At 48.3% G+C, this 252,812-nt stretch overlaps 1 protein-coding gene across 1 annotated transcript; it reads left to right on the top strand.

The window, feature by feature from the left end:
- Nucleotides 1-53,311: 53,311 nt before the first annotated feature.
- KDM4B (lysine demethylase 4B) lies at nt 53,312-175,999 on the top strand. The gene is made up of 22 exons (XM_075352512.1): nt 53,312-53,470; nt 84,504-84,678; nt 96,478-96,653; nt 97,563-97,677; nt 97,863-98,056; nt 99,627-99,676; nt 102,139-102,242; nt 102,360-102,497; nt 102,586-102,776; nt 106,431-106,579; nt 114,249-114,577; nt 114,663-114,777; nt 116,051-116,229; nt 116,333-116,519; nt 118,272-118,348; nt 127,475-127,530; nt 127,927-128,035; nt 128,120-128,305; nt 146,017-146,181; nt 156,754-156,873; nt 165,155-165,247; nt 174,981-175,999. The coding sequence occupies exons 2-22, from the start codon at nt 84,538-84,540 to the stop codon at nt 175,140-175,142; spliced, it is 3,036 nt and encodes a 1,011-aa protein (XP_075208627.1). The 5' UTR covers nt 53,312-53,470; nt 84,504-84,537; the 3' UTR covers nt 175,143-175,999.
- Nucleotides 176,000-252,812: the final 76,813 nt, after the last annotated feature.

Raw genomic sequence — 252,812 nt, 5'->3', positions numbered from 1 at the left:
GAACATAACTCAAACCTAACTCTTCTATTCCCCAATCCACCCCAGATGTTGGAGTTTGTTCAATCTGGGATTATTCCATATGGGTGTAAATCTGGGACATTCTTATACCCAATACAGTTTTGCAGGCATGCCATATTTTGTGTATAAGTGTGAGGGTGAGAAACCTAGATGCATGGGTCTTACGTTGGTGTGACTCAAGGTAGTCTAGGAAGTATCCTTTTCCCAATAGGTGCTTTAGGACAGGTTCTCCAATCTCCTGTTCCCCCTCCCTTACCCATCCTCTGAGGTGTTGGATATGAGAAACCAAAAAATAACTCCATGTATACGGCAGAGCTAGCCTCCCCTGCTTGGTCCTTAGGTAATTGCAGCATTTCTAGTTTCTTTCTTGGAATCCCCTTCTTCCAGATCAAGTCCTTACAAATGTTGTACATCCGTTTGAACCAATATGTGGGGATCCATATTGGGGAATTATGCAATGTGTACAATATGCTGGGCATGAGACACATTTTAATAAGACTTGTCCTACCCAGTGCTTATAGTGGGAGCTTCCTCCAGGCTCAACTTTCTCTTTGATTCTATTTTCTAAAGGGCCAAGTTTAAGTGCTACAAATTCATTTTAGTCAGTAGAGCAATATATGCCAAGGTATTTCAATTTCTGCACAACCTGAATTTTATAGAAAGCAGAGGGGGTCACGGTGATATCTCAGTGTAAAGGTAACATCACAGACTTAGACCAATTAATTAATTTTTTGGAAAACCTTTAAATGATATGAGTTTTAAGCCAAAATAAAAATAATCTTTATAAGAACACAACATAATAATAAAAACATAGATAAAAGAGAAGGAGATATACACAATGAAATTAATCCCTCCACATTAAAATTGCCCACACATACACTGGGGGAAATAATTATTTGATCCCTTGCTGATTTTGTAAGTTTGCCCACTGACAAAGACATGAACAGTATATAATTTTAAAGCTAGGTTAATTTTAACACAGAGATAGCATATCAAAAATAAAATCCAGAAAATCACATTGTACAAATTATATAAATTTATTTGCATTTTGCAGAGAGAAATAAGTATTTGATCCCCTACCAACCATTAAAAGTTCTGGTCCTACAGACTACCTAGACGCTCCTAATCAACTCATTACCTGCATTAAAGACAGCGGTCTTAAATTATCACTTGTATAAAAGACTTCTGTCCATAGACTCAATCAGTCAGACTCTAACCTCTACAAAATGGGCAAGACCAAAGAGCTTTCTAATGATGTCAGGAACAAGATCATAGACCTGCACAAGGCTGGAATGGGCTTCAAAACCATAAGTAATACACTATTTGAGCAGGAGACAACTGCTGGTGCAATAGTAAGAAAATGGAAGAAATACAAAATGAGTGTCGATCGACATCAAGCAGGTGCACCATGCAAAATCTCACTGTGACGACATGGACACCCAATGCCTCTCATGGGTTAAAGTTTCTTAAAATTCAGCCAGACGTCATTGTTCTTCTGTGTGCTATCTCATGCTAGCTTAGCTATTGTTTCTCCAGACTCTTCCAGTAACCATTGTATTGTAGTTGTGTATTGCTAATGTGATTACCTTAGTAGTCATTATCTAGTCTGTGCATTCCAGACTACATGTATACCCTCAGTCTTTCTGTGGACATCATTTGGATGAACATTGTCCATGCAGCTTGAGATTCATCGAATGGGAGAGGCGATCTTGTCCAACCAATCGATGAGGACGTAGTGTATCCAAGTGGAAGGCTGTGGCTATAAAAGGGATTTCTTTAAGCCACCAGGTTGTTGTTGATGGATGCTGATGGATCCAGTCTAAGCTCTTAGGAGCTGACTAGAGGATCAGGATACCCTGTGGCTTCAATCTAGGGACTCCGGTTCCGATTGGAGACCATATCCACAGTCTAGGGATTTCGACTCCGGCTGCCAGGATTATATCATCATACCAGGACTACCTAAGGAGGACACTCAGGTTGGGACAGTTCAGTCACCTGTTACAGACTTTGCAGACCTCAGACAGCTTCCTAAATCTGGCATTATTCCTTTCTTGGTGGGTGCCCACCAAAAGCGGGGTGCTGCTGGATTGGAGTAAATAGCCCTGGGACCTCTGAGGCATGGACATTCTAAATCCCTGGTGAGCCAGCGGAAGGGTGAGACTCTGTTGCCTGTTACATTTGTGTTTTGCTGGTTATGTGTTATGTGCCGTTAATTGTTTGGGGATCCAATAAAGTCTAATTATTGTGGTTCCCTCACCCTGTGTTGTCTGAGTAGTGTTACGACCACGGTTAAGGAGGCCGGCGTTCAGTTGGGATGAGCCCTGAGCCACGCTGTCTTTCTAAAGGCGGCGGGTTTTAGTGGACGAGAGCACCCACTGAGCCCCGTGTCTCCAAAATTGGTGGCAGCGGTAGGATACTACTCAGCCTGGTTTACCCAGGAGAGCTGCAGAGGACTGGTGTTCGCGTACACCGTCCAGGGCTCAACAACCAGGGAGGCACATAAGCATACCCAGCAGGCCATAAGGGAGGCATTCAGGTTTCGGACGCTGCCATGTCCAACCCCACCAGATCAGCCATGGGACAAGGACCAGAGAGGAGTTACGACCACAGCAGTAAATGGATGCTACAGGATTTGTGCCAGAGGCGAAAGATTATCTACTGGAACGCTGAGACTCGGTCGGACTTGATCCAGAAATTAGTCCGTTGGGATGCCCAGAATGATGCAGGGGACGATGAGGATCCCGCCGATATTGACCCAGAAGATTTAATCTATGTGCCACATCATGGATCTAGTCACAATCGGTAATCAACTTGGTCCAAAATGGCCCAAGCCACAGCGTTGTTGACTGCACTGGGGCCTAAATCCTCAAGAGAAAAGAAGGCTTGGGTTCTGGAATATGTTCATGGAGTGCCAGTTGCCGTACTGCTAGCACCAGCCGCTCGAGAAGGATGGTCCCGCTACCCAGCAGAAGCTGCACCAAAACAAAGAGGCCGCATGCTTGGAGCCCGTCTGCCACTCCAACCAGTCAACATATGCCGAGATGAACCAACGAGACCTGAGGAATGCTACTCCCAAGAAACACCAATAGCTGAGGAAGTGGTTTATCCAGTCCACACCCTATGGCAGGCCAGACACCGTACACCAGCCCACCTCCATCCCCACATCCAGACGGTCAAGGTCGGTGATATACAGGCTCAGGGACTTCGAGACATTGGATCTTCCATCACTCTGGTAAGCCCAGTTATTGTTTCCCCAGAAGACCATTTACCAGAGTCCCAATTATCCAGCTCCCTGACTGAGGGCCAGCACTCGGACATCCCTCTGGCATGTGTGCAGTTGGACCTAAGGACCGACCAGGGAGAGGTTGAGGTGGAGCTTGTGAACAGCCTCCCCACACCTGGTATTTTGGAGACTAACCAGGATGCGATTGATGTGGGACTTGTGAACAGCCTCCCCATACCTGTCATTGTGGAAACTGACCAGAGCAAGGCTGATGTGGAGCTTATGGACACCGTCCCCACACCAGATATTTTGGGAAATGACCAGGAAGAGGTTGATGTGAGACTTGTGAACAGCCTCCCCATACCTCTCATTGTGGAGACTGACCAGAGCAAGGCTGATGTGGAGCTTATGAACAGCACCCCCACCCCTGTTATTTTGGGGTCTGACCAGGAAGAGGTCCATATGGAGCTTATGGACAGCCTCCCCACACCTGTTGTTTCAGGGACTAACCAGGAGGAAGTTGATGTAGGGCTCATGGATGGTCTCCCCAATTCTGTTGTTTCGGGGACTAGCCAGGAGGAAGTTGAAGTGGGGTTCATAGATGACCCCACCAAGCCTGTTGTTTCGGATACCACCCAGAGGGAAGTGAAAGTGGGGCTTGTGGATTACCTGCTCACACCAGTCATTTTGGAGAATGACCTAGGACAAGGACTATCCAGCCAGTTTGTTACCGCCATCACCCGCAGCCAAGCCAAACACCATCCTTGTGCAGATGTTTCTACCAACCCATCCGAGGGGAACCCTCCTCCTCAATCTTCAGCCTCCTCCTCAGATGCAACGAATGTGAGTAAGCCTAACCACACTGTGGCTATTGACTGGGGGAAGATTGATAATAAGAAATGTATGCAAGCCCAACTCATGGACCCCACCTTAGTGCTTCTCTGCAATATGGCTGCTCAACTTGGGGGAGGTAATCAGGGGGAAGTGTAGCCTCTGTTGCTGACCTCACCATTAAAAAGGACAATGCCGTCAAGAGGAGAAGGATGATCGGAAGCCTATCATGTCTGGCTAATATTAAGAAGGGGGAGGAATGTGACAACATGGACACCCAATGCCTCTCATGGGTTAAAGTTTCTTAAAATTCAGCCAGACGTCATTGTTCTTCTGTGTGCTATCTCATGTTTGCTTAGCTATTGTTTCTCTAGACGCTTCCAGTAACCATTGTATTGTAGTTGTGTATTGCTAATGTGATTACCTTAGTAGCCATTATCTAGTCTGTGCATTCCAGACTACATGTATACCCTCAGTCTTTCTGTGGACATCATTTGGATGAACATTGTCCATGCAGCTTGAGATTCATCTAATGGGAGAGGCGATCTTGTCCAACCAATCGATGAGGACGTAGTGTATCCAAGTGGAAGGCTGTGGCTATAAAAGGGATTTCTTTAAGCCACCAGGTTGTTGTTGATGGATGCTGATGGATCCAGTCTAAGCTCTTAGGAGCTGACTAGAGGATCAGGATACCCTGTGGCTTCAATCTAGGGACTTCGGTTCCGATTGGAGACCATATCCACAGTCTAGGGATTTCGACTCCGGCTGCCAGGATTATATCATCATACCAGGACTACCTAAGGAGGACACTCAGGTTGGGACAGTTCAGTCACCTGTTACAGACTTTGCAGACCTCAGACAGCTTCCTAAATCTGGCATTGTTCCTTTCTTGGTGGGTGCCCACTAAAAGCGGGGTGCTACTGGATTGGAGTAAATAGCCCTGGGACCTCTGAGGCATGGACATTCTAAATCCTTGGTGAGCCAGCGGAAGGGTGAGACTCTGTTGCCTGTTACATTTGTGTTTTGCTGGTTATGTGTTATGTGCCGTTAATTGTTTGGGGATCCAATAAAGTCTAATTATTGTGGTTCCCTCACCCTGTGTTGTTTGAGTAGTGTTACGACCACGGTTAAGGAGGCCGGCGTTCAGTTGGGATGAGCCCTGAGCCACGCTGTCTTTCTAAAGGCGGCGGGTTTTAGTGGACAAGAGCACCCACTGAGCCCCGTGTCTCTCTGGACGGCTGATGGTGGCTGTCTTTCCCTGCACCTTTGAGAATGTTCTTGACTCTTGTGGTTGCCCACCGGTAGTCCGCTCCCCGGCGTATAGGTGCCGTAGGAGCCCGTTTTGCCCACAGGCGCTGGCCCTTGGATCTCTAGCCTGTGGCGGTGGCTGTATATCCTCTCTGGGTGGATGGTTGCCTTCAATCGGGACTTTAGTAGTTGAGAAACCCCTGGGGTTCCTCTCACATTCGGATTTGACTATTGACGGCGGCTCCAAGCCTGGTCGGGATCCGATGGCCCTGCCTGTGTGCTTAGCTTCACTCCGTTCCCCGGTCCGGTACCGGCGGGCCGACGCCCAACCCCGGTCCTTACGGCTCTGCGGAGTTCCACCAACTCCTGCAGACGGCCACCACCGTCTGCCAACCTTGCTGTCAGTGTCTGGGCTCCAACCCAGACACCTCAAGTGTTCACGCCTCTCACTTTCACCTCCAAGACTGAACTGATACTTTTCCCGCCTCCAGGCCTGTGATCTCCTTGGTGGGTGGGGCCAACCGCCTGGCTCCGCCCCACCTGGTGTGGAAATCAGACTCTGGAGGGAGGCAACAAGGGTTTTTTGTTTGGCTGGTGTAACTGCCTAGGGTGGGGGTGTGTGTGTTGGTATGTATGTGACTACCTGGCTAGTCCAGGGCGTCACACACAACAATTGTCAATAGTGGGAGGTGGCACTTATGGAGATGGTATAGGTCCCCCGGGGGCACTCCTATGGATTTGGTGGTGTCTGGGTGCAGGTGTTGGAGCGCCCGTGATGTTTGTGCAATTAGAAGCAGCCAGATACAAGGGTGAACTTGCATTAACACTTTACTGAAGGAAACAGGGTACAGACTCTCTCTTAAAGTCAGAGGCAGCAGTTCACTGTATAGGGTATATTTAGTATTTTGCCTATGAAAGTAGGCATCTCTTCATGAAATAAGCAAGCTTAGGCCTCTCAGGGTGGCAGGAGTACAGTTCTCCTCACTTGCTGTAGGAGGTAATATAATGCACAGTCCATGTAATGCTTCGCTGATGTAGGGACTTTCACAGGTTGGCTCCCCGTGGCAACACAATAGTGGTATCAAGCTACTTCATGGTTTTGGCACTACCATTCCCTCAGGGCTGTATTTTCCCTTCGTGCTGCCCTAGGCACTTTAAGTGCTCGCGCCCCTTAGTGACAACGTAACACTATGAGTTTTCGCACACGACATCTGTTTAAGGCAGATCTACTCTGTAAAACACTTGAAAAAGTATCAATGAGAAACGAAGGGCACTAACCCCCCCCCAATGGGGATCACCACAGGCACATCAAAACATAGCATGAGTATAAAATATTTCCACCACACCGTCCCCACTTCTATACTGTGACTGTCACACTGCCCCTAATAAACTAAAACACCACACTGCCCTCCTTTATAAATTATACCCACCACACCTTCCTCGATTATGAAATATGATCTGTACATTGACCTCACATCATGTTGCCCCCTCCTCACAATGTCCCATGAATGCTGCCCCCTCCTGACAATATCCCATGCATGCTGCCCCCTCCTCACAATGTCCCTTGCATGCTGCCCCATCCTCACAGTGTCCCATGCATGCTGCCCCCTCCTCACAATGTCCCATGCATGCTGCCCCCTCCTCACAATGTCCCATGCATGCTGCTCCCTCCTCACAGTGTCCCATGCATGCTGCCCCCTCCTCACAATGTCCCATGCATGCTGCTCCCTCCTCACAATGTCCCATGCATGCTGCCCCTCTCCATGAGCTCCTAATGCTGCCTTCCTCTTTTCCATAATGACACCTCCATGCTGCCCCATTCATCATACTAAGACCACCACACTAACGTTTATGCTGAGACACCCCCCCAGACACACACACTACCCCACTCTTGATATTGACTCCCCTACATTGCTCCACTCCATACTGAGCCCACACATGCTGCCCCTTCTCCATAATAAGCTCCCAATGCTGCCCCCTCTCATTCTCAGTCCTTACACTCACCCCATCGATTTTGTCATTGCACTATCCCTCAACCCTTGTCCTCTGTCTCTAGCATTGGCCCCTCTCTCCCATTCCCCCAGCAGCAGCCTCTCTCCCCCACCTTCAGCAGCAGCCTCTCCCCCAGCATCAGCCTCTCTTCCCTAGCCCCCCCAGCATCAACCTCTCTCCCCCCAGCGTCCCCCAGCATCAGCTTCTCTCCCCCCAGCCTCTGCCAGTTTCAGCATCTCTCCCCCAGCTTTCCCCAGCATCAGCCTCTCTCCCCCAGCATCAGCCTCTCTCCCCCAGCTTCCCCCAGCATCAGCCTCTCTGCCCCCAGCATCAGCCTCTCTGCCCCCAGCATCAGCCTCTCTTCTCCCAGCCTCCCCCAGCATCAGCCTCTGTCCTCCCAGCCTCCCCCCTCCCAGCCTCTCCCAGCATCAGCCTCCCCCAGCATCAGCCTCTCCCAGCATCAGCCTCCCCCAGCATCAGCCTCTGTCCTCCCAGCCTCCCCCAGCATCAGCCTCTCTTCTCCCAGCCTCCCCCAGCATCAGACTCTCTCCTCCAAGCCTCCCCCAGCATCAGCTTCCCCCTCCCAGCCACCCCAACCATCAGCCTCTCTTCTCCCAGCCTCCCCCAGCATCAGCCTCTCTCCTCCCAGCCTACCCCAGCATCAGCCTCCCTCCTCCATGCCTCCCCCAGCATCAGCCTCCCCCCTCCCAGCCTCCCCCAGCATCAGCCTTCCCCCTCCTAGCCTCCCCCAGCATCAGCCACTCTCCTCCCAGCCTCCCCCAGCATCAGCCTCCCTCAGCATCAGCCTCTCTCCTCCGAGCCTCCCGCAGCATCAGCCTCTCCCAGCATCAGCCTCCCTCAGCATCAGCCTCTTTCCTCCCAGCCTCCCCCAGCATCAGCCTCTCTCCTCCCAGACTCTCCCAGCATCAGCCTCTTTCCTCCCAGCCTCCCCCAGCATCAGCCTCTCTCCTCCCAGCCTCCCCCAGTATCAGCCTCTCTCCTCCCAGCCTCTCCCAGCATCAGCCTCCCCCAGCATCAGCCTCTCTCCTCCCAGCCTCCCCCAGCATCAGCCTCCCTTAGCATCAGCCTCCCTCCTCCCAGCCTCCCCCAGCATCAGCCTCTCTCCTCCCAGCCTCCCCAGCATCAGTCTCTTTCCTCCCAGCCTCCCCCAGCATCAGCCTCTCTCCTCCCAGCCTCCCCCAGCATCAGCCTCTCTCCTCCCAGCATCAGCCTCCCTCAGCATCAGCCTCCCTCCTCCCAGCCTCCCCCAGCATCAGCCTCCCTCCTCCCAGCCTCCTCCAGCATCAGCCTCCCTCCTCCCAGCCTCCCCCAGAATCAGCCTCCCCCAGCATCATCCTCTCTCCTCCCAGCCTCCCCCAGCATCAGCCTCCCTTAGCATCAGCCTCCCTCCTCCCAGCCTCCCCCAGCATCAGCCTCTCTCCTCCCAGCCTCCCCCAGCATCAGCCTCTTTCCTCCCAGCCTCCCCCAGCATCAGCCTCTCTCCTCCCAGCCTCCACCAGCATCAGCCTCTCTCCTCCCAGCCTCCCCCCTCCCAGCCTCCCCCAGCATCAGCCTCTCTCCTCCCAGCCTCCCCCAGCATCAGCCTCTCTCCTCCCAGCCTACCCCAGCATCAGCCTCCCTCAGCATCAGCCTCCCTCCTCCCAGCCTCCCCCAGCATCAGCCTCCCTCCTCCCAGCCTCCTCCAGCATCAGCCTCCCTCCTCCCAGCCTCCCCCAGCATCAGCCTCCCCCAGCTTCAGCCTCTTTCTTCCCAGCCTCCCCCAGCATCAGCCTCCCTCAGCATCAGCTTCACTCCTCCCAGCCTCCCCCAGTATCAACCTTCCCCCTCCCAGCCTCCCACAGCCTCCCCCAGCATCAGCCTCCCCCAGCATCAGCCTCTCTCCTCCCAGCCTCCCTTAGCATCAACCTCAGCCTCCCTCCTCCCAGACTCCCCAGCGTCAGCCTCCCCCAGCATCAGCCTCCCCCCTCCTAGCCTCCCCCAGCATCAGCCTCCCCCTCCCAGCCTCCCCCAGCATCAGCCTCCCCCCTCCCAGCCTCCCCCAGCATCAGCCTCCCTCCTCCCAGCCTCCCCCAGCATCAGCCTCCCTGCTCTCAGCCTCCACCAGCATCAGCCTCCCTCCTCCCAGCCTCCCCAAGCATCAGCCTCCCCCAGCATCAGCCTCTCTCCTCCCAGCCTCCCCCAGCATCAGCCTCAGCCTCCCTCCTCCCAGCCTCCCCAGCGTCAGCCTCCCCCAGCATCAGCCTCCCCCCTCCTAGCCTCCCCCAGCATCAGCCTCTCTCCTCCCAGCCTCCCCCAGCATCAGCCTCCCTCAGCATCAGCCTCTCTCCTCCGAGCCTCCCACAGCATCAGCCTCTCCCAGCATCAGCCTCCCTCAGCATCAGCCTCTTTCCTCCCAGCCTCCCTCAGCATCAGCCTCCCCCCTCCCAGCCTCCCCTAGCATCAGCATCCCTCCTCCCAGCCTCCCCCAGCATCAGCCTCCCTCCTCCCAGCCTCCCCCAGCATCAGCCTCCCTCCTCCCAGCCTCCCCCAGCATCAGCCTCCCCCAGCATCAACCTCTCTCCTCCCAGCCTCCCCCAGCATCAGCCTCAGCCTCCCTCCTCCCAGCCTCCCCAGCGTCAGCCTCCGCCAGCATCAGCCTCCCCCATCCTAGCCTCCCTCAGCATCAGCCTCTCTCCTCCCAGCCTCCCCCAGCATCAGCCTCCCTCAGCATCAGCCTCTCTCCTCCGAGCCTCCCACAGCATCAGCCTCTCCCAGCATCAGCCTCCCTCAGCATCAGCCTCTTTCCTCCCAGCCTCCCTCAGCATCAGCCTCTCTCCTACCAGCCTCTCCCAGCATCAGCCCCTTTCCTCCCAGCCTCCCCCAGCATCAGCCTCTCTCCTCCCAGCCTCCCCCAGTATCAGCTTCTCTCCTCCCAGCCTCTCCCAGCATCAGCCTCCCCCAGCATCAACCTCTCTCCTCCCAGCCTCCCCCAGCATCAGCCTCCCTTAGCATCAGCCTCCCTCCTCCCAGCCTCCTCCAGCATCAGCCTCTCTCCTCCCAGCCTCCCCCAGCATCAGCCTCCCTCAGCATCAGCCTCCCTCCTCCCAGCCTCCCCCAGCATCAGCCTCCCCCCTCCCAGCCTCCCCCAGCATCAGCCTCCCCCAGCATCAGCCTCCCCCAGCATCAGCCTCCCCCCTCCTAGCCTCCTCCAGCATCAGCCTCTCTCCTCCCAGCCTCCACCAGCATCAGCCTCCCTCAGCATCAGCCTCTCTCCTCCGAGCCTCCCGCAGCATCAGCCTCTCCCAGCATCAGCCTCCCTCAGCATCAGCCTCTTTCCTCCCAGCCTCCCCCAGCATCAGCGTCTCTCCTCCCAGCCTCTCCCAGCATCAGCCTCTTTCCTCCCAGCCTCCCCCAGCATCAGCCTCTCTCCTCCCAGCCTCCCCCAGTATCAGCCTCTCTCCTCCCAGCCTCTCCCAGCATCAGCCTCCCCCAGCATCAGCCTCTCTCCTCCCAGCCTCCCCCAGCATCAGCCTCCCTCAGCATCAGCCTCCCTCCTCCCAGCCTCCCCCAGCATCAGCCTCCCCCCTCCCAGCCTCCCCCAGCATCAGCCTCCCCCCTCCCAGCCTCCCCCAGCATCAGCCTCCCCCCTCCTAGCCTCCTCCAGCATCAGCCTCTCTCCTCCCAGCCTCCACCAGCATCAGCCTCCCTCAGCATCAGCCTCTCTCCTCCGAGCCTCCCGCAGCATCAGCCTCTCCCAGCATCAGCCTCCCTCAGCATCAGCCTCTTTCCTCCCAGCCTCCCCCAGCATCAGCGTCTCTCCTCCCAGCCTCTCCCAGCATCAGCCTCTTTCCTCCCAGCCTCCCCCAGCATCAGCCTCTCTCCTCCCAGCCTCCCCCAGTATCAGCCTCTCTCCTCCCAGCCTCTCCCAGCATCAGCCTCCCCCAGCATCAGCCTCTCTCCTCCCAGCCTCCCCCAGCATCAGCCTCCCTTAGCATCAGCCTCCCTCCTCCCAGCCTCCCCCAGCATCAGCCTCTCTCCTCCCAGCCTCCCCCAGCATTAGCCTCTTTCCTCCCAGCCTCCCCCAGCATCAGCCTCTCTCCTCCCAGCTTCCCCCAGCATCAGCCTCTCTCCTCCCAGCCTCCCCCAGCATCAGCCTCTCTCCTCCCAGCCTCCCCCAGCATCAGCCTCTCTCCTTCCAGCCTCCCCCAGCATCAGCCTCCCTCAGCATCAGCCTCCCTCCTCCCAGCCTCCCCCAGCATCAGCCTCCCTCCTCCCAGCCTCCTCCAGCATCAGCCTCCCTCCTCCCAGCCTCCCCCAGCATCAGCCTCCCCCAGCACCAGCCTCTTTCCTCCCAGCCTCCCCCAGCATCAGCCTACCTCAGCATCAGCCTTCCCCCTCCCTGCCTCCCCCAGCATCAGCCTCCCCCCTCCCAGCCTCCCCCAGCATCAGCCTCCCTCCTCCCAGCTTCCCCCAGCATCAGCCTCTCTCCTCCCAGCCTCCCCCAGCATCAGCCTCCCTCAGCATCAGCCTCTCTCCTCCGAGCCTCCCACAGCATCAGCCTCTCCCAGCATCAGCCTCCCTCAGCATCAGCCTCTTTCCTCCCAGCCTCCCTCAGCATCAGCCTCCCCCCTCCCAGCCTCCCCTAGCATCAGCATCCCTCCTCCCAGCCTCCCCCAGCATCAGCCTCCCTCCTCCCAGCCTCCCCCAGCATCAGCCTCCCTCCTCCCAGCCTCCCCCAGCATCAGCCTCCCCCAGCATCAACCTCTCTCCTCCCAGCCTCCCCCAGCATCAGCCTCAGCCTCCCTCCTCCCAGCCTCCCCAGCGTCAGCCTCCGCCAGCATCAGCCTCCCCCATCCTAGCCTCCCTCAGCATCAGCCTCTCTCCTCCCAGCCTCCCCCAGCATCAGCCTCCCTCAGCATCAGCCTCTCTCCTCCGAGCCTCCCACAGCATCAGCCTCTCCCAGCATCAGCCTCCCTCAGCATCAGCCTCTTTCCTCCCAGCCTCCCTCAGCATCAGCCTCTCTCCTACCAGCCTCTCCCAGCATCAGCCCCTTTCCTCCCAGCCTCCCCCAGCATCAGCCTCTCTCCTCCCAGCCTCCCCCAGTATCAGCTTCTCTCCTCCCAGCCTCTCCCAGCATCAGCCTCCCCCAGCATCAACCTCTCTCCTCCCAGCCTCCCCCAGCATCAGCCTCCCTTAGCATCAGCCTCCCTCCTCCCAGCCTCCTCCAGCATCAGCCTCTCTCCTCCCAGCCTCCCCCAGCATCAGCCTCCCTCAGCATCAGCCTCCCTCCTCCCAGCCTCCCCCAGCATCAGCCTCCCCCCTCCCAGCCTCCCCCAGCATCAGCCTCCCCCAGCATCAGCCTCCCCCCTCCTAGCCTCCTCCAGCATCAGCCTCTCTCCTCCCAGCCTCCACCAGCATCAGCCTCCCTCAGCATCAGCCTCTCTCCTCCGAGCCTCCCGCAGCATCAGCCTCTCCCAGCATCAGCCTCCCTCAGCATCAGCCTCTTTCCTCCCAGCCTCCCCCAGCATCAGCGTCTCTCCTCCCAGCCTCTCCCAGCATCAGCCTCTTTCCTCCCAGCCTCCCCCAGCATCAGCCTCTCTCCTCCCAGCCTCCCCCAGTATCAGCCTCTCTCCTCCCAGCCTCTCCCAGCATCAGCCTCCCCCAGCATCAGCCTCTCTCCTCCCAGCCTCCCCCAGCATCAGCCTCCCTCAGCATCAGCCTCCCTCCTCCCAGCCTCCCCCAGCATCAGCCTCCCCCCTCCCAGCCTCCCCCAGCATCAGCCTCCCCCCTCCCAGCCTCCCCCAGCATCAGCCTCCCCCCTCCTAGCCTCCTCCAGCATCAGCCTCTCTCCTCCCAGCCTCCACCAGCATCAGCCTCCCTCAGCATCAGCCTCTCTCCTCCGAGCCTCCCGCAGCATCAGCCTCTCCCAGCATCAGCCTCCCTCAGCATCAGCCTCTTTCCTCCCAGCCTCCCCCAGCATCAGCGTCTCTCCTCCCAGCCTCTCCCAGCATCAGCCTCTTTCCTCCCAGCCTCCCCCAGCATCAGCCTCTCTCCTCCCAGCCTCCCCCAGTATCAGCCTCTCTCCTCCCAGCCTCTCCCAGCATCAGCCTCCCCCAGCATCAGCCTCTCTCCTCCCAGCCTCCCCCAGCATCAGCCTCCCTTAGCATCAGCCTCCCTCCTCCCAGCCTCCCCCAGCATCAGCCTCTCTCCTCCCAGCCTCCCCCAGCATTAGCCTCTTTCCTCCCAGCCTCCCCCAGCATCAGCCTCTCTCCTCCCAGCTTCCCCCAGCATCAGCCTCTCTCCTCCCAGCCTCCCCCAGCATCAGCCTCTCTCCTCCCAGCCTCCCCCAGCATCAGCCTCTCTCCTTCCAGCCTCCCCCAGCATCAGCCTCCCTCAGCATCAGCCTCCCTCCTCCCAGCCTCCCCCAGCATCAGCCTCCCTCCTCCCAGCCTCCTCCAGCATCAGCCTCCCTCCTCCCAGCCTCCCCCAGCATCAGCCTCCCCCAGCACCAGCCTCTTTCCTCCCAGCCTCCCCCAGCATCAGCCTACCTCAGCATCAGCCTTCCCCCTCCCTGCCTCCCCCAGCATCAGCCTCCCCCCTCCTAGCCTCCCCCAGCATCAGCCTCCCTCCTCCCAGCCTCCCCCAGCATCAGCCTCCCTACTCCCAGTCTCCCCCAGGATCAGCCTCCCTCCTCCCAGCCTCCCCCAGCATCAGCTTCCCCCAGCATCAGCCTCTCTCCTCCCAGCCTCCCCCAGCATCAGCCTCAGCCTCCCTCCTCCCAGCCTCCCCAGCATCAGCCTCCCCCCTCCTAGCCTCCCCAGCATCAGCCTCCCCCTCCCAGCCTCCCCCAGCATCAGCCTCTTTCCTCCCAGCCTCCCCAAGCATCAGCCTCTCTCCTCCCAGCCTTTCCCAGCATCAGCCTCCCCCAGCATCAGCCTCTCTCCTCCCAGCCTCCCCCAGCATCAGCCTCCCTTAGCATCAGCCTCCCTCCTCCCAGCCTCCCCCAGCATCAGCCTCTCTCCTCCCAGCCTCCCCTAGCATCAGCCTCTTTCCTCCCAGCCTCCCCCAGCATCAGCCTCTCTCCTCCCAGCCTCCCCCAGCATCAGCCTCTCTCCTCCCAGCCTCCCCCCTCCCAGCCTCCCCAGCATCAGCCTCTCTCCTCCCAGCCTCCCCCAGCATCAGCCTCTCTTCTCCCAGCCTCCCCCAGCATCAGCCTCCCTTAGCATCAGCCTCCCTCCTCCCAGCCTCCCCCAGCATCAGCCTCCCCCAGCATCAGCCTCTTTCCTCCCAGCCTCCCCCAGCATCAGCCTCCCCCAGCATCAGCCTTCCCCCTCCCAGCCTCCCCCAGCATCAGCCTCCCCCCTCCCAGCCTCCCCCAGCATCAGCCTCCCTCCTCCCAGCCTCCCCCAGCATCAGCCTCCCTCCTCCCAGCCTCCCCCAGCATCAGCCTCCCTCCTCCCAGCCTCCCCCAGCATCAGCCTCTCTCCTCCCAGCCTCCCCCAGCATCAGCTTCTTTCCTCCCAGCCTCCCCCAGCATCAGCCTTTCTCCTCCCACCCTCCCCCAGCATCAGCCTCTCTCCTCCCAGCCTCCCCCAGCATCAGCCTCTTTTCTCCCAGCCTCCCCCAGCATCAGCCTCCCTTAGCATCAGCCTCCCTCCTCCCAGCCTCCCCCAGCATCAGCCTCCCTCCTCCCAGCCTCCTCCAGCATCAGCGTCCCTCCTCCCAGCCTCCCCCAGCATCAGCCTCCCCCAGCATCAGCCTCTTTCCTCCCAGCCTCCCCCAGCATCAGCCTCTCTCCTCCCAGCCTCCCCCAGTATCAGCCTCTCTCCTCCCAGCCTTTCCCAGCATCAGCCTCCCCCAGCATCAGCCTCTCTCCTCCCAGCCTCCCCCAGCATCAGCCTCCCTTAGCATCAGCCTCCCTCCTCTCAGCCTCCCCCAGCATCAGCCTCTCTCCTCCCAGCCTCCCCCAGCATCAGCCTCTTTCCTCCCAGCCTCCCCCAGCGTCAGCCTCTCTCCTCCCAGCCTCCCACAGCATCAGCCTCTCTCCTCCCAGCCTCCCCCCTCCCAGCCTCCCCCAGCATCAGCCTCTCTCCTCCCAGCCTCCCCCAGCATCAGCCTCTCTTCTCCCAGCCTCCCCCAGCATCAGCCTCCCTTAGCATCAGCCTCCCTCCTCCCAGCCTCCCCCAGCATCAGCCTCCCTCCTCCCAGCCTCCTCCAGCATCAGCCTCCCTCCTCCCAGCCTCCCCCAGCATCAGCCTCTTTCCTCCCAGCCTCCCCCAGCATCAGCCTCCTTCAGCATCAGCCTCCCTCCTCCCAGCCTCCCCCAGCATCAGCCTCCCCCCTCCCAGCCTCCCCCAGCATCAGCCTCCCTCCTCCCAGCCTCCCCCAGCATCAGCCTCCCCCAGCATCAGCCGCTCTCCCCCCAGCCTCCCCCAGCATCAGCCTCAGCCTCCCTCCTCCCAGCCTCCCCAGCATCAGCCTCCCCCAGCATCAGCCTCCCCCTCCTAGCCTCCCTTAGCATCAGCCTCCCCCTCCGAGCCTCCCCCAGCATCAGTCTCCCCCCTCCTAGCCTCCCCCAGCATCAGCCTCCCCTAGCATCAGACTCTCTCCTCCCAGCCTCCCCCAGTATCAGCTTCTCTTCCCCCACCACATGCGCAGATCTCCAGTCTGCATTAGAGACACCCCCACGCTCCTTATGAATCTTCAGCTCTGCGAGCACTTACCTGCTCCAGGGCCCGCTGTCATCTTCCAGGCTCACGTGAGTATCCTCTTCTGACACCGGCTTCCATCGCGGTGTCCTCTGCGGCGTCCTGCTGTGAGCTCTGCATGTGAAATCCACACAACATTGGACGCAGCACAGAGGAAGGAGCTGATTGGCGCGCCTGTGACCCCGGAAGTGCAGGCGCCGGCAGTTCCGGGGTCAATCAGCTCTCTGTGCCCGGCCGCCGCAGTTTGTCTGCATTCGCGTTTTAATTGATGCGGATACAAATAAATGGAGGTGCGCCTCTCCCCCCTCCGAAAATACAGCGGATTTAATGGATATGTAAAAAAAAAAAAACATTTGCTAGAAGGTGCCGCCCCCCGGCATCCTGCTGCCCCAGGCACGGGACCACGGGTGCCTAATGGTAAATACGGACCTGCATTCCCTATTGCAGTGGGTAGGACAGACAGAGTTTGTGGCTTAGACGTCACATTACACTGGTTCTGGCTGGAAGTGCATAGAAAACCAGTATGCCGGAGAGAACATATTCAGCCTTATCTCTCCTGGCTGTGTGAAGCTTAACTCCTTTGTGGAGGTGATTATATGAAGGAAAAGATGTCCCCTCAGCATGGAGTGGCATAGAGATTCTGGGAGCTTCTTCTCTGTCTCCTGACTAGACCTGTTTTAACCAGTTTTCTCGAGTGTCAGCACTGAGGTGCAGTAGATGTAGAAACTTGGCACTCACGATAAATGTGAATAGTGGTCTTTTAGTCTTTTATTCAGAAGAACTTGTAGGACCAGCACAACAGACCAAGGTCAAAGACCTTCATCAGTGTGCATGCAGGGGGTCCTCAGAAGGTGTAGCAACTGGCGTAGTCAGGTATGACGCAGTGCGGTGGATACCGCATCAACCTAACTGTGCCAGCTGCTACACCTCCTGAGGACACACACTGATGAAGGTCTTTGACTTAAACCTCTGTGCTTGTGCTGGTCCTACAAGTTCTTCTCAATAAAAGACCACTATTCACATTGATCTTGAGTGCCAAGTTTTTACATCTACTTGAGACGATTTTGGACCCTACTTGAGCACCACCCCAGAAGTACCATGTGTATCAACTCAGCACTGAGATGGAGACTCCTCCCAGCTGTTGCCATGCAGCTGATTCGGGCAGGTATAGATAATACAGCTGATATGGCAAGAGTAGCAGGTACGGTAGGTACTGATAGATGCAGCATATAAAGTGTGTACAGCAGGTACAGTGGCACAGCTGGTAGAGATAAGTATTAATGCAAATGAAGGAGATCCCATTTAAATTTAAACAAACTATCTTTATTCAAACAATATATGTTTACACAAAATCGATAAAAATAAAACGGAGAATAGGTCAACAATAAAAAATACCCAGTCAGACGAAACAATAAATATTTATAAATTATCAAGAGAATAATTGGCAACAATTCTATCCATATTATTCTTGTTTATACAATCTCCATACATTGGACACAAGTGCATAAACAACTGTAACATAAAAGAATTATCAATGTTGATCTCCTGATGCTCATTTCATTGATATTATTAATGAATGTACAAAATTTACATATGCAATTATTATAAATATTTAAATTCTTTTAAATATTGATTTTCAGATATAAATAAGTAAATATCTGCAATATATATACAATAATATTTATATTGGTTTTTAAATTAATAATATGTCATTATTAAAAGATTGAACAAAGCAATCAGGACCGTGAAATTAAATAATTTAACTGATGTCAAATTGTAATAACCCCCCTATTGATAAATATCAATAAAGGGGCACTAATAAAAAAACACTATTTTTTACACCTTAATATGCTAAATGTTGTACTCGCATATAAATTGACCCAGAAATGTTATTTCAACAAGTAAAACATGTATACTTCCATGTATACTGCCAGAGACCCACTAATTAGTGTGAGAATCACAAATTTCATGCACATATGATTGAAAATTCACATTAGCAACATGGCAGGGAATAAAAGACTAAAACAGGTGGGCACTAATAGCTCTATTTCTGGTTCCCCATTATTGTGATTAACAATGCAACACTTGCAAATGAAATTGGGGATTCACATTCAAGCTGCAGTGCAGAAAATTAAAAGGTCACAGGTGAATACAAGGTTTCCGTTCCCTGAATCCCAAATCACTGCAGCATGAAAGTAAAAAGAGATTAAAGTTGAAAACCAGAGAATATGTTACCATACCACGTCTGCCACAGGACCCCTCTTGATGTACGTTTCGTAGTCGTAGTCTCCTTCCTCAGAAGGGGTGATTGTGAAGTGCAGCACAAGATATTTAAAGGCAAACTGTTCAATGAAGGACTTTGCCAATAATTGCAGCGGCTGTGCAGCGCTTCAGACCGTGTAGCAGCAAGTCCGGAAGCTAACAGCTTGGATTGTGACCTTAGCATACACTCTGGCAGTGTTTTTTTGGTAAAACAGAGATAAGTATAGCGGGTTCTAGGACACAGATTCATCTTAGCAAACACAGCTTAAGGCCCGCAACACACATCCGTTGAAAACGTGCGTGTTTGGTCCGTTTCCGTACATACCGGAGATACGACCAAACGTGCACATATGTTGTCCTATGTTAAAAGACACACGTGCGTGTTTTTTTGTTATTCCGTGTGTTCGTGTGCGTTCCACGTTTTTAGCTCCGTTTTGTACGGAAGCATGTCAGTTTTTGGAACGGAGCACGCACACACGGACATAATGTTAGCCTATGAGTGTCCAAAAAAACGTTCCTTGCACGGATGTGTGTATTGTTTGTGCGTGTGCGTGTGCAATAAAATCTAGTCCCTGATTTAGTAATAAAAAATCAGGATAATGGTATAAGACTAGTGCAGGTGTACTTTCTTTCTGGCAGCCTTCCTTCATTGTTCAAAGTACTTTGCAGGTGTTGGGTTGATTTTCGTGCTATATTTTTCCTCCTGTGCAATGTTGTGAGCAGCAGAGAAAACCAAATTCTCATTAAGGTTAACAATACATGTTATACAGATGGCAATATACATGTAGCTATCTGTGGCGACTAGGCACAGGGCACCACATTCATCCCTAGTTAAGAGTAGTACGTCCTCGGACTACTTAACTGAACTCCAATTCAAAATAGAATAAATAACTTCTGCATTAACTTGATTGTGGATTACAGCCAAAAAACAGTTTTGATCATCCCCTAGTGCAGCTGTGGGGCACACAGACGATATTGTAGAAATTTACTGCGCTGGCTGTTTTTGATGTTTCCTTTTTGGTTTGCAAATCCTTAGAAGAGTTCTTGTAGTAGAGAAAAGCATAATAGTTCTTAACATCTCACATTAGTCCATGTGGACACATTCTTTAACATTTTTCAATATCATTAAACAGTACCTTGCGAAAGTATTCGGCTCCCTTGAATTTTTCAACCTTTTCCCACATTTCAAGCTTCAAACATAAAGATAAAAATGTGAATGTTATGGTGAAGAATCAACAACAAATGGGACACAATTGTGACGTTGAACGAAATTTATTGCTTACTAACTGTAGTAACTGTCTCTCTGTCTCTCCCAGTCTCTGTCTGTGTGTTGCTCTCTCTCTGTCTGTCTCTTTCCTTGTCTGGCTGTGTCTATGTCTCTGTCTGTTTCTATATCTCTGTCTGTCTTTGTATCAGTCTATCTGTCTCTATCTCTGTGTCTGTCTGTATCTCTATCTCTGTGTCTGTCTCTCTCTGTTTCTGTCTCTATGTTTATATCTGTCTGTCTCTCTCTTGCCCCATCTGTCTCTTACCCCGTCTGTCTCTTGCCCCATCTGTCTCTTTCCAGGTCTGTCTCTTTCCAGGTCTGTCTCTTTCCCCGTCTGTCTATTTCCCCATCTGTCTCTTTTCCCATCTGTCTCTTTCCCCATCTGTCTCTTTCCCCGTCTGTCTCATTCCAGGTCTATCTCTTTCCAGGTCTGTCTCTTTCCCCATCTGTCTCTTTCCTGGTCTGTCTCTTTCCTGGTCTGTCTCTTTCCTGGGGTGTCTCTTTCCTAGTCTGTCTCTTTCCTGGTCTGTCTCTTTCCTGGTCTGTCTCTTTCCTGATCTGTCTCTTTCAAGGTTTCTCTCTTTCCCCATCTGTCTCTTTCCCTGTCTGTCTTTGTCTGTCTCTTTCCCCGTCTGTCTCTTTCCAGGTCTGTTTCTTTCCCCATCTGTCTCTTTCCCCGTCTGTCTCTTTCCCCATCTGTCGCTTTCCAGGTCTGTTTCTTTCCAGGTCTGTCTCTTTCCCTTTCTGTCTCTTTCCCTTTCTCTTTCCCCATCTGTCTTTTTCCCTTTCTGTATCTTTCCCCATCTGTCTCTTTCCCCGTCTGTCTCTTTCCCCGTCTGTCTCTTTCCCCGTCTGTCTCTTTCCCTGTCTGCCGGTCTCTGTCTGTCTCTTTCTTTGTCTGTCTCTATTTCTCTGTTTCTTTCCCCATCTGTCTCTTTCCAGGTCTGTCTCTTTCTCAGGTCTGTCTCTTTCCAGGTCTGTCTCTTTCCCCGTCTATCTCTTTTCCAGTCTGTCTCTTTCTCCTTCTGTTTCTTTCCCTGTCTATCTCTGTCTGTCTCTGTCTGTCTCTTTCCCCATCTGTCTGTCTCTTTCACCATCTGTCTCTGTCTGTCTGTCTCTCTGTCTGTCTCTATCTCTCTGTCTCTTTCCCTGTCTGTCTGTCTCTCTCTGTCTGTCTCTTTCTGTCTCTCTCTATCCGCCTCCCCACTAACATCATATTACCTCACACATAAGCTTCTTATACTAACACAGTCTTTTGTTTCTATAGCAACCAATCACAGCTGCTATTAATAAACTGTAGTTCCAGGCTCTATTCACTTTAATGGAGGCATGTTTTTTGGAGAGTAACTGTAAAGCGCGGGGTTACATTTTCCTGTCAAAACATAGTCTACGATGTTCCCTGGGTCACATGAGGCGTCTGTGCAAAATTTTGTGATTGTAAATGCAACAGTGCAGATTCCTTTAGCGGACATACATACACACACACACACACAAACACACGCATACACTCAGCTTTATATATTAGATTTTAAACTTTTTAAAAAAAATAAATAACTGAACAGTGGAGCGTGCAATAATATTCGTCCCCTTTACTTTCAGAGCAGCAAACTTACTCCAGAAGTTCATTGAGGATCTCTGAATGATCCAATGTTGTCCTAAATGACTGATGATGATAAATATAAGCTACCTATGTGTAATCAAGTCTCCGTATAAATGCACCTGCTCTGTGATAGTTTCAGTGTTCTGTTTAAAGCACAGAGAGCATCATGAAGGCCAAGGAACACAACAGGCATGTCCGTGATACTGTTGTGGAGAAGTTTAAAGCCAGATTTGGTTAGAAAAAGATTTCCAAAACTTTAAACATCCCAAGGAGCACTGTCCAAGCGATCATATTGAAATGGAAGGAGTATCATACCACTGCAAATCTACCTAGACCCAGCCGTCCATCCAAACTTTCATCTCAAACAAGGAGAAGACTGATCAGAGATGCAGCCAAGAGGCCCATGATCACTCTGGACGAACTGTAGAGATCTATAGCTGAGGTGGGAGAGTCTGTCCATAGGACAACAATCAGTCGTACACTGCACAAATCTGGCCTTTATGGAAGAGTGGCAAGGAGAAAGTAATTTCTCAAAGATATCCATAACAAGTGTCGTTTAAAGTTTGGCACGAGCCACCTGGGAGACACACCAAACATGTGGAAGAAGGTGCTCTGGTCAGATGAAACCAAAATCAAACTATTTGGGCACAATGCAAAACGATATGTTTGGTGTAAAAGCAACACAGCTTATCACCCTGAACACACCATCCCCACTGTCAAACATGGTGGTGGCAGCATCATGGTTTGGGTCTGATTTTCTTCAGCAGGCACAGTGATGATGGTTAAAATTGATGGTAAGATGGAGAAAACTTGTTGGAGTCTGCAAAAAAACTGAGACTGGGACGGAGATTTGTCTTCCAACAAGACAATGATCCCAAACATAAAGCAAAATCTACAATGGAATGGTTCACAAATAAACATATCCAGGTGTTAGAATGGCCAAGTCAAAGTCCAGACCTGAATCCAATCGAGAATCTGTGGAAAGAGCTGAAAACTGCTGTTCACAAACGCTCTCCATCCAACCTCATTAAGCTCGAGCTATTTGCAAAGGAAAAATGAGCAAGAATTTCAGTCTCTCGATGTGCAAAACTGATAGAGACATACCCCAAGCGACTTGCAGCTGTAATCACAGCAAAAGGTGGCGCTACAAATTATTAACTTAAAGGGGACAAATAATATTGCATGCCCCACTTTTCAGTTATTTATTTTTTAAAATAGTTTAAAATAAGCAATAAATCTCGTTCAATTTCACAATTGTGTCCCACTTGTTGTTGATTCTCCACCATAACATTAAAATTTTTATCTTTATGTTTGAAGCCTGAAATGTGGGAAAAGGTTAAAAAATTCAAGGGAGCCGAATACGTTCGCAAGGCACTGTACTGTAATACATAAATCAACTATAATACAAATAAAATACATTTACTAAGTTTCATACTTCATAAATCAATTCTATCACGAATAGGGATTTGCCCTGGAGTACTACGCTGTGATCTGCGCAAAATGGGAATACTAGGTAAAATTCTACGACTGCTAGAACTTACCATAGATACGGCAGGCTCACTTCTAGCAGGAGTTAAGTTTGCTTGTGAAGGTTGTGGTGGAAACAGCATTACTGGGATTACTACTGTGTTGTCGACTTGCGGCCACGAACTGGGGAATTCACCTAAGATGGTGAGAATCTTCTTCTCCACTTCTTCCAATTTTTGAGGGACTTCTCTTGTTTCCTCTTTCTCAAGCAATTGAGCTGGACATAGTTTCAGATTGTCTCTGGATACAGTAGTACAGGTCTTTCCTCCGTCTTTTGAAATGGTGCACACTTTGCTGTTGTCATGGTTAGATGGTTGTACAGTGTACGGCTGAGCTTCCCATTGATCATCCAACTTGTTGTATCTTCTCTTTTTCTTTAGCACTTGTTCACCTGTTGATAAGGGAATTGCCACAGCGTTTCTATTAAAGTCTCTTCCTTGTTTTTGTCTAGCTTTATTTACACTTTATTCTACACATTGTTGAACCTTAAGCCTACTTTACACATTACGATCCAGCATATGATATCGTATGCGATCGTAACCGCCCCCATCGTATGTGCGGCACCTTCAATTTGTTGAACGTGTCGCACAAACGAGTAACCCCCCCATTCACACGTACTTACCCGTCCATACAACCTCGATGTGGGCGGCAACGTCCACTTCCTGGAGTGGGAGGAACGTTCGGCGTCACATCGATGTCATGCGGCAGCCGGCCAATAGAAGCCAAGGGGCTGAGATGAGCGGGACGTAAACATCCCGCCCACCTCCGTCCTTCCGCATAGATGGCCGGGAGCCGCAGGACGCAGGTGAGCTGCTGTTCATCGTTCCCGAGGGGGGGCACACACTACGATGTGTGCTACCCCGGGTACGATGAACAACCTGACGTTCAATTTTTAGGAATTGAACGACGTTTGCGCGCGATGAACGTTTTACCGAACGTTTTTCAATCGCAATCGCACGTAACTGTCACACGCTACAATGTACCTTACGATGCCGGATGTGCGTCACTTACGACGTGACCCCGCCGACACATCGTAAGATATATTGTAGCGTGTAAAGCGGCCTTTATACTGCTGTTGTCTTTCTGTGTTCCAATCTGTGTCTAACTGGCTGGATATGGTTTCTGGAGTAATGACTGCCATCTCCAGGTCTATAGGGAGTTTTCCTGGCTGTGCTCTTATCAAGTAAGCTGGTGCATATCCTGTTGAGTTGGTTGGAATATGGTTGTACATTTCAATCAAATCAGGCAGTTTCTCAGGCCATTGGTTCCTTTCTTCTAACGGCAGGGTCTATAATAAGTTGATAACCAGATGATTCATCTTTTCGCAAAGACCATTGCCTTGTGGGTGGTATGGTGTTGTTCTGATCTTCTTACATCCATAGAGGGAGCAAAATTCTTTGAAGATTTCTGCTTCGGAGGCTGGACATCTATCTGTCAGCACTTGATCTGGATATCCATGTGGTCTACAGAAATACACCTGGAATGCTTTTGCAGTTGTTCTTGCAGTTTGGTCTTTCATTGGAACAACCACTAGAAAACGTGAATAGTGATCCACCATGGTTAAGGCGTAGTTATACTGATCTGCTTGGAGAGAGTTGCACATGGTCAAATGCCACAAGCTCTAGAGGTTGCTTTTTGATGATGGGCTGCAATGGGGCCTTTTGATTACTGGGGCTCTTTCTTATCAGATTACATGGATTACATTCTCTGCACCACTGTTCAATGGACCTTCTCATGGAAGTCCACAAGAAGCGGTTTCAAATAATAGCTTCTAGCTTTTTCCACCCAAAGTGTCCTGCTTGATTATGGTAAGCTTTAAGGATAATGGGCATGTCTCGTCTTGGGCCCACGATCTGCCATACTAGCTCATGTGTATGATACGCCTGCACCGGGGCCGTGGGGTTACTCGTTATCGGGCTGTGGTTCCGTTGCAGGGAAGATGCGGTGGCGGCAAGGTCTGGTTCTGTGTCGTTGTAATAAGGGGATTATTTACAAAGGATGGAGATATAATAGTTTGTGACGCCAGCTGTGGTATGTGGCAAGATAATTGCTGTGAGGGCCGGGGAGGACTGGTAGGCCCAGGAGGTGGATCCACTGGACCGAGCACCCCACCTGGAGGGCAGGGTACACGGTACCTGGAGCACTAGCGTGGCAGGAACGGGAAGAACCAGGTCACCAGGGTCATGGAGTCCCATATGACAGTACAGGAACAGGTGCAGGTATCAGGACGCAAAGACAGGACCAGGTCACTAGGGTCACAGCGTACTTTAAGGCAGTCATACAGGAAACAGGAACAAAAGGACCTGAGCACCTAGCTCACAAGACAAAGCAAAGAAACACAAGCGATGATCAGACCCCTCCCACATGGAAAGGCCAGTCTTTTATACCCAGCACAGCCTCAGGTAATTTCCTGTTGCAGCATTGCAAGGCCTATAAGACAAGGTGAGTGGGCGCGGCCCGGTCCTATACAGAAACATGTGTCTAAGACTCAGAGTCAGACTCCTGAGACCTGGAACAGGACTCAGGGGAGCAAGAGCGGGAGTGGCAGGCGTGACCGGTGGACGCATGTACTGGACCAGTGAGCAAGGAGCGGTGGTGTGATGGCGAGACTGAATCAGTGAGCACGGAGCGGTGGGTATGGAGCGGTGCCTGGATGGTGAAACCGGCTCAGTAGGTAAGGAGCACTGCTGGGACACCGGGAGCGTGACAGTACCCCCCTTGAAGCCCCTCTCTCCGCGTCCAGGACATGAAGGCGCACCGAAGAGAGGCAGCAACGTACTTCCGGGACAACCAGGACCGGGCCTAAGGACCGCAATCCACCCAATCGACCAGGATGGACTGCTTACCCCGGACCGTTTTCATGGCCACTATGTCCCGTATCGGGGAACCCATGTCAGCGCCAAGGGAGGCAACGGAAAGGGAAGGACAGTCAGAAGCAGGACTGGAATCTTGAATGACCGGATCGAGCGTCTCGGACCGGGTACAGGACAGTGTCTCATCCTCAGTAGCCGGTGGACTCAAAGTCTCAACTCTAGAAGGCGGTGGAATCAAAGTCTCAGATGCCTGGGGCGGTGGAACGTAGCTGGATAGCGTCGTCTCTTCTTCAGGATCCTGCAGCTTGACTGAGTCAAGTGCCAGGGACTGAGGAACAGGCTGCAAGCAGGTTTCGTAGCACAAGGGACTCCAGCAGGTAATCGTGCCAGAGCGCCAACTAATAACAGGGTCATGGAGTTTCAGTCAGGGCAGGCCCAACAGGAGCTCAGGAGCCATCCTCGGGATCACATAGAAGGCGATGGTCTCTGTATGCGATGTGCCAACCTTGAAGTTCACGGGCTCGGTGGTATACCGGACAGGCTCGTAGAGCGGTTTGCCGTCTACGGAGGCGAACCAGAGGGGCTTCTTCAGCGGAGTGACAGGGACCTGGTATTTGTCTACCATGGCCTGGTGGATAAAGTTGCCTGCTGCCCCAGAATCAATGTGGGCCTCTGCCAAAAACCGGGTCCCCTCTGTCGTCACCTGAACCGTCTGTTTAACTGGGACTGAAGGGATTCCGGTGGCAAGGGTGGCAGTTCCTACCATCCCTTGGGCCTGGGGTCTACCAGGTCTCTCAGGGAATGTTCGAAGCATATGTGACCCGTCTCCACAATAGAAGCACAGGCCCCGGGCGAGCCGTTCTGCACGGTGTTGCTTGGCTTGGGTCAGACGGTCCACTTGCATGGGTTCTGGTGACGATTCGCGGAAAGGCAGGGACGAGGGTGTGGTAGGTCTCTGCGGGGGCAAGACATGGCAAGGTGGTCGCTTCTCCCGGACTACCTCCTGGACACGCTCCAGAAAACAGAGGTCAATCCGGGTGGCCAGGGAAATCAAAGGGAACGTCACGGCCGGCGAGTTTGTCTTTAATCCGACCAGAGAGACCCTCCCAAAAGGCCACTGTTAAGGCCTCATTGTTCCAGCCCAGCTCCAAAGCGAGCGTGCGGAACTGTATGGCATACTGGCCGACTGTTTGGGTCCCTTGGCGTAGCCGGAGGAGCGTAGAGGTCACTGCAGTAGTTCGTCCGGGTTTGTCGAAGGTGCCCCGGAAGGCTCGTAGGAACTCCTGGATATCGGTGGTCATCGGGTCCTCGTTCTCCCACAGGGGGTTAATCCAGGCCAGGGCTTCACCTTCCAGGTGTGACATCAGGAACGCCACCTTGGCCTGGTCTGAGGCGAACAAGTGCGGGAGCAACTGGAAGTGCAAGGAGCACTGGTTCAGGAAGCCTCGGCAGGACTTGGGATCCCGTGCATAGCGAGGCGGAGCAGCAAGGCGAAGTTGCGAGGCCGTGGAGACAACTGGTTCGGACCTGGAGACTGGTTGCTGCGTGGACTGAGACGAGGCGGCGGTCTGCAGCGCATATAACCAGTGGTGCACGGACGTCATGAACTTCAGCATCCGGTTCAGGGTTTCGCGCTGTTGCGCCAGCTCCTGGCGCAGCTCAGTCAGCTCTTATTTCTGTGCTTCAGCGGAATCCATGTCCTGATCATACTGCGAGGGCCGGGGAGGACTGGTAGGCTCAGGAGGTGGATCCACTGGACCGAGCACCCCACCTGGAGGGCAGGGTACACGGTAGCTGGAGCACTAGCGTGGCAGGAACGGGAAGAACTAGGTCACCAGGGTCATGGAGTCCCATAGGACAGTACAGGAACAGGTGCAGGTATCAGGACGCAAAGACAGGACCAGGTCACTAGGGTCACAGCGTACTTTAAGGCAGTCATACAGGAAACAGGAACAAAAGGACCTGAGCACCTAGCTCACAAGACAAAGCAAAGAAACACAGGCGATGATCAGGCCCCGCCCACATGGAAAGGCTAGTCTTATGTACCCAGCACAGCCTCAGGTCATTTCCTGTTGCAGCATTGCAGGGCCTATAAGACCAGGTGAGTGGGCGCGGCCCGGTCCTATACAGAAACATGTGTCTAAGACTCAGAGTCAGACTCCTGAGACCTGGAACAGGACTCAGGGGAGCAAGAGCGGGAGTGGCAGGCGTGACCGGTGAACGCATGGACTGGACCAGTGAGCAAGGAGCGGTGGTGTGATGGCGAGACTGGATCAGAGAGCACGTAGCGGTGCAATGCAGGTGCGACCGGATCAGTGGGTACGGAGCGGTGCCTGGATGGTGAAACCGGCTCAGTAGGTAAGGAGCGCTGCTGGGACACCGGGAGCATGACAGATGCCGCCGCTGCGAGACGGGGCCAGTGGGGCAGATGGTGACGTAGCTTGGTTGGTATAGCTCTCCACAGGTAGAGCTGGACCCCAGGGCAGATGGGAGTAGTAGTAGGTGATGGCGGAGGTGCAAGGCCAGAGGTGCAGACGAATAATGGAGCATCACGGGGATGCAGTCTCAAGGTTTTTACTCACTCTAGCAGGTTCCAAGGTAACACGACTAGTCAGTGACTGCCTTTAGAGTGCTCGGTTTCACAGTGATGGGCTCCAGTCGATCCTGGGTAGTTCGGAGGTCATGACCGGTGCACCTCTCTAGTGTTCCTTCCCTGGTCGTCTTTCTGCGCTGACTTCTCACCCGACTGTCCCGCACCTATGCACACAGTGCCCTGAGCCAGTGTCCGCGGACCCTGTCCGGTGGCTTGAAGCTCTATCCCTTGGCCCTATGTGGTCACCTTCCAGCGGATTCGTGTGCGGAGTTGGCTTTGGTACTAGATGTGTCCTTAGCCTCTGGTTTTACTAGCGGAGCACATTGGTTCTTCTCCTCTAGTCTAAGAGGCCAAGTCCCTCCACTCCAATATGTCGTATGTGGAACGAGACCACGGGTGTATGGCACACTTTCCCATGGATTCTAGGACCCTTTCTGTCTTGCTCCTGGGTGGAGCTGCACCAGCACCAGACCACAGGTCTTCACTCCTCCACTGCTCCTTCTCCTTCTGTCACTACAGTGTCCTCTCACTAACTAGACTCCACCCCCAGGCCCTGTCAGATAAGGGGGAAGGAGATGCCATCACCAGTGGTGGCTATACATAGCATTAATGGCACCAAGCCCTAACCCTGACCCGGTGGAGAGCTGCTAATTTAGATTTTTGTGTGTTTTGTGTGCATACCGGTGGATGACCTCTTCTTTACCAAGGATGGAGAACCACACATCTGGTTGAGGTGAAGTACCTCTGTGGCGACTAAAGCCTCAGGGGCTCCACATGTACGTGGGTTGATAGCTCTCCGAACCAACTTGCCTTCAAAGGTAAAAAGCTTCTTTCTCGCTTTCCACAACTGTTGGACTTCTGCAGGTGTATTAGGAGCTGGAGATTAATTTTCGGCACCAAGGAGTTGTTTGACAAGGCATATAGCTGGATCACTGTTCTGTGCCTCTGCCCAACCATGGTGGGGTAGTGGATTAAAGGAGACCTCTTGAATGGCTAGACTTCTTCCTGTCACATGGTTGGAATCTTGGGATATACCAATGCTGTGGAATGCCGGCATCTCTATCTCTTCCAGGCTTGCCAGATCTTTTTCTGGATCATGAGGATTCGGCATGCGGGACAAGGCATCTGTGTTTGCATTCTTGGTACCAGTATGGTATTTAATAAGGAACTCATAGTTGGATAACCGAGCCATCCATCTTTGTTCCAAGGCGCCGAGCCTGGCAGTCTCCAGATGAGTCAAAGGATTATTGTCCGTGTAGATGGTAAATTTGGAAGAGGCCAGGTAGTGCTTGAACCTTTCAGTCACTGCCCATATGATAGCCAAGAATTCTAGCTTGAAGGAGCTGTAATTGGCAAAGTTCCCCTCAGTAGGGCAAAGCTTTTGACTCGCATTAGCGATGACTTTCTCCTTCCTCTGCTGTTCTTGAGATAGGACAGCTCCTAGTCCTGTGTTACTTGCATCGGTGTGAAGGATAAATGGCCGATCATAGTTTGGATAAGCTAAGATCTCTTCTCCGGTGAGTGGTTGCTTGAGGGTTCTGAATGACTCATCCAATCTTTCATCCAATACTATTGGAGGACTTTTATTTCTGGCCATTTTGTTCTGACCCACTAGGAGGTCTTGAAGGGGAGCTGCAAGTTTGGTGAAGTCCTTAATGAAGCGTCTGTAGAATCCTACTAGTCCTAGGAATTGTCGGACTTCTCGTATGGTGGTAGGTGTTTGCCAGTCTCTGATGATAGTCACTTTGTCTGACCTAAGTACTGTACTTTGGGTTTCAGGAGATTATATTTAGATGGTTTTACCTTTAAGCCGAAGTTGGATAGTGCCGCAAAGACCTCTGTCAGGTGTAGTAGGTGCTCCTCATAGGTGCTGGAATATACAATAACATCGTCCAGATACAATAGCACAGTCTCAAAGTTCTTATGTCCAAGGCAATACTCCATAAGTCTTTGAAAGGGTCCAGGCGCATTGCAGAAGCCGAACGGCATGCAGGTAAATTCACATAGTCCCATGGGAGTGGTGAAAGCAGTCTTTTCTTTGTCAGCCTCTTTCAAAAGGAACCTGCCAGTACCCGCTGGTTAAGTCTAGAGTGGCGAAATACTTAGCTGATTTTAATGCTGCTAGGGACTCCTCAATGCGTGGTAGGGGGTATGCGTCTTTGTGGGTAATTTAGTTAACCTTTCTGTAATCTACACATATGCGCATTGTACCATCTTTCTTTTTAACCAACACTAAGGGAGCTGTGCCCAAGGGCTACAGCTGTCCCTAATTTCCCCTGCTTGTTTCATTTCTTTTAACATACCTTTGGCACATAATGAGCGGGAGCTATGGGACTATACCTTTCTTTAATGGGTGGATGATCTCCTGTAGGGATTATATGTTGAATACCTTTTACCTGCCCAAAATCTAAGGGATGTTTATGTAGCGCCCCTGAGATCCTCAGGGCACTACAGGGAACTGCATCCTCTTGGGGAAGCAGGACCTACCCCCTAGAACCTGGAGTACCAGTACCGATACCACCAAGGCACAACCAAAATCTTAGTTCTCCACTCCACACTGGGCATAGAGGGTTAACCATGGAAGGGGATGGTCGCCATGGGAATGAGTCCCTGGGTTTAGCCAGCCTGGTGGGAGGGGTCAGCAGTCAGTCGGTAGTCAGTCTAGAGAGTGTGGCACACAGGAGAGGTGTGTGGACGTGCCTGAGCTGAGTCCGTGTAACGGTGACCCCGGGGGCACAGGAGATAATGAGCGGGAGCTATGGGACTATACCTTTCTTTAATGGGTGGATGATCTCCTGTAGGGATTATATGTTGAATACCTTTTACCTGCCCAAAATCTAAGGGATGTTTATGTAGTGCCCCTGAGATCCTCAGGGCACTACAGGGAACTGCATCCTCTTGGGGAAGCAGGACCTACCCCCTAGGACCTGGAGTACCAGTACCGATACCACCAAGGCACAACCAAAATCTTAGTTCTCCACTCCACACTGGGCATAGAGGGTTAACCATGGAAGGGGATGGTCGCCATGGGAATGAGTCCCTGGGTTTAGCCAGCCTGGTGGGAGGGGTCAGCAGTCAGTCGGTAGTCAGTCTAGAGAGTGTGGCACACAGGAGAGGTGTGTGGACGTGCCTGAGCTGAGTCCGTGTAACCGTGACCCCGGGGGCACAGGAGAAAGGTCGCCAGGTCGGGTACTGAGATACTGCTGGGACCGGAGCACGAACAGGTCACAGAGCCCTAGGTCAAGCGACAGTTTTAAACGGTTTGATAAATACCTGCCCGGTGAGGCAGGACAGACTTCACCAAACCAAATAATCTGGGGGCATTAGCAGTAAACTAGGATCGGGGTTTGGACACTTACCTCCCCGCAGGGTCCGCAATGCCCGCCGTACGGAGAAGGAGACTGTACCCCAAAAGGGACAGTTGGGGCCCCCAAACGCTCCACGCTACGGGGACCCAATCAACAGAGAGTGCCACTATATTGGCACTGGATCTCCAATGGACCTGAACCAGCAACCCCTGGGTCCACAGTGAGTAGAGACTGTTAAAGACAACCTGTGTGTGGTCTCCGTTATTCCCCCGTTACATCTCCCAGGCTCAGCCCTACCTGCGGAGGGCCTACCATCACAGCTGCCACTACCACCAGCCCTGGGAGTACCCACCTAAGCATCGACGGTTCCACAACCATAATCGCAACCCGCAGATGGCGTCACATGAACATTAACTCTTATCTCCCCTGTAAATATTCCCATTATAAAAGGGGCCCAGGACACGGAACTGGGCAACGGCCATCAAAGTGACATTCCCAATTACAAGTACTGCCTGGGACCGATTACCCCCTTCCCTGGGTGACACATTTACTGAAAACCTGCTCGTACTCCTGGACTACTCGATACACCCTATGTTTCTGGTGTAGAGGGGTGAAGTCAATGCCAATATGCATCTTTTGGCACCAGTCCTCCAACTGGACTAAGGAGCCTTTGTCCTCCGTCGACTCAGACGAAGTCAAGGGTCCTGCAGCCTGAATGTCATTGTTGCCGATTATAAACAGTATGGCTACAGTGGCATAACAGGGCAAACAGGCTTCTTCCTCCCCACAGTTCAAGAGCCATACAGGTACCCTGCCCTTTTTGACATTAACAATCTGTCACGCTTCCCGGGTCCCGACCCCGTCTCCCACTCACCGCTCCGGTCTCCGTTCCCTCAGCCCGCGGCTGCACAGCCCGCTCCTTCTCCTCTGCGTCCCCCATGCTCCCTGCTCTCCGCTCCCGGCATTCCTCTGCGACCCAGAACACACACACGGCCTCCCCTGCATCCTCTGCACCGCTTCCTGCACTTGTCTCCGGCACTCGGGCATCGCGCATGCGCATTAGGGCGCGCGCACAGTCACTGACCTCCTCTTAAAGGGCCAGCGTCCGGAAACAGGATATTGCTTAAATCAGGTGTAGGATATATAGGGATCTTCCTGCCATGGGGGCGTTGCCTGTTCGTCGAGTTCTGCAAGCTAGGAGTCCAGGTTCCCATGTGCCGTGCATGTGCTAACTTTGTTTCTTCAATAGAGTCTGCTCTGCCTCCGTAACCGGCTCCTGAATCCGGGATTATCAAGAGGTCCTCCGGTGTCAGTCGGCGGGGAATCCCACCACCGTTACATCAGCCTGCGCCCGTCTGTGATACCCGACTTCATCCGGCTGCCTCACCGTCACACCCAGCTTACCCGGACCCCGCCTGAGCTTCCTAACCGGCACCCGTACCGGACTCCAGTAATTGTCTCTAAGAACTCTGTGGCTCCAAAGACTCTGTTTCACCCGTTCCCTGAGGGATGCTACCCCGGTCCCGCTAGTACTCCGGCTACCGTGTACTTAGGCCCCCTGGTGGGGTGACTGGACAGTCCCTGCATAGGGGTTAACTCCAGGTTGCTTCACTGGGGGAGTCTGGTGCACGGCCCAGAGGATCCACCATCACCCGGACCTAACACAAGCCCTCTAGCTGTCATGACAGTAGGTCTGCTATCAGAATATACTGGTTCCAGCATAGCCTGGTAATCCTGGCTTCTGACGCCTATGGTTGCTCTGCACCAGATGAGAGTCTCACTCCTTGGGGGAAGCATAATGGGGAGGGTTCACTCACCCTTACGCTACCAATCTCTCCACCTGTTATTTCAACCTGCTGTTGCTGCACAAGGGCCTTGATTTCTTTATGGAGGGTGTGTTTCTCTTAGGGGTGGTTTATGTTATGTCCTGCAAAATGGCGATGACCTCACTTAAATAATTTTCAATCACATTTGTGCCAAGAGTTATGGTAGAATTGTATTATCCTTTGTCCACATCTACTACCACAAGACCTTGAGATTTAGGTTCCACCCTCCCCCACTTAATGACAACCTCTTTGTACCCCACCTGTGTCAAGGGTTGACTATTATTTGCAATCAATGACAGTCTGCATTAGGATGGCAGGTGAAATCAATATCAGTCCAGTATCTGTTAAGCTGCTTTCACACATCCGGTTTTTGCTGAGCGGCGCAATACGGCGCTTTGCAGAAAAAACGCAACCGTTTTTTTTGCTGCCGGTTGCGTTTTTTCTACATAGACTTGCATTAGCGCCGTATTGTGCCGCATGGCCTTGCGTTGCGTCCGTTTTTTGCCGGATGTGGCATATTTAGCCATGCGGCGGCCGGATGGAACGTTGTCTGGCACGTTTTTTGTGCGGCAAAAAAACTGAATGCGGCGCAATTTACAATGTGAACCTATGGACACCAGACGCGGAGCTGGATGCGGTTTTTTGCACTGCGTATGCTCAGTATCAAGCCGCATCCGTCAAAAAACGGAAGGGCCGCATGGAAAAATGTATGCAACGGATCCGTTTTTTTCTCCGCATCCGTTGCATAGGTTTTTGAGCCGGACTGAGCCGCACTGCAAAAACCGGATGTGTGAAAGCAGCCTTAGGCGGGCTTTGCACACTACGACATCGCAGGTGCGATGTCGGTGGGGTCAAATTGAAAATGACGTACTTCCGGCATCGCATGCGACATCGTAGTGTGTAATGGCTAGATGATACGCAAAAGCGTCGTAATCGTATCATCGGTGCAGCGTCGGCGTAATCCATAATTACGCTGACGAGACGGTCCGATGTTGTTCCTCGCTCCTGCGGCAGCACACATCCCTGTGTGTGAAGTCGCAGGAGCGAGGAACATGTCCTACCGGCGTCACCGCGGCTTCCGTAGGATATGCGGAAGGAAGGAAGGAGGTGGGCGGGATGTTTACATCCCGCTCATCTCCGCCCCTCCGCTCCTATTGGCTGCCTCCCGTGTGACGTCGCTGTGACGCCGCACGACCCGCCCCCTTAATAAGGAGGCGGGTCGCCGGCCAGAGCGACGTCCCAGGACAGGTGAGTCCATGTGAAGCTGCCGTAGCGATAATGTTCGCTACGGCAGCTATCACAAGGATATCGCAGCTGCGACGAGGGCGGGAACTATCGCGCTCGGCATCGCAGCGTCGGCTTGCGATGTCGCAGCGTGCAAAGTACCCCTTACAGTGTGTGTGGCATTGTGGTTACCTGTGAACCAGTGTCCAATAGAGTGGTAAAGGGGATGCCGTCAATTACAACGGGCACAATTGGACGTCCTCCGACATACTTGCTTCTCCAGTTGGTTGGACCAGACTGTCTTACTTCCGGGGGTTGGTCCGCCCATTTAAAGGACACGCTCTCTCGATGTGACCAATCTTGTCGCATCTTCTGCAGATGGGTCGTCCTCTGGGATCAAATTGGTCAATAGATCTTCTACCATTGCAGGTTGTCCGTCGCTGCCATGGTGGTGTCCTCCTCTTCTGTCGCCATGGAAGATCATCCGGGCTTGAGGCTAACTGGTTCCTCTCTGTGAGGGAACACGTCTGGAGAGTCTGAACAGTTTTACATAAAGCAGCCACACTTTTAGTCAGTTCCTGCACTTGTCACAAATCTGCAGAAGAATCATCAGTGTGAGTCTTAAGGCCCCGTCACACTAAGCAACATCGCTAGCAACATCGCTGCTAACGAACAACTTTTGTGACGTTGCTAGCGATGTTGCTGTGTGTGACATCCAGCAACAACCTGGCCCCTGCTGTGAGGTCGTTGGTTGTTGCTGAATGTCCTGGGCCATTTTTTAGTTGTTGCTGTCCCGCTGTGAAGCACAGATCGCTGTGTGTGACAGCGAGACAGCAACAACTAAATGTGCAGGCAGCAGGAGCCGGCTTCTGCGGAGGCTGGTAACCAATGTAAACATCGGGTAACCAAGAAGCCCTGTCCTTGGTTACCCAATATTTACCTTTGTTACCAGCCTACACCGCTCTCACTGTCAGTGCCGGCTCCTGCTCTGTGCACATGTAGCTGCAGGACACATCGGATTAATTAACCCGATGTGTGCTGTAGCTAGGAGAGCAGGGAGCCAGCGCTAAGCATTGTGCGCTGCTCCCTGCTCTGTGCACATTTAGCTGCAGTATACATCGGGTAATTAACCCGATGTGTGCTGTAACTAGGAGAGCAGGGAGCCAGCGCTAAGCATTGTGCGCTGCTCCCTGCTCTGTGCACATTTAGCTGCAGTATACATTGGGTAATTAACCCGATGTGTGCTGTAGCTAGGAGAGCAGGGAGCCAGCGCTAAGCATTGTGCGCTGCTCCCTGCTCTGTGCACATTTAGCTGCAGCACACATCAGGTAATTAACCCGATGTGTGCTGTAACTAGGAGAGCAGGGAGCCAGCGCTCAGTGTGCGCTGCTCCCTGCTCTCTGCACGTGTAGCTGCGTGCACTGGTAACCAAGGTAAATATCGGGTTGGTTACCCGATATTTACCTTAGTTACCAAGCACAGCATCTTCCACGCGGCGCTGGGGGCTGGTCACTGGTTGCTGGTGAGCTCACCAGCAACTCGTGTAGCCACGCTCCAGCGATCCCTGCCAGGTCAGGTTGCTGGTGGGATCGCTGGAGCGTCGCAGTGTGACATCTCACCAGCAACCTCCTAGCAACTTACCAGCGATCCCTATCGTTGTTGGGATCGCTGGTAAGTTGCTTAGTGTGACTGGACCTTTAGTGTGCTGTATTTCAGGCACTTGGGATGAAGACACTGCCCCCTGGGGTACATAACTGCAGAGTTGTTAGCTGGCTCAGTACAAACATAGGTGGTTTCTCTAAGTATGTGGCTTGCTCTGTCCTTGAACTGAACAAAGTCCATATCTGGGTTCTGCAGATACATCATTCGTAGTTGAGCCTTAAGGTAGTGTCACACATAGCGACGCAGCAGCGATCATGACCAGCCATCTGACCTTATCAGCATCGCTGCTGCGTCGTTATATGGTCGCTGGTGAGCTGTCAAACAGGCAGATCTCATCAGCGACCAGTGACCAGCCCCCAGCCAGCAGCGTCACGTGGAAACGTAACTAAGGTAAATATCGGGTAACCAAGGAAAGAACTTCTCTTGGTTACCCGATATTTACCTTAGTTACTAGCGTCCGCCGCTCTCACGCTGCCAGTGCCGGCTCCCTGTTCCCTGCACTCCTAGCCAGAGTACACATCGGGTTAATTACCCAATGTGTACTCCAGCTACGTGTGCAGGGAGCAAGGAGCCGGCACTGGCAGCGTGAGAGCACACCGCTTAGCGCTGGCTCCCTGCACTCCTAGCCAGAGTACACATCGGATTAATTACCCGATGTGTACTCCAGCTACGTGTGCAGGGAGCAGGGAGCAGGGAGCCGGCACTGGCAGCGTGAGAGAACACCGCTTAGCGCTGGCTCCCTGCACTCCTAGCCAGAGTACACATCGGGTTAATTACCCGATGTGTACTCCAGCTACGTATGCAGGGAGCAGGGAGCCGGCACTGGCAGCGTGAGAGCGGGACGCTAGTAACTAAGGTAAATATCGGGTAACCAAGGAAAGGGCTTCAAGGGATCCTGTTCGTGATGCCAGTAAAAAGATCCATATTGTGCCTCCTCGGAGTCCTCTGATGTCACGGAGGTGGCTCCGAGCAGGGATGTGGCCATACCAGGCGCGAGCGACAGGCTTTTGTAATGGGGAATAAAAATAATATTTAAAAAGGGTAGAAAGAAAAATAAAATACATAAAGAGTTTGTTACGCCTGTTGGGATGTTCGGCTGTGGTATGGCCGGGCACTGCTGGAGGGCCCCAGGAGTTAAGTGGTGACGCACAATGCCAGATGTTTGTCTTTTTGCCCCTCCAACTAGGGCTGGTTCCTGGGGGATGTGTTGAGGTAGGGATGGCACAGCAGGGAATAAATCAACCAGAGACAAGACAGGGAGCTTTTAGCTTTTTGGCTATGTCCGCACTTTGCGTCGCCCTACTTGCAGTTCAAAACGCATCCTCTGGCAGTAATTGATTTTGCCAAAGTTGCTTTTGACCACAAATTAGCGCTAAAAACGCATGCGTATTTATTGTGTTTTAGCCGCGTTTTTAGCGCTTTTTACATGCTTTTCCATTGCGTTTGTAAAGATGCGTTTTGAACATAAAGACACTGCTAAATAAAGTTTAAACAGTCAAACACAATGAAAAAATGGGAAAAAAAGGAACACATTTTTTGAAATTATAAAGATTATAGTTATATTTCTCATAATTATAGTGGTTTTATAATATTTAGCAGTAAAATAGCATTATATTTATATTTTCCATTATTTTAATTGTTGGACTATGTGTGTGCAAAGGGACATATTATTCCATTAATTTAATGTTAGAATAGTTTGCGATTTGGTAGTCCAAAACGCATTGTTTCAGCAGGTAAAAAGCAGGTAAAACGCTGGAATTTTGAAGTTTCTTGTTTTTTGCTACTTCTCATTGACTTCAATGTTAGCAAAACGCAGCCCAAATGGCAAAAAAAATTGACATGCTGCTTCTTTGAACGCATGTTTTTTGCAACAAATTATGCAAATTAAACGCAGCGTTTATAAACGCTAAGTGCAGACAAGAAATCACCATTTTTCATAGACTATTATGGAAAATCAAAACGCATGCCTTTTGGCAAGAAAAGGTGCAGTTCAAAACAGACCTAAAAAGCACCTGAAACGCAGGTGGAAACGCAAAGTGCGGACATAGCCTTACTGAAACTCTGCATAACAGTCTAGAACATTCTTTTCATCCTTACAGTGATGGTGGTTTTCCCTTCCCCTATGGGAGTTTGGCTTCTCTGCTGTGTGGTGATAGTGAGTAAAATAAAAAATCTTTATTGTGACAAAAATTAAAAAATGGGGTGTGATGACAAAGAAAGTCCACAAGATGGCGTACCAGAGCAGCAGGGAGAGAAAGTGCCAGGTTAGGATAAACAGATGTAATGCCAACAATAGGAAATACCTAATCACAAGTTACAAGTTACAATATGTTAATCCACTCAGTGACCAGTGTAAAGCTGGTGTCACACTAAACGACAGCGACAACGACGTCGCTGTTACGTCACCATTTTCGGTGACGTAACAGCGACCTTGTAAGTCACTGTTATGATCGCTGCTTAGCTGTCAAACACAGCAGAAGCAGCGATCATAAGGTCGCTGTGCTACATGTTCAGAGAGCAGGGAGCCGCGCTTAGCGCTGGCTCCTTGCTCTCCTGCAGCACACATCGGGTTAATTAACCCGATGTGTGCTGCAGCTACATGTCACAGTTCAGAGAGCAGGGAGCCGCGCTTAGCGCTGGCTCCTTGCTCTCCTGCAGCACACATCGGGTTAATTAACCCAATGTGTGCTGCAGCTACATGTCAGTGCAGAGAGCAGGGAGCCGCGCGCACTGCTTAGCGCTGGCTCCTTGCTCTCCTTGCTACAGTATACATCGGGTTAATTACCCGATGCATACTGCAGCCACATGTCACAGTGCAGGAGCCGGCACTGGCAGCAAGAGCGGAGGCTGGTAACCAGCGTAAACATCGGGTAACCAGGGAAAGGTCTTCCCTTGGTTACCCGATGTTTACGCTGGTTACAGCTTACCGCAGCTGCCAGTGCCGGCTCCTGATCGCTTCATTTCGTCGCTCTCTCGCTGTCACACACAGCGATGTGTGTGTCACAGCGGGAGAGTGACGACCAAAAAATGAAGCTGGACATTCAGCAACGACCGGCGACCTCACAGCAGGGGCCAGGTCGTTGCTGGATGTCACACACAGCGACAGCGACGGGACGTCGCTGCAACGTCACAGAAAATGGTGACGTAGCAGCGACGTCGTTGTCGTCGTCGTTATGTGTGACACCAGCTTTAGAGAGCCCCTGTGATAAGGAAGTATAATACAATGGCATGTAAGAAATAATAAATAACCTTAAAGCACTTTTACTCACTGCTGGAATGGCGCCAGGTCCCAACTAACGCATGTTTCGGTGATAGCCTTCGTGCAAATTACCCTCATCACACGCAGAACTTCGGACAGGGAGCGATCTTGCAGCTCCGCACAGTGTAGGCAGCGGAATTTCTCCTCCGTTCCCTGCCCAGCACTTTCTCTGTGACACACGCATGTGCGCCCTGATATTGTCAGTAAGGCGTGCGCACCTGTGTCATTTGAAAAGTTCTCGGCAGGAGAAGAAGCAGCGCAGTCGGGCCCATAGAAGAGAAACAATAGCGAGGCCCGTAGAAGAGAAACAGCGCCGGGGCCTGTAGAAGAGTAACAGCGGCGGGGGCCGTACAAGAGAATCAGCAGCGGGGCCCGTAGAAGAGAAACAGCGGCGGGGGCCGTACAAGATAAACAGTGGCGGGGGGCCGTACAAGAGAAACAGCGGCAGGGGACAGTACCAGAGAAACAGCAGTGGGGCCTATACAAGAGAAACATCGGCGGGGCCCATAGAACAAGCAGCTCAGCAGGGGGCCCATAAGGAGAGGCTTGAGGAGGGGAGGTGAATGGTGACTAATAACCTGAGGAGGGGACAATGAGGAAGGAGGGTGAGTGGTGACTAATATTGGGGGTGTAGTATATGGGGATGGGGATGTAGTATATGACAGGTGCAGTATATGGGGGTGTAGTGATGTAGTATATTACAGGTGTAGTATATAGCGGGTGAAGTGATGTAGTATATTACAGGTGAAGTATATGGGGATGTAGTGATGTAGCATATTACAGGTGTAGCATATGGGGATGTAGTATATTACAGTTATAGTATAAGGGGGGTGTAGTGATGTAGTATATTACAGGTGTAGTATAATGGGGTTGTAGTTATGTAGTATATTACAGGTGTAGTATATGGGGATGTAGTGATGCAGTATATTACAGGTGTACAGGTGTAGTATATGGGGGATGTAGTATATTGCAGGTGTAGTATATGAGGGGTGCAGTGATGTAGTATATTACAGGTATAGTATATGGGGGGTGTAGTGATGCAGTATATTACAGGTGTACGGGTGTAGTATATGGGGGATGTAGTATATTACAGGTGTAGTATATGGGGATGTAGTGATGTAGCATATTACAGGTGTAGCATATGGGGATGTAGTATATTACAGTTATAGTATATGGGGGGTGTAGTGATGTAGTATATTACAGGTGTAGTATATGGGGGTTGTAGTTATGTAGTATATTACAGGTGTAGTATATGGGGATGTAGTGATGCAGTATATTACAGGTGTACAGGTGTAGTATATGGGGGAAGTAGTATATTACAGGTGTAGTATATGAGGGGTGCAGTGATGTAGTATATTACAGGTATAGTATATGGGGGGGTGTAGTGATGTAGTATATTACAGGTGTAGTATATGGGGATGTAGTGATGTAGAAAATTACAGGTGTAGCATATGGGGGTCTAGTGGTGTAGTATATGGGGGGTGTAGTGATGTAGTTTATTACATGTGTAGTATATGGGGATGTAATATATTACAGGTGTAGTATATGGGGGATGTAGTGATGTAGTATATTACAGGTGTAGTATATGGGGGTCTAGTGGTATAGTATATGGGGTGTAGTGATGTAGTTTATTACAGGTATAGTATATAAGGATGTAGTGATGTAGTATATTACAGGTGTAGTACTTGGGGATGTAGTGATGTAGTTTATTACAGGTGTAGTATATGGGAGATGTAGTGATGTAGTATATTACAGGTGTAGTATATGGGGGGTGTAGTGATATAGTATATAACAGGTGTAGTATATGGGGGTCTAGTGGTGTAGTATATGGGGTGTAATAATAATAATAATAATTTTATTCATTTATATAGCGCTATTAATTCCACAGCGCTTTACATACATTGGTAACACTGTCCCCATTGGGGCTCACAATCTAGAGTCCCTATCTGTATGTCTTTGGAGTGTGGAAGGAAACCGGAGGAAACCCACACAAACACGGGGAGAACATACAAACTCCTTGCAGATAGTGTCCTTGGTGGGATTTGAACCCAGGACCCCAGCGCTGCAAGACTGCAGTGCTAACCACTGAGCCACAGTGTCACCCTGTAGTGTAGTGTAGTGTTTTAGTGTAGTGATGTAGTTTATTACAGGTGTAGTATATGAGGATGTAGTCATGTAATATATTACATGTGTAGTATATGGGGATGTACAGTGGGTACGGAAAGTATTCAGAACTTTTTAAATGTTTCACTCTTTGTTTCATTGCAGCCATTTGGTAAATTTAAAAAAGTTCATTTTTTTTCATTAATATACACTTTGCACCCCATCTTGACAGAAACCCCCCCCCAGAAATGTAGAAATTTTTGCAAATTTATTAAACAAGAAAAACTGAACTATATCATGGTCATAAGTATTCAGACCCTTTGCTCAGTATTGAGTAGAAGCACCCTTTTCGAGCTAGTACAGCCATGAGTCTTCTTGGGAAGGATGTTTTCACACCTGGATTTGGGGATCCTCTGCCACTCTTCCTTGCAAATCCTCTCCAGTTCCATCAGGTTGGTCGGTGAACGTTGGTGGACAGTCATTTTCAGGTCTCTCCAGAGATGCTCAATTGGGTTTAGGTCAGGGCTCTGGCAGGGCCAGTCAAGAATGGTCAGAGTTGTTCTGAAGCCACTCTTTTGTTATTTTAGCTGTGTGCTTAGGGTCATTGTTTTGTTGGAAGGTGAACCTTCGGCCAAGTCTGAGGTCCAGAGCACTCTGGAAGAGATTTTCTTCCAGGATATCTCTGCACTTGCCCGCATTCATCTTTCCTTCAATTGCAACCAGTTGTCTTGTCCCTGCAGCTGAAAAACACCCCCATAGCATGATGCTGCCAACACCATGTTTCAAAGTTGGGATTGTATTGGGCAGTTGATGAGCAGTGCCTGGTTTTCTCCACACATACCGCTTAGAATTATCACCAAAAAGTTCAATCTTCGTCTCATCAGACCAGAGAATCTTATTTCTCATAGTCTTAGAGTCCTTCAAGTGTTTTTTTGCAAACTCTATGCAGGCTTTCTTGTGTCTTGCACTGAGGAGAGGCTTCCGTTGGGCCACTCTGCCATAAAGGCCCGACTGGTGGAGGGCTGCAGTGATAGTTGACTTTAAGGAACATTCGCCCATCTCCCTACTGCATCTCTGGAGCTCAGCCACAGTGATCTTGTGGTTCTTATTTACCTCTCTCACCAAGGCTCTTCTCCCACGATTGCTCAGTTTGGCTGGACGGCCAGGTATAGTAAGAGTTCTTGTGGTCCCAACCTTCTTCCATTTAAGGATTATGGAGGCCAGTATGCTCTTATGAACCTTGAGTACTGCAGAAATTCTTTTGTAACCTTGGCCAGAACTGTGCCTTGCCACAATTCTATCTCTGAGCTCCTTGGGCAATTCTTTTGACCTCATGGTTCTCATTTGGTCTGACAAGCCCTATGAGCTGTGAGGTCTTATATACACAGGTGTGTGCCTTTCCAAATCAAGTCATATCAGTTTATTTAAACACAGCTGGACTCCAATGAAGGAGTACAACCATTTTAAGGAGGATCACAAGTAAATGGACAGCATGTGAGTGTCTGTGCCTGTGAGTGTCTGTAAATATGAGTGTCTGTGCAAAGGGTCTGAATACTTATGACCATGTGATATTTCAGTTTTTCTTAATAAACTTGCAAAAATGTCTACATTTCTGTTTGGTTTTTTTGTTGACGGGGTGCAGAGTGTACATTAATAAGAAACAAAATTAACTTTTTTTTAATTTACCAAATGGCTGTAATGAAACAAGAAGTAAAAAATGTAAAGGGGTCTGAATACTTTCCGTACCCACTGTAGTAATGTAGTTTATTACAGGTGTAGTATATGGGGATGTAGTTATGTAGTATATTACAGGTGTAGTATATGGGGATGTACTGATATAGTATATTACAGGGGTAGTACATGGGGTGTGTAGTAGTGTAGAATATGGGATGGGAGTGTAGTGATGTAGTATATTACAGGTGTAGTATATGGGGGTTTAGTTGTGTAGTATATTACAGGTATACAGGTGTAGTATATGGGGGGTGTAGTGATGTAGTACAGGTGTTGTATATGGGGATTTAGTGATGGGATATATACACTACAGACCAAAAGTTTGGACACACCTTCTCATTCAAAGAGTTTTCTTTATTTTCAGGACTCAGAAAATTGTAGATTCACATTGAAGGCATCAAAACTATGAATTAAAACATGTGGAATGACATACTTAAAGTGTGAAACAACTGAAAATATATCTTATATTCTAGGTTCTTCAAAGTAGCCACCTTTTGCTTTGATTACTGCTTTGCACACTCTTGGCATTCTCTTGATGAGCTTCAAGAGGTAGTCACCAGAAATGGTCTTCCAACAGTCTTGAAGGAGTTCCCAGAGATGCTTAGCACTTGTTGGCCCTTTTACCTTCATTCTGCGGTCCAGCTCACCCCACACCATCTCGATTGGGTTCAGGTCTGGTGACTGTGGAGGCCAGGTCATCTGGCGTAGCATCCCATCACTCTCCTTCTTAGTCAAATAGCCCTTACACAGCCTGGAGGTGTGTTTGAGGTCATTGTCCTGTTGAAAAATAAAAGGATGGTCCAACTAAACGCAAACCGGATGGAATAGCACGCCGCTGCAAGATGCTGTGGTAGGCATGCTGGTTCTGTATGCCTTCAATTTTGAATAAATCCCCAACAGTGTCACCAGCAAAGCACCCCCACACCATCACACCTCCTCCTCCATGCTTCACGGTGGGAACCAGCCATGTAGAGTCCATCCGTTCACCTTTTCTACAAAGATACGGTCATAGAAGAGGGGGGGAGCCCAGGTACAATTTCTTGCACAGGGGCCCCAAGCTGTCAGTGTCCGCCCCTGCTCCAAATAGTATAATACACCCCACATAGTCCTCTTATACTATAATGCACGCCCTTAGTCCTCCAAATACACAACGGTTACTTACCGGTAGCCGGTTTTTCCAGAACCCATGACAGCACCACGTGAGAGAGGGATTCGCCCAGCAAGGACAGGAAACCATTCTGAATAAAAGGGCGGTACTTCTCCCCTTCGTCAGTTGATTACCGAGAATGAGAAGACCTCCAACAATCGTTAGAACTTACTCCACCACCACTAAACACCCACAAGCACACCGAAAAAGTGCACACCAAGGATGAGAAAGGGAGGGAATATAAGGGTGCTGTCATGGGTTCTGGAAAAACCGGCTACCGGTAAGTAACCGTTGTGTTTTCCCCTCACCCATGACAGCACCACGTGAGAGATTTGCAGAGAAACCCATTTAGGGAGGGACCACCGCCTCAAGCACCCGTCTACCAAACGAAAGAGCAGCCGAGGAGGATAGTGCCGGAAAAAAGTAGATTGTGAGGACCAGGTAGCGGCCCTACAAATTTGTTCAATAGATACCTGTGCACGTTCAGCCCAGGAGGTAGACACCGCTCTGGTGGAATGGGCCCGGATGTTCTCCAGAACAGGCGCTCCACTGGAGGAGTAGGCTAAAGTAATGGCCTCCCTAATCCACCTAGCGATAGTACCCTTGGACACCCCCTGACCCTTGGTACTACCCTGAAAGGAGATGAATAACGACTGTGTCTTCCTCACTGCCTGTGTGACCGAAAGATAGTGTAGGAGGGCCCTAGGGTGTGAAATCTACGTTCCCCCTCATTAGTGGGACGGCTGCAGAACGAGGGCAGGACTATTTCTTGCGTTCTATGAAAATGAGAAGCGACCTTCGGGAGATACGCTGGGTCCGGTCGCAATATGACTCTATCCTCAAGGACCTGAGTGTAAGGCTGCACAACTGACAGGGCCTGCAAATCACTGATCCGCCGTGCCGAGGTTAATGCGACTAGCAATACGGTTTTCAGGGTAAGTAATTTCAGGGAAAGCTTAGTCAGGGGTTCAAAGGGGGGTCCCGTGAGGGCATCCAAGACCAAGTTCAGGTCCCAGGGAGGAACCTTTGGTATGACCACTGGCCTAGTCCTACCACTAGCCATAATAAATCATTTAATCCACTTGTTGGCCGCCAGGTTACAATTGTACAGGGCCCCCAAGGCAGAGACCTGAACCTTGAGAGTGTTCACCGCTAACCCCAGATCAAACCCCTTCTGAAGGAATTCTAAAATGCACTCAACAGGAGCCTCCGGACCCAAGGGACCATCAGAGAACTGTAGGAATTTCTGCCACACTCTCCCATATATTTTGGTGGTAACAGGCTTTCGGCTTTTCAGCAAAGTAGAAATAAGGTCAGGGGAAAAACCTTTGCTCCTCAACAGCGACCTTTCAAATTCCAAGCCGTTAAATGGAATCCTTTCGCTTGCGCGTGGAATACTGGTCCCTGTAGTAACAGGTCCGGAACTTCCGGCAGAACCCAGGGATCCGTGACAGACATTGCCCTTAGGAGAGAAAACCATGGTCGTTTGGGCCAGAAGGGGGCGATAAGAAGTACCCTCGCCCGGTCCTCCCTGATTTTTTGCAGAACGGTCGGCAGCATGATAATCGGAGGAAACGCATAAGCTAGCCGGAAGGTCCATGGAACCTGTAGCGCGTCTACTGCGAAGGGCTGGTCCGAGGGGCTTAGCGAACAGAACTGCACTACCTGCCTGTTCAGTCTGGTGGCAAAGAGGTCTATCTGTGGCAAGCCCCAGAGAGCCACTATCTGTCGAAAGACCCGAGGATTCAAGGACCATTCCCCTTGCCGCAGGTGATGGCGGCTGAGGTAATCTGCCGTGACATTGAGACTTCCTTTGATGTGGAGAGCCGAGAGGGAGAGAAGATGCTGCTCTGCCCAGAGAAACAGTCTGTAGGACACCTGCATGAGGGATGGGGATCTCGTGCCCCCTTGGTGGTTGACATAAGAGACTGTGGACTGGTTGTCGCACATGACCAGAACATGCCGCCCGCGAAGGTGAGGGAGAAAGTCGTGTAGGGCACGCTCCACCGCCTACAGCTCCCAGAGATTCGAGGGTTGCGCCGCCTCCCGCGGCGACCACCAACCCTGAGAAATGTGCTCGAGAAGGTGAGCGCCCCCAGCCGGACTGGCTGGCATCGGTAGTGACCACCCTCCGGTCCCGAGGTAGCCAGGGAACACCTACAGACAGATTGTCCACGGACGTCCACCAGAGGAGAGAGCTTCTGATCGCCCAGGACAGGGTGACGACCCCTTCTAAACAATCGTTCAATGCTTTCTGGGCATACAGAACCTGCCACTGGAGAGCCCTGGAGCGGACCCGACTCCATGGGACCGCCGGGAAGCAAGATGTCAGAGTACCCAGCAAGGACATAGCCTGCCTCAGAGACATCCTGGGATGGTGGATCGCCCGCCGGGCCAAGGCTGAAACCCTCCGAATCTTTTCTGCCGGCAAAAGGCACTGCTGACACACTGAGTTGAGAGTGAGACCTAGAAATGACTGAATCGTGACCGGGTCCATCCGGGACTTCTCGTAATTCACCATCCAACCCAGGTCTTGTAGAGACTGTAGAAGGTATTGGAGATGAGCCGCACATTGCTGCTTGGAGTTCCCAATCACCAGGAAGTCGTCCAGGTAAGGAACCACCAGAATATTCCGTATCCATAGATGAGCCGTCATCTCTGCCACTATTTTCGTAAAAATCCTGGGGGCGACAGAGAGCCCGAAGGGGAGGGCTCGGAACTGAAAATGACTGACCAAGTTGTTGATGGAAACCGCCACTCGCAGGAACTGCTGAGAATGAGGATGTATAGGGACATGGTAATAGACGTCCTTCAAGTCTATCACTGCCATATAACAGTTGTGGAACAGCAGCTTTATGGCCGACTGAACAGACTCCATCTTGAACGGGAAATACTGGAAAAACTGGTTGAGACGTCTGAGGTTTATTATTGTACGGAAGGAACCATCTGGCTTTCCTACAAGAAAGAGGGGGGAATAGAACCCCTTTCCCCTTTCCGCCACGGGCACCTCACACAGGACTGCCTTCCCAATCAATATCCGAATTTCCGATTCCAGAGCATGTTGCTCTGACTGTGACCCCCGAAGAGGAGTGATGACGAAACGCTGTGGTGGCTGAAGTAGAAATTGGAACTGGAGACCGTCTCTGATAATGGAACGAACGTAGGCGTTGGAGGAAATTCTTTCCCACTGCTCCAGAAAGTGCGAAAGGCGTCCTCTGACCAGCAGCCTGGTGTCACTGGGCAGACTTCTTTGAGGCGGCTGGAGCGCCCCCGAACATGAAGCCGGAGTCCCGCTTCGGTCTGCGCTCCCACCGCCGATTATCCGGGGGTCTGCCTTTGGAGAATCTCTGCCTCCGAAAGGGGCGGGAGGAACCAGAGTGGAATCTCGGGAAGGACTTTTTGCCCTCTGACGCTTTGTCCAGCACATCCTCCAGCTGTTTCCCAAAGAGCAGGTGACCGTCACAGGGCACCGCACACAATTTGTGTTTGGATTGCAGATCTCCAGGACAGCCCTTCGGCCACAATGCCCGTCTGGCCTGATTAGACAATCCCGCAGAACAAGCTCCCAGCCTAATAACATCCGCTGAGGAATCTGCCAAAAAGGCTGCAGCCCCCTGGAGAAGCGGAAATTTTGACAGGATCTTGTCACGGGAGGTGTTATCCCGCAACTGATCCTCAACCTGTTGGCGCCAGATCATGAGAGAACGGGCTGTACAGGTATTTGCGATGGCCGGCCTCAAGCTCCCCGCAGATGTCTCCCATAGGTGCTTAAGAATGACATCCGCTTTTTTGTCCAGGGGATCTTTCAACGTACCCGAGTCCTCTAGGGGAATGCCTCCTCGCCGAGAAGACTTCGCAACGGCAGCATCGATCCGGGGTGCATTGTCCCATACGGTTGCTTTGTCCTCATCACAGGGATATTTCCGTTTGGAGGAGGAGGGGAGAGAGCCTGCTTTGTCCGGACGCTTCCACTCCTTCTGAATAAGTGCCTCAATTTTGTTGTTGACCGGAAAGGTACGCGTCTTCCTATCTTCCAGACCTCCAAACATCACATCCTACAGGTTTCGATTTTTTCTTTTTCAAGAAAGCCTTCATGGAATCCTGTACCTCTGAGCGGATAGCTGAACGGACGTCTGCTGAGAGTCCCGGGGATTCCTCCGCAATTGTGCGACGGATACACCCCTGACACAACTTCTTGTGCCACTCCTCTGAGAGGGGTTCCCTGCATAGGGGGCATTCCTTATGCTTCTTTTTGGACATGGATTTCTTAGGGAGCCTTGAGTATGATGACATTCACGAAGATCCACTCACCACCATAGGAATGAAGGGTACCGGTTTTGAAGGCTGTTTCGGAACATCCACAGGCCTCACAGGAGCTGTAGAGTCATGGGAGGATCTGCTGTCATGGCTGCCACGGCCCGTCCGACCAGTGTCGCTCCGGTCATCCGTTTTCCTGCCCTGCTGACGACGCACGGGAGAGCGCTGCTGCTCATCCGTGTCCATTGCAGAGCCCAGGTACCAGCCTCTGACAGCGCCAGGAGAGACATTTTTACACCAAATCCTCCGCCTTCCGGTCCCAGGTGAGGCTCCTCCCCGCTCCCCACGCTCCCCACGGTGCACGGCCAGGAGTGCCTTTAAACCGGAATGGCAGGCCGCATGCACCGCAGCGTTGCATGAGCGCCGCCATCTTCATCCGGTGACGTCATCGGAAGGCCCGCCTCCATCTCCCAGCGTGCCCGTCGCGTGTGCAAGCACCCGGAAGTTCCCGGCAGCATGGAGCGCAGAGCGGGGGGAAAGGAGCGGCGGACCGGGAGCCCCCCAGCGGTTCCTGCTGCCCGCTCCCGCACGGACACCAGGACCCCCCCGGGCAGGTGGACGGCGCTTCCAGCCCCGAAGAACGGTGCTACAGGACTCACCCTGCTCTTCCAGACACCGGACGGGGCTGGGTAAGTATGCGACTTTTCTTTTTTTTTTCTTATTTACCGCCGGTTCTCAGAACAGGGGTCTCCCATCAAGGACAGGAAACCAACTGACGAAGAGGAGAAGTACCGCCCTTTTATTCAGAATGGTTTCCTGTCCTTGCTGGGCGGATCCCTCTCTCACGTGGTGCTGTCATGGGTGAGGGGAAAAGTATTATGCATCTCCCATAGTCCTCTATATATTATAATGCACAACCCTAGTACGCTACAATTCTGCACCACTCACTGATTTAAAAGCAGGTGCACAGTAATGAAGTCATCACTGAGTGCAGACTCAGCAGGAGGATGATAAATGGAGGGAGCGATCCCTCTTTCATCATTGCTTTCAACTGTATTTGCATCTGGATCCCCTTGACTCAGAGGCCCCATAGCAGCCGCGTGGTCTGCCACGCCACTGGCGATATGCTATTGATAGAAACGGGCACATTCAATCTAATTATGAGCTTCTCCCCCAATTCATTATGTCATATCCTCTCTCCCACCTACCCTTTACTAATTATAATTTCCTCTCTCCCATGGTCAATTTATTATAAATTCCCGTTTGCTCACACTCAATTCATTGTTTGCTCACTCCCACACCCATCTAATGAATTTTACTGAATTTTTTTTTTACTATTGAGCCCTCAATACGATCTCCTGCAGCTCAACAATTTATGTCTGGCTAGTACATCCCAGTGTGATGACATATTGGCGCCAGTGACTTCATCGTAACATTGGCATTGTTGGCTGAAGCTTGTCACAAAAAAGGTAACAAGATCTCCCCTCGAGCTTGAGCTGCCATACTGGCATCAGATCTCCAGGAAAGCTCTCTTCTCAGAGATTATAGTGAGGGCAATCTGGCCATGCCCCCCCTCTGAGCTTTGCCCTCATGATAATCCGCCTATGGATGTGTGTTTTCATTAGCCAAACATAAACCATGAGTTGTGTCTTTACATGTGGCCAGTAACTGCTTGTTCACACTAAGTTTGTCCAGGATATAAAAACAAAACAAAAGCAGCATTTTACAGTACCAGCAAAGTGAAGATTTCTGAAATCTCATGTACATGCTGCTTATTTGTTCCTTTGTAGATTTGAACTTGTAGGCCACGTGCACACATTGAGTATTTGGTGAGTTTCTTACCTCAGTATATGTAAGGCCATGTGCACACATTATTTGATGAGTTTTTACCTCACTATTTGTGAAGCCACATGCATACGCTGAGTATTTGGTGAGATTTTTTACCTCAGTATCTGTAAGGCCATGTGCACACGTTGAGCATTTGGTGAGCTTCTTTAGGCCTCTGCCACACTCACGTGTAATTCACGCACGTGCCGAGAAACACGTATTTCCCCTGCGTGTTGCGTGCAGGTAAGTACGTGTCTCTGGTACGTGCGGGACACGTGTGTTCTACGTGTGCTATCCGTGATAGCACACGTAGAACCGGTAATTATCATACTCACCTGGTCCTTCCTGCTGTCCGCGCTGCTGTCCGTGGTGCTGATCCTCGGTCTCCAGCCCTCCCGTCTCCCCGCTGCTGCTGCTGCTGCCAGGCAGTGAAGTGAATATTCAATGAGAATAATGAGCGGCGGTCGGCAGCAAGAGGCAGCAGCGGCAGAGACAGGAGGGCAGGAGAAGGTGAGTAAATGTTTTTTATTTTTTCACTGACACTTGTGTTTTCTCCGGCGCGTGTCACACGGGACCGCATCCACACTACACCCGTGTAGTACGGGTGCGGGCCGTGTGACACCCGTGCTGCCGGAGAAAAAACTGACATGTCAGCGCTTTGAAAAACGCACACACGTACAAACGCACACGGACACACGTTCCGTGTGGTTTTACGTGTGTGTGCCTGCTACCATAGGGTAGCATTGCTGTACGTGTCTCCGTGCCGCCGGTACGTGTAAAAAATGACAAACACGTGCCGGCGGCACGGATGTGTGTCACAGGCCTAACTCAGTATTTGTAAGGCCACGTGCACATGTTGAGTGTTCAGTTTTTTTTTATCTCAGTATTTGTAAGGTCATGTGCACATGTTGGGTATTCAGTGAGGTTTTTTTAACCTCAGTAGTTGTAAGGCCACGTGCACATGCTGAGTATATAAGTGAGGTTTTTTTTACCTCAGGATTTGTAGCCAAAACCAGGAGTGGAACAATCAGAGGAAAAGTATTAGGCTATGTGCGCACTTTGCGTTGAGTTACTTGCAGATCTAAACGCATTCTCCTGCAGAAATTGTCTTTGTCAAATTTGGTTGTGACCACAAAAACGCTATAAATACGCTTGCATTTTTACCGCGTTTTAGCCGTGTTTTTTCCGCGATTTACATGCTTTTTCATTGCTTAAAGTCAGAAGCGTTTTGAATACAAATACACTACTAAATAAAGTTTAAACATTGAAACACTTTGAAAAAAACTGAAAAAAATGATAACAAATATCATGAGTAAAATCATACACAAAATAACTTATTTTATTAAAATTATAACTGTGTATTAATATTTATGCATAAAATAACGTTAAATTATTGATTTTCATTAATTTAATTGTCGGACTATGTGTGTGTGTAAAGGGACATATCATGCCATTAATATAATGTAAAAAACGCATGCGTTTATTTTGTCAAGAAAGCATGTTTTCTGCAACAAAAAAGCATGTAAAACGCTGGGATTTCGATGTTGATTGCGTTTTGCAGTTTCTCATTGACTCTAATGTTAGCAAAACGCTGCCAAAATGGCAAAAACAATTGACATGCTGCTTCTTTAAACATTGAGTTTTTGCCACATTTTCTGCAACTGAAACGCTGCGTTTTTAACAGCATTGTGCGCACAAGAAAGCCCTATTTCCCATAGACTTTGCTTGAATATCAAAACGCATGCATTTTGGCATTAAAACGCTGCGGAAACGCATGAAAAAAAGCAAAGTGCGCACATAGCCTAATAAACACATGAGCACCTCTTCTGTATTTATTGCCCACTCCTGGTTTTGACTTACAAATAGTGAGGTAAAAAACTTCCCAAACAATATGTGCACGTGGCCTTGAAGGGTTTTTTTTTTAAATATGTGGCACGTCACTTATTTCAGTTTTTCTCTAATTTAAATGACAAGAAAAAAAATCATGCATAAAAAATGTGCTTACTTTCTGCTTTTTGTTAATGCCAACACTGATTTTTACTGAAGCAAAACCTGCTGCAAGTACGTGTGTGCACATATTCCTAGCAAACAGGCACGGCAACAACACGGTGTGAACAAGCCTTAAGGCTATGTGCATATAGCGTCTTTTAGACAGCGCCACGCCCGCTGAATTCTCTCAATCGCCTCAGGAAAACATGGCGGTCTTTTCCCTAAAGCGGCTCGCCGTCGTTCTTGTGGCTACCCCATTGCCAGTATCTCCTCTTCTCTACTGTGAGGTATAGAGAGCGGCCACCTTCCCAAGGAGTGACCATTATTATTATTATTATAGCGCCATTTATTCCATGCCGCTTTACATGTGAAAGGGGTATACATAATAGGGACAAGTACCATGTCACTTGTTTTAACCATTTCATGGTTTCCTAACTCTGAAGTGATTAAAAGTTGTGAGGTAAGACAGAACATGTGCAATATGTATGGTTTTGACATTGCTGTGCATTATGCTCATTTTGGGGCGGTTTCCACTGCCTGAGAAAGGCGTCGTGTACATACAGCCTAATTATGCACCATTTTGTGCCACAGGCATGAACAGAATTCATTACACGTCGCGTTCCTGAGCAGCCAAGCCTCTATTCTGTTTCCTGCTCACAAATTGAGCAGACAGACGCCATGACAGCAGGTCTGGGAGGAGGAGGGGGGGCAGCAGTACGGTAGCCACCATTACTAGCACTAGCTCCGCGCACATCCGCATCTCAGCGGATAATGTATGTGAGGGGATAATAACATCCAGCCTACGTTTACTGGAAGAGTGGGCGGGAACATTGTCCGTTTTCAGCCAATGGGAAAGCATTGCTGGGCGTCCGTTTACCAATCAGAGGCGCCGGAGGGCGGAGATTGCACAGATGCGGCCTGTGTAGAGATGGTGGACGGCGGAAGTGCGAGACCTGGAACGGGAGATCAGGGACTCGTTAGCAGTGGACGAAGCGGAAGATCGACCGACCAAGAAGCGAACGGACGCTCTCCGCGGACCAGCCTCCGCCATAGTGGTAGGTCTCCCTGAGCCCCCCAGCCGGGGCTGTGCCTGTGTGTTGTCGTAGTGCTCCAGACAATGGTTTCCTATAGAAGCTTGTAGAGGTCGTCAGTAAACGGCTTGTATTTTTACAGCGATCGCTATTGTTCTCTGTTGTCAAGCATAGGCATTTATTAGGGCCTCGGTGCATTAGTGTTGTCAGCTGCCATATTAAGAGATTTCAGGGCCTGGCAGGGAAGCAATACATGTAGTGCTCATCCACAGCAGCCATAAATTCACCAAGCTGTGCTGATGGCTGCTGTGGGGGAGGGGCGGATGCACTGGCCCTTTAATGAAGGCTGCGATGACAGCTGTGCTATTGATTCGGTCCCCCCCAGCCCTAGGGATGACAATGGCCCCCTGATGGTATAGGGACGCGGTTATTATTGGGGCTAACGACCCTATTCTGGGGACCGGGCCCTGGACACGCCGGCCGACATTTCTCACTGAGCTCAGAATCTGGTGAAACCTGCAATTTCTTCAGATTTGGGGTCAATATTGTTTAATTTTTTACTGAAATTTGTGTTTGGGGCAAAAAATAATTTTTATAATTCCAAATTTTGCACGGTTTTGCCTTTACCGACTGTCTCCCGTCATGTTTAGCTTTAATAAGGTCTGTGGCCGTAAATCGGCTGAGGAGATTGAAACGTCCCTGTTATACCGGCGGAATGAGCTCACTGACCGATTCTCAGTTAGCTCACTCTGCATCCAGTGTTACACAGTACAGCGCGGAGGCTATAGAAGGCAAAATGTTTACTAAAACCCCATTGCAAAAATGATTTTTTTACTCAAAATACATGCGAGAACAAGAATTATACATCCCCCACCCACCCACCCTTATTTAAGATGTATTTTGCACCAACGTCCCGGCTAGATTTGGGTATTTATAAAAGACGCCATTCGTTTTACCTTTTATAAGTGGAGTTAAAAAAAGTACAAGTGTGGTGAAATGGTGAAACCCCACAATTCCTCCAATATTTCTCTATGGCACTCATCGTGCGCAGTAATAACTGCCCTCGGACTATGACTACAGGTCACACAGTTCTAGTGATACCAAGCTTGTATGTTTTGGTCTATTTTTTTCTTAATGGTTAAACACAAATCTGAATTCTGAGACACGTAAATTACTGTGACATTTTTCCGTTGATGGAGCGGAGTACGGGCCTGTTTTATGGCTGCGGAGGATTGGAAGCTTTTGGGGGTGTATGTGATATTTTGATGGGTGTTTTTATTAGTTTTCTCTAATGATGAGCGAGCACGACCATGCTCGGTACTCATAATGAGCAATCATGCTTGGATGGGCCCGAGTATCATGGAAGACAAAGGGTAACTTTTTCAGGAAATCTACTGGGAAAAATGCTCTACTTCCCATTTATTCCCATTATACTCGGGACACGAGTCGCGCCTGTCTGAGCATGGTAGTGTTGGCTCATCACTACTTCTTTATTTTATAGTCCTCACTATGGAACTTGAATCTGCAGTTTAAACTATATATTGATTGCATTATATGATTAAATTAATGATACCGTATAAAGCTATGGGCTGAGCTCCATAGGAATACCAAGATGGTGGTGGCAATGAGGGCCTTCACCTCCATGCGCATGTCACTTCTTTTCCGCAGGTACCTGCAGTATTTTACCCCATTGACTAATGTAATCGTGAAATACCGCAGGGAATAACGCAGGTAGCAAATTCTGTGCGTTTTCCTGCGTTATTCCCGCAGTATTTTGCGTTTTTCGGGACATAGTGATCATCATAACCCTGCATTTTGCAAGGAAGTGATGTCACTAGGAGAGGAAGAGGAAATTGAGCAGAGAGTAAACACACACATATCACACACAGACATATATATAATGCACAGACACATAGAAATCAAAAGCGTATATAATAAAAATAAAAAAAAAAAAAAAGGGTGGGCTCCGCCATATTTTTACCGTATAGCCAAGGTAAGCACACAGCAGGGGCATGGTATTCTCAGGCTGGGGAGGGCGAGGCCATGGTTATTGCCCCCCCCCCCACCCGCAACCAAGTATATCAGCCCACAGCTGCCCCGAGAATGTCGCATCCATTAGATGCAACAGTCCCGGCGTGTTACCGGCTCTTCCCGGTTGCCGTGGTGCGGTGGCAGTTGGGGTAATAAGGAGTTAATGGCAGCCCATAGCTGCTACTAAGTCCAAGATTAGTAATGGCAGCGTCTATGACACGCCATCACTAAACTGTAAGTGAAAGTAAATAAACACACACATTGAAAAATCCTTTATTTGAAATAAAACACACAATATCCCCCTCTTTCACCTCTTTATTAAACCCCCCTCCCCCCAAACACCCCTCCAGGTCCGGCGTAATCCACAGGAGGTCCCACGTCGCTTGCATACTGACCCAGCGGCGTCTGACACATAGTACTCAATGCAGCCTCGTAACGAGACTGCAGGGGTAACTCCAGGACATTTCTCATGGTTGGTTATGTTTAACACGTTACCACTCGCGACAACTTCAGGGCCTCACAAGCAGTAATAGAGTGACGACACCGACCGGCAGTGACCCTGCGAGAACTCTGATCCAAAGGTCCCGCAGGGTCACTGCTCTATCACAAATACTGTTGAGGGGGGAAACTTCTCTCTAGCCCTCTCTCTAGCCCAGAAGAAGGAAAGGAAATGACAATACACACATATATGTATATATGTGTGTATGTATATATGTGTGTGTGTTTGTGTATGTAATACTTTTTTTTTCTTTTTTTTCAATGTGCTTTATTGCCTTGAAGGCATAAAAACACAGGTACCAACCCGTGGTAAAACCGCATGCGGTTTTCGGGTGCGTTTTGCTTTGGTTTTTGGTGCGGTAATCTTTCAGAGGGTGCGGAATTTTCTTTAGAAAATACTATTTTCTAGTGCGCACAGGGCCTTATAGTGATATGAGGCTTTTATATTCTTTTCCACAAATAAACCCATAATTTGCCACATACCAAAATTTACCACTAGCATGAAGTCCGATTGTGTTGTGTAAAAACACTCTCTCTACGTTATTGTATACATATTGTACTCTATTGGCTACATTCACATCTTCCTTATGACATGCGTCCATCTAGTTGCTACTTTACGAAAAACAGAATGTGAAAGTGGAATAGATTGGTTAAAGGGAACCTGTCAGGGGCAATATGCAGTGAGAACCACGAGCAGTTCTGGGCGGATATTGTTGACCCCTGCATAACTGTTTCTGTATTCACTAGCATAGATAAAGAGATCTTTAGGAAAAGTATTTATCTTACACTATTGAGCGCGGGGACTAGTCCCAAGGGTGTTATATCCCCCGACTAGTCTGGCCTCTTAGCAAGTTAGCACACCCACAGGGGTCTACTAAAATTTTATTCAATGCAATGCACCAGCGGTGACGCGAGTACCTGTGTTCACTGTGACCACGCTTCTGAATGCCGGGCACTTCCGGTCATGTGCAGAATGAAGCCGGGAGTACGTGTCCCAGCTTCAGAGAGGTCTAGTGCGCATGACCGGAAGTGCACAGCATTCAGAAGCGCGGTAACAGCGAGGACAGGTACGTGCTGCACTACTGGTGATGCTGCATTGAAAAGTATGTTAGTACGCCCCTGTGGGTGTGCTAACATGCTAAGAGGGTGGACTAGTTAGGAGATATAACGCCCTTGCGACTAGTCCCTGCGCTCATTAGCATACGATAAAAGATCTTTAGAAATCCTTTTTCTAAAGATCCCTTTATCTATGCTAGTGTATACAGGGACAGTTAGGCAGGGATTAGCAATATGCACCCAGAACTGCTCGTGGCTCTGAGTGCAAATTGCACCTGACAAGTTCCTTTTTGAAAAAAACCATTTGTTATACGTATTTCCTCATTAAGTGAGCCATCTGAAATGTTGTTCCAGGTGATCTGTCGTATGTGCACACAGTGCATTATTATTGTGTGTGATTCGTTTTTAGTACAGTTTTGTCACAAAATCGCAAGCAAATCCTGATGCCAGCAAAGTCAATGAGAATCCTGAAGTGTAGTGCACATATTGACTATTTTCCCTTGCAGATTTAGTGCCAAAATAAATCTGCAGCAGGTCAATTTTCAGTGTTTTTGCAGCGTATTTTCACCCCAGAATGCATAATAAAAACGCACTTAAATTGCAAGGTAAAAACGCAAGAGATGCTGAAATTCCTGCAACCAAATACTCAGCGTTTGCACATAGCCTTATTAATACGTAATATTTGACATGTTATTATATGAATTGTATTTTGCATTGTTTCCCCAGTTTTTTTTGCAGACTTCCTCTAATTCTTCATTTTTCTTAGGGCTAGTGCTTGTAGACAAGCTGCTATGATGTCCCTCATACACAGGGCACACCGATTCCTTGCTCATCTGTCTGTTCACCCATGTGTAGAAGTAGCAGCATGGAGGACATTTGTACTGTGTAGTGTACCTGTGATTCCAGCACTGAGGGGAGATAAACACAGTAAAAAGCCGCATCACTGTCTCTGCCTCTCACACTCAGCTGCGCCCTTTACTTAACCCCCTTCCTTTCCATAGACTTTAGGGTCTAGGCGTTTTTTCACGCTGCGTTTTTATGTGCGTTTTTGTCTTAAACACACCCGCTGCAAAAAACGCATGCGTTTTTACCGCGTTTTGGTGCGTTTTTTGCTCACTGCGGTTTTACTCAGTGAACAATGCCATTAAAGATTGTTGAGGGAAAAAAAAGGTCTAATGTAATTTCCTTCTTCAATATGTTCTTCATTATATACAGGAGAGCAGACAGCTGCAGAACTAGTGTATGCAGGAGAGCAGACCGCAGCTGCAGAACTACAAGGCTCAGCATCCTCCATCCAGGACTGTATGCAGGAGTTTTTTTGCCCCCCAAAAAAAAAAAAAATGCCATGGGTTTTGCTATATTTTTGTATGCTAGCCAGGTACAGCAGGCAGGTACGGGCTGCCCCCAACCCCCAGCTGCCTATTTGTACCCGTCTGGCAATCAAAAATGTAGGGAAGCCCCTTTTTTTTTTTTTTTTTTTTTTTTTTTTTTTTTATATTTCATTAATTTCAAAAAATAATTAAAAAAAAAAAATGACGTGGGCTTCGCCTAATTTTTGAGTCCAGCCATGTACAACTAGGCAGCTGTGGATTGGTATCCGCAGTGCAGGGTGCCCATGCTTTCTGAGTACCCCCGCTGCGAATTGCAGTACGCAGCCACCCCAGAAAATGGCGCTTTGATAGAAGCGCCATCTTCTGGCGCTGTATCCAACTCTTCCAGCTGCCCTGATGCCGGGTGGCTCGCTGGGTAATAATGGGGTTAGGGCTAGCTGTATATTATCAGCTGGCCCTAAGCCCGAAATTCATGATGTCACACCAATATTAGACATGGCCACCATGAATTTCTAGTAAAGATAAAAAAAAAAAAACACAACACACAGAAAAATATTTTTATTAGAAGTAAAACACAACACAATTAGTGACTCCTTCTTTATTGAAATAAAGAACCCCCCTCCGCAGTAATCCTGGGTCAAGGGTCCCGCGCCGTCCAATCCGGATCCAATATCATCTGATCGGTTTGCTGGAAGGCAAAGCGATCAGATGATGTGTCAGGTTCAAGGACGTGAATCACATCACACATCAGCTGATTGTATAATCGGCGTTTATACAATCAGCTGACGCATCAGTGCAAAAAAAAACCCAAAAAAAAACCCTCCACTTATGTGCTGATTACCGGCAGCTCCTGGAGCGATCGGATGAGAGTCTGATCCTGTCCCATCGCTGCAGGAGCTGCTGGTAATCAGCTGATGAGGTCTCCTGACGGCAGGATCAGCTGATTAAATTAAGCCGGCCTGGCGCCGGCGTCACCGCGAGAATTACGATCAGCTGATGCGTCAGGTGACTGCATCAGGTGATCCCTCGCCAGGTCCTGCAGCCATCGTACGTGCCCGGGGAGACTGCACACAGCCGGAGCGGCGGTACCGGGAGAGGAGCTGGGAGCGGGCATGGCAGCGGGAGTCTGCAGACAGGTGAGTATGACTTTTTTTTTTTTTCTACTGTTCACTTTTGTTTTCGCCGCTGCCTCCACCTCCCGCCCAGACATGGTGTCGCACGGGAGCTGACATACACAGGACGGGAGGTGGACGCAGCAGTGACGGTACCGAGAGGATTCACACTTCTGTTTTACCAAGAGAAGGAATCCTCTTCTGTACATGTCACTTTAGTACCCACCCCTTGCGTTTTATAGCTGCGTTTTTAGTCATAGAAACGCAGCTATATGCGTTTTTCATTGCGTTTTTGAACATCTCATTGAACTCAATGGGTGAAAAACGCAGTGAAAACCGCAGAAATAATTGACATGCTGCGTTTTTGTGGTCACCACAAAATTGCAGCTACAAAAGAACGCTGTGTGCGGACAGCAAAAATGAAAACTCGTAGACATTGCAGGGGAAGCAATATCACTGCATTTTCAGCTCAAAAACGCCGCTAAAAACGCAGCAAAAAACGCCTAGTGCGCACAAGGCCTTGGGCTACATGAGCACGCTGCATTTTCCCCCGCTTTTTTTTGGTGCAGTTTTCTTGTGAGAAAGTCCTCACTTTTGACTTCCCAGCAAAGTCTGTGAGAATTCAGATTTACTGTGCACTCGTTGCAGTTTTTTGTCTGCAGTTTTTGTCACAAAATTCTGACAAAAAAATGCAGCATATTCTGTCTTTTAGTGTTTTATCCCTGCGTTTCTCAATAGTGATGAGAGGACTTGCAAATCAAAACCCCACTTGGGGTCGGCGAGGTATTTATTCCCAACACCTGGCCAGATGCTCGTCCCCATATAATCTATGGAAACCAGAATCTGGCGCAAAGGGGTAGGAGCAAGCTCTTTACACTTAGAGTCACTGGGGTGGCTGTCATTCACTTCCCGGGCCGTTCATTATCTTCATTGAATATGCACTGCTTTCCCTGCCCACTGGCATTTGTGATTAATTGCAGTCTGACACATCCAATCATAGACTTGGTCGGCGGCTCTATCGTACAGTAAAATAAATAAATTGGCTTAGGGTCCTTCAATATTATGATACCCAATACAGCTGTGCACTTATCTTGGCTGTGCATCAAAATAGGAAGAACCGCATGTGACTTTCTTATTTTTAAATTATTTAAAAGTGTGCTAAGATAAAACCATACAGATGGGTTCTGGTATTCTCAGGCTGGGGAGACCCATGGTTATTGGGAGCCCTGAACTTGACCTTACCTGAGTTCATTAAGGTCTCCTGAGGTCAGGTTACTTGCAGTCACAGGTAGAGGACCATGGGAACCTTCGCTGTGGCTGCAGCTAACTTGAGTGCTGTCACTGCTCATCACGGGACTCACTCAGTCTCTGCCTGAACCTTACAGCGTGTGGTCATGTGCTATGGCTGCTTGGTGTGAATTCAGATGTAGCAGAGCTGTAATCGTTGTGGGACCTCGTGTGGATTACATCGGACCTGCAGAGGTGTTTTGGGGTCAATAAAGTGGTGAAAAGGGGTGTTTTTGTCTTCCAAATAAAGATTTATTTTTTTTTGGTGTTTTTGTTTTTACGTACAGATTAGTATGCATACCAATACTAATCTAGGGCTTAGTGGCAGCTGTGGGCTGCCATTATCTCCTTATTACCCCAATTGCCACTGCACCAGGGCAGTCGATAAAAGCTTATTAAAGTGCTGAGATTGTCGGATCTAACAGATGCGATAATTGTGGGCGGCTGCAGGCTGCTATTTTTAGGCTGGGGTGCTCTCAGTAGCCATGGGTCTCCCTAGCCTGAGAATACCAGCGCCCAGCTGTCAGGCTTGATCATGGCTGGGTATCAAAATTGCATCAAATTAAGGCCTGTTTCACACGTCAGTGAAAAACAGATGTTTTTCACTGTCATGTTAAAAACATCTATGTCCCTCCATGTACCGTGATTCACGGCACACGTGGGTTGTCCATGTGCAATCCGTGATACGTGATCCGTACTGCGTGATTGCATATGGACGTATACTCGCCTGTCCCATTCCTGCTGTCCATGGTGCTGAAGTCTCCAGCTCTGCAGCATCCGGCCCCCACTGTCTCTCACCTCTGCAATTTCTTCTGGGTCGGCTGTGGCTGCATTCATGAATATGCATGCCATAATGAGCCGGCCAGGAAGCTGCAGAGAGCAGAGGGTGCACGGAGCGTCGCTGGAGACGGGTGAGTTGAAAATGTTTTTTTATGTTCAATGTACGATTTTTTTTTTTTTTTTTTTTTTTCTTTCTGGTACGTGTTTCACAGATCATACCATAGTGTGGTCCATGGGACATCAGTGATGCCAGAAAAAAAACGGACATGTTTCCGTGTGGAAATCACCTGACACGCATGTACTCCGCACGGAGACACGGTCAGTGAAAAATCACTTGATGTGTGAGCAGACCCATTGATTATAATGGGTCTGCGTATGTCAGTGGTTCTGGTAAGTATAAAAAAAAAAAAAAAAAAAGCACATCCGTAGCAGAATCACTGACGTGTGAAAGAGGCCTAAGAGGAACTGCTTAGTTTCATGCACGGCTAGGGACTGCAGACTGTTGCCATAGGCTTTATGTGCTGGGTATCATAATATAGAGGGGACCCTACGCCACTTTTTTAATTTATTTATTTTTACCTTTGCTATAGACCTGCAGACTCTGGAGAGGTAAGTGTAGCGTGCTTACTTTATAATTGTTTTTATTTATTTTGACACGTGGGGGTTGTACTTTACAGTCCGGTCTTCCCATCACTATTTTTCACAAAAAAATCAAAATCAGAATTGACAAAAACGCAGTATAATTACAAGTTTTGTTTTTTTTTTGTACACTTGCAGGCTCTCTGGGACAAGGTGCAGTTCTGATGTCTCAAAGGGGAATTTTTTTATTTTTTTTTGTGACAACAAAACTGCAGTGTGTGCATGTAGCCCAAGTGTATGTGCGCATGTTGAGTATTTGGTTGTAAAAAAATTTGCATCTCTTGGCAGGAAAAATGCATATTTTTTTTAATGTGTTTTTACTTGCAATTTTCAAGTATAAGTCAATACAATGCTACAAAAACTCTGAAAGAATTGACATACTGCATATTATTTTCTGCCCCAAATCTGCAAAGAGAAAATCCTCAGTGTGCGCTATACTTCAGGATTCTCATTGACTTTGTGACAAAACTGCACTCAAAATGCATAAAAGAATTAGATAAAAAAGCAACTTGTGCACACAGTGTAATAAGCATATGTAATCAGAGTGATGAAATCAAAAGGAGGAATAAGGAGGTTTATAAGTCAGGGAAAAAAGCCTATTTATCTGATTGGTAATCCTTGTGCGCACTAGGCGTTTTTGCTGCGTTTTTAGCGGCGGTTTTTACCGCGTTTTTGTGCTGAAAACGCAGTGACATTGCTTCCCCAGCAATGTCTATGGGTTTTCATAAGTGCTGTCCGCACACAGAATTTTTTTGTAGCTGCGATTTTGTGGTGACCACAAAAATGCAGCATGTCAATTATTTCTGCGTTTTTCACTGCGTTTTTCAGCCATTGAGTTCAATGAGATGTTCAACAACGCAATGAAAAACTCATATAGCCGCGTTTCTATGACTAAAAACGCAGCTATAAACACAATGGGTGGGCAGTAAAGTGACGTGTACAGGAAGAGGATTCCTTCTGTTGGTAAACACAAAGCATGAATCCTCCCGGTACCGTCACCGCTGCGTCCACCTCCCGTCCTGTGCATGTCAGCTCCGTGCGGAGCCATGTCTGGGCGGGAGATGGAGGCAGCGGCGAAAACAAAAGTGAACAGTAGAAAAAAAAAATGTCATATATACTCACCTGTCTGCAGGGTCCCAGTGCCATGCCTGCTCCCAGCCCCTGTCTCGGTACCGCCGCTCTGGCTGTGTGCAGTCTCCCCGGGGCAGGACCTTGCTTGCAGGACCTGGCGGTGGATCACCTGATGCAGTCACCTGACGCATCAGCTGATCGTAGTCTCGCCGGCTTTTTCGCGCCCGGCCAGTTATCAGTTGATCCTGCCGTCAGGGGACTTCATCAGCTGATTACCGGCAGCTCCTGCAGCGATCGGACAGGATCAGACTCCTGTCCAATCGATCGCTGCAGGAGCTGCCGGTAATCAGCACAGCACATAAGTGAGTATTATTTTTTTTTTCTACTGATGCATCAGCTGATTGTATAATCGGCTTTTATACAATCAGCTGATGTGTGATGTGATTCACGTAGTTTAACCTGACACATCATCTGATCGCTTTGCCTTCCAGCAAACCGATCAGATGATATTGGATCCGGATTGGACGGCGCGGGACCCTGACCCAGGATTACTGCGGAGGGGGGGTTCTTTATTTCAATAAAGATGGAGTCACTAATTGTGTTGTGTTTTATTTCTAATAAAAATATTTTTCTGTGTGTTGTGGTTTTTTTTTTTTTTTTATCATTACTAGAAATTCATGGTGGCCATGTCTAATATTGGCGTGACACCATGAATTTCGGGCTTAGGGCTAGCTGATAATATACAGCTAGCCCTAACTCCATTATTACCCAGCTAGCCACCCGGCATCAGGGCAGCTGGAAGAGTTGGATACAGCGCCAGAAGATGGCGCTTCTATGAAAGCGCCATTTTCTGGGGTGGCTGCGGACTGCAATTCGCAGTGGGGGTGCCCAGAAAGCTTGGGCACCCTGCACTGTGGATTCCAATCCCCAGCTGCCTAGTTGTACCCGGCTGGACTCAAAAATTAAACGACGCTCACGTCATTTTTTTTTTTTTAATTATTTCATGAAATAATTAAAAAAAAGGGCTTCTCTATAATTTTGGTTCCCAGCCGGGTACAAATAGGCAGCTGGGGGTTGGGGGCAGCCCGTACCTGCCTGCTGTACCCGGCTAGCATACAAAAATATGGCAAAGGCCATGTCATTTTTTTTTTTTCTTCTTGGGCAAAAAACTGCATACAGTCCTGGATGGAGGATGCTGAGCCTTGTAGTTCTGCAGCTGCTGTCCGCTCTCCTGCATACACTAGTTCTGCAGCTGTCTGCTCTCCTGCATACAATGAACATTTTGAAGAAGGAAATGACATCAGACCCTTTTTTTTTTTTTTTTTTTCATCAACAATCTTTAATGGCATTGTGCAGTGAGCAAAAACGCAGCAAAAAACGCACCAAATTGCGGCAAAAACGCATGCGTTTTTGTCGCGTTTTTTTAGCCGCGGGTGCGTTTTTGAGACAAACGCACATAAAAACGCAGCGTGAAAAAAACGCCTAGTGCGCACATACCCTTATATTTGCTTGTAATACTGATTCAGGCCCTGTGGACACACTGTGGGTTTTTTTTTTTTGCTGCGGATTTGCCACAGAAAATGTTCATAACCTTTCTGCAGTCCTTCCCCAGCAAAACCTAAGGGAAAAAAAATGCTGTGCGTATAACAGGTGGCGGGTCTTTATCGTGCAGTAAAATAAATTTAATTTAAAAAAAAACAAAACAAAAAACGGCGTGCGGTCCCCCCAATTTTTTGGTACCCAGCCAAGGTAAAGCCACATGGCTGAGGGCTTGTATTCTCAGGATGGGGAGCCCCATGCCTAAAAATATCAGCCAGCAGCCGCCCGGAACTGCCGCATCCATTAGATGCGACAGTCCTGGGACTCTACCCGGCTCATCCCGATTGCCCTGGTGCAGTGGCAATCGGGGTAATAAGGAGTTAATGGCAGCCCATAGCTGCCATTTAGTCCAAGATTAGTAATGGCAGTGTCTATGACACGCCGTTACTAATCTGTAAGGGACAGTAAATAAACACATACACTGAAAAATCCTTTATTTGTAATAAAACACAAAAAAGCCCACTCTTTCACCAGTTTATTAACCCCCCCAAAACACCCAGGTCCAACGTAATCCACACAAGGTCCCACGACGCTTACATACTGATCCAGCATCGTCTGAGAGGTAGTACTCAATGCAGCATCGTTACATGAACGAGGCTGCAGGGGTAACTCCAGGACATTTCTCACGATCGGTGATGTCAACACATTACCGCTCGCGAGAATTTCAGGGCCTCACAAGCGGTAATAGTGACGTCACACCGGCCTAAAGCAAAATTTGTTGAACTGACTGAATGTTTAAGGGAAGCCTGTCACTTTAAAAATAGCCTGCCCGTGCATAGTTGGTGTATTCACACATAGCAGATTTGTTGCAAAGATATCTGTAACTCCTAATAATATAATTGCATACCTTCAGATTGCATTGATCCATGTTTTCTCCAAACATAAAAATATCATTATGCCTTGGAAGCAATCTTGCTTGTGACTGCTGCAAGATCTCCGGTGTCATCTGGAAGTTAAGAACAAATAATCATTTTCTTAATGCGTTTTAACCCCAAGACATCCTGTTGAAACCTGTGCCAGATTCTAGAAGCGTGTCTGATCACTGCTGCAGGAGGTAAGTAAAGATATATATATATTTTTTTTTTTTTTTAACTATGGGCAGCAGCATGGGGGCCATATCTAAAACAGGGGGGGGGCATGTGCCATCAAAGAGGGGCGCAGGCAGATATAATATGCGCCGCTCCCCCAGACCGTCACCCCGGTGCGGTTTCAGCACCATAGTGATGTACAGTGGCTGTGCATGTTATATGAGCAGGAGCAGGAGATGTAACGCTGCAGCCTTCACCAGCTCACCAGCCTCCTTCAGCCTCCAGCACTGCTCCAAAGCGGCCCCCACCTCCCCTGGACCCTGCAGTATATAATCCGTATATTCGGATTATAAAAGTACCCCCTACTTTCCCCCAAAATTTGGGGGAACAAAAGTGCGTGTTATAAAGCGAAAAATACGGTAATTTACACACAACTGGAGGCTGCAGTAAAATTAAGCTACTTTTTGATGTTCTCGCGCCATTTTCACCAAGCTCCAAAAAGTTGGCAGGACGGGTTCGTAGTGACCATCACTCGTCAAAGTTGTGACTAGAGGCTGCATTCACTAAATCACAAATCTTACTCCAGCAGGCACTGGAGTAGGATTTGTGGTGAGGCACACACATTGGTGCACACCACTCCTTTGATGTACCGGATTCATGAAAAGGTGCATGCCTCTGATCTCAACACATCTCCTCATCAAGGCAACCATGAACAATGCTGGTCTTGGTGAATCCGGCCCAAAATCTTTATTAAATTTTAAACTTAGGAATTTAATATAAATTAAAAAAAAAAGGTGTAAATGTTACTCCACTCCTCATCATTGTAGTTGACGGAGCTGGAAAGAAAAGTTGTGAAATTATGGGAATCACAAGATCAACAGATGTGTTAATGATATGCAAATAATGGAAACAAATAAACACTATTTTCCAAAAATCTCAATTTATTCAGTATGGAGCGCCACGCATGGAAATTGCCACACGTAAACCCTTTTTATGTTCTCATTGGGTCTGTTCAAGCTTGTCTGAGGAATGTTCTGCCACACTGCGCTTGGCACACAAATCATCAGGATCCTCTGCTGACAGCTACTTTTGTCATGTTTGACCAATTATGTTCCAGATTTGCTCAGTGGGAGAGAAGTACGGAGATGCTGCAGACCATGGTAGATGGTTTAGGCTAGTTAAGCTGTCCACAGTAGTATGAGCACCGTGCGGGCTGATGTGTTGAAACCCTGCTCCTCAGACATTGTGGAGAAATGGCCATACCACAGGCTGATTATGTTGATCAGATTGGGATCAGTTTTTCTTAGAGATGGGGGATGGGGGGAGTACCTTCTCCATTTTGTCCGTCTGTGAAAATCAGACAGCACTCGGTTGTCATTTGAATGCGGACCCACTCTCTTATTCACAGACCCATAGACTTGAATGAGTGATTGCCATCTGATTCTCAGGGGCAAATTAAGCATTTTTATATTTTTTTTTTAACACGTCGAAATGAATTGGTCAGTGAAAAGAAAAAAAATTGTCTACACTGCCCCATTGAATAATATTGGTCTAAGTGCAATCCAGTTTTTTTTTTTTTTTTTTAAATGAATAGCACGTGGACCAAAAATATGGTCATATGCACAAACCCTTACACTGAGCTGTTGGTGAGAGGGGTCTGGCTACTGTACAATCCTTAACACCATGTTCCTGGGGGTACGACCAGTGTGATGATTACTCATGGAGGCTTCTACATGGAGTTACCAATGTGGTCACCAGACCAATCTCAGGTCAACATTGCATTCAAGACAAAACTGTAACTCCTCTCTAAAGAGGATAAAGCTCCATTCCAGCCTCCATTACCGTGTTGCTCTGCATCATGATAGCCTTTGGTAGTGGTACTGTGAAGTCAGTGGAAAATCTGTGGCTGGATGTCTGGTCTCGTAACCCAATATAATGCAAACATCTTCTGATGGTTTGTCTAGACGTTGATTGCCACCATATGCTTGCTATGTAATCTCTGATTTCACTTGGCATCCAAAATGAATTGAATGTGGAACCAGTGTTACTCCCATTTCTCCAAAGTGTCCCAGGAGCAGTTTTTTACAACATGACAACACTAGACTGCATGTTCCTTCTTCTACTGTTCGTAGCCTCCGTGGCCTACAAGTACTACTATGGCCTGCATCGTTTTTGGACTTATCTCCCATCAATCACATCTGGGACATCATTGCTCATCAATTACAAAGGGAACTGCCAGCAGCGGATCTTGATGATTTTATTGCTCAAGTGCCTTCAGGATGGCAGAAGATTCCTCAGATAACCACTAATAACCTCAGTGATGGCATACCAGGGCGTGTAGGGCAGGGTTTTCTGCACGTAGCTCATTCTCTATGCTGAATAAATAGAGATGGTTGGAAAATTTTGTTTCCACTTTTTCATCACTTGAATATCATTTATTTATATACTGAGCCTGTTATGTCCAGAATTCCATGAATTTTCCATCTTGTTACAATTTCAATATTGAGGTGTCAATATCACAAAGGGCTAGAAATTACGCCCATCAACAAATAGGTACACGAATGCTAAAGTGTCAGCAGAGCCAGTTATTAAATTTATCCAACATTAATAGTGAAGCAGGAAAAAATACAGGTTTTGAATATACGTTGCCAACAATAGCACTACAATGCATGCATACATATATAAATTAACGGAGCTGGTAATTGAGACCAATAGTGCACTATACTAATATAGTTTGTGCCCTTACAAATAGTATGCAAGACAAATCAATTAGGTGGTTATCTATCACAGATCAAAAACTAGATGTACAATCAAGCTTGAAAGTGTTGGCACACTTGAAATTGTTCCAGAAAATTAAGTATTTCTGCCATAAAATAATTAAAATTACACATATTTAGTTACACATGTTTATTTGCTTTGTGTATATTGGAACAACATGAAAAAAACAGAGGGAAAAGGAAAATTGTACATAATTTCACACACCAAAAATGGGTCAGACAGAATTGTTGGCGCCATTCCAAAATTGTGGGTAAACAAGTTTTATTTCAAGTATGTGATGCTCGTTCAAACTCATTTGTGGCAAGTAACAGATGTGGGCAATATAAAAATCACACCTGAAGCCAAATACAAGGCGAGACGTTGACTCAATTTTTGCAGTGTGTGTGTCTGCGCGCCACGCTAAGCATGGGGAACATAAAGAGAAGAGACCTGTCTGAGGCCTTGAGAACCAAAATTGGTGAAAAATATCAACAATCTCAAGGTCGTTTTCGAGAGATCTTGATGTTCCTTTGTCCACGGTGTGCAACATAATCAAGAAGCTTACAACTAGAGATGAGCGAACCCTTTTTTGGTTGTATACTAGATCCGATCACGCTGTTGTCACCCCCAGTGCGAGCCATTGAAACACTACAAGCGGTTCACACTGGGCTGAGCATCGAGCGTATTTGTGAGTGGTTGGCATACGTAAAGTACCCAAACTACGAACTTTTTTTTTTTTCTGTAAAGTCAGTTTTTGACTTGAAAACCAAACACCTCTATTTACAACCCATGGCACTGTGGCTAATCTCCTTGGATGTGGACGGCAAAGAAACATTGATAAGTTTGCAACACCGGATACTTCGGATGGTGGAGAAGCCGCTCCAATCAAGTTCCAAAGAAATTCAAGCTGTCATGCAGGCTCACGGTGTATCCGTTGAAGCGCAAACTATTAATCTATATTTGAATTAAATGAAAAACTATGGCAGGTGACCCACGTGGACCCCACTGCTGACAGACACAAAAAAGCTAGACTGCAGTTTGCCAAAATATATGCCAACATAGCTTTTTGGAAAAGCACATTATTCTACTGTTTACTAAAAACAGAATGAGGCCTACATAGAAAAGAAAACCGTACTGAAGTCAAATATGGTGAAGATTCAAAGATGTTTTGGGGTTGTTTTGTTGCCTCTGGCACTGGGTACCTTTACTATTTGCAAGGCACCATAGAATCTAAAGAGTTCCAAAGGATTTTGGGTTGCAATGTAGTGCCCAGTGTCCATAAAACTGGGTTTGCGTCCTAGACCATAGTTCTTCCAGCAAGACAATGACCCCATGTGTCAAGAAGCCGCCAGATATGGATGGAAACAAAGCGGTGGAGAGTTCTGAAGTGGCCAGTAAAGAGATCTATATCCCATTGAACACCTGTGGCGAGCGCTAAAAAAGAACACCTGGACAAGTTTGCTAAAAAGAATGGTCCAAAATTCCTCGTGGTGAAAGACGCTTGTTAATTGTTAAAGGAATCTTATTTTTTGGGGAATTTAAATGGAAATCCCAAAGAAAGTGCTCAGTATAGAGCACAGGATAAATGTAGACCGAAAATTATATGATAAAAATGTTGGGTACCCCAAAATATTACCAATTGAAAACTTCAACTTATCCTACAAATACCAAGTTCTTGTCAGGTCTGTCATTAGTGAACAGCCACCGCCTCCTCCCCCTCCTTTCCCCCCTAAAAAAAAAAAAAAAAAAAGTCTGCACTCTCAAATCCAAATGCCCCCTTCCTTTTTTTTGCCCTGAGTTTCCTCCTGCATGTATACTATGGCATTACTGTAGCAGGTAGCCCACTTAAGGCTATGTGCGCACGTTGTGTTTTTCCCTGCGTTAACGCGTTTTGAACTGTCACGTTTTAGTGCCAAATTGCATGCGTTCTGCTTCCCCAGCAAAGTCTGAGAAGTCCTGAAAATTCAATGCGCACTCTGCGTTTTTTAAACGCAGTGTTTTGGATGCCAAGAATCGCTGCTGGAAAAAATCAGCATGTCACTTCTTTTGTGTGTTGTAGCTGCATTCTCCACCCATTGAAATCAATGATGTGGGTCAAAACGCAACCAAAATGCACTTGGACTTTTTTGACAAAACGCAGGTCTTTTCAGTCTTTCTCTGGATGTCTGTCAATCTCCCTCTGTCGGTCTCTCATACTCAACGATCCTTGATCACCAGCGCGGCGCTGCACGGCTGTCACAAAGCTCCGGTGGCTTTTCATCTTTTGAAAATGCCGGCCGCTCATTATTCAATCTCTTATTCCCTGCTTTCCACGCCCACCGGCGCCTATGATTGGTTGCAGTCATACATGCCCCCACGCTGAGTGACAGCTGTCTCACTGTAACCAATCACAGGTGGGTCTATATCGTACAGTAAAATAATTTTAAAAAAAAACTGTGCGTAGTTTCTCCCCCTCTCCCCATTTTGATACCAGCCAGGGTAAAGCCACACGGCTAAAGGCTGGTATTCTCAGGATGGGGAGCTCCACGTTATGGGGAGCCCCCCAGCCTAACAATATCAGCCAGCAGCCGCCCGGAATTGCCGCATCCATTAGATGCGACAGTCCCGGGACTCTACCCGGCTCATTCCGAAATTGCCCTGGTGCAGTGGCAGTCGAGGTAATAAGGAGTTATTGGCAGCAGCCCATAGCTGCCACTAAGTCCTAGGTTAATCATGGCAGGCGTCTTCCCGAGATACCTTCCATGATTAACCTGTAAGTTAAAGGATTTTTTCGGGTGTGTTTATTTTCTTTCTTTTGAATAAAAGACAAAAAAAAAACACACACTCTTTCACCACTTTAACCCCCCAAATACCCATCCAGGTCTGGCGCAATCCACACGACTTCCCACAACGCTCTCAGCTCTGCTACATGAAGCTGACAGGAGCGGTCACAGACCAGACCGTTCTGTCAGCTCCATGCAGCAACTGAAGTGAGCTGCACGATCAGCGATGACGTCAGTAAGGTTACCCGTGGCCACCGCTGGATCCTCCAGTTGTGACAGAAAGTTGCCCGAGTGACTGAAGTGAGCTGCGCGATCAGCGATGACGTCACAGGTGATTTGCTGTCTCGGGTGGAGGACTCCAGCTGGCCGCGGGTTACCTGAGTGACGGCACCGCTTATCGCGCTGCTCACTTCAATCACTCAGGTGATTTAGCGGTCACCGGTGAGTCCTTCACGGGTGACCGCTAATCGGGACGCGACACACTGACAGAGCCGCGGTATGACAAAGAAGTCGGGTGAAGTTAATCAGAGTTCATTCTCATCGCGCGACTCTGCTGTCAGCGGGCATGTAGCAGAGCTCCATTGCCGTGGGACCGCACTACAAAAAAAATGCATCCAAATCACATGCAAAATGCATCCAAAATGCATGCGTTTTGGATGCATTATTTTTTTTTTTTTTACAACCGCAGTGTTTACAGTTTAAAGGGTGCGTTCTTTTCCGCACTGCTCAGAACGCAACGTGCGCACATACCCTAAAAGTTTACGTGATGCATGTTTCCAGGTGCAAAAGCTGTGGGCATACTTGCAATACCGGGGACCAGAAATGACTGGGTGTGACTGCCCGGAGTTAGTGGATAGGAGAGGAGATAAGCTGGTCACGGCCAACCTAGGTGGCCCAGTGTTTCCTTTTAGAGCACAGTGAAATTAACATTTAATTTTTAAGTCCACCTTTTCATGGAGTTCTTTTTAAAAGAAGCTGGAGTTTTGAGGGTAAGACCAACGAAGTGGGGTGGGGAGGGTACAGGTTGGTCGAAGTTGGCGGGTGTGATGCCTGTCTTGGTGGGCATGGCCTTACGTTTCTTTTGCGCGGTATATCAAGAGACTCTGACATGTAAATGTATTTTATGCAGCCCGTAACAAGCTTTAATTACCCCCATACCCCACTTCTGTTATAAAGAAGTCCATGACCCACTATCTCCAGGCTGTGATGCCCACTATCTCCGCGCGGTCACGGCCAGCCACTTCCGATCCCCCAATACTGCAAGCCATGCCCAAGCTGGGCATATTGGACAGTAAAATGGCATATTTGCCATTGTCACTCTGCAATATCGACTTTCTTGCAAACACCTTTGGGGCTAAAATAGTCACTGCAGGTGTAGATTAATTCCAAAATGTGGGCTTTTTGGCATTTTTCTCTTGTTTTGGCACAATAGAAGGGCTCTGCAAATGGCATTCACAATCTAATCCAGCAGATTTTTGGCAAAAGTCACCAAATTGTTTTCCTTTCTTTCGAATCTTGCCATGTAGCCAAACAATAGTTTGACGAGCCATTGGGTGTGCCCTTGTTTCTGATAAGTTGCAATCATATTTTGGAGTCCATTTTTTTTTTTCCCTATTCTCCCCTGTAAAATTTGCAAATCTGGGGCCATGCCAATATTTTAGTGGAAAAAATGTATTTTATTATATTTTTCTATTTTCTAATCAGTCACAACTCTGCAGCAGAGCTGACAGTACTAGGGCAGGACAAGTGGTGCTAATGTTTGTTAGGACCAACTTGAGCTCTTCTGTCTGGTGTGAGCTCTGCTGTTTGGTGTGAGCTCTGTGTGGTTATGAGAGCAACGTGTACTTGGTTGACACCAGTATCTCCTCCTTTCATTTAACCCATTAATTCCAGAGCCTGGTTTTCACCTTCATGACTGGACTGGACTCCCCAAATCCCCCTCCCAATTCCGACCAGTGTATTCAGTAACACTTCAATGAATCCTGGCGATTTGAGGGTTCTTTTTGGGGGTTTTTCGTGACATATTGTACTTAATGTTAGTGGTAACTTTAGGACTAGAGAACTAAAGATTAGCGGACCCAAGGTTTCATGTTTGGTGTTCATACCAAACAGACTTTACAAAAAAAATCAAAACAAAAACATTTTTGGTTATGAGTTTGGGTGCTTTACGTATGTTGACCACTCAAGTGAGCATCGCTGTGCTTGGGTATGCTTTAAATTTTTTTTTATATTTTTTGGCTAGGGATCATCCCACTGAATGCCCGTGCTCCCTTACCGTGGGCAGAACACTAGCTTGACAACACAGGGTGAGGGAGCCATACATTGGTTAGACTTTATTCGTTTGTCAACAGGCAAAAACATATTGTACATTCCCAGCAAAACACAAGATGGTACAAGCGACAGTCTCGCCCATTCACTGGCCCATTAGGGATTAGTCTTCGTGACTTTGGCAATTCCAGGGCCAACTATACTAGCCAACAGCACCCCGCTTTTGGCAGGCACCCACTGAGAAGAGATGGCGGCAAGCTTAGGAAGCTGACCAAGTATAGCAAGATATGTAGCCAGGCAACATAATTGTCCCAACCTGTGTTCTCCAAGCGAATGTAGGCTCCGATCAGTCTGACAGGAGACAATTGCTAACTTATTTTGATTTAACAAGCTAAGGAACCATACGTCTGGCCTAATTAAGAACAAAGCGCGCACACAGACACACACACACACACAGGCCAGAAGCTGAGTCGTCACATCCAGTAGCATAGCTACCAGTGGGGCAGAGGGGGTGGTTGCCCTGGGCCTCATGCTCAAAGGGGCCCACCTGTAGCTTCAGCTACTCAACTCTGCAGGGGTAGAGCAGGGTAAATTTGTACATCCGGCATTTGCTGGAGGGGGCGGGGAGACGCAAAGGCACAGAGATCAGGCTGCAGTGAAAACAAGAAAAAATGAAAGGAAAGTGCTGATGGGTAAATCAGCAGTCAGCAGGGGGCTGCTGTGGAATGCTCCTCCAATCAAAATACAGATTACTCTCTCACATGAATCTGACAGGAGCATTATTGGCAGCGCTCAGGATGAAGCTCTGCAGACCAGTGAGCTGTGTCGCTGCCAAATAGTGTGAGTATGGCAGCTCTGCACACACTGCTGTGCTGCTGGTCAGTGGAGGGCAGGAGACTCAGGACAGCACTTCTCGAGGGAGGGGAGGGCAGAAGACTCGGGACAACACTTCTCGAGGGAGGGGGACGGGAGGGCAGGAGACTCGGGACAACACTTCTCGAGGGAGGGGGACGGGAGGGCAGGAGACTCAAGACAGCTCTTCTCTGGGGAGGTGATTGTTTCATGTGAACACTGGAGAACGACTGTCCTATTTCTTCATATCTGTGAAAGTTAGGAATAGTGTGACACCCCCCACCCCACCCCACCCAACCTGTGTCTGCACTCAATGGTGGGGGAGGGAGAGTTCAGGGATGTGCAGGTCTGTGACACTGCCATGACACTCTGCCCTGCTACACTGCTCAATTACTTCAGCCCGCCACTCTGGCCCACCACTGTATACTGATGCCTGCTGCACGGTGCTGCTGTCCAGACACTGTACTGAAAGGTAACCATAGGACAATGCCACCAGTCACAGTGACCTCATGACAACTGTGCGCACTAGAAAATGGAATTTTCTTAAGAAAATTCCGGACCCTCTGAAAGATTACCGTACTTGCGGTAAGAAAACCCCGCAGCAAACCGCACCCGAAATCCGCATGCAGTTTTACCGCAGTTTGCTGCGGATTTGCCGTGGTTTTGCTGCGGTATGTCCCTGTTATTTTGATAGCACAGGGAGGTGCTCGCCTGTCCCTGCTCCTGCTGTCCGTGGTGCTGAAGTCTCCCGCGATGCTGTGTCCCGTGGGGCTGTCTCCGGCGCTCTGCTACTTACGGATCGGCTATGCAGTGCATAACTGCATATGCATGAGCTGGCCTGTAAGCAGGAGACCGCATCTAATGGTTGCGGCAATACTGGGCGGCTACTGGCCGATATTTTTAGGCTGGGGAGCCCCCCAACCTGAGAATACCAGCCCCCAGCTGTGAGGCTTTATCCTGGCTTATCAAAATTGGGGGGACCGCGCGCCGTTTTTTTATATATATTTTTTTTTTTTTTAAGTTATTTATTTTTTTATTTTACTGTACGCTATAGACCTGGCCATCGGCGGCTGTGATTGGTTGCAGTCAGACAGCTGTCACTCAGCGTGGGGGCGGGTCTGATTGCAACTAATCACAGCCACCGGTGAGCAGGTAAGGCATGAATATGTTATGAGACTAATGAGCGGCCGGCTCTGGAAGATGAACTGCCACGGGAGCAGTGTTTCAGCCGACTGGTGATCGGTGAGTATGTAGCGCTTGCTCCTACCCCTTTGCGCCAGATTGTGTTCCCCATAAACTTTATATGGGGAGCAGCATGTGGCCAGATACCGGGGATCAACCCAGTGTCAGCGGGTGATTGATCTGCCAGCCCTCCAAACCGCAGGGACCTGCAGAAAGTGACATGCACATAAATTCTGCAGCGGAAATTACGCAGCAAAACCCGTAGGGACAAAAAACCGCAGTGTGCGCACAGCATTTTTTTTTTTTTTTTTTTTTATCCCCATAGGTTTTGCTAGGGAAGGACTGCAGAAATGTTGTAAACATTTTCTGCAGCATTCCTTTAGCGAAATATGTTGCAATTCTGCGGTAAAATCCGCAGCATGCGCACAGGGCCTAAAGGAGTTTTTTCACTTTGTTAATCTTCGTCCAAGAGTGCACTTCAGTGTAAAAAGAAATACAAAGTGTGCTGTCGTCACCAACCCTGGGTCTACTGCCGGTTTCTGCTGCTGGTGTCTGGTATTGACCATTTCACTGACATCACGATGACAGTGCAACAGCCAATCAGTGAACCGACCAACCCGCTCAGAGCTGCTGAGCTCACTGATTGGCTGCTGCACTGTCATTGTGATGTCGGTGAAATGGTCAATACCAGAATCATCAGTTGTTTTCCAGTTTGCACCACTCATGTAAATTCACCCTTGCAGGTTTGTCCGTCTGTTATTAGACCTCTTCATGTGGATGGTGGTCTGCATGGGGGGCACTACAGCAGGGCATGCGCTGGGTGTGCAGTGCAATGAGTGGGGACAGCATTAGACGTTACCCAGATCCTCGCTGTACAGACCCGGCTCTTGTGCTCGCTGACTTCTCTCTCTGAGGTCTCATCATGTTGTCAGTTTTTCTCATGAGTTTTATCAGTGTTTCTCACAGATAGGGCCCGTACTAGTGATGAGCGAGTATGCTTGTCACTACTCGGTACTCGCACGAGTATCACTGTACTCGGGCTACTCGGCGGGGACCGAGTAATCTCGCGATACTCGTGCTGTACTCGTGGTCTTCATCCCTGCATGTTGGCGCTCTTTTGAGAGCCAGCCCTCATGCAGGGATTGGCTGGCAGACCACTGCAATGCCACAGCCCTGTTACCGTAGTTGTGGAATTGCAGTGATTGGCCGGCCTGCACAGCGTGACCGAGCCTTTATACCGGCGGGCGCGCTGTGCTCTGCACACAGCCATCCAGACAGTCAGTGCAGGGAGAGTGTTGCTGCTTCAGGGAAAGGTTTGCGGCCCTTTATAGTTATTTCCATAGCAGGGCTGCAAACAGTGTGACCAGAAGTCCTTCTCAGGACTATTGTAGTTGTATACAGGCAGGCAGGGTATAGCCAGGTTGGAGTACAGGAGCAGAGTCCTTCTCAGGACTATTGTTGCTGTATACAGGCAGGGTATAGCCAGGTCGGAATACAGGCTAGTGACCAGAAGAGTCCTTCTCAGGACTATTGTAGCTGTATATAGGCAGGCAGGCAAGGTATATAGCCATTCCTAGTGGTGACCGTATACCAGCCTTCATCATATCTGGGGCTGGTGTACACAGTCTAAAACAGTCCTGATAGTGTCAGACTTCTCAGTAATTGTCGCTCCTAAAAACCTGTTAGGTTCTTAGTGCGTCCGTGCTTGCATTTAAAAACCGCACGTGTGTGCCTGTCTGTGGCAGCGTGCAGGTGAACTTGTGTGCGTTTTGCACAAACTTGGATATAACGCACAAGTCTAGTGAATACACGTCAGCACAGCATTGCAAAATGCGCAAGGGCGTTGGCAACGAACAAGGAAGTGGACGTGATGGTGGTGCAGGCCGAGGTCGTGGGCAAGCTCTAATTTCGCCACAACAAAGGGCCACATCTACTCGCTCGCACGTCCTGTCCCAAATTCTTGGGGACCGCAGCAGTACACCGCTCTTGAACCAAGACCAGTGTCAACAGGTTGTTAGTTGGATAGCGGATAATGCTTCCAGTCAGATTGGCACCACCACAAACACTCTGTCTTCCACACGGTCAAGTGTCAGTAGCCGTGATACTGCACCGCACATTTCAGAACCTGATCCTCCTTCCTACCACAAGGCTGAGTACACGTCCACGGACATTACTGATCCCACACTTGGACACTCGGAAGAGCTGTTCACGTTTCCATTGGCACATTCTGGCCTCTCGCCAGCTCCTGTTGAAGTGGGTCATGAGGAGATTGTATGTACAGATGCCCAAATATTTGAGCAGCCACGTTCTCACGAAGTTGGCAACGTGTCTCAACAAGGGGTGGACGATGATGAGACACAATTGTCAGGAGGAGGAGCAGGGTGCGGAAGAGGAAGACGACGTGGTGGATGATCCAGTAACTGACCCAACCTGGCAGGAGGATATACAGAGCGAGGACAGCAGTGCACAGGGGGAGGGGAGGCGTAGCATCCCAACAGGCAGTAAGAAGCGGGGTGGTGGCCCCAGGCAGAAGTCAGGCAACCGTTCCCCGGAACAACAACACGACACAAGGTGCCTGTACAAATGTTAGGTCTTCCCGAGTCTGGCAGTTTTTTAAGTTGGCTCCAGATGATTTTAAAAAGGTCATTTGCAACACCTGCCGTGCCAGCATCAGCAGGGGTACCAAAACTAGCAGCCTGACCACCACCAGCATGATCAGGCACATGTCAGCCAAGCACCCGACTTTGTGGGAAGTACAACAGAGTCGAGGAGCAGTGCTTGCTGATGTCACTGCTACGTCTTCGCTTGTGGTGCATGCGAGCCAATCCCCTGTCCATGCTGCCTGCGAACAAGCCTCCTCCGGCCCTGCACCTGCAGTTGCCTACGCAGAAATAACACCATCATCAAGCACGTCCTTGTCCCAGCGTAGCGTTCAGTTATCTATTCAGCAAACCTTTGAACGAAGGCGCAAATACACTGCCAACGCCCCACATGCCACACTTCTAAATGCTAACATTTCGCGACTGCTTGCGCTGGAAATGTTGCTTTTTAGGCTGGTGGAGACAGAAGCATTCCGCGACCTGATGGCGGCAGCTGTCCCATGTTACTCGGTCCCCAGCCGCCACTATTTCTCCCGGTGTGCCGTCCCCGCATTGCATAACCACGTGTCACCAAACATTACACGTGCCCTGAACGCTGTTTCAGCCAAAGTCCACCTAACCACATTGAATCTGTAATTATTAGTGGATGCTATCTTCCGCATTCGGAGAGGCCCTGATGTGCCTAAACAGTGGAAATACCCCCCCCCCTCATGTGACCCCATTTTGCAAACTAGGCCCCTCAAGGAAGCCATGTAAATGTGTGGTGAGCATCTTGAATCCCTGTATTCAAAAATTTTACATCATTGTGCCATGAAAATGAGAATTCCCCCCCCCCCCACAAACATGTTGCTTTTGCCCCAAATTTTTAATTTTCACAGGGCTTACAGCAAATAATGCACCATACAATTTGATGTGCAATTTCTCCTTCATACGCAGATACAACTGTTTAGGCACACAACAGGACTCTGAAGGAAAGGAGCGCCATTTTAGTTTTTGAATTCAGAATTGGCTGGAATAATTAGATGCCATGTTTCATTTGGAGAGCCTTTTGATGTGCCTAAACAGTAGAAACCACCCACATGTGACCCCCATTTTAGAAACTAGACCCCTGAAGGAATTTTACCTAAATGTTTGGTGAGCATCTTGACCCCCCCCAGGTGCTTCATGGGATTTTATAACATTGAGTCGTAAAAATGAAAAAAAAAATACCTTTTTCACTGTGGTGGAAAACTACTGTTTGGACACACTTGGGCTTGGAAGGGAAGGCGTGCCATATTAGAGTGCAGATTTAGTAGAAATGGTTTGGGGGTGCCACGTCACATTGGCAAAGCCCCTGACATGCAAGAAAAGCAAACTCCTCCACAAGTGACCCCATTTTACAAACTAGACTCCTAAATGAACTCCTTTACAGGTGCTATCACAGGCGTGTCACTGAATGTTATACCATTGTTGTCTAACACTGGTAGGGGAGTAGTGACGTACTACTCAGCGCTCCTCCCAGCGTTAGACAACATCGGAGAGCAGTGTACGGGACACTGCTAACAGGATCGTCTGCTGCAGATGTCGCTCACTATTGGTAAGGAACAAACGCTGTTCCATCCTGATGGCTTCTTTTCACCGCTCTTACCTGCATTGAACAAGCCGCGAGACAGTGCTGATGTTGATAAGGTTAACACTGGCTGCAGCTCAGCCAATCGGTGTTAGTTTTGTTTGTGCCCTCTTTTCCATGGCTGTACACAGCTGTGATTCGTAAAGATCACCCTCCCCTCCCCATAACGGAGGACCCCTTGCCAGACTAACAGTGAGTAAGTATATATGGGTGTTCTTTACTCAGAGGTGATAGAGGGGCAGGAGCTAAATCACTTGGGGATGAATAAGGCCCCGTTCCCTCATTTCTTCTTCCCTTCTCCCTGTTTCACCCCTGACTTACTGACTGCCCCCTACTCCTTGAAACACCCCTAACTGACCTCCTCACCCTTTATCACCCTTGACTGATTATGCCTCTTCTCCCCTGTCTCATTCCTGAGTTGAGGCCCTCTCCCCGTATCACCCCTGACTGAGTCCCTTTTCCCCATATCATGTCTGACTACTCACCTTCTCTCCCTGTATCACCTCTGATTTGCACCCCCTCCCCTCGTACCATCCTTGACAGTGAACCCCTTATTCACCGGTATCATCCCTCACGGACTGTGCTCCTTTTCACTGTATTAGTACTCACTGACTGAGCCCCTGACTTACTGAGCCCTCGCACTGCATCACCCCTGATTGAGGGCCCCCCCCTCTGTATCACCCCTGACTAACTTACCACCTTTTCCCTCAATCACCCCTGACTTCCCCCCACCACTAAGAAAATGAGGCACTTCATAAAAAGTTATGTCCTTTATAGGTAGGAGAGAGATTTCTGTAAAAGTGTATACAGGGATGTGAGGGAAAGCTGTCTCGCGCTATCGCTTCAATGTCACCCATAACTGTGATTTAGGGCCCCCACAACTATTACTGGGTGCAATCTAATAATGTAATTGCTGCAGAATTTCTACAATGGCAATCCCACGTAAATTAACAGCAATAATATCCACGCAAATATTGTGCAGATATTATGTTTACTAGTACACAAATAATGACCTATACCACTGACCTCAACCTTTCGATTGAAAATGGTGACTATCCGCAGCAAAAATTGACGCCTTGTTCATGTCAATTCTGCAGCTGCGGACAATTCACAATTTTCTCAACTTATGGATGAGATGTTATAAATTCGCATTCACTACTCTGGTGCTATAAAACATTGGTTTAGTGGTTAATACACATAAGTTGACATTTATCATTGAGCTTGCACCAAAATGTAGACGCCAGCTCTTTTCTATAACATTAAAGCACCACTCCAGCATTTTTCTTTTGTATTGTTTTTCTTTTTTTTTACTGCTGGAGTGTTCCTTTTAACTCTAGGTCCCTGCCCCCGGTCTTATACTCACTTTCTGGTGTTTTTACCCTTTCTTCAGCGCCGCATATCTTCTGCTGCACCATCTTGTGCCTGTATCTTCTGATTGGCCGGAAGTCAGAAGTTATGTCACAAGCGTTCCAATACAAGTCTAAGAGAGCCAGAGAGAGGCTCTCATAGACTTGTATTTAGTTGTGCCCTCCGGCTCCATGAAACACTAAAGCAGCCGGCAGATCACAAATCGCCAGAGATTGATGAGATAGGTGAAGACACCAGAGTGTAAGAGTAAAGTCGGGGACCTTGGATTAAAAACGCCACTTCAGGTGTAAAATTCTTAAAAAAAAAAAAAAAAAAAAAAAAACAAAAAAAAAAAAAACTGGAGAGGTGCTTTTAAGAAGTGTACTACCTTCTATTATACCCTGATAAGCATGGTTTACCACTCAATGAATAATCTTTTACATTTATTTCTATGCAGCTAAATGATGGGTCCAAAGAAGGATTTTCTCTGGTCTGCCCAGTCAGACACTGGCTTTAGCAGTCTGTAGACAGAAATGATAGGGTTAACACTTGGCCGGCCAGGGGAGTGGATGGAGTGACAGGGCACGCATTGAGAGGCAGTTCCTTGTAGGAGCTCAGTGGAGTGTGGGAAGAACATCTGATAGGAGCAGACAGGTGTAGTGAGTTGTTGGAAAGTACAAGGGAGCAGGAACCAAAACAAGCATTAGTGGCGACAAAATTTTATCATAGAAACAAGTTGGTGCAACCTGTATGACAGCAGTGTTCGACAGGAGTGACTCCAGTGTTATCCGGCTATGAAAAGGGACTTTGTAAGAGATGATCTGCCTAGCCAAAAACCCAGGAAGAAGAAAGTGGCTCTGAGTGGCACTTATAAGGAATCGTAGTTGTTTGGGTGCGGGAGTCCTAGTGTTACACATTGACCTCTGATGCCCTGCACTATTTACCCAGACTGTTTGCTTAGTAGTGTTCTTTGCTTATATCAACTTGTCTGGTGTCCTTTATTGTGAAGAAAAAGGGTCTTGAGGAACAGAACCACCCGGGTCCGAAGGCGTATGTACATACGCCCTTGGACAAAGCCACGGTGAAACGCGCGTCAGGATGTCCATTTGATAAAGTGTTTCAGCGTGTGCCTGGGCTTTACTTATACTTTGGCTGTTAATAGCTTCTTTATAATCTTCTATCAGGATGTACTTGCTATTGAATTAATTAGTCACTGTATTATTATTTTGTAATTTTGTGACACTATTTATAATTGTGATTATTTGCTCTTATTTTCTGTATGTCCAGATATTTCTTATATCTTGCTATTACAGCCTTATTACCAGCCACTTACCAGGCATGCTGTACCTTTTTTATCTGCTGCTGTGCATTGGATTATGAATTTCATGATTGTTCATGTATTGTTTCAATAAAGATGAAATTTGTTTATTAACTCCAGTGTAGTTGTTTTATAGGTTTTTTGTTGTAAAAAAATTTTTTTTTTTTTTACTTTCAGGATGGGACATTTACTTTTATTAACCCCTTCACGACCGGCCGATTTTTCGCTTTCCGTTTTCTTTTCGCCATTCTTTTTCAGAGACATAACTTTTTTATTTTTCAGTCAATATGGTCATGTGAGGGCTTATGGTTCATTTTTTGCAGAACGAGCTGTTATTTTTAAATGAAACCATAGGTTTTACCATATAGTGTACTGGAAAACGGCAAAAAAATTCCAAATGCAGAAAAATTGCAAAAAAAGTGCGATAGCACTATTGTTTTTGTGATATTTTATTCACTGTGTTCACTGTATGGTAAAACTGATGTATAGGTATGATGCCTCAGGTCAGTGCGAGTTCGTAGACCCCAAACATGTATAGTTTACTTTTATATAAGTGGTTAAAAAAAAATTCGGACGTTTGTCTGAAAAAAAATGGCGCACGGTTTATGCCATATTCCGTAACCAGTAGCGTTCTCATTTTTCGGGATCTATGGCTCAGTGACTGCTTATTTTTTGCGACTCGAACTGACGTTTTTAACGGTACCATTTTTGCGCAGATGCTACGTTTTGATCGCCTGTTATTGCATTTTGTGCAAATGTTGTGGCGAGAAAAAAACGTCATTTTGGCGTTTGGACTTTTTTTGCCGCTACGCCGTTTACTGATCAGATTAATTGATTTTATATTTTGATCGGGCATTTCTGAACGCAGCGATACCAAATGTGTGTATTTTTTTTTTTTTACAAAATTTAATTTTCAATGGAGCGAAAGGGGGGTGATTTGAACTTTTTAGGTCTTCTTTTTTTTTTTTTTTATTTTACTAGTCCCCCTAGGGGGCTATAGTGATCAGCAATCCGATCGCTCTGCACTTTACAGCCTTGTAGCTGTGATCAGCAGATAACAGCAGATACGTGCACTTCCTGCTTCCCTGGTCTGCGTGGAAAGTGAAAGTGGTTCATGTCTAGCACAGGAGTCCTCACATGACCCTGTGCTACCATGACAACCACTGGAAGGCACGTGATCATGTCACGTGACTTCCGGTATCGGGCGGTAAGTAAAACTTTACCGCGATCGCGTTTATAATGGCGCTGTCACATATTGACAGCGCCATTACAGGGGTTAAATGGCACGAGCAGATAACGATTTTGCTCGTGCCTAGCAGGCACACATCTCAGCTGTGAAAATCAGCTGAGATGTGCGCCGATCGCGGCATGCTGCTGCCGGCAGACCGCGGGCAGTAACGTTATGACCGCTAGGACGTAATTTTACTTCCCGCGGTCGTTAAGGTGTTAATCTGATCGCTGGTATAATGCATTGCAATGCACAAGCATTATTTATACCTGTCAATGTTACACTGACAAAACGCCTTTTAGACCATGCTCCTGGCATTGTCTAACAGGCCACCATAGCCAACTTACCCAGAGGTCGTCATTTGGCCTTGGGTTACCATGACCAGTTGCCCCCGTGATCACATTGTAGGGGTTACGATCTGATGGAAGATGGAGTGCATTCTCTCGCCTGGCCCAAATGCTCCGATCTCTATTGATTGCCGCATTTAGGGGATTAAACTGCCAGGGGCAGTGCTGGGACCATCTCTGGCAGCTCCTATGGTCGCCATGACATACGTTTACGTCATAGCTCGTCAACCTCTATCTACCCATGATGTAAACATCCATCAAAGATTCTACCGAATTTTCAGTTTTGAAACCATCAATGCTGTTTTCTTTTGCCCCAACAGTACATAATGCGATATATCTTATTTTTTTTTTGTAGATTCATTGTAGAGTCAGACTTGGTGGAATTCATCATGGGACCAGAAACACCGCCATCTCAGAATTCGGGCTGTAAGATCATGACATTTAGGCCCACCTGGGAAGAGTTTCAAGATTTTGGAAAATATATAGCTTATATAGAAACTCAGGGAGCACACAGAGCTGGTCTGGCTAAGGTAAGTGCCTAGTTTATAGTAATGAGATTTGGGAATGTGAAATTAATTTTTGATGTTTTTCTTTTCAAGCAAAGTATAGCTCAGCATATCCTGTCCTATTTTTAAAGGGAATCTGTTAGGAAGTTTTTGGTTTGTAATCTGAGGACACCATGATGTAGAAAGAGACCCTGACTACAGTGATGTCACTTACTGTTATGCTGCTTCACCTCAATGAGCTAAAAACCTTAAACAAGCGCAGTGTTAGTGGCATGAACAAGTATGTGTATGTATGTAAATATACATGTACTGTGTATATAATATATTTATAATGTATAATGTATACTGTGTGTGTGTGTATATATGTGTATATGTGTGTATGTATGTATGTATGTATGTATGTATGTATGTATGTATGTATGTATATATAATATATATATATAGATATAGATAAGATATAGATATATAGATTAGATATATAGATTAGTTAGATAGATAGATATAGATAGATAGATATATAGATATAGATATAGATATAGATATATATATATATATATATATATATATATATATATATATATATATATATATATATATATATATATATATATATATATATATAATAAAATTTATTAGAGTAATATTTTTTACATATACACTGGTACCGTGCTTAACGAGAACAATCCGTTCTGGGACTTTGCTTGTTAATCAAGGTACTCGTTCAGCAAAGCAAGATTTCCCATAGTAAATCAATGCAATGCTGACGATCCGTTCCACAACTTCTAAAATGTCCCATCCTGGTCCCCTATTCTGTCCTTCCACACATGCACAAACACACACAAACTCACACAAGCACACACGCACATATTATATGCTCACCTTACCTTCCGTTGCATCGCCGGTCTGCTGGGACTTGCTGTTCTCTGGTACGGGGCCGGGCTGTGTAACGCGTTACCATAACGACGAGCCAGGAAGTTCCCAGCCAGAGCGCTGACGTCAAAGGCAGAGCCGCTTGCCTCTGATTGGCCAGCGCTCTGCCTTTCAATAGTGGTGACAGGAAGTTCCTCCCTCATCGCTATGGATGCAGAGACACAGCGTGGACTGGAGCACAACGGCGCACTACAGCACCCAGGAGGCCGGCGATGAAACGAAAGGTAAACAGGCTGTTATATTATATGCTCACCTTACCTTCCGTTCCATCACAAGCCTCCTGGGTCTTGTAGTTCGCCGCGAGGACGTCGCGATGTACCCGGGAACTACAAGAACCATGAGACCGGCGGTGGAACGGAAGGTAAGGTGAGCATAATACTGTATGTGTGTGCGTGCGTGCGTGTGTGTTTGTGCGTACATGTGTGTTTGTGTGGACTGCAAGAGCGGGTCAGAGTGTGGTGGATGTACAGAATCGGAAGTGTGCGCGATGAGAATTTCGCTCGTCCAGCAAAGCTTTCTCGTAAAGCGGGTTACAAATTTACAGAAAGCTTTGCTTGTTAAGCGAAATTCTTGTTAAGAGGGTTACTCGTTAAGCGAGGTACCACTGTATATATTTTTACATACATACATGTACCTTGCTTAACGAGAATTTCGCTTAACAAGCAAAGCTTTCTGTAAATTTGTAACCCGCTTTACGAGAAAGCTTTGCTGTACAAGCAAAATCCTTACCTCACACACTTCCGGTTCCAGACATCCACCGCGCTCTGACCCGCACTTGCAGTCCACACAAACACACATGTACGCACAAACATACACGCACGCACACACACATGCAGTACTGTATTATGCTCACCTTGGCTTCCGGTCCACCGTCGGGCTCATGGTTCTTGTAGTTCCCGGGTACATCGCGGCAAACTACAAGTACCATGAGGCCGGCGGTGGAACGGAAGGTAAGGTGAGCATATAATATCTGTACCTTCCATTTCATCGCCGGCCTCCTGGGTCCTGTAGTGCGCCGCTCCGCTCCACTCCAGGCATCGGCATCCATAGCAACGAAGCAGGAACTTCCTGGTTCCTGTCACCGCTTGTCAAAGGCAGCGCGCTGGCCAATCAGAGGAAAGCGGCTCTGCCTTTGACGTCAGCGCTCTGGCAGGAAGTTCTGCCCTCGTTGTTATGGTCACCTGATACACGGCCCGCACCGGAGAACAGCAAGTCCCAGGAGACCGGCGATGGAACGGAAGGTAAGGTGAGCATATGTTTGTGTAATGATAGAATAGGGGACCAGGATGGGACATTTAACACATTGTGGAACGGATCGTCAGCATTGCAATGATTTCCTATGTATATATAATGTATGTGTGTGTGTGTGTGTGTGTGTGTGTGTGTGTGTGTGTGTGTATATATATGTGTGTGTGTATGTATGTATGTATGTATGTATGTATGTATGTATGTATATATATATATATATATATATATATATATATATATATATATATATATATATATATATATATATATATATATATATACACACACACATATATACATACATATATATATATGTATATATATGTGTATTTATATATATGTGTGTATATATATATATATATATATATATATATATATATATATATATATATATATATATATATATATATATATATATGTGTGTGTATATATATGTATATATATGTATATTTAGAGAGGATATATATGTATATTTAGAGAGGATATATATGTATATTTAGAGAGGATATATATGTATATTTAGAGAGGATATATATGTATATTTAGAGAGGATATATATGTATATTTAGAGAGGATATATATGTATATTTAGAGAGGATATATATGTATATTTAGAGAGGATATATATGTACAGTTAGGTCCAGAAATATTTGGACAGTGACACAAGTTTTGTTATTTTAGCTGTTTACAAAAACTTGTTCAGAAATACAATTATATATATAATATGGGCTGAAAGTGCACACTCCCAGCTGCAATATGAGAGTTTTCACATCCAAATCGGAGAAAGGGTTTAGGAATCATAGCTCTGTAATGCATAGCCTCCTCTTTTTCAAGGGACCAAAAGTAATTGGACAAGGGACTCTAAGGGCTGCAATTAACTCTGAAGGCGTCTCCCTCGTTAACCTGTAATCAAGTAGTAGTTAAAAGGTCTGGGGTTGATTACAGGTGTGTGGTTTTGTATTTGGAAGCTGTTGCTGTGACCAGACAACATGCGGTCTAAGGAACTCTCAATTGAGGTGAAGCAGAACATCCTGAGGCTGAAAAAAAAGAAAAAATCCATCAGAGAGATAGCAGACATGCTTGGAGTAGCAAAATCAACAGTCGGGTACATTCTGAGAAAAAAGGAATTGACTGGTGAGCTTGGGAACTCAAAAAGGCCTGGGCGTCCACGGATGACAACAGTGGTGGATGATCGCCGCATACTTTCTTTGGTGAAGAAGAACCCGTTCACAACATCAACTGAAGTCCAGAACACTCTCAGTGAAGTAGGTGTATCTGTCTCTAAGTCAACAGTAAAGAGAAGACTCCATGAAAGTAAATACAAAGGGTTCATATCTAGATGCAAACCATTCATCAATTCCAAAAATAGACAGGCCAGAGTTAAATTTGCTGAAAAACACCTCATGAAGCCAGCTCAGTTCTGGAAAAGTATTCTATGGACAGATGAGACCAAGATCAACCTGTACCAGAATGATGGGAAGAAAAAAGTTTGGAGAAGAAAGGGAACAGCACATGATCCAAGGCACACCACATCCTCTGTAAAACATGGTGGAGGCAACGTGATGGCATGGGCATGCATGGCTTTCAATGGCACTGGGTCACTTGTGTTTATTGATGACATAACAGCAGACAAGAGTAGCCGGATGAATTCTGAAGTGTACCGGGATATACTTTCTGCCCAGATTCAGCCAAATGCCGCAAAGTTGATCGGACGGCGCTTCATAGTACAGATGGACAATGACCCCAAGCATACAGCCAAAGCTACCCAGGAGTTCATGAGTGCAAAAAAGTGGAACATTCTGCAATGGCCAAGTCAATCACCAGATCTTAACCCAATTGAGCATGCATTTCAATTGCTCAAATCCAGACTTAAGACGGAAAGACCCACAAACAAGCAAGACCTGAAGGCTTCAGCTGTAAAGGCCTGGCAAAGCATTAAGAAGGAGGAAACCCAGCGTTTGGTGATGTCCATGGGTTCCAGACTTAAGGCAGTGATTGCCTCCAAAGGATTTGCAACAAAATATTGAAAATAAAAATATTTTGTTTGGGTTTGGTTTATTTGTCCAATTACTTTTGACCTCCTAAAATGTGGAGTGTTTGTAAAGAAATGTGTACAATTCCTACAATTTCTATCAGATATTTTTGTTCAAACCTTCAAATTAAACGTTACAATCTGCACTTGAATTCTCTTGTAGAGGTTTCATTTCAAATCCAATGTGGTGGCATGCAGAGCCCAACTCGCGAAAATTGTGTCACTGTCCAAATATTTCTGGACCTAACTGTATATAGAGAGGATATAGAGAGAGCGAGATATATATCTATATCTCGTATTTTTCGCTTTATAAGACGCACCCCCAAATTTGGTGAAGGAAAAGATAATTTTTTTATTTTTTTTTAATGCTAAATGGGGTCCGTCTCATAATGCCAGTGTCCGTCCAACAAATCTTATAGGGTATGTGTCTCCCACAGCTCCCCCATCCTAAAATTAGCCCCTTTAATCTGGATATGGCCCCCTTTATATTGAATATAGCCTCCTTGTGCTGGCACACGTCCCCCCATGGCTGGCCCCCGGTCACCCTGTGTTTGATATGGCCCCAATGCTGCTGCCCATAGTAAAATAAAACACTATTTCCTTACCTTCTCCAGTGCTGCAATCCCAGTGTCTCCCTCCGTGCTGCTGAGCTCCTGCACTTCCTGGTTCTCGGTGCCGGTCATGTGATCGGCACAGCAGAGTGATATCATCTCTGCGTGCCTGATCATAGCGGCAGCAGAGAGACCGGGAGATCAGCGCTGGAGGCGGTAAGTAAAGAGTTTTCCTTTCTCGCCTTTTCATTGGGGGACACAGACAGTGGGTATTATGGTGTCTCCAGGGAGGCTTGACACTAGATTTGCAAAAGTGTTAGCTCCTCCCCCCACAGCATATACCCCAGCTAGGCAGGAAACTAGCTCAGTTTTTTCCTAGTGTCAGCAGGGAGGCTGACATGTCTGGACTGAGCTCCACCAGAGGTGCCTCAGGCCAGCTTATTTTTACTTTTTATTTTGTTTTTCTTTTCTTATTCATTCTATTTTTGATAGGGGCAATACCAGGGTGCCTTGCCACCCCCGTTCCCCCCCGTGTACGGGCAGAGGAAACCTGGCGTGCACAAGCAGTCAGTCTTCCCTCGCGCCCAAGTGGTCGGGTCTGCGTACCCCTCCAGGCTCCCTGGAAGCACCTCACAACAAGGTAGCTCCAGAGGGCTAGCAGAGCAGAGGACCTGCTTCAGCCTTGAGCCGAAGATGCGTCCCAGAGATCCCCGCATCCATCACCGACGCGTCTTCAGATGGAGCCAGGAGCAGTTAACAACAGGGCTGTGGAGTCGGTAAGCCAAACCTTCGACTCCGACTCCGACTCCTCAAATTCTCTTGCACCGACTCCGGCTCCGGCTCCGACTCCTACATATATTGCTTAGTTAGGTGAAAAATTTATTGTAGTACATGAATATGTGTATGTGAACATCAGACATTTAATAATTTTTATGATACGATAATCAAGATATTTGGATAGAACATAAAATATATTTATTGGAATACAACTTTAGAACACAAAAAACTGTAATAAATTGTAAATATGTAATACACTATGTAATATACAGTAGATTACATATATATCTTGTGTGTGTATATATACACTGTGTGTGTGTATATATATATATATATATATATATATATATATATATATATATATATATATATATATATATATTACATATTTACAATTTATTAGTTTTTTGTGTTCTAAAGTTGTATTCCAATAAATATTTTATGTTCTATCCAAATATCTTGATTATTGTATCATAAAAACAATTAAATGTCTGATGTTCACATTGTACTACAATAAATTTTTCACTTAAATATAAGCATTATACTAAATGTTATTATTTAGTAAAATATTCAGCACATTCTGCATTGCACTCCTGTCCCCAATTTATTATATATTTTAAGAGTCGGAGTCGGTGCATTTTATACCGACTCCGACTCCACCAAAATGAGCTCCGACTCCGACTCCACGACTCCGACTCCGACTCCACAGCCCTGGTTAACAAGACGACGAGTCATCTGTCCCCTGCATCCAAACCGCTGCCTGAAAAGGCGCCGGTGGGACGATGCAGGCCGTGATCCCGGGGAAGCATCATTAATTTAGCTCCCGGCGTCGGCCTGCATTCTAGCAACGCCCCCTCCACTGCTCCAGAAGCCGCTCCCTCTAGTGGGCCGTCTCTCCCCTCCATGCTGCCAGAGAACACTGGACGCCATTACATGTGGGGAGCAGACACTGGTGAGATCGCCTCCTTGGCTCTGCGATTCTGCAGCACTATATACCGCTCTGCTCAGTGGTATATCGCTGTCTTTCTAGCGGTGTGTGTCTGTTGGCTGGCGGTGTATATCAGCTTTTAGCAGTATATACTAACTGTGCCTGTAGGTATATACCGACTGTTTGACAGGGTGTGCTACTTTACTCTGTATACACCGGCTCTGCATAGCAGTCATTTATAATACTGCTAGCAGCTCCACACCCACAGCAGTCCCTTTATAATACTGCTAGAGGCTCACTGTACTTATTGTGGAACTGTTGCTGACATGTGTAACCGCAAGGGTGATAAAGCTTCCCAGGCGTCCTCTACGGACCTGTACTATGCTTGTACCACCTGTGGACGCTTGTTTTTGTAATGGCCGAAGCTATCCACTATGCCGGGGCTGCGATGCCCCTACTACCGTGTCAAAACAGCCTCCGCTGCCGGACCAGGAGGTCGTGCAGTCTGTGGATTTGGCTGCGGCCACTATCCAGGCAGTACCCCAGTCTGATGACGTTATTCCTGCCTGGGCTCTTCTAATGTCTGAGGTTAGATGACCTGGCCGCTCAGATATCCCAGCCTTCCACAGGCTCTCACAGCCTCCCCCGGGGGAGCCCGCCTTCGTCTGGTGTCTCGTTCCCAGTACGTAAAAAGGCTGTCTCCAAAAGGCGCCATTGCGACCGTTACGTCTCGTCCGACTCGGACGATGATCAGTCTGACTCAGGCTCAGTGACCTTTAGTAGTCACGATTCCCAAGACTCTGACTCTGGTTCAGATGTCCCTTCTGAGTCTAGACATATGGAAGACACATTAATTTCGGCTGTCAATCACTCTGTCGATTTCTGATCAGCCTTCGGACCCGACTTCTCAGTCGGCAATCAAGCGGGCCAAGAAGCCTCCTAAGTCCTTTGCCCAGGATCCGATTTTTCATCAAATCATATCTAAACGGTGGGATCACCGATAGGAGGTTTAGTAAAAAATCCTCCCCTTAATTCGCTTAACCCTTTCCATCGGAACTGGTTAAGCTCTGGTCAGTACCCCCCATTGTGGATCTGCCAGTATCCAGGCTGGCTAAACACACGGTTATGTCTGTCTCAGACACCGCGTCTCTTAAGGACTCGTCCGACCGCGCAGTTGATGCTGCGGTCAAATCTATTTTCCAGGCTTCAGGCTCCTCTCTGCGCCCCCTGTTTGCCTTGACATGGGTGGCGAGAGCTATGAGTGTGTGGAGTAGGAACTTGCACAAGTTGCTTCGCTCTTGCAATATTCCTTCAGAGGCTCTCGAGATCCTTAATTTGTTCTCTAGCCTCTAATTACTTGCTTCACGGCTCCTTTAGATGCAGCTAATTTGTCAGCCCTAATGGCAGCCAACGCTGTTTTTGCCCACAGAGTCCTGTGGCTAAAGATATGGAACGCGGACAGTGCCTCCAAGAAATCCCTGTCCACACTCCCCTTCCAGGGTCTTCGTCTGTTTAAAGAATCCCTGGACAAGCTTATATCTGAGATGACGGGTGGTAAAAGTACCATTCTACCACAAAAGCGGCCTGTATCCAAAAATTTTAAAAAGTCCTTCTTGGCGCAGGCAGTCCTTTCGGCCCGCCCCCAAAAACCATCACCGGGGTCATCGCAATGCTCAGATCGGGGATCCGGTCCCTCAAGGGACTTTTCCTGGCGTTCCCACTCCAGGCAATCTAAACCCAAGGGACCTCGCCCCGCGAAGGCCCCTTCTGCATGACGCCGGGTACCCCTCAGTGCCGACTCCTGTTGGAGGGCGTATTCTGCTTTTTCGGGATTTCTGGCTAGACCATACTCACGATGCTTGGGTTCGAGAAATCGTCACCTCAGGTTACAAGATCGATTTCCATTCCCTACCGGCCAACAGGTTTCTGCGTTCTCGGCTTCCAAAGTCCACAACGCAAAGCCAGGCCTTATGTCAGGCCATAGCCTCTGTGCAAAAAGCAAACGTTATCATTCCAGTGCCCCTGGAACAGCGCGGCAAAGGTTTCTATTCAAACCTCTTTGTCGTCCCCAAAAAAGATGGCTCTGTCCGTCCTATCCTGGACCTCAAAAGGCTAAACGGGTACGTACGGATTCGGACCTTCCGAATGGAGTCATTGAGAGCAGTACTAGCTGCTATGGAACCGGGAGAATTCCTAGCTTCCATAGACATTCAAGATGCTTATTTACACATTCCCATATGTGTATCGTATCAATGGTTCCTTCGTTTTGCCAAAGGACACCGTCCTTTCCAATTCAGGGCCCTTCCCTTTTGGACTTGCTACTGCGCCTCGGGTCTTCACAAAGGTCATGGCAGCCGTCATGTCCATTTTACACTCCAGAGGCGTCCTGGTCGTTTCCTATTTGGACGACCTACTTTTCAAAGGGAGCTCTCCAAGTTTGCTCAGAAAGCATGCAAATTTGCCCAGACACGCTCTCAAGGCTAGGGTGGCTTCTCAACTTCAACAAGTCATCCCTCATTCCTCATCAGCGCATCACCTTTTTAGGTATGCTGATAGACACGGTTCAGGCCCGGGGTTTTTCTTCCAGAAGACAAGAGGTCTTCCCTGATTCGGGCCGCCCAATCCCTCCGCTCCCGCCGTTACACATCCCTCCGAAGTGGGATGAGAGTGTTAGACAAGATGGTAGCAGTCATGGAAGCCGTGTCGTTTGCCCAATTCAATTTGCGCCCTCTACAACTGGATCTTCTGTCCTCTTGGGACAAGAATCCAGCCTCTCTAGACCGGTCAGTCCGCTTATCTCGGACTGCCCTCAGCTCCCTCGTCTGGTGGATTCAGGTCTCATCCCTATCTCAGGGGAAGTCCTTCCGCCCTGTCCACTGGCACGTAGTCACGACAGATGCCAGCCTGTTAGGCTGGGGGGCGGTGTTTCTCCACCACACTGCTCACGGACGCTGGTCTCACCCCGAGCGACCCCTTCATATCAACATTCTGGAGATCAGGGCCATATTTCTGGCCCTTCAGACCTTTCAACCCTTGCTTCTGGGCCTCCCGGTTCGGATCCAGTCAGACAATGCCTCGGCTGTGGCTTACGTCAACAGTCAGGGAGGAACTCGCAGCAGGGCAGCGATGAAAGAAGTCTCCAGGATTCTTCTTTGGGCAGAGATGCACATTCCCATTATTTCAGCTTTCCATATTCCGGGGATAGACATCTGGGCCGCAGACTTTCTCAGCAGGCAAGGTCTAGTGGCAGGGGAATGGTCCCTCCACGACGAGGTGTTCCATCAGAGCACTCTTCGTTGGGGGCTCCCAGATGTGGACCTCATGGCGTCTCGGCTAAGCGCCAAAGTACATCCCTTCGTATCCCGGTCGAGAGACCCGCTAGCGCTCGGCTCCGACGCTCTAGTCCTCCCGTGGTCGCAGTTTCGCCTGCCATATGTTTTACTTCCGTTCCCTCTTATTCCGAGAGTAATCAAGAAAATCAAAGCGGAGGGAATCCCGGTGATCCTCGTGGCCCCGGACTGGCCCAGAAGAGCCTGGTTTCCAGAGCTCCTCCACCTTCTCGGCGACACTCCCTGGCGTCTTCCCGACCGCCCGGATCTTCTGTCGCAAGGTTCCACCAGAATACAGCACAGCTGTATTTGACGGCGTGGCGCTTGAATCCTTGATTCTAGTCAAACGCGTCTTTTTTCCAGGGTAGTTCATACCATGCTTAATGCTCGCAAGCCTTCCTCCGCCAGCATTTATCACAGGACCTGGAAGACCTATCTGTCCTGGTGTGACCGTCATAATCGGTCGCCCCTTACCTTTTCAATCCCTAATGTTCTTGCCTTTTTGCAAGATGGTATGGACTCGGGTCTTGCTCTCAATACCCTTAAAGGACAAGTTTCTGCCTTGTCAATTTTTTCCAGAAGCAGCTGGCTTCTCGCCCTCAGGTCCGTACCTTTCTTCAAGGGGTGGCGCATTTGGTCCCCCCTTATCGTCACCCCTTAGATCCCTGGGATCTGAATTTGGTTCTCGGAGCTCTTCAGCTTCCTCCTTTCGAACCCTTGAGAGAAATCTCTCTTCAACGGCTGTCTTGGAAAGTTGCCTTTTTAGTCGCTATTACCTCTATCAGGCGAGTGTCCGAACTGGCAGCTCTTTCCTGTCGCTCACCTTACCTGATATTCCATCATGATAATGTGGTCCTTCGGCCTTCCCCCGCCTTCCTTCCGAAGGTCGTATCCTCTTTCCACCTGAACGAGGACATTGTGTTGCCGTCATTCTGCCCGGCCCCAGTCCACTCCTTTTGAGAAAGCCCTTCACACTCTCGATCTTGTCAGGGCTCTGCGGATCTACATCTCCAGAACAGCGCCGTTGCGCAAGTCCGATGCCCTTTTCGTCCTCTCAGAAGGACACAAAAAGGGCGACCGGGCTTCCAAATCCACGATTTCTCGATGGATCAGGACTGCCATCTGTGAAACTTACAAAGCACGAGGTGTCGTTCCCCCTCAATCTGTGCAGGCCCACTCTGCACGAGCAGTGGGTGCTTCCTGGGCTATCCGCCATCAGGCTTCGACGGCCCAACTTTGCAAGGCCGCTACCTGGTCCAGTGTGCACACGTTTACAAAATTCTACAGAGTGCATACGCATGCCTCCGCGGATGCTGCTCTTGGAAGACAAGTCCTTCAGGCGGCAGTGGCCCATTTATAAGTGGCCACTGCTCGATTTGTTGACAGTGTTTTGATATATGTTCACTGCAGTCGTTAGTCAGCTCTTAGTCTGATGTTATACACTGTTAATAGTTCAGTTCCCACCCAGGGACTGCTTTGGGATGTCCCACTGTCTGTGTCCCCCAATGAAAAGGCGAGAAAGGAAAGGACATTTTTGTGTACTCACCGTAAAATGTCTTCCTTGGAGCCTTTCATTGGGGGACACAGCTCCCGCCCTTGTGGTTTTGGTTGTCCTTCTCCTACTGCTTTTACACCAAACTGAGCTAGTTTCCTGCCTAGTTGGGGTATATGCTGTGGGGGGAGGAGCTAACACTTTTGCAAATCTAGTGTCAAGCCTCCCTGGAGACACCATAATACCCACTGTCTGTGTCCCCCAATGAAAGGCTCTAAGGAAGACATTTTACGGTGAGTACACAAAAATGTCATTTTTATTTGACTATGGGCAGCAGCATGGAGGCCATATCTGACACAGGGGGGGCATGTGCCATTAAAGGGGGGCGCAGGCACATATAATATGCGCCGCTCCCCCAGCCCATTACCGCGGTGCAGTTTTATCACTATATATATATATATGTATGTATGTATGTATGTATGTATGTATGTATGTATGTATGTATGTAATCATTATTTTGGATATTCTTTCGGCAGATTATCCCTCCAAAAGAGTGGCGCCCTAGACGAACCTACGATGACTTGGATGAAATGGTGATTCCTGCTCCGATTCAGCAAGTGGTGACCGGTCAGTCTGGCCTCTTCACTCAGTACAATATCCAAAAGAAAGCCATGACAGTGGGAGAATATCGCAAGTTGGCAAACAGTGACAAGTAAGACTTGTTCTCAATGTGTTTAAAACAGGATACATTTGACTTTGAACATTATTTGAGATGTATTTCCTGTCCCTCTACATAAAAAGAACAATTGATTATTGCGCTTTTTGTCTCCTACACAATATCTCACATCATTGATGTGGAATAAAAGGCCTGAACCGTTATGTACCTGTATACACACACAACATCACACTGTGGCAAAATAGGCATGTTACAGTTTGTGTATTTGCTGCAGATTCCACACTTTGCAAAGGATGAAGTCTGCTATGAATTCTGCACTGAGGCTATGTGCAAGGGATGTCTTATTCAGATGGATTCCGCCACGAATCTGCCTGAAAGGGCCCCATAAAATGATCATAATACGTTGTTGTCCGCATGTTTCGTCTTATGTCATGTCTAACTGCTTCGGGAAACCATAAAGTGTTTAGAAGTGGTGACCTGTCCATTCCTTGGACTGCTTCCACCCTTTCTATATACTGCACAGTATATGGTGAAAATCAGTGACGACATGATGACTAAACCAACTGCAAAGCCACTTCAGAAAAATGGCCGCGGCGTTTTGTTAAAGAAGCTTTGCCTGTCAATGCTAGGTGGCTTTGCTGGTGTCTAATATACACTGAGCACATACCCTCACAACTGACATGCTGTGGCTTCTAACATTGGCACTACATGTCTATTTCCATGCATAAAATTTCTACATGTATAAGTGTGAGTTAAAACAATCTTATTTACTTAGCTGGTACTATATTCTGCTGCTTGCAAATTGATTCACCCATTTCAACTTGTGGCACACGATCAGCTTTGTCGATAAATGGAACCCCGCTTAACAAGGGTGGGCAGACGTAATTAAGCATGGTAGGAGCTGTTGACTGAGTGTCGTGTAACCTCTTTCTTGCTCACGCTTAGGTACTGCACTCCTCGCCATCAAGACTTCGATGATTTGGAGCGCAAATACTGGAAGAATTTGACGTTCATGTCTCCGATTTATGGGGCAGACATAAGCGGTTCCCTCTATGACAATGTGAGACCCCCTTTTTTTCTCACTGCTCCAGAATTTTGATCTTGATGTAGAAAAGTTTTCTCCTTGCATTTAGTTTGATTCCTTATTACTTTATCTACAACAGTTTTCACCTACTATTACCAGTAGTGTTAACTTGACGTTGCCTTTTACTGCTCATCTCACCGTATATATTTCCATATCTGCAGGATATCCACTTGTGGAACATTGCGGGCTTGAAAACGCTGCTCGATATGGTGGAACATGAGAGCGGAATTATCATCGAAGGAGTTAATACTCCATATCTTTACTTCGGGATGTGGAAGACAACCTTTGCTTGGCATACAGAAGACATGGATCTGTACAGCATTAACTATCTGCACTTTGGAGAACCCAAGTCTTGGTGAGAGGCCATGGTTTATAGTTTCAATACATGGTGTATATCAAGTTTTTCTGTTCTTCTAACCTGATTGCGTTGCCTGAAGTGATACTGTGCGGTGACCAAATGTAAATAGGACACGGAGCAATCTAACGGTTTTCATATATACAATGCCTCCAGTACAGGGATGTCTGCTCTGCTAGTACATAAATGTTTAATCCCTTCACCCTCGGGCAATTTTTAGGTTTTTGCTCCCCTGCTTTCGCGAGCCATATGAGGGCTTGTTTTTTGCAGGACAAGTTGTACTTTTAAAGGCAACCATGAGTTTTACCATAGTGTACTGAAAAATTGCAAAAAAAAAAGGGGGATCGCACGATAGTTTTAGGGGTGTTTTATTCACAATGTTTACTAATATGGTACAACTGATGTGTCCGTGTGATCCCTCAGGTCGGTACGAGTTTGTAGACACCAAACATATTTATAGGTTTACTTTTATCTAAGGGTCTAAAAAAAAATTCTGAAGTTTGTCCAAAAAAAGTAGCGCGTTTTTTGCGTCGTTTTCTGCGAGCCGATGTTTTTAATGGTACCATTTTTGCACAGATGCTACCTTTTTTTGATCTCCTTTTATTGCATTTTACACACAATTTGCAACAACCAAAAAACGTAATTTTGGAGTTTGGAATTATTTTGCCGCTATGCAGTTTACCGATCAGAATAATTGATTTTATTTTTGTATATATCAGGCATTTCTAAACTCGGCGATACCAAATACGTAGGTGACTATAAGGATCAGCAGTCTGATCGCTGATTCATTTCACGTGATCAGAACAGTATCGCCCAAATACGTAGGTGACTATAAGGATCAGCAGTCTGATCGCTGATTCATTTCACGTGATCAGAACAGTATCGCTCTTATCAAAAGAAATGCTGTGTTCTTGTTACAGCTGCTGCTCTGTCTGCTGTAACAAAAGCTACGTCATAATAGCAACAGAAGGCATCACATAACCCTGTGCTACCATAACAACAATCGGCTCCCCATGATTGCGTCACAGGGCATCCAATGGCTTTAAATCGCGCTGTCACAGTTTAACAGCGTGATTTAAGAAGTTAACAGGTGTGAGGCACACATGTCGGCTGTTTAAATCAGCAGACATGTGCGGGGATCACCACCGGCTCACCACAGTAGCTCGTATTGATCACCCCTTCATGATTTAGGTCGTACTGCTACGTCCTAGGTCATGAAGGGGTTAAAATACATGTGTGGCTGTGACACCGATATTTCAGGGGGTGCAAACAAATTTTTATTTTTTTTATATTTTTTTTTTTCTTCAATATTTGCACCCTTTTAAATGATTTTCATATAGAGGTCAAACCTTTTATGTCCTTGACCAACACGAATAATATGGGGAACCCTGCAAGCTTTGCTCTTCTTCTTTTTTTTTTTTTTTTTTTAAATTATTTTTAAGGACGACTTTTCATCTGTCTTTGGTGGCCCTTCTTATTTAAGAGAAAAGTGCCCAACCTAAAACGGATACTTTTACTAAATATGACTTAACAAATAGTGTTCCTTTTTAATTATTATTTTTTTTGACAGGTATGCAATTCCCCCTGAACATGGAAAAAGGCTAGAACGTTTGGCAAAAGGTTAGTGATCGATGTAAATGTTGTGCTTTCCATTATAGAAGCAAAGAATTATCTACACACAGTCTTGTAACTGTTTAGCTAGTCCGTTATTGTGGTTTACACATTCTTTATGCCATTAATACTTTGATAAGGACCACAGACAGGTGCAATGGCTGTTTATGACCATGCAGGGTCTGATCAATCCACATATCCAGGGCAGGGGAGGGACCAAGAGTATGCAGGCATGACAGTACGGGATCATAGCTGACTCTTTTTGTGAGGTAAAACATTGCCTGTTTAAAAACATGTTTTACCTCCGAGAAAGAATCAACTATAACCCCATGCTGTCCTGTTTGTATCCTCTTATATGTCCTCCCCAGCCCAGGAGCTGTGGTATGATCAGACCATGTCCCTGTACGGTCAGACACAGCCATTACACAGCACATAGCAGGGGATGCATATGTAAGATTATCTAAGCACAGGAGCATTTTGTTTTCTTTAACATATCTAATTGTAGAACTTTATTATTAATAATAATATTCAAAGATATGTTGCTTATAATCATCTTTGTGTGAACCCCCCCATCCGCCTTAACTTTTAATACTGAACACAATTATTAACAATAAAGTTTAATTGCTCCTTTTAATATAATTGCAAACCAGTCAGTCTGCTGTGACCACAATTTGCCTGACGCAGTACAGCACATCTCCTTCGCATGATCAGGTTGTTGATAGTGATTTGTGAAATTTGGGTCCGCTCCCCTACAATGGCTGTGTGAAGTGCCTGGATATTGTCAGGAGCCTGAAAATGCTATTGCAGACGCTGATCCAGAGCATATCAAACCTGCTCAGTTGGTGACATGTCCGGGGCGTATGCTGGCCATGCAAGAACTGGGAAGTTTTCAGCTTCCAGGAAATGTTTGCAGTTACTTGTAACTTGAGCAGTGCATTATCATGCTGCAACATGAGTAATGGTTGTGGATGAATGGCATAGCAATGGATCCCTGGACTTTCGGTCATGCGCATTAGACCTTTCTGAAGCCGGGTGTACGCGTCTCGATTAGGACCTCTTTCTGAAGCCGAAACGTGTACACCCGGCTTCATACTGTGCATGACCGGAAGTGTGGCTATTTCTGATCATGCGTACTGCCAGGCGTCTGATGCGATCACAACTAACACAGGTACGCACATCACTGCTGATGACACTGGGCAATGGGCATTGAATAGCATGTTAGCACACCCCTGTGGGCGTACTAACATGCTAAGAGAGCGGCATGAGCACAGTAACTAATGCCCTTATGACTAGTTCCCACACTCATTAGCATACGAGATAAGCTCTGTAGAAATATGTTTTCTAAAGATCCCTTTACCTATGCTCCCAGATACAGGGACAGTTAGGCAGGTATTAGCAATATGCACCCAGAACTGCTCATGGCTGTGGTTGCACATTAGACCTGACGGGCTCTCCTTAAAGTAGTGATGGGTGAGCAGGTCTCTAGCATTGGAGTTTGAAAATGCTTGAGTTTCCCATTGACTTCTATTATACTCTGTACTCGAGTTGCGTCAGAGCAACCCCGATGTTCGATTGAGTAACTCGCGCATCACTAATTAAAGGCTCTTTGTTTCGTTGCAAATTTGTATTTTATGTGGTCTGTGGCCATAAATCATCTTGAGATTTTTCCCAGATAAAGACATAAGCTGTACAAAATCTGCCATCATTCACTGAGTTCACTGGCGGGTCCTCAGGTGACTCATTCTGCGGCCAGCAATAGACAGTGCATCACAAAGCCTATAGAAGGCAAAAGGTGCAATATATTGAATGAGACCCAAATACAAAAATTATTTTTATCCCACCATGCATATTTAGGTAGACAACCCCTTAGGCTACTTTCACACATCCGGTTTTTGCTCTGCGGCACAAGACGGCGCTCTGCAGAAAAACCGCAACAGATTTTTTTTTTTTTTGCCGCCGGTTGCGTTTTTTTTTTTTGCATAGACTTAAATTAGTGCCGTATTGTGCCGCATGGGCTTGCGTTTGGTCCGGTTTTTGCCGCATGCGGCAGATTTAGCCGATGCCGCAGCCGGATGGAACGTTGCCTGCAACGTTTTTTGCTCCGGCAAAAAAAACCGCATCGCGCCGCATCCGGCCAATGCGGCGCATTTTCAGTGCATGCCTATGGACGCCGGATGCGGCGCGATGCGGAAAAAACGCATCCGGCCGCCGCATGCGGTTTCTTCCACTGCGCATGCTCAGTAGCGTGCCGCAACCGGAAAAACCCAGACCGGCTGCATGTAAAAACTTTTGCAAAGGATGCGGTGTTTTCGCCGCATCCGTTGCATAGCTTGCACAGCCGGATTGAGCCGCACTGCTCAAACCGGATGTGTGAAAGTAGCCTTAGTTTCTCAGTAGGTGTGAGAACAGATACAGCTATAAAACGTCCATATAGATAAACGTGTACCTCATTGATATTTGTGTATTCACAGGATTTTTCCCAGGCAGTTCTCAAGGATGCCTTGCTTTTCTCAGGCATAAAATGACTCTAATTTCGCCATCCATTTTAAAGAAATATGGGATTCCATTTGATAGGGTAAGTTATGTGAAAGAAGTGGTCGTAAAGCATTTTTCTGTTTGGAGTAATGCTAACTTTCTACTTTTTCATTGTTTGTTTCTTTTTTTTTTTTTTTTTTTTGTTTTTTTCCTATAGATCACGCAGGAAGCAGGGGAGTTTATGATAACTTTTCCATATGGATACCATGCAGGATTTAACCATGGATTTAATTGTGCAGAGTCCACTAATTTTGCAACATTACGATGGATCGATTATGGAAAAATGGCCACACAGGTTTGCCTGTCATTCTATTAGGGGTTACTGCTGTTGGGTGTTTGGTAATCCTCCCACTAGGTCTCAGCATTCAATCTCTTCTTTATAGTGCACCTGTCGGAAAGACATGGTGAAGATCTCCATGGATGTCTTTGTGAAGTTCCTTCAGCCTGACCGCTATGATGTGTGGAAGAAAGGCAAGGATATCACTATTCTTGACCACTTGAAACCAACCGAAGTTAGCAGTCCTGAGCTGGAGGCTTGGTTGGTGAGAAAGGCTCAAGGGAAAGTAGGCCGCAGGTATTTTCACCTTTCTTAAATTAGAACAGTCACCTTTTGGCCACCACCAACGGTCACCACCTAGTACATCTGCCATACATACATCTAGCTGCTGTATAGTGAGGGAGCAGCAGTAACTGCACATGTACAGCTTTCTCCATTCAATTGTTTGAGGGTTCAGAAAACTAAGGTCTGGCCAAACATTTTCAGAGCCTCTATACTAATGGAGTGAGATACGAATGCACAGTTATTAGGGGAGAATTAAGAGTAGCCAGTGCCCCAGGCAGTCAAGATGTGGGTTCCCCCCAGCCCGATGAATCATCTGAAGTGATCCCCTTGATAGATCATGTGATTAACGCACAGCTGCTCCTCTACAGGCACAAACTGAAAAAGACAGCGGCACACTATACGCACTGCACAAATATTTTTTTCTTATGTACAGCTCTATAAATGACAGTGCTCTACATAATAGAGCAGGGACGAAATATTAATTGTCCCGACTGGCCAAATGAGAAACCGTGACTATTTGGATGGGAGAGAGGTGGATGAGGGTTCGGGAGGGTGGAGAGGTGGGTGGCGGTTCGGAAAGGGTGGGGGAGGGGGGAGAGGTGGGGGGAGGGGTGGGGGAGGGTTTGGAGTGGGGGGAGGGGTGGGGGAGGGTTTGGAGTGGGGGGAGGGGTGGGGGAGGTTTGGAGTGGGGGGAGGGGTGGGGGAGGGTTTGGAGTGGGGAGGGTTTGGAGTGGGGGGGAGGGGTGGGGGAGGGTTTGGAGTGGGGGGAGGGGTGGGGGAGGGTTTGGGGTGGGGGGAGGGGTGGGGGAGGGTTTGGGGTGGGGAGGGTTTGGAGTGGGGGAGGGGTGGGGGAGGGTTTGGGGTGGGGGGAGGGTTTGGAGTGGGGGGAGGGGTGGGGGAGGGTTTGGGGTGGGGGAGGGGTTTGGAGTGGGGGGAGGGGTGGGGGAGGGTTTGGAGTGGGGGAGGGTTTGGAGTGGGGGGAGGGGTGGGGGAGGGTTTGGAGTGGAGTGGGGGGAGGGGTGGGGGAGGGTTTGGAGTGGAGTGGGGGGAGGGGAGGGGGGAGGGTTTGGAGTGGAGTGGGGGGAGGGGTGGGGGAGGGTTTGGAGTGGAGTGGGGGGAGGGGTGGGGGAGGGTTTGGGGGGGGGGGAGAGGTGGGTGAGGGTAGAGAGGTGGGGGGAGGGTTTGGAGTGGGCGGAGGGGGTGGGGGAGGGTTTGGGAGGTGGGAGGTGGGAGGGGTGGGGTGGGTGAGGGTTTGGGAGTGGGGGGGGAGAGGTGGGTGAGGGTTTGGGAGTGGGGGGGGAGAGGTGGGTGAGGGTTTGGAGTGGGGGGGGGAGAGAGGTGGGTGAGGGTTTGGGAGTGGGGGGGGGGAGAGAGGTGGGTGAGGGTTTGGGAGTGGGGGGGGGAGAGAGGTGGGTGAGGGTTTTGGGAGTGGGGGGGGGGAGAGAGGTGGGTGAGGGTTTGGGAGTGGGGGGGGGAGAGAGGTGGGTGAGGGTTTGGGAAGGGGGGGGGGGGAGAGGTGGGTGAGGGTTTGGGAAGGGGGGGGGGAGAGGTGGGTGAGGGTTTGGGAGTGGGGGGGGGAGAGAGGTGGGTGAGGGTTTGGGAAGGGGGGGGGGGGAGAGGTGGGTGAGGGTTTGGGAAGGGGGGGGGGGGAGAGGTGGGTGAGGGTTTGGGAAGGGGGGGGGGAGAGGTGGGTGAGGGTTTGGGAAGGGGGGGGAGAGGTGGGTGAGGGTTTGGGAAGGGGGGGGGAGAGGTGGGTGAGGGTTTGGGAGGGGGGGGGGAGAGGTGGGTGAGGGTTTGGGAGGGGGGGGGGAGAGGTGGGTGAGGGTTTGGGAGGGGGGGGGAGAGTGGGTGAGGGTTTGGGAGGGGGGGAGAGGTGGGTGAGGGTTTGGGAGGGGGGGGAGAGGTGGGTGAGGGTTGGAGGGGGAGAGGTGGGTGAGGGTTGGAGGGGGGGGGGAGAGGTGGGTGAGGGTTTGGGAGGGGGGGGGGGAGAGGTGGGTGAGGGTTTGGGAGGGGGGGGGAGAGGTGGGTGAGGGTTTGGGAGGGGGGGGGGAGAGGTGGGTGAGGGTTGGGTGGGGGGGGGGTGTGGTGGGTGGGGGTTGGGAGGGGGGGGGTGAGGTGGGTGAGGGTTTGGGAGGGGGGGGGGGGTGGTGGGTGAGGGTTTGGGAGGGGGGGGGGGGAGTGGTGGGTGTGGGTTTGGGAGGGGGGGGGGGGTGGGGGGGTGAGGGTGTGGGTGGGGGGGGGGTGGGGTGAGGGTGGGGGTGGGTGGTGGGGTGGTGGGTGGTGTTGGGAGTGGGGGGGGTGTGGGTGGGTGGGGGGGGGTGTGGGGGGTGGGGTGGGGTGGGGGGGGGGTTGGGGGTGGGGGGTGGGAGGTGGGGGGGGTGGTGGGGGTGGGTGAGGGTGGGGTGGGGGGGGGGGGAGAGGTGGGGGAGGGGGGTGGGTGTGGGTTTGGGGGGGGGGGGGAGGTGGGGGGGAGGTGGTGTGGGGTGTGGGGGGGGGGGGGGAGGTGGGGGGGGGGGTGGGGGGAGGGTTTGGGAGGGAGGGGGGGAGAGGTGGGGGTGGGGAGGGGTGGGTTGGGGGGGTGGGGGAGAGGTGTGGGGGGGGGTGGGTGAGGGGTGGGTGGGGGGGGGGGGGGGGGGTGGGTGGGGGTGTGGGAGGGGTGGGGGGAGGTGTGGGGAGGGGTGGGAGGGGGGGGGGAGAGGTGGGTGAGGGTTTGGGAGGGGGGGGGGGGGTGGGTGGGGTTGGGGGGGGGGGGGGTGTGGTGGGTGTGGGTTTGGGAGGGGGGGGGTGGGGGTGGGGGGTGTGGGGGGGTGGTGGGGGGGGGTGGGGGAGGGTGGGGGGGAGAGGTGGGGAGGGTGTGGTGGGGGAGGGGTGGGGGGGGGGAGAGGTGGGGGAGGGGTGGTGGGTGGGGGTTGGGAGGGGGGGGGAGAGGTGGGGGGGGGGAGAGGTGGGTGAGGGTTTGGGGGGGGGGGGGGGGGGGTGGGTGAGGGTTTGGGAGGGGGGGGGGAGGTGGGGTGGAGAGGTGGGTGAGGTTTGGGTGGGAGGGGGTGTGGTGGGGGTGGGAGAGGTGGGGGTGGGTTTGGGAGGGGGGGTGGGTGGGGTGGGGGGGTGGGTGGGGTTGGGGGGGGGGGAGAGGTGGGGGAGGGGGGTGGGTGCGGGTTTGGGAGGGGGGGTGTGGTGGGTGAGGGTTTGGGGGGGGGGGAGGTGGGTGAGGGTTTGGGGGGGGGGTGGTGGGTGAGGGTTTGGGGGGGGGGGGAGAGGTGGGTGAGGGTTTGGCAGGGGGGGGGGTTATGATTATGAGACTGGGGCAGTGGAATTAAAGCACCTCTCCAGCGGTGCAATAAAAACAAAACTCTGGAGTGGTGCTTTATTTGATGGTGTGCTGTTCACATCACCTGACTGCTGCATTCAATCACAGGCCGCAGTGCTCATGTGACAGATTGACCGTGATGCAGAAAAAATCAGAGTGGCCTGTGTTGGATTCTTGGGGGAATATGAGAGCATTATTTACAGGCAACATTGTTTTTAGGACGGACAACCCCTTTAATTAGAAAGAAACTGCTTAATCACTACTAATTTTCACTTCATCTTAAAATACGAGTAACAAGAAGAAAATCTGATTTTAGTCTAGAAAGTGTCTGCATTTTTACGTGTTACCCATTTTCCCAGGACATACAGAAAACGCAGCCAGCCCCGGAGGCAAAAGGTGCAAGATCAGAAAGTCCTGAAAGAAGTATTTGGTTCTGACGTTCTTTTAGATGATAAAATGGCTGACGGGAATAAGTGCGAGGATGACGGCAGTAAAATGTGTTGTGATGGTTTGTATTTAGAGCTTGTTATTCTTTCTGTCTAAGCATGTTGTGTCGGATTGCTGGAGTGTCCACTCACACGTGTTTTAGGGCTACATCTTGATACACACTAATGCCAATTGTAATGGCTTTGTGGTCATAAAGATGAAACGGCGAGTTCTTTACTAAATAAGCGATTATACAGGGAAGCAGTGAATAGACTGCAACAAACACTAGTCGAGTCATTAGCTGTCACTTTTGAGCAATAATAACTACCTTTATTTTCTAAATTCTGACCCAGACAGCCACAGTGGGTAGAAATGCTCCTCTTGGGGCTCTACACAGTAATAACGTCCTCTTTTGGCCATACACTGTAACACTGGTCTCCTATGGGCCCCCCACACACACCAATCATACTGTACAATAATAATGTCCCTCATGTCACCACTAGCGAGTATCTCACATCGTTCTATGTACCTCCATTTTAACCCTCACACCAGTACTAAGCACCCTACGGTTTCCCATGCATTCGCAGTATTTTCTGTAATATGGCTCTTGCACTCAGTATGTACAGGATTTAAACCTTGAGTGTCCAACTGTATACAGAGTCATGGCTGAAAAAGTTGGCCCCCTGAAATTGTTCCAGAAAAGTATTGCAATTACATATTTCTTTGTCGCTCCATTGGGAGACCCAGACAATTGGGTGTATAGCTTCTGCCTCCGGAGGCCACACAAAGTATTACACTTTAAAAAGTGTAACCCCTCCCCTCTGCCTATACACCCTCCCGTGGATCACGGGCTCCTCAGTTTTATGCTTTGTGTGGAAGGAGGCACACATCCACTCATGCATTCTCAACTTAGTTATGTCGGTTAGAAGAAAAGAGGGCCCCCACGGGGCCCCCGGCATGTTTCCCTTCTCACCCCACTATGTCGGCGGTGTTGTTAAGGTTGACGTACCCATTGCGGGTACAGAGGCTGGAGCCACATGCCGTCTCCTTCACCATCCCTTAAGCGGCTCTGGGAGAAGTGGGATCCTAAGCGGTCATCCATTTACTGGGACCGTGCTCCATCCGCAGCCCCTGTGGGAACCTGCCAGACCGGAGCCTCTTCAACCTCAGGGACCGGGCCCTGCAACTCAAAGGTACTCTGTATCCCCATTGGGGACTGTGCAGGGAGCGCACCTTCTTCCCGGAAGCCGCGGCGGCTGCTGAATTCAGGAGGCCGGTGGACTTCCGCGCCGACCGTGCCTGCTTGTCGGGCGCGGTCTCAAATTTAGTCCCCGGCTTCATCGCGGCCTAGTCGCAAAAATCCCGCCCCCGGGCCTGCCTGTCAGGGGTAAGGGCGGGATTACCGACCTGACGTCGGATGTGAGGGCTGGAGCATCCTGCATGTTTCCTCCCCCCTCACTGATCACTGTGGGGACCCCAGATTCCCGCACTTTTGCTGGCGCCGCCCACGGCTCCACTCCACTCCTGAGAGCTCCGGCAGCCATTTTTTGGCATTCTGCCTGTGGAGGATTCTCAGTGAACGGCTCTGCAGCTCCGGGGGATCCAAGGCAGGGAATCTGGAGGACACACTCTGCTCGTTAGCGGTCGGAAAGCCACACCAGTCACCCGGTGCTGGTCCCCCTAGGGTGCCGGATCAGATACGTATATATCTATATCTATCTGTTCGGTGGGATGTATACCCCGTTCCCATATACCCTCAGTGATCACTCTCCTAGGAGACAACAGCATGTCGTCCACAAGGAGCAAAGCTGCTAAGGCACAGGGTTTTTTTGCGGCCTGTACCTCTTGTGGGGCTATGTTACCTGCGGGTTCCACCTACCCTCACTGTGAGCAATGCTCGACCCCTGTTTCGCTTGCTCAGCCGGAGCCTCGGACACTGGTGGGCCCCTCGGCTCATGTAGACCCCCCTGCTCCCCCTGACCAGGCTGCAGGGACAGAGTTCGCCTCTTTTGCTGAGAAACTCTGAGTCACTTTCTCAATCCATTGCACAGTCTATGGACAAATGGTCTTCTAAGCTGCTAGAGGCTTTGCAGTCCAGACCGGACCCTTCACAGGCCCCGGCCCCTGTTAGCTCGTCGCCTCCAGGCCCCTCTCGGTCCGCGCCACAGCGCGCTCATAGGTTGGCCCCTCGGTCTCAGGCGGAGGACTCCTGCCCGGACCGCAGCCCCCGACCGGTTAAGCGGTCTCGCTGGGACTCTTCCCCGACTTCCTCTCGCTGCTCGGGATCCCAGCTTGAGGACGCTCTGGAGGACGAGGCGGATGTCGCAGCTCAGGGCTCTGACCCTGACGTCGCCCTTAACCTTGATGCACCTGAGGGGGACGCCTTAGTAAATGATCTTATCTCGTCCATCAACCAGGTGTTAGATCTCTCTCCCCCGCCTCCTCCTGTAGAGGAGTCGGCGTCTCAGCAGGAGAAACACCAGTTTCGGTTCCCCAAACGTACGCGTAATACGTTTTTTGATCACTCTAACTTCAGGGACGCTGTCCAGAAGGCCAGAGCGGTCCCGGACAAGCGCTTTACTAAGCGCCTCACTGACACACGTTACCCCTTCCCATCTGAAGTCGTTAAGGGTTGGGCTCACTGTCCCAAGGTGGATCCTCCAGTCTCAAGATTGGCGGCTAGATCCGTGGTGTCGGTTGCAGATGGCTCATCGCTAAAAGATGCCACTGACAGACAGATTGAGCTCCTGGTGAAGTCCATCTATGAGGCCACGGGCGCGTCTTTTGCCCCGGCCTTTGCAGCCGTATGGGCACTCCAAGCTATCTCGGCTTGTCTGACTGAGATTAATGCTGTCACACGTAATTCTGCTCCGCAAGTTGCGTCTTTGACCTCTCAGGCGTCAGCTTTTTCATCCTACGCCATGAACGCCGTCCTGGACTCTGCTAGCCGTACAGCTGTAGCATCCGCTAACTCTGTGGCAGTCCGCAGGGCCATGTGGCTGCGCGAATGGAAGGCAGATTCGGCTTCCAAGAGGTTCTTAACCGGTTTGCCGTTTTCTGGCGACCGTTTGTTTGGCGAACGATTGGATGAGATTATTAAGGAATCCAAAGGAAAGGATTCCTCCTTACCCCAGGCCAAACATTTTATATTTGCAATACAGACCTCAACAGAGAAAGGTTCAATCGAGATTTCGGTCCTTTCGTCCCTCCGCCAAGTCCCAATCCTCCTTGTCCAACAGGCCGGAGAAAGGCCAGAGGAACTCCTATGCGTGGCGATCCAAGTCTCGCCCACAAAAGGCCGCAGGAGGCACTGCCTCCAAGACGGCCTCCTCATGACTCTCGGCCTCCCCTGACCGCATCCTCGGTCGGTGGCAGGCTCTCCCGCTTTGGAGACGCCTGGTGGCCACATGTTCAAGACCGATGGGTGAGAGACATTCTGTCTCATGGTTACAGGATAGAGTTCAGCTCTCGTCCTGCGGCTCGCTTCTTCAGAACCTCTCCGCTCCCCGCTCAGGCCGACGCACTTTTTCAGGCAGTAGCCGCTCTAAAGATTGAAGGAGTTGTTATCCCCGTTCCCCTTCAGGAACGTGGTCGCGGATTTTACTCCAACTTGTTTGTGGTGCCAAAAAAGGACGGGTCATTCCGTCCTGTTCTGGACCTCAAGCTGCTCAACAGACATGTGAGAACCAGACGGTTCCGGATGGAATCTCTCCGCTCGGTCATCGCCTCAATGTCACAAGGAGACTTCCTAGCATCGATCGACATCAAGGATGCTTATCTCCATGTACCGATCGCACACGAGCATCAACGTTTCCTGCGTTTCGCCAGCGGGGACGAACACCTCCAGTTCGTGGCATTGCCTTTCGGCTTGGCGACAGCACCACGGGTTTTCACCAAAGTCATGGCATCCGTTGTGGCAGTCCTGCATTCTCAGGGCCACTCGGTGATTCCCTACTTGGACGATCTCCTAGTCAGGGCCCCGTCTCGGGTGGCGTGTCAACAAAGTCTATCTGTCGCGCTGGCGACTCTCCAGCGGTTCGGGTGGATCATCAACTTCCCGAAATCCAAGTTGACACCGACCCAATCACTGACGTACCTTGGGATGGAGTTTCATACCCAGCAAGCGTTAGTCAAGCTTCCGAGAGACAAACAGCTTTCTCTGCAGGCAGGGGTGCAATCCCTTCTTCGGAGTCAGTCACACCCCTTAAGGCGCCTCATGCACTTCCTGGGGAAGATGGTGGCAGCTATAGAGGCAGTCCCGTTCGCGCAATTCCATCTTCGGCCACTCCAATGGGACATTCTCCGCAAATGGGACAGGAGTTCGGCTTCCCTCGACAGGAACGTCTCTTTCCCTTGCAACCAAGACGTCACTTCAGTGGTGGCTCCTTCCCAACTCTCTGTCGCAGGGAAAATCCTTCCTACCCCCAACCTGGGCTGTAGTCACCACGGACGCGAGCCTGTCAGGGTGGGGAGCGGTTTTTCTCCACCACAGGGCTCAGGGAACCTGGACTCCGATAGTCATCCCTTCAGATCAATGTTCTGGAAATAAGGGCAGTGTATCTAGCCCTATTGGCTTTTCATCGGTGGCTGGAGGGCAGGCAGATCCGTATCCAGTCGGACAACGCCACTGCCGTCGCATACATCAACCACCAAGGCGGCACTCGCGGTCGTCAAGCCTTCCAGGAAGTCCGACGGATTCTGCAGTGGGTGGAAGCCACAGCTTCCACCATCTCCGCAGTTCACATCCCGGGCGTAGAGAACTGGGAAGCAGATTTTCTCAGTCGTCAAGGCATGGACGAGGGGGAATGGTCTCTGCACCCAGACGTGTTTCGAGAGATCTGTCGCCGCTGGGGAACGCCGGACGTCGATCTCATGGCGTCACGGCACAACAACAAAGTCCCGGCATTCATGGCACGGTCTCAGGATCACAAAGCTCTGGCGGCGGACGCGTTAGTTCAGGATTGGTCGCAGTTTCGACTGCCTTATGTGTTTCCTCCTCTGGCGATGCTGCCCAGAGTGTTGCGCAAGATCCGGTCCGACTGTCGTCGCGCCATTCTCGTCGCTCCAGACTGGCCGAGGCGGTCGTGGTACCCGGATCTGTGGCATCTCACGGTGGGTCAACCGTGGACGCTTCCAGACCGCCCAGACTTGCTGTCACAAGGCCCGTTTTTCCATCTGAATTCTGTGGCCCTCAACCTGACTGTGTGGCCATTGAGTCCTGGCTCCTAGCGTCTTCAGGGTTATCTCAGGATGTCATTGCCACCATGAGACAGGCCAGGAAGCCTACGTCCGCCAAGATCTATTATAGGTCTTAGCAAATCTTCCTATCCTGGTGCGCTAATAACGGTTTTACCCCATGGCCGTTTGCCTTACCCACTTTTCTTTCATTCCTTCAATCCGGAATGGACAAGGGTTTGTCACTTGGCTCTCTCAAGGGCCAAGTATCGGCGCTCTCCGTGTTTTTTCAAAAGCGCCTAGCCAGGCTTCCGCAGGTCCGCACGTTCCTGCAGGGAGTTTGCCACATAGTCCCACCCTTCAAGCGTCCGCTGGAACCCTGGGATCTTAACAGGGTGCTAACGGCTCTTCAGAAACCACCTTTCGAGCCGCTGCGGGATGTCTCTTTATCACGTCTTTCGCAGAAGGTGGCCTTCCTAGTGACAGTCACATCACTTCGGAGAGTGTCTGAGCTAGCAGCACTGTCATGCAAAGCCCCCTTTCTGGTGTTTCACCAGGATAAGGTGGTTCTGCGTCCGGTCCCGGAATTTCTCCCTAAGGTGGTATCCCCTTTTCATCTCAATCAGGATATCTCCTTGCCTTCCTTTTGCCCTAATCCAATTCACCAGTGTGAAAAGAATTTGCACTCTTTGGATCTAGTGAGAGCACTCCGGCTCTACGTGTCTCGCACGGCGCCCCTGCGTCGTTCAGATGCGCTCTTTGTCCTTGTCGCTGGCCAGCGTAAGGGCTCGCAGGCTTCCAAGTCAACCTTGGCTCGGTGGATCAAGGAACCGATTCTCGAAGCCTACCGTTCTTCTGGGCTTCCGCTTCCTTCAGGGCTGAAAGCCCATTCTACCAGAGCCGTGGGTGCGTCCTGGGCATTGCGGCACCGGGCTACGGCTCAGCAGGTGTGTCAGGCAGCTACGTGGTCTAGTCTGCACACTTTCACGAAACACTATCAAGTGCATACCTATGCTTCGGCAGACGCCAGTCTAGGTAGGCGAGTCCTTCAGGCGGCGGTTGCCCACCTGTAAGAGGGGGCCGTTTTTTCGGCTCTTTTCATTGAGGTATTCTTTTACCCACCCAGGGACTGCTCTTGGACGTCCCAATTGTCTGGGTCTCCCAATGGAGTGACAAAGAAGGGAATTTTGTTTACTTACCGTAAATTCCTTTTCTTCTAGCTCCTATTGGGAGACCCAGCACCCGCCCCTGTACCCTTCGGGCTGGTTGTTTTTTTGTGTACACATGTTGTTCATGTTGAATTGTTCTTTTGGTTCATGGTTTGCAGTTCTCCGAACATCCTTCGGATTGCATTTACCCTAGACCAATTTATAAGTTTTCTCCTTCCTGCTTTTGCACCAAAACGGAGGAGCCCGTGATCCACAGGAGGGTGTATAGGCAGAGGGGAGGGGTTACACTTTTTAAAGTGTAATACTTTGTGTGGCCTCCGGAGGCAGAAGCTATACACCCCATTGTCTGGGTCTCCCAATAGGAGCTAGAAGAAAAGGAATTTACGGTAAGTAAACAAAATTCCCTTCTTTACACATGTGTTGATTTCCTTTGTGTATTGGAACAACACAAAAAAACAGAGAACAAAGCCAAATTAGACATCATTTCACTCAAATTCCCAAATACAGGCCATATAAAATTGTGGCACCCTTGCAAAACGTGTTTTGGACGCAATTGCCGATGGATCCATTGATTATAATGGAGCAGACTGAGTCAGCGAGTGCTCTGTCTTGCACCATTTTCGGACGTATACGCTTTCTGCAGGCGAACACCTGAACATAGTCTACTACAGGGTTCCCCAACTCCAGTCCTCGAGGGCCGTCAACAGTGCATGTTTTCACGATTTCCTTAGCATTGCATGGGTGTTGGAATCATCAACTGTTGCAGGTGATAACTTAATCACATGTGCAATACTAAGGAAATCCTGAAAACATGCACTGTTGGCGGCCCTTGAGGACTGGAATTGGGGACCCATGGTCTACTACATCTGAGTGTCCAATTGCAGAAAGCGTATACTCCCAAAAATGGGGCAAGACAGAGCACACGCTGACTCCGTCTGCTCCATTATAGTCAATGGCTCCGTTGGTGCATGCGTCCGAAATACGTTTTGCGGGGGTGTGGTCGGACGGAAGCTCCGACGGGACCACTGAACGCAGGTAAAAAATAAATGTGAAAGAGGCCTTACTCCGGGCAGGGACGAAGATGCACCCAAAAATGTGACATTTGGAAATGGTTTGTCACAAATCCATCTAAAACACCTGGATGAGCAAAGTTGTAAAGGAAAAAATTTAAAAAAGACAACTTAAAAAGTGGCGCAAATCTTATGGAGGTTAGGGCTCATGTACCAAAAGGAACAGCATTGATGAATTGGGGCCTCGATGGTCCAAAATTCTAAGGCCCATAGAAGGGTAATAGGATTAGACCACTACTTACCAGCATAGGCATGACACCCAGGTATGGAAAGAGATGAGTGGTCAATACTACATGTAAGCATGAGAAGTTACAAAACTGTTACTTCATTTTTGCAGACATTTTGGAGAATCCTTTGGCAACATTTCCTTGTTTTTTGAAACCCAAGAGAGTAAGATGTAGCAAGAAGCAGCGGGCACGAGTTGAAGGCCATTTATTTAACTTTTCCAGTTTAAACAACTCCGATTCTTTAGATCCATCTTCAGAAGGTGACTTGAAGCCTATGCGGGTAATGCCCAAACTCTATGTTGTCCCCAAGTCAAAGAAGATCGTTTTTGACAAAACTCGAATGTCCTGCCAAGAAGCGTTTGAGAACTTTGCCACAGAATTTGACACTGAAGAAGCTGATCAATCTAGTGGAATTTGCAAAAAAGTGGACGTGCCTAAGGTGTGTTACCTTACATTTGCTTATGGTTACTTGCATGTTTTCTTTCCCTACATTAATGGAATGGTGTGCATTAATATCTTTTCAGCATCAGGCACTTTTCCCAGAGATGAAAATTAAGAAAAGCAGGCGCCATCCACTTGGTAGACCCCCAACCCGCTCTCCTTTGTCTGTGGTCAAGCAGGATGTCTCCAGTGATGATGGTAAAAATCTGTCTCGATCAGCAAGTTACTTTTTCGGTTTTGCGCCTGTTCCTTTGGGTAGGATTTACATATATCTGGTTTGTAAATAAATCCAAAGCACGAAAAGTCTGAGAGCAAAGCTACAAGACCTTTTCCTGAAATCTAAGAATTTCTTTAAATCCGCTGATTCCTGTCACCCAAATCATGAGCAGTTTGGATCAGAGACAGGCTCCAATGTTAGATATCAAGATTGTACTCTGAAATCCTGCTGCTTGTTAGAGAATACATATTTTGAACAGGAAGCCAGAAGCGTGTTGACTGAGGGCCGTTTCACACAGCCGGCTTTTCGCTGGATTGGCGGATCCGGCGCACTCCAGTACAGTAAGATACAGTACAATGGCAGCGCGACAAGCTCTGGTCACATGACAGCAGTTTTGTTCTTTTATTTTTTTTTTTCCCCCTTTTTGATTTGGGTTAATTTTTGTTTTTTGATAGATCTCACTTTTGTGGATGCAACAATACCAAAAGTGTGTTTTTCTTTTTGGTCATCCTTTATTTTTAATGAGCGGAAAAATAGTTGATTTGAATGTTTGTTTTTTTTCATATTTAAAACTTTTTTTTTTTACTATATTATTTATTAGTTGTCTTGGGGAAATTGAACCTACTATCTTTCTGATAGCTTTTGCTATATACATCACTATCACAATACTGCTGACCCCCAGCTGTAATAGCAACCGTATGGCAGAGACTGACAGTGGCATTTAACAGGTTAACACATGCAGGCAGAACTATGGGGTGTGCTCACCTATATACCCACTCCTGACTTGTGCCGTACATGTGCAGTGGATGCCGGTAAAGGGTTGATTGGATGGGCCCCTCTTCAATATCCATAACTTCTCCTTTGTATAGGAGTCTGACCCCGAGCACCCCCACAATCCACTGTTATCAGCGCCTATAGCGGAAAGAGTGCAGAATCGGAATAGCACTGCTGCGCTGCTTTAGTGGCCGCTCACGGGTAGTGCAGCGGTGTTACTATTGAAGTAAGCAGGCTCATAACAGCTAATTGATTGGGGTGCCAGCTTGGACCCCTATGTATCTGATACTAATCATATAGCTTTAGGATATATCATCAATATCAAAGTAGTGTATATAAGTGACATTTTTTCTATGCTTAACTTCCTTTACAGGAAACACTTACAATTTTCTGCGAACTCTGTCGTGCTGTATAGATCTCCATATCAGATAACAGTCTACAAGACTCATCACTTTCCTGACCTCCTCTTATGATTTTCAGATGCCATCCCGTTCTCTGGCGAAGATGACACTGGCGATTCTGCCTCCCTACCTAACCTCCTGTCACACTTGTGGAAGAACAAGCCACCCAACTTTTCGGCAGAGCGAAAATTCAACGCTAGAGCCGCCCTGTTAGAGCCATACTGTGCAGTGTGTTCCCTCTTCTATCCTCGCAAGCAGGTATTGAGTCATTCTTGTCTAGCCTGTGCTGACCGCTCTCATGTTTCTTCCTATGTCTAACCCTACGTTGTGTGATTTCATCTTTCTAATTCCAATTTCACAGGATATTTCCCAGCTGACTGAGTCAGTCAGTCCTAAACGGGGGCAGAAGACGAAGCCCATTACACCAGAAATGTGTTTCACACCCAGTGAAAGTAATATGGATCCTTTACCAGTGAGCACATACATTGGAGAAGATGGCACAAGTCCCCTGCTGTCCTGTATAAAATGCTGCGTGCAAGTACATGCCAGTGAGTTTTAGCCATTCATGTTTTTGTCAGGCAGTTGCCTATTTAAACTTATTGATCGTCATTTTACGATGGGCTGCTAAGTCTTTGGCTTTACCCAGAAAGGAACGAGAGAGGATGATGAAACGTTACATTTATTCCACATACTCTCCACTGATGTCAGCACACTTCTTACATCGGTTTTCCAAGTTCTGTAAGCCTAGCAAAAGGATGATTTCGGTTGTGCCTCAAACCAGGCATCCGTAGCAGCCATGGCATCAGAAATTGTGTGAAAATTGGTACCCTTGAGGTGTTTCTTCAGGTTTGGAAACAGATGATAGTCGGAGGAAGCTAGATCTGGTGAATAAGATGGGTGGTCAACCAGCTGGAAGCCCAGTTCTGCCAGTTTTGCCGTGGTCGCTTGTGCAATGTGAGTGGAGGCGTTGTCTTGCAGGAACAAGATTCCTTTGGACAGCTTGCTGTGCCTTTTGGCCTTCAGAGCTGCCTTCAATTGGTCCAAAAATTGCATTGATGGTGGAACTCTTTTGAAGGTAGTCCACTAGCAGAGCACCCTCCTTATCTCGGAACACAGTCGCCATCACCATAGTGGCTGATTTTGCACTCTGAACTTCTTTGCACTGTGCCTCCACTCTTTTGACTGCTCCTTGTTTTCAGGGTCAGAAATAAATCCAGGTCTCATCCATAGTGACCAGTGGATCCAGGTAGGTCTTATCAGTCTGGAAACGCTGAGAAATGGACCAGGACGTTTTCACTCGCATGCTTCTCTGATCTGTTGTCAAACATCTGGGGACCCACTTTGCAGATAGCTTCCTTATGTCCAAATGTTCATGGATAATGACAAAAACACGTTCACGGGGAATCCCGATGATGTCTATTGCTTTAGCTGAAGTTCGTCGGTTCTCCAGTATGAGGTCCTGCACAGCATCGACTATCTCTGGAACAAAAATACTCTCGGTCGTCCAGGACGTTCCTCATCGTTAACTAACTGTGGAATATGAAGGGCATTGATCCCCCAATGTCTAAGACATATCATGAATATCCTTCGCGGACTTTCCTTGCAGAAACAAGAATTTTATCACTCCTCTGCTCTCCGTTGCTGTGAATATCACATTAGACTCCACCATTTTGTTTTCCCGCGTGCGTAGAACACTGTTGCCATAAGCAACAAACGCAACATTTTGAAAACCTATATTAGACACACAAGGCTTTTGTGATGTAACATTTGTTACCATAGAACCAAAAATAAGATCACAACGCCAAAGACTTATCAGCAGCCTTCGTAATTTTTATTAAAACCATAGTACACAAGATATATTATAAGTTTCTTATATTCGAATCAGACAAATTTGCTTTTTTCTCCTTTTGGATTGATCTTTTACTCTCAAGTCAGGGGTTCAATCTCTATTTACTGAAGGTTTTCTCATTATTGTGACAATTGGTGCTGTTAAAATTCTATGGAGGGGAGAGGCTAGGTGCAGACACCAACGTTCTGCTGCATGTTGTCCTGAAGCGACCGTTAAAGTTCTCATAGAACTTTATAAGCACCAACTGTCATCTATCTCCGTATGGGAAAATCTGTATTCATTGAAGAACCCTCTTACCTGTGAATTAAGACTGATCAGTTCAATAGAGCGCAAAGAAGCAGATTTTTCTGATAAGAAATTATGTAATATATTTTACTATTGGTTTAATTAAAATCAAATAATTGTTTATTTTAGACAACCTACTATACTGATGTATATTATTTTTTCCAAGGCTGTTATGGAATTCGTCCAGAATTAGTGAAGGAGAATTGGATCTGCTCACGTTGCTTAGCTTGTGCTTGGAATGCGGTAAGTACCTAACCTTGTTATATACAATCTGTCAGCAGGTGTTTGCTTTTTAATGTGCACAATGTGAGGACAGAGACCCTGATTCCTGAATTGTCGCTTGTTAGGCCTTGCGCTGTAGTTTGATTACAAGAAGTGTTTTATCAGCAGAAGTTTATCACTGCAGGATTAGGTCTCATGTGCATGCCAGACTAGCTAAATTGTGTAACCCTGCCCATACCACTAATTGACATATTGCTTACACTGTACACAGCTGCCAGTCTGGCATGTGGAAGGGGGTTATACACAGCCCAGAAGACTTGACTCTGCAACATCTACAACAGATAAAACAGGGATTATATCAAAACTGCACCAACCAGTCCAGTAAGAGAGAAATTCCAGAAATCAGGGTCTCTGTGAAACATGACACAAGGTGGTAGTTGTGGATGGGGTCTTCGTTTTCGCATGTTTGGGTTGTGAGAGTGTTGCGATTGCTTGTGATGAGAGATCTCCACCTTCCAGTCAGTTGCACTTAGAGCGGTACTGTCCCGTTTCTGCCGTTCAATGAGGAAACCAAGTCTACTAATACAAGCAGTGCCTTTGTTGTATACGGCGAGACTGGTGAGCAGGAGGGGACGTTGCACGTTCTCAATCACATTCCTTACAATGCACCGGCTCCTTCCTCAGAGCTACGGTGACAGAAGCCACAGGCGAATGAGGAGAGAGCTGGGTAACCTGCATCTTTCTGGATATAGAGCCACATGGATCCATGGGTATCCCTAATGCGCCTATACCCCACCACTTCAGCTGATACCCCTAATAATGTCCACAGCCGGGCACAACCTTTTGATGATAAAGGCCCCCCTTTTTGTTGTCCAACACTTGTCCCAGACCTGTAAGCCTTTCTTACAGCGCTCCTCACACGCCAGTCACCAACTCTCAACTGAACTGCTCGCCTCAACTGTCCCTCTGTAACTTACCTAGACAACATCTCAAGCCTGGTATCCCACACCACTGCTCACTGCAACTGACCTCAACTGTCCTTCTGTAACCATTACCTAGACAACATCTAAAGCCTGGTATCCCACACCACTGCTCACTGCAACTGACCTCAACTGTCCCTCTGTAACTTACCTAGACAACATCTCAAGCCTGGTATCCCACACCACTGCTCACTGCAACTGACCTCAACTGTCCCTCTGTAACCATTACCTAGACAACATCACAAGCCTAGTATCCCACACCACTGCTCACTGCAACTGACCTCAACTGTCCTTCTGTAAACATTACCTAGACAACATCTAAAGCCTGGTATCCCACACCACTGCTCACTGAAACGGACCTCAACTGTCCCGCTGTAACAATTACCTAGACAAGATCTCAAGCCTGGTATCACACACCACTGTTCACATGACCTTTCACTTTCTGTACACACAACACTCTGCATTATAACGTCCTACATCACCTATATAAACATTATAGCTTACCAACTTTACTATCCATTACACATTTACTATACTTAAAGGGTTATTCCCATCTCTAAGATACTATCTCAATATGTAGTAGGTGTAATAAGAATATTAGCAAATCCCTCCAATTAGAAATGTTGTATATTTCTCCTGATCTAGCCATTTTCTTCATCGTTCCTATGGGAGACCCAGACCATGGGTGTATAGCTTCTGCCTCCGGAGGACACACAAAGTACTACACTAAAAAGTGTAGCCCCTCCCTCCGAGCATATACACCCCCTGGATAACCAAATATAGCCAGTTCAATGCTTTGTGTTCAGGAGGCACACATCCACACATGCATTCTCATCTGATTTTTAATTTTTGGAAAGAGTTTGAAGAAAAGCGGGTCCAAGCCTGGACTCCCGGCATGTCCATTCTCACCCCACTGTGTCGGTGGTGTTGTTAAGGTTGAATTCGGGGCTGGAGCCTTACATGCCACGCTCCTTCACCATCCCTCGGGCTCTGGCTTGAAGTGGGAGCCAGCACGGTTCTCCCTGCCTTGCAGGAGACCGGTCTCCATCCGCAGCCCTTTCAGGATCCTGCCGGACGGAGCACTCACCCCTCAGGGACCTGGCCCTGCGTCTCACAAGCTAAGTATCTGAGACGTTATTATCGGGGGTCCCTTGTACTTTATTGTTGGGGAGAGTGTGCTGTGTATCTATTGTGACATTTCCGGCCGGTTCTCTGGTTTTCACCTGAGAACCGCGCCGATGGTGCCTGCTCGCCGGCCGCATCGTTAAATTTAGGCCCCGGCTTCGCCTGAGGCCTAGTTTCGTTTTCACTGCCCCTGCATGCCAATCATGCAGAGGGACAGTGCGGCTCCGCCCAGCGGCCATTCGACACAGGGGAGGGACACTCCTCTCTGAGGCAATATTCCCTCCACTGTATATCTTCTTGGCCCTCCGGATCCCGCTCTTAGAGTAGGCCCCGCCCCCTCTCCTCGCTCCGGCGCCATTTTATCAGCGTTCTTATGCATGTCTGCATAAACCACATTGTGACAGCGATCGGCACTGGCCATCTCTCTGGGGGTCCGGGCTGTGGGATCTGGAGGGCACAGATGTCCCAATGTCAAACGGTCTGGCAAGACACAACCCCCGGTTGTGGACCTGCTTATATACTCTGCGTATATACTCTGCTGGGGGTCATTCTGGCTCAGCGCCCCCACTTCAGCAGCATGTCTCACACGAGGAGCAAGGCTGTACTTAATATGCACTGCATGTAGGCTCGTACTGCCTGTACTGAGCACATAACCACATTGTGATGCCTGCTCTAACATGGTGGTGCCTCAGCCTGGAGGCTCATCCCCAGTGGTCCCTCCGACTGCTCCGGCTCCGGTGGCTGAACCCCCGGCTTGGGTAGAATCCCTCTCTCCAGGGGACAGATGTCCCGGACACTGCTGAGCATGCATCATCCCCCTTCTAAGGGCGCTTATGCTGCTTCGGCTCGCTCAGCAAAGCTCACAGAGGATTCTTCATCTGGCTCAGACCCCGTCCTCCTAAAATGGAGACGCAAGGTCCCCTCTCCTTCCTCGTCCCATGGCTCTGATTCACGAGCTGACTCGCAGGACAAGGAGGATGCCTTTACTGGGGGCTCGGACGCTACCTCCATGTACCCCATTGATCTGTCCGAAAGTGACGCAGATGCTAGTGATTTGATTGCGTCCATTAATTTTGTACTGGACCTCAATCCGCCTGTATCAGGGGAGCTCTCCTCTCTGGCAGAAAAGCATCAGTATACCTTGCCTAAGAGAACAAGGAGTGTGTTCCTTAACCACTCCAGTTTTCAGGCCACTGTGACCAAGCCCAGAGCCTGTCCTGACAGACGCTTCCCAAAGCGTGGTTCTGATGACCGTTTTCCGTTTCCACCAGAGGTGGTCAAGGAGTGGACTCATTCACCAAAGGTAGACCCTCCGGTTTCTAGACTCTCAGTCCGGAAAGTTGTATCAGTGGCTGATGCCAACTCTCTTAAGGATTCCACTGACCGCCATCTGTATATGAGGCGGCAGGGGCCTCGTTCTCCCCATCTTTTGCAGCAGTGTGGGCTTTCAAAGCCATCTCTGCTTCTCTAGAGGAGATGCATTCCCTCACCAGGGACTCTATGCCCGAGATGGTTGCCTTAACTTCCAGGCTTCAGCCTTTTCATCCTATGCCATGTCTGCCATGCTGGAGGCTCCGCACTGCGGTGGCTTCGGCCAATTCTTTCGCTATCCACAGGTTCTTGTGGCTTCAAGAGTGGAAGGCAGACGCTTCTTCAAAGAAGTGCCTTGCTGGGCCCAGGCTGTTCGGTGAACAACTGGATAAAATTATTCAGGAAGCTACTGGCGGGAAGAGTACTTCCATGCCACAAACCTGTCCAGGGCAGAAACCAGTCGAGGTTTCGTTCCTTTCGTTCCTTCAACTGGTCGTTCTCTAAACCCTCGGCCTCGTCCACTAACTCAGCCAAGGACCAAAAACCCAACTGGCGCACGAAGCCGCGTCCTCAGAAGACCGCAGGAGCTGCTGCCATTAAGGCAGCTTCCTCTTGACTATCTGGCCGCGCCAGCAACGTCCTTGGTCGGTGGCAGGCTCTCCCGCTTGGCGACATGTGGTTTCAACACGTCTCCGATCAGTGGGTGCGAGATATCATCTCCCACGGCTACAGGATAGAATTCTATCCAGCTCGCCAAACAGATTTTTTTCTGTCAACTCCCCCCTGCTTCAAGGCCGCCGCCTTCTCTCAGGCCGTGGCATCCTTGCAGGCCAACGGAGTAATTATACCGGTTCCCGCCCGGGAACGGTTCAGAGGTTTCTACTCAAATCTCTTCCTAGTCCCCAAAAAGGACGGTTCCTTCCGGCCTATCCTGGATCTCAGGCTTCTCAACAAGCATGTTCAGGTGCGGCATTTTCGCATGGAGTCTTTGCGATCAGTCATTGCCTCAATGACCCAAGGAGATTCCTTGCATCCTCGACATCAGAGATGTCTATCTGCATGTGCCAATTGCAGTTTCACACCAGCATTGGCTACGTTTTGCAATCAGAGAGGAACATTTCCGATTCGTGGCTCTTCCCTTCGGGTTAGCCACAGCCCCTCGAGTATTCATCAGGGTCATAGTAGCTGTGGTTGCGGTTCTGCACCTCCAAGGGTTGGCATCCCTTTTCCTGGACGGCCTTCTAGTCAAGGCTTCATCCAGTGCAGACCGTCAGCGGAGTGCTTGGCTCACTCTCGCCACTCTAGTCCAATTCGGGTGGCTTGTCTTTTTCCCAAAGTCCACTCTGACTCCGACCCAAAAGCTCACGTACCTAGGGATGCAGTTCGAGACTCTGCCGGCACCTGTGAAGCTGCCCTTAGTCAAACAGCAGTACCTTCACTAGCGGTGCACTCTGTGCTGAGGCCCCCAGGCACCTAATGCAGGTGCTGGGTCAGATGGTAGCGTCAATGGAAGCGGTTCCCATGCACAGTTTCATCTGCGTCCTCTGCAGCTGGACATTCTCCGCTGTTGGGGCAAGCGGACTTCCTCCTTGCACAGGTTAGTGGCTCTGTCGCCACAGGCCAGGGGCTCCCTTCAGTGGTGGCTTCAGCCCCTCTCTCTTCAGGGACGCTCCTTCCTGGCCCCGTCCTGGGTGATCCTCACCACGGATGCCAGTCTATCCGGCTGGGGAGCAGTATATCTCCACCACAGAGCGCAGGGCACTTGGACTCCGTCCGTATCAGCCCTCTCGATCAATGTGCTGGAAATCAGAGCTGTGCTTCTAGCTCTCTTGGCCCAAGTTGGCGGGCAAGCACATTCGAGTCCAATCAGACAACGCGACAGCGGTTGCCTACATCAACCACCAGGGCGGGACACTCACCGCCTGGTAATGTTGGAGGTTCAACGTATCCTTCAGTGGACGGAGGACTCAAAGTCCACCATATCCGCAGTCCACAGCCCAGGCGTGGAAAGCTGGGAGGCAGATTATCTCAGCCGTCATTCCGTGGACAGAGGCAAGTGGACTCTGCATTCGGCAGTGTTTCGGTCACTCTGCCGCAAGTGGGGCTCCCCGGAAGTGGATCTTCGCTCCCACGATCCTCAGGCCTTGCAGCGGACGCGCTGGTTCAAGATTGGTCCCAGTTTCGTCTCTTACGTGTTTCCCCCTCTAGTTCTTGCCCAGAGTCCTGCGCAAGATCAGAATGGAGGGCCGTCGGGTCATTCTCATTGCTCCAGACTGGCCCAGGCGAGCTAGGTACCCAGAACTGCTCCATCTGTCCGTAGAGGCGCCGTGGCATCTCCCGGACTGTCCAGACCTCTCACAAGATCCGCTTTTCCGCCAGAATTCTGCGGCTCTCAGATTGACGGCGTGGTTCTTGAGTCCTGGATCTTGACGACTTCTGGTATCCCTCCTGAAGTCGTCTCCTCTATGACTCAGGCTCGGAAGTATTCCTTGGCCTTTTCCTTGCCGACCCTCCTGTCCTTTCTACAGTCCGGTCTACAGCTAGGACTACCCCTCAAGGGACAGGTCTCGGCTCTGTGTTGTTCCAGCGGCGTATCGCCCGGCTGGCTCAGGTGCGCTCCTTCATGCAGGACGCATCCCACATCTTTCCGCCTTACCGGCGGCCTTTGGATCCCTGCGACCTTGATCTGGTCCTCACGGCCTTCCAGAAACCCCCCTTTTAGCCTCTTAGGGAGGTTTCTTTGTCTCGTCTTTCACAGAAAGTGGTCTTTCTAGTGGCCATAGCTTTCCTCAGGAGAGTCTGATTTGGCTGCGCTCTCTTCGGAGTCACCGTTTTTAGTTTTTCATCAAGACAAGGTGGTTCTCTGTCCGACTCCGGACTTTCTCCCTAAGGTGGTTTCTCCTTTCCACCTTAACCAGGACATTTCCCTGCCTTCCTTTTGTCCGGCTCCTGTTCATCGCTTTGAAAAAGCGTTGCATACTCTGGATCTGGTGCGGGCGCTCCGGATCTGTGTGTCTCACACCGCTGTTCTTAGGCGGTGCACCTCTTTTTGTGCTGACCACAGGTCGGCATAATGGCCTCTCGGTTTCTAAGCCGACCCTAGCCCGTTGGATTAGGTCGGCCATTTCTGATGCCTACCAGTGTTCTCAGGTGCCTCCCCCGCCGGGGGTCAAGGCACACTCGACCAGAGCTGTCGGTGCCTCTTGGGCTTTCAGGCACCAGGCTACGGCTCAGTAGGTCGGTCAGGCTGCCACTTGGACTAGTCTGCATACCTTTTCGAAGCACTACCAAGTGCATGCTCATGCTTCGGCAGATGCGAGCTTGGGCACACGCGCCCTTCAGGCGGCTGTCGCCCATTTGTGAAGTTAGGTTTCGCCTACTTCTCAGTTTTCTGTTTATTCCCACCCATGGACTGCTTTGAGACGTCCCATGGTCTGGGTCTCCCATAGGAACGATGAAGAAAAAGATAATTTTGTTTACTTACCGTAAATTATTTTTCTTATAGTTCCGTAATGGGAGACCCAGCACCCTCCCTGTTGCCTGTTGGCAGTTTCTTGTTCCGCATGTTATCACCGGCTGTTGTTGTAGACAGAGGCTCCGGTTGTTCCGGTTCTTGCTCTATCTCTACTTGTGGGTGGATACTCTCCTTCAGCTTTTGCACTAAACTGGCTATATTTGGTTATCCAGGGGGTGTATATGCTCGGAGGGAGGGGCTACACTTTTTATTGTAGTACTTTGTGTGTCCTCCGGAGGCAGAAGCTATACACCCATGGTCTGGGTCTCCCATTACGGAACTATAAGAAAAATAATTTACGGTAAGTAAACAAAATTCTCTTTTTTTACCTTATGTGCAGGGCATTGCAGCTTAGATATCCATAGTTTCACGTGGTCGTTATCAACTGTCACTGAATGAGTGGTCGTACCCATGGATACCTAAGCTGCAATGCCCTTGCACATGAGGTAAAAGGCATGGCTAGATCAGGAGAAATATGCTACATTTCTAATTGGGGGTATTTGCTAATATTTTATTAGACCTAGGATCTTAGAGATGGGGAAAACCCCTTTTAACCCCCTCTAATCCCTATTATACCTCCCAAAGAGGGCCGGCCCCGCAGTTAACCCTATAGAGATAACCCTATAACGATTTTAACACTAACTTTGGCTATAGGGATGAGTCAGTGAAAACCTTACAATCCACACATTTGCAATGTAACATATGCCATACAGATGTATTAAAACAACCTATGTCTTCAGCGGTGAAAATACGATCGCTGGTCCACCTCCTTACATTTGTGTCTATTGATTCCTTTACAAATTTTTTCGTCAATTTTGCCATATGAGGGCTTGTTTTTTGCGGGACAAGTTGTACTTTTAAATGAAACATAAGTTTTACCATATGGTGTACTGGAAAACTGCAAAAAAAGTGTGGTGGCACAATAATTTTTGGGATGATTTATTCAGTGTTCACTATATATATATATGTTCACTATATGGTAAAACTGATGTGTGGGTATGATGCCTGAGGTGCGAGTTTGTAGACGCCAAACATGTATAAGTGTACTTATATCTAAGGGGATAAAAAAATTCACAAGCTTGTCCAATAAAAGTGGCGTACATTTTGCGCCATTTTCCAAAACCCGTAGCATTCTCATTTTTTGGTATCTATGGCTCAGTGACAGCTTATTTTTTGCGCCTCGAGCTGACGTTTCTAATGGTACCATTTATACGCAGATGCTACGTTTTGATCGCCTCTTATTGCATTTTGCGTAAAACTTGCGGCGACCAAAAAACGTAACTTTGGCGTTTGGCATTTTTTTGCTACCACGTCGTTCAGATTAATTTTATATTTTGATCGGGGATTTCTGAACGCGGCGATACCAAATATGTATTTTTTTTTTTTTTTTTTTTTTAAAACTTTTCTACTTTTTTTTTTTTTTTTTTATTTATTTATTTATTTTACTAGTTCCCCTGGGGGACTATAGTGCAGAGCGATCGGATTGTTGATCGCTATCTGCTGATCACAGCTATACAGCTGTAAACTGCAGATATGGTCACTTCCTGCTTCACTGGCCTCCGGGCCGAGTGAAAACGAAAGTGACTCGTCATAGCTGCAGGCGTCATCACATGACCCTGTGCTACCATGGCAACCACCGAAAGTCACGTGATCACTCGTGACTTCCGGTGGGGGCAGCGGTAAGTGAAAATCATGACCGCGCGTATATACATCTCTCTGCCAGACTTTTTCAGCGAGATGTAAGGGGTTAATGTTACGGGTGGAATGCGATTCCACTCTTAACATGCAGGCACACATGTCGGTTGTTGAAAACAGCTGATATGTGCGCGGATCGCCGCGTCCTGCCCGCGGCAGGGGGCGGGGCTTAACGTCACACGATCCATGACGGAAAGATCCGTCAAAGGTCGTGAAGGGGTTAAAAAAAAAAAAAAGCCAACCCAAAAACAAAACAATAAACCTGAAAAACAATCTGTCACCCATTACCATATATACCTGACCACCCAATCTCTCAATCTGTATTCCTTCTCTTCATTCCCGTACTTTGTGAATGATTGTGATCACCGATAACGGATGTTACTAGAATGATAGATCCAAAAAGGAGACCTCATGCAGTTGCCTGGTGCAAGCATCTAACATGGCACGGGCTAACCTCTCCAGGAGGCTTGTAGATTGCTTTAGATCATGCCTTTGCTTCATTTCATTTTCCTTTTTCTGCAGGATTGTAGCATGTGTAATCTTCGAGGAGGTGCCCTGAAAACAACTACAGACAAAAGGTGTGTGTTTACCGTTCTCATCTCGATCTTTCACCTTGAGTTTATTAGAAATCATTGACAGCCTGTTTAATGATTTTTAATTTTGTTTTTTTTTTTTTTTGCTCCAAATTCTGCAAAATGGTGCATGTGGTTCATTAATTTTACACAAACTAAAAAGACTAACTAGTTTTGCACCCTTTTTAGTACAAAACGTCTTGTGTTTTGCTAACATTGTAAAATGTCCTCAAATTCAGGTAGAAGGTATGACTAAAATACACTAGCAGCAAAAAAAGAGCCACAGAAAAGGCACAAATGCTATAATGACTTGGGCTTTTATATAAAATGGTTTATATGTGCCTTCTGAAGGGTGCAACACCACGTGTTTTATTAAATGCGGCGTGTTTTTTATTTTTTCAGATGGGCGCACATTGTCTGCGCTATTGCAGTCCCAGAAGCTCGTTTTGTAAATGTGATTGAGCGCCATCCTGTGGACATTAGTAGTGTTCCGGAGCAGAGGTGGAGGCTGGTAAGCTAAGCACAAGTAAAATATAGTGTGATCGCTGCTATAGAATTTGGGGACGGGATTAACATTTGGTGTTCTTTAATTCAGAGATGTGTATATTGCCGGAAGAAAATCCGAAAAGAGGTTGCTGCCTGTGTACAGTGTTCTGTCGATCGATGTTCCACCTCATTCCATGTCACGTGTGCTCACGCAGTCGGTATATCGATGGAGCCTGACGACTGGCCTTATGTGGTATCCATTACATGCTTTAAACACAAGGCAAATGGGCAATCCGTAAGTAATATTCATCTGCTGTTCACTGGATTTAATGGATGTCAGAGTACTGGTCCACCAGACAGATAAATTAAATAGCAGGCCGTGTCATGCAGGGAATTGATGTTGGTAATTATTGGATGCCACCACATTGTGTTTTGAAGGATTGCTAGCTGTTCTGGTAAGGGCAGAGGAAGCGGTGGCAGTGCACGTGCGACATATTGCATGCCGCAAAAATGTAATCCGCCTCATGGTTTTGCAAGTGAAACAAAAGATAGTTTAACATGCTATTTACAACTGCTCCATCTGGCCTTACTCTTATTCCGTCCTAGATTGTTCTATCCTCCCTTGGGAATAAGGTGTGTGCCCATCTATTATTGGCGCTTATTAGACAGTTTCTTTGTCGCTCCATTGGGAGACCCAGACAATTGGGTGTATAGGCTATGCCTCCGGAGGCCGCACAAAGTATTACACTTAAAAGTGTTAAGCCCCTCCCCTTCTGCCTATACACCCCCCGTGCTCCCACGGGCTCCTCAGTTTTTTGCTTTGTGCGAAGGAGGTCAGACACGCACGCACAGCTCCACAGATTGGTCAGCAGCAGCTGCTGACCATGTCGGATGGAAGAAAAGTGGGCCCATATAGAGCCCCCAGCATGCTCCCTTCTCACCCCACTCTTGTCGGTGGTGTTGTAAGGTTGAGGTATCCATTGCGGGTACGGAGGCTGGAGCCCACATGCTGTTTTTCCTTCCCCATCCCCCTTAGGGCTCTGGTGGAAGTGGGATCCTATCGGTCTCCAGGCACTGAGACCGCGCTTCATCCACAACTCCTGTGGAGCCTGCTGGATAGGAGCCGGGTATCGTTCAGGGACATGGCCCTGCTACTTGGAGGTACTTTGTATCCCGGTGGGGACCGCGCACAGCAACACTCCAGCTTTGCTGGGTGTGCTAGTGCACCGGGGACCACGGCGCTGACCGGGTTAATATGTGCCATTACACACTCAGCGTTGCTGAGTGTGTTTATGTATAGGGACTGCCGCACTGACCGCCGCGGCCATGGAAACACTGCGGCGCGGCTGGGACTTGTAGTGCGCCGGGGACTTTCACGCCGGCCGCGCTTTTACGGCGGCCACGTTTATTACTAGAGTCCCCGGCATTTTGCGGCCTAGTTTCCTTTCCTCCCGCCCACAGCCCTGACAGGCAGGGGAAGGGCGGGACGCTGCACAGAACGAGCAGCACTGAGGGCTGGAGCATGCTTTGCATACTCCACCCCCCTCACTGTGCACAGTGCGGGCACCAGTTCCCGCACTTTCTGGGTCACGCCCACGGCTCCCTCCTCTCCTCAGGACGCCGGCAGCCATTCCTGTCAGCTCCTCGGACGCAGCAGAGGGGGACAAAGTCTGGGAGACCCAGGCAGGGACTCTGGTGGCCTCACAACCGCTTTAGGCGGGTGGTAAGCAGCACCTGTGGTGCTAGCCCCATTGTGCAATAGTGTAACATTATATGTTTATGGTATATATGTTTTACACTGTATGGTGCACAGTTGATTTCTGGCTATATACCCTATTGTGTTACTCAGGGAAGATAATAGCATGGCACCCACGAAAGGCAGGGGTGCCAAAACACAGGCTTATTATGTTGCCTGCGCCGCATGTACGACCCCGCTACCGGCAGGTTCCACTGACGCTCATTGTGTGCACTGTTCGGCCCCTGTGGCACTTACTCAGCCGGAGCCTCTGCTAAGAGGGGCCCAGGGGGAGCCACCTGCTAACACTGTTCAGGTGACGGGGACGGAGTTTGCAAAACTCTCTGAGACTATGGCTAAGATACTAGAAGCCTTGCAGTCCAGGCCGGTATCTCAGCACAGGGACTCTGTTGAATCTTTGTTCCCTGGCCCACCTCAGCTGGACCAACAATGTTCTCCCGGGGTATCTCATGGATCCCAGGCTGAGGGTTCTGACACAGACCCCAGCCCCAGACCGACTAAGCGAGCTCGCTTAGATTTTCCCTCGACATCATCATATTGTGCAGGGTCTCAGAGGGGGGAATCTCTGGTTGATGATGCGGAGACAGCTGATCCGGATTCTGATCCTGAGGCCGCTCTCAATCTTGATACTCCGGACGGGGACGCCATAGTGGACGACCTTATTGCGTCCATCAATCGTATGTTGGATATTTCTCCCTCAGCTCCTCCGGTGGAGGAGTCAGCTTCTCAGCAGGAGAAATTCCGTTTCAGGTTTCCCAAGCGTACACAGAGTATGTTTCTGGACCACTCTGATTTCAGAGAGGCAGTCCAGAATCACCATGCTTGTCCAGATAAGCGTTTTTCTAAGCGCCTTAAGGATACACGTTATCCTTTTCCCCCTGACGTGGTCAAAAGTTGGGCTCAGTGTCCCAAAGTGGATCCTCCAATCTCCAGACTGGCAGCTAGATCCATACTTGCAGTGGAAGATGGGGCTTCACTCAAAGATGCCACTGACAGGCAGATGGAGCTCTGGTTGAAATCCATCTATGAAGCTATCGGCGCTTCTTTTGCCCCAGCGTTCGCAGCCGTATGGGCGCTACAAGCTATCTCAGCAGGTCAAGCGCAAATTGACGCAGCCACACGCACGTCCGCGCCACAGGTGGCGTCCATAACCACTCAGACGTCGGCATTTGCGTCTTACGCTATTAATGCTGTCCTGGACTCTGCGAGCCGTACGGCGGTTGCAGCCGCCAATTCGGTGGTACTCCGCAGGGCCTTGTGGCTACGGGAATGGAAGGCAGATTCTGTTTCCAAAAAGCGCTTAACCAGTTTGCCAATTTCTGGCGACCGATTGTTTGGCGAGCGTTTGGATGAAATCATCAAACAATCCAAGGGAAAGGATACATCCTTACCCCAGCCCAAACCGAACATACCCCAACAGAGGAAGGGGCAGTCGAGGTTTCGGTCCTTTCGGGGCGCGGGCAGGTCCCAATTCTCCTCGTCCAAAAGGCCTCAGAAAGATCAAAGGAACTCTGACGCATGGCGGTCTAAGTCACGTCCTAAAAAGGCCACCGGAGGTGCTGCTACCAAAGAGGCTTCCTCATGACTTTCGGCCTCCTCACTCCGCATCTTCGGTCGGTGGCAGGCTCTCCCGCTTTTGCGACGCCTGGCTGCCACGGGTAAAAGACCGTTGGGTGAGAGACATTCTGTCTCACGGTTACAAGATAGAGTTCACCTCTCGTCCCCCGACTCGATTCTTCAGGTCATCCCCGCCTCCCGAGCGAGCCGAGGCTCTTCTGCAGGCGCTGGGCACTCTGAAGGCAGAAGGAGTGGTGGTCCCTGTTCCTCTTCAGCAACAGGGCCACGGTTTTTACTCCAACTTGTTTGTGGTCCCAAAGAAGGACGGGTCTTTCCGTCCTGTCCTGGACCTGAAACTTCTCAACAAACACGTAAAGACCAGGCGGTTCCGGATGGAATCCCTCCGCTCCGTCATCGCCTCAATGTCCCAAGGAGATTTCCTTGCATCGATCGATATCAAAGATGCTTATCTCCACGTACCGATTGCTCCAGAGCACCAGCGCTTCTTGCGCTTCGCCATAGAAAACGAACACCTGCAGTTCGTGGCACTGCCGTTCGGCCTGGCAACAGCCCCACGGGTTTTCACCAAGGTTATGGCTACTGTAGTAGCGGTCCTCCACTCTCAGGGTCACTCGGTGATCCCTTACTTGGACGATCTCCTGATCAAGGCACCCTCTCAAGAGGCATGCCAACACAGCCTCGACGCTACCCTGGAGACTCTCCAGAGTTTCGGGTGGATCATCAATTTTCCAAAGTCAAATCTGACACCGGCCCAATCGCTCACATTCCTTGGCATGGAGTTTCATACCCTCTCAGCGATAGTGAAGCTTCCGCTGATCAAGCAGCGGTCACTACAGACAGGGGTACAATCTCTCCTTCAAGGCCAGTCACACCCCTTGAGGCGCCTCATGCACTTCCTGGGGAAGATGGTGGCAGCAATGGAGGCAGTCCCTTTCGCGCAGTTTCACCTGCGTCCTCTTCAATGTGACATCCTACGCAAATGGGACAGGAAGCCGACGTCCCTCGACAGGAACGTCTCCCTCTCTCAGGCGACCAAAGCTTCCCTTCGGTGGTGGCTTCTTCCCACTTCATTATCGAAGGGGAAATCCTTCCTACCCCCATCCTGGGAGGTGGTCACGACGGACGCGAGTCTGTCAGGGTGGGGAGCGGTTTTTCTTCACCACAGGGCTCAGGGTACGTGGACCCAGCAAGAGTCCTCGCTTCAGATCAATGTTCTGGAAATACGGGCAGTGTATCTTGCCCTGAAAGCGTTCCAGCAGCGGCTGGAAGGCAAGCAGATCAGAATTCAGTCGGACAATTCCACAGCGGTGGCATACATCAACCACCAAGGCGGCACACGCAGTCGGCAAGCCTTCCAGGAAGTCCGGCGGATTTTGATGTGGGTGGAAGCCACGGCCTCCACCATCTCTGCAGTTCACATTCCAGGCGTGGAAAACTGGGAAGCAGATTATCTCAGTCGCCAGGGCATGGACGCAGGGGAATGGTCCCTTCACCCGGACGTGTTTCAGGAGATCTGTTGCCGCTGGGGGGTGCCGGACGTCGACCTCATGGCGTCCCGGCACAACAACAAGGTACCGACGTTCATGGCACGGTCTCAAGATCCCAGAGCTCTGGCGGCAGACGCCTTAGTTCAGGATTGGTCGCAGTTTCAGCTCCCTTATGTGTTTCCTCCGCTGGCACTGTTGCCCAGAGTGTTACGCAAGATCAGGGCCGACTGCCGCCGCGTCATCCTCGTCGCTCCAGACTGGCCGAGGCGGTCGTGGTACCCGGATCTGTGGCATCTCACGGTCGGCCAACCGTGGGCACTACCAGACTGACCAGACTTGCTATCTCAAGGGCCGTTTTTCCATCTGAATTCTGCGGCCCTCAACCTGACTGTGTGGCCATTGAGTTCTGGATCCTAGCGTCTTCAGGGTTATCTCAAGAAGTCATTGCCACTATGAGACAGGCTAGGAAACCAACGTCCGCCAAGATCTACCACAGGACGTGGAAAATTTTCCTGTCGTGGTGCTCTGCTCAGGGTTTTTCTCCCTGGCCTTTTGCCTTGCCCACTTTTCTGTCCTTCCTTCAATCTGGACTGGAAAAGGGTTTGTCGCTCGGCTCCCTTAAGGGACAAGTCTCGGCGCTCTCTGTGTTTTTCCAGAAGCGCCTAGCCAGACTTCCACAGGTACGCACGTTCCTGCAGGGGGTTTGTCACATCGTTCCTCCTTACAAGCGGCCGTTAGAACCCTGGGATCTGAACAGGGTGCTGATGGTTCTTCAGAAACCACCATTCGAGCCAATGAGAGATATTTCTCTCTCACGCCTTTCGCAGAAAGTGGTTTTTCTAGTAGCAGTCACTTCACTTCGGAGAGTGTCTGAGCTAGCAGCGCTGTCATGCAAAGCCCCTTTCCTGGTTTTTCACCAGGACAAGGTGGTTCTGCGTCCGGTTCCGGAATTTCTCCCTAAGGTGGTATCCCCCTTTCATCTCAATCAGGATATCTCCTTACCTTCTTTTTGTCCTCATCCAGTTCACCAATGTGAAAAGGATTTGCACTTGTTAGATCTGGTGAGAGCACTCAGACTCTACATTTCTCGTACGGCGCCCCTGCGCCGCTCGGATGCACTCTTTGTCCTTGTCGCTGGCCAGCGTAAAGGGTCACAGGCTTCCAAATCAACCTTGGCTCGGTGGATCAAGGAGCCAATTCTAGAAGCATACCGTTCGGCTGGGCTTCCGGTTCCCTCAGGGCTGAAGGCCCATTCTACCAGAGCCGTGGGCGCGTCCTGGGCTTTGAGGCACCAGGCTACGGCTCAGCAGGTGTGTCAGGCGGCTACCTGGTCGAGCCTGCACACTTTCACGAAACACTATCAGGTGCATACCTATGCTTCGGCGGATGCCAGCCTAGGTAGACGAGTCCTTCAGGCGGCGGTTGCCCACCTGTAGGAAGAGGCCGTGTTACGGCTCTATTATGAGGTATTATTTTACCCACCCAGGGACTGCTTTTGGACGTCCCAATTGTCTGGGTCTCCCAATGGAGCGACAAAGAAGAAGGGAATTTTGTTTACTTACCGTAAATTCCTTTTCTTCTAGCTCCAATTGGGAGACCCAGCGCCCGCCCCTGTTTTTTTGTGTACACATGTTGTTCATGTTGAATGGTTTCAGTTCTCCGATATTCCTTCGGATTGAAGTTACTTTAAACCAGTTTATAATTCTTTTTCCTCCTTCTTGCTTTTGCACCAAAACTGAGGAGCCCGTGGGAGCACGGGGGGTGTATAGGCAGAAGGGGAGGGGCTTAACACTTTTAAGTGTAATACTTTGTGCGGCCTCCGGAGGCATAGCCTATACACCCAATTGTCTGGGTCTCCCAATTGGAGCTAGAAGAAAAGGAATTGACGGTAAGTAAACAAAATTCCCTTCATTGGTCACAGAAGGAAAGGTGAGGTTATGTTCTTCCTGAGCTTTCTAAAGCATATTGACACTGAGCAGAACCCCCCCCCCCCCCCCCATAGTTAGGCTAATTTCACACATCACTTTTTGGCATCAGGCACAATCCGGCGTGTGCACGCCAGATCCGGCGCGATGCAGTTTTTTTTGCCGGACAAAAAAAGTTACAAGATACGTTCCCTCCGGCCGCAGCTTTAGGCAATTATGACGGATCCGGCAAAAGCCGGATGCAACGCAAGGCCATCAGGCACAATCCGGCGCTAATACAAATCAATGGGGATAAAACGGATCCGGCGCCGGATCAGTTTTACCCGTTTTTTTTCTCGGATTGTACCTGATGGAAAAAAACTGTGAAATTAGCCTTAATTTCCACTCCAAAAACTGCTAAGACTGTGAGAACACACCCATCCTAAGGCTATGTTCACACAGCGTTTTTTTAAAGCGGATCCTCTCAAAGTTGATGGTTTAAAACTTCTTTAAAGATGTTTTAAAAACTTACAATCAATTTCAATGGGACATTCCTTGTAACACACACACACACACACACACACACACACACACACACACACACACACACACACACACACACACACACACACACCTTTTTCTTCTGTTCGGAATTGTTTTAAACTTCGAAACACAATTTAAAATAAATATGTATACACAACGTCACAGTCTTCACCCAATATGAGTGAAATTTTGCAAGGCACGTCCTTACCATCAGACTAAAAGTACGGCGAACATTAACACTCGAAATCTCTCAAACCCCCCCACCGAATTTACTTTCTTTGTCGCTCCATTGGGAGACCCAGACAATTGGGTGTATAGCTACTGCCTCCGGAGGCCACACAAAGTATTACACTTAAAAGTGTAAACCCCTCCCCTCTGCTATACACCCTCCCGTGCATCACGGGCTCCTCAGTTTTTAAGCTTTGTGCGAAGGAGGCACACATGCACGCATAGCTCCACAGCTTAGTCAGCAGCAGCTGCTGACTATGTCGGATGGAAGAAAAGAGGGCCCATAACAGGGCCCCCAGCATGCTCCCTTCTCACCCCACTCTTGTCGGCGGTGTTGTTAAGGTTGAGGTATCCATTGCGGGTACGGAGGCTGGAGCCCACATGCTGTTTTCCTTCCCCATCCCCTTTAGGGCTCTGGGTGAAGTGGGATCCTAATCGGTCTCCAGGCACTGAGACCGTGCTCCATCCACAGCTCCTGGGGACTCTGCTGGATAAGGAGCCGAGTATCGTCAGGGACAAGGCCCTGCTACTTTAAGGTACTCTGTGTCCCCGTGGGGACCGCGCACAGAAACACTCCAGCATTGCTGGGTGTGTTAGTGCGCCGGGGACCGCAGCGCTGACCGCGCTTGTGCCATCACACACTGCAGCGTGGCTGGGTGTGTTAGTTTATGGGGACTACCGCGCTGACCGCCGCTGCCATTTTTACACTGCGGCGCGGCTGGGACTGTTAGTGCGCCGGGGACTACCGCGCCGACCGGGCTTATACGCCGGCCGCGCTTATAACTTTAGTCCCCGACTTTTGCAGCCTAGTCTCACTCTTTTCCCGCCCCCAGGCCTGTCAGTCAGGGGAAGGGCGGGACGCTGTACAAGAAGTCAGCACTGAGGTCGGCCCAGTATGGGAGTCTCCCGCCCCCAGACCTGCCAGTCAGGGAAAAGGGCAGGACGGTCGGTATGACGCCGACAGTGAGGGCTGTAGTACATTGAGCTGTCCTCCGCCCCCCTCACTACCCACGCTGAGGCACCAGATTCCCGCACTTTTTTGTGACTACGCCCACGCCTCCCTCCTCCTCAGAGAACGCTGTCAGCCATGTTTTTCAGCAACTTCTGGCTGCAGCTGAGGGAGACCCGGGGCAGAGAATCTGATGGCTACAAGCCACATCTGCAGCCCCTGCCGGACAGGAGACGGAGTATCGTCAGGGACACCCTGCAGCTACAGGTACTCTGTGTCCCCGTTGGCACGGTGCATGAAGCACCTTGGCCTCAGACGCAGCTGCGACTGCGGTGTGCATTTTTTGTCCGGGACTACCGCGCCGACCGTGCCTGTTTTGCCGGCCGCGGTTTTTACTTTAGTCCCCGGTTTTTGCGGCCTAGTGTGTTAAACTCCCGCCCCTGAGCCTGCCAGTCAGGGAGAAGGGCGGGATGGTCGGTATGTTGCCGACAGTGAGGGCTGGAGCACACCTCGCTGTCCTCCGCCCCCCCTCACTGATCACTATAGACCACCGGATTCCCGCAGACAGAGCCCTGCATCATAACGTAGGGAGGGCTGGAGCATACGTTGCTATCCTCCTTCCCCCTCACTGAGCACTGGGGGGGGGCACCAGTTTTTCAAAGGTGGTCTTCCTAGGGTGTTGTCCCCCCCCTTGGTGCCGCAGTGTGTGTGTATATATATATATATATGTATGTATATATATATATATATATATATATATATATATATATATATATATATATATATATATATATATATATATATATATATATACACATACATATATACACATACATACATACATACATACATACATACATACATACATACATACATACATACATACATACATACATACTTACTGCGGCACCAAGGGGGGGACAACACCCTAGGAAGACCACCTTTGAAAAATAATATATATATATATATGTGTATGTATGTATGTATGTATGTGTTTATTTATATGGTATATGATTTCACTGTTCGGCAGCATTATTTGTTTTTGGCTGTATACCCTCACTGATTACTCTGCGGACGACAGGCTGTTGTCTGCTCTTAAAGAGTAAGGGTGCCAAGACAATGGCTTATTTTAACCTCTTGTGCGCCTATATTACGGGCACTGCACAGATGACAGCGACAGAGTTTGCATGATGAAAACTTCGCCGGCGTTCCCTGTCCAGGCGGCAGGGACAGAGTTACAGCTTTGCTGAGAAACTCTCTGGGTCATTTTCACTATCCATGTCTCAGGCTATGGACAAATGGTCGGCTAAGAGACTAGGAGTTTGCAGTCCAGACCGGCCCCTTACAAAGGCCCGGGCACTGCGGGATCGCCCCAGGCCTCTATCGGTCTGCGACGAAGCGTGTTCCAGGGGTGGCCTCTAGTTATTACGTGGTAAACTCCAGCACGAACCGCAGTCCCAGTCCAGCTAATGCACAGATACTGTCCAGAAGCACACCTTCCCGGACAAGCGTTTTACTGAACGCCTTATAACACACGTTGCCCCTTCCTCTCTGACGTTAACGTTTCGGCTCAGTGTCATAAGGTGCCCTCCAGTCTCTGGACTGGCGGCTAGATCAGTAGTAGCAGTGGATGGCGGGTCCACGCTCAAAAATGCCACGGACAGACAGCACTCCTAATGGGATCCATCTATGAAGCCATAGGCGCGTCCGTTGCCCCGGCCTTTGCAGGGGTGGGCACTCCAGGCTATCTCAGCTGCTCTGTCTCAGATCAATGCGGTCATCCTGGGCTCCGCAATTAGCGTCTTTGACGTCTCAGGCGAGGGTATTTTCATCCTCCGCCGGGCACAGAGAACCTTTTCTGCATGGCGGTCCAGGTCAGTGGAGTGGTCCCCACATGTCCAAGACTGATGTAGGAGACATTCTGTCTTACGGTCACAGGATAGAGCTCAGTTCTCGTCCTCCGACTCGTTGCTTCACAGCATCTACGTCCCCCGAGCGAGCCGATGCACGTTTCCAGGCGGTGAACACTCCGAAGGCAGGAGGAGTTGCGATCCTCGTTCCCCTTCAAGAACGTAGTCGCGGCTTTTTACTCCAGCTTGTTCATGGTACCAGATAGGACGGATCACCCCGCCCCGTTCTGGACTTCACACTGCTCAACGGACAGAGAACCTGACGGTTCCGGATGGAATCTCTCCGCTTGCCATCGCCTTTGATGGCCCAAGGAGGCTTCCTAGCATCAATCGACATCAGGGATGCTTATCTCCACGTGCCGATTGTATCAGGATATCAGCACTTCGTGCGCTTCGACATAGGGAACGAACACCTTCAGTTCGAGGCACTAACTTTCGGCCTTGTGACAGCCCTACGGGCCTTCACCAAGGTCATGACAACTGTGGTTGCGGTCCTACTCTCTCAGGCAATCTGCTGGTCAAGGCCCCCTCTCGGGTGGCATGCCAGCACAGCCTGAACATGGCTCTAGAGACTCTCCAGAGATTCGGGTGGTTCATCAATTTTTCCTAAAGTCAAAATTGACACCGGCCCAATCACTGACATATCTCGGCATGGAGTTCCATACTCTCTCAGCGATAGTGAAGCTTCCGCTGGACAAACAGCGTTCACTACAGACAGGGGTGCAATCGTTCCTTCGAGCCCAGTCACACCCTTTGAGGCGCCTCATGCACTTCCTAGAGAAGTTGGTGGCAGCAATAGAGGCAGCTCCGTTTGCGCTGATTCATCTGCGCCCACTTTAATGGGACTTTCTCCGCAAATGGGACAGCAAATCGACGTCCCTCGACAAGGACGTTGCTCCTTCTCGGGCAGCCATGGCCTCCCTTCAGTGGTGGCTTCTTCCCACTCTTGTCAAAGGAAAAAGTCCTTCCTGCCCACATCCTGGCCTGCGGTCACGGCGGACGCGAGTCTGTCAGGGAGTCTTCCTCCGCCACAGGGCTCAGGGTACATGGACTCAGCAGAGTCTTCCCTCCAGATCAATGTTCTGGAGATAAGGGCAGTGTTCTAGCCCTAAAGGCGTTCCAGCCATGGCTGGAAGGCAGGCAGATCCGAATTCAGTCGGACAACGCCAAGGCGGTGGCATACATCAACCACCAAGGCGGCACAAGCAGTCGGCAAGCCTTCCAGCAGGTCCGGCGGATTCTGCTGTGTGTGGAATCCACAGCCTCCACCATCTCCGCAGTTCACATCCCGAGCGTAGAAAACTGGGAAGCAGAATTTCTCAGTCGCCAGGGCATGGACGCAGGGGAATGGTCTCTTCGACCGGACGTGTTTCAAGAGATTTGTTGCCGCTGGGGGAAGCCGGACGTCGACCTATTGGCGTCCCGGCACAACAACAAAGTCACCGCATTCATGGCACGTTCTCAAGATCACAGAGCTCTGGCGGCAGACGCATTAGTGCAGGATTGGTCGCAGTTTCCCTGCCTCACGTATTCCTCCTCTGGCACCGCTGCCCAGAGTGTTACGCAGGATCAGATCCGACAGCCACCGCGCCATCCTCGTCGCTCCAGACTGGCCGAGGAGGTCGTGGTACCCGGATCTGTGGCATCTCACGGTAGGCCAACCGTGGACACTACTAGACCGGCCAGACTTGCTGTCTCAAGGGCCGTTTTTTCCATCTGATTTCGGCGGCCCTCAACCTGACTGCGTGGCCATTGTGTCCCGGATCCTAGCGTCTTCAGGGTTATCTCAAGAGGTCATTGCCACTATGAGACAGGCCAGGAAACCAACGTCCGCTAAGATCTACCACAGGACTTGGAAGATCTTCTTATCCTGGTGCTCTGATCAGAGTTTTACTCTCTGGCCATTCGCCTTGCCCACTTTCTGTCCTTCCTTCAATCCGGAATGGAAAAGGGGGTTGTCTCTCGGTTCCCTTAAGGGACAAGTTTCGGCGCTTTCTGTGTTTTTTTCAAAAGCGTCTAGCCAAACTCCCTCAGGTACGCACGTTCCTGCAGGGGGTTTGCCACATAGTCCCTCCTTACAAGCGTCGGCTAGAACCCTGGGATCAGAAACCACCCTTCGAGCCAATGAGGGATATTCTCTTTCACGCCTTTCGCAGAAGGTGGTCTTCCTAGTGCAGTCACGTCACTCCGCAGAGTGTCTGACATAGCAGCGCTGTCATGCAAGTCCCCCTTCCTGGTGTTTCACCAGGACAAGCTGGTTCTGCGCTCGGTTCTGGAATTTCTCCCGAAGGTGGTATCCTCTGTTCATCTCAATCAGGATACCTTCTTACCTTCCTTTTGTTCTCATCCGGTTCACCAACGTGAAAAGGATTTGCACTTATTAGGTCTGGTGAGAGCACTCAGACTCTACATTTCTCGTACGGCGCTCCTGCGCCGCTCGGATGCGCTCTTTGTCCTTGTCGCTGGCCAGAGTAAAGGGTCGCAAGCTCCCAAGTCAACTTGGCTCGGTGGATCAAGGAACCAATTCTTGAAGCCTACCGTTCTGCTGGGCTTCCGGTTCCTTAAAGGCTGAAGGCCCATTCTCCCAGAGCCGTGGGTGCGTCCTGGGAGTTGCTGCACCAGGCTACGGCTCAGCAGGTGTGTCAGGCGACTACCTGGTTGAGTCTGCACGCTTCACGGAGCACTATCTAGTGCATACCTACGCTCGGCAGATGCCAGCTTAGGTAGGCGAGTCCTTCAGGCGGCGGTTGCCCACCTGTAGGAAGGAGCCGTTTTACGGCTCTTTTACCGAGGTATTCTTTTACCCACCCAGGGACTGCTTTTGGACGTCCCAATTGTCTGGGTCTCCCAATGGAGCGACAAAGAAGGGAATTTTGTTTACTTACCGTAAATTCCTTTTCTTCTAGCTCCAATTGGGAGACCCAGCACCCGCCCCTGTTCCCTTCGGGCTGTTTGTTCTTTTGTGTACACATGTTGTTCAGATTGAACTGTTCTTGGTCATGGTTTCAGTTCTCCGAACATCCTTCGGATTGAATTTACCTTAGACCAATTTATAAGTTTCCTCTTTCCTGCTTTTGCACCAAAACTGAGGAGCCCGTGATGCACGGGAGGGTGTATAGCAGAGGGGAGGGGTTTACACTTTTACACTTTTAAGTGTAATACTTTGTGTGGCCTCCGGAGGCAGTAGCTATACACCCAATTGTCTGGGTCTCCCAATTGGAGCTAGAAGAAAAGGAATTTACGGTAAGTAAACAAAATTCCCTTCTTTTTAGAAATAAAGGAGAAAATGGGTGTCTGTGTGTTGAATGCAAAACTACAATTTTTGCCCACAGGGTCCAAAGAGTGGGGGTTACAGCCATATAGTCGTTAAGGTGGGGCAACCTGTTGGCGCTCTCTAAAGTATGTAACTAGCACTGGCTGTCAACAACCAGTGCACAAGTAACTGGGGCCTTGTTTGAGAGTTGCTTCCCAGTAAGATAGCTCTGGTTGCCTATAGCCACTACAAATATATCTGGGGCCTCATTTTTGAGAATTGTCTCCAAGTAAAGTGGTTCTGTTTGCCTATAGTCACTGCAGAAGTAACTGGGGCCTCTATTTATGAAAATTGCCTGTCAGTAAGAGTGCAGCTTTTCATATTGAAGCTGCTGAGGTAAAGTGAAAGCTGAGCTCTGGTTGCTATGAACAACTAAAACAGTCTGACTGTGAGGCAGTTTACTTAAATGAAAATCTGAGATCCTTCAGGGCGCACACTTTCTGCTTTTCTATATAAAGATTCACCTATTATATCTTTGATCAGTGTGAGGTGATTACTATGGGTCAATAATACTAAGGACTTTTTTTTAAAGTTTTTTTTTTTTGTAAATCCGCCCCCAAAAATGACCATCTATTGAGCAAGTTAATCCAAAATCTAAAAGCAAAACGATCTCAAGCAGCTGAGACAAGTGAACAATGCGAGTCTCTGCTTGAAAGGAAACGCATGAGACAGACTGAATCAAAGGCAGCTGAAACATCTAAACTGGAACGTCATCTTCAGGAGAATTGGAAGAGACAGGCTGAATCAAAGGCAGCTGAAACAGCTAAACAACGGGAATGTCATCTTCAGGAGAATTGGAAGAGACAGGCTGAATCAAAGGCAGCTGAAACAGCTAAACAACGGGAATGTCATCTTCAGGAGAATTGGAAGAGACAGGCTGAATCAAAGGCAGCTGAAACAGCTAAACGGGAACGTCATCTTCAGGAGAATCGGAAGAGACAGGCTGAATCAAAGGCAGCTGAAACAGCTAAACAACGGGAATGTCATCTTCAGGAGAATCGGAAGAGAGGCTGAATCAAAGGCAGCTGAAACATCTAAACAGTGGGAATGTTGTCTTCAGGAGAAACATATGAAACTTGCAGTGTCAAGTGAAGCTGAAACATCTGAACATAGGGAATAGTGTCTTCAGGATCTAAGGAGACTGGCTGAATTAAGGGATGCAGAAACATCTGAATTAAAGGATGAACGTTGTCTAAATGACTGTCTTACACACATGCAACTTATGCAGAGATGAAGGCAGACTGACAAGTTTGGAAGCGTTTAACTACGACCCAATTCAGGACTGTAGGTCACATCTGAAAGTCATAATAGACACAATGGACGTAATATGCGAACATGGTGAAGCAAAGTGTAACTTGGAATCGCCTAGGGTGTCCATTTCCCACCTATAAGTCTACCTCCATAACCACTTCTTTCATACTTGTTGGGAACAACTCCTGAGTCCAAGCATGGAAAGATGGGCATGCAGAATTTGGTGCAGATTTCTTAAAAAATGTGCTTTCTGCACATATTGCCTATACAGTTAATGTCATTCAGCTTTGCCAGAGATGAGGGAAGACCTCATGGGCCCCTCTGATCGACCATGATTTAACAGCAAGGGTGTTTAAACAAAAACTCATCGAGGTCATTGAAGTACCGTAATCACAAAGTAAAATGCACTAACAAGTATCCTCGCAGCTTGATTGAAGAAACACAGCTAGGATATGATGGCTATCCTCTTTACAGCATAACTAACAATTTAACATTTATTTCCACAAGCGAAGCCGCAGGTATTTTGCCTAGTGTTTGCTATGCTAAAATAGTTTTGACCTGCATTGCTTGCTTTTTTTTTTTATTTTTTTTTCACACAATGAACTTCGTTTTAAACAAAACTTAAAAATACAACGGTGGAATTGGAGGGTTTCACCATTTCACCCCACTAGGATTTTTATTACATTAGTCAAATGAATGGTGTGAGGCAAAACAAAACACTTCTAGGTCCATAAAGTGTCTGTTTCGCGGTGCCAGGCAGATACGTGGTAATGTTTAGATTTTATCACAACAGCTAGTTTGTAGAATTCTACAATTCCAATTAAAATACAGTTGGGATATATTGTAAAATAAAAAGAAGAATGCAATGATTTGGAAGGCTTATTGGATTCACAACAGAATATAGAGCACAGATCCGAAGGTGAAAATTAGACATTTTCCCATGTTATTAGGAAAAAATAAACACATTTAGAAAATTATTGCAGCAACACATCTCAAAAAAAAGTTGGGATAATCCCAATTCTACCATTATGTAGCCACCATCCTTCTCTTTGCAACAGTCTGTAAATGGTCAGGTAAGGCTACTTTCACACTTGCGTTGGACGGGATCCATAGCATTGTGTTGTGTGACTGATGCAACGGATGCGTTGCATATAGTGGCACAACGGATGCTACGGATCGTACAAAATAACGCAATCCGTTATAGGTTTTTTTTTTCCTTGACTTTACACATCTGAGCATGCGCAGTTGTGTAAAGACGGTTGCGTTAACGGAATCCGTCAAATGACGGATTCTAACGGAATCCGCCACCATAGGCATCCATTATAAAAACAACTGACGCCTACGGATTCCTGCAGGTTGCGTTTTTTGACACTCCGCCAAGAACAGAAAAACGCTACATGCAGCATTCCATCCGCCAGACGGTTACTCGCAGTCAGCGTCAAAACAATTGATGCGCCGCGGGACGGATGCAATGCAAGAGCATCCGTTGCTATCCGTAGCTAATAGAAGTCTATGAGGAATATAACTGATTTCTGCAACGGTTACCGTAATTCCTCAAGGCTGCGGATAGCAACGGAAGCCGTCCAACGCAAGTGTGAAAGTACCCTAATAGAGAAGACCAGTTGCTGGAGTTTGGGAGAGGACCGATGTCCCATTCTTGTCTGATGTAGGATTCTAGCTGATCAACAGTTCCGGGTTGTTGTTGCATTTTTTTTTTTTTCTCATAATCCACTAGATGTTTTGTTTTCAATCAGTGAAAGGTCTGGATTACATATGTCCAGTTTATCGCCCAAACTCTTCTTCTGAGAAGCCGTACTGTTGTGATGGATGCAGGATATGGATTAGCATGGTCTTGCTGAAATGTACAAGGCCTCCCCTGAAATAGACAGTCTGGATGGAAGCATATGTTGTTAGAGCCTCTGTTATTATTTACATGGTAGCTCAGTGGTTAGCACTGTAGTCTTGCAGGGCCGGGGTCCTGGGTTCAACATCTGCAAAGAGTTTGAAAGTTCTCCCCGTGTTTGTGTGGGTTTCCTTTGGGTTCTCTGGTTTCCTCCCACACTCCAAAGACACAGTGATAGGGAATTTAGATTGTGAGCCCCAATGGGGGGCAGTGATGATGTATGTAAAGCGCTGTGGAATTAATAGCGCTATATAAATTAATATATATTATATATAGTGCCCTTCAAGAATTGTAAGGTCCCCCTTCTACAGGCACTGATGTAACCCCGTACCATGAGAGATGCAGGCATTTGTACTATGTTTTGATAAGCTGGAAGGTCCTTCTCTTCTTTTGTCTACAGGACATGGCGTCCATGGTTTCCATAAGGAATTTCACATTGATTTATCTGACTATGGCATAGTTTCCATTTAGTCTGTCTATTATAAATGAATTTTGGCTCCATGTCTGGATTGTGGGGATTTATTGCTTCTTCTTTACATTGAACTTTCTTCTTTGATTAACCTTAGAATTTTGGATTGCAACGCGAACGGTGTTCACAGACAGACCTAGTGTTCATAGAGCTTGTATTAGTGTACCCCAATTATTTCAGGATGACCGAAACTATCAAACGTGTTTTGCGTGGGACTAATTCTCCCCCCAATTGCAAATGTGCGCTATTCCCAGCAGAATAAGATTGGTCACCTTAATTTGCAATCTATCACCAGGTTTTTTTTTTTTCTCCCATATCTGAGAACTGCATAACGTAGGGGCAGAACTTCCGATTCTAGCGATGTCACTTACTAGGCTGCTTGCTGCAGTTTTTGTTAAATGACTGTTTAACACTAAGGTATTGAAAGTCTATCTATATCCGAAGAATGAATACACAGTGGGAGCAGGCCTCAACTTTTTTGGAGTGGGTAGGATTCCACAGCTTGCGCCAAGGCTTTAGCCTGGCATGCCACATCCTTGGTGCAGATTCTGCAGCATGGAGACTGTGGTCAGATGGTCAGAAGAAGAGTCTTGCCCTGGGCTGCAGTTCTAATAAACATAGTGCATAAAAATCCACTCCACTTTAAAATGTTTTGGGTGGTTTTTTTTTTTAATCTGGTCATATAATCCGTCATTAGTTGCTTTTTTCCTTACAGAGTACAGACTCCAAGGAGGTGAGTGTCGGTCAGACTGTGATTGGACGAAATCGGAACGGTTTGTACTATCGATGCCGGGTCATTGGATGCGCTACTCACATTTTCTACGAAGTCAACTTTGATGATGGCTCGTACAGTGACAACGTGTATCCTGAAAACATCGTGGTGAGATTTTCCTTAAAAATTGTAGAATATACTGTGCAATATTTCTTCCCATTAGAAAGGAGCACCGCATTGTAATTCAGTTTTGTACATAGGTGTTGTATGTTCCTTTTTTGACGTAAACATTTTTGAAACTACCATTTAATTAGAAATGAGTGAAACACTCCTGTTTGTTGATTCAGGCCCTGAAGGTAGAATACAAGTGTAAAGGTGGTTTTAAACACCTTGCTCCTAAATTTAGTGACTTTTGATGTTTTTACCTCCGCTTTGTGGGAAGGCCGGTCTGGCAATTTAAGCAAAAAGTACTCCTCTTTAGCGTTGCTGACTGGAGGAACATTTCTGTGAGAGGCACTTAGCAACTATAAGGTGCACTTAATTCATCCTAATACAATACCGGGGACTTTACCGGCACAAAATGACTGTTCAAACCAAGTATAGGTGCTCGGTGCATCATGGCGGGGCCAAACATTTACGTGTACCTTCCCACTTGCTTGTTTTCCATCTCTCTCCACCCCCTTTTTTGATTGACAGCTCTGGTTTCATAGAGCCAGAGAATGGCAAATATATATGGAAAACTAGTAGGTGGGAACGTCTACGTAAATGTTTGGCCACAGAGATCCTATTCCTGGTTTGAACAGTCATTCTATACTGACAGCCTCTTTACCTGGAGTCTCTGCACAGACACCTTTTTATATGTGTGTGTATATATATATATATACACACACACACACACACACACACACACACACACACACACACACACACACACACACACCCTTTCAAAAGTATTCATACCCCATGAGCGTTTGCACATTACACCCACAGACGTACAGTTAATGTACTTTATTGGTTGTTTGTGATTTACCAACAGTAAGTAGCAAGTATTCCTGATGTGTAAAGCAGATGATGCGTGGGTTTTCTAAATATTTTAAAAATATAAATCTGAAAATTGTGATGTGCTTTTATATTCAGCCCCCCCTGAGTCAATGTTTTGTAGGACCACCTTTTACTGCTGCAAGTCTTTTGGGGTATGGCACTGCCAGCTATGCACATCTAGAAGCTGAAATTTTTGCCCATTCTTCTTTGCAAAATCACTACGGCTCAGTGAGGTTGGACGGAGACTGTCTATGAACAGCAATTTTCAAGTCTTGTCACATATTCTCAATGGGATTTAGGTCTGGACTGTGGTTGGACAATTCACACACATGAATATACTTTCATATAAGCCATTCCATGGTAGTTCTGGCAGTATGGTTATGGTCGTTGCCCTGCTGGAAGGTGACCCTACACCCCAATCTGATGTCTTTTAAAGCCACATTCGTATGTTGCGATTTTGTTTTTACCTCTGTATTAGTAGCCAATACCAGGAGCGGGATAATCAGAGGAAAAGTATAATAGAAAATCGGGCACCACTTCTGAGTTATTACCCATTCCTGGTTTTGGCTTATAAATACTGAGGTAAAAAAAACTCACCAAATGCTCAACGTTTGCATGTAGCTTTACAGGTTTTTCTCCAGGATTGCCTCTATTTAGGTTTATCCATCTTCCCATCAACTCCGACTAGCTTCCCTGTGCATGGTGAAGAAAAGCAACCCCACAACATGATCCTGCCACCACAATGTTTGACAGTGGGGATGCTGTTTTCAGAGAGATATACAGTTAGTTTTCTGGCACACATAGCATTTTACACTTAGCCCAAAAAGTTATAATTTAGTCTCATCTGATCACAGTCTTCCTTCTGCTAGTTGTGTCCCCTACATGGCTTTTTTGCAAATGGGACTTCCTATGGCGTGCTTGCAAAACTGTTTGTCTTCTTGCTATTCTTGCATAAAGGCCAGATTTGTGAAGTATACGACTAAGGCCTCGCTCCGACATGCTATTAAAAATAGCAAGTGCAATCCAATAAAAAATCTGATTGCCCTCGTAACACTGTTTATTTAGTGAGGCAGTGTGCATCTGCAAGTTTTTCCTCCGATGTAATCGGCTGAGCAAACAATCGCCGCATGCTGCGTATGGCGGCATATATCGCACAAAACTCTCCAATGGAAAACTATGGGTGTGAGAAATAAACAAACAGTACACAGATGATGCATGTGCTGTCCGATTTTTCTTTATCGTTCCTATAGGGAGACCCAGACCATGGGTGTTTAGCTTCTGCCTCCGGAGGACACACAAAGTACTACACTTAAAAGTGTAGCTCCTCCCTCTGAGCTTATACACCCCCTGGAGAACCAGATCTAGCCAGTTTAACGCTTTGTGTTCAGGAGGCATACATCCACACATGCATTCTCATCTGATTTGTTTGATTTTTGGAAAGAGTTTGAAGAAAAGTGGATCCAAGTCTGGACTCCCGGCATGTCCCTTCTCACCCCACTGTGTCGGCGGTGTTGTTAAGGTTGATTTCCAAGGCTGGAGCCTTACATGCCGCGCTCCTTCACCATCCCTCCTGGGCTCTGGCTTGAAGTGGGAGCCAGCACGGTCTCCATGCCTGGCAGGAGTCCGGTCTCCATCCACAGCCCCTTGAGGATCCTGTTGGACCGGAGCACTCATCCCCAGGGACCTGGCCCTGCGTCTCAGCAGCTAAGTACCTGAGACGTTTATGTGTTGGGGGTCCCGGTTCTTTATTGTATGGGGAGAGTATGCTGTATATGATTATTTTGCCTTTTCCGGCGGGTTCTCTAGCTTTTGCCTGAGAACCGCGCCGATGGTGCCTGCTTGTCGGCCTCGCCGCTTAAATTTAGGCCCCGACTTCGCCGGAGGCCTAGTTTCGTTTTCCTGCCCTCGCATGTCACTCATGCAGAGGGACAGGCTCTGCTCCTCCCGGCGGCCGTTCTACACAGGGGAGGGACACTCCCCACTGCTGGGGCATCCCTCCTCCCCTGCAGGTCTCTATAGCCCTCCAGTTCCCGCTCTCCTATAGGAACGCCACCTAGTCCCGCCCCCTCTCCTCGCTCCGGCGGCCATTTCTCACGCAGAGTTCACTTTGCTCTGGGACATTCTGCACTCTGCTGAGGTGCTGTGCACTGGGGGACCGGGCTTCGGGATCTGGAGGGCACACAACACCGCGCCCAGCGGTCTGGTAAGCCACAGCCGGTCTCCGGTTGTGGACCTCTGTATATTCTCCCTGGGGTTCATTCTCTGCAAAGCCCCCACTCCAGCAGCATGTCTCACACAAGGAGCAAGGCTCCAAAGCTTTATTCAGTATGCACTGCATGTAAGCTCCTGCTGCCTGAGCCGAGCACTTATCCACACTGTGATGGTTGCTCTAACTTGGCGGTGCCACAGCCTGGAGTCTCACCCCCAGTGGTCTCTCGGGCTGCTGCTGCACCTGTGGCTGAACCCCCGGCCTGGGTAGAGTCCTTTTCTAGGTCCATATCCCAGTCATTTGCTGAGTCCATGGGACTTTTGTCCAGGACTTTGATGAATATGCATCAGCCCTCCTCACAGGGTGCCTCTAATTCTCTTGACAGAGGATTCCTATCCTCTGACCTCCGTCCATCAGAGCTCACAGAGGATTCATCAACAGGTCCCAGACCCCGTCCTTCTAAGAGAAGGCGCAGGGTTTCCTCCCCCTTCTCATCCCACGGCTCTGTCTCAAGAGCTGACTCTCAAGATGAGGAGGATGCCCTCACGGGTGGCTCGGAGGCTATGTATCCCATCGATTTCTCTGAGGGTGACTCAGATCTTAGTGACTTGATTGCTTCTATTAATTCTGTGCCGGATCTCAATCCGCCAGTCTCAGAGGAGCAACCCTCTTTGGCAGAAAAACATCAGTTTACCTCGCCTAAGAGAGTGAAGAGTGTGTTCTTTAACCACTCCAGTTTTCAGACCGCTGTGACAAAGCCCAGGGCCTGCCCTGACAAACGCTTTCCAAAGCGTGGTTCTGATGATCGGTTTCCATTTCCACCTGAGGTGGTCAAGGAGTGGTCTCACTCCCCAAAGGTAGACCCTCCGGTGTCTAGGCTCTCAGCCCGGACCGTTGTGTCGGTGGCTGACGGCACCTCACTTAAGGATTCCACTGACCGTCAGATTGACCTTTTGGCCAAATCTGTGTATGAAGCTGCGGGGGCCACGTTTTCCCCGAATTTTGCAGCAGTGTGGGCTCTCAAAGCCATTTCTGCTTCTCTGGAGGAGATGCATTCCCTCACCAAGGAATCTATGCCTGAGATGGTTACCTTAACCTCTCAGGCTTCAGCTTTTTCATCTTATGCCATGTCTGCAATGCTAGAGGCTGCTCACCGCACTGCGGTGGCTTCAGCTAATTCTCTTGTTATCCGCAGGATTTTGTGGCTTCGAGAGTGGAAGGCAGATTCTTCCAAGAAGTTTCTTGCTGGGCTCCCTTTTGCTGGTTCACGGCTTTTTGGTGAACAGCTGGATGAAATCATTAAGGAAGCTACTGGCGGGAAGAGTACTTCCATGCCACAAACCAAGACCAGGAAACCCACCCGCCCAGGGTAGGAATCAATCGAGGTTTCGTTCCTTTCGTTCCTCCAACTGGTCATCCTCTAAGCCTTCCACCTCGTCCGCTAACTCAGCTAAGGATCAGAAATCCAACTGGCGCACAAAAGCGCGTCCGCAGAAGTCCGCAGGAGGTTCTGCCACTAAGGCAGCCTCCTCATGACTCTCGGCCCGCTCCAGCCACGTCCTCAGTCGGTGGCAGGCTCTCCCACTTTGGCGACGCTTGGTTAAAGCAAGTCTCCGATCAGTGGGTGAGAGACATCATATCTCACGGCTACAGGATAGAATTCTCTTCCAGCCCGCCAAACAGATTTTTTTCTCTCAACTCCCCCCTGCTCCAAGGCCGCCGCCTTATCACAGGCCGTGGCATCCTTGCAGGCAAACTGTGTGATTGTACCAGTTCCTGCTCGAGAACGGTTCAGAGGTTTTTACTCAAACCTCTTCCTAGTTCCAAAAAAGGACGGTACCTTCCGGCCCATCCTGGATCTCAAGCTTCTCAACAAGCATGTCCGGGTGCGGCATTTTCGCATGGAGTCTCTGCGATCAGTCATTGCCTCTATGACCCAAGGGGATTTCCTGGCGTCCTTCGACATCAGAGATGCCTATCTCCATGTGCCAATCGCAGTGTCACACCAGCGTTGGTTACGTTTTGCGATAGGAGAGGATCATTTCCAATTCGTGGCTCTCCCCTTCGGGTTAGCCACGGCCCCTCGGGTATTCACCAAGGTCATGGCGGCAGTGATTGCGGTCCTGCACCTCCAGGGGTTGGCAGTGCTTCCTTATCTGGACGAGCTTCTGGTCAAGGCTCCATCCAGCGCAGACTGTCAGCGGAGTGTCTCGCTCACTCTCGCCACTCTAGCCCAATTCGGGTGGCTTGTCAATCTTCCCAAGTCCACCCTGACTCCGACCCAGAGTCTCACGTACCTAGGGATGCAGTTCGAGACTTTGCCGGGACTTGTGAAGTTGCCCTTAGTCAAACAGCAGTCTCTCCGGCTAGCGGTGCGCTCTCTGCTGTGGCCCCGCCGTTATACCCTCAGGCGCCTGATGCAGGTGCTGGGTCAAATGGTGGCGTCCATGGAGGCGGTTCCCTTTGCCCAGTTCCATCTGCGCCCCCTGCAGCTGGACATTCTCCGCTGTTGGGGCAAGCGGCCTTCCTCCTTACACAGGTTAGTGGCTCTGTCGCCACGGACCAGGAGCTCTCTTCAGTGGTGGCTTCGACCCCTCTCCCTGTCCCAAGGGCGCTCCTTTTTGACTCCGTCCTGGGTGATTCTCACCACGGATGCCAGCCTATCCGGCTGGGGAGCGGTACATCTCCAGCACAGGGCACTTGGACTCCGTCCGAGTCAGCCCTTTCAATCAATGTGCTGGAAACCAGAGCTGTGCTTTTAGCTCTCCTAGCCTTTCACCAACTGTTGGCGGGCAGGCACATTCGAGTCCAGTCAGACAACGCAACAGCGGTTGCCTACATCAATCACCAAGGCGGGACACGCAGCCACCTGGCAATGTTGGAGGTCCAACGCATTCTTCAATGGGCGGAGGACTCCAAGTCCACCATATCCGCAGTCCACATCCCAGGCGTAGAAAACTGGGAGGCAGATTATCTCAGCCATCAATCCGTGGACGGTGGCGAGTGGTCCCTGCACCCGGCAGTGTTTCAGTTAATCTGCCGCAAGTGGGGCACTCCGGACGTGGACCTAATGGCATCCCGTCTCAACAACAAGGTTCCGGTTTACGTGGCTCGCTCCCACGATCCTCAGGCCTTCGCCGCGGACGCTCTGGTTCAGGATTGGTCCCAGTTTCGTCTGTCCTACGTGTTTCCCCCTCTAGCTCTCTTGCCCAGAGTCCTGCGCAAGATCAGAATGGAGGGCCGTCGAGTCATCCTCATTGCACCGGACTGGCCCAGGCGAGCTTGGTATCCGGACCTGCTCCAACTGTCCGTAGAGATGCCGTGGCATCTTCCGGATCGTCCAGACCTACTCTCGCAAGGTCGGTTTTTCCGCCCGAATTCTGCGGCACTCAATTTGACGGCGTGGCTCTTGAGTCCTGGATTTTGACGGCTTCTGGTATTCCTCCTGAAGTCAGCTCCACTATGACACTGGCCCGTAAGTCTTCCTCCGTCAAGATCTATCACAGGACTTGGAAAAGTTTCCTGTCCTGGTGTCGCTCTTCCGGCCATCCTCCTTGGCCATTCTCGTTGCCGACCCTTCTGTCTTTTTTACAGTCCGGTCTGCAGCTAGGACTGTCCCTCAACTCTCTCAAGGGACAAGTCTCAGCTCTATCAGTGCTGTTCCAGCGGCGTCTCGCCCGGCTGGCTCAGGTCCGCACCTTCATGCAAGGCGCGTCTCACATCATTCCGCCTTATCGGCGGCCCTTGGATCCCTGCGACCTTAACTTGGTCCTCACGGTATTGCAGAAACCCCCTTTTGAGCCCCTTAGGTAGGTTTCTTTGTATCGTCTTTCTCAAAGGGTGGCCTTTCTAGTTGCCATAACTTCTCTCAGGAGAGTCTCTGATTTGGCTGCGCTCTCCTCGGAGTCACCTTTTTTGGTTTTTCACCAAGACAAGGTAGTTCTCCGTCCGACTCTGGACTGTCTTCCTAAGGTGGTCTCTCCCTTCCACCTTAACCAGGACATTTCCTTGCCTTCCTTCTGTCCGGCCCCTGTTCATCGCTTTGAGAAAGCGCTGCATTCTCTGGATCTGGTGCGTGCTCTCCGGATTTATGTGTCTCACACCGCTGCGCATAGGCGGTGCACCTCTCAAGCTTTTCAAAGCACACTCGACCAGAGCTGTCGGTGCCTCTTGGGCTTTTAGGCACCAGGCTACGGCTCAACAAGTCTGTCAGGCTGCCACTTGGACTAGCCTGCATACCTTTTCGAAGCACTACCAAGTGCATGCACATGCTTCGGCAGATGCGAGCTTGGGCAGACGCATCCTTCAGGCGGCTGTCACCCACTTGTGAAGTTAGGCTCCGCCTACTTCTTAGTTTTTTCTGTTTATTCCCACCCAGGGACAGCTTTGGAACGTCCCATGGTCTGGGTCTCCCATAGGAACGATAAAGAAAAAGAGAATTTTGTTTACTTACCGTAAATTCTTTTTCTTATAGTTCCGTAATGGGAGACCCAGCTCCCTCCCTGTTGCCTGTTGGCAATTTTCTTGTTCCGTGTGTTATCACTGGCTGTTGTCGTGGACAGAGTCTCCGGTTGTTCCGGTTCTTGCTCGGTTCTACTTGTGGGTGGCTATTCTCCTTCAGCTTTTGCACTAAACTGGCTAGATCTGGTTCTCCAGGGGGTGTATAAGCTCAGAGGGAGGAGCTACACTTTTAAGTGTAGTACTTTGTGTGTCCTCCGGAGGCAGAAGCTAAACACCCATGGTCTGGGTCTCCCAATACGGAACTATAAGAAAAAGAATTTACGGTAAGTAAACAAAATTCTCTTTTTTTTTTATTTTTTTTTTTTGTTCTTCCTTGAAGCTATATAGACTTGCATTTGCCAGTCTCACACAAAAGTTCCCAGCCAGAACCCTCATGGCAACCAATAAAATATATGGAAAAGATAGATATTCTGCTGTTATAATGTTACAACCCCCCCTACATGCTATGACCCCCCCCCCCCTACATATTAAGGGCGTTTTTAACCTAGTTTAACCCAATAAATTCAGTAAATGATGTGGGGTCCCCACTATTTTTGGTAACCAGCAAAGGTAAAGCAGACAGCTGTGGGCTGATATTATCAGGCTGGGAAGGACCATAGTTATTGGCCCCTTCCCAGCCTAAACATACCAGCCCACAGCCGCCCCAGAAGTGGGGCATCACATAAGATGTGCCAATTCTGTTGGTTCACCTCGGCTCTTCACGATTCTCCCCCCCCCCCTTCCCAGCCTGACAAATATAAGCCTGAAGCTGTCTGATTTAACCTTGCTGGTTACCAAAAATAGCCACGTTTTGTTTTTTTATATTATTATTTTTTTTTAACAAAAAAAGATAAAAAAAAGAATTAGGTTAAATCATGCAAAACATCTTAGTGCCACATGAAATGCTCTAAAGAGTGCAAGGTAATTATATATAGGGAGATGACATTATATAGCTACAGGATAAATATAGATCAATCTACCTGTATGTTTAGATTAGCAAGAATGTACATAGAGTATTCTGATGTTTAAAAACGCATTGCGTATGAATGTCGTACGGATGCTTCTTGAGAAACAAATTGCACACATGCCTGACATACACATGACACTTGTCCCACTTTTCGGGATGAGCGATTATTTATATACTAGTGCTAGTGGCAGCGAGGCCTAATGGCTGTCCTGTGGACAGATTCTCCAACCTGAACTGTGGATCTGTAAAGCTTCTCCAGAGTGACCACCGGCCTCTTGGCTGCTTCTTCAATTAGTGCTCTCCCTGTTTGTCAATGTAGGTGGACGTCCATATATTGATAGGTTTGCAGTTTTACCATATGACTTCCATTTGTGGATGATTATTTCAACCGGTGCATCGATAGATGTTCAGAACTTAGGCTATCCTTGTTGTTTTTGTTTTGTTTTTGTTTTGTTTTTTATAATATAACCCTCCTTTACTCTTCTCCATCACTTTATCCCTGACTGGTCTGATGTGTCCCTTGGTTTTCATGATGCTATTTGTTTCCTAATGTTCTCAAACAAATATCTCAGGCTTTCACACAGAACAGCTATATATATAATCACTTTGGATAAGCCTCTATGAGCTTTCCACATCTTGCCACTGGGATTTTTGCCCATTGCTCAAGGCAAAACGGATCCAGCTCTTTCAAGTTAGATGGTTTCCTCTGGTGAACAGCAATATTCAACTCTGACCACAGCGTTTCAATTGGATTAAGGTCTGGACTTTGACTAGGCCACTCCAATACATTTACACATTTCTGCTTAAACCACTCAAGTGTTGCTTTAGCAGTATGCTTTGGGTTATTGTCTTGTTGGAAGGCGAACCTCCGTCCCATTTTGAAAACACTAACAGACTGAAACAGGTTTTGCTCAAGAATATCCCTGTATTTTACACCTTTAAACTTTCTCTCAACTCGGACCATTTTCTCTTTCCCTGCTGCTGAAAAAAATCCCAATAGCATGATACTGCCACCACAATGTTTCACTGTGGGGATGGTGTTTTTGGGATGATGAGCTGTGTTGGTTTGATGCCAGACATAGTATTCACCTTGATGGCCAAAAAGTTCAATTTGGTCTCATCCGACCACATGACCTTCCTCCATACATTTGGGAAGTCTCCCACATGTCTTTTGGCAGACTCAAAACAAGCCTTCGAATTTTTGTCTGTAAGTAAAGGGTTTTTTTTCTGGCTACTCTTCCATAAAGGCTAGCTCTATGGAGTGTATGGCTTATTGTGGTCGTATGGACAGACATAAAGTGTCTGCTTGGGAACTTTGCAACTCCTTCAGTGTTACCTTTTTGATCTTCTTCTTCTTTTTTTTTTTTTTTTTTTTTTTTGCCTCTCTGATTAATACCCTCCTTGCCCGAGCTGAGAGTTTGGGTGGGCAGCCCTCTCTTTGCATGTCTGTTTTGGTACCATGTTCTTTCCATTTAATGATGGTGGATTTGATGGGGCTTTGGGGATCATCAGGGATTGGGATATTTTTTTAGAACCCAACCCTGACTAGTATTTCTCAACAACTTTGTTTCTGACTTGTTTGGAGATCTCCCTGGTCTTCATGGTGTTATTGGTTAGTGGTGCCTTTTGTTTAATGTGTGTTTAATGATGTTGCAGCCTCTGTGGTCTTTCAGAAACTGTGTATATACTGACAGACCATGTGACACTTAGATTGCACATAGATTGACTTCGTTTTATTAAGCATGTGACTTATGAAGGTTATTACTTGCACCAGAAATTTTTAAGGGCTTCCTAGCAAAAGGGGTGAATACATATGCACATGGCAATTTTTATTTATTTTTTTTCCCATAAATTAAATTTTTGCCTATACATTTTTTTTTTTCACTTGTCCAATTTAAGCCCTTATTAGACGGGGCAAAAATCACACAGAAGATCACAATACCGCTCGAAACACACCATATATGTTCGCATTTCCATACACTTTAAACAATATGGTCAATTTTTATTTATTTTATTTTTTTAGAGCAGAGATTGTATGCAAAATGGGCCACCAGCAGAGGGAGAAGTTGTGGATCTCAGGTGGATAGATGGAAATATCTACAAAGCAAAATTTATTTCCTCTAAAGTCAGCCTCATTTATCAGGTAAGTAGTAATTGAAAAAGACGCGATCCTTATGTTAAACCTTTCCTTTTTAATTAGCGCTGTTCCTATATATTTAAAGCTCTGTGGCGATCTATATAGGAGTTGCTATTGTACTATCCACAATGGATACTGTATTTTATAGCCAATACAATACATTAAACAGCCAGGATTGATGATTGTTTCAGTATCGATTTAAGACCTCAAATTCTGCGGTTAATAAAGACTGAGACATCTGAGAGGTTAGACAAAGGAATGTGGTCTCCTCTGTCACCCCTTTGATACTCCAGCATCACAAGGTGACATCGAGTGGAATTTTTTAATGGCAACCAAGGGAATGGTGAAGTCCACCAAGTCTGTTTGGATCCCTATCTGGCCCTACCTACTGACCCTTAGAATTAAGTTACCATGCAATTTATACTGCACTATGAATGTCGTAAAGCCAAACTCTCCAAATAATGGAGTTGCGTTGTTTCATTCCCATGAAAGGGCAAAAATCATGTTGGACTTAAAGATCCAGACGGATAAGCAGGTGTTGGCTAACCAACCAGATATCGTGATGGTAGACAAGAATCAGAAAGAAGGAATATGGGAATCTGGAGAAATACCAGGGCTTCAAAAGAGTTGTAGAGGATGTGGAAGGTGAAGGCAACAGTGATTCCATTGGTGATAGGAGCACTCGGAGCAGTTCCCGGAGTTGGAAGAATGGCAACATCTCAACTCTGTCCAGAAAAGCGGGAAGAACTAAGATCCTGCGCAGAACCCTTAATCTCCCAGAATGTATATATTTTATATAAAATATAGATGATCTGATATTCACCCCAGGTGATTTCCATTTTCGTTTTTTCCTCCCCCTCTTCCAAGAGCCATAACTTTTTTCTTTATTTTTCAGTCAGTGTTGTCATATGAGGGCTTGGTTTTTTTTTTTGTGGGACGAGTTGTACTTTTGAATTAAACCATTCGTTTTACCATATAGTGTAAGGGCGTTGAAATTGCAAAAAAAAAAGTGCAATTGCACAATGTTTTTTTTTATTTACAATGTTCACTATACAAGTATTGTAAAACTGACCCAGCATTATGATTCCTCAAGTCGGTATGAGTTGGTAGATACCAAATGTGTGTATCTGAGTGGTGAATCTAAAAATCAGGCTTTTGTAAACAAAAATAAATTGCGCTTTTGTCGCTATTTTCCGAGACCCGTATCTTTCTCATTTTTCGTTATCTGGGGCAGAGCTTATTTTTTGCGTCTTGAGCTGGTGTTTTTAATTATACCAGTTTTGGGTAGATGTGCGGTTTTGATTTGCCTCTTATTGCAGGTTAATGTAATGTTATGGTGTCCAAAAGAAAACATAATTGTCATTTTTGGTTTTATATTTTAATAGCTTGGGTATTTCTGAACATGGTGATATTTGTGGAATTTTATATTAATTTTTTTTTTTGGTATTTTTTTTTTCTTAATGGAGCAAAGGGGGTTGATTTGAGTATATGTATATAATATAGATCTTTCTTTTTCGCTCCTAATTGGGAGACCCAGACAGTGGGTGTATAGCTACTGCCTCTGGAGGCCGCACAAAGAACTACACTTAAAAGTGTAAGGCCCCTCCCCTTCTGGCTATACACCCTCCCGTAGGAGTACGGATTCCTCAGTTTTAGCTTTGTGCGCAGGAGGTCAGACACGCACGCATAGCTCCATTGTTTTTAGTCAGCAGCAGCTGCTGACTATGTCGGATGGAAGAAAAGAGGGCCCATACAGGGCTCCCAGCATGCTCCCTTCTCACCCCACTGTATGTCGGAGGTGTTTGTAAGGTTGAGGTACCCATTGCGGGTACGGCGGCAGGAGCCCACATGCTGATTCCTTCCCCATCCCTTTTTACAGGGCTCTGGGTGAAGTGGGATTTACTGGTCTCCAGGCACTGAGACCGTGCTCCATCTACAGCCCCTGGAGAAGATGCTGGATGGAGCGGAGTACATCAGGGACATGGCCCTGCTTCCTCAAGGTACTCTGTGTCCCCGTGCATTTGGCGCTCACACCGCAGCATGCTGGGTGTTGTAGTGCGCCGGGGGACATCAGCGCTACGGCGCTTGTGCCATGGCCTCATTCAGCTTCGCTGAAGCAGGCACACTTCTGGGAATCGGTCGCGCCGGCCGCTGGGACTGCGGCGCGGCTGGCACTTGTGGTGCGCCGGGGACTTCAGCGCGGCCCGCGCTTTTACGGCGGCCGCGCTGATAACTCGAGTCCCCGGCTTTTGCGGCCTGCTTCCGTTCGTTCCCGCCCCCAGACCTGCCAGTCAGGAGAGGGGCGGGACGCTGGCCACTTCTGCGAATCGGTCGCGCCGGCCGCTGGGACTGCGGCGCGGCTGGCACTTGTGGTGCGCCGGGGACTTCAGCGTGGCCCGCGCTTTTACGGCGGCCGCGCTGATAACTCGAGTCCCCGGCTTTTGCGGCCTGCTTCCGTTCGTTCCCGCCCCCAGACCTGCCAGTCAGGAGAGGGGCGGGACGCTGGCCAGTGCATCAGCGCCGAGGGCTGGAGTCGTTTTTACATACTCCAGCCCTCACAATCGGCACAGAGGGGACACTGTTTCCCGCACTTTTGTTTGGAAACTCCCACGGACCGCCCCTCTCCACAGACGCCGGCAGCCATTCCTGCTGACACGCTGAGCTGCAGAGGGGAGCCGGGGAGACCCAGACAAGGAATTCTGCGCCTCTTACCCGCTATTCAGCGGGCGGTAAGCAGCCCTCAGGGCTCACCCCCTCTTGTGCCAGTAGTATTCTTAGTATTTTGTTTCTACAAATACTTGGTATTACATAGCGCTGGTCGCCCTTTGGCTATAGACTCTCTCACATTGCAGAGAGCCAGCAGCATGTCGTCCGTAAAACGCAAGGGTGCCAAGGCACAGACATTATATGCTTCCTGCACCGCATGTGGGACTTTTCTACCGGCAGGCTCCACGGACCCCCATTGTGTGCAGTGCTCGGCCCCTGCGGCGCTTGCACAGTCGGGACCTCTGCTGGACGTGACCCAGGGTGTACCACCTGTGAATGCTGTCCAGGTGACAGGAACTGAGTTTGCAGCTTTTGCTGACAGAATGTCTCTCACTATGTCACAAATTCTTGACACATTGCGAGCTAGGCCTGTACTTCAGGCCACGTACACTGTGCAATCATTGCCCCCTGGTCCCCCTCAGCTGAATTACCTCCAAGCTCCGGGACGGGCATATACACCTCAGGGTGAAGACTCTGACTCGGACGATGGCCCCGGGCAGCCTAAGCGGGCTCGCTATGACGGGCCTTCACATTCATCTCAATGGTCAGGATCCCAGCGAGATGAATCTATGGGTGATGAGGCGGACGTAACTGATCAGGATTCTGATCCTGGGACCGCTCTCAATCTAGATACACCAGATGGTGACGCCATAGTTAATGATCTTATATTTAACATCAATAAGATGTTAAATATTTCCCCACCAGCTCCTCTTGTAGAGGAGTCAGCTTCGCAGCACGAGAGAATCCATTTCAGATACCCTAAGCGTACATTAAGCACTTTTCTGGACCACGCTGACTTTAGAGACGCAATCCAGAAACCCCACGCTTATCCTGAAAGGCGTTTTCCTAAACGGCTTAAAGATACACGCTACCCTTTTCCCCCTAAGGTGGTCAAGGGTTGGACCCAGTGTCCAAAAGTGGATCCTCCAATTTCCAGGCTTGCAGCTAGATCCTTGGTTGCAGTTGAAGATGGAGCGGCACTTAAAGATGCCACTGACAGGCAGATGGAGCTCTGGCTGAAATCCATCTATGAAGCGATTGGAGCGTCATTAGCGCCTTCTTTTGCGGCCGTATGGGCACTCCAAGCTATCTCAGCCGGGCTTGCGCGAGTCGACTCAGTCACACGTGCATTTGCCCCGCAGGTAGCACCATTGACCTCGCAAATGGCGGCATTCGCGTCGTACGCGATTAATGCTGTTCTTGACGCTACAAGCCGCACGGCAGTGGCGTCAGCCAACTCCGTTGTTTTGCGTAGGGCCCTGTGGTTGAGACATTGGAAAGCAGATTCTCATTCCAAGAAGTGCTTAACCAATTTGCCTTTTTCTCGTGACCGATTGTTTGGAGAGCGTTTGGATGAAATCATCAAACACTCCAAGGGTAAGGACTCATCCTTACCGCAACACAGACAAAACAAACCCCAACAGAGGAAGGGTCAGTCTGGTTATCGGTCCTTTCGAGGACCGGGCAGGTCCCAATTCGCCTCGTCAAAAAAGACTCAAAAAGACCAGAGACGCTCAGATTCTTGGAGGTCTCAGTCACGCCCAAAAAGGACAGCCGGAGGAACCGTTGCCAAGACGGCGTCCTCCTGACTTGCGGTCTCCGATTCCCACACCCGCGGTCGGTGGGAGGCTTTCCCACTTTGGCGACATTTGGCTGTCACGCGTCAAAGACCGTTGGGTGAGGGATATTCTGTCTCACGGGTACAGGATAGAGTTCAGTTCTCGTCCGCCAACTCGTTTCTTCAGAACTTCTCCACCACCAGACCGAGCCGATGCTCTGTTGCAGGCGGTGGCCGCTCTAAAGGCGGAAGGAGTGGTGACCTCCGTCCCTCTTCAGGAACAAGGTCACGGTTTTTACTCCAATCTGTTTGTGGTCCCAAAAAAGGACGGATCGTATCGACCCGTCCTGGATCTAAAGTTGCTCAACAGACACGTAAAAGTCAGGAGGTTCCGGATGGAATCCCTACGCTCCGTCATAGCCTCAATGTCTCAAGGAGATTTTCTAGCATCAATAGATATCAAAGATGCGTATCTCCACGTGCCGATTGCACCAGAGCATCAGCGTTTCCTACGCTTCGTCATACACGACGAACACCTACAGTTCGTAGCGTTACCTTTCGGTCTGGCAACAGCCCCCCGGGTCTTCACCAAAGTCATGGCAGCAGTAGTAGCTGTTCTGCACTCGCAGGGTCACTCGGTCATCCCGTATCTAGACGACCTGCTTATAAAGGCACCCTCTCAAGAGGCATGCCAACACAGTCTGAAGGTGGCACTAGACACTCTCCAGAGTTTCGGGTGGATTATCAACTTTCCAAAGTCTCATCTAACCCCGACCCATTCTCTGACTTATCTTGGCATGGAGTTTCATACTCTCTCAGCGATAGTGAGGCTTCCACTGGACAAGCAGTGCTCGCTACGGACTGGAGTGCAATCTCTCCTTCAGAGCCAGTCGCACTCACTGAGGCGCCTCATGCATTTCCTAGGAAAGATGGTAGCAGCAATGGAGGCAGTCCCGTTCGCGCAGTTTCATCTGCGCCCTCTACAATGGGACATTCTACGCCAATGGGATGGGAAATCGACGTCCCTCGACAGGACTGTCTCCCTCTCTCAGACTGCCAAGGACTCTCTGCGTTGGTGGCTTCTCCCCACCTCATTGTCACAGGGAAAGTCGTTCCTTCCCCCGTCCTGGGCAGTGGTCACGACGGATGCGAGCCTATCAGGGTGGGGAGCGGTGTTTCTCCACCACAGGGCTCAGGGGACGTGGACTCAGGAAGAGTCCACCCTGCAGATCAATGTTCTGGAAATCAGAGCAATCTATCTTGCCCTGCGAGCCTTCCAACAATGGCTGGAAGGCAAGCAGATTCGGATTCAGTCGGACAATTCCACGGCGGTGGCGTACATCAACCACCAAGGGGGAACACGCAGTCGCCAAGCTTTTCAAGAAGTCCAGCGGATTTTGACGTGGGTGGAAAGCAGAGCGTCCACCATATCCGCAGTTCACATCCCAGGCGTGGAAAACTGGGAAGCAGACTTTCTCAGTCGCCAGGGCATGGACGCAGGAGAATGGTCCCTTCACCCGGACGTGTTTCAGCAGATCTGTTGCCGCTGGGGGACGCCGGACGTCGATCTGATGGCGTCACGGCACAACAACAAGGTCCCAGTTTTCATGGCACGGTCTCACGATCACCGAGCGCTGGCGGCAGACGCCTTGGTTCAGGATTGGTCGCAATTCCGACTCCCCTATGTGTTCCCACCTCTAGCATTGTTACCCAGAGTTCTCCGGAAAATCAAGTCCGACTGCCATCGAGCCATACTCGTCGCTCCAGATTGGCCAAGAAGGTCGTGGTACCCGGATCTGTGGCATCTCACGGTAGGCCAACCGTGGACACTACCAAACCGTCCAGATTTGCTGTCTCAAGGGCCGTTTTTCCATCTGAATTCTGCGGCCCTGAACCTGACTGTGTGGCCATTGAGTCCTGGATCCTAGCGGCCTCAGGTTTATCTCATGAAGTTGTTGCCACAATGAGACAGGCTAGAAAACCATCCTCAGCTAAGATCTATCACAGGACGTGGAAGATATTCTTAGCGTGGTGCTTGGCTCAAGGGTTTTCTCCCTGGCCATTTGCATTGCCAATTTTTCTTTCCTTCCTGCAGTCTGGGTTGGAAAAAGGTTTGTCGCTTAGCTCGCTTAAGGGTCAAGTCTCCGCGCTATCCGTATTCTTTCAGAAGCGCTTGGCACGGCTTTCTAAAGTACGCACGTTTCTCCAAGGAGTTTGTCATATCGTTCCTCCTTACAGACGGCCATTGGAACCCTGGAATCTGAACAAGGTTCTCATTGCTCTCCAGAAGCCGCCTTTCGAGCCTTTGAAAGAGGTTCCCCTTTCTCGGCTTTCACAAAAGGTAGTTTTTCTTGTGGCGGTCACGTCTCTTCGAAGAGTGTCCGAGCTAGCGGCGTTATCTTGCAAATCTCCCTTCCTGGTGTTTCACCAAGACAAGGTAGTACTGCGTCCAATTCCAGAGTTTTCTCCCAAGGTGGTTTCTTCCTTTCATCTCAATCAGGATATCACTTTGCCATCTTTGTGTCCGCATCCAGTTCACCAATTTGAAAAGGGTTTACATCTGTTGGACCTGGTGAGAGCACTCAGGATTTACATTTCTCGCACGGCGTCTCTACGCCGTTCTGATGCGCTCTTTGTCCTAGTCGCTGGTCAGCATAAGGGATCGCAAGCTTCCAAATCCACCCTGGCGCGGTGGATCAAGGAACCAATTCTTCACACATACCGTTCTGCTGGGCTTCCGATCCCATCTGGACTGAAGGCCCATTCTACCAGAGCCGTGGGTGCGTCCTGGGCATTGCGGCATCAGGCTACGGCTCAGCAAGTGTGCCAGGCGGCTACCTGGTCGAGTCTGCACACGTTTACCAAACACTATCAAGTGCATACCTACGCTTCGGCAGATGCCAGCCTAGGTAGACAGGTCCTTCAGGCGGCGGTGGCCCACCTGTAGGAAGAGGCTGTCTGACAGCCCGTTCATGTGGTATCTTTTTACCCACCCAGGGACTGCTTTTGGACGTCCCACTGTCTGGGTCTCCCAATTAGGAGCGAAAAAGAAGAAGGGAATTTTGTTTACTTACCGTAAATTCCTTTTCTTCTAGCTCCAATTGGGAGACCCAGCACCCGCCCTATTTGTTCTTAGGGTTTCGTTTTTCGGGTGCACATGTTGTTCATGTTGTTTCTTAAGTTCTCCGATCTTGTTATCGGATTGAATTTGTTTTTGAAACTGTTATTGGCTTTCCTCCTTCTTGCTTTGGTACTAAAACTGAGGAATCCGTACTCCTACGGGAGGGTGTATAGCCAGAAGGGGAGGGGCCTTACACTTTTAAGTGTAGTTCTTTGTGCGGCCTCCAGAGGCAGTAGCTATACACCCACTGTCTGGGTCTCCCAATTGGAGCTAGAAGAAAAGGAATTTACGGTAAGTAAACAAAATTCCCTTCATCTCATATTTATCAATTGTACAATAGTAATAAAGCCACGAAAATGTAGTATTTCCATAACTGTGCAGACCCACAAATAAAGTTGATACTTTGTGTGCAACATAACAATTGCCCGAATACTTAAAAGCCCCCCAAAAGTGTCAATCACTGTATAGTATATGTTTCTTTCCATAAAAAATTAATAAGATTGTTAATCAGTTTATATGTAGCCTAAAATGACGACACTGACACACACACATATATATACACACACACACACACACACACACACACACACACACACACAAACTTATCCCTATAAAAAAAAGCTCTCGTATGACTGAGTTGTTTTTCAGTTTACTATATGAGCCCCAAAACTGTAGCAATAAGACTCATTAATAAATACAACTCTCCCTTCAACAGAAGCCTTGAAACGTTACAACGCTTGATCGTGGGAATAGCAACTAGCCCTAAATTAAATGCCATCATTGGATTTGCTACATGTTTGCGTTTCCCTCTTCCTGTGATACTGACGATATGGTTTGTGCAGGTGGAGTTTGACGATGAATCCCAGTTAATGTTAAAGCGCAGCGAGATCTTTACGTTAGAAGAGCCTCTACCAAAAAGAGTCAAGTGTCGCTTGGTAAGTGTCTTTGTGATTATCACAGTATGTGTGGTTGTTTGTTTATAAAAAAAAAAAAAAATTTAAGTTATTGACTTTTCAGAGCACAATGATATACTGTATTTTTCGGATTATAAAATGAACTTTTTCTCCCAAAAATTTGGGAGGAAAGTGAGGGGGGGGTGTCTTTTTTAATCTGAATGTAGCTTACCGGGGGTGGTGGAGAGGGGTCACAGGAGGTAGGAGGCAGGGGGAAGGCTCCGACGATTGTGCAAGGGCTGCAGGGGCTGATGCTGGGGCAGCTGTGCGGCGGCTGGTCCTGGTGCCGGCTGTGCGGGAACTGCAGAGTCTGGTGCTGCATTAGTGGTGGCTGGTGCTGGGGCGGTTGTGCGGGGTCTGCAGCGGTTGGGCTGGCGCTGCTGGGCGGGCGATGAGGACTTCAAATAATCAAATAATGCCGCCCGGAGTCAGCGCATACGCAGAAGGAGCTCTCGGCGCAAGCTCTCATCTGCGCATGTTCCGCTTCCGGCTTATTGATCTCCCAGCAGCGGTCTTAAGGAAAATACCATTTCTTTGAAGGCTGCCACCCCAGCACAGCTGCCCCAGCTGGAGCCTCAACACGCTTGCCCCAGCATAGCCGTCAGTTTCTGGGACACCCACGGCCCTGTCTCCTGTAACTCCGCTCCACCACTGATGCCACCCCGTCTGGTAAGACACTACCGGATAATAAGATGGACCCCATTTTTTTTTTTTTTTCCAAATCTATTTTCAAAAGAAATTAACTTGAATTTCATTAATCCATCCTATTTTTTCACATTTAGATTTGGCCAGTGATGACATTAGTAGCAGATCCTTTAAAGGAGCACTCTGGCTTTTTTTTTTTTTTTTTTTTTCGGTCTTACTTTATTGACTCCTATTAAGTGAGTAGTGTGAGTGTATTAAAAAAAAAAAAATTGCCGGCTCCTGTACTCTAGTTTCCAAACCCACTCCGCTCCTCTCCTGTAAAGGTTTTGTGAGCATGAGTACAGGCCTCTGTGGCTGGCTTCAATATATATCGAATATATATCGAATATTTAAAGCTCTATGTATGTATGTATGTATGTATGTATATTATATAATTTGTGTATAATGTGTGCTTACGTGCACATATACAAGTGTGTGTGTGTGTGTGTGTGTGTGTGTGTGTGTGTGTGTATTGGTCTTACCAGCATCTTGTTTTAATGTGGTCAAAAACTGGCCATACTCTCGTTATATGGCTGTTGGCTGAAGGATTCTTTGCTTGTCTGGCTGACAACCATCTCTCCTATACACCGGAACCCTCCCTCGGCTGAGCACCTGTGTTCTCCTTTCTCCATAAGAGCCATCGCCAGAAATCTCTGTTCACCCTGACATAAATGGTAGCCAAACTGAAATCACACCTGCCCACTCAACATCTTCCATCAACGATCAGTTGTCCGCGATCCCTACTCACATTAGAGAGTGGACTGAACCCCTCGATATCGTCTGACATTGATCTCATGTGTGTGTGTGTGTGTGTGTGTGTGTGTCTGTGTCTGTAACCTTCTGTATTAAAGGGAATCGGTCTCCAGGTTTTTGCTCCCCCATCTGAGAGCAGCATAATGTAGAGACAGATTTTGATTCCAGTGATGTCACTTACTGAGTTGTTTGCTGTCATTTTAATAAAATCAATGTTTCTCTGCTGCAGATCTAGCTGCTATACAGAGCACATGAATATGCTGGACTACCTGCAGCAGGCCAAGTAGTCCTGTATAATCTACTGCTGATTTATCAGTGATTTTATCATCAAATCTACACTAAGGCTATGTGCGCACGCTGCTTTTTTTTTTGATGCTGCGTTTTTGTGCATTTTTGCCGCGAAAACGCACCCGTGGCAAAAAACAGCATAAACACATGCGTTTTTGGTGCGTTTTTTGGCTGCGTTTTTGCTCACTGCGTTTTTATGCGGTTTATCAGTGAACAATGCCATTAAAGATTGTTGAAAAAAGAAAAAAAAAAGTCTTTCATTTTCTTCAATATGTTTTTCATTCTCCACTATGTATGCAGGAGAGCAGACAGCTGCAGATCTACAAGGCTCAGCATGCTCCATCCACTAGTGTGTGCAGGAGAGCAGACAGCAGCTGCAGAACTAAAAGGCTCAGCATGCTCCATCCAGGACTGTATGCTGGAGGGAGAGGCAGGGGGAGCAGAACTACAAGGCTAAGCATACTTCATCCAGTAGTGTATGCAGGAGAACAGACAGCAGCTGCAGAACTACAAGGCTCAGCATGCTTTGCAGAAATACAAGGCTCGGCGTCCTCCATCCAGGACTGTATGCAGTTTTTTTGCCCCCCCAAAAAAATGTGGGCTTCACCATATTTTTGTATGCTATCCAGGTACAGCAGGCAGGTACGGGCTGCTCCCAACCCCCAGCTGCCTATTTGTACGCAGCTGGGAACCAAAAATATAGGGAAGCCCTTTTTTTTTTTTTTTTTTTTTTTTTTATTTCATGAATTTAATGACACAATAAAACCAAAAAAAAAAAAAAAAAAAAAATTACGTGGGCTTCTCCCAATTTTTGAGTCCAGCCAGGTACAACTAGGCAGCTGGGGATTGGAATCTGCAGCACCGGGTGCCCATGCTTTCTGGGCACCCCCGCTGCGAATTGCAGTCCGCAGCTGCCCCAGAAAATGGCGCTTTCATAGAAGCGCCATCTTCTGGCACTGTGTCCAACTCTCCAGCTACCCTGGTGCCGGGTGGCTCGCTGGGTAATAATGGGGTTAGGGGTAGCTGTATATTATCAACTCGCCCTAAGCCCGGAATTCATGGTGTCACACCAATATTAGACATGGCCACCATGAATTTCTAGTAAAGATAAAAAAAACACAACACACAGAAAAATACTTTAATTATAAATAAAACACAACACAATTAGTGACTCCATCTTTATTGAAATAAAGAACCCCCCCCTCCGCAGTAATCCTGGGTCAAGGGTCCAGCGATGTTCAATCCGGATCCAATATCATCTGATTGGTTTGCTGGAAGGCATACCGATCAGATGATATGTCAGGTTCAAGGATGTGAATCTTATGACGCATCAGATGATTGTATAAAAGCCGTTTATACAATCAGCTGATGCATCAGTGCAAAAAAAAAAAATTACTCACTTCTGTGCAGACTCCCGTCCGATCGCTGCAAGAGCTGCCAGTTCTCAGCTGATGAAGTCACCTGACCGCATCAGCTGATAGTTTTAAGCCGGCCGGAAAAAAGCCGGCCTCACCGCTGGACTGATACTGTCAGCTGATTCCGTCAGGTGACCACATCAGCTGATCACCAGCAGGTCCTGCAGCACAGCCATCAGATATGTCTTGGGAGTCTGCAGGTGAGTATGATATATATATTTTTTTTCTACTGTTCACTTTTGATTGGGCACCACAAAAACGCAGCTAAAAAAAACGCAGTGTGCAGACAGCAAAAATTAAAACTCATAGACTTTGCTGGTGAAGCAAAGTCATGAAGTTTTCTGAACAAAAACACACCTGAAAAACGCACAGTGCGCACATAGCCTAAGCAGCCCAGTAAGTTATACATCTCTGGAATCAGGATTAGTGTTGAGTAATTGACTATTCGTACTTTATGCTGTTAGTGAGTTCTGTCCGCTACTCGCCTTTTCGTTACGAGTAGCAGGCACAATGTAATCTCAATGGGAAATACTCGCTAAGTAGCGAGTAACCCGAAAGCCGTACTTTCTTTGTCGCTCCATTGGGAGACCCAGACAATTGGGTGTATAGCTTCTGCCTCCGGAGGCCACACAAAGTATTACACTTTAAAAAGTGTAACCCCTCCCCTCTGCCTATACACCCTCCCGTGCATCACGGGCTCCTCAGTTTTTATGCTTTGTGTGGAAGGAGGCACACATCCACTCATGCATTCTCATATTAGTTATATCGGTTGGAAGAAAAGTGGGCCCCCACGGGGCCCCCGGCATGTTCCCTTCTCACCCCACTACGTCGGCGGTGCTGTTAAGGTTGAGGTACCCATTGCGGGTACAAAGGCCGGAGCCTCATGCCGTTTTCCTTCACCATCCCTTAGCGGCTCTGGGAGAAGTGGGATCCTGACCGGTCAGCCAGTTACTGGGACCGTGCTCCCTCCGCAGCCCCTGTGGGAATCTGCCGGACAGGAGTCTATTTATCCTCAGGGACCGGGCCCTGCATCTCTAATGTACTCTGTGTCCCCATGGGGGCTGTGCATGGAGCGCCTTCATCCCGGACGCTGCAGCAGCTGCTGATTTGTGAAGACCGGCGGACTTCCGCGCCTGCTTGTCGGCCGCGGTCTTAAATTTAGTCCCCGGCTTCATTGCGGCCTAGTTGCAAAACTCCCGCCCCCGGGCCTGTCTGTCAGGGGTAAGGGCGGGACTGCCGACCTGACGTCGGATGTGAGGGCCGGAGCATCCTGTATGTTTCCTCCCCCCTCACTGATCACTGTGGGGACCCCAGATTCCCGCACTTTTCTAGCGCTGCCCACGGCTCCACTCCTCCCCAGAGAGCTCCGGCAGCCATTTTTTTTGACATTCTGCCGGTGGAGGATTTCCAGGAAAGAGCTCTGCAACTCTGGGAGACCTAAGGCAGGGAATCTGGAGGACACACGCTCCGCTTTTTAGCGGTCGGTAAGCCACACCGGTCACCCGGTGCTGGTCCCCTTAGGGTGCCGGGATAGATACTATAGATAGATATATAGATACTATAATATATATATATATATATATATATATATATATATATATATATATATATATATATATATATATATATATATATATATATATATATATATATATATATATATATATATATATATATATATATATATATATATATATATATTTCTGTTCGGTCGGGCTATATACCTTTTCCCATATACCCTCAGTGATCACTCTCCTAGGAGACAACAGCATGTCGTCCACAAGGAGCAAGGGTTATTTTGCGACCTGTACCTCTTGTGCGGCTATGTTACCTGTGGGTTCCACCTACCCTCACTGTGAGCAATGCTCGACCCCTGTTTTGCTTGCTCAGCCGGAGCCTCGGTCACTAGTGGGTCCCTCGGCTCAGGTAGACCCCCCTGCTCCCCCTGTCCAGGCGGCAGGGACAGAGTTTGCCGTTTTTGCTGAGAAACTCTGAGTCACTTTCACAATCCATGGCTCAGTCTATGGACAAATGGTCTGCCAAGCTGCTTGAAGCTTTGCAGTCCAGACCGGTCCTTACACAGGCCCCGGGCCCTGTTGGATCGTCCCCTCCAGGCCTCTCTCTGTCCGCGCCGCAGCGCGCTCCCAGGGGGGGCCCTAGGTCTCACGTGGAGGACTCCTGCCCGGACCACAGTCGCAGACCGGCTAAGCGGGCTCACTGGGAATCTTCCCCGACTTCTTCACGCTGCTCGGGTTCCCAGCTTGAGGACTCTCTGGAGGACGAGGCGGACGTCGCAGCTCAGGGCTCTGACCCTGACGTTGCTCTCAATCTTGATACACCTGAAGGGGACGCCATAGTAAATGACCTTATCTCGTCCATCAACCAGGTGTTAGATATATCTCCCCCGCCTCCACCTGTAGAGGAGTCGACTTCTCAGCAGGAGAAACACCAGTTTCGGTTCCCTAAACGTACACTGAGTGCGTTTTTCGATCACTCTAACTTTAGAGATGCTGTCCAGAAGCCCAGAGCGGTTCCGGAAAAGCGCTTTACTAAGCGCCTTACGGACACACGTTACCCCTTCCCCTCTGACGTTGTTAAGGGTTGGGCTCAATGTCCCAAGGTGGATCCTCCAGTCTCTAGATTGGCGGCTAGATCTGTGGTATCGGTTGCAGATGGCTCATCGCTAAAAGATGCCACTGACAGGCAGATAGAGCTCCTGGTGAAATCCATCTATGAAGCCACGGGCGCGTCTTTTGCCCCGGCTTTTGCAGCCGTGTGGGCACTCCAAGCTATCTCAGCTTGTCTGGCTGAGATTAATGCGGTCACACGTAATTCTGCTCCGCAGGTTGCGTCTTTGACTTCTCAGGTGTCAGCTTTTTCTTCCTATGCCATGAACGCAGTTCTAGACTCTGCTAGCCGTACAGCGGTGGCATCCGCTAATTCTGTGGCAGTCCGCATGGCCATGTGGCTGCGCGAATGGAAGGCAGACTCGGCTTCCAAGAGGTTCTTAACCGGTTTGCCGTTTTCTGGCGACCGATTGTTTGGCGAACGATTGGATGAGATTATTAAGGAATCCAAGGGAAAGGACTTCTCCTTACCCCAGTCCAAACCGAAGAGACCTCAGCAACGGAAAATACAATCGAGGTTTCGGTCCTTTCGTCCCTCCGCCAAGCCCCAATCCTCTTCGTCCAACAGGCCGGAGAAAGGCCAGAGGAACTCCTATGCGTGGCGGGCTAAGCCACGCCCCCAAAAGCCCGCCGGAGGCAATGCCTCCAAGGCGGCCTCTTCATGACTCTCGGCATCCCCGAACCGCATCCTCGGTCGGTGGCAGGCTCTCCCGCTTTTGCGACGCCTGGTGGCCACATGTTCAAGACCGATGGGTGAGAGACATTCTGTCTCACGGTTACAAGATAGAGTTCAGCTCTCGTCCCCCGACTCGTTTCTTCAGAACCTCTCCGCCCCCCGCGCGGGCCGATGGACTTTTTGAGGCGGTGGACGCTCTGAAGACAGAAGGAGTTGTGATCCCTGTTCCCCCCCCCCCCAGGAACATGGTCGCGGCTTTTACTCCAACTTGTTCGTGGTGCCAAAGAAGGACGGTTCGTTCCGTCCCGTTCTGGACCTCAAACTACTCAACAGACATGTGAGCATCAGACGGTTTCGGATGGAATCTCTCCGCTCGGTCATCGCATCGATGTCACAAGGAGACTTCCTAGCATCGATCGACATCAAGGATGCTTATCTCCATGTGCCGATCGCACCCGAACATCAACGCTTTTTTGCGTTTCGCCATCGGAGACTAACACCTTCAGTTCGTGGCATTGCCTTTCGGCCTGGCGACAGCCCCACGGGTGTTCACCAAGGTCATGGCATCTGTTGTGGCGGTCCTACACTCTCAGGGCCACTCGGTGATTCCCTACTTAGACGATCTTCTGGTCAGGGCACCCTCTCAGATGGTGTGTCAAAACAGCCTTACCGTCGCTCTGGCGACTCTCCAGCAGTTCGGGTGGATCATCAACTTCCCAAAATCCAAGTTGACACCGACCCAATCACTGACTTACCTCGGGATGGAGTTTCATACTCAGTCAGCGGTAGTCATGCTACCGCTGGACAAACAGCTTTCGCTGCAAGCAGGGGTGCAATCTCTTCTTCGGGGTCAGTCACACCCCTTGAGGCTTCTCATGCACTTCCTGGGGAAGATGGTGGCAGCGATGGAGGCAGTGCCCTTCGCGCAATTCCATCTGCGGCCACTCCAGTGGGACATTCTCCGCAAATGGGACAGGAGGTCGACTTCCCTCGACAGGAACGTCTCTCTTTCCCTTGTAACCAAGACGTCACTTCAGTGGTGGCTCCTTCCCAACTCTCTGTCGCAGGGAAAATCCTTCCTACCCCCAACCTGGGCTGTGGTCACCACGGACGCGAGCCTGTCAGGGTGGGGGGCGGTCTTTCTCCACCACAGGGCTCAGGGAACCTGGACTCCGATAGTCATCCCTTCAGATCAATATTCTGGAGATAAGGGCAGTGTATCTAGCCCTATTGGCTTTTCATCGGTGGCTGGAGGGCAGGCAGATCCGTATCCAGTCGGACAACGCCACTGCCGTCGCATACATCAACCACCAAGGAGGCACTCGCAGTTGTCAAGCCTTCCAGGAAGTCACAAGTGCCGTTTTTCCATCTGAATTCTGTGGCCCTCAACCTGACTGTGTGGCCATTGAGTCCTGGCTCCTAGCGTCCTCAGGGTTATCTCACGATGTCATTGCCACCATGAGACAGGCCAGTAAACCAACGTCCGCCAAGATCTATCACAGGTCTTGGAGGATCTTCTTATCCTGGTGCTCTGATAATGGTTTTACTCCCTGGCCCTTTGCCTTACCCACTTTTCTTTCATTCCTCCAATCCGGAATGGACAAGGGTTTGTCTCTCGGCTCTCTCAAGGGACAAGTATCGGCGCTATCCGTATTTTTTCAAAAGCGTCTAGCCAGGCTTCCGCAGGTCCGCACGTTCCTGCAGGGAGTTTGCCACATAGTCCCACCTTTATAAGCGTCCGCTGGAACCCTGGGACCTTAACAGGGTGCTAACGGCTCTTCAGAAACCACCTTTCGAGCCGCTGCGGGATGTCTCTTTATCACGTCTTTTGCAGAAGGTGGCATTTCTAGTGGCAGTTACATCGCTCCGTAGAGTCTCGGAGCTGGCAGCGCTGTCATGCAAAGCCCCCTTCCTGGTTTTTCACCAGGATAAGGTGGTTCTGCGTCCTGTTCCGGAATTTCTCTCTAAGGTGGTATCTACTTTTCATCTCAATCAGGATATCTCCTTACCTTCATTTTGCCCTAATCCAATTCACCAATGTGAAAAGGATTTGCACTCATTAGATCTGGTGAGAGCACTCCGGCTCTACGTGTCTCGCACGGCGCCCCTGCGCCATTCAGATGCGCTCTTTGTCCTTGTCGCTGGCCAGCGTAAGGGTTCGCAGGCTTCCAAGTCAACCTTGGCTCGGTGGATCAAGGAACCGATTCTTGAAGCCTACCGTTCTTCTGGGCTTCCGCTTCCTTTGGGGCTGAAAGCCCATTCTACCAGAGCCGTGGGTGCGTCCTGGGCATTGCGGCACCGGGCTACGGCTCAACAGGTGTGTCAGGCAGCTACCTGGTCTAGTCTGCACACTTTCACGAAACACTATCAGGTGCATACCTATGCTTCGGCAGACGCCAGTCTAGGTAGGCGAGTCCTTCAGGCGGCGGTTGCCCACCTGTAAGAGGGGGTCGTTTTCGGCTCTTTTTTTATCGAGGTATTCTTTTACCCACCCAGGGACTGCTTTTTGACGTCCCAATTGTCTGGGTCTCCCAATGGAGCGACAAAGAAGAAGGGAATTTTGTTTACTTACCGTAAATTCCTTTTCTTCTAGCTCCTATTGGGAGACCCAGCACCCGCCCCTGTTCCCTTCGGGCTGTTTGTTCTTTTGTGTACACATGTTGTTCATGTTGAATCGTTTCTTTTGGTTCATGGTTTTCAGTTCTCCGAACATCCTTCGGATTGAATTTACCTTAGACCAATTTATAAGTTTTCTCCTTCCTGCTTTTGCACCAAAACTGAGGAGCCCGTGATGCACGGGAGGGTGTATAGGCAGAGGGGAGGGGTTACACTTTTTAAAGTGTAATACTTTTGTGTGGCCTCCGGAGGCAGAAGCTATACACCCAATTGTCTGGGTCTCCCAATAGGAGCTAGAAGAAAAGGAATTTACGGTAAGTAAACAAAATTCCCTTCTTTCACGCGAATAGTACGGCTTGTGGGTTACTCGCTACTTAGTATTTCCCATTGACTTACATTGTGCCCGCTACTCATAATGAATATGTGAGTAGCGGACAGTACTCGCTAACAGCATAGAAAGTATGAATAGTCAACTACTCGCTCAACACTAATGAGGATCTCTGCCCCTGCGATATGCTGCTCTCAGATTATATGGGAAAAACTGGTGACAGATTCCCTTTAACATAGCAATATTAACATATTAATATTAGCATCATTTACGCTTCAGACAGATGTATTTCTTCACTTATGTCTTGTGTTTTTCTTTTTCTTCCAAGTCTGTCAGCACTGGGGCTCCTTTGGAGGAGGACAAAGAGGATGAACAGATGAACAAGCGCCCAAGGGTGACAAGTCCAACTAATGAAGAGCCTGATAATCAAACTTTATTTGACCTAAACGAGACTCCTGTAGATAATCCTGCCCAGTCTCCTGGCTTCTAGGGTCCTTGCCACCCATATAATTTTGAACATTAAGTTGGCATAATTCTTTGTATATTTCAAACTCCAAGAGCGGATTCAAGCACCTCTCAGGCATTTCTGACGGGAGATGTGAAGAGTTCTGTACGGCAGTATAAAGGGCCAAATACTGCTGCCATAAATAAACGGAAGCTGAGGACACAAATTCTCTAGGTGCTATGGTTAAACTGCATATAAAACGCTCTCTTTCTATTTTTCAAACTTTTCAAGAAACATTTCAGAATAGCTTTAAAATAATAAGAAGAGAGAAATGAAACGTGATTTTATTTAATATCTTGGTAAAAATAAAAAACAACTTTGGAAAAAAAAAAAACATTTGAAAACCTTTTTTAATTCATGGTTCATTTGATTGTGATACCTGGGCGCTAATAAGAAACAGTGTTGTCCTGATTGGTTTACTTTCGCAACGTAGAACGTTTTTGTTTTTGTTTTTTTTTTTTCCCATGATTCCACCCAAATTATTACACGTGTTAAAAAGTACTGGGTGTCATTTGGAGGATTTCAGAGCGAGTATGCAAGCAAGGTCCTTGTGTAGTCATGCATGAATTTTTTTTTTTTCTTCCTTTCCTAAGTCACCTGGTGTTGGGATTCACGGACAGTGCTTCTGAGAACATTAATGTATATTGCGAAGTGTATTCCTCGGGAGCTTTGCAGCCTGCTGCATGTCCTCATATTTTATTAGTTAGGGAAAGATGCATTTTCTTTGTGTCATGGTGTTTTACTTTGTGCACTAATCATGATTTCCAATTGTTTATTGAATAATGTGCTGTATTATCATGGCCTTTTTGTAATTATAAAATAAATCAAGTCACTGGATACCATTTCATTAAATTTTGTTTACTTTTAGTCATGGTTTCTCAAAATACACTTTGTTAAAGAAAATTTGTCAGGTCCCACAAGCCCTTCAAACCACCACCACTATGTTGTATATCCCTACTATGCTAAGCGAACTGCCCCATAATTCTCAGACAAGCCCATCTCTTAAAGAAAGCTGCCTGGCGATCATTTGATTGCACTAGTGGTTGGCAAATCTTGACATCCTGCAATCAAACCATCCTAAGCTTTTAGAAAAATGTAACAACTAAAAAGTATCAAAGGAAGAAAAAAAAAAAAAGTTTTATCCATCTTATGTGGTGCTTGTGGCCAGACAGAAGGAGCACTCTCCCTCTGTCAAACATGCATGTTGCATTTGTTATTTACCACAGAATTTTATATTGTTAAACTGCTGAGCTTTGCGTTCTCTTCAGTTCCAGCAGTTGCGGTAGAAGTCTGCATTATAGGCAACCGTGATCAATTTGCCGTGATTGCATGGTGCAGTGCATCCTTCCTGTGCCATACTGTTACGGTATTCTCGAGGTGTTAAATCTTAAAACTGATGACAAATTGAGACGTAACACTAATCTACAGCCTAATTGATTCAGAGATGAAAACCGTTGAACTTATTAATTTTGTGGTGCTAATTGAGTCTAATTTTCAAGATCCTGAGGAGGTTATAATTACTTATGACACTTTTCATGCAGGGTTATAGAAAAATTGCATCTTTCTTATTTCAACATCATTATTGCATTTTTAAGTACCTAGTCTATTACATTGTTTATACAGAGATTGATCAGAGAAAAACACAACCGTACACAACACTATAAAATGTAATGTAGAGTGACTGGTACAGGGCTGGCCAAAAGTATTGGCACCCCTAAAATTCTGTCAGAGAATACTCAGTTTCTTCTTGAAAATGATTGCAATCACATTCTTTGGTATTATCTTCATTTATTTTGCTTGCAATGAAAAAACCCAAAAGAGAATGAAAGAAAAATCAAATCATTGATCATTTCACACAAAACTTCAAAAATGGGCCGGACAAAAGTATTGGCACCCTTAGCCTAATACGTGGTTGCACAACCTTAGCCAAAATAACTGCGAACAACCGCTTCCGGTAACAATCAATGAGTTTCTTACAATGCTCTGCAGGAATTTTAGACCATTCTTTGGCAAACCGCTCCAGGTCCCTGAGATTTGAAGGGTGCCTTCTCCAAACTGCCATTTTGAGATCTCTCCACAGGTGTTCTATGGGATTCAGGTCTGGACTCATTGCTGGCCACTTTAGTAGTCTCCAGTGCTTTGTCTCAAACCATTTTCTAGTGCTTTTTGAAGTGTTTTGGGTCATTGTCCTGCTGGGAGACCTATGACCTCTGAGGGAGACCCAGCTTTCTCTGACAATTTGCCCTACATTATGCTGCAAATTTTGTTGGTAGTCTTCAGACTTCATAATGCCATGCACACGGTCAAGCAGTCCAGTGCCAGAGGCAGCAAAGCAACCCCAAAACATCAGGGAACCTCCGCCATGTTTGACTGTAGGGACCGTGTTCTTTCCTTTTGAATGCTTCTTTTTTTTTTTCCTGTAAATTCTATGTCGATGGCTTTTCCCAAAAAGCTCTACTTTTGTCTCATCTGACCAGAGAACATTCTTCCAAAACATTTTAGGCTTTCTCAGGTAAGTTTTGGAAAACTCCAGCCTGGCTATTTTATGTCTCGGGGTAAGAAGTGGGGTCTTCCTGGGTATCCTACCATACAGTCCCTTTTCATTCAGACACCGACGGATAGTACGGGTTGACACTATTGTACCCTCGGACTGCAGGGCAGCTTGAACTTGTTTGGATGTTAGTCGAGGTTCTTTATCCACCATCCGTACAATCTTGCGTTGAAATCTCGTCAATTTTTCTTTTCCTTCCACATCTAGGGAGGTTAGCCACAGTGCCATGGGCTTTAAACTTCTTGATTACACTGCGCACCGTAGATACAGGAACTTTCAGGTCTTTGAAGATGGACTTATAGCCTTGAGATTGCTCATGCTTCCTCACAATTTGGATTCTCAAGTCCTCAGACAGTTCTTTAGTTTTCTTTCTTTTCTCCATGCTCAATGTGGTACACACAAGGACATAGGACAGAGGTTGAGTCAATTTTAATACATGTCAAATGGCTGCAAGTGTGATTTAGTTATTGCCAATACCTGTTAGGTGCCACAGGTAAGTTACAGGTGCTGTTAATTACACAAATTAGAGAAGCATCACATGATTTTTTCAAACCGTGCCAATACTTTTGTCCACCCCCTTTTTTATGTTTGGTGTGGAATTATATCCAATTTGGCTTTTTGACATTTAATTTGTCTTGAATGAAAAAAAAAAATGAAGATAATAATACCAAAGAATTTGTGATTGCAATCATTTTCAGGAAGAAACTGAGTATTATCTGACAGAATTGCAGGGGTGCCCATACTTTTGGCCAGCACTGTATATAATCGAATAGTGTGTACGGTCGTATGGACGTAGAAAAACAGATTTGGTCAGAAAGTATAACAAATTTTATTCATTAAAAAGAATGCCGACTGGCAGAGTAACTAGAACAGAGGTATCACATGTATAAATATTGAAGTCAGGAACAGGTATCGCTGCACGGGTGTTACAATCAATAAAATAAATAATATTGCTGTGAAGAGGTCAAATACACAATACCATATCAAATTAGGCTCAAGTATTCACAGGTATAGTGCATATAGCAATCATGTAATAACCGAAAGCCTAACCATGTGGTGTTTTAAAAGTAAAAATGATAATGAACACATATAGTGCTGACCATCGATGGTGTCTGGGGCCAGAACTGTATGCACTGCTGAAAACTCACATGGATGTGTGCAGTGGTAATGGCTGTAATGTACAATGTAAAAGATTGTTATAGTCTATTGAGCCTTCAGCATTCAATCATCTTAGGGTGACCAATCAAAAAATGCCAATTCAGCTCCACTGAAATAATCCTAATTTCGGTTGCATCACCTACTTTCATGAATACTGTGTGAGGTATACAATATTAGGATTTATTAGCTTAGTTTCTTAGCATATTGACATGTTTCTATGTTTTGTTCAGATATGCCTCGTTCTTGCATTAACAAAGTGGATAGTTCTTCCTGCATATACAAAGAGGTCACTTTTACATCACAAAAGCGAAATTTGCCTACCACGATAAGGAAACCTGTATTTTGGCTGCATAATAGATCAGTACAAGAATTGGGTTCCACACATGATGCACATCAATTGCAGTACAGTGGAACCTCGGTTTACGAGTAACTTGGCTTGCGAGTATTTCGCTATATGAGGAAAGCTTGCTGTAAATTTGTAACTTTGTTATTCTGTTTGCGAGCATGTTTTGCTGTACGAGAAAATACTCATCGCACACACTTCAGGTTCTGTACTTTCCCCATGCTCTTACAAGCTCTTGCAGTCCACACAAACACGCACGTACACACACATATTATGTTCACCTTACCTTCCGTTCCATCGCCGGCCTCATGGTTCTTGTAGTTCACTGGTACAGGATGTGTATCGGGTAACCATCACGACCATGGAGGAACGTCTGCTGTCAGCCGCTTCTCAAAGGCAGCGCGCTGACCAATCAGAGGCAAGTGGCTCCTGCCTTTGACGTCAACGCTCCGGCATCGGTCGCGATGGTTACCCAATACACATCCCGTTCTGGTGAACTACAAGAACCGGGAGGCTGGTGATGGAATGGAAGATAAGGTGAGCATAATATGTGTCTGCGTGCTTGTGCATGTGTGGAATGGCACAATAGGGGGGGACCAGGATGGGACATGGAACAAATTGTCTGAGCCTGCATTATTTCCTATGGGAAATTTTGCTTTGCTAGATGAGTAACTTGGTTTACAAGCACACTCCCAGAACGGATTGTTCTCGTAAACAAAGGTTCCACTGTATATCCTACCAATGGTTGCATGGGAAGAGGCAATCTATACCTTTTTCAGTCCCAATGATCTGGAGAGATTCAACCGGTTGCACTACCAATTGCTATTTCTGCATGATGCCTCCCATTAGGAAAGGAGTTTCAAGGAAGAAGTGGTGGACTTCACATTATCCAAACATTCCATCTGCAATATACTGAGTACCTCATACAGAAGAACTGCCGGTTCCAAATACACCAGAAACATTTTCAGGTGAGTCAAGTGAGGAAGAAGAGGGCGATTGGTGTCATGAAAAATCTTCCTCTCATGACCCAGACTTTGTCAGCAACATCAACTGAACCCACCTTATAACACAAAGTGAACTGAACGATCTTATTAGAGATTTGGATCTGCACAAGAGCAAGGCTGAGGTCTTGGGTTACAGGCTACAGCAGTGGAATCTACTAGCAGCCGATGTTCGGATTTCTTTGTTCCTTAACTGTGATAAAGATCTTGTCCAATACTTTCTCATGGAGGGTGGTCTTGTGGCATGCAATAACATCAACAGTTTAACCCCTTAGTGACTGAGCTAATTTTCACCTTAATGACCAGACCAAATTTTGCAATTCTGAACAGTTTCACTTTGAGGTTATAACTCTGGAACGCTTCAATGGATCCTGGTGATTCTGAGATTGTTTTTACGTGACATATTGGACTTCATGTCAATACTAAATTTTGGAGAATATTTTTTGCGTTTCTTTGTGAAAAAAACGGAAGTTTGGCGAAAGTTTTGAAAAATTATGCAATTTTCAACTTTTGAATTTTTATACCGTTAAACCAGTGAGTTATGTCACATAAAATAGTTAATAAATAACATTTCCCACATGTCTACTTTACATCAGTGCAATTTTTGAAACAAAAGTTTTTGGGGTTAGGAAGTTATAAGGATTCAAAGTTCATCAGCAATTTCCTATTTTTTCAACAAAATTTACAAAAGCTTTTATTTATTGACCACATCACATTTGGGGGACCTAGGTGACAGAAAATACCCAAAAGTGACACCATTCTAAAAACTGCAACTCTCAAGGTACTCAAAATCACATCCAAGAAGTGTATTAACCCTTCAGGTGCTTCACAGGAACTAAAGCAATTTGGAATGAAAAAAAAAAAAATATATATATATATATATATATATATATATATATATATATATATATATATATATATATATATATATATATATATATATATATATATATATATATATATATATATATATATATATATATATATATATATATATATTATATATATATATATATATATATAATATATATATATATATATATTTCTCTAGTCCCTTCCACGACAGCATAGGAGGTTGTTTCTCCACGCCCTAATTGGGACAGGAAGCACAAGAGAGGTTAAAAGGACCCTCCCACCTCCCATATCCAGTGTCTTTCCTGTCCCCATGGGGCATGGAGAGGTTTTATTTTTTCTCCTTTGCTGTGGTGGCCGGCGAACTGCAGTGTATGTATTTTTTTTTTCCTCTTCCCCTACCTTGGTTGGGCCCTCGCCGCTCCTCCCTTACTGTTCCCTCACCCTGTGAGGGACCGCTGCTCCAGCCCTCCGGAGCTCCTCTGGGGTGATGCGGGCTGTGTAGCTCCCCGGCCGGCGTCCTCTCTGAGCCGCCGGCCGCCTCCTGTATGCACGCTGCAGTGCGACCCGGAAGTGCTGCCGCAGGCGGGACTTCCGGTCTCGCGACCTTCCGGTATGAGCACTTCCGGTCGCGTAGGCAGCGTGACGGACACGCCGTCGCTTCCACGGCCTGTCGGGGACCTGAGGCGGGGAACATCACCAGTCGCTGGGGGGTCAGGCCTTTTCCACAGGAAGGCTGCCTGAAGGCATCAGAACCACGGTAAGGTTTCTTCTGTGTGCACTGCCATGTCTTCCTCTGCTTCTGCAGAGCCCAGCTTTCCCCCTGCCACAGTAAGTGGTTGAGGGGCGGTCCCTTATGCCTGTTTTCAGGTTGAGATTGTCGGCTCCTTCTGGTCTGTGGTTTCCAGGAGGATGAGCCTGCTGGACTATGTGTCAAGTCTGACAGGTGTGCTGACAAGACTGGGAGACGCTTTGCCAGCAGTGTACGTATGTCCCTTCCATGGTCTAGTGGTAAGCTGATGGCCTTGGGTGTGTGAGCTTGGGAGTTTGAATCCCAGTGGACGCTCCTGGGTATTTGCTGTGTCATGGCATGGGCTTGCTGCCTGGTCTCTGATGACGCCTCTCTGTTTCCATTGAATGGTGAGGGCGGCATCGTATGTATAGATTGTTAGGGCTGAACAACCGTCCCTTGTAGCGAGCTGCGGTCCATGATCATACAGGAGATTCAGGCCTCACTGGCCTCCCTCCCTGCTGCTGACCCTTCTGCCACAAAATAGAGAACTCCAGTCATCTGATCAAGAGGGGGATCCCGTTAACGATTTTTCCTCTGGGAGGCCTGACCGGTCTTTCTTTTTCCCTCAGACGATTGGGGGATCTTAATGGAGCAGTTGGGAGCACTATGGGAATGAGTAGGTTCTCCCCTCCGTTCAGGGTGAAATGTTCGTGGGCCCGAAAACCACTAGGCAATGGGGTTTCCTGTCCATGCTAATGTTCTGGATCTTCTCTCAGGAATGGGATTTCCTGAGAGGCAATTCCGGAGTGTCCCCTGCCACAGATTCCCCTGGAGAGTTCTGGGTTGCATTGGGAGATTCCCAAGGTGGATGTGCAGGTGGCCAAGGTCGCTAAGCAAACAGCGCTCCCCTTTGCGGCCGATTCCCAGCTTAGGGATCTGATAGGTGGGAGGCTTCGTCTTCTCCCATTCGGGCCCATATTGCCTCCGCTTATGTCTCCCTGTCCCTCCTTCGGAGGCTCGACCAGTTGAGGCTCATATTCCTGGGGTACTCCTAGGGATGAGTTACTGGAATCCCTTCCCTTCCTTAGGAAGGCTACTAGTTTTGGCGGATACCTCTGTGAAGTCGGTCCGCATGGCTGCCAGGACCTCGGTCTTGTCTACCTCGGACAGACGAGCTCTAGGCTTAAGGCTTGGAGTGGGGACTCTACTTCCACACTGAGGCTTGCTCCCTTCCGTTAAGGGGGACTTAGTGTTGGGCCTGCCCTGAATGGCATTCTAGACAAGGCGACTGATCGTCAGGCCTGCCGGATCCAACACCCTCCAGGCAACGGTCCTTTCGTCCCTCGATGCCTCAGGCCTCCCAGCCCAAGGGGAAAGGGGAGTCTGGCCGTTGGAGCTACCCTTAGGGTAGGGGGAGTAATGTTCTCATCCCTTCCCCTCCACAACGTCCTCAGCCTGACAAACAGTGAGTCGGCTCGGGTGGGGGGACGGCTCTCTGCCTTTCTTCCCCAGTGGCGGACCTTCACCTGCCCATGGGTCCTACAAGCTCATCTCAGAGGGTCTATTGGTGGAATTCATCCCCCCCCTCCGCCAGGCCTCCGAGTCACAGCCCTGTCGTCACAGGGTTCTCAGGATTTCCTGTGCTCGATGATTCGGGAGTTAATACATTTGGGGGTCGTTTCCTCAGTCCCGAGTGAGGAAGTAGGGGTAGGTCACTACTCTGTCTCTTCCTTGTCAACTCACCATCTGGAGACGTCCGGTTTATCATCAATCTGCAACGTCTAAAACCAGCGGGTCAGATACCGACGTTTCGAGAATGGAGTCTGTGAAATCTGTTGTTCCACTAATCGGTCTGCACCACCAGATGGCCTCAATAGACCTGAGGGGCGCCTAGTTCCATGTGCCCTTCCATCCTTGTCACAGGCAGTACCTCAAATTTGCGGTTCTGCACGGAGGGAACATGCTTCATTTCCAATTACACGTACTTCCCTTCGGGTTCTCCTCGGCTCCAAGGATCTTTTCAAAGCTCATGGCTGAGGTGGTCGCCTTCCTACGATTGCAAGGTTGGACTCCGACAAACAAGCATCCTTCCCCCAGAGGATCACAGGTTGACGCTACAGGCCAGAATCTCGACGCTTCACAGACAAGCGCGCCCGACCCTTCTAGGCGCTATGTCGGCCCTGGGTTCTATGACGTCCTACATTCCCTCAGTCTTGTGGGCTCCGGCCCACTCTCGTTGTCTACAGGATCGTATCCTGGTTCATTGGGTCAGTCTCCCTTCCTCCCTGAACACCCGGTTTCGCCTCTCGGCAACCGTCTCCTCGTTCCTTCTCTGGTGGCTGTCCCCCAACAACCTGATGGTAGGGGTGGCCTGGACCCGGTCACCCCTGGTTACACTGACATCCGATGCCAGCCAGAGGGGCTGGGGGGCTATGGTGGCAAACTCCCCGTTTCAGGGGGTCTGGAGCCCTTATGTCAGCACCCAGTCCTCCAACTACCGGGGATTCAGGGCGGTCAGAGGGCCCTCCTCGCTGCTCGGGATCTCGTCCGGGACACTCACGTCCTGGTCTCCTCGGACTTTGTCACCACAGTGGCACATCTCCGCCATCAGGGAGGTACAAGCTCAGGCGCCCTGAGGTCCGTGTCCTCCCGGATCTTCCGCTGGGCTGAACAGTCCCTGCTATCCCTTTCTGCAGTCCATCTAAAGGGATCCCTAAACCTTCCAGCAGACTTCCTGAGTCATCAAGATGTTCACCCAGGGGAGTGGAGTCTGGACCGAGCGGTGTTCTGCTCTCTGGTGGCAAGGTGGGGTACTCCAGAGGTAGACCTCTTTGCTTCCGCAGGAAATCGCAAGGTCGCAACATTTTTCTCCCTGTACCCTCGGGACAACGCGTTGGGGGTGAACGCCTTCTGCCACAATTGGTCCTTTTGCCTCGCCTACGCCTTCCCGCCTATTCCTCTTCTCGCACGAACCCTGAGGAAGATCAGGGACGACGGAGCCACGACTATCCTGGTAGCTCCTCTGTGGCCGCGGCGGAGTTGGTACAGCCTGATCCTGACTCTCAGCATTGACCGACCGGTCCTCCTGGGTTCGGACCCCAGTTTACTGTCTCAGGATCCGATATTCCATCCGGACCCCAGAAACTCAAGTTGGCTGCCTGGCTTCTTAGACCCGGGCACTGAAGGCCCAAGGACTTTCTGACAAGGTCGTGGCTACTCTACGGAAGAACCGTAAACCAGTGACTAATAGTATTTACAATAAAATCTGGATGAGATTTTCCTCCTGGTGGGGTTCTCGGCCTCCTGACCCGCTCCGGCCTAACATTGCGCGGATTCTCGACTTTCTCCAGAGGGGATTGGATTTAGGCCTTCGGCCCAGCACCCTGAAGGTGCAGATCTCGGCACTCAGTGCAGTCTTTGACACGGCTCTGGCAGATCGTCGCTGGATCCGCCGTTTCATGGTGTCCGCTAGTAGGCTCTGTCCGCGGCAGAGGGCCCTGACGCCTTGCTGGGATCTCAATGTGGTCCTTACCGGACTATCTCAGTCGCCCTTTGAGCCTCTGTCCTCCTGTAGCATCCGTTCTCTCTCTCACAAGACTGCCTTTCTCGTGGCTGTTACGTCCGCTCGGAGAGTCGGGGAACTTCAAGCTTTGTCTATTCGGGAGCCTTACCTGACCGTCAGAGATGACAGCATTGTCTTTCAGCTGGACCCTTCCTTCCTTCCCAAAGTGGTTTCGGATTTTCACCGTTCTCAGCCCATCGTCTTGCCTTCCTTCTGTCAGCATCCTAGGACTCCGGGGTCAGCATCCTAGGACTCCGGGAGAGGAAGTGTTCCATTCTTTGGACGTTCGTCAGACGGTGTTGCGCTACCTGGATATTACTGCACCTTGGCGTCTTGATCATAACCTATTTATACAGCCCTTTGGTCGCAATAAGGGCTGGAAGGTGGCTAAGAGTACCGTCGCCAACTGGATTGTGCGGGCGATTTGAGACGCCTACCTCGCTCAGCCTCTGTCTCCGCCTACCGGATTTACGGCGCACTCCACCAGGGCTACCTCTGTCTCCTGGGCTGACCGGGCAGGGGCATCTCCTGAGCAGATCTGCAAGGCAGCTGCGTGGTCTTCCCTCCATTCTTTCACGAAGCATTATCGTTTGGATCTGGATTCCAACAGGGATTTGGCTTTTGGCAGGAAGGTCCTGCAGGCTGTGGTCCCCCCCTAGGTATCAATTCGTTGGTATTCCTCCTATGCTGTCGTGGAAGGGACTAGAGAAATAAGAATTATTCTTACCGTTAATTCGATTTCTAGGACCTTCCACGACAGCACGTAATTCCCTCCCTTATCCTCGATATTCCTGGATGTGTTTATACTTCTCATATGCTATGGGTTCTTTGTAAGACACTGGCTATGGGAGGTGGGAGGGTCCTTTTAACCTCTCTTGTGCTTCCTGTCCCAATTAGGGCGTGGAGAAACAACCTCCTATGCTGTCGTAGAAGGTCCTAGAAATCGAATTAACGGTAAGAATAATTCTTATTTTACCTAAAAAATGTTGCTCTCGCGCTAATTTATTCACTTTTAGAAGAAGTAACAACAAAACGGAACCTAAAAATTTTTCCCCACTTTCTCCTGAGCGCACTAATACCCCACATGTGGTCAGAAACCTCTGTTTGAACAAATGGGAGGGCTCGGAACAGAAGAAGCAATATTTGAATTTTGGAAAGCAAATTTGGCTGAAATAGATTGCGGGTACCATGTTTCACTTGCAGGGCCCCTAAGGTACCTAAACAGCAGAAACCCCCAATAACTGACCCCATTTTGGAAACTAGACCCCTCAAGGAATTTATCTAGATGTTTGCTGAGAACTTTGAACCCCCGGGGGCTTCACAGACTTTTGTAATGTTGAGCCATGAAAATAAAAAAAAAAATTTTTTTACCACAAAATTGTTACTTCATCCAAGTAACTTTTTTTTCCACAAGGTTATCAGGAAAAAATGCACCCTAAAATGTATTGAGCAATTTCTCCTGAGTTTGCCGATACCTCATGTGGAGACACGGGGCTCAGTGGGTGCTCTCGTCCGCTGGCCCAGCCGCCTTTAGAAAGACAGCATGGCCCAGGGCTCATCCCAACTGAACGCACGACCTCCTTAATCGTGGGCGGAACACTACTCAGACAACACAGGGTGAAGGAATCACAATATTAAGACTTTATTGGATCCCCAAACAATTAACGACACATAACCAGCAAAACGCACAAATGTAACAGGCAACAGAGTCTCACGCTTCCGCTGGCTCACCAGGGATTTAGAATGTCCATGCCTCAGAGGTTCCAGGGCTACTTACTCCAATCCAGCAGCACCCCGCTTTTGGTGGGCACCCACCGAGACTGGAATAATGCCAGATTTAGGAAGCTGGCTGAGGACTGCAAAGTCTGTAGCCTGGTGACTGGATTGTCCCAACCTGGGTTTCCTCCTTAAGTAGTCTCTGGTATGATGATATAATCCTGGCAGCCGGATTCGAAATCCCTAGACTGTGGATATGGTCTCCAATCGGAACCGGAGTCCCTAGGTTGAAGCCATGTAGCCAAGTGATCCTCTAGTCGGAGCCAAAGTCCCTAGACTGAGTCCACAAGGTATCTTGGTCCTGATCCCCTAGCCAGCTCCTAAGAGCTTAGACTGGATCATGCACATCCATCAACTGGTGACTTAAGGAAGTCCCCTTTTTATAGCCATAGCCTTTCCTTTGGATATACTGTGCCCTTATCGGATTGGTTGTACAAGGTTGCTTCTCTTATTGGATGAATTTCAAGCTGCATGGATAATGTTCATTTAAATGGTGTGGATAGAAAGACTGAGGATATCTACATTGAGTCTGCAAGTCACAGACTAGACAATGGCTACTAAGGTAATTTACATTAGATTAGCAATACTCAACTACATTACAATGGACACTCAGAGGGTCTGGTAGAAACAATAGTTTAGCAAACATGAGTTAACACACAGAAGAACAATACTTCTGGCTGAATTTTAAGAAACTTTAACCCATGCTAGGCATTAGGTGTCCATGTCATCAACCCTCATAAGTGGTGGAAATCAACTGTTTAGGGGTACGGTGGGGCTTGGAAAGGAAGGCGTGCCATTTGACTGCAAAATTGGCTGGAATCATTAGCAAACACCATGTCTCATTTGGAGAGACCCATAGGTGCCTAAACAGTGGAGCTCCCCCACAAGAGACCCCATTCTGGAAACTAGACCTCTCAAGGATTTTATCCAGTGATATAGTGAGCAGTTTGAACCCACAGTTACTTCACAGAATTTGATAACCTTAGGTCATCATATTGAAAATTTTTATTTCTTTTCACACAAATGTTGCTTTAGCACCAAATTTCTCACTTTTTCAAGAGGAAACACCAAAAGGTGGAATCCGCAATTTGTTATCCAATTTCTTATGAGTGCAGGGATACCTCACATGTGGCCAAAAACCTCTGTGTGGACAAACGGTAGGGCTTGGAATGGAAGGAGCATCATTTTGAATTTTGGAAAAGCTTGAAATAAATTACGGGCACCATGTCACACTTACAGGGCCCCTGGGGTACATATACAGTAGAAACCCCCCACAAGTGACCCCAATTTGGAAACGTAGACCCCTCAGGTATTTTATTCAGGGATATAGTGAGCATTTTGAACCCCCAGGGGCATCACAAAAATGTTGGTCTAGCAGCAAATTTCTCACTTTTAGGCTATGTGCCCACAATCCGGTGACACTCAGTCTGCGGAGATGTGTTTTGTCCACAGGAGAACCCAACTGCCCGTGACCATGATCCAGGTTCGTGCTGCTGCTGACTTTAGCTCTATTCTCTCCGCAGAGAACACTCGTCTCTGCAGCATAAATTGACATGCTGCAGGGCCAGATGTCAATGTATGCTGTGGAGAAAATAAGCACAGTGGACATGAGATTTCTAAAAATCCTTCCACTGCGCTTCTACTGTACAACACAGCGTTATGGACGCTGTGAAAAAACAGCGTCCAAAACGCTGTAATCCCTAATCGCAGGCACACAGCCTAAAAAGTTAGGAAGGGTGGATGGATAGATAGACAGATGTCAAACACATATAATGTCCCACCCCCCTACATATTCTAAGCTGGCACTCTTTAGTGACTTTCATGTGGCACTAAAGGGTGCCTAGCCTTGTATTTAGCCCAAAAAAAAACAAAAAAAAAATCACGTGGTGTCCCTCCATTTTTGATAGCCAGCTAGGGTAAAGCAAACTGCTGCAGCATGCAAACCACAGCTGTTCGCTTTACCTTGGTTGGGGATCCAATTTGGAGGGCACCCCAGGATCTTTTTATAATTATTTATAAAAAAATAATAAACCAATTTGGGGGGAGACCCCCTTTTTTTTTTTTTTTTTTTTTTTTAACAGCCAAGGTAAAGCAGACAGCTGTGGTCTGGTATTCTCAGATTGGGAAGGTCCATAGTTATTGGCCCTTCCCAGCCTAAAAATAGCAGGCTGCAGCCGCCCCAGAAGTGGCGCATCCATTAGATGCGCCAATCCTGGTGCTTCGCCCCGGCTCATCCCATGCCCTGGTGCGGTGGCAAATGGGTTAATAAATGGGGTTGATACCAGATGTGTAATGTCACCTGACATCAAGCCCAGCAGGTTGTGATGTCATGGCGTCTATCACATACCCCACATCACCAACTGTCAGTAATCAAAAAAAATAAAATACACGACAAAAAAAAACACTCCCCAAAACATTCCCTCTTTCACCAATTTATTGTAAAGAAAAAAATATCCGGTCAGCAATAATCCATTTTGGAAGTCCCACGACGACTCTGGACCTTCTAGAATATGGGGGGCACGCTCAGGGAATGTGTCCCCCATTTTCTAGGAGTGCAGACCCTCCATGTGAGGAGTGTGGGTGCAAAGAATCTGCACCTACCCTCCCCGGGTCACAGCAGCAGAGTGCGTGCAGCCAGCGCAGCGCAACAGCTCACACTGAACACAGGAAGCTGAGCTGAGCTGACAGCCGCACTCTACACATACGGCCAGCGTCTGCTGAGAAGGAGGAGGGACGCAGGGGATCAGCGCTGGAAAAAAGTAAAGACACCAGGGGAACACCGGAAAACATCAGGGGGTATGGGGGGGTGGCTTAGCTGGACCCGGGGAGGAGTTTTCTGTCACGTGTCATGGCACATGCGACTGGAATCAGAGCAGAAGAGTGAATGCGGGCTGCGCAATAGTGCGCGTGCTGCCATCTTGGATGTTCGGGAGCGGGTTAGGGGTCGGGGGGCACATCGGCGACACCGGGGGACCGGAGGGGACCAAGGGGGGAGATTTATCTCCCATCTGGCATGTTTGATCATGCCTGGTGGGAGATAAATCATTGTTTACCGGCGCTGTCATTTACTGTAACGTGATCATCGGTATACGGTGTATACCGGTGATCACGTGACTGGGGACCGGAAAAACCGGCCTGAATCGTGATCTCCAGGGTCTCAGCTACCCCCGATAGCTGAAATCCTGGAGATTTTCCGTCGCTGGGGGGTGCTACAGCCCTTTTTCGGCCTGACGTCTAAAAGCGTCGGAACAAAATAAGGACCCTGTTTTTCCGACGTCTAAAGTCGTACGGCCGTCGTTATGAGGTTAATGGAAACTCTGAAGTCATTATCCAGAGGAATGGAGGCTCTTTATTGATGTGTCCAAAACCAGCCTAAAACCCATCTTGCTGCATAATGGCAAAAAGCTAGCTTTAATTCCTTTTTTTTTTTTTATGCAGTCCATATGAAATAACCAATGACAACATGAAACAACTGTTGAGGTGTCTGATCTATGGCCAATATTTGTGGCCCCTCTGTGGTGACTTAAAGGTGGTTGCCCTCTTACGTGGTCTCCAGTGGGAATAACTGCTGCTTTCTGTGTGAGGCCGACTTCTCACTTGCGATTTTCTCGCAGTAGTGCAATGCAAGAATTTCTCACATTGCACTCGGACACATGTTAAACAATGAGGCAGCTCCCATCTGCTATTTTTTTCTCAGTCCAAATTGGTCCAAGTTTCTCGCGCGAGTCTCTCCAATGTAACTCTATGGGAGCGTGAAAAAAACGCATGTCACACAGACCGGCACTCACACCATCCTAGTAGTGACATGCGTTTTTCTAAATACATTAATCGCATGTTTCTCAAAACACTGGAAATGAGTGAGGTCTCACAATGTCGGTCTATCTCTGTCAGTCGGTCTCTCCCTCTCAGTCTCTATTCTCTCTCTGTCGGTCTCTCTCTCTGTCGGTCTCTCTTTCTCTCTCTGTCCATGTCGGTCTATTCCTCACCACCCCCTCTCTCATATGCACTGATTCCCGATCACCAGCGCGGCGCAGCACGGTGTTCACACTGCTCCAGCGGCTTCTCCTCTTTTGAAAAAGCCAGCCGCTCATTATTCAATCTTGTATTCCCTGCTTTCCCCGCCCATCGGCGCCTATGATTGGTTGCAGTCAGACATGCCCCCACGATGAGTGACAGCTGTCTCACTGCAACCAATCACAGCTGCCAGTGGGCAGGTCTATATCACGCAGTAAAATAAATAAATAAAACAAACCGGCGTGCGGCTCCCCCCAATTTTAATACCAGCCAGGGTAAAGCCACACGGCTGAAGGATGGTATTGTCAGGATGGGGAGCCCCACCTTATAGGGAGCCCCCCACCCTAACAATATCAGCTAGCAGCCGCCTGGAGTAGCCGCATCCATTAGATGCGACTGTGACGGGACTGTACCCGGCCATCCCGAATTGCCCTGGTGCGGTGGCAATCGAGGTAATAAAGAGTTAATGGCAGCAGCCCATAGCTGCCACTAAGTCCTAGATTAATCATGGGAGGTGTCTCCCCGAGATACCTTCTATGATTAACCTGTAAGATTAAGAAAATGAAGACATACACCAAAAAATCCTTTATTTGAAATAAATAACCAAAAAAACCAACCCTCTTTCACCACTTTATTCAAGTCCCCAAATACCCTTCCATGTCTGACGTAATCCACAGAGGTCCCTCGAAGCTGTCAGCTCTGCTACATCAGAAGCTGACCGAGAGCAGTCACAGACCACGACCGCTCTCTGTGAGCTCCCCGCAGCGACTGAAGTGAGTCACGCTATCAGCAATGACGTCACTCAGGTTACCCGCGGCCACAGATCTCAGCGAGAGGACTTCAGCAGTGCCCGTGGGTAACCTCAGTGACGGCACTGCTGATAGAGCGTCTCACTGCGGTCACTCAGGGGATTTATGGTCACCGGTGAGACCTTCACCGGTGACCGAAAATCAGGCCATGCCACACAGACAGAGCCGCGGGATGACAATGAAGTCGGGTGAAGTTCATCCGACTTCATTCTGATCGTGCGGCTCTGTCTGTGTCTGCTGTCAGCGGCCAATCAGCTCTGCTACATGGCTCTGTCTGTGTCTGCTGTCAGCGGCCATGTAGCAGAGGTGAATGGCAGATGACAGCTTCTGAGGGAAAAAAAAAAGGATCACACGCATTGCACACGCACTGCAATCATGAGAAAAATCTCAGGATCGCAATGCAGTTGCATTGCACTCTGATCTAACGTGAACTATAATTGGCCGAGTTTTTATCATGCAACTCGGACCGATTTTACACGCATAAGTGTGTTTCCAGCCTGAGTGGAATAGTCGTGCAAGAGTCCTGCATCCAGCACTTGTTGACTCATTGTTACAACCATTGTATATAAAGTTGGGCCTAATGAAGAACTTCTCAAAGGCTATGGATACAAATGCAAAAGCTTTGAAGTATCTCATTGATAAACTTCCAAGGTTGAGTGAAGAAAACATAAAGGAGAAAATCTTTATTGGACCTCTCAGATTTGTAAGCTGCTTCAAGGTGAGGAGTTTCTTTGTTGCAGGGCAAGGAAAAGGCTTAAGCTGGGTTCACACTAAACGACAGCGACAACGACGTCGCTGTTACGTCACCATTTTCGGTGACGTAACAGCGACCTTGTAAGTCGCTGTTATGATCGCTGCTTAGCTGTCAAACACAGCAGAAGCAGCGATCATAACGTCGCTGTGCTACATGTGCAGAGAGCAGGGAGCCGCGCTTAGCGCTGGCTCCTTGCTCTCCTGCAGCACACATCGGGTTAATTAAACCGATGTGTGCTGCAGCTACATGTCACAGTTCAGAGAGCAGGGAGCCGCGCGCACTGCTTAGCGCTGGCTCCTTGCTCTCCTTGCTACAGTATACATCGGGTTAATTACCCGATGCATACTGCAGCCACATGTCACAGTGCAGGAGCCGGCACTGGCAGCAAGAGCGGCGGAGGCTGGTAACCAGCGTAAACATCGGGTAACCAGGGAAAGGTCTTCCCTTGGTTACCCGATGTTTACGCTGGTTACAGCTTACCGCAGCTGCCAGTGTCGGCTCCTGCTCGCTTCATTTCGTCGCTCTCTCGCTGTCACACACAGCGCTGTGTGTGTCACAGCGGGAGAGTGACGACCAAAAAATGAAGCTGGACATTCAGCAACGACCGGCGACCTCACAGCAGGGGCCAGGTCGTTGCTGAATGTCACACACAGCGACAGCGACGGGACGTCGCTGCAACGTCACAGAAAATGGTGACGTAGCAGCGACGTCGTTGTCGCTGTGTGTGACACCAGCTTTAATGGGTAGCCTTCACATTAGTGGTAACTATTTTTTTTTGGGAGCATTAGTAAAGTTGAATGAGGTGGAATCCGATAGCGATGTTAAATAAAAAAAAAATAAATTGCTTTGGTAAGCATATAGCCAAACTATTAAAAATGGATCCAAGGACACATAACAACCTTGCGCGTCACGAACATTAGGTTCTTATTTAAAACTAGAAGGTGGCCCGATTCTACGCATCGGGTATTCTAGAATTTACGTATTGTGTAGTTCATGTATGATTTTTGTTATATATATATATTGTGAGGTAGCACGGTCGGCTGCGCAGCAGAAGACACGGGATCCAGGCATTAAGGTTCACAGCACACGGTTTTAATGTCCAAACAAAAGTCCACAACAATATACATGTGCCTCTCCAGCAGAGAACTCAGGGAGTTGTGTTCACTCCCTCACACCCGGCACACCTGCCCTTGTTCCTGTTTCCATTTAACCCTTCCTTCAGCCTGTAGGGAAACAGCATTAACCCTAGAGTGGATTCACTTTCTATCATGGAGTGAGCACAACCGAGGCGAGACATACCGGCCGTCATAGATAACCCCGGTCACAGTCTCACATACCCCCCCCCCCCTCAGTTCAAGCGTGCGGGGTTGAACTCCCACCATCAAACATGGGCCGCGGGACAAGGCATCGGCGTTGCCCTGCAACCTACCGGCCCTATGTTCAACCGTAAACCGGAAGTTCTGCAGAGAAAGGAACCACCGGGTAACCCGGGCATTCCGTTCCTTGGCGGACCTCATCCAGACCAGTGGAGAGTGATCCGTCACCAAGCGAAACTGCCGTCCCAGCAGGTAATAGCGTAGGGACTCCAAGGCCCACTTGATCGCCAGGCACTCCTTCTCCACTACGCTATAATTCCGCTCGGGAGGGGTGAGCTTCCTACTTAAGAAGGTGACGGGGTGTTCCTCCCCCTGAACCACCTGAGACAGCACTGCCCCCAGGCCGACCTCTGAGGCGTCAGTCTGTACTATGAACTCCTTCCGGAAATCAGGGTGTACAAGAACGGGCTGTCCGCACAGGACCCCCTTCAGGGCCCGGAAGGAGTCCTCGGCCTGCGGAGTCCAGCGCACCATGACGGACTTCTTGCCTTTGAGAAGGTCCGTCAAGGGGGCTGATAGTCCCGCAAAATCCTTTACAAACCTCCTGTAGTATCCCACGATACCCAGGAAGGCCCTAACCTGCTTCGTGGTCAGGGGTCTAGGCCACTTCTGGATCGCCTCAACCTGGTTAACTTGGGGCTTAATCACTCCTTGACCTATCACGTAGCCCAAGTAGCGGGCTTCCGTGAGTCCCAACGCACATTTCTTGGGATTGGCTGTCAATCCGGCTGTTCGAAGCGCGTCCACCACCGCTTGTACCTGTTCCAAGTGGGTCTGCCACTCGGAGCTGTAAATAATGATGTCATCAAGGTACGCTGATGCATACGCCTGGTGGGGTTCCAGCACTAAGTCCATCAACCTCTGGAACGTGGCCGGAGCGCCATGTAACCCAAAAGGCAAGACAACATAGTGGAAGAGACCCTCTGGCGTAACAAAAGCGGTTTTCTCCTTGGCGGACTCCGTCAGTGGCACCTGCCAGTACCCCTTGGTCAGGTCGAGCGTGGTAAAATATCGCGCCTGTCCCAGCCTATCAATCAGCTCATCCACCCGGGGCATGGGGTAGAGATCGAACTTGGATATTTCGTTCAATCCCCTAAAGTCATTGCAGAACCTTAAGGAGCCATCGGGTTTTGGTATTAGGACAATCGGACTAGCCCATTCACTTCGGGATTTTTCGATGACCCCCAGGCGTAACATTGTCTTTACTTCCTCCGATATGGCTTGTCGTCGAGCCTCCGGTACCCGGTATGACTTCAGGCGTACCTTCAGGTGGGGCTCGGTGACAATATCATGTCGTATCAGACTGGTCCTACCGGGCAGCTCGGAGAAGACATCGGGGTTCTGCTGAACCAACCGTCTGGCCTCTCGCCTCTGTTGCTTGGTGAGGGCTTCTCCAATCCTTACTTCCGGTTCGTCCTCTCCGGAGGTCGCTGGAGCCGGAGGTGAACGACCCGAAGAGGAGGGAGATGGGGAAAAAACAGCCATCAGGCTTTCCCGTTCCTGCCAAGGTTTTAATAGGTTGACATTGGTATATTTGTTCAGGTTTCCGCCTACCGGGCTGCAATACTTTATAGTTAACCACCCCGACTCTCTCCTTTATCTCGTAGGGGCCTTGCCACTGAGCCAGGAATTTACTCTCCGCCGTGGGGATTAATACCAACACCCGATCCCCGGGTTTAAAGGTCCGCACGGTGGCTTGTCTATTGTAGCGGCCGCTTTGCGCGGCCTGAGCCTCCTGTAAATGCTCCTTCACAATTGGCATGACCGCGCTTATGCGGTTCTGCATACCCAAAATGTGTTCAATCACACTTTTATGGGGGGTGGGCTCTTGCTCCCATGTTTCCTTTGCCAGGTCCAACAATCCCCGGGGATGTCGCCCGTATAACAATTCAAAAGGTGAAAACCCCGTGGATGCCTGTGGCACCTCACGGATGGCAAACATCAAATAGGGAAGCATCATATCCCAGTCTTTCCCATCTTTTGAAATCACCCTTTTTAGCATGGTTTTCAGGGTTTTATTGAAACGCTCGACTAAACCGTCCGTTTGAGGATGATACACAGACGTACGCAACTGCTTGATCTGGAGTAGCCGGCATAGCTCTTTGGTCACTTTAGACATGAATGGGGTCCCCTGATCCGTAAGGATCTCCTTGGGCAACCCCACCCGGCAGAACACCGCAAACAACTCCCGAGCTATAAGCTTGGCTGCAGTATGTCTGAGAGGTATCGCCTCGGGATACCGGGTGGCATAGTCAACGATCACTAGGATGTGTTGGTGCCCTCGAGCGGACTTTACGAGGGGCCCCACCAGATCCATCCCTATCCGTTCAAAAGGGACTTCTATAATGGGTAACGGTACCAACGGACTGCGAAAATGGGTCAGGGGTGCGGTAAGCTGACACTCCGGGCAGGTTTCGCAGAACCGTTTTACCTCCCCAAAGACCCCGGGCCAATAGAACCTTTGCAATATTCGCTCCTGCGTTTTCTTGACCCCTAGGTGGCCACTCATCAGGTGTTTATGAGCCAAGTCGAGGACCCGCCGGCGATACGGCTGGGGCACCACCAACTGTTCTACCCCCACGCCCCGTATTTCATCTACCCGGTAGAGTAAATCTTGCTTAAGAGCGAAATGGGGGTACCTTACCTGGGCACCGGGCAGCTGTGCCACCCCGTCAACTACTGTCACCCGACTCCGGGCATGTAGTAACGTAGGGTCCTGGAGTTGGGCTGTCCCAAACGTATCCAGGGACGCCTCCAACTCCGGGATGGGCTCGACCATCTCAGCCTCTCCTGCCAATACCTCTAGGGGTGACCTATCGGGTTCACACTCTGTCCCTATCATGGTGACCCCTACGGCAGGCGTCCCGGATTAAGGATTGTAGGGCTCAGGTCCCGGACTGACCAATATCTGAGGGGACTTAGGGGGTCCCCTCCATAAAGTCCAAAAATAGGGCAGATCCCTTCCTAGGATCACGTCATAAGGAAGAGTGTTAAGAAGTCCCACCTCATGTTGCACCTGACCGCAAGGTGCTGTGATGGTGACAATCCCCGTGGGATAGTCTCGGCGGTCCCCATGTATGCAAACCACCCCCACGGTACGTCCTGTGGCCTTTACTTTAGCCCTCAAGGTGGATCGCACAAGGGTCACTAAGCTTCCGGAATCCAACAATCCTGTAACCGGACATCCATTCACCTGTATTTGGCACAAGTGGGGATCCGTCTCTGGGGAGACCAGGTCAGCGGTACACACCACCTGAGCATACATTGAACCCCACCGGGTAGCCCCACAATCCATGGGCTCCGTGGTGAGGGGACACTGGGCTTCCATATGTCCCACCCGCTGGCACCGCCAACATCTAATGGGGACGGAAACCCCCTTGACGGGTTGTCGTTTAGGGTACAGAACCTTCCGGACCTCAGGAATGGCGGCCGCGGCCTCAGACGGGGTGGTAGGGGACTCCTGCACCGTTGTCAGCGGTGGGTCCTTGGCCCTAGGCTTGGAGGGGCCGGACCGACGGGCGGTACGCAAAGTCTCAGTGTCCCGTATCAAGTCCTGCGTAGCCACATGCCGCTCTACCAGGGACACTAATTGGTCCAGGGTACTCGGGTCACCCTGTCCTACCCACCGTTGAACGGTGACGGGTAAAGTGCGCACAAAACGATCCACTACTACCCTTTCCACCATTTGCGCCGGGCTCAGAGTGTCAGGCTGCAACCACTTTTTTACAAGATGCAACAAGTCATAGGCCTGGGAGCGTACGGGTTTGGCTTCCTCATAGAACCACTGATTTACCCGCTGAGCCCGTACATAGGTATTCACCCCCAACCGAGCCAGTATTTCGGCTTTTAGTGTCACATAGTCAATGGCGTCCTCGGTACAGAGGTCCAGGTACGCTTTTTGGGGTTCCCCCGTCAGATAGGGCGACAATACCTCAGCCCACTGGGGGGTCGGTAGCTTTTCCCGCTCGGCCACCCGCTCAAACACCGCCAGGAACGCTTCCACATCATCCCCCGGGGTCATCTTTTGCAACGCTTGTCTCACCGCTTTCCGGACGCTGCCGTCGTCACCCGGTCCCGGGGTTGTTGCTGCTGGTCCGGCACGGATCGACTTGGCCAGGAGAACTATCTGTTCTTGGTGCCTTTTTTCCTGCGCTTGCAAGGATTGCTGCTGACGTTCCAACGCCCGGAGCAGGTGTGCATTGGTCTGTTGCTGCTGTGCATTGGCCTCTTGTAGCTGTGCATTAGCCTGTTGTTGCTGTGCATTAGCCTGTTGTTGCTGTGCATTAGCCTGAGCCAGCTGCTGTAGTATGTCCTCCATGGCGTCACCGGGTTTGGGCTGTAGTATAGCCGCTCGAATCCAGGACATGTGCTACTGGGTCACCAGGGATGGATGCTACACCTCATCGGCTGGTATGCCCGCCGATTCTCCACCATATGTGAGGTAGCACGGTCGGCTGCGCAGCAGAAGACACGGAATCCAGGCATTAAGGTTCACAGCACACGGTTTTAATGTCCAAACAAAAGTCCACAACAATATACATGTGCCTCTCCAGCAGAGAACTCAGGGAGTTGTGTTCACTCCCTCACACCCGGCACACCTGCCCTTGTTCCTGTTTCCATTTAACCCTTCCTTCAGCCTGTAGGGAAACAGCATTAACCCTAGAGTGGATTCACTTTCTATCATGGAGTGAGCACAACCGAGGCGAGACATACCGGCCGTCATAGATAACCCCGGTCACAGTCTCACAGTATATATATATATATATATATATATATATATATATATATATATATATTAGATGTTGTGTGTAGTTACCAAGTGTTTGTGTAGGGCGCTGTACATGTTCTGGGTGTTGTCTGGGTGTGGCGGGGAGTGAGAGCGGTGTTGTATGTGTGTTGCGTGTGTTGCATTGTTTGTGGAGCGCTGTGTGTCTGTAGCGTTGTGTGTGTGTGTGTGTGTTGCGCGGTTTGTGTGTGTGTGGTGTGTTTTGGGGGGAGGTATGTTTCGTGAAATGTGTGTGTTGTGCGGTATGTGCGTATATTTATGTATGCCGCGGTGTTTTGTGTGTTGGGTGTTGTGTGTGTGCAGCGTTGTCTGTGTGTGTGGGTGTCTGTGTAGGGCAGTTGTTTGTGGTTCCCAGTGTGTGTGTGTGTGTGTGTGTGTGGTGTGTTGTGCCGTGCGCGTGCGTGTGTGTGTGTGTGTTGGGGGGAGGTGTGCACTTCCCATCGTGCTCCATCCCCCATGCAGCGCACTCCCCATCGTGCTCCATCCCCCATGCAGCGCACTCCCCATCGTGCTCCATCCCCTATGCTGCGCACCCCCCATCGTGCTCCATCTCCCATGCTGCGCACTCCCAAACGTGCTCCATCCGCCATGCTGCGCACTCCCAAATGTGCTCCATCCACCATGCTGCGCACTCCCAAACGTGGTCCATCCGCCATGCTGCGCACTCCCAAACGTGCTCCATCCGCCATACTCCGCACTCCCCATCGTGCTGCATCCCCCATGCTGCGCACTCCCAAACGTGCTCCATCCGCCATGCTGCGCACTCCCAAACGTGCTCCATCCGCCATGCTGCGCACTCCCAAACGTGATCCATCCGCCATGCTGCGCACTCCCAAACGTGCTCCATCCGCCATGCTGCGCACTCCCAAACGTGTTCCATCCGCCATGCTGCGCACTCCCAAACGTGCTCCATCCGCCATGCTGCGCACTCCCACACGTGCTCCATCCGCCATGCTGCGCACTCCCAAACGTGCTCCATCCGCCATGCTGCGCACTCCCAAACGTGCTCCATCTGCCATGCTGCGCACTCCCAAACGTGCTCCATCCCCCATGCTGCGCACCCCCATCGTGCTCCATCCCCCATGCTGCACCAGCATCAGCCTCTCTACCCGCAGCATCAGCCTCTCTCCTCCCAGCATCAGCCTCTCTCCTCGCAGCATCAGCCTCTCTACCCGCAGCATCAGCCTCTCTCCTCCCAGCATCAGCCTCTCTCCTCCCAGCATCAGCCTCTCTCCTCCCAGCATCAGCCTCTCTCATCCCAGCATCAGCCTCTCTCCTCCCAGCATCAGCCTCTCTCCTCCCAACATCAGCCTTTTCTGTCCCTAGCATCAGCCTCTCTCCTCCCAGCCTACCCCAGCCTCAGCCTCCCCCAGCATCAGCCTCTCTCCTCCCAGCATCAGCCTCTCTCCTCCCAGCCTACCCCAGCCTCAACCTCCCCCAGCATCAGCCTCTCTCCTCCCAGCATCAGCCTCTCTCCTCCTAGCATCAGCCTCTCTCCTCCCAGCATCAGCCTTTTCTGTCCCCAGCATCAGCCTCTCTCCTCCCAGCCTACCCCAGCCTCAGCCTCCCCCAGCATCAGCCTCCCCCAGCATCAGCCTCCCCCAGCATCAGCCTCTCTCCTCCCAGCATCAGGCTCTCTCCTCCCAGCATCAGCCTCTCTCTTCCCAGCATCAGCCTCTCTCCTCCCAGCCTACCCCAGCCTCAGCCTCCCTCAGCATCAGCCTCTCTCCTCCCAGCATCAGCCTCTCTCCTCCCAGCATCAGCCTCTCTCCTCCCAGCCTACCCCAGCCTCAGCCTCTCCCAGCATCAGCCTCTCTCCTCCCAGCATCAGCCTCTCTCCTCCCAGCATCAGCCTTTTCTGTCCCCAGCATCAGCCTCTCTCCTCCCAGCCTACCCCAGCCTCAGCCTCTCCCAGCCTCAGCCTCCCCCATCATCAGCCTCCCCCAGCATCAGCCTCTCTCCTCCCAGCATCAGCCTCTCTCCTCCCAGCATCAGCCTCTCTCCTCCCAGCATCAGCCTCTCTCCTCCCAGCATCAGCCTCTCTCCTCCCAGCATCAGCCTTTTCTGTCCCCAGCATCAGCCTCTCTCCTTCCAGCCTACCCCAGCCTCAGCCTCCCCCAGCATCAGCCTCTCTTCTCTCAGCCTCTCCATCCCAGCCTTCCCCAGGATCAGCCTCTCTCCTCCCAGCCTCATCCAGCACACCGTGCTCCTCTGCCGACACTCACAGATCCGATTGCATACACTCACACACACACACACACACACACCCGATCGCATACACTCACACACTCACACACACACACACACACACACCCGATCGCATACACTCACACACACACACACACCCGATCGCATACACTCACACACACACACGATCGCATACACTCACGCACACACACATTGACGATATTACACACACGCGCTCACACTCACAACATCCGGAGATACCACATGCTTCTGGCCATGTGATCCTCTGGCAGGTCCTGGAAGCTCACTGTACAGTATCGCCGCCGAGAAGCAAGCGATATCCCAGGATGTTGTGAGTGTGTGGATGCGATGTGATGTGTGTGTGAGGTGTGTGTGAGTGTGAGTGTGATCTGATATGTGTGTGTGTCTGTTGTTATGTGTGTGCGTCTGTTGTTATGTGTGTGCGTGTGTGTATGTTCCGCCGCTGCAGGACCTTGATGCGCTGGTAACTATGCTACCATGGTTACCAGCGTATCTCGTCCCCCGCTCGCACGGGAGCCCACACCAGCATACGCCGGCAGCCCCAGCAATGCGAGGGTATGTGTCGGCTGGGTTGGCGGCGTACGCTGATTTGGGCTCCCGGGAATACAGTACTCACCTGGGAGTCGTGGCTCCGTGACCGTGTCGGTTCGGGGAATGCATGGGGGGGCGGGGCCAGAGCTAGCGTGCATTGCGTGAGGGGGGCGGGGCGTGGCCGAGTTGCCAATGCCTGCAGGGTGCCGGGGCGAGAGGCCAATCTGTGGGGGGGCGGAGCCTGGGCGAGCGGCCGGCCAATCCGTGTGGGGGCGCAGCCTGGGCGAGCGGCCAATCCGTGCGGAGGGGCGGGGCCATGGCGAGCCCAGCGGCCAATCAGCTTTGTGTCACCGTAAGGACACAATTTTGCAGCAAGACAGACAGATAGACAGACAGACAGACAGAATAAGGCAATTATATATATAGATGAGAGTCTAGTGTTTGAAACGTGCAAGTTGTTACATGTCCTTGGATCCATTTTTAATTGTTTGGCTATTTGGTTGCACAATAAGGCTATGTGCACACAGTGCGTTTTTCGCGGCATTTTTGCACATTTTTCGGGTGCTTTTTTGGCCTCAAAACTGCATGACTTTGCTTCCCCAGCAAAGTCTATGAGTTTTCATTTTTGCTGTCCGCACACAACTTTTTTTTTAAGCTGCGTTTTTGAGCTTAAAAAAAAAATGGACATATCAATTCTTTCCTGCGTTTTTCTGCGTTTTCCCCCCATGCAATGCATTGGAAAAACGCAGAAAAACGCAGAGATCAAAAATGCGGAAAAACCGCATGCGTTTTTTGCCGTGTTTTTTTTTTGCCGCAGGTGCATTTTTGTGCGTTTTTAGCTGACAAAAACGCACGAAAACGCAGAGTCAAAAAAACCGCAATGTGTGCACATAGCCTAAAGAAGTGTTTTTATAACATTGGTGCCGGGATTCCATCCTTTTTTACTTTGCTGCTGCATCTGCTCGTGGTTGCCAGCTCTGATTATCTGAGCATCGAGGAGATATTTCCTGAATCCATGGAGACTCGTATATACAGGTGATCTGATGACCATTCTCCTTTACATTTTTGGGGAAACTCAAGAGCAGATAACTAAGAAGAGTTGATGTTAAAGCTCTTCAAAACCATATAAGGATCTCAGCTGTAACTGTCATGTCTTCATAGAAATGCATATGATTATTTTATTATGCCATGTAATAAGATAAGATTTAGTACTTGACATTGATACTCAGGGCCGGCCTTAGCCTGAATGGCGCCCTGTGCAAAACTGCCCTTTGGTGCCCCCACTACTGATTTTGTACCCAGCTTCCAGGAAACAAACGAGGACCAGAGGCCATTTTTTTTTTATATCCTAAGAAAATTGATTTCTTCAAATGTACAATAAAGTCCTCCAGATTTGTGCTGGAGAATCTGATTCTCAATCCACATTAATTCCACCACATCTGAAATTATTGTTATTGGGGTCTTCTCATCTCGTTCATGCTGTATGCCTGGATATTACATTATGGATGGTACATATGGATTCCCCCAATGGGGCGCACATGTATCTGCAGAATGAGGCGTTGCCGCTCTTTGTGGAGAGATGGTATAAATTCCCATACACTTAGAGTGGCGCAGGTCGTGGTCCCATTGGTGGGATCAACATCTACTATACAAATCCTGAGGATAAATGTTCCAGATGATAGCAGACAAGGCACCATGGAGCCGGCGGCCGATGCTGTGTGTACGCCGGACCAAAAAGTCCAAAATACAGATGTTAAAGGGGAATGTACGAAATTAGAAAAAAATATCTGCTTTCTACATAATAAAAAGTCCTCAGGTTATATGTGTCGCTATCTCTCAGCTCCAATGACCTGAACAGACTGAGGTGCAGTACCACATACACACCATAAGGACGGGGGGTGCTGTGTATGTGTCGCTGCCTCTCAGCTAAAATGACCTGAACAGACTGAGGTGCAGCACCACATACACACCATAAGAACAGGGGGCACTGTGTATGTGTCGCTGCCTCTCAGCTAAAATGACCTGAACAGACTGAGGTGCAGCACCACATACACACCATGAGGGAGGGGCACGGTTTATGGAAGAACTACGGCATATATATTGTAATCCCTTTATTAACCAGACTGGGCACACCCCATTTGGCAATGCTGCAAATAATTTTGTTGGAAAATTTGTAAGATACCGTATTTTTCGGACCATAAGACGCACTTTTTCACCCCCCAAATGTTGGGGGAAAGTGGGGGGTGCGTCTTATGGTCTGACTGTGGCTGCGGAGAATGAGGGTGCTGCGGTGGAGCGGGTCATCGGGGGCGCGAGCAGGCTGTACCAGCCTGCTGTGACCACGTGGACCCGCTCATTTAATATGCACGCCCATCCCCCGCCCATCATCCCTCAGCGCTGAAGCAGGCACTGACAGGTGGGCGAGATGATGGGCGGGGGATAAACAGCCGGCCCGCATGATCACCCCTTGCAACTACAGCCTGGAGTGATCATGTGCGGCTGTATTCACTACTCCCCGCGCATCATCCTCAGCGCAGGGAGCAGTGAATCAGTGTACAGTACTCACCGTTCCCCTGCAGCATCGCTCGTCCTCCCGTCTGTGTCAGCCGCAGCGCCGCTGAGTGGAGCCGGCCACGATCCCTGCAGCATCGCGATCATCTCCTGTGTCTGTGCCAGCAGCTGGGTGGAGACTAGCGGCGCACACAGAGATGATGTCATCGCTGTGCGCACGTGTCCACACTCAGCCACCGGCACAGACACAGGAGATGATCGCGATGCAGCAGGGTAACGGGGACGGCTCCACTCAGCAGCGCTGCTGCTGACACAGACAGGAGGACGAGCGATGCTGCAGGGAGTGAGGTAAGGTGAGGTGAGTATGAACGTTTATTTTTTTATGTGCCACAGGATGCGGCCATACACCAGGATGGGGGTATATTATGAGCAGGATGGGGTCATGTGAGCAGGATGGGGTCATGTGAGCAGGATGGGGTCATGTGAGCAGGATGGGGTCATGTGAGCAGGATGGGGTCATATGAGCAGGATGGGGGCATATGAGCAGGATGGGAGCATATGAGCAGGATGGTGTTATATGAGCAGGATGGGGGTATATTATGAGCAGGATGGGGCCATATGCCATGATGGGTTATATAGCAGGATGCGGCCATATTCCAGGATATAGCAGGATGCGGCCATATGGCAGGATGACGGTATATAGCAGGATGAGGGACATATACTGTATATACAAGGCAGGAGGATCATTACCAGGATGCGGCACCTTAGTAGAGAATTTGGGGACATTACCCCCATAACAGTGTCAGCAGCAGATCCTTGCCCCATAACAGTGTCATGACCACATTTTTTACTTAAAATTTATTTTCCTATTTTCCTCCTCTAAAACCAGAGTGCGTCTTATGGTCCGGTGCGTCTTATAGTCCGAAAAATCCACACAGAATAATGTAATATTCTCTAGAACTTCATAATACACACCTCAGATGCTATAGAACCTCATTATACACATCTCAGCTGCTGCAAAATCTCATAATTCACCTCAGTTTCTTCAGAACCCCATAAGACACACATCAGCTACTGCAGAACCCCATAATACACATCTCAGCTGCTGCAGAACCCCATAATACATACCTCAGCTGCTGCAGAAACCCATAATACACACCTCAGCTGCTGCAGAACCCCATAATACACACCTCAGGTACTGCAGAACCCCATGATACACATCTCAGCTGCTGCAGAACCCCATAATACACATCTCAGATGCTGCAGAACCCCATAATACATACCTCAGCTGCTGCAGAACCCTATAATACACACCTCAGCTGCTGCAGAACCCCATAATACACACCTCAGCTACTGCAGAACCCCATGATACACATCTCAGCTGCTGCAGAACCCCATAATACACAACTCAGCAGCTGCAGAACCCAATAATACACATCTCAGCTGCTGCAGAACCCCATAATACACATCTCAGCTGCTGCGGAACCCCATAATATACAACTCAGCAGCTGCAGAACCCCATAATACACATCTCAGCTGCTGCAGAACCCCATAATACACACCTCAGCTGCTGCAGGACCTCATCATACACAACTCAGCTGCTGCAGGACCTCATAATACACCTCAGCTGCTCACGATGCATTACACTGATAAAATGGCGTTCATAACAACATTAAGGCTAAGTTCACACAGGACATCTTTTGTAGCATTTTTGAGGTCACAAAGATGCCCCTGCATGCATTTCCTCCTCCCAGCAAAGTCTATGGGATTTCTCTTTTGCGGTCCACACTGGGCATCTTTTGTTGGCTGCGTTTTTGAAGATGCAGCTGTCTTTTTGTGTTTTCATTTTTAAACCCTTCCAGTCAATAGATTAGACTTAAAAACCGCATTGGGCAAAATGCGGTAAAATGTGTCAAAAACACATTGCGTTTTTTTATGCGTTTTTGCCGCGGTGCATTTTTGGTGCATTCTTGGGACAAAAACGCTGCATATTTGTGGTAAAAAAAAAGATGCCCCATGTGAACATCCCCTAAACTATTCCATGTGATGTTCAGACGGCAGTGACGCCATGTAATATACGAGACTCCACTGTTTTTTGCTACCAGGTAAGGAATCTAACGGCTGATTCCTCCTGCACGACCCCCGGGTGGAAGGAATCAGACACCGGCTCTATTATTGCAGTCCTGTATATTTTACTCTGATGCTTCCACATCTCAGATAAAACACATTTTATCTCTGGCCGAGGACGATGCAGTCAGGATGGGGAGCCTGGGAGGCCGGTGCCCAATGGCTTCTCCCTGCTCTGCTGCACATTGACTGGTCGAACCCCCAAAATGTGTAATATACAGTTAGGATTTAATTTGCCAATGAAATCACTCACAAGTGATTTGCATACTCGGGGTCATCTGCTGAATGACGTCTCCTCCTGCTTCTCTCATTGTTATCATTTTCAATTTGAGAGGAACAGGAGGAGACGTCATTCAGCAGATGACCACACATTGCAAATCGCATGTGAGTGATCAGGTGACAACTACTCTGATATAGAAGGGTTAATAGTTTCTCTATTTCTTCATAAAAGATATTTTATTGTTATTAGTAAGTATATCTGATGGTAGTTCATAGTCATGGAGCCTACGGAATAAGAGACAGGCTCAAGGATTATTATTGTCTCTAAATGTTCTTCTTATCTTCTTCTTATCTCATATGCATGACTCTACATTTCTGTTTTGCTAAAACCTAAAGGTCATATGAGCAACTTGTGAAGTCCAGCTAGAAGCTTTTTTTTTTGCAATATCACATTGATCTGTAAATGGTATAAATAAACTGTACTTTGGTTAAATAAACAGAAAAATTGATCATGCCCACATGGATGCACGTCTTTTTCTCCGAGCGCTCGATCTTGATTAGGTCTGAAGAGGCCTAATTCAGAGGACCTCACTGGTGATCCCATAAGCTGACTTGTGACAAAACAGAACAGCTACAACAGTTTTTGGTGCCCAATGTGGAGCCGTGGCCAACCAGCCTATTCGGAAGAAGTTTTGGGGACTCTTGAGACAGTGAAATTTCAGCTGCAGCAAGGTGAGAAGCTTTATTCTTACACTTTATTTCACTCTCTCTGATTTCCCGAATATTCTGGGTAAGGCTGTACACACGGTTCAAGAACTCTGGCATCACCAGTGAGTATTGTTTTTTTTCTCATGCATGTCTGAATGAGAGTTGAAATATAGAGTAATAAGATAATCTGTTGTCCGTCCATTAACTGATTGCATAGATTGCATAGCACAGAATTTGGGACAGTCTCTGTATAATTGCATTTGCTGTGTTGCTGTGTTTTGTGTTTTACTTTGGCCATCTTTGCATCTTTGATGGGCAATACACTGGTCTAGGGATTTGTGTTCATAAGCGGTTTCATATTAATGCCTAGATAAAGTAGGCAGGCAATAGTTTGTTGTATATTGATGAGAAGCCTCGGAATAACAAAGTGATGAGAAATTGAGATAAGAGACTTGGTGAAATAATATGTATGTATAAGTCTAATGGTTATAGGTCATACTGTGGACTGTGAAAAGATGTTCCGGTTGTGACATGTCACAGGGCATAGCCATATAGAGTATTTGAGTGGATACCTGACAAATGTATTTTTTTCCCATCAGTGTCAAGAGCGGTTTAGATAATTTTATTTACATGTGAGGTTAACTGATCCTTGGAAGGTGTATTGTTACATATGTTTCTAGAATCAAGTGCTGTGAAGGTATATAAGTAGTCTCAATTTTCTGCTGGGATTGTGTATTATACCAGTGGGTATTAGGGATGTTTTGGAAAAACTGAATCTGGACGAAGAATTCTTTTTGAGATAACACTCTTGCTAAACAAACTGTGCGCTGCCATTCTGTTGGGAGGGGTCAAGTGAACAGCTGCGCGATTTTCTGCCCTCTGTGAGAAGTCAGCTCTGAGGATTGTTTTGGTTTAACTCTAGCTTACGTTCGTTGCTGGGATACTTTGTAAAGGACCAGCATGGACTACCTAACTGCACATCAGGTTTGAAGTGGATTAGAGAGCATTGTGGCCTTCCCACTTACATGGAGGTGGTCTAGCAGGTGAGAGGACTATCACACCTGGTCCTTCCTGCTTTAGTCATCTGGTCTATTGGGTGAGAGGTGTTTTTTAACCCTTCCCAATACGCCCTACAAGTGTAGCAGGTGAGAGTGAATGCTGATTTAGCCTTCCTGCTACCACTTGAGAGCCCATTCTGACTTGCCAGGAGAAGTGTGGCCTGTTAACAAGGTTCAGGGACACTGAGAGGGCATTTGCAGAAAGGTGGGCTGTGTGGGAATAAGTTGAAGCCATGGGCAACTTGTTCAGTGTGCAGCGTGGGGCTCCAGCAGCATCCAAAACAGCCAAACAGATAGTGCAAGAAAGAGAAGGCAAAGAAGCAGTGAAAAATGTCAGACCGATACTCAAAAAGGCAGACATGCCAGAGTACGGATGTTTGGATGTTGAGAAATGGCACAGATTCAGGGAAGAAAAGAGAGGTTGGATAAAAGACAAGAGGGTAGAGCAACAAGTAAATAAATGGTGTCGTGTGGCTGAAGAGGTGCAGCATTGTGGATATAAAGAGACCACAGCGGGAGATAAGGTGTATTATGAATGTTTTAATGCACCAAAAGCAGGAATTGTGACTGCTACCGCCCCCCCTTCACATAAGCAGAAACCCAGACCAGATGAATGGACTTGTAAACATTGTAGTCAGAAAAACCCAGACTGGAGAGGTACTTGTGCTACATGTAATGTTACTCGCCCTAAGCAGATTGCACTAAATCCTGTTCGAACCAGATCATATGTGATGACAGAGGACGCTGACTCTGAGACAGAGGTAGTGAAGGAATTGAGTTTTGGGGAGGAAGCTGACGGTGAGGAAAGGAAAGAACGCCCTGGGACCAGTACACAAAAATCAGATACATCCCGACCGAGGAAGGTCACAAGAATCAGACAGACACAGGAATATCATCCCTGGAGCCCCTCTGACCAGCTAGCTATGTTGAAACAGTTACCTGACCCTGAAAACCAACCTTTCCCATTTTACAGGCAAATACAGACAATACAGGTGACTTATAAATGCACTTGGGCAGACCTCGAGAGTTTGGTGACTGCAAAGGCAGGTGACGTGCTGGGACACATAATTAAAACGCATACTAATATCATAAAGGAGCAATCATGGATCATGGATGTTCAGTCTGAGAGGTCTGGAATGACGTACTGTGAGGCATTGAAAGGATGGGCTACAAAGAAACAAACAGAGCAGTCTGTACTGATTGACGTGACACAGCAAAAAGGGGAGAGTATAGAGACGTACTTTGGGAGGTTACAGCTGAAGTGGACAGACATGGGGTACAGTGCAAGAAACGACCTTGATATCAAAATATTGGCAAATGCATTTTTCTCTGTGCCTCTGCACCCTGACTGTCAGTGTCTTTTTGCCTTCACACATGAGGGGAAACAGTACATGTGGACAGTCCTCCCGCAAGGAGGAATGAATTCACCTACCATTTATTCTACAGCTATGGCAGGAATTCTGGAGCAGTGGCAACCGCCTCATCCACCGGTTACGCTATTGCAGTACGTGGATGACCTTTTGCTCTGCTGTCCAGACCAGACGTCCTGCAAGGAAGCCACAATTTCTTTGCCGTGTTTTCTGGCAGAGAATGGTTGCAAAGTTTCACGTGAAAAATTACAGTACTGTAAGCAAAAGGTAACATTTTTGGGTCACTGTATCTCTGAAGGTACAAGACACCTGACTGAGGAGAGAAAACAAGCAGTCCAAAATCTCTCCTTACCCAGGTCCCACCGGCAACTGCGCACCTTTTTGGGCTTAAGGTCCAGTCACACTAAGCAACTTACCAGCGATCCCAACAACGATAGGGATCGCTGGTAAGTTGCTAGGAGGTTGCTGGTGAGCTGTCACACTGCGACGCTCCAGCGATCCCACCAGCAACCTGACCTGGCAGGGATCGCTGGAGCGTCGCTACACGAGTTGCTGGTGAGCTCACCAGCAACCAGTGACCAGCCCCCAGTCTCCTAGTTACAGCACACATCAGGTTAATTAACCCGATGTGTGCTGCAGCTAAATGTGCACAGAGCAGGGAGCAGCGCACACTGAGCGCTGGCTCCTTGCTCTCCTAGTTACGGCACACATCGGGTTAATTGCCTGATGTGTGCTGCAGCTATCTGTGCACAGAGCAGGAGCCGGCAGCACAGGCAGTGAGAGCGGAGGAGGCTGGTATCAAAGGTAAATATCGGGTAACCAAGGACAGGGCTTCTTGGTTACCCGATGTTTACATTGGTTACCAGCCTCCGCAGAAGCCGGCTCCTGCTGCCTGCACATTAGTTGTTGCTGTCTCGCTGTCACACACAGCGATCTGTGCTTCACAGCAGGACAGCAACAACTAAAAAATGGCCCAGGACATTCAGCAACAACCAACGACCTCACAGCAGGGGCCAGGTTGTTGCTGGATGTCACACACAGCAACATCGCTAGCAACGTCACAAAAGTTGTTCGTTACCAGCGATGTTGCTAGCGATGTTGCTTAGTGTGACGGGGCCTTTAGTGTCATACTGCAGGATTATTATTGTCTCTAATTGTTCTTCTTATCTTCTTCTTATCTCATATGCATGACTCTACATTTCTGTTTTGCTAAAACTTAAAGGTCATATGAGCAACTTGTGAAGTCCAGCTAGAAGCTTTTTTTTGCAATATCACATTGATCTGTAAATGGTATAAATAAACTGTACTTTGGTTAAATAAACAGAAAAATTGATCATGCGCACATGGATGCAGGTCTTTTTCTCCGAGCGCTCGATCTTGATTAGGTCTGAAGAGGTCTAATTCAGAGGACCTCACTGGTGATCCCATAAGCTGACTTGTGACAAAACAGAACAGCTACAACATACTCGAATCAGCAAGTGAAATCCTAACAGAGTGCATATTACACACCTATAGGATATGGCAGGTCAATATTCAGAATTACATTACACACTATATGTGACATGTACAGGGCATATGTAGGGTGTATAATCTAATATATAAAGCTGAGGGTGTGTGTGTGTGTGTGTCTGTCCAATAAAGGAATCCGCACTGTCACATTTACAATCACGAAATTTTGCACAGACACCTCATGTGACTCAGGGAACATCACAGACTATGTTTTGATGAGAAATTTTAACCCCGCACTTTACAGTTATTCGCCGCAAAAACCTGCTTACACTAAAATCAATGGCACTGGGAACTACAGGTCATTAATAAGAGCTGTAATTGGTTGCTATAGGCAACAAAGGACATTCTTTTTTTAAGACAGGTAATGTGTCAGATAATATGATGTTAATAGAGACAAACACAGACACACACAGAGACAGAGACACACAGACACACACAGGGACACAGAGTCTGATACAGAGACACACACAGGGACACAGAGTCTGATACAGAGACAGAGACACACAGAAACACAGAGACAAACACAGAAACAGAGACACACACACACACACACAGACTGATGCAGAGACACACACAGAGACAGAGACACACAGAGACAGAGACACACAGAGACAGAGACACACAGACTGATACAGAGACACACACAGGGACACAGAGTCTGAGACAGAGACACACAGAAACACAGAGACATACACAGAAACAGAGACACAGACACACACACACACACACACACACACACACAGAGACTGATGCAGAGACACACACAGGGACAGGGACACACAGGGACACAGACTGACAGAGACACACAGAAACAGACACACAGAGACATAGACATAGAATCACAGAGACTGATATAGAGACAGAGAAGAGACACACAGAGACACACACACAGACACACAGAGACAGAGACTGATACAGAGACAGAGACTGATACAGAGACACACAAACAGAGACTGATACAGAGACACACAAAGACACACACAGAGACAGACTAATACAGAGACTGATAAAGAGACACACAAAGACTAATACAGAGACACAGAGGCACAGAGACAGAGACATAGACAGAGACACACAGACAGAGACACACACATAGGGACACACAGAGGCACACATACAACACAAACACAGACACATACAGAGACACATTCACACACAGAGACACACAGAGAGACACAGAGGCAGAGACACACAGAGACAGACACATAGACAGAGATACACAGACAAATAAGGAATAACGTTTGGAACACCATTCTAAGTCTGAACTGGGTGCAAAAACCTAAAAAAACATCACTATGGGGAAATAAGGTATGCACACCAGTGACTATGTAAGGGGAATACATGAAATAGCAGAAACTGCTGTGTGAATACTGACTTGAAAAATCCAATAGCTATATGTAAGCGTGAAAATGTGAAAAATGGAATCTGCATTACTGCCATGAACATATGAATTAAGAGAAATTTAGCTACTGAATTGATCAATGCAATAGAGCCCCAACACTACGCCAAAGTATTTCTCTACGTTGGGGTCCCTAGCTTGTGTGTGTCCTCTCATGCAGTTAAAAAACTTACCGTGTATGGGAAGCTGAGACCCAGGCTATTTATGCGTATGATATGGATTGGCAATAGGTGTGGTTGGGGAGGGTTCACAAACGAAAACCTACTAACAAATAAGGAATAACGTTTGGAACACCATTCTAAGTCTGAACTGGGTGCAAAAACCTAAAAAAACATCACTATGGGGAAATAAGGTATGCACACCAGTGACTATGTAAGGGGAATACATGAAATAGCAGAAACTGCTGTGTGAATACTGACTTGAAAAATCCAATAGCTATATGTAAGCGTGAAAATGTGAAAAATGGAATCTGCATTACTGCCATGAACATATGAATTAAGAGAAATTTAGCTACTGAATTGATCAATGCAATAGAGCCCCAACACTACGCCAAAGTATTTCTCTACGTTGGGGTCCCTAGCTTGTGTGTGTCCTCTCATGCAGTTAAAAAACTTACCGTGTATGGGAAGCTGAGACCCAGGCTATTTATGCGTATGATATGGATTGGCAATAGGTGTGGTTGGGGAGGGTTCACAAACGAAAACCTACTAACAAATAAGGAATAACGTTTGGAACACCATTCTAAGTCTGAACTGGGTGCAAAAACCTAAAAAAACATCACTATGGGGAAATAAGGTATGCACACCAGTGACTATGTAAGGGGAATACATGAAATAGCAGAAACTGCTGTGTGAATACTGACTTGAAAAATCCAATAGCTATATGTAAGCGTGAAAATGTGAAAAATGGAATCTGCATTACTGCCATGAACATATGAATTAAGAGAAATTTAGCTACTGAATTGATCAATGCAATAGAGCCCCAACACTACGCCAAAGTATTTCTCTACGTTGGGGTCCCTAGCTTGTGTGTGTCCTCTCATGCAGTTAAAAAACTTACCGTGTATGGGAAGCTGAGACCCAGGCTATTTATGCGTATGATATGGATTGGCAATAGGTGTGATTGGCGAGGGTTCACAAACGAAAAACTACTAACAAATAAGGAATAACGTTTGGAACACCATTCTAAGTCTGAACTGGGTGCAAAAACCTAAAAAAACATCACTATGGGGAAATAAGGTATGCACACCAGTGACTATGTAAGGGGAATATATGAAATCAATTCAGTAGCTAAATTTCTCTTAATTCATATGTTCATGGCAGTAATGCAGATTCCATTTTTCACATTTTCACGCTTACATATAGCTATTGGATTTTTCAAGTCAGCAGAAACTGCTGTGTGAATACTATTTCATGTATTCCCCTTACATAGTCACTGGTGTGCATACCTTATTTCCCCATAGAGATACACAGACAGACACACACAGAGACCCACAAAGACAGAAACACACAGACACACAGAGACAGACACAGAGACACATATAGTCACAGAGATACACAGACACAGAGACACACAGAAATACATACAAACACAAGCACAGACACGCAGAGACAGAAACACACAGAGAGAGGGAGACAGACAGACAGAGAGGGACACAGAGAGTGGAGAGAGTGGAGAGAGACAGTTACTATCCTGGGCATCGCCAGGTACTACAGCTAGTAAATATATATATGTATCTTTTTTTCCCCCTACATATGCTCTGCACCCACTCTGGCCGCAGCTGCAGGGCCCGCAGGCATCACGTCCCAGGCTCCCCCTGATGTCATTACACCTATCCAGGGCCCACAGCTGCAGAGCAATGGCGAAACAGAGAGCCAGTGGCCATCCAGTCCTCAATGGTGTTCAACCATGTATCCGAGAAAATAGCGATGGCCCCCATCACCGACAGGCCCAGTCGTTTTGCCACTGCATAAATTGCACAATATACATGACACATACATAGATACTATGCAAAAGATAGATGGATGCAAGGTCGGACTGGGGTGTCTGGGGTCCATAGGAGGAGTTAACTCTAGAGGCCACACAACTATATGCAAATCGCTGCAGAAGCCCCCACACAGCCTCCTATGCACAGCAAGAGCCCCCCACAGCCTCCTATGCACAGCAAGAGCCCCCACACAGCCTCCTGCACACAGCAGGAGCCCCCACACAGCCTCCTGCACACAGCAGGAGCCCCCACACAGCCTCCTATACACAGCAGGAGCCCCCACACAGCCTCCTATGCACAGCAGGAGCCCCCATACAGCCTCCTGCACACAGCAGGAGCCCCCACACAGCCTCCTGCACACAGCAGGAGCCCCCACACAGCCTCCTATGCACAGCAGGAGCCCCCACACAGCCTCCTATGCACAGCAGGAGAACCCACATAGCCTCCTATGCACAGCAGGAGCCCCCACACAGCCTCCTGCGCACAGCAGGAGCCCCCACACAGCCTCCTGCACACAGCAGGTGCCCACACACAGCCTCCTGCACACAGCAGGAGCCCCCACACAGCCTCCCGCACACAGCAGGTGCCACCAAACAGCCTCCTATGCACAGCAGGAGCCCCCACACAGCCTCCTATGCACAGCAGGAGCCCCGACCACACAGCCTCCTATGCACAGCAGGAGCCCCGACCACACAGCCTCCTATGCACAGCAGGAGCCCCCACACAGCCTCCTATGCACAGCAGGAGCCTCCACACAGCCTCCTATGCACAGCAGGATCCCCCACACAGCCTCCTGCACACAGCAGGAGCCCCCACACAGCCTCTTGCACACGGCAGGAGCCCCCACACAGTCTCCTGCACACAGCAGGAGCCCCCACACAGCCTCCTACACACAGCAGGTGCCCCCACACAGCCTCCTGCACACAGCAGGAGCCCCCACACAGCCACCTGCACACAGCAGGTGCCCCCACACAGCCTCCTGCACACAGCAGGTGCCCCCACACAGCCTCCTGCACACAGCAGGAGCCCCCACACAGCCTCCTGCACACAGCAGGAGCACCCACACAGCCTCCTGCACACAGCAGGAGCCCCCACACAGCCTCCTGCACACAGCAGGAGCCCCCACACAGCCTCCTGCACACAGCAGGTGCCCCCATACAGCCTCCTATGCATAGCAGGAGCCCCCACACAGCCTCCTATGCACAGTAGGAGCCCCCACCACACAGCCTCCTATGCACAGCAGCAGCCCCCACACAGCCTCCTGTACACAGCAGGAGCCCCCACACAGCCTCCTGCACACTGCAGGAGCCCCCACACAGCCTCCTGCACACAGCAGGTGCCCCCACACAGCCTCCTGGACACAGCAGGAGCCCCACACAGCCTCCTGCACACAGCAGGAGGCCCACACAGCCTCCTGCACACAGCAGGTACCCCCACACAGCTTCCTGCACACAGCAGGTGCCCCCACACAGCCTCCTGCACACAGCAGGAGCCCCCACACAGCCTCCTGCACACAGCAGGAGCCCCCACACAGCCTCCTGCACACAGCAGGAGCCCCCACACAGCCCCCTGCACAAAGCAGGAGCCTCCACACAGCCTCCTGCACACAGCAGGTGCCCCCATACAGCCTCCTATGCATAGCAGGAGCCCCCACACAGCCTCCTATGCACAGCAGGAGCCCCCACACAGCCTCCTATGCACAGCAGGAGCCCCCACACAGCCTCCTATGCACAGCAGGAGCCCCCACACAGCCTCCTATACACAGCAAGAGCCCCCACACAACCTCCTATGCACAGCAGGAGCCCCCACACAGCCTCCTGCACACAGCAGAAGCCCCCACACAGCCTCCTGCACACAGCAGGAGCCCCACACAGCCTCCTGCACACAGTAGGAGCCCCCAAACAGCCTCCTGCACACAGCAGGTGCCCCCACACAGCCTCCTGGACACAGCAGGAGCCCACACACAGCCTCCTGCACACAGCAGGAGCCCCCACACAGCCTCCTGCACACAGCAGGTGCCCCCATACAGCTTCCTGCACACAGCAGGTGCCCCCACACAGCCTCCTGCACACAGCAGGTGCCCCCACACAGCCTCCTGGACACAGCAGGAGCCCCCATACAGCCTCCTGCACACAGCAGGAGCCCCCACACAGCCTCCTGCACACAGCAGGTGCCCCCACACAGCTTCCTGCACACAGCAGGTGCCCCCACACAGCCTCTTGCATACAGCAGGAGCCCCCACACAGCCTCCTGTACACAGCAGGAGCCCCCACACAGCCTCCTGCACACAGCAGGAGCCCCTACACAGCCTCCTGCACACAGCAGGAGCCCCCACACAGCCTCCTGCACACAGCAGGTGTCCCCATACAGCCTCCTATGCATAGCAGGAGCCCCCACAGAGCCTCCTATGCACAGCAGGAGCCCCCACACAGCCTCCTATGCACAGCAGGAGCCCCCACACAGCCTCCTATGCACAGCAGGAGCCCCCACACAGCCTCCTATACACAGCAAGAGCCCCCACACAACCTCCTATGCACAGCAGTGGCCTCCACACAGCCTCTTATATACAACAGGAACCCTCACAGATCCCATATAGACATAAAAAAAAATTATACTCACCTAATCCTGATTCCCAGCACCGCAGCCTCCATCTTTTTATGGTGGCCTGCGGAGGCAGCGCGATGCAATGATGTCACTGCAGCGGTCTGTGGCTTAGGAGATGGGCAGTGATACAGCATGGAGCTCTGTGTTCTGTCACAGGATTGAACTGTATCGTGGTGATGCCAACATAGTTCAGTGTGGTGGTTGCAGAAGATTCGGGGCTCCGGCCAAGAAGTTCTGGTCGGAGCTCTGGATCTTTGATGCCAGTGGTGCCCCTGCCGGCGGGTCCCTTTTATGTTCAGTTAGGCTGCTTTCATACATCCGATTTTTGCTGAACGGCACAATACGGCGCTTTGCAGAAAAAACGCAACCTTTTTTTTGCCGCTGGTTGCGTTTTTTACGCATAGACTTGCATTAGCGCCGTATTGTGCCTCATGGCCTTGCGTTGTGTCCGTTTTTTGCCGAATGCGGCATTTGTAGCCCATGCGGCGGCCGGATGGAACGCTGCCTGGCATGTTTTTTTGTGCGGCGCAAAAACCGGGTCCGGCGCGATTTACAATACAAGCCTATGGACGTGGGATGCGGCGTCCTGCGGCAAAAAACGCATCCGGCCGCCGGATGTGGTTTTTTACACTGCGCATACTCAGTATCAAGCCGCATCCGTCAAAAAACGGATGGGCCGCATGGAAAAACTTATGCAACGGATCCGTTTTTTTTGCCGCATCTGTTGCATAGGTTTTTGAGCCGGATTGAGCCGCACTGCAAAAAACGGATGCGTGAAAGCAGCCTAAAAGAGCTTTTTGGGGCATTGACTGGTGTCTGTGTACCAGACCGATGCTGGATAGATGATAGACAAATAGATATCAGACAGATAGATAGATAATAGAGAGATAGATAGATAATAGAGATACATAGATATAGACAGATAATAGATAGATATATAATAGATAGATAGATAGATAGATAGAGCAGATATATAGACAGATATATAATAGCAAGATAGGCAGACAGATGGATAATAGACGGACAGACAGATACACAGACAGACATTGCACAGTATACAGGACACACACATGTTATACATAACACACATACAGCACATAATACATTACAGATGACACAGCATGTTATACTCACAGTCACTTCCTGGGCTCCAGGAGTTCAGTGTGGCTTTTGTAACTGCATCTCCGGCAGAGCTGCTGCTGCCCCTCCCCCCTCTCTATGGTAAAGACCGGAGGACACAGAGCCGAGAGCAGGTGAGGGCGCCCCCTGCCTCAGGCTGTGCAGAGCGGGAGGAGACCAGACGCAGGGCACAAAGGAGGGGGAAGGAGCAGCAAAGTGAAAGTAAACAGCTGCTCCCTAGGCGCCCCCTTTGCTGTCTGCCTGCCGGCGCCCTGTGCGGCCGCACAACTCGCACATGCCTAAAGCCGGCTATGTTGATACTGTCCAGTGATATCCAACAGCGCCATCTGTTGACAATATTTTTTTACTTAATCACCTTGTGACTCCCATCAAGAAACCACTAAGATGTCAATATGTAACATGGAAATGCTCATGTGGCTTATATAGTATCTGTATGGGGCATAATACCAGGGAGTCCCTACTTTATCCCAACTACTCTGAATTTAGATCATGCAAGGGAAACGATGTGCGTTTGATTACCACCTATAATAACCGCTGGAAGGATGTAGGCGAGATTCTCAGGAAACATTGGGGCATCTTAAAAACTGATCCGATCTTGGGCAGAAATTTGTCAACATACCCTCTTATGACTGCGCGTACAGCCAGAAACATTAAAGATCATCTGGTACGCAGCCATTATGGCGTAAGGAATAGTGGACGGACAAAAACAGGAATTGTAGGCTTCTTCCCTTGTGGATTATGCAAGGCGTGTGCGAACATGCGTAAAGCCAAAACGTTCAGAGGCACCAGGGATGATAAGGAGTACAATATCAGGTTACATCTTAGCTGTACTTCCAAAGCAGTTGTCTATCAGGCCTCATGCCCATGCAATTTATTGTATATCGGCATGACCACCCGGGAACTTAAGACCCGGGTGGGTGAACATGTTCGAGACATTAAGAACTCTAAGGAGGCCCTAGACAACGAAAAATTAAAAACTATTCCCCGCCACTTTAGAGAGTTTCATAACTCTGACTCCAGACTTTTTTTGGTCAAAGCGATTGACCAAATTAGAGTGGACACGCGTGGCGGGGATGTAGGAAAATCCCTGGCTCGGCTTGAAAGCCAATGGATATACCGGTTGGGCACGGTATCTCCGGATGGCCTAAACGAAAATGTTGGCTTCAATGCCTTTCTTTAGGTCTGGTACTGGCTCTTGGTTGGAGACGTTTGCACCATATTGGTTTTAATTTATTTTATCTTGCAATGGCAGATTATTTATAACTACATCTTATTGATAAGGGGTTAATAATTGATTCTGTGAGGTGTACTAATATCACCCTTTCTTCTCTATTGAGTTTTTAGAGCGTATATCCGATATTTTCGTGGAGAAGAGGAGGTGTTCACTATGGGTATCCATGGGGCCTGTCGATATTCGGATGAATCTACTAGCATCCCGTATATACAGACAGCAGGCAGTGGTATTTCTAGTGTATACCTGATATTTCCGTGGACAAAACGAGGAGTTTTACTATGGATGTCCATGGAGCCTGTTGTTACTTGGTTAAATCGATTAGCAACCCGTATATACAAGCAGCAGGCGGATGGGATATCTGTAAGCGGCCGTGGAGGATAACATATAGCATCTTTTTACATACTGGTCGACTTGGACTACATAATATTGGTCTGCTTTAATGCCAGATAACATGGAAATGCTCATGTGGCTTATATAGTATCTGTATGGGGCATAATACTAATGCTCCTTGTGGAAGTATGAAAAAACTTTCTATTTATATTGATTGCATGCGGGTATCCATGAGATTGAAACTGTGGGGTTGAGATGTGGATTTGTCCCCTTTTCTGTGATTGTTAAAATATCCCTTGTTTGTTTAATACTGGTGGATATTATGAGGTTTATGAATTGGGTGAGTGCTGGATTTCCGGCAAAATCTTTAGCCCTGTGTTATATACATTATTATTCCAGGATGGGTAGCACTACATAATGGATAATGATAAATGACTCATTGGATGCTATGGCGCTACACATGCTGTGCGCGGCCAAACCTGACACTGGATTCCCAGCGCTCTAGTACGGTGAGGCGGTGGCGGGCAGCGCATGCGCGGCGGCCGGGGCATCGCGTTGCCATGGTCGCCGTGACTGAGAGCTCTTCACCGCAACCGGAACAAAGCGCTGGGTCACTTCCGCTATCCAGGTGTCATGGCGGTGGCCGCGCCGAAGAAAACATGTGGTGGCGCCACAGCACCTGCGTTTGATATTCATTAGATACGGGTATAAAAAGGCCTCTGGATATCTTGTAAGTACACCTGCCTCCAGAAGAAGCAGCTAGTGAAACGCGTCGAGGCGGCTGCGGGCATACTTTGTACATCATTCAGGTCTGTGTATTGTCACTGTGTTGGTCATGTGGGGTTATTAACAACTTGTGTGGTGAATAGGTGGGATGCTCGTGGGGAGGAACGCTTATAATTTGATGCCATATGGGCTGATCACTAAGGAGACTCATGACTGCGTTGCCTCCCATATGGTTCCGAAATAGTGAACATTAAGGAAATTAACCTGCAGATGGTAGTGAGGTTGGGCCCGATAGGGGGTAGATGCCCTTAATTTTGTACCATTCTTGGTATGCACTATTGACTAACATAGGGTTGGTACCTTTCCCTCGGGCTCACCCTGACTTTAATTGCTCTGCTACGGATTTACGGGTTGTGCCCCTCTATTTACACATGACTCATGATCAAATTTAACGATCAGTGGAGTAGATTCTGACTGTTTGTGCTTGGTAGGGTCGTGCTGGCAATTTATAGCCTGTCAAATATACTTAAATACTCTTTTTTCTAAATTTACTTGGCTAAAACAGTATGTATGACTGACAGCACAATTATGTGATTATTTGTATGTCAGTAATTGACCTATAATGATGTTTTGGTGCGCCCGCACTCACCCCTTCTCTGTTAGGAGGGATTTGCATTTGTGATTTTCACTGCCCTATTTTTGCTGAACATATACTGTCATTGATTTTAAATGTTATAATAAAATAAGGTTTTAAGACATATTGACATCTTAGTGGTTTCTTGATGGGAGTCACAAGGTGATTATCTATATATGATGTCGTCTGGAAAATGATACAATGTGGTACTTGTGGTATGTTAAAATGTTTTTTTACTGCAGCTTGTTTATCAAATCAAATCAAATAAGCTTTATTGGCAGGACCAAATACAAATTAGTTTTGCCAAAGCAAGTATACAATAGGGACTGGAACTGTGGGGATGGTGGGTAGATACCATAGTAAGGATGGATGGGGCACATCTAGGGTGGGGACTGTAGGTAGGATGGATGGGGCACGTCCAGGGTGGGGACTATAGGAAGAATGGATGGGGCACATCTAGGGTGGGGACGTTGGGGGCTATGGAAGTCCATGGCTTATGACGGGGCATATCCAGGGTTTGGACTGTAGGAAGGATGGATGGGGCACATCCAGGGTGGGGTCTGGGGGCCACATCTAGGATGGGGGGCTATGGAAGTCCATGGCTTATCATAGTTCTCTTTCTCGAAGTCTATGAGATTCGCTCACATACTGTGCTGCTATCTCCACTGCGCTCTCTTCTCCCCCCAGCAGGATGTATGTTTTCTCTTCCTCCTTCATGGAGCTGAAATCCGGGAAGAGATGAGAGAGTCTCCTGAAGTGAGTGTCCCTCATTGCTGAGTACTTGGTGCAGTGTAGCAGGAAGTGGGTTTCATCCTCCAGGGCCTCCAGGTCACAGTGTTGGCACAGTCTGTCCTCCCTGGGCTTGTAGCTCTGCTTGTGTCGGCCAGATTCGATGGCTAGACTGTGGGCACTGAGTCTATATCGGCTCAGGGTCCTGCGGTCTCTGGGATCCGGGAGTTTTTACAGATATGGGGCCAGTCTGTAGTCTCTCTTTAGTCTCTGGTATATGGTCAGTTTCTGTGAGGTGTTGATGTCGGTCCTCCAGTCATTGACATACCTCTCCTGGCCCTCGTCTACCATCTTCCTGATTCTGGTTCTTGTCAGGCTGCTGTGATTGGTTATTTTGTCCAGTTGGGTTTGGGAGAGCTGTGCCAGGGGTCCTGGTTTATCTGGACCACGTATATATATCAGAGCTTTGTGGTGATGGGAGCTTGGATTGCTACTCTGTAGGTGAGCCCAAAATGATAGTGTCCTCTTCAGAACCGCTAGGTGTAGAGGGAATCTGCCCAGCTCGTCTCGACAGGCGGTGTTGGAAGTGCTTCGATGGACCTGGAGAAGGTGGTTACAAAATTCCAGGTGGAATATTTCTGTTGGGCTGGAATCCCACCTTAACCAATCTGGGTAAGTGTGAGGGCCCCAGACTTCGCTGCCGTACAGGAGGATTGGGGCGATGATGGAATCGAAGATTTTTAGCCAGACCCTCACTGGAGGCTTCAGATGATAGAGTTTCCTTCGGATGGCATAGAAGGTCTTGGAGGCCTTGTTTTTCAGGGTCTCTATGGCTTGTTTGAAGCTCCCTGACTGGTGAATTTCCAGGCCCAAGTAGGTGTATTTGTCTGTCTGTAAGAGTGCAGTTGTTTAGGACAAATGGAGGATGCTGGTCAAATCTCCTTTTTCTCTTCTGGAACACCATGATGTTGGTTTTCTTTAGATTGATCGGTAGTGCCCATGTGGAGCTGAATTTCTCCAAGATTTGTAGGTTGTCTTGGAGGCCTCTCTCGGTTGGTGACAGCAGCAGTAGGTCATCTGCATAGAGCAAGAATTTCACCTGGGCGTCATGGAGTGTGAGACCTGGAGCAGGTGAAGATTCCAGAGCAGTAGCCAGCACATTGATGTAGCTATTGAAGAGCGTTGGACTTAAGCTGCAGCCCTGTCTGACTCCTCGGCTCTGCTAGAAATAGGCCGTTCTTCTACCGTTCACACTCACACTGCAGAGGTTCTCTGTGTAGGTGCTTTTGAAGTTGACTCGCCCACCCCAGGGCTATGGGACACCCGGTGCCGGGCCGGACTAGTCCGGGGGTAGTCAGTGGTGGCGGAGCCCGACTCCGTGGCCCTGGTGGGTGTCAATTAAATATGGCTGGTGAATAAAGTTTATGGTTGTCGTGACGCCACCTGTGGTATGCGGCTATTAAGCTGCCGCTGCTGTATGAGGCCTCCGGGGTGATGGAATTGCAGCAATGATGGTACTGCTCCCCACAGGTGGAGCAGTGCCCCAGGGCACAGTTGGTGCTTGTAAATGTCTATGCAGAGAAATAACTGAGGCAACACCAGGGGTGCAGTTTCAAGGTCTTTACTCACAGTTCTTGTCAAGGCCTGCAGGAGCCTTTGGACTGCTGGGACCACCGTCAGGGACCTCCGCCGATCCCGGGTAGATCTGGGGGTAAATGCCAGTGCACCCCTCTAATTGTGTCCTTTCTCAGCTGACTTCACTGGCCACCAGCTCTGAAGCTATCTGTGGCCCTGGAATCCCTTCGTTCCCTGCTTGGTGTCACCTGGACCCTCCGAGTCCCAGGGTCTTCACCAGGAAGCGTCACTTTCTTCTTTCTTTAGCTCCTGCCTGACTAAAGCTCTTCTTACACTCTCTGTCTCTCTCCTTCTCTGTTGCTTTCTTTCTCTGTTGCGGACACTCTGAACCCACAGAGCTCCTTTCTCTTTCACAGCTACATGCTGGCTCCTCACTCTCTCAATCTCTGAGGTAAACTGAAACTAACTTGACCTTCCTTTCTCTATCTGCTCTCTCGTGGCTCCTCCCACCTACCCAGTTGCTAAGCTGTACCCTATAGGAGCAGGGATGGGTCTTACGGCCCCTCCCAGCATGCAGCATGGGAGGGTTGCTGCCACTATCCCTGGTTCCAGTGTGTACCTAACAATGGGTGTTGTGTAGATTTGCCAGGGGACCGGCGTTCACTCCTTTCCTCACCCAGAATGGGACATCACACCGCTGGATGGGGTGCAATGTCCTGTAGCGACGGAAGCCTCAGGGGCGCCACACTCCCCCACAGCGAATCCCAGCACGTCCTTGGGCTGAGAAACAACAAGAAATGTGGCAAGAAACTGCAAAAACATTTTTGGTATGCATACATAAAACAATAAAACTTTTCTTCCCTTTATGGGAGGCACTGATACTTAAACGTTGCAAACTTTCTTACAATCCAGTCCATTGCACGGTTTGGGCACTTCCCCCATAATTCTGGTAGGGGGCACAACAGGTGCAACTATATACATCTTGACTACAACAAGTCCAGTAGCCTGGCAGTTCGTTCAACTTTTTAAACTACAAAGGGCAAAGACAAAACCAGCCACTAAGTCCAGTGGCCTGGTATCACAGGACACATAATACATCACATTCACATCCACCGGGGACCACATTCCAGTCCAGTGGCCCGGTACACATAACAAGGGGGGGTGATCTTCAAAAAGAACAGGGGACAAGGATTCAGGAATAGGGTGTCATCTTCGAAAAGAACAATGGGCAGACATTCAGGGGCTATGTACTGTCCTGACTCCATTAACTCCTTGTCGTCCTCCACCAGGGGCTCCGACCCTTGATGGCGCCCACTGGGACTCTGACCCAGCGACGGTCAACAAGTCAGACAAGGTCCTCCTCCTTCCACCTCTTGTTCTGGGTGGCGTCTCCTGGAGAACTTAGGGACGTTCAACAAAGGCAGGAGGCATTATTTCTGGAGCAGGTCCTTTAAAACTTTCAACTCGAACGTTTAACTTCAGGGGTTAACTTACGGATGCGATTACCATTGCAGGGGACCGTACTGTGCCAATGTCGTACGGGACACCGGACTTCTTCTCCAGGCACAATAAATCCCCGGGCTCTGAACGAACCTCCAGCGGGAACGGTGGCGGGGGCAGCGTACACGGTACCTCTTGATACCGGAGTGGTGCTTCACAGGGCTCACTCGTCACGGTGCTGTCGGGTCCTGGCTCCCAGCTGAGGAGGGATGCCATGGGGGTCTGCGTGGCTTTATCTTCACGCGACACGGCTGCTGCGGTGGCCCTCTGTTCCTGGGCCCACACCGCGCCGACCATCCTCCGGACTTCCGCCTTCCAGTCGAGCACCTGCTGCAGTGTCTGTGCTCTCACCCGGACGCAGAATCGACCCAGCTCCCGCTCCAACCAGGCAGTGGTTCCCGCGGGGAGCTCACTGGGGCTGCGATCCGCCACATCAAAGGCCACTCCGCCTCTTCCACTTCGGAGTCCCGCCATGCTGCCGACAGGGCTGAACGCAGACATCCGCTCCCCCTTGGTCTTTTCGTGATCCTCGTTCTCCGGCCGGTAAGTCGACTTCTCCTTAGTGGACCTTACCAGGCTCCGCTTTCTTTTCAAACTCCCTTCTGGGTCGCACGGGGTTAACGGCTCTCTGCTCTGATGGCGCGCTCTTTTTCGGGCACGCCCCCCTTCTTCCTGCGCTCAGCGAGGCTAATGGCGGCGGCAGTTTTCAAACAGTAACACAGTCTTTTAAGCACAGTTTCTGCAGGCGCACAGTACCCGGTGGGACCGGGCACGAAATGCTGTTCGTGACGCCAAAGTTGACTCGCCCACCCCAGGGCTATGGGACACCCGGTGCCGGGCCGGACTAGTCCAGGGGTAGTCAGTGGTGGCGGAGCCCGACTCCGTGGCCCTGGTGGGTGTCAATTAAATATGGCTGGTGAAATAAAGTTTATGGTTGTCGTGACGCCACCTGTGGTATGCGGCTATTAAGCCGCCACTGCTGTATGAGGCCTCCGGGGTGATGGAATGGCAGCAATGATGGTACTGCTCCCCACAGGTGGAGTGGTGCCCCGGGACACAGTTGGTGCTTGTAAATGTCTATGCAGAGAAATTACTGAGGCAACACCAGGGGTGCAGTTTCAAGGTCTTTACTCACAGTTCTTGTCAAGGCCTGCAGTAGCCTTTGGACTGCTGGGACCACCGTCAGGGACCTCCGCCGATCCCGGGTAGATCTGGGGGTAAATGCCAGTGCACCCCTCTAATTGTGTCCTTTCTCAGCTGACTTCACTGGCCACCAGCTCTGAAGCTATCTGTGGCCCTGGAATCCCTTCGTTCCCTGCTTGGTGTCACCTGGACCCTCCGAATCCCAGGGTCTTCACCAGGAAGCGTCACTTTCTTCTTTCTTTAGCTCCTGCCTGACTAAAGCTCTTCTTACACTCTCTGTCTCTCTCCTTCTCTGTTGCTTTCTTTCTCTGTTGCGGACACTCTGAACTCACAGAGCTCCTTTCTCTTTCACAGCTACATGCTGGCTCCTCACTCTCTCACTCTCTGAGGTAAACTGAAACTAACTTGACCTTCCTTTCTCTATCTGCTCTCTCGTGGCTCCTCCCACCTCCCCAGTTGCTAAACTGTACCCTATAGGAGCAGGGATGGGTCTTACGGCCCCTCCCAGCATGCAGCATGGGAGGGTTGCTGCCACTGTCCCTGGTCCCAGTGTGTACCTAACAATGGGTGTTGTGTAGATTTGCCAGGGGACCGGCGTTCACTCCTTTCCTCACCCAGAATGGGACATAACACCGCTGGATGGGGTGCAATGTCCTGTGGCGACGGAAGCCTCAGGGGCGCCACAATGACATCGTAGGTCTTTCCTTCTATTCCGCTCTCCAGCAATTTCAAGAACAAGCCCGAGTGCCACACTGAGTCAAAGGCCTTTTTAAAGTCTACAAAGCAGGCGTATATCTTCCCATGCTTTGTATTGTGGACGTGGCTCTGAATGAGACTGTGCAGGGTGTAGATGTGGTCCGTGGTGCGGTGGTTTGGCACGAACCCTGCTTGGCTTTTGCTCAGGACATTGTGCTCGGTAAGGAAACTGAGGATCCTTTTGTTTAGGATGCTGTTGAACAGTTTTCCCAAGTTACTGCTGACACATATGCCTCTGTAGTTGGCAGGGTCATACCTGTCCCCACTCTTGTGGATCGGTGTAATGAGTCCTTGGTTCCAGGTACGAGGGAAGTAACCAGCACTCAGCACAATGTTGAACAGTTTAACCATTGCAGCTTGAATTTCTGGTGGACTGTACTTCAGCATCTCTGGGGGGATTCCATCCAGACCACTAGATTTTCTACACTTTATGGAAGTGATTTTCTCTGCAACTTCCTGTAATGTAATTGGTGTGTCCAGTGGGTTTTGGAAATTTTTTTATTTTCCCCTCCATTGCCTTTAGTTTTGATGTTATGTTTTCCTGCTCTTGGCTTAGTCCTTCTTTTGGGATGTCTTTGTAGAGGTCTCTGAAGTACTGGAGCCAGATGTTACCATTTTTGGATATGGGTGTCATTCTTTTTCTTGCTCTTCGTGTCCATGTGGTTCCATATTTCCCAGAAGGAGTTGTCTTGGAGGGCATCTTGGAGTTGGCTAAGTTTGGTAGAGATGTAGCTCTGCTTCTTCCTCCTGAGGATGGTTTTGTACTGCCTTTGTATGGTGTCATAGGCTTCCCTCAGGTCTGGGTTGTTGGGGTCTCTGTGTTTATTGTTTGATGCTGTTCTCAGGGTCTTTCGAATGGCTTTACACTCTTTGTCAAACCAACCATTGATCTGCTTTTCTTTTGGCCCCTTGTAGTTGACTTGTTTGAGGTCGTACAGTTTTGCCATGGTGTGGAATATTTTGTTGAGGTCTTTTGCAGCTTGATTCACTGCTTCTGGGTTTGACTTGTACTTGTAGCTGTAGAAGTTGTGGAGCATCTCCTGTATTTCGGGTCTGTTGGGAGCCTCTTTATATTTTATTTCTGACGTCTTGGACCATTTATAGGTTGGAGGTCGGTTGTAGAGGCTGCTCTGCTGTGGCTTTTGTGTGGATGGTTTCTCTGTAGATTTCATGTACAGGAGAAGTTGGCTGTGGTCTGACAAGTGCGTTTGTGGGGTGACTCTGAAGGCGCTAATATTTGCCGGGTCCATATCTGTAATGGCATAGTCTACTACACTCCTTCCTACATGAGAGTTTAGTGTATATCTTCCCAGTGAGTCTCCCTTCGTACGTCCATTAAGAATATGAAGACCTAAACTTTTACATAAGTTCAGGAGCTTTTTGCCACTTGTTGACTGTACTGTCATAGCTGTTTCTCTCTGAGTGTTCTGAGTCGTGACTGTCATTCTCTGCCCCAAATATGTAGATGTTTCCATCTGTGGTCAGAAAGTCTTTTTCTCTCCCTGTTCTTGCATTGAGGTCTCCAAAGATGAGAACTTTGCCCAGGACCTGATAATGGGTGGCTTCTTCTTGTAAGATCTCAAAGCTGTCTGGATTGAAGTAGGGGGACTCCAGCGGTGGTATATAGGTGGTCCATATATAGGTGGTTTCAGCTCTAGTCCATGTTTCCAGGAGGATCTGAATGTCTATATTTTTCAATCTTTGAATAAAGTCGGGGTCGTTTGTTTTACATCCAAAGGCCGAGGTGCTCAGGCCTTGGATGTTCCAGCTGCTGATTGTGAATGGTTAATTTTTTTTTCTATATACCTCGTGTGTATATCTTGTAATGAGTGTGGCTGTGTAAGACACTCTGGATTTACGACTGGTTTATTAATGTGTTAGGTTTGATCATGTCACATTAGTTTCCTGCACAATGTGCTGAGCAGGGTTCTAATCTCTTCCTTATCTCTGCCATGCATGTGTCTGTGTGGGGCTGATGGTCCCCTCCATGGTGCTCTCCTCCTCTGATGGCCCGATTTTGGGTGAAGGGCTTTGTTTCTGGCATCTTGTGATGAAATTGGGGTTTCCTGTCTTTTTATTGTTGGGGGTCTTTCCATGGGATTTTGGTTGTTGTTGAGTCCAGGCATAGGGTCTCTGTTTAGTATAATGTCCTTCAGCTCTTTGGCCAGCAGGCTGACCCCTTGTTTGTTTAGGTGCTTGTCGTCATAGAGGTGTTGGTGATTTATGGAGGGGTGTTGTGCCAGGATAACGTCGGGCACAGCCTTGATTCTTGTGGTCAGGTCCGTGTTGATGCTCTGTATAGTTTGGCTGGATAGATCATTTCTTGGGAGCAGAGATGATAGAATTATTTTGCTGTCCGGGAATTTTAGTTTTGCCGTCTTTGCTAGTTGGGTCAGTTGTCCTGCGATCTGCTGGTGTTGGGCTGGCAGATTATTTGTTCCTGTGTGTATAAAAATATGATTTGGGCTTGTAAATCGTGGGTTATTGAGGACTGCTGTCACCTGCTCAATAGTTGCACAGCGGATTTTATTGACCCTTTTTCCTGGGAATAGTCACCATGTATTCAGGTATTTCCCATTTGAGTCCATTATTAGGATGGTATCAAAACTTTGTGAGGTCACGGGTGGGGTACGTGGGTGAAGCTGGGGGTCTGTGCTGGAGATTTTGCTGGTGGCTGGTTCTCTTCTCTTTTCTGTTTCTCTGGTTTGTGGTTCACTTATGTTATTTTCAGGAGCATTCATATTGTTGGAGTTATTTGGTATCTCAGTGTCCTGGCCAGTGGATGCCATGTTGTCTGTACTGGTGTTAGTTGACATAGCTCCCTCCTGGCCAGTGGGGGCCATTTTGTCTTCACTCCTCTGTGTTTCTATGGCGTCCTCCTGTTTCAGGTGTCCAGGAGTCTTCAGCTCTGTTATCTCCTGTCTCAGTCGGGCATTTTCTTGCTGCAGTTCAAACATTTCGCTTCTTATTTCCTGCAGAGCGGACCTGTATTCACATTTCAGTTTGTTTATCTCTTTCATTACTTGGTCATTTGCATTTCTGTCACCAAGGTTTCTTTGAAGTTCTTCTTTAAATTGTACAAAGTCTCTTTCTAATTGAAATAAACAGTCTCTGAGGGTCTCGGGTGAGGGGTGTGAGGTGTTAAGGTACTGTCACACATAACGAGATCGCTAGCGAGATCGCAGCTGAGTCACCGTTTTGGTGACGCAGTTGCGATCCCGTTAGCGATCTCGTTATGTGTGACACTTACCAGCGATCAGGCCCCTGCTGTGAGGTCGCTGGTCGTTGCAGAATGGTCCAGGCCATTTTCTTCAAAGGCGATGTCCTGCTGGGCAGGACACATCGCTGTGTTTGACACTGTGTGACAGGGTCCCAGTGACTGCTGAGATCGTTATACAGGTCGCTACTGCGATCTGTATTGTTCTGCATCGCTGGTAAGATCTCACTGTGTGACATCTCACCTGCGACCTCCCAGCGACTTATCTGCGATCCCTATCAGGTTGCATCGTTTTTGGGATCGCAGGTAAGTCGTTATGTGTGAAGGTACCTTTAGAGGCTGCAGTTCTGTCTCTAGAAAAAAAAAAAAAAGATTTCAAGACCGTGGCTACAGCAACCGACCGTGGCTACATCAATCAAGAGAGCCTACAACAGGGCAAAGAACGCCTCATGGGTAGATCTATTGTTTGGAGGGAAAACCAAAACATCTGATAACACTGTAAGGGGCACTTTGCACGCTGCGACATCACAGGCCGATGCTGCGATGCCAAGCGCGATAGTGCCCGTCCCCGTCGCAACTGCGATATCCTTGTGATAGCTGCCGTAGCGAACATTATCGCTACGGCAGCTTCACATGGACTCACCTGTCCAGCGACCCGCCTCCTTATTAAGGGGGCGGGTCGTGCAGCGTCACTGCGACGTCACACGGCAGGCGGCCAATAGGAGCAGAGGGGCGGAGATGAGCGGGATGTAAACATCCCACCCACCTCCTTCCTTCCGCATATCCTACGGAAGCCGCAGTGACGCCGGTAGGAGATGTTCCTCGCTCCTGCGGCTTCACACACAGCGATGTGTGCTGCCGCAGGAGCGAGGAACAACATCGGACCGTCGCGTCAGCGTAATCATGGATTACGCCGACACTGCACCGATGATACGATTACGACGCTTTTGCGCTCGTTAATCGTATCATCGAGCCTTTACACACTACGATGTCGCATGCAATGCCGGAAGTACGTCATTTTCAATTTGACCCCACCGACATCGCACCTGCGATGTCGTAGTGTGCAAAGCCCGCCTAAGAATGATTACCCAATATCACTCGCACTGGGGCAGAATGATGGATGTAATGTCTAAACACTGGTCCATTTTAACCATTGACCCAATTCTACGACAATACGTCCCTCAGAAACCCTCAGTTGTCGCGAGGCGTGCAAGGAATTTTAAAGATCTATTGACCATGAGTCACTATGATAAGCATGACAAACCTGCTCCTCCCTTTCCCTCCCTCGCTCCTAGTACGCGCAACAATAGGAGTGGTTGCTCACCATGTGGGTCATGCGTAGCATGTCCCAATATTGAGATTGCTAGCGATTTTGCCTCTTCAGATGGTAAAATCTTCTTAATTAAGAAGAAGATCAACTGCCTTTCAAAGGCAGTAGTCTATTATGCTACATGCCCCTGCCCTGTATTTATGTTGGTTTGACGACACGGGCCCTTAAGGTCCGTGTTAGAGAACATGTCCGCGATATCCTGGCTGCAAATGATGAGGAACACGAAGAGGACTTAAAAACCCTACCCAAACACTTCAAGTTGTTCCATCAGTGCAACCCTAAACTTTTGAGGGTACGTGGGATTGATCAGATAGTAATGGACATTCGGGGGGGTAATGTCAGCCGCCTTCTCGCACAACGCGAAACAAAATGGATTTGGACCCTTAAAACCCTACATCCATTGGGTTTAAACAAATGTATGAGTTTTGTTCCATTTCTGTAAATTCCTCTGTGTATAGATGTATGCCTGCACATATATGTATATATGTGTGTAATGCACTCTAACCTTCTGTTTCACTGTTAAATTGGCCTCTTTTTTAATTTGTTTTTAATTTTTTTTATCTTTTAGTGTGTGCCTTTTTTGGCTATTCTTTACCCTGAAGTGATGATGCTGGTCTTTAATCCGGATTGGAATGATATCGTATGCATTAAGAACCGATTCATGTTGATTTACACTGAGGAATCCACGCCCACAAAAACATCATTTTTTTGGAGATATGTATAGGAAGTGATGATGCTGAGTCTTCATCCAGATTGGACTAATATTCTATGTTTATAAACATCATTTTGGAGATATGAATAGAAAACAGTTTTCATCACACACCTTGGCATCACCTTTATTTGCCAGATATATGTTTCCAATTGTAACATATGCAATTGTTTTGGAAAGTATTGGTGCCACTTGTATCATATTATTGCACATATTTGACGTGGTATTACCTCTGTATGATATACAACAGTTTTCTATGCATTTGGATGCCGCTACGGGTCCCCGGATACCTAATACACTGTGCAGTATCAGCGTTTCCCTGGCAGTTTCCCTCTGCCTGTGCGCGTGCGCGTTTGTCCGTACGGCTCAGCTTCTCCCTGGGCGCGTCCTCTGTGCCGCTGCCCTGGTGGCGCCCGCTTCCCCTGTGGGAGTGGCTGTCTCCATGGCGGCGGCTGGACGCGCTCATGGTGATTGCCGGGCCCTGGGGCATCCGTCCATGAGACGCTTCGGCTGAGGGACGCTGCTAGGTGGCTGAACGAGCTGTGGTATGTTAATTTTTCTAACCTCCAGCCTTGAGCAGTTTTAAGCTATCTACAATACATGCAACTGTAACAAACCTCCAGCTGTGAGCAGTTTTAGACTATCTACAATACATGCAACTGTAACAAACCTCCAGCTGTGAGCAGTTTTAGACTATATGCAATGCATGCAACTGTAACAAACCTCCAGCTGTGAGCAGTTTTAGACTATATGCAATGCATGCAACTGTAACAAACCTCCAGCTGTGAGCAGTTTTAGACTATATGCAATGCATGCAACTGTAACAAACCTCCAGCTGTGAGCAGTTTTAGACTATATGCAATAAATGCAACTGTAACAAACCTCCAGCTGTGAGCAGTTTTAGACTATATGCAATGTGTGCAACTGTAACAAACCTCCAGCTGTGAGCAGTTTTAGACTATATGCAATGCATGCAACTGTAACAAACCTCCAGCTGTGAGCAGTTTTAGACTATATGCAATAAATGCAACTGTAACAAACCTCCAGCTGTGAGCAGTTTTAGACTATATGCAATAAATGCAACTGTAACAAACCTCCAGCTGTGAGCAGTTTTAGACTATATGCAATGTGTGCAACTGTAACAAACCTCCAGCTGTGAGCAGTTTTAGACTATATGCAATGCATGCAACTGTAACAAACCTCCAGCTGTGAGCACTTTTAGACTATATGCAATAAATGCAACTGTAACAAACCTCCAGCTGTGAGCAGTTTTAGGCTATATGCAATGTGTGCAACTGTAAAAAACCTCCAGCTGTGAGCAGTTTTAGACTATATGCAATGCATGTAACTGTAACAAACCTTCAGCTGTGAGTAGTTTTAGGCTATATGCAATATATGCAACTGTAACAAACCTCCAGCTGCGAGCATTTTTAGGCTATATGCAATGCATGCAACTGTAACAAACCTCCAGCTGTGAGCAGTTTTAGACTATATCCAATGCATGCAACTGTAACAAACCTTCAGCTGTGAGCAGTTTTAGGCTATATGCAATGCATGCAACTGTAACAAACCTTCAGCTGTGAGCAGTTTTAGACTATATGCAATGCATGCAACTGTAACAAACATCCAGCTGTGAGCAGTTTTAGACTATATGCAATGCTTGCAACTGTAACAAACCTCCAGCTGTGAGCGGTTTTAGGCTATATGCAATACATGCAACTGTAACAACCCTCCAGCTGTGAGCAGTTTTAGACTATATGCAATGCATGTAACTGTAACAAACCTTCAGCTGTGAGTAGTTTTAGGCTATATGCAATATATGCAACTGTAACAAACCTCCAGCTGCGAGCATTTTTAGGCTATATGCAATGCATGCAACTGTAACAAACCTCCAGCTGTGAGCAGTTTTAGACTATATCCAATGCATGCAACTGTAACAAACCTTCAGCTGTGAGCAGTTTTAGACTATATGCAATGCATGCAACTGTAACAAACATCCAGCTGTGAGCAGTTTTAGACTATATGCAATGCTTGCAACTGTAACAAACCTCCAGCTGTGAGCAGTTTTAGGCTATATGCAATACATGCAACTGTAATAGATTTATTTGCTGGCAGTCCGCTGGGCATCTAGCTACATCCCTTCAGTATTCTTTTGATTACATCCACCCGATTGCACCAATGGGGGGCGGTTTTGGAGTTAACGATTGTACTCCGAGTGTAACTGGAAACTGGATTGGTCTATTTATGTACACTCCTTCCCTACTCATGACGTTTGTAGTTAGGGCGGAGTATAGACGCTGTGATGCAGTGTTTCCATGTTGCCATGACATTGCAACACATCACTGGGCTTACACACCCTTTTGAAACACCAATGGTGAGACAGCTTTTTATTCTAATATACCGGTTGATTTAAGGACCGGTTTGATTGGTGCTTCCTTTCCGCTCTCCCATTGGTGCATTCTGGTATAAAAAGGCACTTCCTCTGCACATGAGGCCACCCCCGGAAGAAGGCATTAGATTGAAACCTATAGGTCGGGGTTTCCTGGATCCTCACTCCACGACTCAGGTATATGTTATATTATTACTGAATTTGAGGGTTTTTTGCTTTTTTTCAATTGCACCTGCTTGATGTCCTCCAAATACCACAATTTTTTACCTTGGATACTTAATCTCTATCGTATGTGGCAGTAGCCTTTTACATTTAACTTTGTAAGTGGTGGCTGGTGGACATTTTTGTATGGTGCTTTTGTCTAGCTGCAATTTTATGTCTCTTTCACTCTAATACTTCTTACAATACAACTGAGCTGTGGAGTGAATACGCCACCTTCTGGCCCTCTCACCAATGTCCCTTTTAATCCTTTTATGCAATTTTCCTCTTTATATTAAATACTCAATAAAATCATTTTCTAATTTCACAAAATTGCCGTTGTACAGTTTTTCTTCCTTTTTTTTCTGCATTCATGTTCTGTATATGGCTCTATCCATGTACACACTATGGCACGGCTCGATAACCCGTGTATGTTGTTTGTTCTAACTTCTATAGAGGTGATGGTGGCTGCTGGGGTTTGTTGTTCTTTGCAATTTTGTGCCTGAAGTTTAATTTGAGAAAAACTGTCTTCAAATCTCTAAGTTTTCCTCAGTCCCTTGTACCATGATTTTGCCATTATTATACACATTTATGGTCAGTGAGTTGGGCTCGTCTTCTTTTTGGTTTTTAATTCTGATCTGCCTGCCCTTATTAATGCCGCCTTTGGATATATGCTTATATTGTTTGCACAGGGCGGTGTGCCAGGCTAAGGGTTGGTCTGTGTAGAATAATAAATTGTTTTTTCTTTTATGTTCCTCTTTTGAGGTAAAATCAGCAAAGAGGGTCTCTGGATCTTCTCTAATTGTGGCATGTTTTATGGCTTTCTGTGCTTGAATGGTCTTATGCTCCTCAGAGTATGTGATCTCCAGAGTGTCTGCCCCCCTGCTGTCCTGTGTCTCCAGCTCTGTTCTCTGCCCAATTACTTATATTACATTTATATTTTCCATTTTTTTTAATAATCCTTATCAGAGATGTAATTTCAGCACTGTCTGTAGGTTGTGGTATGGATGGAGGATGGTCCTACCTTTGGATGTGCAGATCTCTGGGTGTCAGTCTGGAGTCCTCCTGTTGTATGTAAATCTGTCCTTCAACAGGCTTTTTCTTATGTCCTTTAAATTCTCTATTTCCTCTTTTTCATAAAAATCTTTAGTCCAGCTCGCTTTCCTTTTCCACGGAGTTCAATTTTTCCAGGTTTTGTCTTACTATTTGCTCATTACAAGGTATAAATGATGAAAAACTCAGGAGCTCATCTTGAATGCTGCTTACTCCTAGGAATGGTGGGTGGGATCTAATGTTTCACTGGTTACTGTGCAATGAAAATTGTCCCACCAAGGCTTATGTAGTTATCCATCAGACCTTGCATGGGCTCTGCCCTTTCTTTTTCTTCAGCAGCCATTTTAGTTACATGGACACAGACATTCTGCATGCTGATGATCATCTCTCCAGATCTCTGCTCCTTTTGTTTGCCTCTACATAGCACAGTCGGTGAGTTATGATCCCCTGGTTAGGGCTCTTCAAATTATAATGTAGTTGCTCTGTTCTGCAAGTATTATCCTGTCATTATAGCTAATATGTATTCGCCATGTAGTGCATTTACCCTGCATGTCCTGTATCAAATGGAATGCTACGGTATGTAACTCAGATATGTTGTATGTTGTACTTAGTATTTTCATTTATTTCTTGTAGTTTTACACTGATCACCTTCATAAAAGTTGTAAAGGACCCCCAGCGTCTGAGTCAATACATTGATGGGAAAGAGTTAAGGCCCTGTCACACATACAGATAAATCTGTGGCAGATCTGTGGTTGCAGTGAAATTGTGGACAATCAGTGTTAGGTTTGTGGCTGTGTACAAATGGAACAATATGTCCATGATTTCACTGCAACCACAGATCTGCCAAAGATTTATCTCGCCAATGATCACCAGCCAAAGGATCAGATCAATGAAGCTTTATTATTGCATCGGTCTACGCGTTTCAGGAGCCCTGCTCCCTTCCTCAGGACCATCAGATATAAGCATACATCAAATCTACTGTGACAGATACAAGTGTACATTTAAATAGACCATGTGATGCCAAAGCACCGCCCCGAAAAAGAAAAAACGGGCGGGAAAGGGTGCACGATGATCCATGTATGACGCAATCAAGAGAATTTCAAGAAAAAAACCCAAAACATACATTCACATCTATTTCGGATATTTGCGGTGAAATATAGATATAATAATTTGTGTGAGAAATGAAAAAAATATATATTAACCAAGGAAATTATAAAGAACAAATAAAATAAACAAGTGTGTTCCATGACAACCATAGTTATATATATAAATAAAACTATTTGTTCGGTCAGGTACAGAGGTGACCTAGAACTCTTAACGAATTGTAGGTAGAAAAACCCGGTAAGGTCTGGATAGGATTAGCGAAGGCATGAGACCACCACACCAGTGGGAAGTGTGGTTTATGGAAACATCATAGAGGAACATAAGATAGGAGGGACCCAAAGAGGACACACATGTGAGGAAATACTCTGAAAATAGGGAAGAAAAGAATAAACCCATAATATATAGGTTTCCACCAGGACCGCAAGGGAAAGAGAGAAAGAAGGGAACACAATGTGTATGAGATTTTTCAACAATGTCATCGCCCTATAGATTATGTGTAGACAGATCGGATATTCTGGAAAACATATAAAAAATATACATATATAAATACAGGTGCACATCAAAGTGTTGCAGTAATTACAGAGGAGCTAGATACCGCTCCTGACTTGCATATAGAGAGCGAGTTCAATAAGGTTCAACACCGTGGGAAAAAATGCAGAGCGGCTGCGCAAGGAAGCAAGTGTCAGAAGGGGAAAGAGGTGAACAGAGTTCAGACCCGTGGGAAAAAAGGATGTGCGCATGCGTTGACTGCAGGCAAACACCGTGTATCATCATCAAAGAAAAAACTAGTGTAGCAGTGGAAACCACGTAGTGATAAGCTAATGTGGCGAGGACAGAAGTATGACACTCGCATAGAGGGGTATTAAAAGGAATTATCGGTGTGTATTTATAATTATGACCAAACGAGAAAATAATAGGAATATACAAGTATGCGGACATGGAATCGTGAGCAGATAAAGGAAGGGGAAGAACCAACAAGTAAAAAACATTTTACTGAAGGATAGGTACATTTGACCGCTACTCTGGATAGCGGGTGAAGACAGAAGTGACCGGGGAGTGAAATCTGTGGAATGTGCCCTGTCTATAACATAGACAGACATACAAATATATATATATATATATATATATATATAATTTATATATATATATATAATAAAATAAATTACAATTATTATTTTTCTATTTTTAAAAAATCTAATAGTCAGGAAGGGAGTAATAAAAAAACCTATGATTATAAAAATCTAGCGGACATGTAAAAAGAGCATTTCCGCTGACAATAATAATTTGAACATAAAAAGACCTACAATTATTGATTGGCATATAATAAGCCATCTTAAAAAATATATAAAGTACTAAGAATTTAAAATATATATGAGAAATCGTAAAATTTATCATTGATATAAATTCAGATAAAATATATATATTTTTTTATTTTTTATATATATATATATATATATATATATATATATATATATATATATATATATATATATATATATATATATATATACACATATACATATACATACACACACACTTTAAAAAACAGGAAATCCCCTGTATAAGAGAGGGGGAATGAGACATTTTTCCATAAGTACCAAAAACAGGGGGGGGGGGGGAACATTAATCCCCTCAAAACCACCTCTGTAAATGTACAACCACATGGGAATGAATAAAATCATACAATAATTGAGCATATTTAATGAAACAGATCCGTAACCTCATTAAGACCCTGAGGTTTCAGAGTGTTCAGTTTGTATATCCAATATGTCTCCTTTCTATTAAGCACCTCCATCCTATTGAGTATATGTAGAGGTATTTGTTCGATGGGGGTTACCTTTAGTTTAATATTTCTAGCATGATATACAGTAGTATGTCGAGATAGGCCATGAAACCCACCTTTATGTTGTGTCGGTGGGAGTTAATTCTCTTGTGTAGGGCCTGAGTGGTCCTGCCCACATAACGTTTGTTACAATCACACTCAATACGGTAGATTACAAAGTCAGTTTGACAAGTGAGGTGTCTTTTAACTGGGAATTCCATTCCCTCAAGGGTAAGACCGAAATTCACCCTTCCATGTTGAATATTCTTACAACATAGACAGTTTTTAGCGCAGCATTTGTAAGAACCTTGTAGTTTAGTGCTGGTACTGGGACTCTCTATCTCCCTAAGCCTGCTCGGAGCCAGTAGATTTTTCAAATTAGACGCCCTACGGTATGTAACACCAGGATAGAAAGGTAGTACCCCTTTAAGATAAGGGTCATTGTGTAGTACGGCCCAGTGGTTTTTTTAGGATACCTTTAATTGAGTTCCCATCACTACTGAAAGTAGTGAGGAAATGAGCAGAAAAATTATTATTGTTATTGGCATTTTGCGCCTTAGTAGTCTCGCCCTCTTTTTTATTTATAAGGTCTATTTGTTTGAGATTCCTGTTAGCTTGATATGCTCTCCTGATGGTAGCCATGGGATATTTTTTATCTATGAACCTATCCTTTAATACCCGTGCCTGATCTTTAAAGTCATCATCCAGTGTACAATTCTTTCTGATTCTCTGAAATTGGTTCCTCGGTATGTTGAGTAACCACTTATCATAGTGGCTACTCGTAAAATCTATGTAACCATTACTATCCACAGGTTTGAAATACGTTTTTGTGAGGATGGTCTCCTTATTATATGAAATGGTGAGGTCCAAGAAATCAATGGATTTCTCTCCAATGGTCGGGGAGAATTTTAAGCCCCAATTATTATTGTCTATAACCTCTAGGAATAGTGGGAGATTATTTTCGGTGTTATCCCAGATAATAAATAGATCATCTATGTATCTTTTGTATACCACTATATGTTTGAAAAATCCAGATGAATAAATGTATAAAAGTTCAAACAGTCCCATAACCAAATTGGCGAAAATGGGTGAGATCTTGGAGCCCATGGCCACTCCACAGCATTGGTGGTATATGGTGTCCTGGATGCTCTCCAATTCTATACATTATGAGGTTGTGAACAAAACAGCACATAATGATGCCATTATAAAGTATCAGACCCTAATCCAGAATGCGGCAATGCTAGGGGTCCTTAACAAGGATGAGAAAAAATTCCTAGAAACCAAAAATCCCAGATTAGCCTTCTATTATCATCTTCCCAAAATTCATAAATGTTTGTCCAATCCTCCAGGTAGACTCATCATTTCTGGGATTGGGTCCCTTACAGAAAACCTGGCAGCCTATATAGATGTGATCATGAGAGTACATGTAACTGGTCTACATTCTTAAAGATATCAAGTGGAAAAATGCTTTTCTTTTTGTAACCCTTGATATCGCTTCATTATACACTAACATTTCCCATATACTTGGGCTTGAATGTTTCAAACAATTTCTTGAAATGGATGATAGATTACCTATACCACAAAAGAACTTCATCCTGGAAGGAATGAGGTTCATTTTGGAAAATAATTTCTTTACATTCCAGGACACCATATACCACCAATGCTGTGGAGTGGCCATGGGCTCCAAGATCTCACCCACTTTCGCCAATTTGGTTATGGGACTGTTTGAACTTTTATACATTTATTCATCTGGATTTTTCAAACATATAGTGGTATACAAAAGATACATAGATGATCTATTTACTATCTGGGATAACACCGAAAATAATCTCCCACTATTCCTAGAGGTTATAGACAATAATAATTGGGGCTTAAAATTCTCCCCGACAATTGGAGAGAAATCCATTGATTTCTTGGACCTCACCATTTCATATAATAAGGAGACCATCCTCACAAAAACTTATTTCAAACCTGTGGATAGTAATGGTTACATAGATTTTACGAGTAGCCACTATGATAAGTGGTTACTCAACATACCCAGGAACCAATTTCAGAGAATCAGAAAGAATTGTACACTGGATGATGACTTTAAAGATCAGGCATGGGTATTAAAGGATAGGTTCATAGATAAAAAAATATCCCATGGCTACCATCAGGAGAGCATATCAAGCTAACAGGAATCTCAAACAAATAGACCTTATAAATAAAAAAGAGGGCGAGACTACTAAGGCGCAAAATGCCAATAACAATAATAATTTTTCTGCTCATTTCCTCACTACTTTCAGTAGCGATGGGAACTCAATTAAAGGTATCCTAAAAAAAAACACTGGGCCGTACTACACAATGACCCTTACCTTAAAGGGGTACTACCTTTCTATCCTGGTGTTACATACTGTAGGGCGTCTAATTTGAAAAATCTACTGGCTCCGAGCAGGCTTAGGGAGATAGAGTCCCAGTACCAGCAATAAACCACAAGGTTCTTACAAATGCTGCGCTAAAAACTGTCTATGTTGTAAGAATATTCAACATGGAAGGGTGAATTTCGGTCTTACCCTTGAGGGAATGGAATTCCCAGTTAAAAGACACCTCACTTGTCAAACTGACTTTGTAATCTACCGTATTGAGTGTGATTGTAACAAACGTTATGTGGGAAGGACCACTCAGGCCCTACACAAGAGAATTAACTCCCACCGACACAACATAAAGGTGGGTTTCATGTTACATGGCCTATCTCGACATACTACTGTATATTAAACTAAAGGTAACCCCCATTGAACAAATACCTCTACATATACCCAATAGGATGGAGGTGCTTAATAGAAAAGAGACATATTGGATATACAAACTGAACACTCTGAAACCTCAGGGTCTTAATGAGGTTACGGATCTGTTTCATTAAATATGCTCAATTATTGTATGATTTTATTCATTCCCATGTGGTTGTACATTTACAGAGGTGGTTTTGAGGGTATTAATGTCCCCCCCCCCCCCCCTGTTTTTGGTACTTATGGAAAAACGTCTCATTCCCCCTCTCTTATACAGGGGGTTTCCTGTTTTTTAAAGTGTGTGTGTGTGTGTGTGTGTGTGTGTGTATATATGTATATATGTGTGTGTATATATATATATATATATATATATATATATATATATATATATATATATATATATATATTAGTGCCTGCAAGTAGTATTTAACCCCCTGCAGATTTAGCAGGTTTGATAAGATGCAAATAAGTTAGAGCCTGCAAACTTCAAACAAGAGCAGGATTTATTAACAGATGCATAAATCTTAGAAACCAACAAGTTATGTTGCTCAGTTAAATTTTAATAAATTTTCAACATAAAAGTGTGGGTCAATTATTATTCAACCCCTAGGTTTAATATTTTGTGGAATAACCCTTGTTTGCAATTACAGCTAATAATCATCTTTTATAAGACCTGATCAGGCCGGCACACGTCTCTGGAGTTATCTTGGCCCACTCCTCCATGCAGATCTTCTCCAAGTTATCTAGGTTCTTTGGGTGTCTCATGTGGACTTTAATCTTGAGCTCCTTCCACAAGTTTTCAATTGGGTTAAGGTCATGAGACTGACTAGGCCACTGCAACACCTTGATTTTTTCCTCTTGAACCAGGCCTTGGTTTTCTTGGCTGTGTGCTTTGGGTCATTGTCTTGTTGGAAGATGAAATGACGACCCATCTTAAGATCCTTAATGGAGGAGCGGAGGTTCTTGGCCAAAATCTCCAGGTAGGCCGTGCTATCCATCTTCCCATGGATGCGGACCAGATGGCCAGGCCCCTTGGCTGAGAAACAGCCCCACAGCATGATGCTACCACCACCATGCTTGACTGTAGGGATGGTATTCTTGGGGTCGTATGCAGTGCCATCCAGTCTCCAAACGTCACGTGTGTGTGGTTGGCACCAAAGATCTCGATCTTGGTCTCATCAGACCAGAGAACCTTGAACCAATCTGTCTCAGAGTCCTCCAAGTGATCATGAGCAAACTGTACACGAGCCTTGACATGACGCTTTGAAAGTAAAGGTACCTTACGGGCTCGTCTGGAACGGAGACCATTGTGGTTGAGTATGTTACTTATGGTATTGACTGAAACCAATGTCCCCACTGCCATGAGATCTTCCCGGAGCTCCTTCCTTGTTGTCCTTGGGTTAGCCTTGACTCTTCGGACAAGCCTGGCCTCGGCACGGGTGGAAACTTTTAAAGGCTGTCCAGGCCGTAGAAGGCTAACAGTAGTTCCATAAGCCTTCCACTTCCGGATGATGCTCCCAACAGTGGAGACAGGTAGGCCCAACTCCTTGGAAAGGGTTTTGTACCCCTTGCCAGCCTTGTGACCCTCCACGATCTTGTCTCTGATGGCCTTGGAATGCTTCTTTGTCTTTCCCATGTTGACCAAGTATGAGTGCTGTTCACAAGTTTGGGGAGGGTCTTAATTAGTCAGAAAAGGCTGGAAAAAGAGATAATTAATCCAAACATGTGAAGCTCATTGTTCTTTGTGCCTGAAATACTTCTTAATACTTTAGGGGAACCAAACAGAATTCCGGTGGTTTGAGGGGTTGAATAATAAATGACCCTCTGAATAAACTTTTCACAATTTAAAAAAAAAAAAAAAGGAATAACATTCTTTTTTGCTGCAGTGCATTTCACACTTCCAGGCTGATCTACAGTCCAAATGTCACAATGCCAAGTTAATTCCGAATGTGTAAACCTGCTAAATCTGCAGGGGGTTGAATACTACTTGTAGGCACTGTATATGTATGTATATATATATATATATATATATATATATAATAAAAAAACTTTTTATATTTTATCTGAATTTATATCAATGATAAATTTTACGATTTCTCATATATATTTTAAATTTTTAGTACTTTATATATTTTTTAAGATGGCTTATTATATGCCAATCAATAATTGTAGGTCTTTTTATGTTCAAATTATTATTGTCAGCGGAAATGCTCTTTTTACATGTCCGCTAGATTTTTATAATCATAGGTTTATTTATTACTCCCTTCCTGACTATTAGATTTTTTAAAAAATAGAAAAATAATAATTGTAATTTATTTTATTATATATTTTTTTTTATATATATATATATATATATATATATATATATATATATATATATATATATATATATATATATATATATATTTGTATGTCTGTCTATGTTATAGACAGGGCACATTCCACAGATTTCACTCCCCGGTCACTTCTGTCTTCACCTATCCAGAGTAGCGGTCAAATGTACCTATCCTTCAGTAAAATGTTTTTTACTTGTTGGTTATTCCCCTTCCTTTATCTGCTCACGATTCCATATCTGCATACTTGTATATTCCTATTATTTTCTCGTTTGGTCATAATTATAAATACACACCGATAATTCCTTTTAATACCCCTCTATGAGTGTCTTACTTCTGTCCTCGCCACATTAGCTTATCACTACGTGGTTTCCACTGCTACACTAGTTTTTTCTTTGATGATACACGGTGTTTGCCTGCAGTCAACGCATGCGCACATCCTTTTTTCCCACGGGTCTGAACTCTGTTCACCTCTTTCCCCTTCTGACACTTGCTTCCTTGCGCAGCCGCTCTGCATTTTTTCCCACGGTGTTGAACCTTATTGAACTCGCTCTCTATATGCAAGTCAGGAGCGGTATCTAGCTCCTCTGTAATTACTGCAACACTTTGATGTGCACCTGTATTTATATATGTATATTTTTTATATGTTTTCCAGAATATCCGATCTGTCTACACATAATCTATAGGGCGATGACATTGTTGAAAAATCTCATACACATTGTGTTCCCTTCTTTCTCTCTTTCCCTTGCGGTCCTGGTGGAAACCTATATATTATGGGTTTATTCTTTTCTTCCCTATTTTCAGAGTTTTTCCTCACATGTGTGTCCTCTTTGGGTCCCTCCTATCTTATGTTCCTCTATGATGTTTCCATAAACCACACTTCCCACTGGTGTGGTGGTCTCATTCCTTCGCTAATCCTATCCAGACCTTACCGGGTTTTTCTACCTACAATTCGTTAAGAGTTCTAGGTCACCTCTGTACCTGACCGAACAAATAGTTTTATTTATATATATATATATATATATAACTATGGTTGTCATGGAACACACTTGTTTATTTTATTTGTTCTTTATAATTTCCTTGGTTAATATATATTTTTTTCATTTCTCACACAAATTATTATATCTACATTTCACCGCGAATATCCGAAATAGATGTGAATGTATGTTTTGTTTTTTTTTCTTGCATTTCTCTTGATTGCGTCATACATGGATCATCGTGCACCCTTTCCCGCCCGTTTTTTCTTTTTCGGGGCAGTGCTTTGACATCACATGGTCTATTTAAATGTATACTTGTATCTGTCACAGTAGATTTGATGTATGCTTATATCTGATGGTCCTGAGGAAGGGAGCAGGGCTCCTGAAACGCGTAGACCAATGCAATAATAAAGCTTCATTGATCTGATCCTTTGGCTGGTGATCATTGGCGCGGCTTTGAAGAATCCGTTTTCTACCTCTCTCTGTTATCTGCCGCTTTGGGTTGCTGCTGCCTTGGTCTAAGTTTACATGCGATTACAGTGGTTGTGACTCTCACAACCACATTTGGTGAGTAGTATTGCTCCCCCATCCTATTCGAGGGTAAGACCCTATTGCGCTTTGTTTTTCCACAGCTTCTTCTATAAAGATTTATCTCTGTGTGTGACAGGGCCTTTAAGATGTCTGTCAACTCGTCTTCCAAAGCACAGATTGAGGGTGCCAGAACAGTAAAACGACTACTATAAACGGGGTTGAAGCATAGATGCCGACTTCTATCAGAGAGCAGTCAAGCCACATACAGACACTGTCAGATAGAGGATCTGAAGTTCATGTAACACGCTCCCATGTAAGCTCGTCAGCTTCAAGGAAGTCTGTGAGCAGCGCTGCAATTGCCAGGGTGAAGGCGGAAGCCGCCAAAGTGAGAGCTGCCTTCGCTGAACAAGAGTTGAAATTAAAGACAGAAAAAGCACGTCTAGAAGCCGACCTTGCAAAACTTGCTGTAGACACAGAAGCAACAGCAGCAGAAGCTGAAGTACAGGCTTTAGAAGAAACAGCAGCAGCAGAAGCTGAAGTACAGGCTTTAGAAGAAGCAGCACGCAGCGACAGTAAAAGTTTTAGGTTGAGGCTCGGACCCGAACTTAGTCATCGGGATATCTCACAACTCACTTCGGACTACGTGCTACAGCATACCGCATCAGATGACCGTCTGCATTCAGCTCCAAGAGAGAGATTTAATCCTGTCATTCAGCCATCAACCTTCATTCAACAAACATCCCACGTTAAGTATGAAGGTAATTCCGTCCACCTAACACCATCAGTGTCACCTGCACCCAAGTTTGTAGATTCCTACTACACAGCGAACTGTCACAAAATGGAGGACCCCGATGGTGACTATCATGGTGACAACGTATTTGATGGCAACAATAACTCACTGGGACCTCATCATAGCAACATGTATCTGGACCACCCTCTCAGAAATCAAGAGCTACCATATTTCCTCAAGTTCTTCGCACGCCGTGAGTTACTCACCAAAGGTCTCTTAAAGTTTAACGACCGTCCTGAAAGTTACAGAGTGTGGAGAGCTTCCTTCAGAAACACCACGGCCGGCCTGGACATCTCTGCCAATGAAGAGATCGATCTCTTAGTCAAGTGGCTAGGAAACGAATCAGTAGAACATGCAAAACGCATCAGGGATATCAGCATCAACCACCCAAGCAAAGGTTTGTGCCTGTTATGGGAGAGACTTGATGAGTGCTATAGCTCTTCAGAGAGGATAGAAGAATCCCTCTTCAAAAAGTTGGAGGACTTTTCCAAGATCTCTAATAAGAGCTTTCACTTGCTAACAGAATTGAGCGACCTCTTGGTAGAACGCAAAGTCACCAAGTTTGAAGGAGACCTGCCAGGCCTCGCGTCCCTAGATACAGCCAGAAGTATTAAACCCATAGTGAATAAGCTGCCTTACAGTCTGCAAGAGAAATGGTTGAACCGGGGTTCAGACTACAAACAACGTCACAACGTGCCGTTTCCTCCATTCCATGTCTTCGTAGATTTTGTGCGCAGCAAGCCAAGATCAGGAATGATCCCAGCCTTTGACCTTTCCACCGCAGATCCCGTCAACCCACGAACAGGTAAGCCTGCTCCAGTCCGCAACCCTGGAGGCTCACCTATCACTGTACACAAAACTAATGTGTCTGCTACAGATTCATCACGCAAGACCCACAGTACAAAAGAACCTGAAGAGTCACTAACAATTGACCCAGACATAGAGTGCCCCCTACACAAAAGGCCTCACCCACTGCAACAGTGCAGGAGTTTTAGAGGAAAATCTCTTAAAGACCGTAGAATCTTCCTCAGAGAAAACATATGTTACAGATGTTTTGCATCCACATCTCACTTAGCTAGAGACTGTAAAGCCAGTATCACTTGTTCGGAGTGTAACAGTCAAGAGCACAGCACCGCTCTACACCCGGAGCCAGCCCCACAGAGCACCACGCACATAGACCGACTTACAGAGCACGGCGGGGAGGAGACAAACAGTACACCTCCTGAAGTGTCACCCCAGTGCACTCAAGTTTGTGGAGAGGGTCTTACTAACAAATCCTGCTCAAAGATCTGTCTGGTTACAGTTTACCCTATAGGCTACAGAGAAAAAGCGGTTAAACTCTATGCTATACTCGACGACCAGAGTAATAGATCACTCGCCAGCTCAGCTTTCTTTGACATCTTTGGAATCAAGGGACTTAGCTGCTCCTACTCACTGAAAACATGTACAGGAGTGAGTGAAGAATCTGGCAGGAGGGCAACAGGTTATCAAATCGAATCCCTAGATGGGAAGACATCCTTAGGGGCACTTTGCACACTATGACATCGCAAAATTGAAAAGTGACGCACATCCGGCATCGCAGGCAACATCGTAGTGTGAAAATCCTAGATGATACGATTAACGAGCGCAAAAGCGTCCGATGTTGTTCCTCGCTCCTGCGGCAGCACACATCGCTGTGTGTGAAGTCGCAGCAGCGAGGAACATCTCCTACCTGTGTCACCTGCGTCACCCCGGCTCCCGTAGGATATGCGGAAGGAAGGAGGTGGGCGGGATGTTTACATCCCGCTCATCTCCGCTCCTATTGGCTGCCTGCTGCGTGACGTCGCAGTGACGCCGCACAACCTGCCCCCTTAACAAGGAGGTGGTTTGCCGGCCAGAGCGACGTCGCATGCCAGGTGAGTACATGTGAAGCTGCCGTAGCTATAATATTCGCTATGGCAGATATCACAATGATATCGCAGATGCGACGGGGGTGGGGACTATCGCGCTCGGCATCGCAGCATCGGCTTGCGATGTTGTAGCGTGCAAAGTACCCCTTACTCCTTCCTACATTAATCGAGTGCAATTCCATCCCGAACAATAGAGAAGAAATACCCACTCCAGAAGCGGCACTACACCATCCCCATTTGAGAAACATAGCGCATCTCATTCCTGCACTTAATTCTCAAGCCAAGTTGGTCCTTTTGCTGGGGAGAGACATCATCAGAGTTCACAAGGTGAGGAAACAGATAAACGGTCCTCATAACTCGCCCTACGCTCAGAAGCTAGATCTAGGATGGGTAGTTATAGGGGACGTCTGCCTCGGAAATGCTCACAAGCCGAACAACGTCCACTCTCTGTACACAAACACATTGGAGAGTGGCCGTCCATCCTTTTTCCTACCCTGCCCCCAACAAATTCCTAGTAAAGGAGAATCTCACCAATTCAGCACACTTAAATGGTAGGGAAGACAGATACGCCATGGATGAATTGTGCGACGGAGACAAAGATCATCTAGGCTGCGCTGTCTTTCAAAAGACCAAAGAAGATTATAAACTAGCCCATTCCATTGAAGATGAGACCTTCCTGGAGATAATGGATCAAGGATTTCACAAGGTTGAAAACGACAGCTGGGTGGCTCCACTACCATTCAAGCCACAAAGACCCCGTATTCCTAACAACAAAGAGCTGGCAGTAAAGAGCCTTACCTACTTAAAGCGCAGTTGCTCACCAAGGTGCATAAGGGTGGATTCCCCCCAAAATTCAGACCCATCGTGTCGGCCATAGGGTCTCTATCGGAGAGAATAGGGGCTTGGCTAGACCATGCCTTGCAGCCCTTGGTCAAATCTTTGCCGGGGTACATAAGGGACACTAAGAGTGTTCTTTGCCTTTGAAAATTTTCAATGGGAGGATCGTTTTATATGGCTGACAGCAGATGTGGTAGCTCTTTATCCCTCTATCTCCTATGAGGTCATCATGACATCACTTAAACATTTTTTATGCAAATATAGCGACTATGACAATTGCATGCAGTCCTTTATACTTGACGTCACTAAATATCTTTTGAATAAAAACTATTTTCTCTTTAATGGAACTTTTTACATCCAGAAGCAGGGTGTTAGCATGGGAGGGAAATATTCACCCTCCCTTGCTAACCTCGTTATGGGTTTCTGGGAAGAGATTTTTTTGATGAACGATGGTAACCCGTGGCAACGGCAAATAATGTGGTACGGAAGGTACATAGATGACCTCCTGTTGGTGTGGGGTGGTACCCAGGAAGAAATCGGTCTGTTTATTGAGTATATCAATCGCAACGACTTTAACTTGCGCTTTACTTCAAATTATCATCAAAGCCAAATTAACTTCCTGGACATCACCCTGCAGGCCGGCGGAGGTACGCCTGATGTGCTTATTACTCCTTACCATAAGGACATAAGCGAGAATACCATTTTGAGATATGGTTCATGTCATCCTAGGCATGTGACTTCTAACATCCCTAAGGGGGAGTTAATTCGAACTAAACGTAACTGCTCAGATAGCAGATTTTTGGATGAAGTACTAAGGGACAAGTGTAAGGATCTAAGAGATAGGGGTTACCCCAAAGACTTGCTAGCTAGGACGTATGAGGACGTCTCTCAGATCAAACGTGAGTCACTGCTAATAGATAGGATAAAACCCTCATGTAGTAATGACAACAAGGTCATAAACTTTGTCACCACTTACAGTGAAGATTTTAATGATATTGTTAAAATTGTGAGAAAATATATTCCCATTTTGAACAGTGATTTGACAACCAGGGAAGTATAGACCAAGTGTGACATTAGATTCATCCCAAAAAAAGCTCCCACAATTGGTAATATAGTATCCCCAAGTTTTTTAAAATCTCCCCTGCAAAAGGGCTCTACATGGTTGGACCTTAAGGGTTTCTTTAAATGTCATCACAATATTTGTATTTCTTGCTCCCATGCTGGTAGGACGAAAACATTTACCTCTATAGTTAATGGCAATACTTATCACATCAATGGATTCATTAACTGTAACACCACCGGAGTAATTTATTTAATAACATGCACCCTATGTCAAATCCAGTATGTAGGGTGCACTATTGGTCCCCTTAAGAAACGAATAAGGCGACACGTATCTGATGCCTTGGGAACGAATAAAATTGGTACTTCAATGGTATCAAAACATTTTTCAGAAGTACATGGAGGCGACAACAGTAGTTTCAGTTTTTGTGGCATAGAAAGGGTTCAGAAACCTATTAGAGGGGGATGCTATAGACGTAAAATCTTAAATCGTGAGTCTTTTTGGATTTTTAAATTGGGAACTAGGCAGCCAAATGGTTTGAATATACGCAAAGATCTGATATTGCAATACAACTGATTGACATGTCTCCGTAGGGTGTAATACATATATAATTGATTAAAGATATATAATAAATGAATAGGGAAATATATATATATATATATATATATATATATATATATATATATATATATATATATATATATATATATATATATATATATACTTCCCCCCCCCCTCCGCTCCCCTCCCCTTCCCCCCCCCTTTCCCCCCCCTCCCCCTTTTCCCCTCCCTTTCCCCCCCCCCCCTTCTTCCCTCCCTCCTCCCCCTATAGCGGAGATTTGTCAATACTATTGTTAATTGAATTCAGTGAAGTTGCGGTTTGGTGGGACTTTAAAAGAAACCACATAGGTACTTTTTCATACATTTTTTTTTTTTTTTTTTTTTTTTTTTTACTTGTGCATTGATCGTTGGGTATGGAATATCTATTACCTATGTTATTCTATCATATCTATGAACAGGGCAATTATGACAATGCATCTATATTGTAACACACTCTTTGGTAATAGTTCACATCACTCTGATTGTTATATATTGGTATATTTTCTATGGAATTTTAATCATGTGAATATTATAATGTAGCATTCAAGCAGTGTCTGTTGATACGAGAGAACTGATATACAGTAGTAGTTTTAGCTCTGAGGACATAGAAAAGGTTTATAAACCCATCTAAATTTCCTTTTTTTTTTCTCTCTGGATTCAATTGTATTTATGCATTTGATCGTTGGGTATGGAATATTCACTACATATGTCATTCTGTCATTTCTAAGGAACAGGGCAATTATGACAATGCATCTATATTGTGACACACTCTCTTTGGTAATAGTGTACGTCACTCTGATTGTTATACATCTATGTATTTTTCATGTGAACTTTTATTTATATGAATATTATAGTGTAACATTCAAGCAGTGTCTTTTGATATGAGAGAACGGTTACATAATGTGCCTATCTTTTGTTCTTATATTATATTTGAACCCATGTACCTGTAATGTGTTGTGATACATCTTGAGCCAGTGGATCCATCATGGGTTAACTCTGAGGATTTCAGCAAGAACCTGCACCTGTTTGTTTGGAGGACTTTTTCATGTATGGGTATAAAGAGGACTCAGTTCACATAATAAAGCCACTTGACAAAGGCTACACTCCAGTAGCCGAAACGCGTCGCTGTTGTGTCAATATCCATGGAGGATCATGTCTTAACTGTTCATATGTTTATATGACCATTTTTATTGGAAACCAAGCAGAATAAAGCACCTGGAAATTTACTGACGTATTTCTCCTTCTTGCGCTGGGCAGAACTTATTCCTCTTCATTATACACAGGTAACAGCACCTGCAGCCCGAGCAGCAGAAGGAAATCTGAGCACATGGAATGGGTGAGCTGAAAGTTTCTCTTTTTTACATCCCTGGGTAGGGATATGTGAGTAGTCATTCCCACCCATCTCTCCGACTGCTTGTAAACCCGGCCCCTATTAATTCTTCCAGCATTAATGATGCTGGAGCCTTATTCCATGCTTACAACACTGAGGTAATTAACCTCGATGATACATATCTCTCCTCGAGGACTTTTACACGGACCTTCTCACAATTTATGTCTATATGTATTAGCGATTTACAATACAGAAATGACATTCACTTTTTCGTCAAACATAATGCTTCTACAGATGAATCATTCATTTCTAGCAGAATCTCCATAATATGGAGTCCTAGTTATCAGACTGTTCTTCCTATTTTCATTACTCTAAAGGCCCCGTCACAATAAGCAACATCGCTAGCAACATCGCTGCTAACGAACAACTTTTGTGACGTAGCAGCGATGTTGCTAGTGATGTCGCTGTGTGTGACATCCAGCAACAACCTGGCCCCTGCTGTGAAGTCGTTGGTTGTTGCTGAATGTCCTGGGCCATTTTTTAGTTGTTGCTCTCCCGCTGTGAAGCACACATCGCTGTGTGTGACAGCGAGACAGCAACAACTAAATGTGCAGGCAGCAGGAGCCGGCTTCTGCGGAGGTTGGTAACCACAGTAAACATCGGGTAACCAAGAAGCCCTGTCCTTGGTTACCCGATATTTACCTTTGTTACCAGCCTCCGCCGCTCTCCCTGTCAGTGCCGGCTCCTGCTCTGTGCACATGTAGCTGCAGGACACATCGGGTTAATTAACCCGATGTGTGCTGTAGCTAGGAGAGCAGGGAGCCAGCGCTCAGTGTGCGCTGCTCCCTGCTCTCTGCACGTGTAGCTCCGTGCGCTGGTAACCAAGGTAAATATCGGGTTGGTTACCCGATATTTACCTTAGTTACCAAGCGCAGCATCTTCCACGCGACGCTGGGGGCTGGTCACTGGTTGCTGGTGAGCTCACCA

This window comes from Anomaloglossus baeobatrachus, chromosome 1 (assembly GCF_048569485.1).
Source record: "Anomaloglossus baeobatrachus isolate aAnoBae1 chromosome 1, aAnoBae1.hap1, whole genome shotgun sequence".
NCBI lineage: Eukaryota > Metazoa > Chordata > Amphibia > Anura > Aromobatidae > Anomaloglossus > Anomaloglossus baeobatrachus.
The sequence above is the reverse complement of the archived record's forward strand: the minus strand, read 5'-3'. Positions and strand labels throughout refer to the sequence as shown.

Excerpts from the sequence above, each read along its gene's own strand:
- KDM4B (XM_075352512.1), top strand. The coding sequence starts at position 84,538 with ATGGGACCAGAAACACCGCCATCTCAGAATTCGGGCTGTAAGATCATG. Across the intron at positions 98,057-99,626 it reads TTTGGAGAACCCAAGTCTTG|GTATGCAATTCCCCCTGAAC; the intron begins GTGAGAGGCCAT and ends TTTTTTTGACAG. Across the intron at positions 116,520-118,271 it reads CTGCGTGCAAGTACATGCCA|GCTGTTATGGAATTCGTCCA; the intron begins GTGAGTTTTAGC and ends ATTTTTTCCAAG.